We start from the raw sequence: 204,156 nt of genomic DNA on the forward strand, positions 1-204,156 counted from the left end.
TTTACCATTTCTGCAGTTAAACATTTGTAATGACTAGATGAGACTAATAGGATGAGCAGCCTAATAGCAAGTAATCCAAAAGGTTTACTTTAAAAGAAAATATATTTACTTAAACAAAACTCCTCCTGTACACAAGATGGGATGTATTACCACATATCACAGCCTCATGGTTCTTGATTATGCGCTGTTATCATTGCCAAATTACTGAAGCTGCTGTTCCGTGTGGGAGGTGTTAAAACCTTTTTTTAGAGACAGATAATTGGATCAACTAAAGGATGTTGATGGTTTTATTTTCAGTTGGTTTTCTTCAATATTTTTGATAACATTATTGGTGCGGAAGGAATATTGTCTAGCAGACTGAGCAAATTGCCAGAGGGGTGTTAAAGGTCCTCAGTGTAAGTGTGAATAAAGCCCCAAAAGATTCACAATTTGCTTACTACGAAACAGAGTATCGCTGAGCATCAGGAACAGAGCTGATTACAGAACCAAGGTCCTTATTCCAGGTCACTGTTTTAAGCATAAATACTAGTTTCTGTATATATGAACGTTGAGACGCACACCCTGCTCTCCCTCCCCCCGAAAGAAAAATCTCTCATTCTTTCACATATTTGTAACCTTTTCTTTCCCTATCAGTGTGGTCTTTTTATATTGAACAAAGTGATTTGCTTCTGCATCCGACAGAGACAAAATAAATATCACTGATTTTAACCTCCACTTTCAGTCATAAGTGACCTAATAGTGTTTTTATATAACCAGAGGCATCTTTCTCAGTTTCAATACTACAGCATCCAAAATGATTTTACATAGCTCTCAAGGAAAAATGGCTAAAGAAGGCTGGGTTCAAAACAATCAGTGAAGGACATTTGCTTATTTGAGTCAAATGTTTTCCCCTTAGTATCTATCTGTCACTCTAAAATGGGCTCAGAACAGAACTCCCTGATTTCTTCCCACAAATGCTTAAGCTTGCACATGGAGAAACAAACCTCTGAAAAATATGGCATCACTGGTAGAAAATTCAGTTTGTATTAATTTTAAAATGTGTTAAATAAAGATCCAGCAGCTCTTGTTAATCCACTCCTTGTAAAGCCATTAAGGAATTACATTCTTCTTGGGAAATATTTCATATTTGGATTTGCATCTGCCACTAATGCCCTGGAAAATTCCATACAAATTTCATTTCTGTTGACACAGGAATACCTACTGTATTTTGATGGGCCTGATCTGGAAGGGTGCTACCTACTTTGGCTTCAACGGCTGTACTTTGAAGATGTTTTAACATTAAGACATGAAGATGGATCATAATTGTAAATGTATCTTATTCAATGAATTTAATTTTACTTTATTTACTTTATTAAATCAAATTCATTTTCACTGTCCACTGAACCATCCTATGGAATCGATGGAGTTAATCAGAAGAATGAATGTTTGTGAAAAAGCATTTAAGTGCTCCCTCAAAAAGGCACAAGAAGTACCAAAATCAGTATAAATTTCTTCTCAACAGGATTCTGTACTGGCTTAGAAGAAATACAGTCGTGAGTGCCCAAATTTCTCTCCCCACATATTATTCTCCAATGATGTTGCCAGCCAAAATGCCAATTCATGCCAATTTTGAAACTGGTTTTTACATCACTGACAACTGTCCAATGCTGCACAGAAGACACATCTGTGGTGACATATCTGTATCTTAAAGCTTCCTATAGAACCTTTCACCAAAATTTTAAGAGAAACATTATGTGTGTCTATTATCTCCAAAAGTATAGGAGATTTAACTAAGTCATTTCCATTAACACAAAAGCAAATGCAAAATGACAACTTCTGTGTAAAGAAGCTGTTGTAGAACTTTCATAGCTACATTAGAAATTCCTTGCCATCCTCTCCTATTTATTTTTAGCAAACGCTAAACTGTGTTCTCTATTAAATTTTGGTCCAGATGCAGCAAAGCAGTACTGATTATAGTAAGAAACTATTTAACCAAATGAATGTCTAATGCAGTACCGGTCTAAATATACATTATATGTGTGTCAAGGGGAGGGGAAAAAAAAAAAAAAAGCAAACCAGAAAGAATATTCTCACAAATAGACCAAGTAAGATGCAACAGATCAAATGATGAGGTTTCAATTCAGCCCTTCTTCATGCAATATCTTCCTTAAGGCAATAGTGGAAGCTGCTCAGCAGCTCTCAGAAAACTCATCCTATCTGAGAGTACTCAAATAAGCAAGTGTTACTGCTTAAGGCTTCATGTGTTTTTACACTGTAGGTGTAACATGACAAGAACAGCACTCCTGCAAGGGAATAGTTGAGCATCATTTCAGCCTAAGTGCAAGGGCTTAGTAAAACTACCTACAAGTTATAGAAACAATGCCTCTTTGAAAATAAACAGTCTACAGGCTGCAGTGAATGGTCCTGTAATTAGCCAGGTTTAAATAAGTGTCTTGCTGGTGTGAATGCTGTTCACGCAAGCTTGCCAAAAAAGCACTACCTGTTTATGAACCTCTAGATCTGCAGGAATCTCTTCATCACAAATCCTTTCAATAAAGGAAGGCAAACATTTGAGCAGAATATATAATATGATTTGCATGTCTCTCTAAATAAGTAATTCTAATACTAAATTTTAAGAAATATTATACATCACCACTTGAATGTGTCACCTGTTGAAAGAGAAAAATTGAATCTGTGTTTTGAGTCCTATCAAACAGGGTATTCTTGATCAACCTGCCTATTAATGTAATCCTTTCCATTCCCATACCACTTTATACCTAACTTTATAAAAAAATAATTAAGAAAAACCCTCATACAAGTACAAGTTGTCATTAACACTGAGCAAGCTGAAGCTCAGGGAAGATTAAAGGACAATTTTTTACATATGTAGGCACTCCTCTCATTTTACATATCTTTAATAGCCTGATCTTAAGAAACTGCTCCAAAGTTAAACCAAAAATTATCTTAGACCACTTGCATTCCCTTTCAACAGTCTCTCACTGGCTTCCACACTTAGTTTTAGTAAAAGCATAAGCAAAGACTTCAGGCTAAGGACCACTCTATGTACAGGGGGGAGAGCTCGTCCCAATTGGGAAATAATTTGGAATACCAAAAAGGAATTTTTAACAGAAACACTCAGATCTAGAGGCCAGATCCAGAAAGGGATAAATAAAACAGAGTAAGAGAGCTGCGAACGTACAGACAACTGGTGTTCTTGATGCTTTCAGCTAAAGTGCACGCTGGGAAGAAAGACACAAGGATTCAAGATTTAGAGGAAGGCGCAGTTCATTGAAGCACTGTAAGGGAGGATCTACCTTGTACTGCAATGCTGATGCTTTGTAATCTTACTTACTCTTCTTGTATTAGTGACTGTTGCCTTCCAGAGCACTGAAATTTCAACATGACCAATTAGGCAGAGAAGAACTGAAGTGAATCAGGACAAATTAACCAGGATCTGGAAGAATCTTGCCAATTGAGCAAGGAGCACAAACCAATATATCCAGCACATGTGCACTGGAAAATATAATTTTTTATACCTTCATTTATTTTTAATAGTTACGGGTTCAAAAGGCCAAATTCAGAAGAAGAACCATTTATCGAAGGTAGTAACTGGACATAAATTTCTGTGCTATTTGGTGATCAGAACAGAAAGAGGTATAAAATACCTTAGTGAAAATTTGTTACAGAGAAAGCCATGAAAACCAGTGAGGAAAGCTGACACCACAGACAAGGAACAACACACTAGAAACAAATTGCAGACACATTTTTAAAAACCTTGGCACTTTTAAGGACCATGTCTTATTTTAAAAGTTTACTTATTAATTTTAACTGGTTACTTACAAAAACCCAACAGACCTGAAATGTGCAGCTTATTCCTTATCCTTGCAGTCTGAGAGCCTAAAGATCATCCAAGAATCAAAGACCTCCTATCTTCCACAATCCCTTCCTCATTTTTTTAATAAAACGAATCCATCAGAAACGGGCTTACAAAATTATTGAAAAGTTTGGAGTCTTACAGGTGAAGTTGCTTTGCTAGTAGGATTATAAAATACAGACAGATAAAAAGATAGTGAAAAGTTAAGCACGGGTGTGGTGGGTTGACCCTGGCTGAGGGCCAGGTGCCCACCAGAGCCGCTCTATCACTCCCCTCTTTCATTAGACAGGGGAGAAAAGGTACAATGGAAAAAAAACTTACGGGTCGAGATAAGGACAGGGAGAGATCATTCTCTAATTATCATCACGAGCAAACCAGACCGAACTTAGAGAGGGAATTCATCTTATTTATTACTAAGCAAAACAGAGCAGAGGAATGAGAAATAAAACCAAAATCTTAAAACACCTCCCCCCACCCCTCCCATCTTCCCAGGCTCAACTTCACTCCCGGCTTCAACCTCCGCCCCCCCCAGCGGCACAGGGGGACGGGGAGTGGGGGTTACGGTCAGTTCCTCACGCGGTGTTTCTGCCGCTTCTTCATCCTCAGGGGGAGGACTCCTCTCATTGTTCCCCTGCTCCAGCGTGGGGTCCCTCTCACGGGAGACAGTCCTTCACGGCCTTCTCCAACGTGAGTCTCCTCCACGGGGTGCAGACCTTCAGGAGCAGACTGCTCCAGCGTGGGTCCCCCACGGGGTCACAAGTCCTGTCAGCAAACCTGCTCTGGCGTGGGCTCCTCTCTCCACGGATCCACAGGTCCTGCCAGGAGCTTGCTCCAGCGCGGGCTTCCCACGGGGCCACAGCCTCCTTCAGGTGTCTCCACCTGCTCCGGCGTGGGGTCCTCCACGGGCTGCAGGTGGAATCTCTACACCCCCTCATCCTCCCTCCATGGGCTGCAGGGGGACAGCCTGCTTCACCATGGTCTTCACCACGGGCTGCAGGGGAATCTTGCTCCGGCGCCTGGAGCACCTCCTCCCCCTCCTTCTTCACTGACCTTGGTGTCTGCAGATGTTCTTACATCTTCTCCCTCCTCTCTCTGGCTGCAAAAGCTCTCTCTAACTGTTTTTTTTCTCTTTCTTAAATATGTTATCACAGAGGCGCTGATTGGCTTGGCCTTGGCCAGCGGCGGGTCCGTCTTGGAGCCGGCTGGCATTGGCTCTGTCAGACACAGGGGAAGCTTCTAGCAGCTTCTCACAGAAGCCACCCCTGTAGCCCCCCCGCTACCAAAACCTTGCCACGCAAAACCAACACATTCCACCCCTCGCCTCTGTGAATCACATATTTAAGAATTATCATTAAAATATACATTCAACACAAAACTTCACAAACACTAATCACATCAACAAAGAAAAAGAAAAAGAATTCCCCACACCAAAATCAAAACAACACTATCACAACACCAGAGTGGACAATCTACACACAAAATCTATCTCTAGTCCCTTCACCACTATATCACTCTCAAGTTACGTTCAGTCAATGTTTTGCCCGTTACCTCTTCCAATTACTATCCTTATCTCGATTTTCTCGTGCCCCACGTTGGGCGCCAAAAAGGACTGTGGTGGGTTGACCCTGGCTGAGGGCCAGGTGCCCACCAGAGCCGCTCTATCACTCCCCTCTTTCATTAGACAGGGGAGAAAAGGTACAATGGAAAAAAAACTTACGGGTCGAGATAAGGACAGGGAGAGATCATTCTCTAATTATCATCACGAGCAAACCAGACCGAACTTAGAGAGGGAATTCATCTTATTTATTACTAAGCAAAACAGAGCAGAGGAATGAGAAATAAAACCAAAATCTTAAAACACCTCCCCCCACCCCTCCCATCTTCCCAGGCTCAACTTCACTCCCGGCTTCAACCTCCGCCCCCCCCAGCGGCACAGGGGGACGGGGAGTGGGGGTTACGGTCAGTTCCTCACGCGGTGTTTCTGCCGCTTCTTCATCCTCAGGGGGAGGACTCCTCTCATTGTTCCCCTGCTCCAGCGTGGGGTCCCTCTCACGGGAGACAGTCCTTCACGGCCTTCTCCAACGTGAGTCTCCTCCACGGGGTGCAGACCTTCAGGAGCAGACTGCTCCAGCGTGGGTCCCCCACGGGGTCACAAGTCCTGTCAGCAAACCTGCTCTGGCGTGGGCTCCTCTCTCCACGGATCCACAGGTCCTGCCAGGAGCTTGCTCCAGCGCGGGCTTCCCACGGGGCCACAGCCTCCTTCAGGTGTCTCCACCTGCTCCGGCGTGGGGTCCTCCACGGGCTGCAGGTGGAATCTCTACACCCCCTCATCCTCCCTCCATGGGCTGCAGGGGGACAGCCTGCTTCACCATGGTCTTCACCACGGGCTGCAGGGGAATCTTGCTCCGGCGCCTGGAGCACCTCCTCCCCCTCCTTCTTCACTGACCTTGGTGTCTGCAGATGTTCTTACATCTTCTCCCTCCTCTCTCTGGCTGCAAAAGCTCTCTCTAACTGTTTTTTTCTCTTTCTTAAATATGTTATCACAGAGGCGCTGATTGGCTTGGCCTTGGCCAGCGGCGGGTCCGTCTTGGAGCCGGCTGGCATTGGCTCTGTCAGACACAGGGGAAGCTTCTAGCAGCTTCTCACAGAAGCCACCCCTGTAGCCCCCCCGCTACCAAAACCTTGCCACGCAAAACCAACACAACGGGTCACACTTACTGCAACTGTTTTTTCATCTCCAATACTAACAACTTAATGAGCTCAACTTGCCGTGTGGGATATTCTTTTTCCCCCCTTGTTACAGCATCGTAGGAGTATTGCATGTCCTTTAATTCTGCGTTATATCATTTTGGCCATATCCTGCAAGGGACTAGGGCTGCTTATGTGACTGATATTACTCATGTGTGCCAGTATGCAGAAATACGTCTCATATTTTTACTGATGAACTCTAGGAAAATCATGGGAATGATTCCATCTTGTATGAGCAGTGGCTACCCAAGTACAAAAGAGATTTTTCAAAACGCTCACCTCTGCTACTTTTCAAAGCTTTGACTAAATGGAAAAGGTCTAATGTCATTCAATAAATGTCAGTAGATGTAATTTTCCTCTCCAATCTAGGAAAGGAAAAATTTGTCCAAATAAGAAATGCATTTATCTTTACGGAGAACTGGTGTTTTCTTTTGCTATCAAAGTAATATAGAAACAAATAAATATACTTTAGTAGGATGTTTTGGATGTTTATACTATATGAGACAACACAGAATCCAAATGACTTCTGAACAGTAGAAAAGGGTTTGATGATAAATTGCTGACTATTTATGAATCTCGGGAATCAGCCTCTATATACACTGAGTAATTAGGAAGTGGTGACTGACAAGATGCATTTTTTTCTTCATGATTTCCAAATGTAAATTATTTGAACATGAAGGAAATTCAATCTAATGATCAAAGCTAATCAAAAGCCAAGGGCTATAGGATGTTCAGCAAGAGGATCTCTTATCCTCTTATTGTACACAATACCAACAGGATGTGCTGTTTCAGTGCTGTAAACTCCATGGGGTACAGTGACTATCACTGTAAATTGAGAAAAAACATCATAAGAGATTCAACTAGATGAGAAAACAGTTAAGAGCGCCTTTGCCAAAATTTTAGTTCCTCTGCACGTGCATGCTACCAGCGCTAAGTGACTTTGACCATCCAAACGTTTTTAGAACATGGTAGGTGACATATCTACTCCAAGACATTAGAAAATATCAAAATCACATCTACTTGAAACTTCCTTTTAATGTAGAAGCAGACTACATTAAAGATAAGGAAAAAACCGAACTTTATGTCATAGTGTACCATATAAACATACAGCGTGATTTCCTCTTCTGTTATAAGCACGTGCCATCAGCACATGGCTGGAAAGCTGCCTAACAAGCTGACAACTCCTGAATTAACCTTGTGTGAACACAGCTCAGGTTATCTATTTATAAAGTCATACCACAGGTGTTGCCTACAGTGGGATATTACAATAAGCAGCAGTTAACAGAGCTCTTCTCATTTTGATGCAACCCAGGTGTTCAGTTGTGCCTTATCAGTCTTTCTAGCTAGCGCTCTCAATTAGAAATTCAGAGAGCCTGGCATCTGGCACAGGAAGACAACAGAAATTACCATTACCGTTTCCCAGGGGTGATGGATTAAACATGGCTTGCACCTGCTCTGTTTACTGCTGAGCTGGTAAAAGCAAGATTATCCCTTTTACCTTTTCATTGGTTAAATTTTACAGCTTAAGCATCCAACGCAATATGGACCACTTTTTAATGTGACCCAAATATAATCTTCATCCCACACAAATCTCTAGACACATTTATTTTCATCAAAGACGTGTCTCAAAAATGCTGAATCACTGAACATAGGTAACAGAAGATGTTATTTTTATCAAGCAAATTAACACAACTCATACTGCATTCCTACACATGCTAAATACTCCTGTCTTATATAAAAATCTTCCACTGCTCTTTGTGCATAAGCAGAAACATCAGTGGATCATGTCTGATTTTTCCTCTGACTAGTATTTGATTGCAGTTGTTGGAGATCAGGATAGTTACAAGAGCTTTCCTCTTCACCGGCAGTGTTGAACAATTAGCTGGTCCCACCACTGGGAAAGGGCTTTTACACACGTCCTTGTTGCCACGTGCTTTGCCCAGCTGGCAAACATAAGCCTGGCAATGATCTAATAGCATTCTCCATGCTGATCTAGATTCCCTGCATGGGCAGATCCACTGGAGAGGAAATATCCACGCTGAGGATTCCTGGTCTCATCTACTGGGAGCCTCATCCTGTAAAGGAGGTGCTAGTAGGAGAGAAAGTGGGGAAGGAAGGTCTCTAGAACATCGAGATGATCACTGAAAGGCAGGAGATCCTGTCTGTGCCCCACCATCACCTGCCAATGACTGCCACAGAGATCTGAACAGCAGCAGTTAAAGCTTGAATCCAGGCTAACCTCCTCTGTAGGCTCTGGTGCTGTGGCACTTGTGCAGGTGGCTCAATTAATGTACACAGTTCTGCTTACAGTTAGAGCAAACTCTGAGTGAGAAACACACAGGAGCTCTGCCATGGATTGATTTAGTGTCCAAAGAGCTCGCCAGTGGATATTGCTTCCCATATGTGCTCTAACTGCTTTTTTGCTCTGTCATTCCTGTCCTTGTCTGAAATACAGTTTTGTCCACCACTGAGAAATGAAGTACATCTCCAGATGGCTCTGGATATTTGCTTCCTTTAAGCAGAGTTTGTACTGCTGTATAGAATTGCAAGTCATTACAGAATATCAGACAAAGTATGCTTACTGCTGTACAATGAAAACACAATGCTCAGCCCACTGTTAAAGAGGCTAAAACCTAAATAAGACATTGATGTGAAAATCACCATTTGGAACACAGCAGGTACATAATAACTTAGGGATGTGCTGAGCCCATGTTGAAGGAATCTTGCATTTAATGATTTATAGAAAGATATATAGATAGTTCACATAGAGAATATTCAATATGTTCAGAGGACCAATAAATTAGTTGTTGTACACTGAAAATGTATTGACAACAAAACCTGAAACAAAACAGGTTTGGGTTTTTTTATTTTACTGGTACTGCATAGCAGGCAATTAGTATATGCACTTGTGATAATTACAAATTAAAATATGCAATTGGTCATGCATTTTGTGTATGTAATTTTGAGTCCAATTCATCACCTGGCCCAGGAAATACTAGGAACACCTATCATTTATAGTCATGTTTATTTACACCACTCTGGAAAAGAAAGAGACTCTTACACTGGGTCTGATTGATTTCTGCACGATCAGTGCACAGCGATCTTAGCGTAAATGTGACATAGTCAAACGGATTCGAAGTAGCACAGGCATTCCTGTGTTCTCTGCCTACTGCATCATTATTTATATGCTTTTGCTTTTTGCTTCATATTACTACATTTAGCAAAAGAACTCGGGCTCCTGCCCAGTCTTAAAAAAAAAAGAATTACTGAGGAAGGACAAAAAAGGAATTCCCCAGATGATAGATTTGCACGTGATAGACATACATAAGAATGCATAAAAAATCCCAAAGAAACAATGTCCACATTAGTGCTACAAATTCCATAAGCCTTTAAGCTGCTAGCAGAATACCTCTTTGATTCTGTACTTTTTAAACTGCTACAGACTTCAGTAGCAGTTCCAGCCATTCACAAAATGTAGGGTCAGTCCCTAAGAGACTGATAAGAAATTATAGAGATTAATAGAAAGGAAGAAATACACCCACTTAGGGCGTACTCTGCTAAAAAAGGACATGCTAGGAAGAAAAGTGTCTTTCAAAATGGAACTACAAGAAGCAGAAATTAGGGATCTGCCTAGTATAGTGGCTATGTTTAGAAGCACAACATGACCCTACTTATGCAAAGGCTTCAACTCAAATTAGTTGAGGAAACCCACATTCCCAAAAATAGGAAAAGAAGATGTAACTTGCAGTCTCTTAAGACTCCTCTCAGACTTGCTCATCATTCATTATATAGTTTTGTAGATGCTGAAAATGAGTTCCTAACTGAGAAATTAAAGAGGAGGCACACTAAGAGTGCAATAACTGCAGTATAGGAATGAAATGAGAACCTAAGGAAAATTTCATATTGCATTTCCTGAAAGTGAGCTTCTGTCAGAAAGATGATCATGACTGCATTAACAAGCCCCCTAGTTATTCCCAGCAACTTGACTTTCAACATAATGACAACTTTGCAGTATTAAAGCTTAATTTGTTTTGAGTAGAATTCTTCCCTGATTTTTCTCTCCACTGACTCTGATGCAATTAATACCCCTGACAATGCTGCTTATAAAACCAGATAAGTCAAGTTAAAGCAGTTAATAATAAATATATATGGACCACACTTTTTTCCACCTGCCTGCAATATCCTGTGCATATCTTTATGTAGAAACAATGAGTCTTCTTGAAAATTTTATATTGTTCATGTGATAAGAGGCTGGAATTCCTGGTTTTACAAACATATACATTAATGAACTTAAGAAGAAAATTGCTGCAAGTCAAAACTTTATGTAGCTTTCAGAAATGAGAATTGGATCTAGGTCAAAACCAAATTTATTTATTTATTTAAATAAATACCACAGACTTCAGGGAAATTGAGGTCTAGACTCTGCAGCTTTGGTTCTTTAAACAGGAGAGATTATTCTGTATTTTCACTGGCATCTAATTCACATTACAATACAGGTTTGAACAAACAAATAATGTGATCGCTTATAAAACATTTTTCCTAACTGCTAATGAGTCTATGGTGAAACAAAGTAACAGGCTAGGATGTTGGGATCTTTCCTTCTGCTCAACCCTCAAGCAAACATCCCCTGGAAATTCACATTATGTATCTTCAGATTATAGAACAAGATGTGAGATATTGAATAAGGCTTCTCTATCCCTGGAGTTAATTGAGTCTTTGCCCTTTGATTCTGCAGGCAGCACTTCAACTATACAGGTCCCAGTGCTGACTCACAGGCATCTTACAGTGTCACAATCCTGATTTGGTAATATTGCCTGAAAGAGTTCAAATCAGACTGAAAGTTCCCATTGCGAAGTTTTTTGTCAAAAACGTAATGTGAATATGCTGCTTTGGAAAGACCTAGATTGATGCTGTACACTACAAACAGCTGAACTGGTAACTGCCTGACTGTGAAGGCACCAAAACTACTTCTTTTTCCAAACCAGTCATCTCTCATTTGACCTGGGACATACACTGGGAGTTAGGTACTATTAAAATACAAATTGTATTAATGATAATACCATTAATACTATCATATATTTGCACTGGTATCTCTAAGAAACATGATACATAGCATGTAGTTGTGCCCATACAATAATAAATGTTTCAGGCTTGTTGTGTCATCTCTATTAAGCTATCACACATACTGCTGCACATACAAAACTCCACTGGAGTTGGAGCTGAAAGATGGTATTCAGAAACAGAGCATGCGTTGCCCAATTTTCTTCATCAGCATTTCAGTGGCATACTCCCTAAGAGCTGAAGTCATGGGCAAAATCATATCTACCCAATGGAGCTTACAACCCAAGTAGCACTTTACAGACTGCATGAATTACTCGTATGAATCAGACAAGCGGGATCTGCTCACCAACCTTAGGTAAGAGTCATGTTCACTCTCCATCCTAAAACTGTAGGCACAAAACCGAGTGTTTATTGCAGCTGTCATTACCTACCTGTACTTCTTTCCCCATGTGAAACAACCCTCCTGTCTCACCCACCTATCAGTAGAGGCACAGAAAAAGAACTGGCAACAGACAGCACGCCAGCCACTGCTCCCAACTCTTGCATGTAAATGTTGACTTCAGTGGAGATGCAACAAGCAGAAGATGTTTTGGTTCCTAATGAAGTTAGGCAGAAGGCAAAACAAGGACTTCAGTTGTGCTGCAAATCTGTTAGCAGTCAAGACACTCCTGAGGATAAAGAAGGATGCTGGCTTTGTCCTGTTCTCAGTTGATTCCATCACTTCCTCAAGTTAACCATGTCATATCTACATCACCCCGAGTCTCATTCACTGGAAGTATAAATCCCCCTTTGGCTGTCCCTTCCAGCCAGAAGCAAGCTTAGGATAACGCTGTCCAACAGAACAAATATTAGCACTACCAAGTTAGCTCCATGTTCAGCTCACCTCAACTCACTCTATGCCCTTGTGCCTGTGTTTCTTGTCTTCATTCTAGATGTTTCTCTCTTAGAGCCTCATGCAGACTGTCTGGTGCCTTGCCAAGGAGACAAGAAACTTCAGGTAGTTTTCTGCCATTCAGCGAGTGGGAGGAAGGCATATAAAATTTGTTACCAGCAGGCCAAAATTTCTTTGAAAACCGTTCTATCCTTTTAGAAACTCTACTGCACTGGTGGTACATCTTTAAACCGTACTGTCCTTTTGCAGTAGTCAATCCCCAAACTCCTCAACAGACATGACTCTGACCAACCATCTGTTCAAAAAATATCCTGAACACCAAACAGAGCCCACAGAAATACCAGTGGGTCATTCCAATACTAAACTTGCTGTTCCTATCCTTTCTGTTGAGAAATTACCTCCTAATATGCTCTGAGAACAACCAATCAAGACCTACTAAAACCTTTTGCAGATACAATATGCCAGGTAAGTGCCAATCCTCTCTGTAAGTAAAATACTACAACGGAAAGGTATGAGAACAGCAGGAGTGAAACATAGTCAAAAAGTATTATCAGATAACAGGCATGAGAGTTATTGTACCTGAATTAATAACATTGCAGTTAAAGAAGGCTGTTCTTGCTACATGGAGAAGTGCAGAAGTCCTGACCAGAGCTGCTAAAGTGTAAACATTGTGAAACTGCTGGGATGCTGTTGCTGGCACTTTTCTTTGAAGAGGAGTTGAGCTATTTTTGATCTGATGGAATGGTTTGAATGAGTCAGATAGATACAAAATTATTACTCTTTCTCCAATTCACTGAACCTTTTGCTGCTCTCCCCCTTTCTAATTTAATTTTAAATCTCTGAAAAATTAAGCATGATGCATTGCAGCCAGTAGTAATGGATGAAAGGGAAAGCATTACTTGAACCACACAGCACAAGTCTCATCCTGATTCAGGAGACAAGAATACCTCTTTTCCCTCACTGCCATGCTTTCCCTTCAGGCTCCAGCTACAATGTGTACTGCCCTTAGCTGTTATCTAACAGAAATGCACAATATTTACTTTCTGAAAACAGTTGCTCCTGACCCTTGATGGCAATTCTTCATTGTGCAAACATTTGAAAAATGCTTTGCATCATCCCGCTCTGGCTGAAGGCACTCCCAACAACAGCAGCTGGGTGTGTGCAGCTACAGTGACTGCGGTGAAAACTTCAGCAATGCTGTTTCTCAACAAGTCCTTTATTTTTTGTTTGATGTTGAAGTCACTGCCGAGAAGCAAATCTCTGGTAGGTTCAAGGGATGAGGTACGTGGGAGCGCATTTCTCCCCTGGCCCCTGGCCCTGTTGAAATTTATAATCTCAGTGAATGCCTTCATGATGTGGCTAAAATAATTTCTCTGAAGAAGTAAAGAACAAGTAAGAGATGACTCGCTAGCTCAAGTAGATCTCTCTGTAGAAAATGCCCTCACCATTCTCATTGGCTCTGGCTGCCAGAAAAATACTGAACATCCACAGGGTGACAAATCAATAAGCATGAAAAGCAGCGTTTCTGTACTCCAACTTTGTGTTAATACTTCTCTCTGATAATCCTGAGTGGACAGTCAGGGCCTGAGGACCTATGGAGTCAGGGTGTTCAGACAGGCAGCTCAATTATCAAATGGCTATTTCAGACCATCTTTGACTGTGAAATTCTGTATTCAGTTACCAGCTGATCACTGGCAGTAACACAACTTCTGTTCTGCATGCCTCAGACAGGACGTGTCCTGTATCTTCTCAAAATTGTCTTGTATGTGTCGAAGCCTGCACAGACAGAATGGCAATGCCAAAGGCAGTATCAGAAATCAGAAGCCTCAAAGTCTCTAGACAACTCTGCTGGAGCATGGAGATGCCTTCTGCACTTCAGCTGGGGACAAAATATTCCCACTCCCTGTCGGGAGCTTCTTTGTAAAGACAGAAATGAGAGCAGAGGAGGAAAGGTATCACTGAATGTTAAAGAAATGGCTGAGTGTAAAGAAATCTCCTGTGAGCACACAGATAAAATAGATTCTGTTTGGGTGGAAATTATTGGGACAAGAGACGACACAAACTCCCCCAGAAGGATTGTGCTGAGGATTTTTGGCAGCCTCCTTCCTTTATTCAAACTTGAATACAAATTATAAGGGATGTAAAATTATGGGAAAATAATTCCTTGGTTATGGAAAAATTTAACTTCCCAGACATAACGCAGAAAATAATTGCCACCAGTGATGGCAGAGCTCCATCAAGGACATAGGCATGGTAAAAGATGGATTCCTTTAATAATCAATTAACTAAGAAGAGATGGTGTTACTTCAGAGTGAGCAAAGGGGACCTTTGCTTTGATTTACATAAGGCTGATGACAGATGGGAATGACATATAAAGGAAACAGCAGTAGGATAACAGAAATTACAATATCTTAGGAGAAACACATTGTATTTCTTCATGCAAAAAACATTGAGGGATACATACGATCTCTTCCCTAGCATATTGCAATAACTGGTACATGAAATTACAAGTAAAAGCACCCAGTGTTTAATGAATTTGAATGGAAGATTGCCTAGGACTTCAGTATAGCAAATATAATCTTTACATTCTAAAAAGTGTTTTTAGAAAGTATATATATTCTAAAAAGTGTATATGCTAAGTCTTACAACAAATTTTGAAAGAAGGAACAGTTAATTGTAGGGAGGCAAAGAGAATGTGAGAAAAAATACATGGTTTACCAAAGTACAGGATGTCAAACTGAGCTAGTATATTTTGAGTAAGATAATTGTCTTTTTAGAACTGAATAATGCAGTGAACTCAGTCTGTTGAAGTTGAAACATCATTTGATACAGCGCTCCATAGGAAATCATTACTGAAAGTGGAGATGGTAGAGATTAATACAAAAGCAATGTGAACAAGGAGCAACAAGTTATAATAAAAAAAGGAGTTATAAGAATGGAGCAAATTACTTAACGGTGTTCCTCAGGGACCGGTCTTCGGAGCAATACCATTTAATGTATACTCCCGTGAACTAGGAATAATGACCAGACCCAGCCTCAAAATGTTTGCATGTGATACAAAGCTGGAAGGGATTGCCAATACTGGGGAGGACCAGATCATCACACTGGAATTAGATGACCTTCTTGCCTGCAGTGATAGAAATTTAATAATGTGAACTGCAAAGTCATGTTCTTGGGATTCATCAGCTGGAAGCAACAGAGCAGGAAAAAGATCCGAGTGTTCTGATAGACTGTCAGTGTGCCAGAGCTGCCAGTACGACACAGCTGTGGCAACAGATAATGTAATGTTCAGATGGTTAGGTGAGATTTTTAGTAGAGAAGGAAATATTGGGACTTTTAGACAAAGCACTGGTAAAATTTTGTGTGAAATATTTATACAATTCCAGTCAACAGTGTTGAAACAGATTAGCTTAAACTGGAATCAGTGCAGACTGGCTATTAGAATGATTACAGAAATATCAGTCTTAGGCAGAGATAAAAAGAGCATGGTTTGTTCAGTGTGACAGTGGAGAAACAATATGCAAGTCCTTTCTAAATAGATTTTGAGATAAATAGCATGGAAAAAGAACTAAGTTAAAGGTTAATATGACTGTGAGATCAAATTTTTATCTGATTAGCAGTATGTTTAGATTGAAAACTAAATAAACCAATCCTAACTATTCAAGGAGATCAAACATTGGCATGATCTTTCAAAGAGAGCAGTAAGGGCAAGGAACCTAAAGAGTCTTAAAATGGAACTTAAGATGGAAGAGTTGTATAACTAAGAAAATGAGTCTGTGGTCAATAAATATTTTGGATATACCTGAAGAGGTTTGAGACAAGACTAGATCTCTCTTGCTCTGCGTTTCTTGTGTATGGATCCCATGCTTCACAGAGCTTTCTGATTGCCAAAAGGTCGCACCAACAGGAACCAGTGGGTTCTCCCCAACACATCCCTATCGCTGCACAAGGTAGCTTCTGAGGTGTTTTCACGTTCCTCTGAAACACTGGAGCTTTGCCAACTGTTCGGTTTCACCTCTGAAAGAAGACATCTGCCTGGGCGCTGCATGTTGCATTGGGTGAGACGTAGATAAATTATCTACTTCGCATCCTGGACAGCTGTGATTTGTATTTGGCCATACGGATGTGTGTAAGGACACGCACGATGGGACCTCACTGGGCCAGCTCCTCCTCTCCAGTCCCCTTCTGCTCCACTGGCTCCAGTGCAGGAGCACATCACCTTATAGTGCAGTCTGGCCCTCTCTTTTCAAACAGAATACACTCTGTTCCATCGCCTAAACTAATTACTGGTTGACATTTTATCCTCTACAATCTTATGGCTGAATTTTCATTCCTTAAGTGCTTGCTTTTTCTATTCTTACTTATCTCAGTAAAAATCAGGAGTAACCCTCCTGTAGGCCCCCCCCTTGGTAATTTAAATTGGACATGGGTTATTATAGAGGACTTGGGAAACTTGGATTGCTTATTATATTCTTTTCAAATACCCTTTGCCTCCTAAGAATTCTATTCAGCATCAGTTGTTCAGTCTACACTCTCTGCTTTATTGATTCTTCTCTCTTTTATCAAAGTATGGTATGTGATAAAGAACTTTTGCTGTGATGCTATTTAAGTTCAAGGACGCCACTTCTGTACCTGCCAAAGGTGATTCTCTGAACTACTGCAGGATGGCTGAATGTCTTTACACTGTTATTTTCTCTACAGCTGTCATCTTCCCCACCCTATTTTATGAGGAAAGAAAGCCAGAATAGTTACATAACATGTTCTCAACAGGAAGCAAAGTAATTGCCAATATTGTGTTTATTTTATTTGTTTCCATGTCAAAATGAAAAAAAGCTTGTATCCCACTGTGAACTACCTGGCCAAACAGAATCCTTTCTTGCATGTCTGACAAATACCTATGACATCTCAAACATTTGTGGGAACAGTATTAATAACAGTAACAACAACAACACATTTACCATGGTTTGAACTCACTCTGTTATGTTCCTTTTAAGCTCTTTCCCAACAGTATCATAATCTGTCTCTAAAGCTCTCACATAGCCCACTCAGGTTGTCCCTCCCATCAAATCTTTTCTTATTTTTCTGGATTTTTGAACATGTGAAATTGGTATGAACAACTCTGATTTAATCACAAAATCCTCTGTAACTTGTAGCCTGTCAGGATAAGCTGGTTTATTCTCTCAGAATAAGCGTAATTCCAATAGGCTCTAACTGTGCACCTAAACACTCCCGTGTCCCAGTGGATATAGCACAGCAGGATATTTCAAATCCCAAAAGACTGCTTTGTTTGAAATGGGGTCCTTTATTCATTCGAGGATCCATTTGCTCAGGTTTCTACATAATAGAAGGCATCTACATAAGGTTTAGCATGAGCGGATATGATTCAGGTAGCAATGGCAATGGGAGCTATTCATAGCTTGATGGGGAAAATCTTTCTGGAGAACTGAACCTCCGCTGTGAAGAAACACACTAGGAAAGATGGCAGTGGGATGAAGGCTCACGTACAAGATACCCTGGCAGGATGAAATGGGTTTGGGTCATCTAAGAGCGGCTCTGCGCTCACCTGCAGGAACTGGAGAAGTCACAGGGAGCACACAAAACAACAGAGGAGCTGGAAGAGGCAGCACTGGAAACTTCCTTGACTTTGCTGCTGACATTTTGTCTCTTGATTTTTGCACTGCAGGGCAGGATTTAGTGACCTATCAATAAATCCTGATAATCATCCTCCCAGCTAACTCAGCAGTGTCAGAGAGGTAGCCTTTTTCATAAAATATGATTACAAGTGTTTTCACAGGCTGTATTTTTACATACATAAGGCCTCAGCTTGTCAGCATAGCTTGCACGCATGTTGTAGAACCCAACAGCATGCTGACAGGACATTATGTTCCGTGAGAACACAGTTAACTCACAACCTGATCCTGCTGCCTCCTGGCACTGAAGAACCGCTCATCATCCCTTCCCCAGCAACCCCAGGGCCCTTGCCCACAGCCCAGTAGCCACAAGGTGGTGCTCATCAACCTCGCTGCACCCACCGAGGCTGGACATTTCCAACCACGAGGTGCTGAGCCAGGCTGGAGACAGCCGAACGGCTGGCAGCCAAGCTGGGCGAGTACTTCACACGCTTGGTCCTTGAAGAAGTGTTTTCTACATCGTTGTTTGCATTTGCAAATCCTCCACGTCTAAAGGCTTTACGTTTTACGAAGTCTTATGAAGTGTAACAAACGTATGAAGGGGGAGAAAATTGGGGGAGCCAAGAGACTTCCTAACGTACTGATGGCGATTCTGCCAGAGCTTGTAACTTAGCGTTTGCAGGCATACCTCTTCTTCCTGCCAGGCTCAGACAATGGAAGCAAGGAGAAGGGCAAGATAGCCTAAGATGTGTAGTGCAAGACAAGATCTTGTTCACCTTTTCACTCTTGTTATTTTCCTGTGTCTTGGTCATTCCCTTCTCCCTACCTATTTATTTCTCCTCAGTCTCCATTCTCTGCTTCTACTCTATAGACTCTCAGAAAACACAAAGGAAGAGGCTCAGCAAGCTGCCCCCTGACTGACATGTACAAAGCTTTGATCTCCCCATCCTTGCCACCATGGCTGCAAGCAGAGCCATACTGCAGAGTGCAAGTCAGAGATGGATCACCTGCCTTTCACTGGAGTCTGAAAATCAGCTTCTGTTTGAAGAACTTACATTTACGTAAGTATCACAGTGAAGAAAAGACAAGTAGACCTCACTGATCACAATGAAAAGCTCTCCCTAAACAATTCTTGATTATGATCACACCCCCTGTTACTTGTATTTCTCCTATAAAAGCAGGTCAGGCCAGGTATGCTTTATTCACATAATCACGTCAACGTGCATCACATGCCATGCGTGCTACCTGTGTTGATACTAGCTGGGCAAGATAAGGTATCTGTATTTATTTGTATTGTACTTCATCTTGGAACAGGTGGTCTCTCTGATTTCTTGGCATCACCGGCATGCGTGAGGCCCATTCTTGCATGCATTGACGTCTACGGCTGCTATAGTTGCATGACTTATCCCTGGATAATGCCAACTAAATCAAAATTATGTTTATGCATAAGACCTGCTTTATTTTCAAGCATCCAGCTTTAGTGCAGGCAGCTCAAAAATGCTTTCCCTTCTTTTCTCCTTAATACCTTGTCAGAATTTGATTAGTGCATTATCCCTTCTATTTTTCCAGGACCAGCCTTTAAGCAACAGAATTCACTCTTCTTTTCCATCCTATTCTTATGACATTTTCTCTTAGGCAAATCCTGCCTGCTCCACGATCACAGAGGACTCCAAAATAATCGAACCTGCAGGGATTTACTGCCAAGTGGGTGTAGAATTTAATGAGTCCACACATGGTGGCCACATCCTTTGCAAAGACTAGTTCCACGGTTGTTGACTGTCACATACCTAGGAAATGTAATGGAGTGCAAGGGTTAGTGCATGTTTAGGTCAAATGAAAATCCACTGCCATTGCTCCCTATCACCCTCCAGGAGCATCACAGCAACATCTGAGCCATTAAAAAGCCTCCGGTGGCACTGTGCCCATTGGCCCTGGTGAGACACCTTTGAGCCACTGCTGAATGCCTCAACTAAGCTAGAGGAGACAGTGTTAGTCCTTCCGCTTCGGTTTTAGCTAGACCAGTCAGGTTGTCCAGCTTGATCCATCTACTGCTCCAGCAATGATTATCCAACATACAGCATTCCTTTGACCACTGTAAGAGCAGAACACTCCACAGGTGACTGCTCCAACAGCATACTTTAAGCATCCAAAAGCAAAGTACTGCGCATCTGCTACAAAAACCTGGAAGACCTCAATTCCCACCCTGCTGCTTCAGTCACTTGGGAACAAGTCCTGAAACTTTAAATGCCATTCAGAGATCAGAGAGATGCATTACCATATCCATGATGATTTACCATTTGTTCAGTTTCCTCTTTGTCAATCAAAACAATCAAAGCGATTAATAAATCCCAGCAGTTTCGAAAAGGCCTGCTGTACATCCATCCAAAGGACAGCGTTATCTATCACAGTAGAGAAAGACATGCTCACTTTCCCATTGCTGGTTTCAGCTTTGGGGGGATCTATAAGTCAGCCATAAACAGCTACTTTGAATTACAGTTAGGCTCCAGATCTTCACCTACCAAAGTAAAATAAATCTGCGATGAGTTTATGTTTCTGCCTTATTTAAAGGAGACACACTGAGAAAAACAAAAGCGCAGAATTGCTGACTTGACTGATTGAGCAACAGTGCATGGTCTTTGTCCATGTTTTTACACTGGCTTAGTCTGCAACATTACTTAAAACATTCCCTATTCCTGAGACTAATCTGACTTATTTATGTATTTATTCTTGCACTGCTTCAAATCCCAGTAAAACAGCTACCTCCCAGAGAATGGGGATTTTGGAAAAAACAAAAACAAAAAAAAACCCACAAAACCAGATCCAAATAGGAGCTTCATTCTAGAATTGAACTTTCCCTCTTTCTTTCTCACAAATACTGTTATTCTATGCTTTATAAAAGTAGCTGTTAGGCAGCTGCCTAAAAATAGAAAGCTTTAAATTTTTTACTTTAAAAAAAAAGGCAAACCAGAGAAATTATTCTCTGATTGCTCTCTATCTGATGCTGGAGGGTTGTTTTAAAAGCTATTTATTAAAAAATGTAATTTCCTTTTAACACCAAAGGCTTTTTTTATACACGAGGGTTCCCTGGTACATAGTTGGTAGAAAGTCACACATTAGGTTTTCAGAGTGAAAGATGCTTAAAGAACAAAATCATGACCATAAGCATTTACTTTGATGACAATTATTGAGCCTGTAACTACTTATAAATTACCAGTAGAAAAGCAATGACTGGCCCTTTCCTTAAAAAGGAAGCACCTTGCCCCATCTTCTGGACAAAAAGTGGCTGAACAGGACGGTGAGTTTTGCAGCCAGGCCACTCCAAGCACTCATACACTTAAGTACCTGTGATGGGGAGCTTAGCATACTGGATTTGTGACAAGATGTTAGCAGATCTCAGCTCTAACCCTGGCTCAAATATAGATTTGCAAAGTACAGTATGGTGCTGTAATACTGCACAATAACCGTGTTCGCTGCAGCCTTGAGCACGGCTCCTCTTTGGTCACCACTTGTGAGGGTCAGGTTAGTACACCCAAGTTAGTGAAGACGGAGGGTTAATGTAGCCCAGTGTCAGCATGTCACTTCTTAGCTTCAGTAAGCTAGGGATCTTCTGTCTGCACTGAAGAATGACTCATTTTAAAAGAATGTAGGTATCAAAATGCAGGCAGTTCTCCAACTACATACAAGCTAGACTATCTGTTTCTTGCTGATACAAATTTTCACACACTAGGGGGGAAAAGTGCTGGTTTCATGCATCACTTTGCACTGGATTGTGTCCAGTTGCTTTACTTATCATTATGCAACTTAACCCAGGGCAATTCAACACCCAAAGACAAAATTAGAAATACATAAATATATTTCCACTGTTTCTTTGCTCTCCATAACAATATTTGTTTCACTCCCCAACCCAAGATGAACTGTACAGCACAAAATGAAGTACAGAAAAAATACCATTAATTTTATTTTTCTGAATTGAGTATTTTTCCATTTATTATTGTCTTGCATAGTAGATCAGATGGGACTATTTCAGTTTAAAATAAAACTACCATCTTGGTAACTGGGAAAATTCATACATGGACCAAATCTACCACAAAGCAACCTTAAATCAGGCAAAAATTCAACTGACTTCCAGTAGAAGCTTTGTCAATACAGGGATAAGCAAAGACTCAGGACTAATGTAAGCCAAATTCTGTTTTTATCAAAATGAAGGACTTACTTACAGAAAACCTAAACCAAAAAGAACTGGCCTGTATGTAAGTACAATTTTTAATCTCCGGAATTAATTAATGGTAACTAGCAAGTTCATACAGCACTTTATAAAGTCATTAAAGAGATTAGCCTTGTTTTACTTATAGGGAAACAGCATCTTAAATAACATATAGGAACAACTTTGTGATATACCGAGTAGGATCTGATTCCTAGATTCACCTATCTTGTAATGAAGCAGTCTGTAGCACAAGAATCTATTCAGCATACACTGAGGTGATGTCACAATTTGCCCTCTCGGCTTTGTCCTCTTTCTTTGACCCTCTTTTAGGAACAAAGCCTGTCACTGAAGTGCACGTGCAGCAGACTGCCCAGGGAGGTACTGACACGAAGCACACGACAAATAATGACTGTCCAGGGCCACAGGGAGGCTCAACATCAACATCAGAATTACAATTCAGATATCTCATCCTGGGTTTTGCGTACAACTCTCTGTTAAGCGTAAATGATCTAAATATAAAGACAGAAGTTACCCGGTGGCAGAACTACAGAATGTACAGTAGTGAGGTCCAGTCCTGTACTTGCTGTTGCTCCCTAGCAGAGTAGATCCGTGCTCCTAAACTCAGCTCATGTGAACTATTCAGCCAAATACCAACCTGCTGCCATTCCCGGGGATCCTGCAACCATTGCTGTCTCAAGAGAGTCTGCTTCCTCCTTATGCTGAAAATTACCATCTTTCTTTGACCATATGTGGAAATGTTCCTCTGTTGACTGGAAATTAAATTTAAGCATATGGCTAATATTCTGAAGAATATGACTGATAATAATGACATTGCCTTAACAGAAACTTCCATTTATTTTGACAAAGCCAGAGTCCACAAAGTAGGTTTCACTAATAATAATACTACGATGGCTTTAACCATGATGAGATACAGGATGAAAAATTTATAGAGCTGGGTAAAAACAAGGACACTTTAATTTTAAATTAAAGTAGTAGAGAACCAAATAAAAACTCAATTCATACTAATGATCCACAGCTTCTGTAGCTATCAGATCTACCTCATTAAGTAGCTTCCCAATGCTAATTATATCATAATTTTAATGGGAAACATTTGTCTTATTGCAGTCCAGATTCTGTTGGCACTTAAGTCAATGGGAATTTTGCCACTGACTTCAATGGAAACAGGAAGTCTCTGTATAGTAGGCATTTATAAGTATCATATGTGTGTCCCTATAACTTATAAATGATTGCTCTACTTGGAAGACTGAATCTTACCCCAGCCCCTGTAAAAAAGTCCCTGTAAAAAGCCATGGAATTTCCTTATCTTGGACCCAGGAACACTGTGTAGGCTGTGTATTGTATTTATTCCTGTAAGGGAAAGTTCATTTCATTCTGCAATCTCATCTGTTCTCTAGCCAATACAGAAATGACAGCAGCAGCCTCTGAAAGAGACTCTGATGTCCAGCTATCATCAGCCAAAGCAACTGTCACTCTGCTATATGAACCGGCAAGACGAAAGGGGCAGGACACGGGGATATTGCTTGTCTCAGACAAACTACGGGGACACCCAGGGTGAGACGCACTGAAATTTCAACTGGATTCATTTGCCCAGAAAAACTATTCCTGGTCAGAGGGATTCCCTAATGCAGGATAAAACCACCTGATTACTATCCGTTGCTATAAAATGCAATTCTCCGAGCATCCTCATCTTATAAAGCTATAAACACAAAAAATCATAAAGAAAAGTCTAACATAACTACCACATGCATACAGAGCTTGCCTTTCTACACACAGGGGAAAATCCTTTCCAGGTGCTACTGGCTTCAAAAGATCATTTCTTTGCAAGTAGTTCAGCTGGGAGGATTTAAATACAAATACTAAGTTAAGAGGCCACAATCCCAATGCTGAGAAACTCAAAAGTTTTATAAGAATGAAAAGTAAAGAAAATTAATATAAATAGGTGCACATATTAAATTTCAGTGTTGTCACACTTACTAATGCAATACCAAAAAACCTATTATATAGGCACTTTGCCCTAATCAAAACAAAGAGACTGATTCCACAATCTGTATTCATTAAATTCCTACTCACTCCTTACCAGAGCTCTATTTAGAAATTTGCCAAGACTCTTGTTTCCTATAACTTCACAGCTGTAGAATTTACAATCCAATTCACCACTGAGCAAACGTTGCCTGCAGAAATGTCAGATGATGCAAACTATCTCAGAAAGATCTGAAAAGTGCTCAGCGTTCGTCAGAATACAAATAGCCATTACCACCAGGGAAAGATTCCTGTCACACATGATTCAAAGAAATGGACTTTAGAACATTAATTGCATATATTTAGAAGTCGACACAACAGACACTGCATTACATTTGTCTGGGGAGTGGGCCTAATTGCTAAAGTTACAAAGAGTTGCTTTGCCCGGGTTTTCCACTGTACCAGCAGCTTCTACTATGATACTTACAGACTGATTTTTAAAACCTAACACTCAGTACACAGCTCTTTCAAAAACCTAACTCTAGTAGTCTAATGTTATCAACAATGAGATAAAGGCAAAAAGGTGTTTTGTCCACATTGTGCAGGAGATTCACTTTTAGCTCTGTGGCAAAGAAGTGCTCTAGGTATCATCAGAAAATATGTCCCTTCTCCCTAGCTTGTCAAGATTGCACTTTTTCACCTGCATGAAAAGAAAGGAAATACAATGCTGCATTTTTACCAACACTATGGAGAAAAGAGTCTAAGTCCTTAAGAGTTAAAACTTGGATGCATTTAAAAATATCTTCCACGTATTTACCTCAAAACTGTATCTCTTTCCCCAAACAAGCACAATCAGATAGAATTTGAAACCAGTATGTGGGATGTAATCAACAGGAGAAGCTAGAGGGAATCTGGATTCCAGTGACTCTTTTGAGTACGGAGGCAGAGTGTATTACCCAAACACAGAACTCAGTGTTTTTGTTAAATATAGCCCTAAACTCTCGCTATGCTTGAAAGCATGTGTCATCTTTATCTGCATTGACCAGTCTGTAATTTTACACCCTGTCAGGGATCCGTAAAAACAGTCTTAACATGAACTAGGTCTGTTTAGCTCGCTGAGAGCCTGTACTTTCGTAAAACCCTGGGGCTGGAGTAAAATTCATCATATTTTCCAATTTTGTACCATTGCTTTTGCACAAAGACCACACCATTAGCGTTGTGAGCAGCAGCACAAGCTAGATAGTTCTTACTACAGCATTATTCAGTTTTGCACAGTGGGAGTAAGATACACGATCCTTAGAGACTAGAGTTTCGTTAAAAAAAAACCCCAACATTTATGGGTCCTAGAAAGATTTTGACTTTTTACTTACAATTTTGATGGAGAGAATTTCCAACAAGAGCAATCCATTAAGCTTCTCTTATTTTCTACTTAATTCATTGTTATTAATGAATTGCACTAAATAGCAGCAAAAAGTAAGAATATTCAAGACACCATCCTTTAATTCTGAGATTTCTAATATTGATACCATTATCTTTCAAATTAAATCCTCTGCCATCATCAGGTAAACAAGTGTGGTGTTAGCCACTAAGTATGCATGGTTCTCTTAAGAATGGTGCTAAAGCCATCATGGGGCTTTTGGGTCAGCTGAGACACAGGATATCTGATCCAGCAGATCCTAACTGGAATTTCCTTAGTAGCTGAAACAGTAGAGGACAAGCTGAATTATCAACTTCATCAGACAACTTAAAATGGTCATAAATTAAGTGGTGGAGTTAAACATACTGATTTGCTTTTGATGGGCTGGAGTCCAGGGAAACAAGGATCATTTTGAAAAGCATTGTTTGAGTCAAATTAATGTGATTCTGAATGGAGTTAACAATAATATTTGTACGTTAAGCCGTTTTCACCCTAATGCCCTTCAAAATAATCAGGAAAGAGACATATATAGAAATCTTATGTTCGTTGCTTTAATTGTGAACATTTCACATCTATAATTCTATGCTTTTTTAATCTCTTCCATCTGCTCCGCATGTGTTCAGCATTCCCTGGGCACAGATAGACAGTTCAGTAACTATATTAGCTCAGTTCTGAATTTCTTACATCAAGCCCATGTCATTACAAGCAAGTAGGTTTGGATATTTAGTCTTACTCCTACTGCTTATAGCAGGGCTGTAAAATTGTTGTAGCAACTGGCTTACAGTCCACTGCTTGCACTTTGAAGTACGCACTGTTAAGATCACTTTAGGGAAACAAATCGCTGCTCTATTTCAGTGAGGTTTACCCAGATTATTTTATATAAACAAGAAAAAACTCAGTTATATGTAATGAGACAGTATCTCAAAACAGATTTTGCTCTTTTGAGAAAGCTGCATTTCAGGCTATTTTTCTTCCTTGAGGTTGTGTAATGATGGCTTCTGCTGCTCAGAGCCAGCTGCGATCCCCACAAGCTGCCATGGGCTCTGACCAGACTTAGTGGAGAAGCAGAGATAACAAGGGGCAAAGCACCATGCCCTCATCTCAGAGTCAGCACTCTCAAATCCCACCTCCCAGGCAAGATCCCTACACAGGGGATACTCCAGAGTGCAGTCTCCAGGAGGCTTATGGATGTTTCCCTCAACAGAATAGCATAAAAGCAAATTGTGGAAAGGGAGTTACAGCATTTTAACAGCTAAAGATTGCACTTTTATTTTCCATTTTACTGATTGGTTTTGTTTCTCTGATAGCTGTCTTGCTATTTTTGCCATTGTTGTTTATACAGTTTTCCTTGGAAAACTCGAAGGGGTTGCTGAAGAACTGGCAGAATTAGGACACCAAGAAACAGTGAAGGTGATGCCTGATTATCAGATCATGTTTTTCATACTTCTAGTTTTAAAACTGGGTGAAATCCAAGTCCACTCACCCAAAGGAAATCCTCCTTTTGGAAGACATCCTGCTGGCCAACTCAGCAGCAGCAGATGAGTTCCCATGTTTTTCTTTGTTTTGTTAGTAACACTTAGCTAAATGCTGTCCATATACCTGGGGTCTAAATAGAAGTCTATTCTGCAAATACAGGTGATTATAGAAGATCTTCAGGCAAATGCCCCAGCTGAGCAGGTCACTCCTGTGTCAGAAGTCCCTCTCCCTCAGATTCATCAGCATCACTGCTCATCAGGAAGCTCCCTAGACTAGCTCTGTCAAGATGGAACAGATCGACAAAGATTAAGCTAATAATTTCAGCTGCCTGCATCCATAAAGGCACTGACATAACTGCTTACAGATATTTTAATTTAAGAGTGGTGGCCTTATATGCCAAGTTAGAACAAGGCTTAGAACAACTTTCAAACATTATTCAATGGATGCTTCTCTATCTGTTTTGTAATACCTACATATTTAATAAAAAAATATGCTTGGCTACCCAAATATTCATGAACATTAAACCACGTCTAACTTTGTACTTTTCTCCAAAGCATGACTTGAATTCTTCTACTAGTTCTAATAATGCATACACTTTAATTCCTATGCCAAAAATTTCCATCATTCATAACCAGAAGCATTCATAATTTAAATGACTGTCTCTGCTGTTGATGACACCATCAATTATAAGGTTATGTGATGGGGAAGATCTTCTGCACTGATTAGCATGCATTTTTCAACACTGCTGTTAAGTAAAGTTTTATATAGCTGTAACTTTCAGGAAATAGCTGGGATTTGGTAGTCTGAAATTACCTTCCCATGATATTCTGAGATAACATTTTTGGAGCACTGCTTAGTAAAGGCTTCACATTTCATATGACAATCAAATTTCAGTAACATCACATTGTGCACAGACGTAATTAACATTCCAGCAAAAGCTGTAAGTGCCAAATTTTGTCCAGAACTACAGTTTGTACAGCCCAGCTCAGCATTGTATAGGACATACAAACATTTGCAAAATGGTCTTTTCTAATTCAGCAAAGCACTTAAGCATATATTCTGCTTAACACCTGCTTCCATCCACCTCTAGTCAGAAAAGGACAAGCCAATATGGAGAATTCAGGAATCAGCAAGATACCTTCTGCTATCACCTTCTGGATTTTCAAATCTGGAGGTTGCTATACAGTATATCCAAATGCAAAAGTTAAAAAATACTGAGCCAAATCCTTCAAACATTGTAAGATTGATCCAAGAATCTCAAGAATTTTGTTCACCTATTTGTTGTCTATGTATTATAATGCTACTCTGCAAGTTGTCTCAGAGAATAATATATGCAGTCAAGCATCTCCCCATTTACTGCTCACAGGCCTCGTCTGCGTGAGCAAGAGCACGTGGTTGATTTCTCAACAGTTCAAGGACATTTTCTGCTCTAACAGCTAACCATCACAGCCAGACTTGAATTGCTCTTAAGAAAGAGACGGGCCTCCTGCCCTAGAGATTCACTTAGCCTCTTTCTCCTGAAGTTTCCAGGTTAGTAAAACTCCATTTTAAATGTATCCTTTTAGTAAAGTACAATCAGTGCTATAATTCAGCTCAGATGGAGGCCATTACAATTCAACAAAAGATTGTTCTGTGAATTTATCACAAAAATAGAATAAATTTATTTTTCATTCAAAGCAACAGATTTGAAGTGATTTACTTTACACCTGACTGCTGCAATTTGCTAACAGGATCCACAGTGAATATAATACGGTATGTCCATAAATGAATACTAAGAACTCACATTTTCTGTCTGTGTTGTTCTACACTATACAATAAAGCTTGAAATCACTGGACTATCTGGACACTGGTATTACTCAGGAGCTACAGCACAAATGCAGCACTGTATAGGAAGAACAATGCCCGCTTCTGTCTTTTCATCCCACTGATCCTCTAAATATTTGAACAGTGGAATCACTTTATTGATGCACCATTTGATTAAACCAGGCTTAGCTCTCAAATGCTCAATGAATTCTTGTTTGTAAAGACCTAATGCTGTCATATCCGATGCCATTATGTCTCTAGTACCAATTTCCGTATTAATTCAGCTTACTTTCCTATAGTCCTCATTCTAATGATTGTCAGTGTGTTGGCAATGTCTAACGCGGATGGAAGGAATGCTTCTGAGTTCCTGAGTCCGGGTGCATGCCCTGGAGACATGAACTCCACATTTGGACAACACTTAAACACACAGTAGCCCCTTATCACGCTCTAGTTTCCATAGAAAAGAAGCCCAAGCACACAGGCTGGCCTGGAGCTGTGACAAGTTTTGACCATTTCCTGATCTCAGTAAATGGAGGAGCAGGGAGTTATGTCACAGCTCACCGGACACCTGTAAATCAGATGGCGTATGGGCTTTGTGCACAGGGAAAACATCTCTGAGAGTCAATTTTATGGCAGTTAGCATTTGAGGTTTTTGAAACCCATATATCCTTGAAATATATATATCCTTGACAAGCAACTCTGCCAGAAAAATCGAAGGCACTGCTTTATTCAGCAATATCAGTACTAGATGAGTATATGCATGAATAATGACCTAATTCTCATTTCACGCTCCTGCAATTACATAACTGCAAGGACTTGTTTCTGTTTATAGTGGGATACGCTGTTTACACAGTGTGATAAGGACTATACAGGAATATACAGACAGGCTCAAAAACATCTGAGTTAATTTCAAACATATCTATATTTGAAAGCCTGCTGCAACTGATGATTATTTATAGTGCTTATAAACCACAGTCATGGAGCAGGACTGCACCGGGCTACGCAGTGTAAACACACAGACTAAAGTTACAATTCTTGTAAAAAGGACCCTCTTTAGGGATGTTACCAGTCGGGAGTTGAAGAACATAGCTCAAGAATGGAATAAGTAGATCAAATATTGAATAGAACTTCTGTTTTCAGCATATATCTTCGCTTGCAACTTAGCTAGAGAAGATTGCCTTGACAGAACTGATTTTATTTTCTACTCAAAAAACATGATTATCCCACACATATCTTTTTACTGGCAATTTTATTAGGATACTTCCAAAAATAGTAAGCTTTTTGCTTCAGAATTAAAGCAGGAAAATTATTTATTCTATAGGCCTTCTGACACTTGCTGCATGTAATTTTTAAAGTATGGATAGAGTCATCTGGAGGTTCAAGTATTTTGTCCATTTATGAATGATTTTATCAGATTTAGCAGATTCAGGAATCTATCATTTCAGAAATCATTCTACATGAATTTCTTTCTTCAAAAAAAAGCCTTTTTCTTTCTGTATCAATGCATGAATATTTTCAGAAAGAAACAGAAATGGAAGCAAACTGGAAAGTCTGAATTCAGAAACAAAAATCTCAAGCTACAGCTTGAGGAATCACATAGATTTTACGTCTGGACCATATTCCTTTCAGATTTTAGAATCAGAATTGCAAGTGTCTCTTGCAAATTTCAGATATGCGGAACCAGAAATTGTCTGATTTATGTAAACAATCCAATTGGCTTAAAAATTATGCTTTACACATGTAAGAAAAATATGACTGAAGAAATTTTGTAAATTAGCGCTTTAAAGAGCACTTGAAGCTGAAAAAGTTACATTGTAAATTCTTAAGAATCTCTGAAAATCCGCCTCTGAGGTTGAAGCCACTTGTCACTAGAATGATAGCTGGTGAAAAATAAATTACTTAATTTTCGTGATTCGTCCAAGTTTGCAAACATAACATGGATGGTATTTGGTATATTTCCCATGTGCAGCTTCCTCACCCCCATAGCAACTGCTTTAGCGTTCTTCTTTTTCAGCATTTTACTGGGGGGTAATTACAAGGTGTCTACAGATATTAGATTAAGTAATATAAACCTGAAACCACTCACAAATATTTCCAGTTCACTCCAAGAGTTATGTTCCTCAAATGACAGGAGCATGATGCATTAAAACAATTACTCTAAATTACATTCATACAATTTCTTTCATCTCATATATTCCCAAAGCAAATTACAAGCTGAATGAATATTCCACTTTCACTTTTCACATGTAATTTAACAATAGGTTAAACACATTATATAAGGTGATTTCTCTTCCGTGACTGGTGACTATGGATATCCCTATCATAAGCATTCAGCGAAAACCATCTCAGGTCTATACAAGGGCAGCAAATCATACTCATTTAAATTAAAGTAGGCATTCACAACTGTTTAGTGTATTTTTGTTGCTCTATTGCACACACAATTCACATCAGCACTCAAAGAAGAAAAACAAGAATATAGTCTAGAACAATCACAGAACTTACAATGACCTAAAATACAACTTTTCAACCCAGGGAGGTAACTTCAGCTTTTAGAAGAGTTAAAATGGAAAATGGGAAGAATAAAACAACAGGAGAGGAGCATTCCATTAGAGTCCTCTAGAAGGCAATGAGACTCAAGCAAAGAGAAATGCTCAAGTCCCAGGGTTTAAAACTGCTTTTAGTGGTAACCTGACAATCTGAAAGGGATATCTTCTCCTTACTTTTTAATACTTCCCCAGTTCCTCTCCCTGCCAAGTTGGACGGCAGCTGGAAAGTTACTAATGGTATTTGATTTAAGAAAGTAAAAATGACCAAACAGATGTTTTTGCAATCTCTAATGTAGAGCTTGAAAATAAAATGGTTGTTGGAGGCTGGTTGTAAATAGAGTTACATGATCCTCGTGCATTTCATCCTGCCAGCCAGTGCACGTGTTCTGGATCTCTAGTGCCTCCAATCTCACTGCAAAATGACTCCAAAATTTGCTGGAGTCTGAATGCAGCTCAACAGACTAGAGCCATAAATCATTTGATGTTCATGCTTTATCCTTAAAATTTCAGAGAACAAAAGGAATCATCTTGTTGAAGCCTTTTAGAAAACAAAGCACACTTTTAAAGACTGCATCCTTATGCGCTTCACATACAAAAGTTCAAACTAATGGCAACAGTCCACAGGCATTAAGGCAAATAACAGCAATCAATGCTATTTTTAAAGGGAAGAGTGGGGGCGAGGGGTTAACATATGTGGAATTAGCTCTGGGCAAAATGAGAAGCCATTGCATCTAAAATCAAATGCATTCTCTGAAATAGACACCAGAGACCAAATTCCCATGTAGACTCCTGCAGTCCAAGAGTTTCAGCAGAATTTGGCCTTCCTCTTAACTTAGCTTCATTAGGTCATATCATGCCATCAGTTTTTATCTTGGACGCCCTACTTACTTCACATCAGTTGTTGACACTATGTAGGCAATTTTCCGAATTGGAGGTGGAGAAAAGGGTGGTGTGTGCACAAGGGAGAGGAATTTTTTTCCCATGTAGAATAAAAGTAATTTCTTAGAAGAATTTGAGGGGGGAAAGTGGTATTTGTATCCCTTCTACCAGATGTCACCAGTGGCAACAAGAGCCAGTATTAAATATCTATCCATCAAATTCTTTTTGAAATTTTTCAGCGTCAGCTGGTCAACAGCCCATTCAGAAAACTGGGAAAGCTGGAATCTTCCACAGCCATCCTTATCCAACGGCTCTTCCCCTCACAAGAATTATCTGTGTCTGAAACTTTTTCATGGAGGACAGACAAGCAGAATTTGTAAAGAGAAAAAAACGCCCAGCTTGTAGTAGTATTTTTTCTTATGTTTATATGCAGTAGGTGAAATAACACCCCCTCCACACACAGGATCTTTTGCAATGGTCTTTTATTGCTTTTTCATCAGCTGCTGTCAATGTTGGATGCACTACGGTCTCGCAGGTAACCCATTTGCCACTTTTCTGCCTCGCACTATGATTTGTTACTGGGTGGCTTGGGTGCTTGGCTGGGTTTGCCTTCCATCTCAGAGGGAAATGCTTTGGGAAAAAGATGCCTCGATACTCTCTCTGACATTAAGACAGTCTCTGCACTGCCACCTCTTACTGTGCCACCACCTCAAGCTGCGATGCCAATTGCACTGGCATCCCTCGCCATCCCTTACCCCTGGCCGTGATGCTATCGTGTGCTGTCAGCCATATGACTTGTCTTTCACTGTTCTGCTGCCTCAAGCCACAAGTGAGATCCAAGCTGACAGGCTCCTCACCCAGTTAGGCTATGATGTTCCTGCGAGAAAACTGAGATGATCAAATTGTTTCTATGCTAATTTAAACCCAAAAAGTAACTAGCACAAACAGATCCTTGGAACCAGCACTGGCCAAAAAATTAAAAAAAAAATAAAAATCACTCCTCTAAATGAGATCAGAAGGTAGGCTACACAATTGCAAAGACACTCTTCACATATTGTTCCCTGCAGTGATGCTACTATCGAAATTTTTCTCTCTGTTCTGAAAGCAAAGATCTATCATGTAGGGCTCAGGGGCTTTTGTCTCAGAGACAGCTGGGTAGATCACAACCCCTTTGCTTCATACACACACGACTAAACAGGATGTCGGAACCTTGCAGAATTCTAAGATTTTCTCTGGAAACATACCAGACGAAATACCCTCCCCCAACCAACTGTTCCATTGATTGACATAATATTATTTTACCTCCTGTAGCAACAAATTCACTGTGGTTTTTTTTGCAAAACAACAACAGACCAGACATTCTGAGAGACAACATGACTATTCTTTTCCCTAAATGGTTTGCTACACAAGCAATATTTGAACAGGATATCTTTCATTTTTGTTTTGTTTTGTTTAGTGCTCTAATGATGAAACTCTATCATATGCAGTGTCTACAGATAAGATAACAAGTTATCACATTTAAACATTCGTTAAAGGCATCTCTTCAAAGTTAGTAAGTAAGTGCTTCATTTCATCTGAGTCCTCAGATCAAGCATATCAGGTAGTGGGGGTTTTTTCCTGCCCTACATCATATGGGGAAGTTGGTACTTTCTGCTTAAATCAGAAGAAATTTAATATGACTCTGTCCTTTTCGACTATCTGGCCACTTATCTTGTTTCGTTTGCAAATATCATATGTATTCTCTTGAGATAAAAATAGTGCAAGATGATTAGTTAGGCAAGTTCATTTGACACCATTCCCCCTTCGTGACGCTGAAATCTAAAATCTGTATATGGTATACAACTTAAAGTATATATATGCAAGCTCAGCTCTGCTGGAGACACACAGCAAGTACGTTCCTCCCAACCAGATTGCTTCCTTATCCAGTCGAGAAGACCACAAAGGTAAGCTGATTAGATCCTCTGCTTTCAGAAAAAGAAACATAAAAGCAAAATGCTCCCTAAATGGAAAGCACCTGTGCAATTAAAATACCTGTTCTTATAACAGCTTCCTGTATGTCATATCTTAACAAGCTAACAGAACAGAATCAGCATTCAGATCACAGGATGGAAGAAGACAGGAATGATGCCCCTTGTAAAAAAAGCTGCAATTTTTAGGTTTTCCTTCAACTCTTCCCCATTTTTAATCCTCTCAGCAGGGAGAATTAGGTGAATGGCAGAGCTCCAAATGATCTCGCCTAGTGCTGAGAGGGGGAAGTACTTTGCACAAGAAGCCAGTGGGACAAAATAATTGCTAGCAAACCAGAAGTAACTCATCTGCCTTAGCTGGAGAAGTACTCATCGGCATCAGCGTGAATTTGTCCCATTGGCTCCTTGCACCTTCTAAGACATTCAGAAAGGGACTGAAATGATTGGCAATTTCCTCTGCTGCAAACCAACAGGTATTGAGGCAACCATTTCATATTTTAGGCAAAGTTTAAGCCTGCATGTAGATCTCAAACCAGTGCAGACTATAAATGGTTACCAGAACTGGTTTCCTTCTCATGAATGCTGCTTTCCATGCTTAGACAGAAAGAATGATGTTGTTGAAGATCAGTTAGGGATTCATGAAAAGATATTTCTGTTCTCTTGTGGCTTTCAAGAATAACTTTTCCATGCCTTAGTTCCCCTTCCTTCATTAACGTGAAGCTACTTTACAGTAACATCACAAGTTTTAAATTGTAGCCGGTCCACACTGATGTGTGCAGTTTATCAAACTGTCAGTGCATCGATGCTACGTTCACAGCAAAATATTGACTAGAAATTCAGGTCTTCTAGCATTTTCTTAAGTGATATACATTACGTTGGCAAACTATTGCAGCTGTTGGTGGCTGAACAGGACAAAGAATATCTTTTGTCAAATGCTGCTGTATCAGAAGAAAATGCCTATTAGGAATGAATATTAAGTCTCAACATTTATTAGAACCTCTGTTCTAAGCACATCAATATACTGAAATGCCAAAATCTGGGTAAAAATCTGGTTTATTATCACCTATGTGGAATCAAAAAAAACCCCTGACAACATAGTTAAGAAAACTTTTCTATAAAGCTATCATGAAATGTAGTCTTAATGATGCAGCAGCCCAGCAGGCCAAATTTATACTGTAATTACATTTATTGTTGCAACTAAACAGAGGAGGAACTTACTCTCCAAATTTAATTTCCCTGAAAATAGTAAAATTATTATTATTCTACGTTTTTATTTTAATTCTTTGAAAAGATCACTATATTTTTTGAGAATAATACCAGATTTTTTAAAATTCCAATTATATTTATTCCAGATGTAGTTCTACCGGAGATACCAAGCCTTATCTTTTATGTATGTTGTAAATGTATGCCGATTTTAATTGAGTCATAATCCACCTCCAGGCAAACCCACACAGAAGTTATGAAGTTTTGTGGTGCTAGACACCTTTGATTCGCCCTCCCAGCGCAGTACAGGCATCAGATCTTCCTGAAGCCCCACACTCCCGCATGCAGAATTCCTCCCTCATTACCCAGCTTTAAGTGGAAGCACCTGCTGCAGACATCTGTTACAGTACGCTTCGCTCACAATTAGATGAATAATGTCACCCCTATCATATACTGTCACAGCAGCAACTTCAAATAGAGCCGTGAAAGAGGTAGAGAAGTCATTTTAATGACTAAGTAGCTCACATTTAATTTATTTTACAGTTCAACAATGGCCATCACTGACATCCTTTCTGCTAAAGATATTGAATCTGCTCTCTCCAGCTGCCAGGGTAAGGAATGGTCTCTCTGCAGCCAGAAGATGCATGTCATTTTTATGTCTTAAGATGACATGCCTATCATTTTCCCCTTAGATTCCTTCCCCGTGAGATCCCTTTCTAGCTACATTACAGTATAGCCCCTTGAATTCAGAAAGTCTCCCGAGTGGTTATTTGGTGGGTAACATTCCCCAAAACACAGAGCAGCAATTAAAGGGCCACAGTTTCAATTAGGCCTGGCTTAACTCTAAACTCTGTCAATTTTTAAATCTGCTAAAGACTCATATTTAAATAGTTAGTCTTCTCCTTCAAAATGTCAAAAAAAGCCTCACCTTGCAGAATCAAAGTGTCATTCGTGAGGCAATGACCAGTCTCAGTTCTCTTACGAGTTCCTCGCCAAGTCCATGCCAATTTTCCAAATGCTCAAAGAGCTGGTTTGACTGTGAATGAATCACTTTTCCACCAAATTCTTCACCAAAGTAAGGACTAAGTGAAAATGACGTAGGAATTATAAGAGTTGGTCTGTAAACCACAGTAGCACCCTCTAAATATTTCTTATTAATTGCATGTGACACATTGAATAAATCCTGATTTAGCAGAATGTGCATTGTAGCAGAAAACTCCAAACTGGCTGAAAGGATGTATCACCACAGGCACAGAGTGATTAAAAAGGGAAATTATCCACTGTATCTTCGAGGAGCAGGCTGATGCTTAAGAAAAGACACACACATTCCCAAGGAATATATACAGTTGTAGCAACTTACAGGAAAAATATTTAAACAACTTCTGTTTCTTCCAGCTGATGATTCCTTCAACTACAAGTCTTTCTTCTCCACGGTTGGTTTATCCAGCAAAACTCCTGATCAGATAAAGAAAGTTTTTGGAATCCTTGATCAGGACAAGAGTGGTTTCATCGAAGAAGAAGAGCTGCAGTAAGTACTGTTCAGCTGCTGTTATTTCTTTAAACGTTAGCCTTTGAGCTTGCTTGGTGTCTTAGAAGAAACTTGCTGTTATTTTAAAAATAAAACACAACTCCTGGTCCTTCCTTGAATCTGTGTGGATCTGCTCAGATAATAAGAGCAGGCATTGCCTTATGGGTTTTTTGGCATGGGTTTAAGAAAACCAGAAATACCAATATGCCAAGGACATTTCAGAGAGTAAAAGTCAAGCTCAGTACTCTACCCTGTTCTATTTCAGGCTCTTTCTGAAGAACTTCTCTTCAAATGCCAGAGTTCTCACCTCTGCGGAGACCAAGGCTTTTCTGGCTGCGGGTGACAGTGATGGTGATGGCAAAATTGGAGTGGACGGTAAGACTTTTGGAAACTTCATCAAATTTGTGCTTTAAAATGCATGCATTTAGGGCTGCATTTAAACTGTGGCATGAAGAGTATGTCAAGTACTTTCTGCCACAATTTTTATACTAGTGAATACTCCTTTATTTTCCCAGCTTTATTCCCATTTGGTCTCTGTTGGAGCAACAGCACATTTAGGCCCAACGTAGAGCCTGTTTCTTCCAATCAATAACAACAGCTTTGGGGTTAACTCTGCCATGTGTCTGATCCATACACTCAACACGCCAGATTTTTAAGACATCCTGAACACATATTCATTCTTTGAATTTCTATTTTGGCAGTGGATGCTCTGTACTTCTGCCCATATGACACTTTCATTTTTAAACACACTTCCACTACATAAATTTATTTCTTCATCTACCACTATCAAACATTGGCCAATATTACTGAGTGGTTAATTCAGTAATGTAAAGTAAGGCTGGTATTGTTTTTCAAGGCTAGAACTGCTGCAATGCAGCACAGAATTTTGTGCTGGAGAATTATCTGATAAGTGCAAATTTCACTGGGCAGTCCTTCTACAGGAAACTAAATCAAATTCCTAAAGAAAACCTCACAGGGATGATGTGAACTGGCCAGGATATTTCTTTTAGAAATTGCAGCAAAGGAAAATAGGACATTATGCATCATATATTAGAGATGAAGTCACTGAAAACAGGGCTGTCTCAGCTGAACTAGGACAGGTGGCAATAACTCTAACAGACACACGTGCTAATCTTAGCCAGAGTTTGGGAGGAGAGATACACTGTTGGAGGAATTTGCTTTAGCAGCAGCTTTTGCAGCTTCTGTTTATAAGCCCCAAATAGGGCATTATATTATGCAGATCTTAGCCCTTAACCATTGAATCTCCCATTCTGAAATTACATCACTGATGTTTTTTCTTTGGAATAACAAAACCAAAAAATCTCTCATATTGAAAGCTGCAGGCCCGACCTAATTCACTCTCTGCTTCCTTGACTATTACCAGAGTTTGTAATGGGTTAAAGATAGTTTACCTTTAACTCAGGATTTCCCACAAATATGAATTTACAGACGCACTCCTCCTCTCTGCACTTACTCTTTTTAAGGAGTGAAAAATCTGTTACGCCCCCAGAATCTCAGTTTAGCAGTAGCTTGTGCAGTGTTATAATAACTTTGGGAGCCCTCCATGGCTCAGAGTTTAAGTAATTTTTATCTATCTTTTCTAAAGATGTTAAAAACCACTTTCATCTAGTGTTATTCCCTGCCTTTCTCATTTTCTTTCTTGACAGAATTCCAGTCTCTGGTGCAGGCATAAACAGCATTAGACCAAAGGCAACCTTGGACTGACTCTTCCAATTACCTCGTCCAACAAGCACTTCACACTCAGCATGTGTTTGTACATTTTTATATTGTTTCAGGTGTTAACAATTCCCCCTATATCAAGTTCACACACCGGATTGCTAAGAAATCTAGCAATGTACAGATGTTTTGGTCAAGTGGTATTGTTACATTTCCATTGTAAAGAAGGCACTTTTTGATTTTCAACCACTCGTAATGTTCAAAATGTGGCTGTAAGATGGGAAAAAAAATTAAAAAAACCTCAAACAAACAACTAACTTGGGGGAAAAAAGATGCTTTTTAAATTGCATTTAGGTTTGCCATCCTCATACTTGACCATGCTGACTTACCAGACACAGTTTTGATGATCTTAAACAATATGACATCTTTAAGGCTTAATTGTACTGACTTCATTGAGTTTTATTTCTGCTTAATTCTCTGATCTTTGAGGAAAAGCAATGCTAACAAGATAGCTAAAACTAATTCATATGAAGTCCCAACACTGAGAATAGGAGAAAAAAATTGAAGAGGAGTTGGACAAAATCTCAAAGCATGGAATAAGTTTGTGGGTAATTTTACACAATGAAGTACTAGGCTATGGCATGTACCATCAGAAAGTGTTCATGGCCTAAAATGTGACTCTCCCTTAAGAAGATTTATCTTTCATGAAATCTAAGGCAGCTGTGAGATAGAGGAGAAGGGTCTAATCCCAACTCGGACACTGTCGCAAGTCACAGTCCCCTGTCAACATGGGCCACAGGCCTGGAGGTCTTCCTGTGAATCACGAACATGTTGCTTATTATCTCTTAATATGTACAAAACAATAATACTTTGCCACATTTGTGAATTTCTGTGTTTCCTACAGATGAAACAACAGCCAGTCTTGATGTTTGATTACCTTAAAGCTCTGTTACATTGCTAAATATTGGCCATTACTAAATTCTTTCACTTATTATATTAATAATTATCTATATAATCCATAATATTAGCAGTTTTCTTCAGTCTAAAAATTACTAAGAACTAGTATTTCCTTTGATAGGTGTCTTATAGGATTTAGAGCTGGTTATAGCATTGTTTTCATTAATGGACAAAGTAAATAATGCTCATGGTTAAATGCAGAGCTCAACAGAATGAGTGGATGTTGTGTATTTCTGGCTGAGTGGGTTGGAAATTTCCCCACCAATATTTAGTTGTCTCCTTTCCCATCTACCATGACGTGGTTCCAGCTCACAAGTAGACTGTCGTTTTAATACTCCCTGCTGAAACTGGATGATAATTATAACATAATTTGGCAGCTGTTTCGAAGAAGAGGAGAAACAAAGCCTTCTGGAACTTTTATGTAACATTCAATGTCGGCATTTCCATGAATTGCGAGATGATTATGTGAGGCAAGTACAGCTCACTCGTACCCAGGCACGTAAGAGAGCTGTTTGGCAGATTTAAGACGGCTAATGCAAAAGAGGAATTCTAGCAATCACACTCACTGAAGCCTTGGCAGAATTACAATGAATATACATCCTAATTCTATCACTGCTGCCTTTGATGTTAAATCTGGGCTTAAATTATAGCTGCTGTTAATTGCAACACTGAAATATTGTGCATAATGATGAGACTCTGTTGGTTCCTTTTACCTTATTCATTTTCCTATCTGCTGAAGAAAAATACCCAGAGCAATCCAGACCTGCAGCAATATACAGATGTAATATATACATTAGCTCTTCACACTGCTAATCACTAAAATATCATGTCACTAGTTCACAAGCATACGGCACACACAATACCACAAGCAACAGACCTGAGACTCCATTCCTTGCACATCTGAACGTCTCATGTGGAATGCAAGAAATGCAAGACTACATAGTGGCCTATGCTGTATTTCAGAGATGCTAAACAACTGCATGTCGCCGCCTTCTGTTGCCACACGGGGGAATTAAGTACTTCTGAGAATCAGGCAGTTCTTGTCTATGTTGCAACTTTACAGAAAACTTAAGAGAATTTTGTTTGTGAGAAAATCTATTCTTAAACAGTAATGCATGGCAAGGAGATGAGTTTTAAATCTTATTAAAATTGTTTATGCTACATCAAATCAGAAAGGATCTAACAACACCCTGTATTATCACTGACAACCTGTTCTGAGACTGCCCTACTCAGTATAATACTGTTTCATAATTCCCAGGTTAAAGGAAGTGTTGTTTATGTTTTACCTTTACTTCAGACAATTAAAGAGCAACTCAAAATGTGAGTGGCAGATCTGAGTTCCACTGAGCCCAAAGACTGTGAGTTCTCAGACACACCTCAGGCCCCTCATTACCCTGTATGAGCAGTTTAATCTCTAATCCTCCCAGTACTTCTTGTGAAATAAAGTCGTACTGTGATCTCTTTTAAGTGGGAACCAAACACAAAGACATTGATTGTCCTACACAACTCTTAGACAAAGGCTATAGAGGACCAGGGTGTTGAACCCAATATCCCAAACCCACCCTAGTGCTCTCACCACTGTATCCATTATCTCTCTTATCATCTGCCTTATCATGTCCTGATAAAGGAGCAGAATCATACATAAGATAAAATCTCCTGGTATTTAGTGGAAGCAGGCTGCATCCTAACTTCATGTTCCTTTGGAAATCCCAACCTAGAGCCATTTGTAACCTTCAGATTCAATTTCAGCTCTCCAACTGTTCAAAATCTCACAGTCATCTTCTAACAAGTAAGAGAGCATAGAAAGGGCAAGGAGATGTCAGAATATTCATTGCACACATAGACTGGTAAAGTTTCTTCTTTGAGTTAGCAGCCAGCCCATGTGGAAAATGTTTGATGCAGCATCATCAGAGGCGCCTGGAGCTCTTCACACAGTGTGGGCAGAGGGGGCCAAGGCTGGATTCATTTCCTGGAATGGGTTACTGAAATAGATACATCTTGATTAAATCCCTGAACAGACATGTACTGAACATTTTCATGCTTAATTGTTCATATATTTTAAAACATTTTAATAAGCGGATGCTGTGGATATGAACTAATCTGAAGTGTTCACATTTTATGAAACTTTATTTCCATAATACTTTTGCTTCCAAGCACAGAGAGATACCATGACATCGGTATGGCCTTTCTGGTACATTTTCTGTGCTGAAGGCCTACAGAGCACACTATCTAGCAGCTGGGATACAGCTGCTCCGTAACTTTAGATTTGCTTATCAGCATGTCCTACTGTCATGAAAACAAGAAAATGAGAGGTTTTGTAGATCAAGGTCTGGGAAAGAAAATCAGATCACCACATTGGTTACAATATGAGAAGATGGTACCCCTAGACAATGCCTTCCCTTGCAGTTATAAAGATATTACTGACCCTAAATTCAAAGGGGAACTTATGTCAAAGTAGAATACACAAATACTTGACTCTGGAATTATTTCTGAGTTTTCAATTTAGTCTGTTTATATCCCAGTCTTTCGAATGATTTGGTAGACTAGGCTTCTTTTCTTTTAAAAAAACTGTTCCTTCCTCTTCTCTGCCTTGCTCATGACTGCCCCACTTGTCGACCGGTTCTCCTTCCCAGTTCCTTGGTTTTCTCTCACCCAAAGCAGTCCCGGAAAGATTTCACGGCTGGACTTGACTGTCTTTGGTGCCCTCTACAGGCAAGTTATCTTTTATCGATAAATGCTTTGTAATCTCAATGTGGTCTTCTCACAAGGATTATTTCTTGAATGTTCAGTAATTCCGACACAATTATCAGATCCTCTCTGATCCCAGACCATACTCTCAATTATTTCCTAGGAATGTGAAACAAAAGCAAAGCTAGATTCCCAAATGCAAAGGCTGGATAATCTAGTTTATATATCCACCAGTTCAGGATAAAATGCCTTTAAAAGTAACTTGTTCAGTTGATCTTACATAGTCCAGAAAACCTTGCTTTCACAATGTTCAATTTACTACAGAGCATGGGTTTAGAATAATATAGTTAGTGCTTCTCCTAAGCATTCTTCTCTTGAAGAAATGATCAAGGGAAACTTAAGATGTGCAAGGTGAGGTTTTGTCTGTATTTTTTGTCTGTACATAATTTTTGAAAGAAAAGACAGCAGCTTTATGTTATATTGACCAAGTGTTAGGCTTTACTTTAAATGTAATGGCATTACTCAAATATTATTTAAATCTACAATGATACTCCATGCATGTTTATGTATATGTGGGTGTGAAATGTTCTCCCATTGGCTTTTTACACCATTGGCCAATTTCAGCCATTCTCAAAGCCATTAAGTTCCACCAGATTTCGTGAGATAACCAAGTGAAGGATCCTACTAATAAGTGGTAAGAGAAAAGCTGCAGCTTGATCTTAGCTACTGTATGAATCCTTACAGAAGTTTATTTTTTCAGTACAGAAAGAAAGAACCAAATATCACAGATTTCACTGCTCAGTTTCACTCCTTACCATTAATTGATGCATAGTCCTGTGTGCCGCTGAAGAACTGACAACCCTCATTCTATAAATGGATGCATTTATTATGATGATTTAAAATGTGCAACATGCAATGAATTAATACTGAGCAGATGTCTTCAATATTGAACTTTTATAGTCTAAAGTACATATTTCAGTAATTGGGTAACCAAAGCTTATATATCAGCTTATTAAAAACACTTTGCGCTGATTTAAAATTAAAAGTTTTATCTGTGGGATTCTACTTGTATGTCAGATATATCTATTACAAATGAATCAAATACTATTAGGGCAATTGCAGGAGTAATGTTTCATGGGTAATTGCTATCAGAATCAGGCCCTTAAAAGTCAAAGTCTACCATGAAGATGTTAATTTGTTGCTATCATTAAGCAATAAAAAAATATATATTTTCCATCCACAGATCAAAAATCATTCACTACACTAAAAACAGGCACAAGCTGAGAGGATTTACTTCATATGGCACTAAACCTTATATATTGTCTAAAACACCATGCACATTCCTTTGGGATATAAATATCAATCTGATTAGCTAGCAGGACTTGTCAGCCACAGTAACTTATCCCCTGGGGTATCTGAGCCATCACGTGGCTCTAGGACTTCTGTAAAAGGTCAAGAGGACTTAACTAAGGTCTATATAAGTCATTATGTCTGTCATTTGAACAAGAATTAAGTCAAGAGGACTCTGCAGATCTTCTACCTTACAGTTTTTTCTGTTCTTGGCTTGGGGAAAACTAAGTGGCAAGGTGAGTTCAATCTTTCCTCTGGAGGGTTTGAAGACATCACAATAATCCATACAAAAAATGCATGGAAATAACCACAGATCCCCAAATGCCATGCAGTTCTATAAATACGTTTGGTTTTGTCCTCAGCTTGTGCAGCTGAAGACTTAACTGGAGAAAACAGCAAGCCAGATGCACTACATGTATCTGAACTAAAGGATGGAACAGCCGGCCGCTGCAAGGCAGCTCCCCTGGTTTGCCCTGGGACCTAGGCTGGAACTGCCCCACTAATCAAACCTGGCTGTCCTCATGGGGCAGTGCTGGGGTTTAACCCCACCAGCAGCTAAAACCACCACGCAGCCCTTTGCTCACTGCCCCTCTGGTGGGATGGGGGAGAGAACTGGGGAAAAAAGGTAAAACTCCTGGGTTGAGGTAACAGCAGTTTAATAGGACAGAAAAGGAATATGATGATAATAATAACAACAACAATTATAAAGGAATATACCAAACAAGTGATGCACAGCACAATTGCTCCCCACTTGCTAACCGATGCCCAGCTAGTTCCCAAGCTATGATCACGCCCCCCAGTCAGCTTCCCCCATGCTATATACTGATCATGGCAACCTATGGTATGGAATATCCCTTTGGGCAGTTGGGGTCAGCTGTCCCAGATGTGTCCCCTCCCGGCTTCTTGTGCACTCCCAGCTTCCTCGCTGGCAGGGCAATGTGAGAAGCCGAAAAGTCCCTGACTTGGTGTAAACATTGCCCAGCAACAACCAAAGTATCAGTGTGTTTTCAACATTATTCTCATCCTAAATCCAAAACACAGCACTATACCCGCTACTAGGAGAATATTAACTCTATCCCAGGCACAACCAGGACAGGCAGCATCAAAGGCTGACAGAGCAAGATCAGTATGAACTGTACCCAATATTACTTTTCATTGTACAGTAGCTTTGACATGGCTCTTTCCGGTATCCTGACAGAAGCTGAAATTGCTGCTGGCCTACAGAGCTGTCAAGGTAACATTTATGTTTTAAATTTGGCTTTCCAGTTTATCTATCAAATTCCTTTGTCTTCACTACACCAACGTCCCAATTCCAATGGAAATAGAAAAGGCTGAAACTATGAACTAGACACTATAACGTTGATTTCCTCTCCAGGGTACATGGTAAAATGTTCTTGTTATGTTTGTTTGCTAATTACAGCTTTAATTGTTTCATCAAAAAGAGAAAAAGGAGGCAAGGTAATGGAACAGATGCAAGTGTTAATCTTTGCCAGCCAAGGTACAGGCATCCATCATCACTTGTGCATTGTAGCAATTTTAAGTATGAAAAAATCCAGAGGCTGAAATCCTGGGGTTTTTCAGATAATACAACACAAGCACAATATTTATCATCAAGTTCTGTGAATTTATGTTTGAGTGAAGTGTCTATTTACAAATGTATGTTCTTGCACGAGGAAGACCATGGTCAATATTTATCTTCCATTGATGGAAAAATCCCATTAATCTGAAATAAACTCAAGAAAATCAAAGACTCTTGATTGGGATTTGTAATGCCCTTCACTGTACTGCAGAACAGCTCGCTGGTTTTTGACCAAAAAGCTAATTTTTTTTTTTATTATTCCAGATCTTTAACTACTTTTCTTCATCTCTTCCTGCTTATTTCAGCTGCTGATTCATTCGATTACAGAATTTTTTCTGTCAAAGTGGGTCTCAACTCCAAGTTCAAAGACAAGCTCACCGAAGTCTTCGGAATTCTTGACCAGGACAAGAGTGGCTTTATTGAGGAAGATCAACTTAAGTAAATTAAAACATGAGTTACCAATAGACTTGTGTTTTATTGTCTAAAAAATGCAGGATAAGATCAGAAATATTCCCTTTCCGCCTGTCTCTTTGGATAAGAGACAATTATGTGTGTGTGTGTGTGTGCACGTGGGCACATGTGCGTGTGCTTGTGCTGAAGGAGCTGCAAGACAGATAATGAAGGAAAGGCTGGATCACAACGAGAAAACACTCTGATACCACTCAAAATACTTGTTTCATGTAGGGATAACTGACAGCCTGTGAAGATAAAAATAGCAGTTCTGCTAGAGTTTGCTTTTTATTATTGCAAGATTTTTTACTAAACTGAATTCAAAGGGCTATTTTTCTCTCATCTTTCTTTCTGTCACATGAATTCTATCTTCCAGATCATATTCAACTGACTTTGAAGTTAAAAAGTGAGGTTAGAAAAATTCTTGCCGCTCTTTAAGAGTCTACATCTTAGGAGAAAAGAAGGAAGACAACACAGGAGGGAAGATGAATCCTGCCACTACAGAGTTAGTTTTAATTCTGCCTTTTTAATCCAATGAAACCAAAATGTCATCAAGGATTTTTACATGTTGTGATGCAACATCCTCTTACTTTCTCAGCCTTATTCTCACTGAAGTTAGAGGAAGTTTTGGCATTGAATTGAAAATTATTTACAAAGAGTATGTGAAATAATCTCAAGAATTGAATCAGGCTTGGAATTTTACAGCTATTACCAATAACAAACTCTAAATGCTTTCAGTACTGAGTATGTCTCACTCATTTGTCCTCTCACCTTTAGCAGACTTTTCCTCCAGAATTTCTCAGCCAGTGCCAGACCTTTGGCATTCCTGGCAGGAGGTGATAGTGATGGAGATGGTAAAATTGGAATGGATGGTAAGACTGCCTTTTATTACATGGAGTAATATCTGCCTTTGAGACTTCCTAATGGCTAGCTCTAGGCAGCTGCCCTGCTCCATACATTGGATGTTACGGATCTGATTCTGAGGTGCTCAGATCTGCTGTGTATTGTAGGCAGCATCTAACACAGGAGCCGGTCTACAGACGGTCTGCCCTTGGCTACAGATGGTCAGTCCTTTTTTCCATCTACAGAGATTTTTTTCAGGACTGGAACCTAAATTGATATTTTTATAAAATTTCAGTATATAATTTCACTGCTTTTTACTATTGAACTATGGCACAATGTGACACTTAAATGCAACACCTCCTTTGTCTTAAGTCTCTATTATTATGAGTGTACGATGTGCTACCTTTAAGGAATGATTATCAGAGGAAGTATCATTAGTCCCCATTTTAACTCTAAAAATTAAGAAAGTACTATTTTGACTGTGCGATTACAAAATGTGGTCCCCTTTTACTATTCTTTTATTTCTTTTTCCGAGTTTCAAGCTCTGGGCAAATCTTAACAAGCAGTCAAGATAAAGACCAAGATATCTGTGCCATTAACAACCTTTCTTATTGCAAGCCTAACTATTTATTTACATATTTTGTACCCTGGAAGGTCATGAACAATTGCTGACAAGTGATTTCATATTGCTGGAAAACATTTGAAGTAGTGCAAGCACAACTTAAACCATGTTCCTCAATGTTTTAAGCAGAAGGGCTTTATACCACTGGGAGACTGAATGGGAATCCACTCTGTTCATCTGAATTTTGTGCATTAAAGACACTAGTAAAAATATTAAGAGAAGGGGAAATTAAAGCATCTCTGTGGGCCATTTAATTTGCAATATTTGCATAAATAGACAGCTCCTGTTGTAAAAAACTAGAATTAATAAAATGTCCAGGTATAAAACCTGGTTATGGTAACTGGTAGCAGTCATATTTAATCAAGACGTGTATTTAATGGTCCGTACATTTTAATGTCATTTTTATGTAACTGGTTATGTTTCATACACTAATGGCAGTACTTAGCACTAATTAAGCTGTCAATTTTAATACCAGATCAACTGGATCCAAGATGAATCTAGATTACTGAAATAGCAAGACATTCAAAATCCTCCGAGTCACTCACCTTTGTGCCCACCTGATGGCACTATTGTTCCACTTACACGAAGCTAAAACAGTATTCCGTCTGCTCGATTTAATTCGAGTCAGAACACTTCTAGTATCCCACCTGCCCACTTCTGTTGATGACCCAGTTTTGCCACATTAAATCACCTCTGAACATAGAATGCTAACATTTTGTTTTCAAAAGGAGAGGACCCTATGCCTCAGATCTTGGGAGCAGGATGGAGGTCTCGGGAAAGCTCTGTGCTGCTAGTTTGCAGTTGGGGAATAAATACCTTTTGTTGGGTCCGCTTTGCACACTGAATGCCCTTTAGTGCCATCCATGTGGTTCTAAATATCCAGCGTACCAGTTGGACCTGGCAAGTTGCACGCCACGGCACAGGAGGACACAAAGGAGCGAGATACAGGTCTACCTGCACAGAGGTAGGAGTCGGGAGCCCGGAGTTCCCCTCTCTGTCCACATCTGACCAGAAGCTCTGCACACAGAGAGTCAATACCCTTTAATCATACCAACACCATTTATGCTAACATGGGTTCTTGCAAGACCATTGTAAAGAGTATTAATTGTTACCACAATTCTAAGTTGTTTATTTTGCGTGGAAGTCTAGTGAGAGAAGATTTGTTTTTACAACCCTCACAAATGCAACTGAAGGCAGAGGGAGCTGTGTTTTGGAGACAACTAGGTGAAAAGCACTTCGAAAAATCAAGTCCCTGGTGCTCCATAATGACAAATTGGGGCACAGTGCCCCAATAATCAACGTTGTGCTGCTTTTCTCCATCTCAAAACTGAGAATAACATAATGCCCACATCTCACAGGGTTGTAAAAGTAAATCCATAAATCTTTGTGAGGAAAGTAAAATAAAATGAAGAGCACCATAAAAAATTGCTAAGAAATTAATCTATTTTTCTTTACAGACAGATTGAAATAGCAAGTCAGAAATAAGGAATAAGGCGAATGCAAAATTCTGAAGAGTTGCTCATTAACTAAAGTTCATCCAGCTTGTGCACTAAGTTAGGTTTCTGGTTAAAAAGTGAGAAGATGATGTCATCACAATTTTGTCATAATACAAACACACACAGCAATCAAATTAGGTTACAAAAATGAACTAATTGTTAACAGTACCTAACGAGACACTACGGTGTATGGCTTTTTTTAGGCTTACATATGTGATCAAAATAAGCAGACATCTAAATAGTCTTTTAAAAAATCTAGATGGCTTTAACCATCCAGAACATTATACTTCCAACATGACAGTTACTCCTATGTACTCTTTTTGAAAAATCTGCAACTCTTGAAAAGTCTGTTCTTGGCTTTTAGTCTTGCAAAAATCTGTACAACAACTATCTCATACTGTATATTGTTGTTTAAGATGTGTCAGTATTTGCAGATCAAAAATCTTCATTTCAAAATTATCTGCTAATGCTATAGTGGTTCTGATATATAACACGTTTATGATAAGACACTATGGAGAAGGAAGGAAACATCAATACAATGTTGGGGAAATCATCTTATTGCACAAAATTAAAGCAATCTACAAGACTTTAATGAACACTCAATAATGTGTTCATGCATTATATGTTAGCCAAAAATGTATTTCTATTAACTCTAATGAATGAATCAGGCCCTAATATTGTAGAATTTTCCTTTACAGTGAAAAAAATAATTATCCATCTAATTCACATTTATGATTTCAATATCATCTCAGGAGAGCAATAAACAAGGGAAATTCTGAGGGATTAGTAACTGCAGTCTGACTGCAGGGCTAAAAGCTCTCATTATTGTCAGAAAATGCTATGTATCTCAGCCGATGTTGTTTTATATTTTCACCATATATTGTATGGTACATCATACCAATATTAATGGCTAAATGAGAGAGAAAGGGACAGACAGCTCAGTTAACTTTTGAGTTAACAGGCTGCTCCTTGATTTAACCGCACTTACTTCCACACTGATTAGCCTGCTAGGTCTACAAATCTAAGACAATTTCACCACTTACCATTCCATTAAGAACAGTAAAAAATTAATGACCAGGTAAGTCTGATATCAGCTTCAGTGATCACTCCAGAAAGTTAAGAAGAGCTTGTGACTAGAGACGAGTTTAGACCTTTCGTTCTTTCAGTATTATCACTAAGCAGATTGGTGGAAAAAATGCTGTTTTCTGTCTACAAGAATACCCTTTCTTTCTTTCTCTCTCTGTCTCTCACTCACGCAGGCTGTCAGGTACTGTGAAATTTCTGTGACTGCTTATCATGTGCTTTAAGCAAGCTCTTCAAATTGTGCCTGTAAGGCAACAGCTGGAAAGACTGCTGCATGATCATAAACATACATCCTCACACAGCTCCCTTAAAGTGAAGAACATTCTCCTGGAATCACAAATTTGGAGGTCTGAGACCATGGCCTGTATTCTGCAAATGCTTCTATCCAACCCTTTCCACCAGAGTCCCTTAAATGTGGTTGCTTTTTGTCAACAGAATTTTGTCACATGCTTTATGCATTTTCAGCACTTGTCTGAATCTAGACACCTGCTTCTCTTTTATTTAGAAGGCCATTTCTGTTAAACAAGTGACTTTTGATGATTACTTATTATAAGGTTAACTCTAATTACAGGGTATTTTTACTTTATACCTCACTAACGGTTATACATCCTCCTACTGCTGACATTAATGGCAGAAATCCCACTGACATCAATGAGGACAGGCAGTGAATACAGAAATAGCTGGAACCACTTCCGTGCTATTTGCTTTATTCTACCATGGCTTCTTACACTGTGGGTCGTAGTGAAATTAGCCATGTGCAAAAAGCCTTTGGTAACAGTACAGTAACACTGTACATATCTTTTACATGTCACAAAAGGCAGCATCCAGATTATTTCACAGCTTCCAACCTTAGGGCATGGTTATTTTTAAAATACACAGAAAACCTGAACAATTTAGACTTTTAAAGATCACTCCATCTGACACTGTCTATAATGCTGACAGCAGACAGAAACATCTTAGACAATTGCATTTAGGGCCAGAGACAGAAAATTGTGTTACTGAGTCACAGAAGCACTTGCAAATGCATTTAAAGTCAAACACATAGCATATCAAATGCTAGCAGAGATCTTCCGGGACAGCTTTTTAAGTGAAAAAATATCCTGATCAGAGCAATTTATGAATTAGTTATGCCATTAATCACTTGTGTAAGTCTATTCTGCTATCATTTTCAAACAGAAATCATTCTCATTTACACAGAATTATAAGGACATAATTTAAACTGAGGAAAGTACACAAGACATTTCTCCTAACGCGAGAGAAGTACGCGTCTTTGTTTAGCTCCAAACTCACAGTGCTGCAGGATGTATCTTGTACCTTGGATTCTACAGTGCAGATCTCTGCTCAGGGCTCTGGGCAATATCCTCTACTTGCTGCAGGGAAAGAAAGCTTTGTTACTGAGGCTTCCAAGGCCTGCATTTCATCCTTCATTGTAATAATGCACAGTACCAAAAAAGTCAAATACTAAACCACGTTCTTAAACTTCTCTGTTAAATATGGTAAACGACTATGGCTCAAGCAACCATTCAAATCAGATTCTGTCATTACTCCTATATGATTAAAGCATGTGCCTTAAGAGACAATCCAAAGTGGCAGGATGTAACTCATTTTGTTGTAAAGGCCCTTTTCAACGATTACAGCTATATTCACACTAAGATTCTCTGCCATCACCATTGAGACTCCCACATTAATGACCAACCACACAGGTTGCTGAGTATCTATTTTAGTTACTTCCAAACTCATTACAAAGGCAGAATCTGTTATCCAGGATCATGATACAATTGTTCTGGCCCTAACACAACCAGGGCTGAAAGATGGGAGTTGTATGGGGTTTAGAACAGTTGCTACAGCATCTCTTTACACTCCTTTAGTTGGTCTCAGGTTAACACCTCTCCTCTGATCTCACCTGAGACAACTGCTGATGTTTCTTTTGCATCTGCTGGAAGTCATGTCTTTGGTTGATTGCCACTGCTAATTAACGCTCTACTTTATATCGAACAGAACACAAAGAGTACAAGACTAGTCCACAACCTGTCCATCATTTACCAAAACACAACTTTTGTCTGCTTATTAGAGAAGTGAATCGTACTTGATTTGAAAAAAGTTATTTTATATGTTTAGATTTCTAGCAAGAACTTATCAATATGAATGTTCTGTATTTCTTCAGAACTATACTTTCAAGTCTAATTCTGGAAGTCTGGGGGGAAAAAAAAAAAAGGCTTTAATATTCCTATATATACTGTGCATAAAGACACCTTGGGGGAAAACAACAGAAGTAAAGTTATACAAGTACATAAATCTTCAGATGAACAACTCAATAGCACTTTCAGATGTCCAGAGGAGATCAAAAAGCCAAAAACAAATAAAAAAACAAAAAAATGTAATAATTTTTCTTGAATTTCATAGGAACAGGTGCTATACATTCCTGGAAACTGTGCAATACTCAGATTCTGTACCAGATTTTGCACTGTTGTTAACTGCACATTACCTAGCAGCTGTTTTTCTGGTTGAATTATTAGGTGTTTTCTTTATAGCATTGCATTGCTTGCATAATATCTTTTAGATAATTCCTTTTATAGATCTCGGTTTTTGAACCCCTAAAGTGATTACAATCACCTAAGCTGACACATACCCTAGAAGTAAGAAAAACAGGCAGACAATTTAGCTGTAAAATAGATTATCTAATTAAAGCATCACTTTATATAATATACTCATCCCTGATTATTTCATTCTAATTGTAGTGGAGGGAAACCTGTACTTCAGTTGAAGTGTCATTAATAAATAAATAAACCCCAGTAACCCTAGATTCCCACCTGTATCAACCTACAGTGACATCTACTTGATTCTGAAATTCAGCTCTTTCAGGCTTTTGTAAACCATCTTTCAGCCAGGATTAGCATCACTTTTGTTGTCAGTGTTGAATTTCAAACATTAAAAGATCCCTTTGTAAGCAATAACAGTGAACTTACTGTAGCAAGTACCTCACTTTTATTTGAGATCATATTTTAATATAATACTAATTCTGTCTACTTTACTATTGCTGAATACATGTAAAAACAGCTCAGCACCCTGTGCGCCATGGCAGAGCGTATGAGGTAACCAGATGCCATTCTTTGAGCATTTGGTACTTATATGTTAGTACAATGCCGGAATTACCTGCAGACATATTTTGAGCTTGAGTATTATATGCTTGCCTTGATCTTGTCATTTTCCTCTGCTTCGTTTCAATTTCCTCATTCTTGTTAGCTTTTAATAATTAGTGTCAAGTAAAAAAATTTACACAAAGCAAGCAGTTCAATGAGCAGTGTGTAGGAGCAAGCAGAAATAAAGGAAGCCTACTATAAAGTAACATCTATGGCACTATCAGGTCTAAAAAAACCCTTTTCTCTAGAAACATCTTGGCAGTAAAAATGTCAAGAGGAAGCAGTAAAGAAACCTTCTGTTAAAACTCAGATCAACTTGAGATGATCATAAAGATGATCATAAAAAATTCACAACAGAGTGCAAAATCCTGTGTTAGGATGATTCTGTAGAAAGCACAGTATGTGCTTCATTCCCACTGCCACTGTCTGATAGATCGTAGTATCATGCAAATCTCAGACAGAAAGCAATATGAATATATAGTACTGAACAAAAAAGATACAGTACTGAACAAAAAAACTGGAATAACACCAAAAGACCTGAGATCAGATCTTCAACTTGTACGAACAGTTCTTAGGTTTAATAGAAAAGTGTTCTTCCCAATTACTATAAACAGTTTTCCTACTGAAAGAGATAGCAGAGAGCATTTTTTTCATTACTAGACAGCTGATATTTGAGATTAAAGGTAAATCTGATTATTTGTGATTTATGCCACCTTCTTTGGCATACAAGAGAGATAGCAAAAAAGGTAAGAGTATCATTAAATGATGTCTGCTTTTTTGTGTTAAATGAATGCTCTTGAAATATATAATAAACCCCCACTTATTTATACCTACAATTTCATTTTCATATTAAGGAAATAGATTGTGAGAGTGTGTGTTGTAAAATGTATACAAATCTATCTCCATACTAATAAAGCCCAGTTCCTACAACTTCAAGTAAGTCTATTATTGATTTAATGTAATTTAAAATATTCAAAATAGATTATTGAATAGGCCATCTGATTATACATAATCTTCCAAGGAATACAGACAACAAGATCAGCTTATTCAGCTTTACCTCGTTTCAGAGTTTTGCTGTCACTGAAGGCATGATTAGGGACAGCACTGTAATTTAGAAAATGGTCAGGAAATATGAAATGAAGCTCACTGTAGAAAGACCACCCCAAATTATAACATGCTTTCCTCTATCCTAGTGACAAGCTATCTTTGTCAGAATGACACATTGTCACCTCTGATCTTTCATCTCCAACTTCCTTCATACATTCCAAAGGATCAACAGATTTCAGGAAACCAAACTAGTTTCTTTTCATAAGGATTTGACTGCTGGAATCATCTTCTGATGAGAGACTTTAAGGTCCAGAGGTTAACTGCAAATCTTTAGCATACTCGGACATTGAAAGGCTATGTTTGGATGGCAGAGTTGTACTTAATTAAGCACAAGTGGATTTATTAAAAAAACTGTTCTTCTTGTCCATATTATCTTAGGATATAAATAGAAAGAAAAGTTTAATTAGTTAAGGAAGAAATTTGAGCTAGGTCTCAAATCAAACATTTGATCCATGAAACAGTAACCGAAGTCGTGGTTATTGTCACCTTTTGAATCCTTTATAAGCCAGAGTGGCAAGCCAGAGCCAACATTACTATTTTGCCTGGTATCTCCTCAGCTATTTTCCCTTTACCTAGCTGAGAAAACTATAAAGGTGAGCAGCTGACCTGAGATTAATTAAATTAAATTACTGTGCAGAGCTGCATCAGTAGTAAGTACAATAACCCTTGTTCTAAGATTTTTATTTTAATTGCTGGAATTACACATGGATGGACCTTACATAGATAAGTATCAGTTTTCTTCTTATTCTTCAGAGCTGTTGGGGGAGAAAACAGAAGCAAACCTTCTTGACTTTCTTTTTTCCACTGCCTATACTGCTATTTGTATTGCCAGAAGCTATGCATTCCAGTAAGACTAATTATTAGATTAATAGTTACATAGAGTTTAGAAATGCGCTGTACTTAAATAGGATACAGGTAAATGACATAAAATTGATTATCAACTCACAACATCATTTATGTAATCCATCTCATTAAAAAGTATTATTTCAGCACTGTTATTTTTAAGGAAGTAATGTACTAAAACTTCTAACTTGTTTAGGAATAGCAACAATGTCAGTTCAATCAACTAGATTCATCTACCCTTAGAAGTCTTGTTAGCCATATAGTATTCTTCGAAACACAGAAAAAACAATTAGTTGTAAGATGCATTTGCATTTCATAAATCTGTTTGCAATATACTATTTTGCACAGGTTTAAAATGAGCCTTACAGACATTCTAAGCTCTTCTGATATTGCTGCTGCTCTGCGGGACTGCCAAGGTGAGAAAATTAAAACTCTAAAAATCTATTATTTTGTGTAAGACATGGCAAGTTTAATTCAGTCCCAAAGGAATACTGAACAAGCACATACTGTAAACAGATTTCTGTAATCTCTTTACTTAGCTGTCACAGTGTATTTGTTCATGACTGGTTTATATTGTCAGTTCATAACTTATCCCCATGTGATTTTTTCTGATGTTTAGGAGGGCAAAATTCATTCTTTGACAGGCTTTATCTATCAGCATGTTTAGAACAATTAAAATGTAACAAGGCAGCATCCTCAGACCATTTAGGAACAGTGAACACAGTGGTCTGGGGTTAATTTATTTATTAATTTATTTTCAGCTCCAGATTCCTTTAGTCCCAAAAAATTCTTTCAGATCAGTGGGATGTCTAAAAAGAGTAGCAGCCAGCTCAAGGAGATCTTCCGGATTCTCGACAATGATCAAAGTGGCTTTATTGAGGAAGATGAGCTCAAGTAAGGATTTTCTGTGTTAACTAGTTAGAGGCTATCCAAAAATCAGCACTTTTTTATTCCCAGAACTGTTCTGTAAATGATGTGAGCACAAGCTATGCTAAACGTTGATAAAACCTTCAGCAGAATGTGAAAGGTGTATTTAAGTAGATAATCCCTACAGAGAAAAACAAATTAGTAAATACTTGCCTTTAATGCTCAGTATAGGGGAAAAAAAAACCCTCCCTGGGGCTGGATTTTGGTAGTGGGCAGAATCAACTGTATCAGGGCTGGACTTACAAAGCAGAAATGTATTTAGCTTGTCAAACAAAGCAATGTTTGGAGGACGTGGCTATTGTGGTAAATGATTTATAGCTATTAAGCTATTTATAGATAGCTATCAGTTTCATTATACAGTCAGCATAAAAGAATACTATTCTGTGAAACTCATAATCAAAGTTTTTTCTTCCTAGGTATTTCCTTCAGAGGTTTGAGTGTGGAGCCAGAGTGTTAACCACCTCAGAAACCAAGACCTTCTTGGCAGCTGCAGATCATGATGGGGATGGTAAAATTGGGGCTGAAGGTATTAACTTATTTATATACAGAATAAGGTTCCTCAGGATACGTTGCAAATGATGTGTGATTCGCCTTTCTTTTATGTCGATAGTACATTACTGTACTTCCAGCAATTTTACTGAAACCCTTGCAGTAACAACCTGTTTAAGGGTGGAAATGGTCCCTGATCTTACAGGTTTATCTCTGCAATTCCTTATGCAAGTAAAAAAAAAACCCTCCCAGACTGCCCTAAGGAACTTTCTCATTGCCACTCACTCACAAATTTCCAGTTGTTTTGAAAGGAACAGCCCCTTATTCCTCCTCCCGCTTACTTTGATGTAAAGCAGCACTAGCATCACTTGTAACACACAAATGTAAAATCAAAGACAAAAGAAACAGCTCTACGCAGGAGAATCAATAGCACATACATTGGCTCATTTACAGCAGTTATCTCCCAACAGAAATTCCAGTAGTCGGTGAAATCATTCACAATATGCAAGAGCTAGCAGTACATTGTTCAATATTTGTTTTGCGTAATAAGGAGAACAGAATGATCAAGTGTCACTACCCCGACACGAGATCCCACAACAGGCGCTGTGCATGGGGATGGATGCTATTTATCTGCAGTGGCAGCTTAGGAACCAGATAGGAAGGAGCAGCTGTCTTAGGAAGCAGCGTATTGCACTCACCCCATGGAAATGCCAGTGTGATTTAATGGCTGCTCAGTGCAGAAGCCTCCTGATCTCATAATTCCCTGTTTCTGTGACCCATGTTGAACAGGAAACACATACTCACACAAAAGGCTTGCAGCCAATGGCAACTTGCCCCACGACAGAAGCAAGCTGCCTGGACGAGCGTGAAAGGGGCTTAGGGAATAGCATGCAGGGAATGTGCTGCTGTGCAGATGCCCCAGCCTACTGTGCCAGGAGGACAGAACTCTTCTGTTTCTTTGGAAGGAATTAAATCCAGTTCCTTAGGAAATGTGCCAGTATAAACACACATGATTTATGAAGCAATCTATATACTAATACAGTTGTTCAGGGACAGGACTGATCAGATACTCTAACTCACAGAAGCCAAACATTTAAAAGATCGTCCAAATATCTTATTGTAGAACACAATGCTTCAGTATCATACCACATGGAACTGCACAATGGTTTTGGCTTTAGACTGTGCTCTAAATCAACACTTCTCAACTGCTGAAGCATTACAAACAGCTAATAAGACACATGGACTCGCTTTTCATTCTTTTACTTCAACTCTTAACTTCTTACTCAAATTCTGTATTAGCCATTCCATTATTTTTGCCCGAGATCAGTATTATGCAGAGAGAAGGCTAAAACTATCCTGAACATTTTATTATTCCTTGTAAATGTCAGCCAAACACTGCCTTTCCATCTGTTGTTTAGAAGAGGAAGTTTAGACAATGTCTCTCTTCCATATGCATTTCTTCTCCTCTGGTCATCTATCAGGTAATTGTTTTCTGTTCATTCCTTTTCTAAATCTCTTGATAAGCCACTAATCTTTTACTCCTAATCACTTCATTTTAATATTTCTACTGTAAATATTCTCTTATCTTTCACAGAATTCCAGGAAATGGTGCAGTCTTAGAGGTTCAAAAGGATCAAACAAGATAGAATTGGGATGCATCTGCACGAGACACTCCAAAACCTTGAAAATCATGAGTCCCTTATTTATCTTGACAGTGTCTGTTATTTGTTCATTGCATTAGCAACATAACGAAACACTGATTAATGATTTTATTTTTCATTGTGTGGACCATTTACCATGTTCTAAACTATACTTAAGCAGACACTTCCCTTAAAAATATCCAATAAAAATTAATCATATACAGTAGCTTTTGTCTGTTTTTCTGACTGCTAAACTGAAATGTGTGAATTCTTAAACTAGAAGTGTTAATCCCTCCAAGATCTTGATCTTATCGGACCTTCAGATATGGAATACCTTTTGAAATCAGTGGGAGTTCTGTTTACAATAGGCCTTCTAGATTAAGCCTGAAGTTCTCAAAACACTCAGAACTTTGTCAAAGACTAGCAGCTCAGATATACTTGTGAGGCAGGTGAGGATAAAATCTCTGACTGACTTCCAAGTGAAAAGCAGTCATACACTTTTGCTTAAGAATGTTGCGGCTTCAAATCGTTCTTCTTACATTAGCCAGTTAAGAGAACAAGAAAGGAAAAACCACATGCCTACCTGCAGTAAGATTTAAAAGGAAAGTCCACGTGGACTTCAGGTTTCAGATAACTGTGAGGCTTTAAAAAGAAGAGGGGAAGCAAAAGATACCTTCTCGGTGGCATTTTCTAGCTTTCTTAATAGGGAGGACTAAAAGTGTGAAGGAAGAATTTGTAGAAATGCATGTTGAGAAAGCTCCAACGTACTCTACCCGGTATTTCCGGGCTATGCCTGCCATATTAAAAGCATCTTTCACAAAAGCATCCATCTCTGGGGATGATGAAGAAATGTCTTTTTACAAACAAACAATTAGGTCATTAGGAAAGAGAGATGTTCAGATGCTCTGATGGAGCGTTTATATATTCACTTGTTTCCTCAACATTAACCAGTGCTATATACTGCAGTTCATGGACATGCAGCTTGTAGGAGTCACTAGAACACAACAGAAGCCTTTTCAGCAAAGTGAATTGTTTAGAATCACTGCAGTTTCAATGCGTTTCTTCCTTTGCTGTAAATGACTACATATAAAATTAACTGCATCTTCTTCTTTTCAAAAATCTCTATAAATACCAGTAATTGTGCAGAAAAACACCAAAACCAGAGCTGAATTGTTTGAGATAACCAGCTATGGCTGGGGAAGAGACTAAAGAATTTGAATGTGCTTGTGAGAAAGGCTATATATCTTTCAGAGCAACGGAGTCACAGAGTCCATACGGCTAATGCTCTGATGGGCTAGGCCCTTTTCTCTCTCCTAACCTGAATTTTGCAAACCTAACAAAACAGTCATTGAAAAAACCCTGTTGGCCTCAAATATGTTCATCATCGAAGCAAAAGCAGCTACACAAATTAAATTTCTCCTTTATGTGAAAAAAAGTTCACAGAGTGCCATTCTCCAAGACACCCTAGACAGCTGCACTAATACAAATTCCAGAACGATTCATCCCTGAGTACTCACCACTACGTCTTCTCTGCAGCCATCTACTCTTTTGGGAGCCAAGTGCTGGAGAACCAGCCAAGAAACATCTACTGCCTTTTTTTTAAAAAAGTATATATTAATGTACAATTCTTAACTGTTGATGGCTGAAAACAGAATTTCAGTCCCATTTCAAAATGTTTTCAAGCAGCTTAATTTGGTGTACAAGTTGCTTGTAAGCTGGTATACTCAGTACATGCGAGATTTCAATATGGTCATCACATTTTTCCTTTTATAGTGTAAAAATAATACAAACTGATAAAAAATGAACATAGAATTTTAATATTTCTTAACCTTATGAAAGATGCTCTCCTGGCATAACTCACTGACTTAAACAGAGCTACTCAGATTTACTCAAGCTGAGGATCTGACCCATGGAGATTCTCACAGCATAAGATGGATGTCACAGGATATTCACAAGAAATAAAGTGTGTTCTTGGCAACGAAACCAGTCTGATGACAGAAGGGTCTTGGACTAGTTCACATGTAAGTAACAAACAAATTGCTCTCAATTTCATTTACAATTAAGTGTCCTGACCTTGACTAATCTTATTACATCAGGCAGGCAAATGCAAGTAAAATAAAGAATTTTCCAGTTGCTGTTGCACTCTGAACTCTAGCTCCTCTCAACATCTCAGCCTTTGCACCACGGACCTAGCCAAAGGTACCCAGACCAAAGCACAAATTCTGTTATTCTCCACTAAGATGTAACACATTGCTGGAGCAGGTCACTGGACAGAGGGCTGGCAGGAGATTTGTGCAGTACCCTGGCCCACAACAAATTTGTGAGTGAAATTAGAATTTTCTTCATTTCCCAGAAAGAAGAATATATCACAGCTGTCTGCATCTGAAGTTCCTGTAAAACATCTGAACTACGAAATGTACTTAGGCCCCGTCAAAAGGCAAGGAACAAAAAGACTAGGGAAGCACTTCCTGGCCTGACTGGCTTAACTAGTTCGTATGTAAAGGCTTTAGAAAAAAATCTTGTTCGTCATTACTAACTTAAAACATGTCTCAATTGTTTGTTTATAGCTCATTATTGTATACAAGTTGTGCACTACGGCACTGAACAGAAAAAAATACTACCCGCTTAACTGTATTTGAGATATTTTGAGATCTCTCTAACATCCAAAGTATTGCAGTTAAAGGAACCTTTCCATCAGGAAAAAAGTACCTTAAAAAAACTTAATAGCACAGCAGCTACTCCAGCAGATTACTGTTCTCTGTGGGACAACATTTCAAGTAAAGGAAAACTTGTTGACTTGTAGGATGTCTGAAGTGGAAGAAACTTTAAAAAGTTAAAACAACTTATCACTTCCCTGGAATCCTTGAAATGCTAAATTATACTTTTGAATGCCTTTGTAAAACACGTGATAGTGATAACTCAAACTGGATTTACTCACTGACAGAGATACCTGTCTGCTCCATGGCCTAAACCAAAATGCTATCGGCAAGCCTCCTTCTAGAGACATGGTATGCAGAATTTCAGTTGTTTCAAGTACGGACTTGTAATTGAGAAAGCTCCTGGGCATGGCTTTATTGACTGACAAGGAAGGAAAAACTAAAGATATTTACCATACTTAGCCATCATTTAACATGTGGATATGGGTGCTATGGTTGCTCACTGAAGGGAATGAGCAGCCACTTTCTATAATCATATATTTAATGAATGGGATGGAAATAAGGACTGCATTAATAAACTGCATTCACTACAAAGACTTGACACGAGAGGCAGCATTCAGAAATTACTACTACTGACAATCATGCTTAGAGATTACAAAAAACATTGCAACTAGTTATCAGAATTACCACTTGTCCATTTCACCAGACACAACTATAAAACCACATTTTCAGAAAATACCAGAACACTTGTGATGCCATTAAAATACCATTCTCCAGAGTTCCACTTCATGGTCAAATTATTTACCCCATAGTACCTCGTGCCACGTTACCCTGTCTGTGAACAGTTAAAATATAAAAGAATAAACAGTGGCTTTATTCAACCTCTAAGCATAAAAACCACCATGCCTTCAATATGTCAAACTATGACATAATTCTTCATGTAATTGTCCCTCATTTCTTGCTGTGATCAGGGAGATAATTAACATATTACTATAACTCATCTTCAGAGCTGAAATTCTTTTAACTATCTATCTAGCCCATTCCTTATGCTCTTTTTCCCAGCTCTTCTTTCACATGTACTACAGATCCAGGCTAGTAACAACACCTAGGCGTTCCTGTTAAACACATTAAACAAACCAAAACATTTAAATATCTCGAGTTTTGCATGAAAGTAGCTTTCTATTGTTATTCAGTGACTTTGTATCCAAAGCTAGTGTAAAGTTACTACCTTCCTTTATGAAATCTCTGATCCCGCAAAGGAAATGCATCCATTATTAAACCAACTTTACTCACCATGACACTCAGTTGCTCGCTTTCCTGGACATCACACTAAGAAAAAATCTGGGAGAGATGAATGATACTCTTAGCAGGACCCCTACCTCTAGCTGCGGTGTTGTATTTTCACACAGAGCTACAAAGGCCTGTTACAGTATTAACAAAGTGTGCAGAGCAGGGATACACAGGCATTGTGCTTTCTGCTGGATCACAGCACTGTTTTGTAATTTATTTGCTAAACTAATCCCAAACTGCTGAGTCTACACATTTGTTAACACATTTAGACCACATACTGTCAATGGAACAGCTATTTGAGCTGTCAGCTGTATTTATTTACAGCTGCCATCTCTAACACCCAGAGTGATTTATAGTATACCTTTTTGTTAAGTCTGCTACTATGCAGCTAACAGAAATGCTCAAAAATAGTACCTAGAATCAGGCTCAACAAACCCAAAAGTATGACTACACAATGCTGATGATACTATTTCTTACTCCTACATAATTTTATTAATAAATTGGACATCACTCATAAAGTTGTTAATTATTTGTCTCTTGATGCAGGAGTTGTCCTGTCAAATTCCCAATGTATTTATGCAGCAGTTTAATTTTACATAATCATGGGCTAGGAATCACATTTCAAACTCGGGGTGATCTGATGCCACTTTGCAAATGTCAAGGTGTGGTGTTACTGCACATACAATTAAGAAGATGGGATGAAATTGGAACCACAATCGAAGTTTCTTCCTGCCCTGTTAATTTGTACATTAGAAATGTAATCATTTAAGTTAATTGAATCTGTTATCACTTACTCTTTGTAGATTCTCACAAATACTTGCAGCAAAAGCAATGTCAAGTTACAGATGAGGTTGCACTGAGCAGAATTATATTTTAGCAATCACTACACATACATTAATTCCCTTCCTAGGCAAAGTCTGGCATGGAAACACCTTCCTTCGCAATCACCAGTCACAGCAAGTATCCACTGTCCAGCCATATATGCCTCCACAATATATCCCTTGCAACAACGTTTGTATAACAGCAGTAAATAGGCTCTCCACTGTGCTAAGTCCTGAACAAACACACTTCTAAAGGTTTAACCCAATGCAAGCCAAAATCCACAGTCACTGCAGTTTTATAATTTCTTCAGCAAGAAATTAATTGACTATCAATACCACCAATTTTAAGAATTTCCATGTTTTGCATTAAGTGAGTAGTATAAAGAAATTAACTTTCCCTATGGCCTGCAGATCACCACTCCTCCCGTAGTATAGCACAAGTGGGGGGGGGGGGAAGGAGGGGGTGACTTTGCTTTTTTTCCTTTGATATATTCAATCCTGACCGGATGTTCCCAGAAATTGTCTCATCTGTGTTGCAGCCTTCAAACAGACAGACCATAACTCTAACACGCTGATCTGCACACACTGCTGAATTTTTACTCACAGCTGTAGGGTAGGAAGCAAGAATTAGTGTATTTGGATGCCTCATCCTGACACATTTGTCCTGATCCTTACTCAGCCCCTGCTCAGCGAAACCCTGTGGAGCTGGGCACAGCAGGACCTTCCCCCATCCTACCCTCTGGTGCTGGGAAGAGGCAGGAGCCACCTTCTGCTGTAGCCCCTCTGAAAACAGCTGCATTAAATTATAAATCACATTCTCTCTGCAGCTCTAGAATCATTTCCTACAGCTGTTTGAGACCTGGCTGGCACTGACTGGAAATGATTTGTCTGCTGCTATGGTTCAGCCTGTTGGACAGGACACGAGGAGCTGCTCAGCTCTTGAGAGGTTTGGGTTAAATGCCGTTATCTGCAGGTAGGAAAGGTGACACCCCAGGTGGTGATGAGCTCTACACCCACGGAAAGGGAATCTGCACACATACTACATCTACATGGATTCACATATTCAAATCCCATGTTGAACCAGCCTGAGAGGGCCTCAGCATGGCTGCCCACCAGGCCTCACAGCCAGGCAGCTCCCTCCATTTTTGTGCCTCCCCTCCCTCACAGGAGGCAGCTCCCTCCATTTTTGTGCCTCCCCTCCCTCACAGGAGGCAGCTCCCTCCATTTTTGTGCCTCATGGGAGGCAGCTCCCTCCATTTTGTGCCTCCACTCCCTCATAAAAAGCATCTCTCTCCATTTGTGCCTCACCTCCCTCACAGGAGGCAGCTGCCTCAGGCCAGGCACCAGGAGGGTTTGCAGCTATGGCAGGGTTGTAGGGAGGTGGAACTGCTGCGTGCTGACTCTACCAGCCTAGGGCAAAACAGTGGCCATCTCTCTCTTGCTTATGCCACTCACTTTTTGAGTACAGACATTAAATATTAAATTACTGCAGTCTTACAGCATCTTTATTCCACACAGTGCTCTTACAGCACTGAATTGGCTTCTCAGGGAAGCCATCAACTGCTGAGGCTCATGGGGACTATCCAGAATGACACGAATGGCACTGAAAGTAAACTAAGAGTGATGATAGGAACTGAAATACTAACAAAAGTGAAAACAAAAACCTCAAAAAATACTGTTTTCTTTCAGATTTAATCTGGCACAACTTTAAGCTTACCAGTATATTTTTCTAAACGACCTGGTGGAATGCGATGTTCAATTGTGTCTTTTATACCTTACCTAGCTGCTTATTTAAGCAATTATGTAACTTTATTTAGATTCCTAAACTTCATACTCCTATAAAGAAGTGATACATCTCCTACCATGTAGCTGTTTTTTACAGTTTACATCACACTGAATTTTAATTAAAATTGGAAATTAAAACTAACATAAAAGCTGAGTATTTTCTTAGTTAAATGCCATTATAAGTGGCAGACAAAGAAGTGAAAAATAATCAGAATAAATATCATGTATCTATTTATGGAGAAAGCATTACCTGCACTAAGTGATGCTGGATGACGTTTCCTTCAACATATTCAAACTTGTAGATCTCTATCTTTCAAATCTCGGATTTTACCTCTAAAAAATAAAGCCTTTCTACTTTTTAAAGCTGCCAGGCAGCTGTGATGGAATGAGAAGGGAACTGCGCTACGTTTGCCCTTCAGAAAAGGGGCGTTTTGGCTAGGTGGTGATTTGGCACTGCAGCACCGGCCGGCCACGCCGCTCGCTGCGGGGGGGGGGGGGGGGGGGGCTGTCCGGAGGGGCTGTGCTGGGAAGCTCCGGCAAGGCTCACGGATCCCTGAGGGAACACCGGGGCCCCTCAACCTCCTGAGAGCCCTCCTACATCACCAGGCCGTGAGTAGAGCCGGCTGCCCCGGCAGGCCCTCTCTCCTCCCCGGCACCTGCCGTTCCTCTCCCCGCCGGCGGGGACGCTGCGGAGCGCCGGCCCCCCGCCAGGCCCCCGCCGGCCCCGGGGAGCGCTTCCTGCCCGCACCGTGCGCTTCCGGGACGGGGGGGAGAAGGCGGAAGTGCTGCGGAGCCGGTGCCGGCGGAGGGCCCTGGGCTGCTCCCTGATGGTGTGTGGCGGCTGCCGGCCCCAGGCGCGCTCGCTTCAGGCTCACTATGGCGACGGCGGCGGCGGGGGGAGCCGGCCAGGAGAAACAGCTCGCTCCGACCCTGCTCAGTTTCTTCATCTACAACCCCAAGCTGGGCCCCAAAGAGGGAGAGGTACCGGACGGGGGGCGTCGCGTCCCGGGGGGGCAGTGGGGGAGAGAAGGGAAGGGCCGCCCCCCCCCCCCCCCGCCTCAGCTCTGTCCCGGCCTCGGGTGCCGCGGGGGGCCCGGGAGCGGCTGCCTCGGCTCTGCCGTCCCTCCCGGGGCCTGGGCCGCGGCAGGTACCCGCGGGATTACCGCTTCCCCCCGCGGAGCATCCCCGAACAAAGGCGGCCTCGGGGCGCGGAGCGGCGCTGGGGAGGAGGGAGCCGCGGCTTTCCCTGCCCGCGGCCCGGGCCGCCTTGTCAGCACCCGGCACCACTGTCTCGCTCTCTGCAGTGGGGCAGGACACCTGCCGCCCACCTCCGGATCCGTCTGCTTCGGAGTAAAAAGGAACAGCAACCGAGAGCGTTTTCAAGGGTAGCACGTAAAATGTTGCAGATGGGGAGCTGGTCGGTTAGTAACTAGCTTTTACTGATGCAGTAACTTTTTCTAAAAACTATTTTCTCCAGGTAGATACAACGTGGTAGAAAGCTTAGGGTCTAACTTCGTTAAATTCAAGTTATTGTTAGTGTTTTCTAGCTATTGTGATCTTTAATAAATAAATAAATTCAAGAAGCTATAGTCTCTATTTTTAGATGACAGCATACTGTATGGTTCACGCGATAATCTTCAGTTTTAATAGTTTTTGAGCAGGGCAGCGTAGTTATTAACGACCAGGGTGGTGAGACTGAGTGCACCCTCAGCCAGTCCATGGGTGACTCTGAACTGGGGGAGCCGCTGACAGACTGGAGGACAGGGCTGCCATTCAGAGGGGAATGGGCTGGCAGAAGCCTCCTGGAGCTCAGTGAAGGCAGACACAGAGTCCCACCTGCGGGATGAAATAATCTCGTGCACAATGGCAGGCCGGGGGCTGGCTGGTTAGAAAACAGCTTTGCAAAACAGGACCGGGGAGTCCTAGCGAACAACAGGTTGTACGTGAATCAGCATTGTGCCCTTGTGGCGGTGAAAACTAACAGTGTACTGGGTGTACGCGTGAGCGGGTCAAATGAAGTGATCGCTTCCCCTCGGGTCAGCACTTGTGAGGCTGCTAGTGGGCACTGGCTTTGTCTGGGGTAGGAAAAATACTGACCAGCTGAAGCAAGCCCAGTGGAGGGCCCCTGAGTCGGCCTGTGGTGTACCAGCACAGCCTTAGATAACTGGATTTGTGCAATCTGTCTTCTCTCTGAAGAGAGACAGATAGGTCTGTCCTCTTCCTGAAGAAGAGACAATGTGGAAGGGGGTCTGATGACTGTGTTCATCTGCAAAAAGGGTGGCATCAGGTTCTCCTTGAAGTAAAAGGATGAGGGGTAATGGAAGAAGTTCCAGCAAGGGAAATCCTGATGAGATAGAAGTAAAAAATCCTTCACAGTGAAGTGGTCAAACAGCAGAACAGGGCCTGGAAAGGTTGTGGAATCTCTATCTTTGGAGATACTCAGAACTTGACTGGACAAGGCCTTGAGCAATCTGAGCTGGCTTTGAAGCTAGCCATGCTTTGAGCTGGCTTTGAACTGGCTGTGAAGTGATGTGGGCCTATGATTTCAACAGCCTTCAATTTAGAAATCATTTTGAGATATCTTGGGATGACTGACTGCTTAAGTGTGCTTAAATATGCCTTTTATCAGTCATTACAGAAGCCCATTTAGGTACAAGATAAAATTCTGCCTAGGAAATTAAGAGATTAAAGTTAAAAAAACAAGCAAACCATGAACTCGGTATTCTTTCACTCTGATTCTGTTAAAATGCATTTGCTTTGATTCCTTTTTCAAATCTTAGGAAGAAAAGAAGATTCTCTTCTATCACCCGAACGAAGTAGAAAAGAATGAAAAAATTAGAAATGTGGGACTATGTGAAGCTATAGTACAATTCACAAGGTATGGGGTCCAACTGTGAGGCTCGCTGTGTTAGCACAAGCACTGTATTTTAAATTTCCCAATCATTTGTTTTCTTTTTGTGAGTGTGTATAAATATCTCTGTCTACATACATGTTTTCTTTCCAGGACATTTAGTCCAACAAAACCTGCAAAATCCCTACATACACAGAAGAATAGACAATTCTTCCATGAACCTGAAGAAAACTTCTGGATGGTCATGGTACTTATGCATGTGATATGCATATTTTTAAAACATCATCTCGCAATGTTCTCAATGCATTCTGCATTGTCTAATACCAGCCTGTTCCACTTTCTAGGTTGTACGGAATCCCATAATAGAAAAACACAAAGATGGAAAGCCAGTCTATGAATATCAGGAAGAAGAATTACTGGTAATACTGAACTTTTTTTTTTTTTTTTGAAATGCATTATATTGTATTTTAAGAGTACCTCCAGAAATATCTTAGTTTGATGCTTCTTGAACTGCTACCAAACTGATTTTATATATATTTCTCCATAAGTGGAAAAAGGGCAAAGTACTTTATTGAAAAGTTTAAAGCAGAGAGCAAGATAGCGAATTACCCAGACAGCAGTTCAAGATCACCCAGTAAACATCAATGAAACATACAGCTGTGAGACTTTTAGCTTGGCATAGGCGAATATTTCTTAGGATCTGTTTGTTTAATAAAGTTCTTGCAAGATTTTAGATCTGTATTTTTTATTAGGTTTAAGTATACATGTTACTACTTTCTTAAGACTGCTAGTAATCTCTTACTAATAATCTGGAAAAACAAACAGCTTGTAACTGTTAGGGGATTTCTTGTCCAAACTGCAGTATCATTAGGTCAGTTTAATTGTATACAGGAAGGATATTTGGCTGGGTGGGATAATATTTTAAAAGCCAGTTGCGTATGCTGCCGCTGTTCATTGCAGTGTGCGCTAGTTCTTTTCCTCGTTGTGTTCTAAGAAAAAGATTGGTGTCATAGATACTCCATTTGCCAAACAATAGTCTTTTTTTCGTCTGGGTTAAGATCCTAGCCCAATAAAAGCCTGCTGTGGTGTCCCACCTTCTTTGGCCTTTGACCTGGATGAAGAGAAAACTAGTCGGAAATAAGTTCACCTTCACTGGCCTTAGGGAAGGGCGCTCTTTGCAACTGGGGTCTTGTGCATGAGTCAATAAGGTGCTTTTGGTATTCAATGTAAGGGGGCGGAAGGGACTCCCTTTATTGAAATAGTATTTTACAAAGAAATTTCTAGATTGAAAATGCTATTTAACTCTTCAGAGATTGATTTCTCTAATTTCTGTGTTTGCTGGCTCTTTGAAAACATGTTATGTATAGCTCAGCCAAAATAACTGAAATTCTGCCCCTGCTGATACTAATGTGCTGCTCTCTTTTCTGCAGGACAAGGTCTATAGTTCTGTCCTACAGCAGTGCTACAGCATGTACAAGGTAGAGTTAATACTAGAGGCTCCTCTTCTGGGCAGAGGAAGAGATCCTTGTGGTACCATTTGGATGTGCAAGCTCATTATTGCTCTGACATTCTTGTCCCATTACTATGGTCTGCTCTCTTCCTGAAGCTGTAATGATGTTGATGGAAGAGAAAAATAAAGCTTTTGCAGTTACCTGTGCTAGTTCATTAGCTTATTGTAAATATGAGGCCCTTCTAATTTCTGTGACATCCAGATTCTTTCCTTCATGGGCAGTTACAGTACTGTTTGATTTTGATGGTGTTAGATATTATCTGTTGGAGAAACAGTACTGGATAAAGGCCATTGATCTGGTTTTTACAAAATAAGAGCATAAGATACTTAAGCCACACAGATAAATAATTTCTTTACTGTTAAAGAATTTAGTTTCCTTTTCTAGCTAATTCAGCGTCTGCTGCCATATATACCTGGACTCTGCAAATCTGAGAGGTTTTTTCAATGAAGGAGGAGTACATTTGGATCTATGTGGAGTCCAAATACTAAGGAACAGGAGCTGTATTGTAATCTAGCTATATTCATGGCCAAGGTGTAAAAAAATCACTGTAAATGATTACCCACCTAATTTTTTTTTTTAACTATTAGCTTTTCAATGGCACATTCCTGAAAGCCATGGAAGATGGAGGTGTAAAAGTTCTAAAGGAGAGACTAGAGAAATTCTTCCATCGGGTAAGACCTTATTTTTCAGGCACATACAGTGTGATTCTGCATTGGAAATAAAATGCAAAAAATCTTCTCTGATGGCTGCAGTGTGACTATAAAACATAGGCAGTGGAAAAGGTGTAGTGGCAGTGCAAAAAGTCTGGTTACTCTTTTTTTTTCAAATGCTTCCTGCTTCCTACTAACATGGTAGGCTCTTTAAATGGAGTTGAGCCACAAGCAGGGTTATGGCTTGATGGAACAGCTTAGCTGTTGGATATTTTTATCTTTAAAACATTTTTTTTTTTTCTTTGCAGTTGCTACTGAAGATGAAACAGTAATCGCTGTAGATTTGTATAGCAGAAAGAAATTATCTTTTTCACTGGGGAATTAGAAATGCTTAGGAAGCTTGGTCATGCAAGTTGTTCTATTATAACCCTATTGAACGAATTGGCTATGTGTTGCTGGCAGGCGTGGCTTGCACTGAAACTCTGAAAGGAAATGAGACCTAGATTATAAACTGTGACAGAGATCTGTCATGCTATTTGTCTGTATTTTACTTCTTGGTTTTTTTGGTAATGTGAAATGACTGTAGAGGGAGCCATTGGATAACTCATCTTTCACAGAGCAGAGCATGGGAAATACCTTGCTAGAGGTTACAGTCTATCAAGAAAGAGAATAATAGAAATTATCTTTTCCTTTGCATGTTGAAAACTAATGGATTTATCTGCTAATATTTCTACGGAGTTAGTTCTGAAATTACATATTAGTAATATAGGCTGTGCTTTCTTATCATCTCAAAAGATCTTGATCTAGCCTTAAAAGCTGTTGTCACTATGATTAAATAATAGCAAGCTGACATCTGGAATCATATTCACAGAGAATCACAGACTGGTTTGGGTTGGAAGGGACCTTTAAAGGCCATCTAGTTCAACACCCTGCCATGGGCAGGGACATCTTCAACCAGGTCAGGTTGCTCAGAGCCCTGTCCAGCCTGACCTTCAATGTCTCCAGGGATGGCACATCTACCACCTCTCGGGGCAACCTGTGCCAATGTTCCACCACTGTCACCATAAAAAATTCTTCCTTATTTCTAGTCTGAATATACCTTCTTTTAGTAACCCCTTGTCCTATTGCTACAGGCCCTAATAAAAAGGTCCACCCCCACATGAAGGAGTATGTCATACAAGCAGAACTGGAAGGGGTTTGTTTGGATCGTTAGTGTAGATTACTGGGGATTAGACTCAAATTTGTCATTTAAATCTACACATGGGAAGTTTTCTGAATTCTAAAACCTGTCATTTTTCTGTCATTATTCTCTTAGTACTTGCAGACACTGCATTTACAGTCTTGCGATCTGCTGGATGTGTTTTGTGGGATCAGCTTCTTTCCACTGGATAAAATGACTTACTTGAAAATTCAGTCATTTATTAATAGGATGGAAGAAAGCCTGAACATAGTCAAGTATACTGCATTTCTCTACAATGATCAGCTTATCTGGTAGGTACTTCAATAGTTCTTTTGTGGGTCTTCAATTTCGGATCCTATAAATAAGTGCCACAATAGCAAAGGTTCTGAATCGGAGAGAGAGTTGCATGAAAATGAGAAAACTGAATGGTAGGATGAGTGGTGTGTCAGAAAGGCATTGGTCTTTGGCTTTAAAATCTCTAACCTGTACTAAATGATTACTTCCAAGTTGGCCTGAGGAGCAGCTAGAGAAGTGTCCTCATTTCCATCGCACAGAGCCTCTGTGTGTATACACGAGTTCCTCTGTAGGACCTTATAGTAGAGAAGGTTAATTACAGGATTGTTCTTTACATCATTCTGAACCAGAAAGCTGCAATGCTTGTGAAGAGTTCTACTGAAACATGGACTTAAGAATAGCAAACTTGATCTTTGTTTAAATACTGTTTCTATTTCTCTTCTGGTTTAATTTAGATGTGTTTTGTATTTAGCAAATAAACTAACATTTTATTAAAAATGAATGTTCTGGGATTGAATCTACTGAGACAAATGTTGCTACCCTAGTTTGGTATGTGCTTTGCCTGAGTTTTGTTTAGAGGAAAATGTACAATCTGAACTGCAGCACAAAGACCACTTGCATTTCCTTTTCTCCTTGATGTTCTAGGAGTGGACTGGAACAAGATGACATGAGAATTTTGTACAAATATCTCACGACATCTCTCTTTCCACGGCACATGGAGCCTGAGGTATGGTAGTTGGGTTTTTTGGGGGTGAGGGTTGTTGGGTTTTGGTTCTGTGTTTGGTGGTTGGGGTTTTTTTGTGTATGAGTTGGGGTTTTTTTGTTTGCTTGTTTGTTTGCGTTTTGGGTTTTTTTCTCTTTCTGTTTATCTGGTACTGCTAAGGGCTAAAATACCAAAGAGGAGTACCTCTCTTTCCCTCCTCTCTTAAATTTTAGTTCAGGAATTCTGAGATTTATTGCTTTCGGGACACTTTACTAAACTCAGTAGTATTTGCACCTAATGCTTACAATGTGAATTGTGCAGATAATTTGAATATGGGATGGTGATAAGGAGTTAATTAAATGTTGATACCTGATGACTGCTAGTACTGTAGATCAATCACTTCAACGTAATGGCTAAATGCAGCATGGAGTGCCCTAAGACCACATGGAGTTAGTTATCCCTCCCCCATCAAAAAGCTCCATAAGCTAAGTTTTAAAATTAATAAATGCAAAATCAGAATGCCCTGTTCTGTCAGCATCTCTTACGCTTCAGCTTTACCTCCTTCATGTTACACAAAGAGTATGTATCTTCATGAGTGGTAATTTCTGCAAACAGTTTGATTTCATTTAAAGACAGTCCACAAAAAAAACCCCAGAAAATACCTTTAAGTTGTTTTTTCTTGTGTGTGTTCTTTTTTATTTCAGTTAGCGGGAAGAGATTCTCCTATACGTGCTGAAATGCCAGGAAATCTACAACACTATGGAAGGTAGCTCTTGTTTACTGTCACCATCTACTGCCCCTTCCCTCAAGGGCAAAACATTCGGGAGGAGTACGTGTATTTGGAGTACATATTCCACACACAGTTCATTCCAGAGGGTCACACAGTAGTTGGTGCAGTGTAAATCTTGATCTCTTGGAAAAAAAAGGAAGAAAGCTTCATTAACATTACTACATATTTATTTTTCTTCCCCACCATTCTTAATGCAATTCATGAAAAAAATTTAGAAGTGCTTGGTCACTTCAGTCAGGCACTTCAGACAAAGGTGTAGATTTAATCTAAGGATTTATCTATTTATTTTTCCTCTGTACTCAGCATGTCAAGAGTGGGGAATTCTGTACTTAGAGCAGCTGGGCAGCAATATTTTGAATAATTGTGTGTTTGGACATCTTCCTTTAATCACGATAATTCCTGTTGCCTGATTTATTGTATTCTTTTGGGATCAAGGCAGTGGCACACGCTCCCTGTCGTCCCCCACCCTGTCCTCACCCAAGTTTAGGTGCTTCTAATACACCACTGTCCTATATAGAACTAATTCAAATGTACTGTTGGAACCCAAAGGAAGACTACTTCCCCAGTAGCAACAAAAGAAAAGTTTTTAAAGGTAGTCACACCTTGAATGTGAAAAGAGATTTGTTGTTGTTTCTTTTATGATGTGCACAGTTTACTTCCTTGGCGTCATTCTGGCTTTCTGATCCTGTTTCAGTAACTCTTTGGAGCATATATGCAGATAATACTTTGAAAATGAAGAGTGCTGAGATAATATATTAAAGGGCTCTACACCTGTCTGGATAGCTGAAAACTCATTGTATTCAAATATATTCATAACACAAGTAATTGCTAGTTTCAAAAACATCTGTTAAATAGGAAAAACTGAAATATAAGAATTCCTTGCATCTGACCTATTTTCTAGGTTTCTTACTGGACCTTTAAATCTTAATGATCCGGAAGCAAAATGCCGTTTCCCCAAAATATTTGTTAACACTGATGACACTTACGAAGAGCTTCACTTAATTGTTTATAAGGTATTACACTTTTCCCTGCAATTATTCCACAGAATTAGGAATCTATATACAATGAAGATGACAGTCGTGTGAAGTACTTAGGAATTGTGTAGACAGATGCATTGATATGACCAGGTTAAGGCAAAGCAACAGAAAACTCTTTGGTGTTTCTAGCAACAAGCTTTAAAGCCTGAATCCTCTTTTCCCCCTCCTGTACCCTCCCCAAAACAAACAGTTGTTTTATTAAAACTGAATACCAGCCTTCAGTTACGCTAAGTGGTTTCATACCTGGCTTTACGTAGCATTAATCAATAAAACAAAACCTGCAAGTTTCTTGCAGACATATATCCTCGCATAAAATGCATTTTTTAGCAAATTTTACCTTTCCCCTACAACTTAAAACCTGTTAACTGGGCTGAATTTATTCTGTGTTGTGCAGGATTGCAAAGAGATTACCCTATTGAAGTGTTACCTTTAAACTAGGTATTTTTTTTATTTAACTGGTTTACCTGTGTGTGACTTCACTGAAGTATTGTCATTTATTGGAGGTAGTTGAGGTAACCTGTTGTAAATGGTTTTTTTTTCTTTAACTTTTTTCTTCCAGGCCATGAGTGCAGCTGTCTGCTTTATGATTGATGGTAAGTACCTATTAGCGTTATTTGGCAAGACATAGTACAAAATGCTATTCCGTGCAGTTTTACTCTTGAAAAATACATTAATTTATTTGAGTCTGTTCTTCATGAGTCTTTTGATTTTTGTTCCAGTGGTATAAGTAACTAAACTGTCACAATAAAATGACTAAACGTTGCTTGAGTTAGCTATGACTTTCAAAATCATCCATAGGTTATAATTGAGAGAGAAATTTGTTCCAGACTCTCACTGATGTTTAAAGAAAACAGCTGCAGAAACTGTACCTTCAACGGTGGGGAGAGAATCTCAACTCACTCTTTTCTTTACCCACCACCTAGCTTCAATTCCACCTACGCTGGAGTTTTGCCGTAAACTGGACAGCATTGTTGGGCCTCAACTCACCGTCTTAGCGTCAGACATATGTGAACAATACAACATCAACAAGAGAATATCAGGGTTTGTACCACACTTCTGTTCCTGGTGCAGTCCCTCGTTAGCTGGTTAAAAAGTAGGTTTAATGAACTGCTTAAATAATGGTAACGTGAGCCCAAATGTTGAAAGCATTGAGTGAACCGTGTACTTTAAATGCTGTTGATCTACCTTTCTGCATCTTTAGCATTTATAAAGTTGCATATTTAGGTCTTCCTGAAGACAACATATATGTGATTGATTTAGGAACAAATGTTTATTTTGCGGCTGCTGAAACCTTTTTCCTCTATGTGCGTAACTGTTGCAGAAAAAAATCATGTAAATATTAAGATAAATTTCATTGTTATCAATTGAGATTCTGCCACCTCATCCCCCAGCTGTCAGGAGATTATTCAGATAGAAGCGGTGGAACTTCTAGTTTTTGCTTATTTCATACGTAAACTGAAACTAGCTGACCCATGGAGATGATGAGTTCTACAGATTACTGTGCTTGCAGAAATACATCCAAGATGGCCAAAATGCCAACTGAAGTGGTAGTCTTCTGTCACTGTTCCCCATGTTGACGTAGAGAAGTAGCAATTCCTGCAAAATCTTAACTTCAGCTTATACTCTCTAACTTTTCTTGAGGAAAACAGAATCTCATAATGTTCACAAATAGCCCTTGGGCTAGTAGAACATTTGACTTAAAACTAAAAAAAAAAAATTTAAAAATACCACTCTCTTCATGCCCATATCCTTCTTTGTGCTGATTTCCGTTTGACTTTCTGCTATTTTGTATAACATTAAAAAAACCCTGTATTTTTCACATCGAGTGGGCACTGACACCACTAGCTCTGTGTGAGTACTGCCTTAGACACAAGCACTTAACAGCTTGGATGGAGCGTATGTAACTCTTAGCTGTTACAAATCCAAAAGGAAAATGAAGGTCTAGATACTAGAACAACTTTTGTTTAACAGTCTGAAATGGGGATTTTAGTAAGTGTTATTATTTGGTTACGATGCACGCTTTACAGTTCAGTACTTTTTTCCAGAATTACTGCTTCTTGAAGTGTTGCCGTGTATAGTAGTAGGTGAGGAAAATACCTGTTATTTTTTCTGTTTTGCAGGACTAAGGTAACTATCGACTTGAGGGGCAAAAAAAAAAGTAGTCAAATGAAAAAGGACGTTAATGCTTTGGAATATATACTTCACTTAGAACTATAGCCGACTTTCCATAAAATTGTATTTATTTTTAGATAGACTTGTTAGTTGGGGAAGCAAGAACAGCATTGCATATGACAACAAAAGAGGAATTAAACCAAAGATAGGTGTGTGACTGAACTTATTTAGTGGTAGCAGGCCAAATCAGCAAAATCGCAGAGTATAGAATAGGATGTGCTTGAAATTGTGCCAATCTACTAAATCATTAAACTTGGGGAGTTTTAATGTCATCTGGGACTGGCTTTGGCAGCTTTAACTCTTTTAAAATTTAATGCCGTGGTGTCCTGAAAACATGATACGGTTTCTGGACACTAATGCATCTGGGTGACAGAGAGCAAGGGTATCTAGTGGTTTGCTGAGGTGAGCGGTGTCATCACAGTAGCTCCATGCTTCTAAATAATCCATAGCCTCAAATACCAACTGCTACAGCCAGTTCTTGCCAGTCTGAATTTGTTGTGACTTCTACCAAAACTACAGCTCTAAGTGACAGATTTTATATGAACTTAATAAAAGAGGAAATGGAGGAAGACTACCAAGGCAAGAGTTTGAAAACAGTCTCTTGCTTGGCCCACACAAACAATAGGGGGAAGAGTTCTTTCTTTTGATTGTAACAAATAACAAAGACGTGAGTGGAAGGTTACTTATTAATCAAATTAAAGACCTAGCATCCATTCAAACCAGATTGGACTGGTATAGGGGAGCAAAGAAACAAAATGGGGGACAGATTTATAAACAGCTCAGTAGAAAAATGCAAACTACTACTGAGAAGTGGGACAAGGCCTTGAAACTCCCCTCTATTTACTAGCAGCCTAAGCAGCAGAAGGGAAAAAACTGGTTCATTTTGCAGGCTTGTGGTTTGTTTTGTTGGGGGTTTTTTGTGGCTTTTTAAGTGTTAAAATGAGGTTTGATTATGCCACAAGTCTTGAAGTACTTGGGCTCTTCAGTGGGAAGATAACTTCAGGATGTCCGAGTAAGCTTTGCATTGGGTAGTTACTTGTTCTCTGTGAAGCCTGTGCTTGCAGAACAAGTCAGTATTCACAAGTCACTTTTTTTTTTTTTTTTTTAAATCTTCCTAGGGCTGAGAAGGAGCCTCAGTTTAAGTTTATCTATTTCAATCACATGAACCTGGCAGAGAAAAGTACCATTCACATGAGGAAAACACCCAGTGTATCACTTGCATCTGTTCACCCTGACCTCATGAAGATTCTCGGTGACATCAACAGTGACTTCTCCAGGTAATGCTTAACTATTAATAGTCTGTAACTCCTCCTGTCAAGTAGATTTTTTTTTTTTCTCCAAATGAGTGAAGCTTTCATGTCTCTGTTTGGATGGCTATTCATAGCGCTGTGAGATAAATGGTGTAACGTGGGTCGTACTTGGTATTCTGTGTTGGTTTAGAAGTAGTCTGTCTTAAACAAAACTTCTCCTGTCCTTTTAAAAAATAATGTAAAGAAGGGCCAAGAAAATCTCTCATCTATTTGAAGCTTCAGAGTAACTATAACAAACTTAGAACAGATGTGAAGCCTTGTGCTCTTGCACTTAAGTCTCTCTGATCTCTGGGTAAGTAGTATAAAGGACAGGGAAACCTGCTTCTGCCTATATTATCCCCTCTGAAACAGCTGGCTGTTCTTAGGGATTAGACAATAGATGCAACGCAAACCTTGCAGTTACTACAGTAATGCTGATAACTGAAGACAACTGGCTTCTCATCAGTGGGTATTGTGCTTCAAGGTGGCAGAGACCCTCTGTCACTATAAAAATTAATAAAGAACATGAAAACGCTGAGTGAGTGTGATGTCTAATTAGCAACTAGCAATTTTCCCACTCTGCTTGAGGACAAGGTTTTCATTTTTTCTATAAATAAAAAGTTTCTTCATATTGTAGAAGTACTGGGTTAGCAACAGCTTTAGGTAATATATGTAGTTGCTGAGCATGGTTTAGCTCTAGGCTTAACAATTAGATATGTGAAAGCTTAATGTCACCGTTATCATCTCCAACTGTCATTATTTGGTCACATCATAATTCTCTGAAATGTGTCCTTAAGCGTATGGGGGATAGGTGTTTTCTGCAGAGCACTGGAGTGTTTGGCTGATGGACAAATTAACAGTGTATTCATCTGGGTATGCAATTGTCCTGAGCAGCCATTTATGAACCCTTCCTCCTGGATTGGTGAATTATGTCAAAGTTAGTATTGGTAGTCTCTATCTGATGCTGTACAACCACAACAACTTATGACATTAAGCTGTCCTAATGGTTACAAATAAAATTGTTGAAGATGAACTTGCTGCCACCTTCTTTACTTTCTAAAATTTTCAGAGTTGATGAAGACGAGGAAATTATTGTGAAGGCAATGAGTGATTACTGGGTAGTTGGGAAAAAGTCTGACCAGCGAGAACTGTATGTTATTTTGAATCAAAAAAATGCAAATCTGATTGAAGTTAATGGTAAGGATTGTTTTTTATTACCTTTAAATACAGTTACTACTAAAATGTATGTCCCTGGAGAAGTAATAAAATCCATCTCACAAGAAATCTAGAGAGGGATTGATCTATGATAGAGCAGGTAAGTTTGCGTAAGGTTTTAGTCTCCTTTCTACCAGCTGTGAAAGAAAAGCATAAATATTCAGTAGATATTCTTAATTATTAATCAGTCATCCTTCCTCCTTCAAATAATAGAGGACAGCTCTGTGAACCTAGTTGAGTAATTAATGAAGTGTATTACAGGTGAGAGATTAACATATTTTCATCTGAGTTAGGTTTTATTTGTCAGTGATCCATGGGTAGGTTACTTAAGACAACGTCTATCCTCTCTTGCTTCCAATAGTCTTCTGAGAATGATTTACTATGACTAAGAGTGCAAATTAATGCTAAGATGCAGTAAGCTTTTAAATAGACTTTAAGAGAAATGGCAGTTTGAGTCTTGCAGCAATGTTAGGGCTCTCTGTTTTAATAGGAGGCAATGTGCTTGTTTGGATGATGGGAAAGAATTAATGCTTTTCCAAGACCATAGCCTAACAACCTAAATTTTAAAAAGAGGAATGAGTTGTATGACTTAGTGATTTCTAATTGTCTTTCAGGATCAAACCTGCCCTACAGAAACAGTAAATGAGTGTTTCTGTGCTTGATAAACTTAGCATGTACTGCTACCCCCAAAGCGTTGTCTGCCAAATAGCACAAAGCTGAAGTTTTTTGACTTGACACTAATCCCTCCTTCCCCTGAAAAGGGGTTACAATATACTTCCTTGTGTTGAAGCTAAGCTTTCTGCTGTTGCAGTGTAAAAGTTTGACAAGATGAATGAATGGCCCAGCAGCAAACTCAAACTGCCATTTATACTTCAGCCACTTAAAATCCAACTCATCTTTCAGACAGTGTGAAATGTTGGACTTGACTCAACTTTCTCTTACACTGAATTTGATTCTGTCTTCAGTATTTCTACATTACAAACTCCTAGGTTTTTTTGTTTGAATTTAATTACATTCTCCTTGATGATCCCCAGGGTATTTCTTGCAGAGGTTCCTGTAAAATACCATACTGAAATACCTTATTTTTATTTCTTACAGAAGAAGTGAAGAAACTTTGTGCAACACAGTTTAATAATATTTTCTTCTTGGATTGATCTGCAAAGGGCTGATTTATTGAAGATGTCAATGTCAGACACTTGTTCAACACGAAAAGTTATTAGTCATATTATTGACTGGAATAATGACAATAGTAAAGCAATACTTGCTTTGTAAGAATCAAAATTTATACTAAAATCTGTAAACTCTGATCATAAAATTTTTAGATTTTAAAAATGTTTATGTGCAAACTAATTAAAAACCAGTCCAAATTCATCTGTACCATTCCATTCCAATATCGTTATGTGAATATTTTACTGGAAAATAAAATTAATAATTGTTACACTTTTAAGGGCATCTTTTTGTTTTCCTGTGTTCATTTGCATCATTGTGTGACTTTCTGCTAACTTTCTACAATGTAAACCTAGACTGGCAACAAAAGACCCCTCATCAGTGAACTCTCTAAGTTGACTTGTTCCTTGCAGCTCCTGCTTCAGACCAATTTACATTTTTTGTCAAATTCCTACACACTTGTTCATATGCAGTATTTCAGTCAAACCATGTTTTAAGCAGAAACCACTTCACTGGAACATATGATTGTGACAAGATACCAGATCTTGTATCAACTTAACGCTGAGGGAATTTTTAGGTGCAAGTCAAATATTGACTTCTGGAATAATGTTGTTTAAAGGGTTACATGTGTAAATGACTGTATTCTCTCTCCCAAGATCTTTGGTGTAAGAGCAGATGGTTTCCCTCTGAAACAGTTTTACCATACTTGTATTTTAGACCTTACTGCATGTGTGGTTCTTTGCTGTTGGTTTGGTTTCTTATTCAAAGAGTAAATACGTACTTGAAGGTTCAGTATTTCTCATCAGAAGATTTATTTCTTCTTTCTCTTTTTGCCAGCAGGCACCTTGGTAACAACCGGGGGTGCTACAATGGGGGTGTCTTCCTTCAGAGGGGGTACTAACTGTGTGACCAGCTCCTCTAGCTCCTTAAAATCTGCACTCTTGGAGTCAGATGTTTTTTCTGCTGCAGCTGCTTCTTGCCTTTTTGTCTCCTCTTCTCTTTCAGCAATAAGTCTGAGTGAACAAAGTTTGCATTTAATATACTGCAAAAGAGGGGAGACAGATTTATACTGGCTAAGCAACTGCATCTATGCTCACAGTATGAGCAATATAAACTGTCATATTGCAGAGAAGCAGAAAATCTGTCTAGTTACCACTTCGAGTCTGACTTACAGTAGGTTAAAAAAAAAAAAGTCTTAACTGCCCTTTACACAGAGAGGGCTCAAGTGCCAGGAAATACAGAGTTCTGTAACCTGAAAGCAGCCTGTATTTGTTGCTCCTGACAGTAACAGAAGTCACGAGTTACATTCTGTATGTTGCTTATTACACCTGGATTTGTTTTCCTAGTTGCAGTATGCCATACTAGTATATTAAAGCACACTTCAATAATTTTGTTAGTAGAAGATAAGCAATAACAGTACGTAAGAGACACCACTCACTTTGCCAGCTCCTCATCCTTGATCTTTCTCAGCTCAGCTAATTCAGCATCTCGTAGTCTATTTTCTTGTATTTTTTCCCTCAGCACTTTTTCATGCTGGTAGGCAGGAAAGAACTTAGTTGTAAAAAAGATTTGCACCTGACACATCCACAAACTAAATTCCTCCTCTTGTTCAGTTTTGGCTTCTTTTGGTTCATCTGCAACATGTAAATTAAACATGTTTATTTAGCAGGGCACTTTTATTTCTAAGGTACTACAATAGTTTTGGCCTACAGCATTTCAGATCTGATACACTGCAATGAGAAAGCCTGGCTGGTGCATGGTACAGAAGATGACAGCTGTGAGAAACTTCTAACTGATGCATGTGAAAGAGGGTGGGTCTTCAGAGTGTCTTCTCCCTGGGAATGGCATCAAGAGAATATGAACTTTCCCTTTTAATCCTGTGATAAATGTCTTCCGCGGTAATCCGATGACATTTCAGTATCCGTGACTCCTGTGTCTGGGGGAACAAACACGTCTACCTGAAAGAACAGAATTGCATGTGAGCGTTCAAATGTGACTGTCAGAAAAAGAGGCTGGGCCCAGCTGCTGGTTTTTCAGATCTGTAACTTGTCAGTCATCAGATTTCAGTGAAAAAGCTCACGACTACACAAAGATTCCTGTCTACATATGGTCTTGGATTTGGGTTCTTTATCTGTAGAAAAGATTTAACAAGCACAAAAAAAAAAATATCCAGATGAGCTCTGCTAATCAGCCAGAAGGGAGATGATAGTGTAAAAAGGTTACTAGCATCACCATATAAAAATGCTCTTACTGATTTCTGCATGAATGCTGGCCTGTCATAACATAAGACATCTTATCCCAACCAATGGTGGCACACCATTAATAATAATTCTTATATTAGGTAAAAGAAGCAAGACATAGCAATAATATATTTCATTTGTCTAAGACATTAAAAAATGGGCAGGCTTGCGGATTGAGCTTCTCATAAAGTAAGTACAAATTACAGCTTATAGAGGCCCTACAAATAAAATGTGGCATTTTAAAATTGAGGAAACCATTTAAGTCAGTACTTAAATATTTCAATTATTAAGTTTCATTTTCTTTAAAAAATTTTCTTTTAAAATCTTGCTCCAGAACTAATGTTCATTTACTGCCCTCTTGTGTCAAGCTGAAATCTGCATATACAATTAAAATTTCACAATTCAAGAGCTGTAAGGGATTTTTTTTTTTTTTTTTGGTGTTAAGTCTTAAAACAGTAGGACTGCTTTACCTGTCAAATCCTTTGCTGGACAGAAATCTTGTTCTTTTTCTGCATCCCAGCTGAACAATGATGGAACATCTTTAATATCTCCATGAGTTGTGTGAAATGAGAGAGCAGTATCTGATATTGCAAAGAAAGAAAATTAAAATTACTCGTCTGTATCTCTATGCATTAAATATCAGGTTTGATCTTCCATGCAAACAAATACACATTGTCATCTGACCTTACAGCTAGACCTGTGGTTGAAATACTTCTGTATGGATTAAAAGTTTGTTTATAATGAGGGCACAATGCAGAGTTCAATCTCCTGTTTCCATGCCCAAATGAGTGGGACAGAACAGGAAGAATTTAGTTTTAAAAAGCCTTTAAATTATTTTTAAGGAAAATGTGATAGCTTCTAATTAAAAAGCACCAGAAGTTCAGCAATTCAAACTTATCCAGCTGTCTGTGTTCAGGAGGTGTGGAAAGCTAAACATAAACCTTGTCATAACTGCCAAACTGAACGCAGCTACCCTCTGTAACTGCAATACATTGAGCTGTTTCAATGATCAGCTAGTTTTAATCATCTTTAAAGTTGCAGAAAGAGTTAATCTCCTCTAGCACCACTGCTTATAGATGCCTACGGTAACTACAGTACTCACCCAGTAGAAATTCTTGAGGAAGATGCTCTCTGTCTTCACAAGGTCTCAGTGACTGGCAAGAAGTTTTAAATTCAGTTACTAAATGCCTGGACTTGTGTTCAAATTAAAAAGTTAAATCACATATCCATTTGAGTCATGCAAATTCCTACCGCTAAAGCATTCTGCCAACCAAATGCATTCTGCAATTATGCCTATTTCAAAACGTTTAAATCGCAATAGTGTTTCACACTTCCAAGTATTAGCAAATCGGTCGTAACACTTTACCTTCGATACCAGCCAGGGAAGTAGGATTATCCTATATCAGAGCTAGGGAAAGATAGAAGCACAGGGAGTGAAAGCTCCTGTTCTTAAGCATGTCCCTCTGTTCTTACGTATGTCCCTCTGTTCTTACGTGTTGCTCTACAGACTATTATTTATCTGCTCCTGAGGAAACAATCATGAATTTCTATTCCTGACTATAGAATATTCTCCAGGAATTGTATTGAGTTAAAAGGAGAGAACAACATTCAAGAGTATATCTGAGAAGGATGCTTTGAAATCTTTTCAACTGTCATCCCAAGCACATCCTGCAGCCTGATGATGCCATTCTTTTCAGACAAGTCACAGTAAAAGTCTCACAAAAACTCAGGTCAAACACAATTCTAAGTGTTGGTATATTTTCTAAAAGTCAGGAAGTTTCCAAATTCTCTGATTTCCACGATTCCAGTACAAAACAGTAATCCTTACTATCTTACTCTGAAATCACAGGAGTAAACCGATCCATTTTTGGTCTTGGAATATCAAGAATCTCATTCTAGTCATACACTGGGTACAAAATTGTAAAGGCAGTGAAGGGGAAAAGTTTGCTGGAAGACTTCTGAAAAGTGTTTTAGGAATTATATTACAGTTACCTTCCCCAGTGCTTCTAAATCTCTCTGCCCACTTCTCAGCCTCTCAATCCCCACCTTACAAATAAAGGTAAAACTGTAGCTTTACTCACCACTGTTTTAACTAATGTAGAAGATACCACTCAAAATTCTAATTAACATGTGTTACGTGTATGTGTGGGAACAAATACTTTGTCAGCAATGGAAACGCACCATTTCTAGGCTTGTACGTGGATCCAGGCATGGGAACACATTGTATTTATTTTAGATGAAATTCTAGTCCCTTTCAAAACTTAAAACTACCTTGGGTGCTCTGTCACCCATGAATTGCAGCCCTCTGCTCCATCTTTCAGTGTGGGCTTTTTACATACCTCATGTTTCATTTCATCTTGTGATACGACATTTTTGCTTGAAGATGACCACGAACAAGTGTAAAGCTCAGTTGCCTCAGAAATGTCATCGTTTGTGTGTGGACCAATTATACTTCTGCTGTAAGTGCACTAATAAGAAGTAAACACAAGAATTTTACATTCGATACATTTTAAATTAAGATTTTCTTTTAGTCTTGGAAAATCTGACTATTTTAACTGGACCATTTCACTGTGCAGCTGTATTAATGCTTGCAGTGATGCAAGGGAATGGGTTCTATAGGATGGGAACAATTGGCCAGAGAATGGGAAGTGGCTCTACTGGCTTACAGAGATTGAAATTAGGTGTTTGTGAATGCTCTTTGAATTAATAAAAATACTTTCATCTTGTGCATAATTCCAAATAATCACAATTCTAAGCCCTGCCTTCAACTACCCTGTGCAGCTAAATTGCACCAGTGTCACAGGCAGCATCTCACAACCCACAAAATCCTTATTCAAAACTTCAGCAAAAACAGATCATAGCTTAACTGCTGGGAAACAGCAACGTTTGCTACATACAACCGCAATGCCATTTTTACATGGCAATTTTAGACATTCAACTTATACAGGACATGCATATCTTCCATCAGTCAACCAATTTGTCAATTCCCCTTCAAACACCGGAAGACTTCACGTGTATTTATAGTTATCTAGGAAAATGCTCAAGTGTGTTAAAACTCTCTATACTGATGTTACAATCTAAGGTAGCAACAAACAGAAAAAGCAGAAGGGCCCAATCAAATGACTGTTTATGCCAAAAGAGGAAACTGGTTTCTATGTTCAGGAAACACAGAAAATTGGCAGGCCTGACTTAGCCCTCAAAATGGACATATAATAATACTTAACAGGTTTGCATCAACTTTACCTGGGACAGAGAATATTCTGGGTACAGAGACACATTTGTGATTCCCTCGGAGAGACCCTCGATTCTAAAGCTACTTCTTGTCCGATTATCACGATCTATGTGCTCCTTAATCATATCACTGGTAACGTACACTGATGCACAATCAAGAAGAGCTTCAACAAATTCAAGAAAAACCAACTAGAGTAAAACAAACACAGTGATTCATTCATTTTTACAAAATCCTTTCAGTAATGGGCATATGTACCCGAGCAAGCAACGAACTCAAAAGCGGTTGGTTGTGCAGCCTCGCTGGCCTCATTTATCTACTCAAACATCCCTTCTTCTGAAGAAAAATTGAAAACTGCCAAAACTTAAACAAATTCAAGTGGTGACATACTGTGTTATGACTTATACAAGTCATATTGAAATAAACTATTGCATAGATTTTTGCTGTATCTGGAGCTATGTGAAATTTCTCTAACAAATAACACACAACTACTGCTATTACCTAAAATGTTTAATATCATACAATGCTTCCGGAAGCCCCAAGCATGGGTGCATAATTAATCCCTTAGTAAGACTTACACTGTGTGTTCAGTTTATTAGATACTGTTTAAAACAATACATTCAATTATGTCATTTACAATAGACCATCACTGAGTAAGAGATAATTCTTTAAGGGTGAAGGCCTTCTATAGCGGGCCAAGATGTCGCGTAGCACAAGTCTTCCACAGTCGCTGCTCTGCCTCATTGAGGTGGCAGCACTTCACACATCATTAATGCCGTTTCTTGGATCACCAGATTTTCAGGATCAGTGGGTTCACATCTTAATTCTTGACCCATCTTAACATTTCCAGTGCTTGCCTCGGCAGCTGGAAGTGCTGGGATTCATCCCTGTGTAATCACTGTATGCACCTATTGTCAGGTAACTGCTCCCCCCACTATTATTAGCAGCAGTCTCCTAGAAATGGTATTTCACCTTCTGGGTTACAGCACTCTCAAGGAGTTATCTGCATGGTCAGGTATGCTGAGACTGTACTAAGAAGGGCAAGATAATAAGAAAAACATGGAAGTACACGAGCTAAAACAGAAGATATAGGCAGAACAAAGGAAGACAAAAAATAGAGGCTCAGGTTTGGATGCTATTTTTTTGGAATAAATTAATTAATTCTCCTCCTGTTCTAGCATATAGGACAGTATTTGCAGCATTTTTTAAAAGTAATTTTAATTGTTCCTGTAGCAATGAACTATGATGGGTTTTTTTCCATACACACCTCCTGCTCCAGGTTGGCATTGCTGCTGTCATGTAGAGAGGGACCATCTTTGACAAGTATTTCCACAAGTCTTGAAGCAGTTAATTGTTTGCTGAGAAGTTTGAAATCCTGGGTAAGATTAAATGTTACATGTTAACAGCACTTAAGGCATTCCCACGTGGACCTAATCTAACTCCCTTTAAAGCCTGCGTCAACATTTCCAGGGGTTTCAAATGCTACTTCCACATATGTAATTAAACGACAGAGTGAATTCTGACCCTACTGAAGTCAATCGGAATTTTTCCTAGACTGCAAAAACAATGTTAAGAAAGAATTTGTGAAAGCTCATAAATAAAAATATAAGAAATTACAATTTTGCCATCTGATATTTTTATTAAATTTTTTCATTAAAAAAAGGCTTGGATTTAAAACAGTGACAGTGACCCAAAACTCAGGCATATCAATGGGAATTGCTCCCTAGCTTCAGTGCAACCTTGATCTGTCCCCGAATTACTGAATTTTAGTAAAGAATCTCATGTTCATAATGCAGTATATTAAATCAATGCATTATTAAAATGGTTTACTGTATTATTTCAAAAGCTGCTAGTCTTTGAGTTCCACCAGTAAGACATTTTTGTATATACATTTTACAGGATGGAAGAAAAAAAGAAAAAAAGCCAGCAAAAATATTTATATTCCCTTAAAACACATCTAAGATTTGATTCTTTGAAATGATCGAGTATGAAATCAGAATTCAATCCTGCAAAAGTACATAAATTATGTGCATAGAACAACTGTCCCTTTCATGTTTGTTGGACAGTTTGTACAAATAACAGCACTCCTACCTTTTCAACTGTGCAGAAACCACACATAGTATTTTAAAATGCCCATATAAACGGAACAAATAAAGCACATCTAATCACACACAAAACATTTAGATTATTACATTCAACATCCAAAGGAAGTTCCTCATTTTCATTGTGGGTTCAAATGGAGGTCTGGTACTCGGTCTACAAAAAGCTCTATATGTTTCCCAGCATTTGTTGATGTAGCTCATGGCAAAAATTGTACGTCGTTCTTCAGAAAATAAGATACCTTTAAAAATTAATTGGGAAAAAGTAACAGTTACAATAAAACTGTGATGTACATGGTACTAATTGATGAATTCTGCACAGCACAGAAGAAATACCATTACTTACCTTGGATACGACAGGCAGCGGGAATAACATTCCTGGACATCATTTCTAAGAAACACTTATGCAGATAAGGACCTTTCTCCCTACAGTTGAAACAAAAATACTCTGGCCTGGGAAGACTCAAACTGATTACGCTGAAACAAATTTCACTAAAAGATGAAACTTACTTGTGCTGTTCATGATAAACATGAAATGCTAGACGAATAAGGTAAGATAAAAATGTTCTGAACAGTAAAGTCTCATGTGGACAATGTATCTCCTCAAGAGGTGTTTTATCACCTAAAAAATTTGACAAAATAAATCTCAATTGGTATCATGTACATTAAAATGCTTATAGGCATAGTGACTTGTCAGTCTTTCTTATCCCCCCCATCTCCACCTATCACAGTGTAGTAACACTCCTGGAAGAATCAGACCAGGCACAGCACCAGTTCCAAACAAGCAGGTCGGGGAGAAGCGTCCACCTATACCTGAATCTTAGCAAATTCTCTCTTTCCAGAAATGCACCCACTCAGCATATAGGAATGAAAGGAGAAGCAAAGTTGGATTTAAGCCCTTCACATACTAGGGATGCTGCAGTGCATCCCACTGCAGGTCTAAATGGAACCAATTAACTGGCTCTGTGGAAGTAAAAAAAAAAAAAAAAATTACATGCAAACCAAAGTTAAGAGCATGGGGCGTGGGGGGGGAAGTGTAAAAAAAAAAAAAGTTTCTTCTATTTCTCTTTCTCACACCTCTTAAAACTACATGTAATAGTAATGGCAAGATTACTATTATTACTTCCTGTGCAAGTAAGGGTAAATACAACTTTTTAACAGATAGCTCTTTAGAACATTTTTTTAAAGTGGTATTTTAATTTTGCATTTTCTCACCTAAGCACCTGAAGCGCCTGGAGAAGTGTTAATGCATCTGCTGCGAACTCACAGGCACAGAGGTACTTACTCAGGGCTACTTAACTACCAGTGTCGAGCTATCAGTAGAACTTGCCACTCCAACTCTCCACAGCTTACTATTAAAATTCCTAGATTCTAGATCCCGATCAACAGCAATACAAACCGCTCAATATCCGATCCATTTCAGCAAGAGTTATGTTGGAGTGATGAAAATGGCAGTCCTTCAGAAGTCTCCAGAATTGGAGCTTAGTCATGAGGAAGGTGGTGTCAAGAGAATGATCGCAACCTAAGCTGCTGTAGAAGGTGTAAACTCTTCTCAGTTCTGTAATATGCCTCAACACAGCAAATTCTACCTAAATAAAGTAGGATATGTTTTCAGCATCGTCTCACAGCAAGTAGGGATCAGCTTGTATTGATCCTGTAACTGGGCATACAATGTTTTTGATCTTACAACTTCAAAGAGCATACCCCTGCTTAAGTGTTCATGAGAGCATTACTCAAATGTAGTCATAATACATATTTTTTTGTGACTGATAAAAATACATTAGTCTCTGTCAGCAGACAAACCTCACAGTAGCTAAAGGTAGCTGCTGAATGCCCTTGCAGATATGCTAACATATTTTTTTATTGTTTTCTAGTGGATGCTCAGGAAGAGGCAATACTGTCTATTTATTCTTTTTTGCTTTTCTGTTCCCATGGCCTTCAGATTTTCAAATAATTCTTTAATGGAAAGGGTTACTTTAATACAAATAAACCAGAAATAAAATATGAAACACACTGCGAGGGAAAACTGAAAATATCAAACAGTAGACTCGTACTTGTTTCACTTCTTCATGTCTCTCTTCCCTTGGCAACAAGTCAAGCAGTGAAGATATATCCAACTCAATATCTGATCCCAGAACAGAAGTATTTTCTGAGCAATTAATAATTGTGATGTTTTCTACTATGCAAATAAAACAAATTAAAATGAAGTTAAATACACACACAGAGGGAAAATAAAATATGTATTATTCCTTCTTATCTTACTGACTTCAAACTGAGAATAATAGAGACTCCTTTATAGTGAGGAGTAGAGATTTAATAATCAACATAACTGAAGAGCAATTTTGTCAAATCCAACCCCTAGCCCAAACAAAATGCAGATATTACATATGTTATGAAACTTTCAGACAACAGTGTTTCAGAAGCATTACAAGATGTAGCGTGGATGAATCACTCAAACTGTCATGCACAGGAAACAAGAAGCATGGGAGCAAAAGTCATTAATTATTAAGATCATTCCCACCTTTATCAAAGTTCTTTGAAGAAATATGTCTGGCTCTTGAGTAAGTATGAACAAATTCACATTACAGAAAAAAGGAACAACAAAATGTGAACTGTGTAGAATTTGTTTTCTTAAGCTGCTTACCAGTGCCAAGATGACTTCCTGTGCAAATGGCATTCAGCTCTTCTGCATTCATTGCATCTACTTGAAAAGCAGGATATTCTACTATATGATCATCTATAAACTCTCCTTCATAAACATGACCATTCTTGAAAACAAACTTGCCCTACAGACAGATTAATTTGATTAATTTCAATATAAATATAAATCAAAGATCAGAAAAAATAAACCTAATGCTCTCAATCAAATTTCCTTTTAAGAATCTTGGCTAAAATGCAGTATGTGAGATAAAATAAAGCAAAATAATTTCTCCTACCCTTTGTCATCTGTTAAATAAAGCACACTGCTGGGATGAAGAATTGCCTATATATCTGATTTTGAAAAATATTTTGAGGAAAAAACATTCCCCTTTTCATACAGAAAGACTTGTTTGCAATCTTTACTTTGCATATGTGGCACTCCACTCACACTTGTTTGTTTTTTTAAAACAGTCTGTTAATGTGAGAGCATCTCTCTGCATGGATAGCTTGAAATCCATTAGCTCATACTGTAAGAGTGACAGTACTGACCACTCGCTGCAAAAATCAAGATGCACCTATTGCACTGAAAATCTCCACAGTAAAACATGTTTCTTTATACACACAACACACATCTAACCACAGAGTCAAATCTGTGGCCCAGCAAGGTCCTTGGAAGGACTCCTACTGCTTTCAGTGGACTCTGCCCTTCATGTTGGGATTCCACCCACAATGCAAATTGAATGTAGTTTTCCACACAGAAATCTAGAGATCCGCTATACAGACCAGAATAGTCTCCTCTGGTGTTGTCTGTAGTTTCGTCTTATGACTTGTCAATACTTACCTTGCCATGCTTCTTATTACAAGCCCATTCACCATCGTACACTGCTCCACTGGCATATATGAACTTCCCATGTCCCTGACGTTCCCCATTTACAAAATCACCTATGTATTCATTCCTTAAAGGATACTGAGACACAGGCATTCTCTTCAAAAACCATATGTGGGTGCCATATCCATGCTGAAAAAAAAAATTGTGTGTTTAAAAAAAAGTCTCCAGAAGAGCTACTATTGTCCAGACTTTTAAAAAGGAGAACCACCTAGGCATCTTTAAGAGCCACCGTTGGCAAATCTCTCAAATAAAAGTAGCCAGTTGATAGCTGCAGTACTTCACACCATCCATAGAACTACATTGTACAAAGGTGCATGGGAGAAGCGCTTAGAGGACACATCAAATCAACACATACTTGAGCGAGCTCTACTAACAGGACTCCTAAAGACATTCTTCCTTTTGACTGTTATGTGGAACAGCCAGGTGAGGAACATCATGCCAGACAGAGCGCCACGATGTTCCAAAAGCTGGACTCCTTGACAATTTTATACAGAGTGAAAAGACAGAGGAAGTAGCTCACATTCTTTTTTCCAACAGAATAACAAACGGAAGGAACAGAAAATGCCAGAAATCATCACCTTCCATCATAAAATTTTCACAATAGGGAACAGTGTTGTCTAATATTTTACAGGTGACACAGAAGCAAATTGCCACTTATACTGACTGCTGAAGCCATATCTCAAGCTAAGTAACATTTAACGTTTTACACTTTTTTAAATGAAAAATGTTTAGATTTTCCATTAGAGAATTAAATTATCATTTTGTAAGTCTAAGTCAAAAACCTTTTAAAAATTTGGATATTGCTAACATTAGAATCAACTTACAATAAACAGCATATTTCCGCTATCTCAGCTGGCAAAAATCACACAAAGCCCCTTCGATACTGCACAAAGCTCCCCATCTAGTTTTACTAGAGTAATGGACAGATGCTGAACTCAAGAGGTTGCTGGGGAAGAAATTAATACCTGTATGCCATACACCCACTGTCCCATATACTCTTGATTAGCTGTCAACCATCTCATTCTTCCTTTTCCATGACGTACATTTTTCTCCCACTGACCTTCATAGATATTTCCAGACTTGTAGCTGCAAGAAAACAAAAAAAAGTTAATGACTCATTCATAGTAAATTCTGAGTGGATCTTATGAAAGCGAGGTTTATGCAAAACTTCATTGCTAATAAATTTAACATTTATTAATGCTAAATATAAGCATTAACTTGAAAATTGGCTCACTGTGACATGGATACAGAGGTTTGATTATACCCACTGTTCACCTCCTTACAAATCACTGTAAAAACATTAACTAGTTCTTTTTTTTCCAAAGAGTCTTTGCCATAGCTAATAAAAATATTATTTTATATATAATTCCACAAATAATTCATTTATTCATGAAAGCTGTTCAAATCAATTGAGTTTATTTGGTTTTAAATGTTGACTTGTGGTTTACCAAAGCTGATTTTGGATTTTGTCTTTAGACTTTTTTTTGTGGGAATGATCAGCATAAATATACCAACATAAAAATGTAAGCTATAGAGAATGTCTATTTTATTATTATAAAGCACTTCATACAATTATTTATTCCACTGCAGAAAGTACACACTACCAGGAAATGGTAGCATTTGTATCCATTTTAAACAGTAGGAGAAATGGTATAATAATACATGTAAAATTAAAAAAATGAGAATAAGAACAAGTGTTATCATGTTTACCATCTCATTCCCCATCCTTCTTTGATGTTATTTACCCAGTCACCTGAATACCAAGAGGTACATTCCTGATCATAATAAACAGTACCCTGAAACAAACAGTACAGTCAATTTAAATACCTATTCATCTATATTAATAAAACATGGCATACAAATTAGGTAAGGCACACATAATCATGCTCTTACTTATAGTCACTTTGAGACATTGTATTGAAAGCAACTGAAGATATAAAATTAAATAAAAAAGCAGCCTCTTTTGATGAATACTAGTTAAGAATTTAAAAAAGACCAAGTGTTCAAAAAAACCATAATCATATTACATAATGTCAAAGTCTACCATGTTTTTCAAACCACTTGGAAATACTCTTCAGAGAGCTAACTTTTGGCAACTTAATCACAGTAGTCACTCTGAGGTAGATCAGTTTTCTGAGTCATTCAGAATTCAACTTCTAAGAGCAGGTCTACAGCATCAATTGTTCTGTCTTTCTCTGATAGCATCCTCTCAGAACAAACTGGACAGACCATTGCACTGCTGACCATTCACAGCAGCCTGTGTGATTTTAGTGTCTCATTAGTGACGCAGACCAAACCCCATGTGATTAGAATGGATTTTCCTCACATGCTGAGCAATGCCTTCAAAATGTCAGGCCCAGAAGAGTGTTTCAATCTGGATGCACAAAAAACCTGAGACAGATAAAAGCACTACTTGCCTTTAAAAAGTTGCAACTAGATGTTACTTACACTAAACAAGGCAGTCTTAATTGTAATTATCGTACTTGGTCTGCTTAACATTTGGGAGGCAGGATCACTTTGTCATTACTGGGAAGTTAACTGTTCTGTCATTGTTACGTGGCTACTGATGCGGTCATCAGTTTTGACTTTGTCATCACCTACTTGGAGCAGCATCAAGGACAAACCCCATAGTAGCCCAATTATTCTTTTAGGATATCATTCACCTCTTCCACTACAAACAAGATCCCATCCCAATTGCTTTAATTAGCATTCATGACTTCAGAGAAGATTCTTAGGAAAAACAAATCTCTACACAGCATAAGACCACACAATGGCACAAAACATGTTTGGAAAATCTTTCCACAAGCGTGCTTGCTGTTCTAGAAGGTAGTCACCCAAGATCATGCTCTCATTTAGTGTTCTTACTTACCTTACCGTGTCTTTTGCCTTTACACCAATAGCCAATGTAAGAAACAGGACAAGTACCACTCCTGAAAAATCCAAATCCATGCCTAACTCCATTCTTGATTGATCCTTCATAAATGCTGCCATCATTCCACGTATAACGGCCACTAAACATCTGCACATTCCTAACAAATGTTCCCTAAAAGATTAAATTACAACATTTAAAAAAGTAAGACTCACTGTTCCCCAGCTATCTGGGAGAAGTCAGGCTTGTGATTGAAATCACTGCCATAGTTCTGCAGTTGCCACCCATGCTGTACCAATTACTGCAACTTATCTACTTTCCTTGAATTTGCACAGCTAATTGGCTGTAAATGTGTTCAGTTATAAGTTAAATTGCATTTTACCTCATACTTCACTCCATCAGCCCACGTGTAAGTCCCCTGTCCGTGCATAAGCCCTCCAGAAAACATGCCCTTCAAAACGAAGAGAACAGCATTGTTTGCAAATTTATTCTTACAACTGAAGCCTGGAGTGACTTTGTAAGACTTCAAAATAATGACATGTTAATTCCCCTCCAACTACTAGTTTCAAATGAAGTTTTAATACCAGAAACCAACAGAGCTTTCAATGCTTACACAAGCTCTACCTCCACCTACATTAAAAGAAATAGCCTCCCTGTTCTAGACAAAGACCTTGATTGATTTTTTTTTTCTAAATTTAAACACTCACCTTATATGTATTTCCCCCCTCAAAATATGCAAATCCTTCACCCTCATACAATCCATGGACTTTTTCACCTTCATAGCTACAAGGAAAACAAACTAAAGATGAAGATTTCAAGTCACTGCCAGTAGACCTAAATCTCTACAGACATACAATAACTGACCATTGATTTACCATGGTCTACACACAGGCCAGTTGTTGCATCCTGCGTAGAAAAATGAGCTACAAGAAGACTTCAAATTTTTTGCACCTTCCTGGTAATATTTCACATAATTGTTGTTTTGCCTCTCACCCATATTTCCTTCAATTAAGAAAACAAGCACATTGCTAGCATTTACTAGCTTACAGGCAGGCAACTAGGTCTGAATAACCTAATTCACTGCCTCAAATCAAGAGTCAAACTGTGTTTGAATGACATTGGGTACACCAGAGATACTTAAATGAGAATTCTTGACTTCACTAATGTAACAAGCATACCTTTTCACAATAACTTGAGTAAGAACAGGCACCTCGTAGTACTGAGGAACATCTTGGGTTGGAGGTTCCTCTACCTCCTCTGGTTCTTTATCCGCTATCACCGGTGGATTTGCCTGTGTTTCTTCCACTCCATTCACTGAGGTCTCCAAATCTGTCGGCTTTGTTGAACTACTCTCAGCTGTAGCATCTTGTACAGGAATAGGAGGACGTACAGATTTTTCTGCCTTCTTGCCATCTTTCTTCTTATCCTTTGCCATAACTACTTAATTGTTGCAACGTGTATTTTCCTCCTGAACATTTACTGTCTTGTGTAAAGATTTTTCCCCCTATAATCTATTTGATAAAAAAACCAAACCAGCAACAACAAAACAGCTAACTACATGAAAAATTATTAACCTTTTTTTAATTATACATGCATGTATTTTAAGTTCTTTCTGCAGTAACAGTTCCTGAGGGCAGTGGTTTCAGTTTGTGGTAGGCAGACCACAGGGCTAACAGGAAGCGATGCCTGTGAATTACCTCTAAGAAGTCCATCAAAACCACGACACCACTTCTGTTGTAAATAGAATTACTTCTGCTACACAGCAGTCTCCGTCTTTACTAGGAGATTTTTAGGTGTATAGATATAATCATGTGGAAAAGTTGAAAAATATATGAGTCTGGTGAGTTTCTTCAAAGTTACAGCATTAGTATTACTGATTTAACTTGCCTTTAACGAGTTGCAGATTGAACCACAACAGAGAATAACCAGTACAGCTTAGAAAAATAGTTATTTTGCCAATTAAGAGCAATCCAAAGGTTACAGGACTGCTTGAACAGCTGCAATCACAATTCCCACTCGTTTCACAGACTGATCATCGCTGTTTTGTAACACAAGAATCAAATCTGCGTGCTGCAGTGGTGAGGGCTGACAGGGACAGCCTCAAGCAACCGCCATGTTCTCCCACTGCTTACTTCCAGCCGCCGCCTCGTTCCACTCGGGCAATTACAGTATCAGGTCAACTGCGCAAAGGGCCCGAGTGGGAGAGCGAGGGCAGGCCGGTGCTGGAGGCCCTTCCCGCCCGCAGGGGAGCCCCACCAGCCCACTGAGCTCCCCACCGCCCCAGACCACCGCCCCTCGCCTCACAACCGCCGCGGTCCCCGCGCCGCGCAGCCGCAGTGCGGCGATGGCTGCCGTTACCATACCAACCGCGCGGCCGGTGGCACCGGGCCCGTCCCCGCCACCCCGCAGGCCGGTGAGGAACAGCCCCACCGGGGGTAAATCCCTCCGGGCGTCCCCTCCGCGGTGCCCGGGACGCCCCACGCTCGAGGAGGTCACTGCGGCAGTAGCCAGGCTAGCCCGCCCCTGAGGAGAGCCGGTCCTCGGGCTTGCTTCAAGTCAGGAGAGTCTTTCTGCCTTACCCTGGCCCAGAGGGAACAAAGTTCTGTCTAAGCCCACAGCATCAGCCCCACAGCCCAGAGAAGTGCCAGGCAGAGGGCAGCAGCATCACAAAACAAAGATCTCTTAGGTCAGATCTTGGTCTTAGAGAAATGGAAGAGGTTAGCTATTTAAGGGATTTGTGATTCAAAAAGACAATTTTCTATTGTGGTTCTACTGAGACAGAATTTGGACTGACCTGATCAGCAATGCCTGGTGAGACAGCTTTTTTCCATTCATTCTCAGAGAAGGAATCCCAGTTCTTAAAAAAAAATAAAATGTTTGGAATATGGATGGGAACAATGCTAATTAAAAGTAAATATGCCAGATGAATTATTCTAGTCAAGCACTGAACACAGATGCCAGTAAATTAATCATTAAATGCAATATTAATGCTTGAAGTAACTTTCCAATGAAACCCAGCTTTACTATAAGGAAAAAAAAATAATTTAACTTGTGTATCATTTACATTCTCTTTAAAATTATCATATACAGGATGTATAAACATAGAAAGTTAGTATTTGTTTTATGGCATTACTTGAGTGTAAAATTCACATTCCACTTTAACAATTAGTATATTTGCTATAAGTGACATTCACCTACTCTGGATCTTTATATATAAACATATTTATTTTTTAAAAGTCTTGATTACAAAAATAATACACACAGTAAATCACAATAAAAGAAATGTTATTTACACATGAATTCCAGTATGTTGATATTGTTGACTTGATAGGGATAACAACAAAAGTGGGCTAAAATTTTTATACTCAAAATAAGAGAGTCATGATAAAAGCTCAAAATATCACCAAGAATTAAAATCAAAACTGTTAATAAACAGAAACTGACTTATTCTGGTGAAATCAAGTCTAAACTGACTATGTGTCTCATAGTAGGCCTTCCATGGGGGCAGTTCCAGGGATGCTCAATCTCACCCATGTGGGTGACCAGTTTTCTCATTTCCTGCACATTCAGTGCTGTTCCAATCATCACCTACAAGGGGAAAAAAACCCACAAAACAATTACTATTTCCTTTCTCCAGATTGACAACTGACACAGATAAAAGCAGCACTTTGGCTACTACAGCACATAAATATTGCACAAGGCATTAAAAGCAGAAAGACAAGATGACCAGAAGACAAAATACAGTTAAGTATGTTTGTATGTGCACTAGTTTGAAACAAAATAAAAAAACTAACAGAAATTTTTCCCAAGTTACAGTAGACAAAAACACAAGGAACAAAATGAAGGATAGTAGCTGTTGACACTCAATAGTAAATAAACTTCCCCTGCAATATATATAGATACAGCCACTCATAACACAACAGAAAATATGGTATTTATTTGAAAACAAGCATCAAGTGCTATACTTACAGACTTTCTGCAAGCTCGAGAAGCAAACATCTGTCTGACCCTGGAGGGCCTACACATGACTCCGGGGCAGTCACTTAACATGAAGATCAGCTCATCTATGTCTTGTGGACCAAAAGTCCAGTTTTTGCTTGTCGGCAACGATATTAATTTAACTCTTTGAGTTACGGGAGCTGAAACATTTGCAATAATTAATAAAAAAACCCAGAGCATTACACAAAATTACCTCTTTGAGAGAAAAATTGAGAAACTACTTTGATAAATTATTATGGTGTGGCCTGCATATAAACAAACGTTTAAATTTAGTCTTTTGATAGATGTTATAAACTAACCACAGTGGTAACTATGGCAGGTATCTTTAACAAAAAAAATTGCTTGTGAACTCAGATAGATCTAATTTCTGACAAACCCTTCAATTTCAAAGAACAAATGGTTTATGAAGCTATTTTGCAATTATGTGACTACAAAATAATTGAGGATTTTTGTTGGTAAAAGATTGACAATTAATAGCATTTTAGGCAAAAATTGGAGATTCTGGAATGAAGAATATGGAAAAAGGCTGTAGTGACTTCACAAATACCGAAGTGGTAACACACAGCACTTTCATTATTCTTGCTGTATAAGGAAAACAGTAAGGACTCTGCAAGGTAACACAATTTGCTCAAAAGTACACAGCAAGTCAATGCTTAAGCCATAAGGAAACCTAAAGAACATTATTTACCAATGGTATCTATTAATTTAAAGTTACTAGACTTATTTGCCTGCACCTAACCCTGCTGGGACCTGCAAGTGTATCAATATAACAAAAGGATTTTTGTGTAAAACGTCCAGAAAAGACACATCCAGCCACACAGTCAGTGACTCCAAAGAGTCTTCAGGAACTTCTGTAAAAAGATGGTGAGAGAAATACTCTACAATGTTCTGTTAAATAGTGCAAAGAGACCACAGAATTGTAACTCTTAAAAACCAAATACTATAATGCACATTATTTCAAAGTTTCTGCTAACTACCAAAAGAGATTTTTACATAATAAATGAGATGAAACCGTTGAACTTTTTACTTCCAGTATTTCTGGCCCAAACTCACCATTTTCATTTATGACAAAATCAAACCCATTTTTTCTGAATATTTCCAGGTTTTCAATCAATACAGTTTCATTTACAGCTGTTAAATTGAGATTTTGAGGCCTGAAAGACAGAAAAATACAGTATTGCATAGGTATACAGTGCAGGCCACTTAAGACAGGTTTCAGAAGCAATCTAGAGATACTAATACAGAGCTCTATTAAAACATTTCACTTTGTTTAAAAAAAAAAAAAATCTCATTACTGAACAGATCTCTTTCAAGCATTTCTCGAAGAGTTAAGACAGTTGGGCAGCACTCCCTGTTGCAGTAGCAGCCTCCAATATCCCCACTGAATAACTGTGGGTGGCTGTGTACACCCACTGTGAAATCTGTCTGACCACTGACTTGCTGCATGGCTACAACTGTTATCTGTGGAATTTATTTTTCATGTGAAGATTGACTCTTTGAAACACAGAATATAAGAACAACTTTTATCTTAAGTCTTTTGAATGTGTGAAATGCTACATAAATATATATAATCATAGATATCCTCGTGAAACATTGAATTAAACTTAAAAATTATTAGTGTTAAAACACTGAAAATACTTACGCTATCAGCTTCTGACCTTGAAGAACAGTGTGTTGTTGTAGCATCTCAAAGTTGTATTTCTCATCAGTAGCATGTTGGTCAATTATGAAAAGATCAGAATTCAACTTGACTATTATAAACCCCAAATTGAACTGGCCAATTATTTCCATTTTTGCAAACATTTCTTTACTGTATGTAGAAGATATAAACAGATTATAAATTACACCTCATCAGTTTTCAGGTTAGACTGTAAAACTTAAAAACATCTTTTTCTCCTCTGCAGAACATACTTTACATTTAAAAAAAAAAAATCATTTAAGCAGGATATGAATGTGAAAAAGCAGAGTTATCTGGAATCTGCCACTGACTGATGAGGCCATTTCTGGCAGAACGCAATCCATCACTAAGACAGAACTTGTTCTGGATTCTCCCATTTTAAATAGAGCCACTGGTGGTGACAAAATTAGAAATGGGCAGTATGGCAATAGTCCAAGTGATTAACACTGAAGGCAGCATCACAGTTTTGAAGGCAGCTGACATACTTGCCTTCTTTTTGCAATTAGAAGGCTTTCCTAACACTTTTTATAACCCAAAATTAATAAATTATACACTTTTACTGTCCAGTGACCACCTGAATATGATTTATTTTCACAGCCACGTTTCTCCGACGACACTGCAAATTACAAGTCTGAACTAAGCCAAATTCATGATGTCTGTGGCCGCCTTTCTAGTGTCTTTTACACATTCCCTTTGCACTTAGTTCAAACAGCTGCTCTGTCAGGTAAAATAACTTGTCAAATGGACATTTTACTGACATGAATTCAATAAAAGATATATCCAAAAGTAACAGGTAGATGCAAGCCTCTTGTCCACCCTCCAAGACAAGTCTCGTATTTTTCCTTAACTATTTTTATTCATTGAGGAATACAGTATGTTAAGAAGGTGAAAATACCTGATCTCTTTTCTTAATTCATCTTCTGCTACTTTATTTTCTCCAGGAGTAATTTTTGCTTTGAATCTTCTGTAATTTTGTGTTTCTGTACTTTTCTGTTGTTGCTGTATTACTTTTTTCACCTTTTCTGCTAAAACCTTCATAGAGAATTCAAGCGGCACAGTTTTCTTTTTAACTTCCACCAGCACATCAACACTTGGCATATAGTTCCTAGTATTCTTCACTTCAGGACATTTACCTGCCTTGAAGTCATCTGCTTCACTTTTAAAGCTTCTGCTTTTAAAACATTTTACTCTTGAGGAAGAACTACTGGCTTTTTGAGATGACTTATCTTGTTTAGTACAGTCATTCACTTGATTTAACTTATGTTCAGCACCCAAGACCTGAACATCGCATTCCAATGATTTCTCACTACATCTAACAGTTTTGGGATATTCATTTTGAAGTAGTTCTTCTGAGCTACAGAATTCTTCTTCAGGGGGATTAATTACACTTTCACTATTGATGCAGCTCCCAGCTTCTGGTGTACTACATCCAGCATCTGACTCAGAAGTGCTACAGAATCCAGAATCTACATTATCTTCTAATTTTCTCAAATATCTGCTTGGAATTGACATCTTTGAGTCCATCTTACGACAATGCTCAGACTCCTTAGTCAAGGCAGCCTTTTGAGTCTTTGCAGTACTCAAAGTGGTATCAAGTGACATTTGTCTAAGGGAGCTGTGCTGCTGTTTTACTGGTTTAGGGCTTCGAAAATTACTCTCTGTCGTGTGATGGAGAGAGAACGACTCCCTTAATCTGGCAAGAGTCATTATTCTTTTTCCTTCACCACTTGGATTTTCAGTCTCAGAGTCAGGCAGCATTTCTACCTGAGGCTTTTCTGTCTCTTCAGGAAAAGTCTTCTTCAAGTTGCCTAATAAAACCAGAATAAAGAATATTGCAAAATTCTAAGTTAGTTGGAAACATGAATTAAATGATGTGCTTTAGTTAGGGGAATGAAGAGAGAGGTAGAAAAACAGCAAACTCCTCAAAGGCGCCCTTAAGCCTCAGACAATGACTGAATATGGGGCTGAAATGCATTAATATCCAACAGAGTAGCAGTTACATCTTTAAGAAACTTAATGGTATTCGTGTGAATGAATTTCTAATCTGTTTTTAAACTGAACTCCAATCAGTATGTTTCTATTATCAAAAGAGTTTAATGACTGAGTGACAAAGAAAAGTGAATTGCTCTTACACTTTATTGGTCACTATAAAAGTCCTTTGGCAAGGTGTTAAGGAGCTGGCACAATAGATACTTGTAGTATATGTGATTTGTAGATGATTAGAGGACTTCAACCTCACAAATTGTCAGTCCAACATGTATTTTACTAAAGATTAATTTTAAATAACAGTAAGAATCAGGCTGCAACTGATTCTATACGTCAGTAAAAAAAGAAATGGAAAGAAATGAGGAGGATGAGGTGGTGTTAACATAGAAAAGCAGTTTTGAAAGATTACACAGTCACAAGAGAATCAGCAATTTCTGTAGTTATCATAAAAGAATCAAAGTTCAAAATCCAATAAACTCGTACTCAAATTTCAGATTTATGAGACCTTAATCATTCTTTCTCAAGGACATTTAAATAAAGGGAACACAGATCTCTTCCAATATCTTGAGAGAAATCTTTTTCAAGCATTATAAACTAATTTTCTGTTATTTTTTCCCCATAAAGTTGACTGTAAATCACGTTCTGCTGGCATGCGTAATTTCCACACCAATCACTTAATAACTTAAGTCCTTCCTTTATTATTTACTGTTGATAACAATCTTTCAATGTAAGCAATACATGAATAATCTGCCCTGAAAGGTGTATCAATTAACAGCCAGGCTTTTTTTCTTTTCTTCATTTCTTCTTTGTGTTTTTAAAAACACATTATTCCATTTTCCAATTCTCTACCATATATCATACACAAAACTTTCACATTTTGTGTCCTACCTGCAATGTCCAGAAGTTTCTGATTGACATTCAGTTTGTTAACATCACTACCAAACAGCTCCATCAGAGAAGTTTTTAAAATTGCTAATAAAAGCTTTTCCTCCTGAAGCAAAATTTGCCTTTTGTCTGGAGTAACATTGATGTCAACACACTCTAAGAAAAAAGAAAAGCAACCGCATTATAAGTAAAAAAAATTTTAACAGTCCACCCTTGGATCAAAGTTTTCTGCCCTTTCACCCTCCATTTTTATTTCACAGCATTAAAACCAAAGCCACAGTTAACATTCACAGTATGTCTGCAAATTAAACTTCTAACTTTCTCAACATTCCAGCAAACAAAACAGAAGCTAATTCTGTGCAGTAACATGATACAGGTTTTCCTGTATTTAAGTTAACCACAAAATTGCTTTTTTCTCATTACTTGAGGTAAGAAGTTACTTTTGAGTATAGAAAAAGTAGAGGGGGAAAAAAGTGGAACCAGAGCTTGACCCCCTCACTAACTGTAGATCAAAAAATTGCCACAGTGCAGGAACTCATACAGATAAAAGTTATCATATTCTCTAAACAAATACAATTTATTCTTCAATTAAGTCACAGCCTTCACTGAAGTTACTGAAAATTATTCATAACCTACCAGAATCTACACAAATGTTAAGGACAACAAATGGATATTGGTGTTTATTGTATAAGTGATAAACTTCATTCACAAGCTTGACAACCTGCAGAGAAGGTGAAAAAAACAATAAATGTCAGTACTATTATCTTCTATTTCCCAACAGTATGTGTTATTTAGCCCCCTTCAAAACAATTAATATACTAAATCATATTTTGTATGATTGAGCTTTTGTTTACACAAATAGACACAAAGAAGACAAAAACTTGAGTCACAGGAACCTGTAGCATCAAGCCACAAATATACATACCAGCTACTAAACCAGTGGTTTTCAGAGACTATGGAACAACTTAGCGCTGGTGATGTTAGAAAAATAAAAACCTCACCTTTGCTGGATCACACGGACGTTGGTTGATAAAGAAATACTGCCTGTCTGTTGTACTCCTCCCAACACCATGATCACAACGAGAAATGAAGCCTGTAATACTGTTGAATAGTAAAAATATAACAGTAATGTAAAATGGAGGAGCAAAGCAAAAGAAATTTTTCTGACTCTGAGCATATTTAATGGAAGAGTATTTTATAAGGGGCTAAAAGAAAAACTACTATCCAGCATCAGTAAATATACGTATGTATTTCTTCTCCCAATTCCTTATCTGACAATGGCTAGACGTTCAGCTCCAAAAACGCATCAGATAATTGAAAAGGTAGCTTGCTCTGATTTCAGAAGAAGTGGCATTTGTAACTTTTCTGCTCTGAAAGCAGAAGAATAGAGGTCTGTCATTGGTCAGATATTGATGTATCTATTTGCTGATCTCATGTATAGTGAGATAAAAAAAGTACATTTTAGGAAAGTAAAGGGCAATTTACTTACTAAACTGATTCACATTCATCTCACAACATTTCTCAGTAACGCTACTGAAGAAATACGGGTATAACCAACAGATACAATTCATCCATCCAATTACTCAGAGCACTGACAAAGGTGACATTCAGCAGAAGATGACAGTAATGTATAACTAGGACACAAGGGATAGTAGCTCTGCTCTTCCCACTCATCTGACTAGCAACAGCTTAGTCCTGAACTAAATTTTTAAATGAAGTGATAGTATACAGTTTGGGAAAAACCAACATCTACTATGCTGTTCTTAGTTATTTTTAATACTATTAACCACCATGGGATTTTTTTCTGGTGTTATGGTAAAATGCCACTGCCAACACTGGTTTGTACTTTTCTAATTACCTATAAAGATTTTGTGGCATGTCAGTAGCGTTGAGTCCATATTCTTCACAAACAGCTTCATTAGGAGGTAGCTGAACAAAAGGAATGAGGCTTTGCAACTTAAAAGAAGAAAGAAAAGGAAATGAAACATTAAACATGTATAGATTTTTTCCTTCTATTTTATTGTTGTTTATTAGCCTTACCATCTACCTTATAAAATGGTGGTTTTTTTCAAGTTGGCTGACCAAGTCAAATACTTAAAATACCCAAACCTACTAGAAGACAGTAGCACTGAGAAACAGAAGCAATACCTTAACAAATGGCTGTGCTCATCCTTTGGTATCACTACTTTTGCCTTAGTTTCACAAACCCTCACTTTAAAATGTACATAGACAGAACAACGAAATGATTGACACAGTTTGGACTCTCCAGCTACATAGATATGACCTAATCAAGTTTTATGCAAAAACAAAAGGCAAAAAGAGTAATAGAAGTTTCTTTTGAAAGAACAGTACAACTATTAGAAAAGATATGTTATTTAATCACAAGCTGCCTAAGTACAGATGTTTACCACAAACATTTTCCCGGTCATGCCACTACTGTTTTTCTGTCATTTGAGCATGTTCTACTGACGTTACATTTAAGTATTTGATATTATACAAGCAGGGTATAAGCTAACCATCTATTCAGGTAACACTGAATTTTCAGCTATGCTGGTTGCTATGTGACAAGACAAAGTTACATCTTTCACCTAGTCTTTCAGCCACAGCATGAACAGGCTTTAAAATCAAGGGCACTTTGAAGGGAAGAAGTGCTTATCAACAACCTGCAGCTATCAACCACGTAATACTCCTAGTGGTTGTAATATACAGTTGTAGGAAGGATGTTTTCATGCTTTCTTCTTTCATCTTTGCTTTCTTCTAAAGGATAACAATTACTTTTACAGCTATTATTTAGAAAGCATCACAGTTCACACCTCTACAGGGACTGACTGCAAACCTATTTAAATAGGTTAACCAGAACACTAATGAAACTTACTTTCACAGAAAGAGGTTGCAAAAGCTAGAAACACCTCAATTTTCCGTTCCCCCATTAAGACTTCACATCACATTTTTAGGACTTTTTAAATTGCTTGTTCTTGTGACATATAGACCTTGGTGTCCATACTGTTTTTCAAAAGCACAAACCTTCAGAGGCTTGCTGGCACAGCAGCTCATAAAACTGGCTTCAGAGAGGTATTAAGCAGTAACCCTATCTCCTAAATAATTTCTCTTACATCAAAACATCTCTAAGTAGATTTAGAAACTTCAAGGGAATCTGTGGAGGCTTCTCTGTTTCTCCTTTTTTCAACCTGTAGGGTGTGCTAGAAGTCAACACATGCTCCATACTCTTACAATTTTTAAAGGTTTCTTACATCCCCTCTATTTGTTAGATATTAAAAATCTCTGTAATAATACAGCTATATTATCTCTCTTTTCAATAATAAAAGTAATACCTGTTTTTGCCCAAATACTGCTCCGATGTTTTCCCTTAAACTAGGGCTTCCAGTAGTGGATACCACAGAGCTTTTTTTCCCTTGGCCAACTTGATTAGTGCAGTTAATTCGCACTCCTTTTGAAACAATACAGTATGCCTGCAATAGCTGGACCATTTTTGCATATTCCTATTAAAGAAAAAAGAAAGTTCACATTTATACGAAATGTCTCTTTTTAAAACAAAAACGTAGAAACAAAACATTCAGTATTTGCAGGTAACACAAAAAGGGGGTGAGGGAAGTGAGTTTAGTATTTTCTTAAATCTTTACAAACTAAACTTAAAAAAAAATGTGAAAAATAGTGCTTTAAAAACAACCAGCATGTTTACAGGATTGATATTTAGCCATAACACAGCAGTCCCAGATTTTCAAATATACAAAAGTGATTATGATATTGATTCTTTTCAAAATCTGAAAATTTGAGAATGTACCTCTAAAACCAATCATTGTAAGACAGAAGAGGAAACCATACAGGAAGACTGTTTCCTTATTTGATGAAGATATAAGACAGGCATGAAATAGTCTGACATAATCGACATATTCTACAGAGAACTGAGTATCATTCAGCAGTGAATAAATTCTGGGGTATGACACTCCTTTGAATTAATATTTTCTGATCTAACCTACCTTTTTAATGTTTCTTTGAAATTCCTTATGCCGCACTGGCAAAGTATAAAATAACTGCTGTATGTTTACGGTCGTTCCTTGTTGTCGTGGAAAAGGCGTTTTCTGAGTAATTTTACCATTGTGATCGAATACCAAACGAGTCCCAACCCTTGCAGACTTATGACAGGTAAAAATGGTAACATCGCTAATGGAGGGGAAGAGGCAACAGAATTACTCACTGAGCACTGTATTTTCTTATCCATTCCTCACAACCCAATCAGGCATAGAAACTATTCATGTAATTAAAACTAACTCTTTACCACACACACACAAAAATATACCTGAAGAGTAGCTGTGCTAGTTCAAATTTATACTTTGTCTGGGAGGAGTTTAAATACAGTTTTATTGAGTTACAGCCTAGCAAACACAGCACTTGGATATTACAGTGCTTTAAATCACAGAATCAAACACGCAAGTACACAGTTCCGTCCTGCAAAGATCTGCATACTTAAGTAACACTAAATTTTGTACATAAAAGGACTGATCAGGTGCTTAGAATTATAGAATAATTTTGGTTGAAAGGACTCAGGATGTCATGCAACTTACTGCTCAAAATTGACTCAACATTAAGGAAATGGAAGTTTCCAAAGGCCTCATTTTATCAAAAATGGTAAACTGAAAAGTTGGCTTCAGTTATCAGTAGAAAGTTACTATATGCACAAAAATAGGAAGTTTAATATTAATACCTTAGTGCACACAGTGAACTCAGAGCTTCACCTCGAAAGCCAAATGTTTCAACATGTATTAGATCAGAAAAATCTTGTATCTTTGATGTATAATGTTTCAGAGCTGGAAAAAGACATTTAAAATATATATTTCACTTCAAAGTGACACTGGTCTATGCAAGTAGATTTTGCACATATCAACAAGCAAAAAAACTTCTGTATTATTCATTAGAGACAAAATAATTGAATACTTAATGTTTCCTTTCCCCTTTTACTATAAACAAGATCTCTAAAATCCTCAGATACACCTGTTATTCCATACTGACACCCAAAATTCATACGGCATTACCAGATGCCTCTGAGCAGGACACAGTACCCGCCTCTGCTACTGATGTACCTGCCACAGATTTTGCCCTGCAAGAGGATGACTGCAGTGCTGTGCTGTGCATGGTAGACAGCAGACAGGCATAAGCCTATTCCACTATGACCACAGCTGAGGAGGGCTCAATCTACACAATCAGCGCAGCACTACTCACCAGGTAACAAACTGAGTTAGTAGCAGCACCCCTGAACTTTCACTGTCCTGGAACAGTAGGAGAAAGAGTTTCTGATGTACCACACAAAGAAAGTTACTGAGTAATAACTTATGGTGAAAGAGATGCCTAGTCATTATATGAAAAAAGAAACGTGAGAATTTCTGTTGCAATGGCTAATTACATTTATCATACAGTATTGTTTCTGCTCCCATTTTGTGCAATTTAAACTAGCACATGGAAAGTTTGAGAATCAGGCATGCAATGTCAGTTCAATTGGAGCAAATACTCAAGTTTATAATTCACCTCTGAAAAGCCGTTGCTTTCACAAAACTTGACTCCTTCAACAATGACTGATGACTCAACATGTATGAATGTTTAATGTATGAATGTATAAATGAACACTTATAGGACTTTCTCTTCTGTAATTATTTCTATTCTTCGTATCACTTAAATAAGCAATTAAAGCAATTTAATTAACTTGGGCTAGTTTTGCCCAAGTCTTGCAGGTCATGCATGCATTATGTAAAAACCGAGTATCCATTAAAAGTGATTAAACTTAGGAAACTTGTTTTTTAAAAAAATGTAGCTTTCTCACTGAAAATATGGTTTCAAAGTGTCCAAATATAAATTATGAAAAAGGTGCAACTTACTCAAGCCTTCAAAGTTTTCCTCTTCCACTCCACCTCCATTATCTGAAACCTCTATCAGTTCTGCTCCATGATCTTTAAGTTTTATATCTACAAAAGTGAGTAATAAAGTGTTTTAATTCTGCATGTTTATACGCAGTATTCAGTATTAATTTTGTACTTTAAGTAACTTTACCAGATAATCGTTTTCCACGTCAAGTTTGAACAGCAAAAAAAAATCCTCATAGCTGTCAAAAGTTAGGGCACTCTAATGCAAAGCAGCCTGCACTTGCAGATAGTTCAGCTTCATCGCACTTTTGCCTGAACAGAAGTTTTCCCAATTATGACAGCTATCATCCCAGCAGCTCTGGATACTGCAACCCTGCCTTAACAGGGGCTAGTGGAGCCTAATCACTGCTGTATAGACCATGTACCTTATTTAGTGGCAAAAAGGGCTACAAATAAAATCACACAGACAAAAATCACATGCTTCTAGGAGCCCAGTTGGAGCCTGGGAATCAAAATGCTTTATTTATCTGAGGTGCAAAATCACTACAAACGTGCTGGGCCCAAACAAAGTATTTGTACAGATTTGTTAATATGCACTCTGTTTTGAAGAAAAAGAAGTACTTTAGAAGTCTATGAAATTTTATGAAATTACGATGAAAAGAAGGTTACCAATGTTGGTAGCTCCAGCATCCAGGCTGTTTTCCACCAACTCTTTCACGGCAGTGCCGAGATTCAGCACAACCTGTCCCGAACAGATCCGATGAACGGACTTACGGTCGATGGGCTTGATGGCTTTAGCAGGCTGCAGGCTTGAACGGGAGGACAGGAGAAGACACGGGGTAAAGCAGGCGGTACAGGCTCGCCCCGCCACGCCTCACTCGTCCGCTCCTCTCAAGCGAGAGGAACCGGCACCCAAGGGCGAGGCGGGGGGTAAAACACCCATACCCCATGTGGCCGCATCCAAACGCGGAGCGCCCGAGAAGCCCCACAGACTTCCCCGAGGGGAAAGTCGGGAGGGGAGGCGGGAACCGAGGAGCAGAGGCGGCCGAGGAGGCCGCAACCGCGCCAGCGGCCAGGGCACGGCCCGCTGCGGGGGAGCGAGGCCCCGAGCCTCCCGTGAGGAGAGGCGGCCAGGGCAGAGGAGTGCGAGCCAGGGGCGGCCCCCACCGCCGCAGGTGGGGCCGGGGCGAGGGCCCGCTCCAGCCCAGGTCTAGCGCTCACCAGGGCGGCGCCGCCGCCTCCATCGGAACCTGGGCGGGACGCGCGGGGCTCTCCTCAGGCTCCCCTTCCCTCAGGATGTCCCTTCCCGCAGGCTCCGCCCCGGCTCGTCATTGGCCGCTGGAGAAAAGAGCCCGCCAGTCCTAAGCAAATTTTTCAACTTCCTTGATACCAATTGGTCAATAGGGTTATCCAGTCAGAGCTGGAAGCTGCACCTCTTGCCCTATGGAGACTCGCTGAACGAATCAATTTCTTACGCTAACCAATAGAAAGAAGGCAAAGAGGCGGTGCGGCAGCCGCCAGAGTACATTGGATCGCGGGTGAGTCAGTAAGGCGTCGTGCTCCCCTCTGGCCCAATGGGTGCAGCGGATGGGCGGGCCCACCGTCGGGCCGGGAGCGGGTGCGCTGTGCGGCCGGCGCGCTGTGCGGGCGGGTGCCGCCATGCCCATGTACAAGGTGAGGCCCTTCCACAGGGTCGGCGGGGAGGTGCTGGCGGAGCAGCTGCCCACCTGCATGTACCGCCTGCCCAATCTGCACCGCCACCCCTCGCCGCCGCAGCAGGTAGGAGCGAGAGAGCGACGGATGGGCCCGCCTGGCCGGCCGGGGAGGGAGGGGTGAGGCCTGCTCTCCACCACGCAGCGCTCGCCACAGCGGCCTCGGCCGTGGGCAACGGGCCGGCGCCTGGGGCCGCGCTGGGTCGGTGTTTGCTCCGGGCGGGACGTGCTTTCGGGCGCTGGGAGAAGCCTCCGGGAGCTCAGAGGGGTCCGGTCCCCGCAATCGAGCGCCTTAGCCCGCAGGAGGGCAGCGCTGGCCCCTCCTCGCTCAGCAGCGGCTCGTTCGAGGGCTGAACAAGCTCAGCGTTTCCGGGAATTTCCCTGTGATGTTTTGAAAGCCTTCGGTAATTCTCGACTTGGCCTTTCTGGGCTCTCGTGTGTGTCTCTCGGTTTGTATCTTGAAACGGCCGCATTTGCGGTGCCGTGCCCCCGGGCCGTGTCCCTTCTGCATCGTCACCCTGGCTCGGGTCCGTTTCCTTTTTGACTGGCGAGATAGGAACTAGCCCGCTACACACCCTCTGTTTCCAGTCTCAGTTACTTCTTTCTTCAGTAAGGCAAAACCGGAAAATAGCACGTTGCGCTACTCGAGTTCAGCCTCCCCCCAGTGTCAGCAGTGCCTTGCGTTCTTCCAGCCTGCTTGTGGCCGGCTGTAGCTTGGTGCCATCGCATCTTCTCAGCGAGCACTTGCTGTGCCCTTTCTCCCATCGCAACAGCAAAGTATGAACTGCCGGACTCCTCTGAGAATGGTTATTATTTCCCAGAATTGTGTACTAGCCAAATAACAGTCACGGTTTCCGTGTCTTGTCTTTGAGAACATTGTGTAAGTGGGTATGAAGTTTTCACTTGGATACCTTGCTTGTTCTCTCTTTATCCATTAGACTGAAAGAAGGCAGTTTGGCTGATAGGGTGGGTTTCGTTAATAGTTAGTCAGGATGCTTAGAAATGGGTTATCTATATAAAGATTTTTCTTTAACATTATTTTAAGTTTGTAGACTTAAAACCTCCCACAGGAATATATTTTTCATCTTTTAAAAGAAGTAGCGTTGTAAGATAAGAGACTTTTAAGATAATGGAGGTAACAAGAAGATGCATTGGGGATTAACATGTAACAAAGTCTGTGGTCTTTTTTTCTCTATATTCTCTGAAACAATGACTACAAAGAGTGATTTCATATGATATACCATCCGCCTAAAACTGCAGGTCTTTTTACTTTTAACAACTACCTGATTTGTCAAAAAGTTTCCTAGTTTGGCAGCCTCAACACAAACTGTCAGTCTGCTGCTCTGGGCTGAAGAGAATCCTGACAAGGTAACTTTGGTTTCAGGTTTTAATTCAGCACTTCACTGCCAGTTTTAAGTTTCTGCGGTTGTGGTCTGATTTTTACTACATTACAGAGTTTGCTGTAGCTAGTGGTTTAAAAAAATATGCTAAGCGGGAAGATTTCAGAGATTTGGTTAAATAACCCATCTCTCACCACTCTCGTACAGACAAGAGAGACAACTAGTAGACCTAAGACCGTGACATTCCATGACTTTCCGGTTATTTGAATGTGTTTCAAGTCTTTCAAAACTTACTGTGAAGTGACACTGAGTGAACATTTACGTGACGTTATTATTTCCTCTCTTTCTATAGGAAGAGGTTGACCCATCACTTCAAGCGCTTGAATCCCGCCAGGAAGAGATTCTAAAACGCTTGTATGAACTGAAGAGCGCTGTTGATGGTCTCTCAAAGATGATACAAACCCCGGATGCTGACTTTGATGTAACGAATATCATTCAAACTGATGAGTGTTCTCCTTTGACAACAACTGGAGCAGATTTAGATTTGATGCTTGGAAAGGCAAGTTTGGTTGAGCATATACATTGATAGAATCATAGAATGGTTTGGGTTGGAAGGGACCTTAAAGATCATCTAGTTCCAACCCCTGGCTGCGGGCAGGGACACCCTCCACCAGACCACGTTGCCCAAAGCCCCATCCAACCTGGTCTTAAACACTTCCAGGGATGGGGCATCCACAACCTCTTTGGGCAACCTGTTCCAGTGCCTCACCACTCTAACAGTAAAAAATTTCTTTCTAACATCTAATCTAAATTGACCTTCCTTCAGCTTAAATAGATAGATACTTTCTTTGCTCAGATTTTCAGGGTTGGAAGGGTGGCGTTAAAACCTGGGACACTCAGAACTCAATATACAAGTCTTGCATCCTTACAAATAACCCACAACTACCATTTCATTTTGGACATCCAGATTATAGGTACAAGCATTTATAAATACTAAACCCTATATATTGTCATTTGGATATAATTCCAAGCTAGAATGATTAATTTTGAAATTATGACAGTTGGTTTCTTGTGTGTTATAACCCACTGCAAATTTTAGCTTTGGCTTCAGATTGGACTAGAATTTACCTCAATCATGCTCTTACAAGATGTTTACGTGTTAAAAGAAGTTTTAAATGTCCAAACTTGAATTGATTTCTTTGAATATCATTAGAATTTCAGCTATACACATGCATGGCTACGTACATTTTGGTGCCAAATGAAAACTGCTACTTCAAAGTCTGATCTGGAATGTGTCTTACCTCCCCAATGTTTTACTTTCCATTCAGGATTATGGTGCCCTGAAAGATATTGTAATCAATGCAAACCCTTCTCTACCTCCGCTGTCATTGTTAGTACTACACAGTCTGCTTTGTGAGCGCTATAAAATACTGTCGGCTGTTCACACACATTCATCGGTGAAAAGCGTGCCAGAAAGCCTCTTGAAATGCTTTGGAGAGCAGGCGAAGAAGCAACCGCGTCACGAGTATCAGTTGGGCTTTACTCTTATTTGGAAGGATGGTAAGAATGAAGTTACCTTGTAGATCAGTATTACATAGTAGGTGAGAAAATGAAACATGTGCTATAAAACCTTGACAACAGCTGCTTTGGTGTCTTTGTGCTGAGGCACAACAGGTATGTACTGCAGGTAACACTTTTGCTGTCTTTATAGCTGTGAACAATGATGGGGACAGAGGAGGAGGATTCTTGTTTGTGGTTACTGCTATTGAAATACACATGGTGTTTACATGGTTGGTTGTACCCACAGGATTTTTTTTACAGAAGTGTTTTTCAGTTTCTACAAATAAGTTAACTAGACTAGATTAGGGTGAAGTTTGCAAAAAGTGATCTCTTTACCCCAGGTTCCTGCCTTTAGGCTAAATACTTAGTTGTTTTCTTAGTCTAAAAAAACTGTTCATTGGGTTAATGGTGCTACTGGCATCACAAATAAAATTATCATTACATTTAACTTCTCTACCATGTGGTGTTCACTTTTTTTCTTTTCTTAATTTCAGTTCCAAAACCCCAGATGAAGTTTAGCATTCAAACAATGTGCCCTATTGAAGGAGAGGGGAACATCGCTAGATTTCTCTTCTCTCTGTTTGGCCAGAAGTACAACGCAGTTACTTCAACTCTGATCGACAGCTGGGTTGATACAGCCATCTTTCAGCTGAAAGAAGGCAGCAGTAAGGAAAAAGGAGCAGTCTTGCGCTCTATGAATGCTGCCCTGGGCAAGACAGCGTGGTTGGTGGGAAACGAACTCACCGTAGCAGACATTGTTGCGTGGTGTGCGCTTCAGCAGACAGGTACCGCAAATGCTGCCCCAGCCAACGTGCAGAAATGGATGAAGTCGTGTGAGAACTTGGCACCTTTCAGCTCTGTTATGAAGCTACTAAAGTAAGCCTCTCCTCGTTGTAATGGCGTGATTTTAATCTTACTCCACCTCATGCTTGCTGTAGTGGTTTGAGTCCTTTCTGAGATGTATTCAAGTACTACTCCTAAAACCAATAAAAACATTACAGCTACCTTCTGGGTGTGACCTTCCTTTTTTGTAACTAACTGGTGCATAACATGCACGTTTGTTTAATGATTAAAAGGTATCTACAGTAGTCATACAAGCTGCACTTTTAATTTTTCCCTGTAACCCAAATGCTTATGTACATAAGTTAACCTCAGGACAATTTAAGTGCAACATGAATCCTTTCTGTTGATTGGAGACTGCTGAACTACAACAAAGACGAATACCTCTAATGAACAGCCAGAAAAATCAAAATGCATCAAAAGATTTTTATGTAAAAAAAGAAACATTTTATATAACTTAGCATACAATAGAGGTTAGTTCTTCCTGTACTTAAACAGGAGAACCTAGTCTCATGTGTTCATCTTCTTCTCCAGAAAGCAGTCTTATTCTCTCTCTCAGTTTTTCTATTTCTTCCTCTTGCTGTCTCACCTTCTGTTGTAGGTTAGAAATAACCTGGAAATGAGAGTCAGTTTACGTCAGTTATAGACAGGCAAGGATAAAGCCTTAGTAACCTCTGTGAGTTGTGTTCACAATCCACTACAGCCACACAACTGTTATGTGTATTTGGTACTACAGCTTAATCCACAAACAAAAAAGCATGGCAAGGAAAGGGAAAATTTGTAAAGATTCTGCACAGCTGATGAAAAACTTCAAAAGCTTTTCTGATCTATAAAAACACCTCAAGCTGTATGTAAATCAACTTTACAGTGTTCATAAAGTTACCTATAATTAATGACCATTTATCTCATTGCAAAGACACCAGAAACATTAATACAGTGGCCTAAATACTGTAATCAGAAAATAAATAGTCTCAATCACACAGTCCTCTAAAGGCAAAGCAACAAACCTCCCCCCCCTGTAATACAGGCAGGGAAAACAAAGGGCATTTTCTTTTTATATTTCTTTATCCTGTAAAGGTTGAGGTTACTGGCATAACTTACATGTTCTGTGCTATGAAATAGTTCGCTTTCACGAAGCTGAGCAGCAGTGGGTCTTTCTGTAGATCTCTGACTGGTGAGGAGTTTAACATACTTGGCTTGAATAGGCCATTTTTTGTAGAAAGTATGAGGAATATGTCCATTCCTTAAACGTGTAAGAACTTCTGTTCTTTCCATTTCTGTTCCAAATGGTTGGAAGAGTTCTAGCAGGATAACACCCATGCTGTACATGTCTGACTGGTAATGGAGTGAAGAAAGAGTTCTGGATAAATGCTGTTTTTAATTACTAGATTTCTTTTTCTCATTTAAAAATCACAACATGAAAGTTTCACAACAATGAAGTTTCATATAATATGAAAAGTATCATGACACTACTAAAGGAACACAAATTCAAATCTATATCAATTCCTCAAGATGATCTTAGAAACACAAATATTTGCATTAGTAGCAAATGAGAAGGCAAAGCTGAAATCCATGTTTCAACAAAAACAGGAGTAACAGTAGGAGGAATATTTATGTAATTACCAAATATGTATTTCCCTACTGAAAGGCTTGTTTTATTCCCATTATCTATCATCATTTTTTAATAGAAAAAACCCCACAACTCCCTACCTTGAAATCATAGTGAGATCCTTGCAATTGTTCTGGTGAGGCATAGAGGCAAGTCCCCACTCCTGAAGTATGTGTCAATCCTTTAAAAAGGCAATTTCAACTTAATCAGCTAGTGTTACATTGTTACCATTTCACTTAAGAATTTGATATTTAATTGTTTTAATATCACAGAAACTTAAATACTGAAACCCTTTCCCCCCCCCCCCTTACCATTTATCCATTTTGTCTTAAACCAGTGGTCTGCATCATCCCAAAGAAGGTCTTTGCAGGCTAATCCAAAATCTCCTATTTTTACTTGATGATCTGATCCATGTAGAAAGACATTTCTGGGCTACAAAACAAGACATAGTATAAAATTTAAAATATATCTGTATAAAGAATTACAAAATTTCAGCTGTTTCAAAGTCTCTGAAAGCCAGCGTTTCACAGGTATAAGATAATAATTTAACACTTCTATTAGTGAGAGAGAAAAAAAAATAGTCGTCGCTGATAGCAAATTACGTGTTAGCAACACCATTTGGACACAAAAGACCACATATTAAGGGTCTAGAAAAAAGGAAGAAAAGCAAAACAGGAAAAACAAAGATTTAGTGGAAAGATAAAGTACTTTTGGGTTTTTTTTCAGCATAAAACGGGAAATTTGCAGTAACAGGTAGCCCAGAGAAGCTGTGGATGCCCCGCCCCTGGAAGTGTCCAAGGCCAGGTTGGACGGGGCTTTGGGCAACCTGGTCTGGTGGAGGGTGTCCCTGCCCGTGGCAGAGGGTGGCACTGGATGGGCTGTGAGGTCCCTTCCAAGCCAAACCAGTCTGGGATTCTGTGGTTCTATGTATCTTGCTCCCCGCCTTAAACTAACGGACTTGAAAACCAAGAAAGTGTACGTGAAACATCTATATACGCTTCGCATTTAAGCCAGCCAGGAAGTCGAAACTATTCTTATGATTAGAGTTCCAAACAAACTTCACAGGAACATAGAAAAAGCATCCTATTCTAATCATTCAGAGTGTTATTTTTTTAAGTTTGCTCTTTGTCTCTTGTAATAGGAATGAAACAAACTTTTCATTCAGTCACTAACATCACATACAATTTCAGTCCCTTAGAGAAGACAGCAACCATTTTGAAAGACAGCAATTATTTGCAACTGGTAATTTTATTTTTTTTAAGATAGCCAGTAACTATAACTTGAACATATTTTCAAAAGCTAACATATGCTGTTAGCAAATTGAGGGGTAGTCAAGGGGCTTTGCTTATTTTTATAATTACCAAAAGAAATTTTTTTTTTTTTTTTTTAAAGCTAATTTGATAATTTAGGTTCTACCCTGGTTAAGGAAAGGCCAAGACAAAACAAAGCCAAGCTGACCATCCCTGTTGAGAACAAGAAAATGGCTTCACAAAGGAGAAAACATTTCCAGAACCTAATCATAATTCTCCCATAATGCAAGTTATCTTTGTTTATTACTGTTTCAAGTAATAATTCAAAGAACTTACTTTAATGTCTCGATGCATCACTCCCATGCTATGGATATAGCATACTCCTTCTAATAACTCTTGAAAAATTTTCATTGTCCAATTGACATCCACAAGATGATATGGACCTTAAAACAATTTAAAATCTAGATTATTTCAGCTAACTTTACTGAGTTATTTAATACCATCTCACTGTTTTTACTATTTCCCACATTATTATTTGATTAAACTACATTGTCTTCCTACTCTAATGATCCAGATCCAACACGTCTGTTGCCACTTCGAACATTCACCATTTACTCCTACTTGGGTTTCTGTTTCTGAATGTCTAACTTACAACAGCATTCACCTTTCTTCTCCCGTTGCCTGTGAAAATGTGTGAAAAAGGTGTTTTGCAAGGTCAAACACCCTAATAATTCTGTCATTCCTTGACCAGGAATGTCACCTTTTAGCTTATGAAAGCTAAAAAGACTACGATTACAGGAGAGATTAGCGGAAGTCAGCGGATAGTTAGCTGGTAAACCTTACTCTGTGACTGAAGAGAACAACAGGTTTATCTTAATAGTGATTAAAACTCAGATTAAACATTAATCATATAGTTTATGTTTTACAGTCTGTTAAGCATATGCTTTTTTTATACAACCACCCCAGAGAAAGGAACGTGTCTCTAATGCTTTAAGAGCATTAGACTTGTTCTTCCAAATGTCAACAATTACTGAAGACGGCTTGGTATCAAGACGTGAGAATTCCTCTGGCCACTCAAGCAAAGTAAATGTTAGATTCTTTAGACCAATGACAAATTAGCCTGCGTAGGAGTTTTGATTCTTAAGAACAAACTTAAAAGCTTTTAAGTATGTTGCAACCTGTCTGGAACAAGAGATGTATTTATATTTTCCACAGCAGATAAATTAACCTGTGAAGAGCTCTATTTTTATAGCAGCAATACTACCAAAACAAAATTTCAATTATTTAAACAGCTTACTGAGAAAAAGCAGATTGTTTTCCAAATAAGTAATATTACCCAGACACAGATCTCCCGGGTAACAACTATGAATGTATGCCTGAGGCACTCTTTTTTGAAGAGTTGTCTAAAACTCATGAACTTAAATCTTACCAACATCTATCACACAAGGATTCAATACTAGATGGTATTTGATTAAGTGAATACAGAATTCAATGAAAAAGATCTATACTATAAGCTACTGAAGTCAGTAATGAATCTTACTGGAAGCTTCCTCTGTTCTCTCACTGCATCTTTTATTACGGTCAACGATCCAATCCCACAAGGATATTTCACACAGTTGCATTTGTATATAAAGCATCAAACGATACTCCACCTAACAGAAAAATAATTGTCCATGATTTTGCCACTGTAATATGAACATTATTTCCTTAGTTATTTTCTTTAAAATAAAAATAATATTCTAATAAAACCAAAATTTATTAAACTAAAAAAAGATAGATACCAAAATTACATCAAATACAGTATTACTAATCTACTGTATTCAAGAAGCAGATGCAACAACGCTATCTAGTTTGGGGATTTTTTTTTGCTTGTTACTCAAATTTTAACAATTATTATATGATAAAAGCTAACAAAACAGCCAGCTACATACCTTAACATTCAAATCAGAGTTTAAAAGTTTCTAGACAGAAACTGAACAGAGGCTCATTCTGGCTTAAGACAATAGTGTAAATTAACATAAAACAGCAAAAAAATTCAACCTCTTGATACGGAATTTTACGATTTATTAACGTGAATATGTAACTTCACACTCAGTTTCTGATAATGTACTGGTTCATTTGATAACCTGGACAATTCAAGCAAACGCCTTTAAAATCTTGGATTTCTTGCAAGAGGGAATTCCAAATGATAGCAAGAGCTTGAAGCATTCCAGAGCTGGCTGGGTTATACAAAATATTTCAGTGGTACAAATGCCAACGAAGCTTTAGAAGCATAAGCAGACTGGTGATTCCCTGTCCAAATCTGCTTCTCTCTCACATGTAATCCTACACTGTATAGGCACCACGTTATATACCTAGACCCTTTCATCAATAACATCTGAATTAGCCATCATTACTGAATGCTGAAGATTTTCAGGTTTGGTGTGGGGTTTTTTTAATGCAGGAGTAGTACTTTTTATTCATATAGGTACTTTGAAAGGACCCGAGATGACTAATACATGGAAACTTTCTTGTATGATGAGTTTTGCCAGTTCCTCCGGTCAGCTTTCTTGTAGTGTGCTACGCTCTTCAGTAAAAATTGTCTGTATTTTTGGCTGTAATCACAGTATTTTCATTTTTTTTTAAATTTATCATTATAAATCACTCCTCAGTCTACCAAACTCTACTTTACAAGCATCATTAAATTAGACAGCAGTTAATTATATTTAAAGAGAACTCTATTTACCTCAAACTCTCCACAGAGAGCTACATCACTCTTGGAGCATTCTTCAGTGCAGGACTTGGTTCCAGTGCTAGCATCTTGATCCAGACTGGAATTAGATCCCAGTGCTGAATGATTTTTCTCATCAGTTGATCTACTGCTAACACTACTTATAGAGTCTTCTTGTAATTCTATGGATAATTCACATTTATTTTGTTTCATACACTCTTTACTATTGCTGTTTGTAAAATCATTCCTTAAGTCCATATTTTGCGCTGATTCACTACCCGGATTCCTAAGACTGGTACCGTCACAGGACTTCTTTTCTTGTGAAGTAAGGTCAGCAAAGATAATTGAACTACCACTTTCCACACTCTGGACATGACAGTGATCACTGAAAAATAATAAAGTACAGGAGAGAAATCAAAATATGTAGAGTTTTATACCATTTATTGGTGATACGCCATTCTGAAAACTTTTTTTTCCCCCTCCAGTTCCAAACTGCATTCCAGAGTAAGAGTTCAGTTGCTTCCCCACATAAAACTTTAGGATTCCATAATTGGCAGTGGAGGCTGCAGCCTTTTTAATACCTTCCCCCAGCAGGGATTTCTGAGAGCTGACCCAGACAGCTCACAGATACATATGGTCCTAGGTCAAAGTATGATGCCTCCATTCCTTTCAACTTAGGAAGTTACGCTGTATTACTCACAGGACTCTATCTCCTTATTGAAAGGGCTAATCAATACTTCTGAGAAACAGAAGGCCCCATCACTCTAATAAGACTCCATAGTACTAATCGGTGTTGGCACAGAACTTTGGAAGTAAACTTGAAGCCCAGTACTATATTCAGGCACTCAGACACAGAGATCCAAGGAAGGTAGAAGTATCCGTTAACATTCTTCAGCTTATGCAACACGAAGAGAAACAATGACAAGGACAATTAAGACTTTTTTTGGGTTATGATTTGGAAGCAAAAAGCACTTTTAATGTTACTTTAAAAAGCGCCTTATGTTAAAGCCAAATAAATGTTATCATTGAGATTTATAATACTTACTTGCTATTCTCTTGCTCAAAAGATAATGGCTGCAGCTCCATTATTGTTTTATCTATTGGATGAAAAAATAAATACGGTATTTTACAAAACAAAGCATGCATATATTTACTATAAATTAATATTTAAGCTACAGCATCTTACTGAATTTAACTTAATTACCTGTAGATATCTTTTTCTCTATTTCTGCTGCTGCAAAAGGTGCTTGTTAGTCTACTAAGAAGCAACCCTCATATGTTTTTCATTTTTCTTTAAATGAAAATACATGTTGTACAAGGTCACTGAAAGGGTTGTACTGGGCTCTCTTAAACATTCACCTAGATTCCACCTTTAAGAAGTTAGTCTGTTCAAAATTAGGACTTATAATGTATATGATAATACACAGTTAAAGAAGCAACTCCACAAGGCATCATCCTTTGCATCACTCTGCTGCTGTTTTGAAGACACTTGATATTTTGGAAATAATTTTCATTAAAATTGCATACTTATGTGAAAAAGCAGTTTGTTTTAGCACATAGAAGCAAATATGAAACACCAATCTCATCGGCCAAGGAAAAACATTAAGTACCACAGGACCTACCTATAGATCTACTTATGTACTTATATTATCACTATTAAATACTCGTGAAGTACTCCTAGCACTAATAAGTTGCATCCTTAAAGAGTCTCAGTATCATCAGTTTAAAAGTCTTGTCTTTTTTAATACACTGTTACTTCCTATGCATTGTCTTTTCTTATAGCTGACCAGGCATCAAGTCACTGACTTGGAAAGCAATAAAGTCTCATAGAGCATAAGCAAACCTCCCACTAAGAGAGGATCAAAAGATTTAACTGCTACAGGCATTCTGGAAAAGGACAAGAAAGGAAGAGACCAATGGATATGGCTTACAAAGTGACCAAAGGACAAAGTGTGGGAAGAATTGAGAAGAGAGAAACTGAAGAGGAAAAAAAGGGGGCAGGGAAGAAGGTGCAAAATGAGTATTATACAGGCTCTCCTGTGGAAAGCAAAGCAAGAGGGAATCTTTTTTTCAGTTCAGTTTTTCTAAACTCTTTTACAGATAGGAAGAAAAGCATAATGGGAAACTTATTCTAGTTTTGCTACAACTCTTAGATTTCAAAACACGGTAGCAAATTTCTAGGGGGTTTTCTCCTATTCATCACTTTTCCCCCAATATCTGAAATGGCTCATTCCCCAATATTCGTTCTTCTCCTTGTCAACTCACTACTTTTTGCATTAAAAGGTTTTCATTGCATTCTTCTGAACTTCACACAACTTTAAAATCCTCCTCATATATTACCAGACGTAAAGCTAATACTTCCACAGTTCCAAATTCATCATTAAGTAACAGACAAGTTATTGGGCAAGAGACTGAAGTGCACAGAGGGACATGAAGACCTGGTGGTCACCTGTTGTTTGCTTTTTATTGGTTGTTTTAAGGAGGGAAAAAATAGTTATTTTCTCAGAGAAATAATACTGTCCTGCAAATAACAGTACAGAGGTTATAAGCAGGATGCAAGCAAGAATTACACAATATGCTGTACTTTCCTTTTGGGCGTACTGTTTGAACTTGTTCCATCCAAGCAGTGTGATAGCCCACAATATTAGGATGCTGCAGCCCAGCCAGCACTTTAACTTCTCGTAGCACCTAAAAAGACCAAAAAGAAACAGTATGACTGTCCTTTATTCTGAGTGCTTAGTAAACCCAAAAGATAACAAAATATAAGAGTTTCTGACAGAGAAAGAACAGATAAAATTACTACAGTAATGGAGAAAATTTGGAAGCTTTAAAACAAATTATGATTTTCACAGTTGCAGAAACGATCAAATTCATTGCTCCTTTTAATGGACTTAAATACCTCTCAGTTATTTTTTTTTTTTACTAGGTATTGATAGAGTCAAATCTTTAGAAACTTAGAATGCATAAAAAACATTATTAATGTTTTTTGTGTTTTGAGAAATATTAACTGCATTACTAAATTAAATCAGAATCAGCTAGAGCAGCCAGGGAGTTTAAATAGAGATGAAACACAGGAAAAAAAGAGTACCTTCATGCAATCTCTTCTTGTAGCCTTCTTAATGTTAATTTTTTTAATCGCATAGAACTGACCATCTAACTTGTTTCTGACCTGAAAACAATTGCAATAGGACAAAATTAGATGTTAATGTATTTAGATTAATGCATTATTACATCCGTTAGAACCAAGTATTTTCTAAAAATTAACTTCTGCGCTCCATTCAGATAACCTCTCGCTCATATCAGAGATTGAAGCTGGGATTAGGCCCCAGCTGTCTAAGATAAGGACACTCCACTTTTGCCTTCTTTCAGGACTGCAAACATCTAATCCAATCTTTGTGAAACACATAGCTCTACAGCCATCTTTCCACCAACAAAAAAGTGCTGATAGGTCCTGGTAACTGCTTAAACAGGTTCTCAATAAATCTGTGAGACCACAACTGTCATTTACATATGGCACATACCACATGTACCAACCCTAGACTGGCCACATGCTACAAGTATTTAATAAAATTCAACGTTGGGTTGGACAGTGTACATTCATCTTAAGGCTGCTTTTTTTTGAGCAGCCACAACTGGAACATTGGGGTGTGCCGACTAATCAATTTCTGCGGCTGTCAATATATAACAATACTTCACATGAGAAATAGCAAGTTTTCATTCAGTTTAAAAGGGTCAAAATACACAAAGTAAAACATCTGATACATCCTGCTTCCAACAAACAGAAAACAGAAACCACAGCTAGGCATCTTTGGAAATGAAATGCCAACATGCTTCACATGTGCAGGTTTGCACCTGTTCTATTGGAAAATTAGTATTTTTGGTTTTCCATGAGAAAAATAAGCAAAACAGCCAAACCAGTAACTCTAAATTTCAAAGAAAAGCTAGATATAAACTGATCAATTATAAATGGAAGGTAAAGAATACCTTGTATACTTTACCATATCCTCCTTTTCCTAGCCTTGCAACCTCATCAAATTCATTCAAGTATCGTGAAGTCTGCGCTTCAAAGAGAACTTCTTTTTCCCTAATCAAAAAAGTTAGGCTGCATTAAAATAGATTACAACTTATAAGTATTATATAGGTTACATGTGTACACAATCTAGAAATACTATTTATGTTACGAAAAGAAGAAAATATTTGACATTACCATAGTGAATACTGAAAACCAGCAGAGTGCAACAGCATGCACATGTGCTACAAATCCACACTCTACGTTAACATAAGCATTAAGATGATTTCTTTAAGTTTATGCCTGATAAATCTTGTTTACCTGAACGGTGACATTAACTGTGAGAGCTGTACTGAAGAAGGAATTTTCACCAGATTGTTTTAAGAGTTTGGAGAAATTTTCACTTTTTTTTCTATGTTTCAGAGCCAAAATATGAAATGCAGTATTAATTAAATTCAGAGTGTAGCACAGAACTTTAGGGAGGGAGTAAAGTTTAATATTTCTAAATGTGTTGAATACATACCCAACTGCATGAGAATCTCCATTATCAAGTTCCTATGAAACAAAATCCAACATAAGGACACGCCACACAGAATAACAGGTCTACCATGCCATCGGCATGGACAGCTTAATCAAAATAGGAACTACAACTATATTCTTAGAAGAAAATGAGGTTACTGATAGTCATTGACGTTCTGCAGAGAGCTTCACCAAATTAAAGTATTATTATCCCACCAGTAATCTGCTAACATCTCTCTGCTGGAGCGATTACTGCCCTTTTAGAGTTCTGCTGGCAAACAGGATAAAATGAGGGCTCTAAAATGTGCTTAAGACAAAATTAACTAGCTTAGTTCAAGCAGCGAGATAAGCAAACAAGTCTGATTCAGCCTGAAGCACATTATGCTGTATACAAATTATGCCCTCTGCTAATATAAATACCAGGACGTTAACATAATCAACTGGAACAGTTAGAAGTTGAAAATGGATCTGTCCATTGTCAAAAAAAGCTGTAGCAATACTTAAAACACCTTGCCTGTGTTTATAAATATTTTTTAAAACTGTTTTTATTATTATTTAATAAAGAACAAATTATTGCTGGCTTCAAAAGCTTTGGTTTGTACCTATAGAACCAGAACATGCCATTCCAAACAGCTAAGGTAGGACAGGAGTACCATTTTGTATAATTATTGAAAGGATCCAATCCAATATTAAAAGAACCCCCAACCAAAAGCTTCTTTGGGTGCAATGATGTGTCAATTCCTTAACACAGAGGTTGCCAAAGAATTTTAACAAATCTTACCCCATTAAGTATTTGTCGATTAGCTGCTTTCATTAGTTCAGTAATAGCTCTATTATGCTGCAGTCTTACAGTACTAAATTCATCACAGAAGGCAAAAGGAGAGAGCAACCCTGTTCTTGTAAAAGCCTGACGAAGTACTGTACAAAGGAACAGAGAAAGGTCACATTAAATAAAGCCTGCCAATAAGACCATGTAAACAGCTGTTGTTTTTTAAATGAGAAACTTTATTTGAAATATAGTGCATCTGAAAAAATGAACAGTCACTCCTACTCTAATGCTTTTTCCCATACTCTTAGCAATAAAAACTAATTAAATCCAAACTAGAGCTGCTCTGTGGGAATCTCTTTGCATAATACAGTTAATTGCCATGCCCTTCATGGTCACAACTGCATCTCCTCTTCTTCCTTATCTCAGCAGATGAATTATACAAACATCCACCCATTCACTTACTTGTTACCCTTGGACTAATTTTGATCAGTAAAAAGAGAAATTCAAAGCATGTTCACAATTATGAGAACATGTTTATAATAAAAGTGGTAATGTCAAGATTTTCTAATTCACGTACAAACTCACACATTTGTGCATATACTCATAGAAAAGAACGAAGTCACTCTCTTCCATCCATCCTTCTCAGCTGGAGTAAAACAACGCCGTGGCAGACAAAAAACTAGCAAATACTGGAGACGGGTGCAACTGAAGATGCTACAAAATGTACTTAAAAGTTTTAGGAGTTCCAAGGTCTTAAAACTAACTTGCTCATAAGAGTTTTTAAGATATTTCTTTGGTACCAGTATTTAAAAAAAAATAGCTATTACTTTATCTTTTAAAGGAGGTAAAATTTATTGAAAGTGAACCTACAAGAAATCAGGAATTTTGCTACACAAGCCCACTCATCCTTGCCAACATGAATATACCAGCCAAAACCACAAAACAGATATGATTACTGCAGTACGTTTTTCTTTTATTCATCACGTTTATTCCACTTGGGAAACTGGTTTAAATTACACCAGTGGAGGAACGTCATTTTCCATCGAAGTACACTGGGAAGCCAAGCAGCTACATACTTGGAAGATCCCCGGGTTGGGTTTTTTTGTTCCTCTCCAAAAAGGAGGAAAGTTGGTTGGGATTTTTCCCGATAATATTATCTCTATCAAAATCAAAAATAAGACCCAGGGCCAAACATCTACATCAGACTTTAAGAACGAAAAAAATACAATTGTCTGCACTGTTGTTACCAGATGCTATAAATGGCTTCAACTTTAAGTATGAGCAATATATTAGATTTTATTTCCTACAATCATGTATAGTAAGGAGAAAAACCTTGGAGATTGTTTCTCAAATACATTAAGCATGCACATAAATGAACAAAATACCTAAGCTAAGTCATATACCAAAAAGACAGATTTCAAAAGAAACACTTCACACCTAAAAATGCAAGTTCTCTAAATTATATTGAAAGACTTTAAAATACAAAGTTTACTTTAAACTTACAAAGCTATTTACCCTGATTTTCAGAGACCATAATTTTGAAAGATTTAGTGAAGACTATGCTACAGCTATTTCTTAATAAATATTTTTATTAAATTCCTCTTCTATCTGTGTTTTTAGATCAGACCAAACAGCTAGATAATTTACCCTGCTACCCTTCTCATGATGCAACTCACATGATTTGGCTGGAACAGGACTGTCTGACCCTTGCATCTACAACAATATTCTGTTACTGTTTTTAAAAATAAGACAGGTCCTCATTCCCAATTAAGCTGATTCAGGGTAGTCATCCTCTCCTCAGAACTACTCTCAACAAGATGAGACTGACAGCTTTGTGTTGATATTACACAGTAATTCTGCACAGAAGAGTCTGGTACATATTGCAGTAAGGCAGTTTAAGAGACAGGAAAGAACTACTCTTACTAACTTCGGAACAAACACCTTGAATGCACGGGGTTGTGCGTGTACATGTGGCAGAGATGCTCCAGCAGCGACACAAGCAGCAGCTGGTTTTGGATGGTTGAAGTAAAATTCACAAACTTTTGCGATCCGTTGGCAACTCGCAGCTCCGCCGGCACATCCGATTCTGGAAAAGGACAGTCAGACGAATGAATTTAGGTCTCAGTATACGCCTATTTACCAAAACATCAGAACCACATACGAACCCACAGCTTCAACGCAACCCTGGCTCACAAAAAGCACACGAGCTGCCACCGAGCGAGAAGCTTAAGTCAGTAATTAGGAACCCAATTATAATTAATTTTTATAAGTGCATATTAAAAAAAGCTAACTGGAGAGGACGAGGCTGTCCCCGAGGGAGGGGGAGCTCCTACGGCGGCCGCAGGGCAGGGGCCGGCCGCCAAGGGCCTGCCCGCTCTTGCATCACCCCCGCGGCTGCGCTTCCTCGAGGCGATGGGGAAGGAAGGGAAGGCGGATGGCGGCGGTTCTACCTTCCTTCCCACCCTGCCAACCGGGGAGAGCTGGGGGCCTCGCCGCCACCCGTGGGAAGGGGGGACCTCCCCGCTCCCCCACACTACCGCAGGGCCGCCCCCGCGCCCCGCTTACCGTCAAAGCGCGGCTCCGGGCTCTCCTCAGGAAACTCGATGGCTGGCGGCGGCGCTCGGAGGGCCGCGGCCCTCGGCGGGAGCCCGCCCCGCCACATGCCGGGCACTGGGGTCCCGGCCTTCGCTCCAGCCGGCGGGGCCTGCCCGACTCCTTGTGGGCGGCCGCGGGGGCCAAGCCAGCGTTTATGGCCGCTCTTTGAGCGCAGAACAATAAAACGTTAACTGGAGGAATAAATGGGAGAGAGGTAAATACGGCCCGGAAGGCAGGGACGGGCGGGAAGGCTACGGCCGAGGAAGGGGCTCGTACCGAAGCTTCGCGGAGCAGAGCCGAGGCGTCCCCTCACGCAGCGGGGCTGGCGGAGACCCCTTACCTCCGCGCGGGGCTGCGGCTCGCCGCATCGCCCGCCAAGCGCCCGGCGGGGCTCCCGGGCCCGCGCCGCCCCCTCAGCCCCGCGGGAGCCCCCTCGCCGCGGCGTCCTCGGCCCCTCGCCCCTGACTGGGGGTCGCCGAGCCCCCTCTAGCGGCTCCCGGCAGCGGCACAGGGGCGGTGCTGGTCCCCGTGTGACCCGGAGGAGCTCGCTTCTCCCCGCCGCCGCCGCCGCCGCCTCCTTTCCTCCCCCCGCCCGCTTGCCCGGCCGGCGCCGGGCCCCGGATGCAAGAGGCCGGCGGAGGGACGTCATTGTTCCCCGACGGGCTGTAACAGTAGGCGGAGCGGGCCGGGCTGAGGCGGGGGCTGCGGCGAGGGGGACCCGGCAGCGCCGAGTCAAGCGGGGCCGAGCCAGGTAATGGGGCTGGGGGGGAGAGTCGGGCCTGGCGGCGGCCTGGCAAAGCCCGGCAGCGCCGCGTGCGTCTCCCCGCCTGGAAATCAATGGGCCGGGGGGGAGGGGCCGGCCCGGGAAAAGGAAGGGAAAGCGACCGGCGGGAGCAGCCGGCTCTGCCCTGCCCAGCCCAGCCCGCCGGGGCGCCGGCCGGGCACTCGGCCGCTGCCCTCCTGGCTGGCGGGCAGCCGGAGGGGGTGGGACCCCCGGGCGGGGCGGGGCGCCGTCCCCAGCACGCGGCGGAGGGACCCAGCCCCGCCGCCGCCGCCACCACCCCCTGGGCCGGCGGGACCGGCCCCCTCCCGGCGCGGCGCGGGGCGGCGGTGCCCGGCGCGGTGCCTCCGCTCCGCGCACCGCCTCCTCCGTTAGGCGCCCGGGTCCCGCCGGCGCCCGCCCGCCGCCTGCCTCTCCCTCCTCTTCCTCCTGCTGCCGGCGCGGGGACTCGGCATTGCTTCCCCGCGTCCCGGTGCTGGCGGGAGGGCGGCCGGGATCCCCTTATCGCGAGTCCCGCGGCGTGAGCGGCGTTGTTCCCCGCCTGGCGCGGCGTTGTTCCCCGCTCGGCGAGGCGGCGGCTCCCCGCGGGGCCTGCCGCCTCCCGCTCGGAGGGTCCGGGTTCGATTCGTCTCCCCTTCCCGCCCCCCCCCCACCCCCACCCCTCCCCGCGCTCCCGGCGCCGGCTCCCTCCGCCCCCCCACCCCCCCCGCCGCGTTGCCATGGGCACGGAGTCGCCGTTGGGCGATGCCTGCCGCGGTCCTGCCTCCGGACGGTGTGTGAGGCGCGGGCCCGGAAAGGTAAAGACGGGGCGGGGAGGGCGGGCGCTGAGGCGGCACGGCACGCCGCCGGGCCTGCCCCCAGCTGGGCAGGGAGCCGCGGGGCTGAGGTGCGCGATGGCCCGGCGGGGGCCGTGTGCGAGTCGGAGGGTGAAGGGGCGAGGCGAGGTGAAGCGGGGGCTCTCAGAGCCGCTTCCCGGCCCCCCTGGCCTGCCTGTCGGGGTCGGGTTTGTTTTGTGTGTCTTTGGGCTCTTGCCGCTCCCGAGTGCGGACATGTTGCGTGCGGGCGTGCTGTGCCCGTCCGTGAAAGCAGCCTTTTATCTGCCGGTGTCAAAACGTTTTCAGGAACCACAGCCCTTCAGAAAGGCAGAGCGGGGGGGGGGGGGGGGGGCACGACGGACACCGAGTCGGTGCTGCGAGCTTAGCGCTGGTGATAAAAAGACGTCGGAGGCGGAGGGTTTAATTTTAAACAGGGCTATTACGAGGCGTTAAAGGACGTGGTTCCCAGCCGGTCTGGAGGCGTTGTGGCCCGGGATGAGGAGCGGAGCGAACGCCGGGGCTGCCCGCGGTCTCCAGCCCGGTGCCGCCACACGAAACGCCCGCGCCGGGAGCTGACTGCCGGGTCCGAGAGCTGGGGCACGGCGCTGAAACTCAGGCTGTGCTTCGCCTGCCTAATTGCCTTCCAATTAAGGGTAAAGTGATAATTAATTTCGCGTTTCCTGGCTTGGTGGCTGGAGTATTTTTTTTAATGAAAGTAAAACTGGTGCGGCGTGTGTGTGTTTGGGGTGTTTCTTCATTTCCTTTGGGTTGGGTTTTTTTGGTTGGGTGTTTTTTTGGGTGTTTTTTTTTTTTTTTTGCTCCCAGTAGCGTCAGTGTGGAAGTGTAGTTTGTAATTTAGAGATCTAAACGTGCTTGGTCTTCATATCTGTGCTATAGTAGTTTTCTGTTGCTCCTTATTTCTACCCAGGCATTTTGGTGTATGTTCTTTTTTTTTTACAATCACTGCTGAAAATGTTTGGTTTGTGATGAGATAAATGCGTAATCACTACTCCCTGGTTAAGCACAGTTTTGTGAATGGGATCGTGTATAAATTCTTGAGCTGTGATTTATTGTATGCAAAGTGGAGACCAAATATAAATATTTAGATCCAAGTCATAACTGATGTGTTTTGTAATGAGACTGCTGAAAAAAATCTAAACGAGGCTGATGCAAAACCTCAGATGGGAGAAAAGTAACTGGTTTGTCTGTTTTACTTTTCGGTATTGTACTGGGAAAAGTCTGTTATGACATCTGCACAGGGAAATAGCACTCTGTATGCACGACAATGTCAACTTATGTTCAGCAGTGGTATAGGAACAGAATTTCCATGTGTGTTGAAGGATGGGAGAGGGGAAAAAACCAATCAGTGTTTATAGGTTTTGTACTTTTTTGTTAAAGAGATGTTATGTCCAAATTAGGAATTTTATTGACATATTTTGAAAAAGTGGAGGATCTGATTTGTTCTTAGTAGCGTTGATATTTGCTGTTCTATAGCACTGGATGTCTGGTAATGTGTCACTCAGTTGTCAAAAATAAATTAAAAAATATGTAAGGCTTACCTTGTTGGTCAATATAATGCTCAGGCTTTTTTGTGATAATATTTTTCTGTTCGCCTTTCACTGCAGTCTTGATTCTGGTTTTTGTCCCACAAATATGCTTCAAATGTGTTGTTGAAAACACTTTCCCTTTCAGTTGGGGAGAAGGGAGATGGCAGTGGTATCTGCAGTTTGAAGACTGGATCTTATCTGAAATCACTGAGCCCAAGAACCATCATCTTAGTCTTCCAAATGGACAAGGATGCCTTCATTTCTTAATAAAATGAGAGGGAATTTTCCAGTTGTGTGTATTCTCAGAAATGGAAAATGTCTATAGAGTGGATTTAAAATTGAAAGTTTAAAGGGAAAAAGGTCTAATTAAAGGCTTTGCACATAATTAATATATTGTAGGACTAGAAGTTCTCTAATTTACTGTGCTTCATTTAATCTACCGTAAGTTTTATCAGTAGCAATCAAGTTGTGCCATAAATCTGAAACTGCTTGATGCTTTGTTCTCTCAGTTATTTCAGTGTAACAAAGAAGCTTATGCTTTAAACCCTCAGTTAAGTTTACAGTTTCCCTAAACTTAAAAAGGCCCTATGTGCTATAGTAAGATAGTAGCAAAAATTTACATAGAGAAATTGATAACTGATCATGTAATTATTCAGCATCTTACTATGCACACACAATTACCCATATTTAAAGAGGTATCATCTTGAAACCTAATCAGCATTTTAAAAAGGACTTAATATCAGTTATTGCCTTTGTCCTTGAGGGCTGAGGGTTTGTTTTGCTTGCTTTTTATGTTCAGCGTTTCCTTTTTTATAGCTTACATTCCTCTGTTGTTTTGCCAGGGAAAAATGTACAACTTTACATCAGTAGAACTGAAAAAGAGGCTTTTTGGTTCAACTTTTTGGATAGTAAGAGTTGTGAATGCGATAGGTGCAAAATACCGCAAGTACTGCCGCCAAAATTGTATCTGAACAAATATTTCTTGGAGAGGCAGAAGCAGCCCAGGCGAAAATAAATTTGCAAGTGTTTTCTTGCTCTCTTTTCCCAAGGTTTCTTAGAGCTATATCCCATCCTCTGTGTCTCAGAGGTGTGTGGCTCCCAGGAGTGAAAAGATGGGCCAGACAGCTCCTCCTGGATCTCAGCAGGCCAGCACTTGAATGTGCCACTGCTCACAGCTCCTTTAAAAAAAAAAAAGGTCTTCATGACTGTAATGAATTAAAATCCCATGAAAGTGTAAGAAATATCATCAGTCACTAGCTCTGCAGAAGTTAAAAGCAATATTGATACTGTTTTGATGGCAAATTCTGTTTTGTGTGTTTAGTTTTGGGTTGGGTTTTTTTTGTTGTTGTTTGGTTGAGGTTTTTTTTAAATTGTCCTTATCAGCTATTTACAAAGTTACTTCTTTGAGACTAAGTGACAGGATTTCTCCTATTCTTTTCTTTCTGGAATGTTTCTTGACGTTCTTCTGTCAACCAGAACTTTTACCTCTGTTACAGATATGAACAATGACCATAGTTAACAAGCCAAAATCTTCAAAATCTAAGAAATCGTCATCAAGGCGGTCTGACAAATCTAAGAAACCCCGTACTAAAAAAATGACGTCACGCACCGCAAATTTGGGCCGGGTACCACCTGCAGAAGATCCAAACAAAGTCTCTGTGGACAAAGGACCCGGAGGTGCTATATATTGTAGATCATCTCAAAAATCTAAGCCTTTTGCCCAAAGAGATCTAGGTAAGTGTGTCTTTTGTGTCGTGTTGTGTGTTATCTTCAAAACAAAACAAAAGTAGAAAATGCACTGCTATAAAATGGGACTATGACGAATAAGGGCTTCAGCGGTAGACTCCAATTTTGTGAATCTCCTAAGGCAACTGAAATGACCGGTGTTGCAAAACTTAGTTTTATCTACTTACAATCTATTTGTAACTTAGTTTTGATATATTTACAGTCAGTTACGGGGAGCTTTTTACGATACACAGACTTATCCAGGTCTTTCTGTTATGCAGAGAAAAGTACGTTTTACCATTGCTATTCATGGCTTCCATCATTCACGAGTCTTTGAATGATAACACTGCTCAGGAAGAGATCTCATATCTACAGGGTTACCTTCTGTAGTATACCTACCTTCCTTTTTCTTCTGTCTTAGTTCTTATATTTATTACCATATAATTACGAGTTTGTGGTTTAAGTTAGAATAAGGGCAAAAAAAGAATAATCAGATTAAAGACTACCGGTGGAAAGAAACCTGGCAAAAGTTACTAAATTAGAGCGGTAGTTTGTCTTGCTAGAAGAATTAAAACAGATGAATAAACCAGCATCCAAAAGAGTGTGTCGACCAGCAAATTCGAGTGGCAGTGTTAAAGCTGTGCGTCCTATGTTTCTGTCTTTTGGTGTAAAGCTGGTTCTTCTGGGTGCTCCTGCAGTATGCTACTTTTTAAATATCCTTTTTCAAACAAAACCAATAAATCTCTCTTAAAATATAATTTTCTTGCAGTTGTTAATGATGGAATTGCCCCGCCACAAAGGATTCTTTTTCCACCTGAGAAAATTTGTATGGATTGGCAACAAACACAAAGTGTTGGAGTTGGACTGCAGAATCTCGGCAACACGTGTTTCCTTAATTCTACTCTACAATGTTTGACCTACACGCCTCCTCTTGCCAATTACATGCTTTCTCTTGAACACACCCAGTCGTGTGAGTACTTTCTACCATTCTTATAAATCTGTTGGACTGCTCGGAAGGTGAAAGAACAACAGTGGTTCTGTGAAGAAAACTCCTAGTTGTCCAACTGGATCTGTAGAAGCTGGCTTTGAACAGTATATTAACAGGATGCTCAGAATAGCGTATAAAGTGCATTTGATCGTTTAGCACACCATGGTAAAACTTCAAAAAAAGATCATTTCTTGCTTCATGTGAATAATGAAGTGCATTGTAAAGTAAGGCATTTGATGAGCATTTGGCGTTTGGGTTTCCTGCTGGTAGAAAGGTGATAAAATTTAGGATGTTTGCATTGTAGATTCTTAGTCTTTGCAGCCTAGATGCGGTAATGCACTAATACTGTGATAAATGGTATGTTGACTGTTGACCCATTAAAAAAAACCCCAAAACCTCCCCATCCTAGAAAGCACTGTGAGCTAATCTCTTATGAACTCAAATAGACATTTGTGGGGGACTGTATTAAAATTTAGACTGATTTTATTCTAAGTAAAATCTTGTATTTTTTAAACCCTTGACTTTGTGTTCTTTGAATTTAATTTTTAGATTTGAATTTATTTAAGCCTAGGAGCCTCTTTTCATATCGATATATGTGTATTTTTACAAAGGCACCTGTATGCTTTCTAGTCTGGTATCTTAGTATTTATTCCTAGAAAGGTAACTGTGTTTTCTTACTATATATAAAAATTATTTCAGTTAAGAACCCTGTTGAAAAAAGGAGGGCAGAAATACTAATACATACATGACTTTAATCTTTCCTTCTCCCAGAGGATTCTTAGCTCTGTGTCATGTAGCTCACCTAACAGCAGTGTGCTGAAAATAACACACATTCTCTCTTAGTGCTGTATCATCAATGTCGATATTGTTTCCTCATATATATTCTGCAGGGGAGTTCACGTTCCTGTCAGCCTGCAGAAAAAAAGACATTGCAATAGTTACTTAGATTTCTCGTCAGAAAATGCACTTTAATACAGACTTAATCGACATTTTTATTCTGTACAGTTCTGTGTAACAAAATGTTACAAAACTCTTGGGATATTGACACCTTAGGAGAAGAGATTGTAGCATGGAGAATGGACATTGTACCTATAACTTAAAGATTATTAATTTTTTTAGGGTTTTTTTGTAGCAAGGTGTATTTGAGTAGACTGGGATGCTTTCTTCTTCCACTCTTCAGGTCATGAAGAAGGCTTCTGTATGATGTGCACGATGGAAACTCACATTAACCAGGTCCTGTGTTGCTCTAATAATGCCATCAAACCTACTTCTGTTATCAATGGCCTTAAAAGTAAGTAATTTCAGATGTTTGAGGGGTTTTTTTTGTATTTTTTAACTTTTCAAAGAATTATTTGATGGATATAAATGATTTCTTTAAAGAAGAGAGATTTTTAGAAATACGAATTTTCTTTCATTTTATATGAGATAAATACAATAACCTTCTCATTTATTAGGAATAGGAAAACATTTCCATTTTGGCAGTCAAGAGGATGCACATGAATTCTTATGCTTCACTGTTGATGCTTTGCAGAAAGCTTGCTTGAATGGAAGCACCAAGTAAGCATAAACGAATTAACTTTCACATCTTCTCTAGCCCCTCTTACTCCTTTATTTACTATAATACATTAAAAATCTATGTCCTTGGTTTTCATAAAAACTGTTTGAAGAGTTAACTCTGTGCCTTAAATCTTCTGATGTCTGATTACAATTTATTTCCAGATTGGACAGATCTTCTCAAGCCACCACACTTATTTATCAAATATTTGGAGGATATCTAAGATCCCGAGGTACTTTTTAAACATCTTACTGTCCTTTGAACTGGTCTGTGTCTTTTTGTCTGTCTGTAGTAAAGGAGTTTGTAGTTTGACTAAAGTAATATGTATTAATAATTGAAATTTGCACAGTTAGTCTCCTTCACGTGTTGTTAAGCATTTGTATTTTGATTCCAGTAAAGTGCTTGAACTGCAAAGCAGTTTCGGATACGTACGAGCCCTTCCTGGATATTACTTTGGATATAAAGGTAAGATGTTTTGTGAATATGGGTCGAGATGTGTTAAGACTTGTAGAGCTTTCTAAATTAAAAGTCATTTTACTTAAAAACATACTGTTAAAAAAAAGGAGCTTGGTGGTGGATGGGAGTGGATTCGACTTTGTTCTTCTGTGGAAGCCATGTAAATGGTCTCCATGTTTGTATTGGATTTAAGCTGGAAAAATAATAATTATGTCTACACGAAGAATGATACTATCATACTTATGTTGTTAGCCTGATGGGTTTGGTGGTTCTCATTATTGATGCCAAGGCATGCCACAGATGTTGTCTGTGGCATTGCAAAATTTATTTATTTTGAAGTAGAATAACTTTCAAATGAGCTAAATGCTCAGCATACTCTGTTTCTGCCTCCTCCTTGACAGCGTTTGCTGGTTCACAGTAGGTCACTTAAGTATGAACTAGCAAGGTTCTCTCATAAACTACTAGTAAGTGTTTGAAATTTTGCATTTCCAGTGACTTAGTGCCTACTTTCTTCTTCATCCAGGCAGTTACATCTGTCACCAGAGCTCTAGAACAATTTGTGAAACCGGAACAACTGGACGGTGAAAATAGCTATAAGTGTAGCAAGTAAGATTATTACTAATTACATCTTAATACAAGATACGTGTTTAATGTATTGCATGACTTGGAACAGAAGTTATCTTTTGACTTCGTTTAGAAATAAGATAATGAGATACAGCTTTGTTGTTCTTTCATTTAGTTTTGTTTATACAACTAATACGCTGAAATCATTCACAGCTTGGAAAATAGTCCATTTGTTTCTAAGAGAGTAATTTTTGTGTTTCTGTTTGAATATTTGGAAATAAAATATAAGAATTGTGGCCATTAGCTCACATTAGACTTTTATTCCTATTATTGTCTACACTGGGGCTTGCCAGCCTTCGTAAGTGTGAAGTTGCACACTGAAATATCCATACGGCCACAAGTTAAAAGGCATGCCCGATAGGTAGTGGTGAGCTGACACGGAGCTAGGGACAACAATTTGGGGCAGGAGGCAACATCGGCTTCCTGAAGGTCTTAGTGTTTACTGTGAAACAAGGTGAGATTGCGTCTCGATGTCAGTGAACAGATTCAGTGATAATTAACATTCACAACCTCTGCTGGCTCATTAAGCAATGTCTTGCGCAGTTCTTGAGTTGTAAAGCCTGTGGACTACTGTTTGAAATGAGCCACCCTAAACCTAACCTGTGCTTAGTGAAAGCATGTGGAGTTAAGATGTCCTGTATGCTGATTGCTATGTGCAATGTTTCTACATACGTAAGAGCATTGAACGTTTGTATAAGATATTTTGGCAAAACAAGTTGTTACTCGAACACAAACTCAAAAAGCAAAGACTGCCATGCTCGGTTCTATAACATTCCTGTCTGATCCTTGTAAATGAAAAATGCAATACCTGATTTTTGTTCTTGAAGAACTGTAAGTTAATTAGTACATTTGAATGCAGATGTTGAATAAAGAGCATCCAGTACGCTATTACAACAGCTTAATCTCAGGTTCGTTTTAGTCTCTGGATTGTAGTAAAGAACATGTAATGTATGAAGAATTCTCATAGTTTACCGAGTATGGCTGAGGAAGTTAACTGCGATAAGCACCTCACATCTGAATTGCCTGACCCTTCATTAGTGTGGGGTGTGATCAGTTTAGTCACGCATAAACCCGGAAGTTTCAGTGTTTTTGTGAGCTTAAAAAAGAAAGGATTACCTTACGTACAGTATCTTTTCCATTGCTGGTAAACTATTCTATTACTTTTAAGTTTTTCCTAATTGACATTTTCCTTTTCTACATGAATTTTTCTAATAAAGATTACTGCCACAAAATTTTGTATCTAATTACAATTTCATAGAATTAATAAAACACTTTTTTTCTTTTTCTCTTTTTTTTTTTTGGCTTGTTCTGGGTGTGTCTCTTCTTTTGTTAGTAGGTATTCTTCATCGCTTTGGAATTCTCTGCCTTGTATTTTGACATCAGAATTTGAAAAGAGACTGTTTAATTCTTTTTATATTTAATTCTTTCTATTTGTTAACTATCAGCAGTCCTTTTCTTGATGATGTAAACTGACGTTGCAGTCTTTCTCTGTGCTAGTGGTGGAGTTTCAGGACTTAGCCCATAGGTCCTGTCTTTGAGTGCGCAATGCAACCAACTCACAATTAACAATTTTGTTTCAAAGGACTGCAGGTGGTTTCACAGTCTTTCCAGGCAAGCTCAGTACATGAAGACTTGCTGCTGTCCAGTGTCTCCCTCCTGCACAATGACTGTTTCCTTCCATTGTATTTTTTTACATTGATACACGATCCATTTTGGAAATTATTTGCAGTTTCTAGTCCTGAGGACCGAGACTCTCTTGTTCCACTTTTAATATTTGCTTTCCAGCAGAAAGCTTGAAAGAATGTATCAAGGACATGTGTTCAAAACAGCCACTTTGGCACAAAAAGAAACGGTAACTCGCCTTGCATTCTGGTGCTGAGCTCTAGTGAGTCCCGCTCCTGCTTCACGCCGAGTTGTTGGGAAGCCTTACTTTTTTGGCATAACAAAGATACATACTCAGATATTTGCTTGGCTATCAAAAGATCATGTTCTAAATCCTTTATTCTTTGTTCTGTAGAGCTGCCCTCTTATATCCTGCTATCTTCTCTCTATTAACAAACCTGAAATGCAGTGTATGGATTTATGAAAAGAAAAAACATATTATGCAAGTAAATATCATTCAAATAGCATAAGCATGTGTGAGAGATGCAAACTTGTTTGACTTTGGCTGGGGAAAGAATATGCTGCTAAACATTTGTCTGTGCTTGTTTTTAAGGTGTAAAAAGATGGTTCCTGCATCAAAGAGGTACACGATACATCGTTCTTCCAACGTTCTCACAATATCACTGAAAAGATTTGCAAATTTTACAGGTGGAAAGATCAACAAGGTATATTTACAGCTGTAATGCAACTTTGTCTTATCGGAATGGGAGATTTCCCAAAGATGAATACTTGTTTAAAAGTTAACGTTTGCAGGCAATCACAATAGACTAATACCTATAGTCTAAGAAAAGTCGATATAACAACTGTGGCTGCTTCTTTTTTAATAACGATAAAGTTCTCGTCTGGCCGTAAGAGTATACCTTAAAGAGCTAATTCTGTAGAAAACAGTTCTCTGCAACTTAAATTATTAAATGTTGTTTATGAGAATAGGTATTTTTAAATTAATCAAAAAATATATTTGTATAATCCTAGTCTGTGTTTGTAGAAGTGTTTTTCTCAGGCTATTCCATGAAGTATTTCAGGATAATTTTTGCATCTTCTTGGTCTGTGTTTAGGATGTAAAATACCCTGAATATTTGGATCTTCGAGCATATATGTCCCAGTCAATTGGAGAACCACTCATCTATGCTTTATATGCAGTTCTTGTACATAGTGGTTTCAACTGTAACGCAGGACACTATCTCTGCTTCATAAAGGTAGGTATCAGCTTGATTTCTGACAAAATATTACCGGTAACCACTGTTTTTAGGGGAAAAGGTTGCATTATATGTTTTGTTTGATTTGTTTTGGTATGTTGTGTTCTGTAGTGTTCTATGTGCGATGTCATTTGGAAAACACACAATTCATCTAAAAATACCGTTGTCTTTATTTGCAGGCCGGTAATGGACTTTGGTATCGAATGAATGATGCCTCAGTAGACCTTTCTGATATCAAAACAGTTCTCAATCAGCAAGCTTATGTACTTTTTTATATCAGGTAACAACAAATACTAAATGTGTTCAGAATATATTTACTTTCCTGTTATTGATATTTTACTTCTTTTCAAGTGTTTTTCTTTCTGTCCTAGGGAAAGATTACTATTTGTATAATTCAGTTCTAACCTGAAATTCCCCATGTCATTTATCTTTCATTGCTTGGCCATAAACGGCTGCACTTGTGTACATTGCTATAGATCTGCTCTCTGTAGCTGGCTGATTTAGAAAAGAGGAGAAATTAAAGCCATAGGTGGTGTAAGGAAGAGTTATTGCTCTGAAAAGGCTAGTCATTGTAGGAAGACTATTATCTAATCTTCAGTTTGTTGTCTTGGTTGAGTCTTCCGTATATGTCTTCTGTGTCATATAAACTGTTCCTATAAAATTACAGGATGGGTTTTAATCCAAGAATAGGCTGAAAGAAAACCTCTAAACTAAGATTACTGCTCTTTTCCCAAGGCGCTATGATTTGACACTTGGAGAACGTGCTTTTTACTTACCAGCACCGTCTTATCCCCGTTCATTCCTTGGTCAGCGGGGGGCTAATAGTAAACAGGCTGGATTTATGGGACCACGACTTCCTCCTCATATGATTAAGGTAATTTGAGGGGGGCAGATAATAGCACCAAATTGATAGTGGGTTTTGGTATGGGGCTTTGCTCTTGTTTTTTAGCATCTGAGTTTTATTTTCTCTCCCACGCTGCAGCATTCTTTATAGCCGTTGTGCTACAGCCAGAATTATTCAAACAGTGGTTAATCCTAAATTGTGCAGCCGTGCTACTTCGTTACTTTACACTTCCAACTCAACTTTCTAAAGCACTGAGAACTAGGCTCTTGAGACAGTTTAAGTAGTCTATTAATGCTTAAATGATTAAAAAGAAAAAGCTGAAGTGATACTGATGGGGTTGGGGGGGGAATCTTTACTGAGGCAATGAAAACAAATTGTCTTGTTCCTGACTATCAGAACAATTATTCTCATGTTTTCAGCGAATGTTTAAAGGGGAAGATAAATATATTTGGGAATAGCTTTAGTCAATGTCAGGTTGTTTGCGTGGGTTTCAGAAATGATGCTCTTTTGATACCAATATGCAGTAAACCAAAAGCAGGAATTAAACACGCTTGTTGGACTTACATTTATATTTGAAGGGGGCTGTTTTTTCTTCTTAGGTGTTGAGGCAATTTGTAGAAGTATTTAGTAGGAAAACTTTGTGGTTTAAAACTTGAAAATGCTGTGTGTTTGCACGTATCCATCTTGCAATCTCTTCTTTTGAAATACAGAATTCAAGTCGTTTAAATGGAAATGGACCCCTAAAAGAGGATCCAAATACCGTTGGTGTCACCCTAAAAAGGCCGTCTTCAGCTCCGCCAACAGCTTGTGTTCAAAACTGGGCAATTACCAGGCCTTCAATTACCGATCCATCCAAAAACCAGAAGATCACTATCAGTATTCATAACAAATTGCCTGCGCGTCAGACTGTGTCGCAACCTGACTGTCTTAGCAGTGCTGCGGAGGATGAGGATCTAAGCAAGCCTGTTCCTTCATCCACAATTACAAATTCTTCTGCAGCAGAGTCTACCTCAAATGCATCTACAATGTCAGTTGCTACTAACATTTCCAAACAGGAAGTTCCTGATGAAATTTTTGTTGAGCCAGCAGTGAATGGAAATCCTAAACTTAGCTCTGATAACGCAGTCCCTTACAGTGCAGAATCTTCAGGAAAATCTGAGGAGTCAAAGGGCTTGTTTAAAAGGAATTGCAACATAATATCTTCTAATGGAATTTTGATTGGAAAGGTGGTCCGTACATTGCAGAATTCCCATTCTTCCTGTCAGAATGCTGAAGAAGAAAGATCCCAGCATGAGCTGCCAAAAAATGATTCACTAAATGGTGCTATTAGTTTAGATAACGAAGCTAAAGAAAATGGACTGAAACTTGACGATTCCACTTGCCAAGTCCAACCTGTTAAACCCTCTGAGATTTTCTTTTCTAAAACAAATGGATTGCTTGAAACAGTGAGTTATGTTTATTCCATCTAGATTTTCTCACCTATGATGTATTCAGGAGCATTCTAATGTTCCTAATTCATGTGAAATACCGAGAAAACACACAGCACAAATTTCATCATAACGCTTTGGGCTGTTATCCCATGAGAATTTGCAGAGCTGAGCTGACGCATGAGAACATGTCGGCTTAAGAGAAGTTCAGCTGAGATAATACTTGATAAGTTTCATAAATTTATGTTTGGGGGGGTGAGTGGGGTGATATGTAAAATGGGGATAGCGCATATAACTCAAAGTGATCTTGTTTAATGTAGAAATTTTGCAAATGGTAGTTTTCTACTAAAGATAGTATTTTTTTGTGTGTGTTAACCTCTGCATTTTAATTGCAGATGCCTATATCTTTGTCGCCGGTTCCTCAAGAAATAATCTTAGAGTCTCTCACATACAGCCAGTTGAACAGCTTGTCAGAGGAAATAAGGTAAAATGAGTACACTCTGATTAAAACAAGATTTCATACAAGTTTATTGTTGTTTTACCTGTTTACTAATACTATTTAATAGCAAGATTTAAATCAGTACAGAGAATTCCATGCTGTACATCTAGCATTGCAAACATCTGCACTGAGCATATATTCTTCCGATATTAAATATAGGCGGATGCCTCTTGGAAAAAATTTGTTTCTTCATAGAATATTTTTCCATTTTTTTCCATTGTCTGGAATACTTTTTCTATTCCTCTTTCCATTTTTTTCCATCCTAGGATGTGTAAATGTAAATTCCCACCATCTGCTCTCCCACTTGGGGGAGAGAGGGAAATCCATGTGTTCACTTTTTTCTAGTTGGGGGAGAGCAGATATCATGGGTTTTACTATTGATGTGATTCAGAGCAGCAAGTGGAGGGAGACAGACGTGTTGGGTGTGTTGGGTTTTTTTAAATGCGATTCTTGCAGAATCAAGAGAAAAAAACACCTCTGGGAGCTGAGGAAGGTGTAAGAAGAGGTTTCAAAAGGGAATGTCTTTCAGAGTTTTCCAATAGCCACCAATTTTTGTACTTCATGGGATTTTACTCCTAACATTCATCTTTTAAATGGACTTTTTCAAGTGAAAAACTTGTTTTTATTTTGTGCAGTGTCCCTGGACCTCAGAAATCATCTGAGAATGATGCTCTTATGGAAACTGTAGTGATGGAAGCACTGTTTGCATATGAAGAATCCAGAAAAGTTCCTTCCAACTTTAGCTGTGAGGTTGAGAATCTTTTTACACAATCAGATTCTGAAAACATTTCTACCAAAGAAGATGATGGTGAAAGTATTATAACAAAAGCTGATAATGCACATCCCAATATCAATGGTCAGCACAAGGTCAGGAAAAAATCCTTGGACGCTGAAGATGAATTCCTGGGGCAGTGTGAGTCTGAAGAAGGGAGAGACAAAGACAAATCAAGAAGATCAAAAGAACCTGAACTCATTTCAAAAGAAAATCCTTTGTACATCAAAGGGTCTCCTGAGAGCGAAGAGAAATTAGGGCAAACTTCCTCTCTAAAGTCTGACATTGAATGTAGTTCTAAAAAACTTGCATCACTAGATATTACGGAGAAATGCCAAGATACAAAGGACATTTCTAATAACTACGTAGAGGTACCACCTGTTAATGACTCTTCTATTACAAAGCTGGATAAAGTTTTGGAGAGTCAATTTTCTAGGGAAAGTGAGGGACTGAGTAATAAAAAATGTGAAGAAGATAAACATAGGAAAAAATATAAGAAAAAAATATATGACTCTAAAAAAACTGACAAAGAGCACTACCGAAAGAAGAGAGAAAACTCAGACACTGAAGAGAGGGAGAAGGAGAAGCAAACCAGAAGCAAACCAGATGATCATGCCCACAAGAGGAGGTGCTCTCGCAGCGTGGAAACGAATAAGCAAAATCGTCATAAGCAGGAATATTGCAATGAAAGCAAGTACAGATCTTCCCATAATGAAAGAAACAGCCCAAATAACGGCAAAAGCTCAGGAAAATATTCTCGTTATAGATCCCGAAGCAGAGAAAGAACAGAACAAGACAGGAATAGGTATTATCATTCCAAAGGAGAGAGAACTTGGAGCAGGGAAAGGTACTACCAAGATGAACCACGGAGATGGGAAAAATGCAGATACTACAACGATTATTATTCCTCTCATGGAACAAGAGACGGTAGAGAGAGAAAGTCTTCTTACTGTGATAAAGACTTTGACAAATCAAGTCAAGCTTACAACAACAGGTCACATAAGGATTATCATTGCAAAAGCAGATGGCCTCACACCACACTCTCTAGAGAGGAAGATGTACATCACTTCAGCAGCCACAGAGCAAACTTCCACCACTGTTCAGTACCTCAGCAGCAATCTGAAAAATACCCTCGCGAAAGGCATGCGCTTCCACCCGTGTCAGCTCATTCAAATCTTGAGGACTCTTCCCGGGAAAATGAGAAAGAAAAACTAAGAAATAGCAAAAGGAAATACGCCCACACAGAAGGAAGCGGAAGCGAAATAGAAAAGAAATGCCGAAAGATAGGTGACCAAAGAATGAAAAAATACAAGAAGGTCAAGAAGAAAAAGAAGTCCAAAGATAAACATCGAGAGAAGGATTACAAGTAAGCAAGGATTCCAGCATAATCAGCAATTTTTCCTAATTATTTTCTGGGTGTTTCTCATGTCTGCCTTTTTTTCATTGTTTCTAAGTTATCTATATAGCATAATCTGGCTGGGGATCATGGCATTAGGTTGGTCAAGTGAAGATAGGAGAGAGATTGCTGAATTGTGTTAGAAGACTAGATCTGGACCACGTAGTTAGAATCACATCTGCACACCGTTCTTGATTAGATTTACAACATTCTTTTTTTTAATTCCACGTATTCTACAACTAGCCACTGTTAATGATTTGTGTACAAACCAGGACCTATTGTCCTTCAATCTGAGGGCTTAAGTTTGCTGCATCTAAAGTAAGTTAGATGTGCAGAAATTACCACAAAATAGCTGACACACTGCAAGTCATCACCTGTGGTAAAATAAATAACGTTTCATATATGCATCGAGTGCCACATCTGTTTTTCTATTTTAACTTGCATGTTTCCTTCAGACTTTATGATTTGGATTTCTCTGTGCTCCGCTTTGACAATGACAATCGCAAACGTAAGAAAAAGAAGAAAAAGAAGAAACACATCAGGAAACTGAAAGGCTTCTTGGAATATTTAGATCCGCGTTTCCAGAAGAAAACACGGGAGAAGAAGGAAGAATCCTGTCCTCCAGGCAGCTATTTATGTGAGCAATACAGAAACCAGGGCAGTAAGCAACCCTACAAGGAAGGGAAGCCTTCCGGTGCAGGTGAAAGCAAGAAATACAGCTCCATCGCATCCAATGAGTACATTAAAGGTAAGGGGCCACAGAATGTTTGCAGGATTCCTTTTTCTTCACATTGACGTTATTATTTAAAAAAATCTTTAAGTGCTTGTGTGGTGAAATCTCTGCTTTACATCCTGGCTTATGAACAGTCTGCATTAATATAAAAAAAAGTTGATAGGTGCTTTTTTTTCCCCCATTTTTAAATGACTGCTAGGAAAGAAAGTCTGAAATAAAACTGCAAAGGGCTTGAAGGGCAAGTAATTTTCATTTGATGTGATGGCTTAAGTGGTGAACAAGTGGGAGAGATGCAAGATGCCTTATGAAAAACTAGGAAAAAAAAACAACCCTTGGGCAGTTGTATCTTGACAATCTAGTAGGTGAAATCTAGGAGGTTCAGTAATCAAGGTGGAAGATGATGACATGAGACTTCCAGGCTAGTAATGTTGTAGTGAAACACCATCTTCCTAAAAAAAGACTGCCACAGTAATTTATTTAAATGAAATACTATGTTCGGCTATTTTATAACATAGAAACAGTGCTGACTGCTTATTCAGAGTAACATAAGTTGGTGACAATACTGAAATATTGCTGTTGCAGATGTAGATCTGCCTCCTCCTAAGCACCCTGAATTCACAGTTGTTAACCCGCCAGAGGATGCTTCACAGTTTAGCACCTGGAGAGTATCTTAAATTCCTGCTATTGTTTTATTTACTCGTGGGTTTTTTTTCTGTTAGTATAGGCTTAAAAATACAGAGAAGTGGGCTGATGAAACAGCTCTTTCCCAATTTTTAGTATTAAAAAAGTCAGTTCGGTGCTTATTATAAAAAAAACTAAATACAAACTTGAGTGCCTGACTGAATTTACACTGAACTCTCTGCTGTTGCTTCTCATAGTCCTGACTTGGCCTCTCAGTAGACAAAGCAGTTTAAATTAATTAGCTCTGGAATTATGCAATGAAGAAGATTGTACACTACAACAAAGTCAACATCTAAAATAAAATTTGACAATATTTCCCATTATTTTTTCTGAACAAAAGTGTTTATTATAAAAATAAAATTATAAAATTTATAATTTAAAAAATTATAAAAATTATAAAAATTAAAAAATAATTTGTTTATTATAAAAACAAATGCCCATGAAGTAACATAAAGCCAGTCCCAGATAGATATTTTAATAAACAACCCCCCACCCAAATCTATTTTATAACTGAAGTAATCCCTGAAGCAGACAGCTCACTATCCAAAAGCAAGTTTTATTTTTAAATTTTCTACATTTTATACCTACCCGCAATTTAATGAACAAGATTGTCACTATTAACCCAATCCTTAATAGCTCAGCATGGAAAATGTCATTCTGGCATAAACCCCAAAAGAATTCCTCTTCTTGCATTACAGCTGAATGCATTTCATAATTTGGAGAGGTTTAATCTTAGAAGAGATCTTAATTTTCAAAAACTTCATGTGGTTTCCACATTGCCACAGTGAGTAGATTCTTGCACTGAGAAGTTTGCTTAAGGCAAGGAGGAAATGCATTTGGGGGAGGCGGGGGGCGGGGGCAGATTTTAGGATATAGACAACGGAAAGTTTTACTCTGAAAATACAGTATGGAGGGAAAACTGATTGTTCAGACATTCTTGTAAAATGTGATATATTTCTGTCTTTAACAAGGCAAGTTTAAGAAGCAGGACTGAACTGAGGCCTTTCAAATCCTATTGCTGTAAAAATAGACTTTTTTTATGATACTAATGTCAAAATAATCCTCCTTGCACTAAAAGTGTCTCTGTTCCAGCCAATAAATCACAAACTGAACAGGAGATGCATCTGCTCGAATACCCGTTTGGCTTTAGTGAATTCTCCAGCCAGCAGGTGGCAAACTCGGTTTTTACTAAACCAGCCAAAAGTACAGTAAAAAATGCAATGTCTTACATCTCATTACCTAAGTGAGGGGCATTAAGATTACTGGGCTACGCAGGTGAAAGAGATCTTCATTGATAAATACGACGACAGTGCCCCACCTTGATACTCTGCTTGCAACACAAGTGGGACGGGACAGCTGTGACAAGTGATGTTTTTCAGTCTTTGAGAATTTTAGTATTTCAAGTCCATTGCGGAAGGACAATCTTTCTGGAAAAAAACGGGTCTCAAGTAGTACTTTCCAAATGATGGAATGTAATCTCAGAAAAGGCCATTTTGGCCTTCAGTGTGTTTTACACCAACCAGCCAGAGACAGAGTAGGAACAGCAGAGAAGGAATTTTCACCAGGTGCCTTTTCACCAGGACTCATGTTACTTTGAATAAATCAATAAGGATGAAAATAGCTAGTGGTAACTTGTGAGTTAAGAAAAATCCAGGTAGCATGGAAGAAGGAGCAGCTGTAAAGCAGTTGCTTTCCTACATTCCTACGTGTTCTCGCCAGCGAGTTGCTGAAGGTATCTGGTTTTGTGGGTAAGATTTGGCCAGCCTGACCACAAGACGGGTAGTGAAACAAGGATGCTGCCAAGGCAGAACGTCAAGTAAATGTCATTTACCCGAGGTCTACTGTTTGCTATTAAAGTGGGTATCTTTACGGACTGTTAGGACACAGTTGACCACCGTTAGCGTAGAATGGAAGTGCAGTCAGTTTAAACGTGAGGATGGCACCTGCTGGAGCCCAGGAGTCCCAGAGCAGAGGGAGCACATGTAGAGCTGAGACTTCTCCTTCAGAAATCAAACCCCCGAGACACAGTTTCACACGGAATGTCGTGGCAGGGAGTGATGTTGTTTCCTTTTGTCTTTCAGATGCGGAGTTGACTGACGGAAGCCTTCAATGCTCAAACTAAACCTACCATTAAACCCAACAACTTTTTACCATCAAAACCAACAACTTTTTACCATCAGACCCGACCTTACCAATATTGATCATCAAACTCAACCTTACCGATATTGACCATCACAACTTAAAATTTATTATCAAAACAATTACCATCAAGACAAAAATCCAGTCATAAGTGGTGCTTAACATTTCTGTACAGAATTTTACCATGAAAGAACTTTTTTTTAGTTTTTAACTTGAGACTTTCTTTTTTAAAATATACTTCTAATCCAAAAGGGTGGAAACTTTTTACAACTGCTGAACATTGTAAATTACCACATAAATATCTCGCTGATGTGAGATAATGCCCTGGAATAGACCATCTCAAATGCTGCTTAATTACAGACTCAGGTTGACTTTATGTTATTCATGTAATGTTACTCCAAGTTAGACATCTGGTGCAAGAGCGACCAGGAATTATAAAAATTGCAACTGACAGTCTGTATATTTAATTTAAAGACTTATTTAAAATTTCACAAGCTCTCAAATAACTAGAGTTTGCAAGAGCTGCATCTTTTTTCTGTGATGTCTGACACTAGAAACTAATTTACTTCACGTTTGAGTTATATTCAAGATCTGAAGAAAATCTTCTGGTTTTCAGCATTGTGAAACAACGAATATGCAGTTCTGAATGTATCTCTCAAGACTATTTGTATACTCTTCCATATGTTTTTATTACATTTTCTTAATATACTGTCACTTGTCTTAAGTCTCAGTTGTCTGTTTTGTCTCTCTAAAGTGTCTAGTTACAGACAAATTCATACTGTGATTTTTATTTTTATTATTAAATGCTATCAAACTGTGATGCACTTATTATTCACTGGTCCTGCATCAGGAGATGAGTGGGGAACCTGTATTAAATACAGTTCATCTGAATAATCTGTCTGGTTTATACAAGCTGTGTTGTTCAGAGATGTCTAAAGTTTGATCTTTGTTTTTTTAAAGATAAAAAGCACTTGCCCCACTGTAAATATATAGCATGTAAAATTTATATAGTATATAAATACAGCAAAGTTAAAATGGATTTTTACTTGAGTTTTACTTGAGTTATTTAACATGCAATATGTCATGTGAATTGACAGCTTTCAGAGTGTGTTTGATACTCAAGAAATCAGATCTTCCTTTCAGTGGTAGGGGAGAAGATGCTGTTGGTGTGACCCAGAGAAGATAAGTAACTTGGGACTTCAGCTGCCTAGACAAGAATGCAGAAGGCTTTCTCCTTTGAAGTTAAAAGCTTCCAAAACCAGGCAACAGGTTGGAAGCTCAGCAGTAGCTTTTTACTGTGTGAGACACTAAAAACAAAAACAAAAAAACACCAAAAACCCAAAACCAAGGAGCAAGCTTAATGTTTTACTAAATACTTAAAGTAATATTTTGGTACATGGAGAACACCATAAAGCCAAACCATAAGTGTACCCTGCATAATGTTCCTATGGCAACAGTTATGTGAAGTTACATAAAGTAACATGACAAAGAAACCACGTACCTCTCCTGTATCTGGCTTTTTATTCCTCTTGTCCTTTGGCTCCAAGATTTGGTGTCTTGTCTTTGTCTGATGAATAACTCCAGCATAAACGTATAGAAGGAGTTTATATGTTGACTCGATTCAGAGCTCCAGAAGCAAGAACTGCCTGAACTGGCCAATGCGCAGTAAACGGAGGGAGGGCAGTTCCTGACCACTTCGGATTAGAGCCACGGAGCAGCAGACTGGGCAACGGCAGCAGCATTAGCAAGTTCCCATTGGGGGAGGTCTAATTAATTGACCTGAGGAGCAGAGATCCGATTCCCACACATAAACACTTACGTGTGACTGAAACTGGTGGAAGAGAACTGACAAAATACCTCCTTAATTTTGGTGGCTCTCAAGGGAAACCAGCTCTTAATGGTGTAACACTTGTGGTCGTAGCGTACTTTACTGTAACAGTCTATTTTGCAGTTGAAGGTTTTTCTCCCTGAAAATTTAAAGTAGCATGCCTAAAGGTAGGGAAAAGAGGCCTTTTACAAGAGCAGTTACAACACATGCTGTAAAATGGAACTGTAATCTCTAAAATAAATCAGTGATTGCTTCCCATGTATTCTTGGTAAATGAGGGGCTCTAGAATAGTATAGTTTCACACTTTATTTTTGAGAAAATCTCCAGATTTAAGCAACAGGTCTTAATGATAAATGAAAACATTAATATTGCAGTGGATTTACATAGAACATCACATTTTTAACAATGATTGATACAGGGTACTTGCCATGCAGATCTCTTGTGTACATCAAGTAATACTTATATCAATACATATCTGTACAGTATTTACATTTTATATTTAAACTCTAGCTAGAAACATTTTCCAAGAAAATATAGAAATGAAACTGGTAAGCCACAAGTCTTAATTTGTAGCGTTTGGTCTACAACAGACCTAGCTTTTCCAGCAAGCATATCTACATAGATATGTAATAAATCTTAAAAATATGCATTGTTTTTATATATGAAGCATTATAAATGCTGCTCAGTTTACAAAGGTTCCATTTTGTACCAGTTTAAAACTGTTGAAAAAAATGTTACGTGACGTAGAGCTTATCTTGTCAGAATATTGTAAAATTTAAGTCAGTCCAGCTGAGCTTAAGTATTATATACAGTTCTCTCCCTCGATTGCACTGGCAGCGTGGCTGATGGTGGTGGCCAAATGGTTTAGGCACGGAGCGAAGCAGAAGCAGGAGCGGCTCTCGCTGGCCCCTGGAGTTGTAAAGGGCAACATTAAGAAGGACGAGCTGAAGAATTACCCGAGTTTCAGTGCAAGAGGAAGGGAGAAGTCTGTTGTCCCCAGAGGACTTTTCCTCAGCATGGCCAAACCGTCACAGGTATTGCTTTAGGCCACCGAGCAGCTACTCTTAGTAGCTACCCCTGGACTTGAAGCCCAATAAAAAAAAAAAAAAAAAAGGGAAAGGTTGAGAGATTTTTTTCATCACCCTCATGGATAGTACCGGATTTGGCCAAAATTTTCACAAGCCACTTTGTTTTACTGGCCTCATGGCCAGTGGAAATTTTGGGCCAGTTTCACTCCCTGTTAATACTGTTACAAAGAACATCTGAAATCAAATATTATCACACACAAGAATGCTATTCCATTAGCTCTGGTAAATTAAATAGATATATTGAGCACCACAAATAGCTGTTTAAGATGTCGCGGTTTAATGCTAAGAAATAATATATTTCCTGCTATAATATCCTCAGTTACATGTTACTCTAAATAATTATTTCTGCTGGATATAAGAACTTCAAACTAAATACAGCAAATGAACTCTCAAGGCATTTCCTTCATGCTTATAGGCAGAAATCCTCACCTGGTTCAATAAATAGATTCTCTTGAAGGTGATATTTCAGAAGATAAGAATTGATACAAAAGTGCTTCATGGCTTATTAATGCTTCTGTAATCTCACATTTCTCCAGAAATACTTTATTTGCTGCTTTTCACCTTTACACTCATTAGTACCACTGACTCTGGCTTACCACTATTCGCACTACCAACCTCGTTGTCCAAAGCTAAACCCAATGTATGCATTGCCTGAAAACAAAACTTGTAGCTGCGGCACAGAAGGCTCAAAACAAGAGACATTAGCAGCTCTATAACCATGCTGCTTTGCAAACACAGGACATACAACTTAATTCGTTTCTCTAAAGAGTTTAAATGTGTTCCATTAAGCGAAGATGTCCCCACACTAGTACTTATTTGAGGATTCCACCTCCTTTGGTTGAGTTTTACTCCCTTGAAAGTAGTTGGAATTGAACATCCATCCAAGCAGACTGCAATGCCACACACACTGGGGGAAATCTAAGGTGTAGGAAAGTTTCCTTTGTTCTTTTCCTCTCAGCCTTTTTGGCAAACATGCAATAAAGCAAAACATTCACAAGCTGACACCCCATGCAAAACAAGGCAAATTAGTACAACGGGAACAATGAACCAGACTCTCCCTACAGTTAAACAGAGATTTGAAACAGTGAGTCTGTGGTCGTGCCCGTGCAGCGCATTTCCCTGTCACGTGGCCAGAGATGCTTCTGTAACTCCAACAAGCAAAATTGCTTTGACAAAGTATCAGGTCTCCAAAGCTTCTGCTGGCACAGTACGCACGGCTCAGGTTCAACAAGTTTGGGAAAAACTGAGTACTAACAGATGCAGCAAGGTCCAAAAAACCGTTTTTCCCCTGTGCTGGAATTAGGGGCTTTACCTTAAGAATGGTATGTGTGCTAGCAATAGAAAAGCGGTGTAGTAAAATCAGCCATTGCAGTTTACATATTACTGACAGAGTATCAGTAGGACCACAGAAAGATCTTCCACAAATTAAAAAAAAAAATAAATAAATAAAAAAACCCCAACCACAAAATGTGCTGGGGGGGGGGGGCTTAGTTGCACTAGGTAATCCATGTGAAATATTTTATTTTTTAAGTAAAAATAAGGATGTGTCTTCATTTGTTCAATTTCAACTGCTGAAGCACAGATCTGAAAAATCGCCTTTAAGAATGCAATGAAAATACTGAACTTCTGTGTATGTCCTAAGTTTGTTACCAAGCAGAAGAATGAATCCTGCTTGCTTAACTATCTAGGGCTGTATCTTACAGAAAGATTTCACCTCCCTGGTTTTTCCCTTTAAAAACACTAAATCCGTGTGAAATTATTTGGGGGTGTTTTCACATGCAACGCCTAAACTCATGCAAGCCCTGTCATCTTACTCCTTTAGTAGTAACTTAGTGTTAATTAAACTACAACATATCTAAAACATAAGGATGTTACTATATAAAAAGCAGATTAAACCAGTCATTAAATCATACTGCTTATTATGAGCAGACAGGAATGAGTTTTGGCCTATTGGCAAATATCAAACCACATCTGTACTTAGTGTCACGGCCACAGGCTCAAACCTTTGCTGTTGGGACCTGCATATATGTCAGTGCACGTCAACCAAACGCTTTGGCACAACTAGTTAACTACGTAGCTGCCAGTCTACTCCTGAGCTGCATTTCTGAAGAAGAAGAAAAGCTAGTTCCAGAAAGGTCGGAGAGCGCACCCTAAACGAAAGCTTCACTCAGCTGTTCATTTACGGCAACACACACAGGACTTGAAAACTGATACTGAGCTTGTGGGGTTCCTGCTTACAGAAAAATTAAGTGCTAGATCACGCTGTACTCCACTTTTGGTGCTGCAGGTTAGTGAGAGATGAAAGTCTTAGGATCACTCCTCCGCTGATGGGAAACACGCTCAAGTAACAGGTATAGGGCATTTTACTCTTCACCTCGAATTCCTTCCCTCCCAACAGAAGTAAACTGGAGTTGTAACTAATGTAAGTGAAAACAAGGCTTCCATGTTTTCAGTTGAATTAAGTTCCAATATGATCGTCCTTGGGGATTTGTACTGCAAATTATATGCCAATAACTATTTACCCTGAAAGGTCTTGCCAAGTTTTTGTGTCATAGTAAAGTGTATATATATAAAATTTACAGTTACTGTCTTCATTTAGTTTCTCCAATTTTTACATTATCACTCAACTGTATGCTCATTTATAGGTTGATGCAGGTATACAAGTTGCTGATCATGTTCTATTTCTTATTTGCAATTCTTCGTTTCCTTGTTGCCAGCATATCATAAAAGGGATCCCTGCTGATACTTGCTCTAGAGGAGAAAAAAGGAATCATCAGTTTGGTTAACAAATATCTGGTTTTGAAAACTAAAAGTTATTTTGTTCTCTCTTCCCTGTGGATGACTCCACACTCTTAATAAGACAATGGATGGTTGACTTCTGAGTATCACAAATATTTCTTTAGAAAAAGATGTTATTCAGCTGTGATTTGTTAAAGAGTTCATACCTTCATCTTGACCATTATTTATTTCTTTAAGTGTAAGGTTTATAAAGCAGACCCACAAGATAAAAATCACACTGTGAAAGTTTAAAGCTGCACTGTGAACGTGCTTAAGATAGATGTCATTAAGGTTAATTATTAGGTGAAGTAAGAATCTAATAAAATTAGGGTTAAAGACGATTCACACAAGGCTTTACATTTGCTTAAAACAAAACAAAAAACCCAAAACAAAACAAAAATCCCCATTTGAGTTAGTAGCATTGTTTCCTTAGGACCAGACAGTAACGAGACTCGTGTCTTGATCCGTCAACTCTGTGTAGCTTGTCATTAATCCTAGAGGACATTGCTGCATCAGAATTTCTCAAACGAGTTAGAATACAAATTCTCTTAGCATCTTACTCTGAGAAGAGCTTACAATTTATTTCTGAAAGACATTTAAGACTTTAAACTCACTTGATAGATTTAATCCACTCTTCCTTCTCCTCTGGGGTGGGAGCAGATATCCTGTACACTACATGGTTGCCTTCCACCACTCTACCATCAGCTTCAGTTTTACACGCTTTAATTACTTGACCTTTATGACTGGGGTTATAGAGCTCAAAGCAGTTCTGGAGGGTAGAAATGAAGAAATAAATTTAAAGAACAAAACAAAACTGACAAACAAACAGCTTCATTTAATGTTACATCTAATTTCTAGATCGTTTACTTATTTTCATTTTAAAAAAAAGTTATGAAAATATCTTACTGGTTTTCTGGGGTCTTCAACTTCTCTTATGCTAAGATTTTCTAACGGAATAATTCCTCTAGGTTCTTTGTCCTTAAAAATTAGGAAAATACCACATTATTAGCCACTTAAATATCTTGATTACAAAGGAAGTTCACTGTAATATATACTCACTGTTGTGTATTCAAAGTAATACAGGCAATTATCAGTCAGAATGAACCATCTCCTTTTCCACGTTTTTACTCTTCCCCCTACAATCAAAAGGTACGGCTGAATTAAACCTGTGTTGCTGTCAAAGCTTCAACAAAGGATGACAAAGTAATTTAATTTTGTTGTTTTTCAAAATATGGCTTAATTAATCGTAAATGGATCAGGCACAGATGAGCTGAGGTTAAAGGACCACGTTACTGTAACTCTTGTACTAAGATCAAACTCCTGAGACAGCATTAACTATGGTGTTGCGGAGCAACCACAAAAACTGTACGCTCTGAAGTTGCAAATGTCTCCTCTCTTACAGAGGATGGACGGGATAGTTTAGCAGTCAGACCTGCTCTTCTGCCCATGCCATCACGGTTGTTCGCTGCATCAAAACCACTAGTAGTGCAGAGCCCTCAGAAATGCAGTCAGCGCTGCTACGGCAGAGGGAGGCCAGTCACCAGCAAAACCATAACTGGGTTCCAGCAACAGGACCGACCCTCTCCACGGCCTGTCTTGTACGAGGAAAGGGTCCCATCGATAAAATTAAGGGCGTTTTATCGCCTTCCTTTCACTCCACTCGTGAGCATATGTGTGATTAAGAACCCATCGCTACTTGCGGATTTAACGTCAAGTGCCTAAGATGCTTACCAACATTATTAGCAGAGCAAATATGATGTGTAAGAAATTAGGAGCAAATCCTATACCAAAATGTACCATTTTTAGTCACTTTTCATAATTTAGTATTTTAAAAACACATTCTCTTTATGGCTTAATATATCATTGAGTATACCGGAGAGAAGAAATAGCTACTACTCCAAAACTGCCAATTTTTCCTGCATTAACAGTTTAGACAACAGCAACCACAGAGCTCCTCTTTCTTATGCCTGCTAATGTCACACTGTAGGGAACGGTTCCTTTTAGAAACATGCATTATTGCCTCGGCCCTTTCAGCTGGTTTTCCGTTGTTGGTTACTTCAGGACATGGCTAGCATTCCACAATTACGTTATTTTTAAAACCCATTTCCAGGAAAGACAATTGTAGATAAAGCAATCACGTGTTATGAATATACAGGCTTAATTCCACCATAGTTATCTGACTTCAGGATTATGTCACCACCTGTGCATCATCCATTCAGCAGTGATTTAATCTCATTAACCCAACATCTCAAAATAGTTGATCTTGCCATTGAACACTCGTGCATAAAGGAGTACCATTAATACACACAATACCTCCAACTTAATCCAAGTCATATAACTAAAATCTAAGATGTGCTTAATTTTTTAATCTTTTTGTTCTACTTGAGATAGCTGGGTTTTTATTTAATACAGAAATCCAAATCATATTAAAGAACAATTCTAGGAATATAATGAAATTTCTTGATACCAGCCTACTACGTGTTTGCATTGCAGATGAGTATGTTGCAGGTTGTATCCTCCTTTTGCTTGGTTTCATCACCTACGTGGAAACCCAGTGCTAACACGCTGCAATGTTCAATGCACTCAAACTTTGTGTTTCCACTACACACACACACACACACACACACACACACACATATCTTAAGAAAAATTTAATCTGCAAGCAGGTGCGGTGAAATAAGAGAAGGCAAAATAGTGCAAGATGCAGAAGCCGTGACAGAATGAATGGTTGAGTGAACTGGAGACAGTGAGGGAAGAACTGGTGGCATTTTAGTACAACCACTGTGACAGATCCTTAAATAAAGCGTTGTAGAAACATTCAAACTGGCACGTAAGTCACTAGAAAAATTCCCATCACCTTGACTAAGAGCTAGTTCAAGTATCAGGAAGTATTTGGGCTAGGTATGGAAAGCTGACAAACTTTAGCTTGACTCACTTCCAGATCAATGAATAAACAGCAGCCGAGTCAAGATGACTGCCAGGGCAGTCCTTTGCCATCACCGTAACAGGGCATTTTTCATACAACCCAATGTTGGTTGCCATGGTTTTAAGTCACATCCTGCTCTCTAAAGTTAACGGGTTAGCCCTGTTTAACATTCTTGTGGCACAAAAACGTCACCACGTTTTTCAGGCTAACAGGTAACATCAGCTAGCGTGAAATGTCATGGCTTGCCCAGTTCCAGCAGAACAACTCGGCAGGAGAGAGGATGAAAGAAACAGGCAAAGAGGTTACCATCACAGAGGCAGCCTAAATTGAACAAAGGTGTTTCTCAAACTGTGATATCATGTCAAAACATAATACAAAAAATCAAGTAATAACCATATATTTAAAAGAAGGCCTGCTTATAATTTAAGGTAGAAACAACAGACTTAAAACAGACACCTCCAGGAACAATATGAAGTGTCGAATAGTAAATGACAGCTGAGTTTGCTGAAGTTTTTCCTGACAACATCCTTTCTCTTTGGAAAAGCCAGATTTCTCAAGCCTGGAACTTTTGTAATCGTGCTGCAGCTTTGATGAAGCTTTGTCATGAAACATTTCCCAGCTCCAGGACAGTACTGATGTTGAAGCCAGAAAGACGATTACGTATCTCCAACAACATCCCTCTTGCTGCTCCCCTTCTCCCTAAACCAGCCAGTAGCTCACCGGGTTACAGCACTCCTGCGAGACGCAGGAATAGACCCCAAGTCCCTGCTCCACCAAGCTATGAGTTACTCTTCTCTTCCAAGAAAAAGCAGCAAGGATAAGGAGCTATTCTCACATATAAGTCTCTGTCTCCCCACCCCATTACTCAGTTGCAGCTGTCAACAGCACAGAAACTCTAATAAAGCTCGAAAGGCAATCTAATCTACTCCTCGAGTTTGCAGGGGTCACCATATAACATGCATTTAATATGCCTTTGCAATGGGCTAAAACCCAAGAAGCCGGTTGATAAGGCTTTGCGGCCCGTAAACACGGCATGCGAGATTAATGGGTAAGGACTTGTGATAACAAAACATTCTTTTCCTTGGCAGAGATTGCTATAGGCCCACAAAACAGCAACAAAGGGGTTTAGTATCATACTTCATACCTTATGCCAGCTCCCAGCCTTTTAAAGATTAAAACTGGAAGGGATTAAGTTAGCAGAAGAGGATCAAGAAAATCATAGTATGAATCCATAAACATTTACAGAAACTGAGAGATGTAAGTGATGTGCTTCTCAAAGATCTACCTGATTAACTAAAATGTAAAGACATCTCCAACAACAAAATAAAGAAGCACAATACCTTGTAGGCAGAAATCTAAGGAAACTACAAGAAGCCGCCACAACAGGGCAAAATGTACACAAAGAGGAATAGAAACCCTCTTCACCTCTGTAACCCAGATAGGATTTTATTTTATTTTTTAACTCTGGGCAAAGTACAAACTAGAGAACAAGGTAAAAGAAGCCACTTGTACTAAAGGAAAAAACAATTGGCAATGACTTCGCAAACACCAAATTCAAAATTTAAAAAGGCCGTAAGACTAAAGGCAGTAACGTATCTAAAAAGTTAGAAAACTCTACCCAAATGTTCAGCACGTTTATATAAAGTTTTAGAGGGGAAAGAGAGACACGCACACATCAAAAATGTTTTTTCCTTCTCAGTCCATTTAGATATCACTAGGCGTAACGGACTCAGAAATTTACAGCTACACAGATGATTGGATCAAAGTTTGGGTTTCTTTGAAAAAGAAGTTTACCTTAACCCCACCGTTAACTTCCTCAACCTAGAAAAGCACCAGTTACCACAAGCAACTGGCCAGATAGGTATCGGAAGGCACCGGTTTCCTGACCAACCACCGCTATTCTCTCGCCCCGGATTAGGGAAGAGAAAGGACATCCTCTCAAGGACAGATCCATTGGGATAAGCACCGCTGGCGGGCCCGGATGCGAAGCTTTTGGACAGTCTCTAAGCTCTCAGTAACTGCCTGACTGGCAGAAAAAATTAACATGATCATGTGTCTGGCTTGAATCATTTCCTCTCCAGTTTGGTGGAATAATGTCACAGTTTCCCTCTAATTAGAAGAAAATATTACGCAAACCAAGCTGGTGTAGGCAAGGAAACGCCTCCCTGTGCAAAACGATTGTAACTTGGGCAGTAGGACAGAGAGCACAGACAACAATTTCAAAATACCTTAAAATAGATGGCAGAAAATTTCATGGTACCAACATCACTAATAATTACAATGTAGAAAAATCTAAAAGCTCATAATGTCTCAAGCTGCTCTAAGCAAGGATTCATTAGTGCTCAGCAGCTTTCAGTTTTTTACTTGTAGCATTCATTTTCATTACACCATGCTTCAAACGATGTAGAACTGAATGATAATTCAGGTTTACCAAGATAAAGATGTCTATATAAAGGCACCAGCTGAGTCTAGACAGATAAAACCAGAACTGCTGTCTGGCTGCCAGGTTTGGCACTCGGACTTGCACAAAGTCACCTCTGAACAATTCAGAGCAGCAAACTCTCCAAAAGCATTTTGCACCCTCCCAGCTTTCTAAAATCCAGCTTTCTAAAACCCAATGCCAGGCTGGAGAACTAGGGTACTCTTTAGGACAGGTGAATTTTACAATATACAAAAGGTTCACCATATCCATCTCCTGCCCAGAGGATAATCAATACGGTGAGCTGGAATACTAAAAAGAGGGGCACAAGTAGATAAATGGGAAGAGTTGACTGTAAGAAATACCAAATACAAAACACTGTCTTGATATACTCAGGGTCTGAGAGTTGCCTTAGTCATATTTATAGTTTTATACAAAACTTTCTGTTTCAGCCTTTAAGTAGTATCACAACTGAGCACTTAAACTCTCACGCAGGAAGAGAGCCTCCTTAGCATTTCAGCAACACCAAAACTTTTAATATCAGCATCTTCCAGAACTGAAGGAAACCTTACCCATTTCACAAGCAGTGTTTCCCAACAGAAAGGACTGTAAAAATGCAAACAATGTGGAGCAAGACAGCACTCTCAATGGACAGTTTAAGCCTCCTAGCAAATACGAAACTCAAGGGAGAGCAAAGAAAGAAAACAAAAAAAAAAGATTGCCAGGTTTATTTCTGGTCAACGCATCTGAACTAGCAAAATGTGTTTGTCTGTTCCAGTCCGTGTCTGCTGAAAAAAATGCAGTCTTTCATGGAAGCGCAGCTTCACGCATTTACAGGCTGATTCACCGGAGGCTACTGGACATGTTTCATTTCTTTATTCAAACAACCCTCACGCTGTGGGAGTGTTACTTGCAACACCCTTCCGTTTCACACACATTTTTACTACTGGGTTTTCTGCTCACTGTCTCTCATCTGCATTGTACGCAATGAAACGCTGGGTTTATTGACCCTGTGCCAGAGCCAGAGTCAGACTGTGTAGAAGTATCTGGCAGCTCTCACTGACCTTCCGCCACCCTTTTTCTTCAATTTCTTTGTTCGTCTATTTTTTATTAGATCTCTTATGTGTCTTTTACTGACAGTTCCTTCCACAAGGGATGTTGTCAGTCCTCTACACACACTCACGCTCTTGCTTGCACTCTCAGTATATGAGAGCACACTGGCAACAGAAAGGTGCACAGCATGGGCTTATACCCAACCTCTTCTCCAGAAAGGACATTTTATCTACATCATCTTGAAAGCCTCTTCTGTTCAGATAGCCATTGTCTCATGCTACATAATGGAGAAAAGCTGCAAAGTCATCTTTGAAATTGTGCCAGCGGAGCCAATGCACATCAAAAAGCAAGAGCTTTGCTTTTTGTAGTTAGACAAAGAGCTCTATAGCATCTGTAGCGCAGAGGTCAAAATAAGACATTGGAGAGCACATGAATGAATTCCAAATGCTTCCCTTTCACATCTATTTCTTTCCAGCACTAGCGTGACCACTAATTTCCAGGTGCAATCAGTAGAGCGGGCCCATGGCTCTAACCAGGCTCTACTTTCACCATACTCACCTCCACGGGCACCCCCCAGCACACATCCCTTTTCACACTTGAGTCACCATTCTCCAAGTGCAAAGTTCCCTCTACTTTAACAAGCAGTTACACATTAAAGTGGCCAACAACTGGCTCTATTGGAGCATGTACTGGTGTTTTATGTATTAAAAAAAAAAGGTTGATTTCATTGAAAAACAAATGTTGAAATAAAATTTCAGTCTCCTTTATATAGTAAATAAATTCCCTAAGCCCAAGTGAAAAAGTGAATCCCATCAGTTTTAAAAGCCTGTACACAAGGGTATCTTGCAGTGCCAGGAGACTGCAAATTAACACAGGTTTCCACAATCCTACATTCGGTGCTCATTTAAGATGCAGTTAAGTAAGCTAAATATAATACTTACAAAAGAAAATACGCAGGGAAAAGAACAGCTTTTATAAATGCATGGTTCAAATGTAATCAATCTTTCAATAATCTAATCTAATTGATGCAAGTAACAAAATCACTCTGGAACTTCATTACAAGAGTAAGACAACGTTCTCTCTCAGTAGAAATTATTTTTCCCTTGTTATGTGCTTCAATGAAGAAGAAAATTATACTGAATAGTCATCTTTACTTTTCCGCTTTACATTTAAACACTTTCTTCTTTTGCAGAAGACACTTGCATGTGAGCTAGACACTGACATGCCAGTCTTTCAGAGTACCACTGATGATACTGTTAGTGACACTGAGTGAAAAAGCAAAATGCTACAATAAATTTGATTGGAAAAAAAAAAAGAAAAAAAAAGAAAAAAAACCAGGAGGAAGGAGGAAGAAAACAAAAGAATGAGCAACTGAAGAAGAGGGGACTGGAAAGCAATCAGATACGTACCTCCTAATGCAGAATAAGCAGAGACAGCCAGTCACAGAACAGAAAGGTGATAGGTCATAGGCCATAAGGAAAACAAGAAGGCACATTTAAACCACTCATTAAAAAATCATAGCCAAAACCAAACCAAGAGAAACTCACAAATAATATGGAAAAATAAAGACATACAAAAATAACTATTTGAAGAGAAATCCTTCTTCTGTACACAGAAAACTGAGCTGAAATATCACACAGTTTTCTGAAACCATCTTATGGAGACTTAGTTGTTGTTTATCAGTCACAGCATGTGGTAAATACCATATGGAGTTTCCTTTTTGTCGCTGATTTCTCACATGTCAGAAATAAAACTCCAAAGTTTGAAACAACACTGTTAATTTGGATACGCAAAATAAGAAGTAACAACCTTCAGATGTAAAGGAGTTACTTATTTTTGGTTCATACATTTTTAAATACAAATTACAAAGTTAATCCTATTACCTTCACAAGAAAGCAGATAAGACACAGAAGCAGCAAACATGCTAACAACAAACAAACATATAGCAGCAAAACTGCCCTTATAACTAACCTAATTTCAGCAGCCAACCTTCTCTATCTGGATTAAAAAATGTATGCGTTAGATCATTTCCATCATCCTCTGGAATTTTAAACGGCTCATTCTTAATACTTTCATATAAATTCTAGAAGAATAAAAAAAGAGGAAAAAGACCTCATTAATAAATGTCTAACAGAAAGTGCAACCAGGACATCTTACTCCTTCTCAGATTATTTGTGTAAAAAGCATAGGAAATACTGTCCCTAAAATTCTGGACCATCCCTTCTCCATCTTTGTTTACTACTTAATGATTAAGTTTAATTTTAAACTAATTCATCCATAAACAAGTGTCTCTTTTTACAGACTTTACAAGTATTCCTAGCAAAGACATTTTTTCTTTAACTTCAGCATTCACTATTTCCACGGTTTCAGCTTCAGGTCTAATTTAGTAGAAGTTTTGCCAAATGAATCTGGGGTTTCAGAAAATGGTTTAGACCATCACGCTGTTTTAGAGAAATAAGTATTTTTACTGATATCTCAAGGGACGGGAGGAAGCTCCACAAGACACATGGAAAGAAATAGAGGCAATAACAAAACAATGATTTTTGCTCTTTTTTTTCTGGCTTTCTCTGACTTATCCAGAAATACTACATTTTTCCTAAGAAGTCAATTCCACAAGAATTTTGCCATCGGTAAACTACTGAGAGACATACGGAGTGTTTTTGCTGGAATCTCCTCTCCTCAACAAAAGATTCAATACAGGGAGAACTAGCTTAAAGCAGCTGTGAGTATCAGAAAATGCTTCTTTCGGCTACTCAAATGGTTATGCATGCTAGAAAATGATGTTCTTACTTTCCCTTGACAAATTTGCCTGAGAACTGTTGTACACACTTCTAAGTTTCCTACTAAAAGCACAAAGCAATGCCTTGTCTTACCCAGTCTAACTTACCCGTAGTAATTCTTCTGGAAGGTCTCCACCTTCATTAATTCCACGATTCATAGAAATAAACCTCTCCACTGTTGGTTTATCTCTTACATTGTGGTTGTGCAGACTGGTATTTAACATAATGATCGCAAATGAAAGCACATAGCATGTATCTAAAATAAGATTTGAAAAAAACATTTAATTTGAAAAATTATCTGTCTTGTGGCACAAACCTGTAAAATTGAGTATATACAGCTCATCCTGACTGATAAAGAAAAAGAAACAGGTAGTCAAAAAATCCTGAATACTATACACGAAAGCAAAGTCTTAAATCTCTCTTTAAACTGTTGAAGTAAGCCTAAGAAAAAAAATACATAACAATTCAAATTAAAAGCCAGTATGAGAAAAACAGTACAAGAGAATAAAAAAAAATATTTTAACTCTTTGAAATCATTGCTATCACTTTAAATTAGCATTTCACTTGAAACACTGAAGTGTTCTTGGGCAAAACATTCTCTGAACACAGGTCTTGCCTAGATCACATTGGCAGCGCCTATAATAGACTTGGTCAATCAGACTTCTACTCAAAGTACTTCCAACATTTTCTCCAAAGAGAAGAAACAGTCTCTCCAAAACAATACTTGAACTGCATTTAAACAGGCTAAAAAATGACATTGATTCAATGTCTTGGCATACACGGGGTGGCTAGCACAACTGAATAATATTAAAAGATCACAAAGGAGATCTTATGTCTCTTGACATGGTTAGGATTATGGTAAATTCTCCCAGAATTCAAATACAACATAATGTGTAAGAAAAAGCAGGATGGAAATCTCTCTGCTACGCAGAGGAAAAATGTGTTTGCATCTTCAGCATTTTGTTTTCAATAAGTATTTTCCTCTCTACCTGTTGCAGACTTGCTTTACATTAACCTTTTCCTAGCCTATTTGTTCCTCAATCTAAGCAACCAACAGCAAGTCACGTGTGTATATAACCAAACAGACCTACAATGCCAGAACGCTAGGGTGTTCTGTGCAATACCACAAAGGTTTGTTAGCTTTTATGACTTGAGTAATTCTAAACCAAGCAATTCAATGGAGAGCTGAGATAAACTATTGCTGAACAGACTGCTGAAGAGAAAGGATACAGTCCCCATAACAAAGATGGATGCCTTTCTAGATAATACACTATAGCCACGTATAGCCAAGTGGACTTGATACAGAGATAATCAGGATAAAGTCCTTATAACTGACAGATGAGACTACCCAACCTATTGGTCTCTTCCGCCTTTAAGTCCCCGAGAACCTTACTTTTCCAATTCACCATTTTTTTGGTGACATTTCTAAAGTGTGTTTCGTACTTTAATTGGCTTAGACATATATTAATACTTAAGTTTTAATAATGGGAATGCATTCTGATTATAATCTTGCACCTCCCGGAAACAGAGCGTAGGACAGGACAACTGCATTTTCTCAGTTCTCAGAATTTTCTCATTTCACATACAATTTTATTTGGAATTTCAAAACAGCCCACCATCTCCTTCATCAGATGTAGGAGAACATATATGATCCAAAAAAGTATATAAAGTATATACACACACTTGAGAGCTCCTATTGTTTCCTGTGACTAACCTGTAGACTGGAAGACTCCTGGGTTACAAAGGCAATAGCGTGAAGCGAAAGCTTCCATCATACGATCAATTTTTTGAGCCTCTCCTGGGAGTCTGAAGCTCCACAGAAACTGCCTACAGAAGGGAAGAATAGCTGTTAGACTCATACCGGTATTTATATACTACGCATATATTACTAATAATCAGAAACAAACAAACACAAATCACCAATGTCTATATAAAACGTCCTAGAAATATGTTCTCAATCTCTCAACACACAAGTCAGGAGCTATTATAAAGCAACATGCACAGATGGCTAGCCCAGTAATTCAGCCAGCAACACTGCATGCTATCAGGCAAGATAATATGGCAGTTCATATTCTGAGACTCTCTCCTTTTTCCAGACTAGTAAATAATTTTCTGTATGCATCCCATTTTTGCCATGAGAATGCTCTGGGGAAACAATCAGTTCAATCATCCCTGGGTTTCCTGGCTACTAAAAGCAATAAACACTGAACTAGACTTTACTTACAATGTAAAAAGACGTATTACATAAAGTATTAGGGAAACAAGGAATACAAAAACACTTAACATCTTTACTTGAACTCACTGAAAACATTTAAAAAATAGTAACAGCAAGAAAACCCCCAGCGCTTGGAGAAGTGCTGCCTGTCTAGTGTAAATTCACCCTACAAGAATCAGGCCCAGATGTTAAAAAGAAAGACTCATGATATCACCTCAGTAGTTTTGTAATATATGCAGGAGGGCTGTGCTCCTGTTTAGCAGCATGAACTGAAATACAGTTTTTACGTTTTTACATTCATAAGTTACTATTTCTACATATAGGTACACTGGAATGCATACAGGACGGAAGTCTTCACAAATTCACTTTTGGCATACTGTGGCGCAAAAAAGCTCCAATGAATTTAATCACTTATCCTTTTCTTTCTTAGCAAAAGAAATATCTAAATTAAACCAGGATCTAAATCAGCAAAGTTACAAGCTCTGCCATGCAAAACGAGTTCTCGATATTCCCTGTACACCAGGTGCCAATATAACAACGATTTATTCCTGTCTTCATCAGTATTCATTTTAGAACATCGTATTAAAGTGTCACAGGCCATCTTTAGTTTGTCAGCTCTATATACTGTCTTTTACTCACCTCGTGCAAGGTTCCAACCCAGATCAGGAATTTTGTAAGCTACCAAAATACAAACATTTAATAGTAGCAGCTGCTTAGAAAGAATAAAGTCAAACCTAACGTTAATTTGGGTAAAAGAGATAGGAATATGAAGCCTCCCAGACAAGCTTCAGCAGCCACAGAAAAGGCTTCCTTAGCTGAAGCCTCAGGCAGCTCAAGTTATCATCACCACACCACTCAACCATAGCAAAGCTGTTCTGACTCCACATCACAAGGCACTGCACCAGAGACAAAGAGCACACGGACATTTCAATTTATCTGGTGTCAGGAGGGAGTCACTTGTGGCAACGAAACTGGCAGAACTGTCTAACTCAACGTAACTTGCTAGATCTATTATGGATCTCTACCAGGACAAGAAGGGACTCCACTCCACAAGGTCACTGTATGCTGGCATCCCAGAGCAATCAAGTAAACTGTACGCTCAAAGGAAAAAAAGTATAGTAAGATATTACACTTTCTTTCACATGACAAGTGGGAAACTGAGGAAAGTAGAAGGAAATTACTCGATTCAAAGTTTACCTCCCTGTAATTGAACACAATCACTGATTACAGTCAGCAGGATTCCCCTCCTCCCTGCCCAGAGGAACAAGTTAAGGTGGAAGGAAAAGAGAAAGAAGACGGCAGCAAAGAAAATTATTTATTTGCTGGGGTTAGGGGGTTGTTTGTTTTCTCCCTATCATTGTGCTAAGATAGAAAACCGATCTTCAAATGTCCACATATGGCAGGCACACCAAAGGGTTACGGCTGTTTTAGTTGTTTGTATTTGACTGAAATAAAAGTTTTCACCTTCAAAGGCAGCACACACACAAGCAATGCGAAGGGTTAAACCAGAGCTGTCTCTGCTAACCTGCACAGTGACACGCACATCGTGCTGAGCTGTAGATCAGCTTTCTGACAAATAACACGGTGACTCATATGAACGTGCAATTCGATAAAGGAAGCTCAGGTCAGAAAAAAGACAGACTTTACTCACCTCAAGGCTTGTACAAGATTGAGATCAGCGAACTCATGGAGTTCAACAAAAGCCTGAAGAACTTTAATATTAAATTCATCTCTATGGAAGACAAAAATGGAAATAGACAATTACAGTTCTGAACTTTAAAGGCTTGTTAGTTATCTCTATTTGCTTCTGAGAATAAGGAAATAAATTATTATACTGATCAAGCCATCAGAAATTGTTTACACATTTGAGAGGTGTTTTAATATTTAACGCTAATATTTTGCCCATTTTTGCTTGCATTAAAAAAGTACGTTAGCAAGAACAAGTACACTTGAACTGATTTTAGCAATGCTTATTTAAATGACCCAAAAATGGTCTGGCCTTTTTTGCTTCACAGTTATTATTACTGCACCTGCCTTGATATGGGATGATACCCGATAAATTTATCCAGTAAAAAGTCTTTCGCAGAAATTGTGATCAACTCTTAAAAAATGGTTAATGTAAGATTAATCTCTTTAGCCATACAACACATGAAAAACAAACTATCCTACTTTTTTCCTCTAAGAACAGAAAATATTAAAGTAGTGTATTAATTTATGTACAAAGATGAGGAACAGAAATGCTTCAACTGATTGTACCTAAGAAAAAGAGCAGCTTTTTAAAAAAGCCACTTAGTATGTACTATATTCTTATTCCATTCTCAAAAATTGTTACAATGAACGTTTACTGAAATCAGAATAGGTTTTGAACTGGCTTCCTCTCACCTACCTTTTCTATTGCTACATAAATCATGAGCCAAATTATGCTTTGTTTGATACAAAGGTGTTTAAATGCAAAAGTAACACTTAAACATTAATGAACACGAAACTATTTGGATGCAGACAGAACTTAGTCTACACCATCACTGAGTTCATATGCCAGTAGCGTAAAGGTTTATAATCCTCAGGGTGTGCTTTAAATACATCATCGAGACAGAATGTTGCGTATCAGCCTCCACCCAAAAATAGAAAGGTGTGCACCCACCAAGAATTATCTGTTGCATTACTGACCAACTGCATAGTCAGACTAACCTGTAACACTCATGAGTAAATACCTTAAAATGAACTATACATTCATTAGGACATCCCCATATTGTTTACAGAAAAACACATCAGCTCTGTCAAGCAAAACGAAGCAATTCTCATCAAATTTAGTGATGCACGATTCAACTGCATGACTACTTTCCAGTGCAGTGAAATAAAGTGGCATGATAGTATAATAAAAGAGAGCACTCAATGGGGGTACTCTGTATTGAATTGCATATTTATCTGTATACATGCTCAATATTGAGAAAGGCTGCCCTGTATTTTCAGATTGGACCACAGTGCTGCCCAGCAGCATCCATGCTAAGGATGCAAAAGAATGAGCAATAGTTTGGGTTTATTTTAAATATGAACCCATATATAACCACACAAATATTACTGATGATTCCACTGGGCCTGGATATATTGGCAAGACCTTTCTGTATGAGTACAGGGGTTTTAGGTATAGGGCTAGAAAAACTGGAAATATTTCAGAAGACAATACCAAGGTAGAACGCAGCTCTCAAAAAATGAACACAGACTGCTTTATACAAGCTTTGTTACAGTTTTTCAATTATGGACATTAACATGTAAGTGATTTTATAATACTGATTACCCAAATATTCAAGAGAAGCAACATAATGCTGTCGTATAAAAATTGTTGAAATGTCTACAAATACTGCACAGAAACTTCATAGCGAAGATCTCTTCTCAAAATACACGTATTTTAATAGGTTTCATGAAAGTGTTTATTGAAGTCAGGAGGAAATTGCTGAGCACAAACTAAGCCATTGATGCTGTAAACAGATTACGGGTGCCTCAAAAGGGATCTGCCAGAACATATCGCTACAGGAGCATATCCTAAATGAGTCAACTTCCCAACCTCTGTAACTGGCACCTGAGCTGGAACATGTGCAAGCACGTAGAGACTCATACTCCGACCCACTCTTCACTCCTGTCTCTTTCAAAATCAATTCCTGGGTTGCACAGCAATGGAAGTAATTTGCGTTTTGATTGTGTTTTGCAATAGTACGCATAAATACGCGTGTTGCGTGTTTATTGTACTAGGACTGATAAAGATACGGTGTGGCTGCCCTTTGAGACGCCTGCTTACTTATGGGAAGTCTGTGTGCAGGGAAGAAGACAACACCGAAACCTGCGTGTAACTATTGTCCCAGGAACTACTCATTTTAACAAGTAATTTCTTTACCATCCAATTATTAGTGATTGTAAATCACTCCTTGTCTGGGCACAGTATCAAGAGTTACCGGAACTGTTGCAATACAAGTCTCAGACATTCCAAAAGCTTACGGTATTAAATTCTGCACTATAGCCAAATTAAGGGTATTTTCTCAAAATAGTAAGGTACAATGAAATTAATGTTACTCCACAACGTACCCATTTAAAAAGAACAACCTAACAGAAAAAAAACCCTTTCACAACACCATAGTAGTTTTACTTCCTGCTGTAGCTTTTATAGATCCCAGAGTAGTAGAGCAGCGCTCTCATGCAGCCTGTGAAGGGGAAGGTAACTACCAAAATCCCTAAGTATACTTTGTAAACTCGAGAACAAAGTTTCAATAATTTCATTTTACCTTTCACCGAGGTAATCTCCAATTACCGTTTTATTTAATCCTTCTCCTTTATAAAGGAACTGTGCAATGTCTTCTGCAGTGTTCTGCAGGAGGTCATTTTCTATGAGAAACTGTATTCCCTAGGAAGAGCAATTCCAGAGGAAAAGGAATGTTATGGGTTTTTTCCACAAGCATTTATGTAAATACCACTCATAACATTTGGTATTAATATACTGACACAGACATATACATAGCACATTAAGAATTACATTAGCCTACAGATAATTTTTTTTAATGAAATGGTAAACAAATGTTTTTCAGTTAGATAGGCAATGTTTAGTACTGGTTTAAAGATTAGAATGAGAACATGTTTTTAAGGCTGGAAGTACTAGGTGGCAGTTTGAATCCATCAACAATAGAAATATCAAATTTTAATTGAATAATGATTCCATGTTGCTCTTTGGAGTTAATGTGTGAGTTAGCCTGTTCACGATATTGCATAAATGTCTCCAGAGACATAATCTGTAAAATCATATAATGAAGAGCTACGTAGGAATAACTTAATTACCACCGTGACACAAAATAAAACATCTGTTATAACCTACAAACTGCAGCCCAATACATCAAGCCACTACTTGCAGTGGAAGTCCCGGCTGAAGATACTGAAACCGGTTTAAAAGAGTTTATGCTGACACTGGGATTATCGGTGACTGCTGGTTGTGCTGGAACTAAACTATTCACAAAGGACTTGAACTAGACTATTCACAAAGGACTGTTCAGGAACCAGTCAAGCTTCTACCACGGAGCTTCTATCAAAGCCAGGAGGAGAGTCTTACCCTGTCCCTCAGTGGGCACTTGATCAAGCCCCTGGACTCCTATGCCTCCATACATTACTGGCCCTATAACTGGCACACTCTAGGGATGGCCAGAGAACTTTCTGCAAAGCAGTAAAGAAAGGAGACTAAGAGTTATATGAAGATTACATAAAGGACGGAAGGGATGTTATTCCAACGCTCAGCAGGTCATGAAGATATAGCTCTTTTCTCCCCCTACCACACACCCCAAAAAAGACGAAAGGAAGTAGGAGTGGCAGCTGTAAGTAACCTTCATGTCTTGGATTTCAAATATGTACAGAAGAGCTTAATAAATTATTCCAAATCTTTCCTACTAGAATAATTCATAATTTCAGAAATATCAGAAGTTTTTCAATTTCTGCAAGTGGAATATATTTCTTTTTTATTTCATTACAACTGGGAAAGCTTCCATTATTTTTTGATATAGCATAGGAGGCCCTGCAGTAACATTCAAAAAAATAATTATCCTTCTGTTTGGTTGATTCTGTTCTTTTTATAATGAAATGATTACCTGCCTGGCAAAAAAAAAAAAAAAAAAAAAAGTCCATTTTCTGACCTAATTTAACAAAGAAAATGAACTGTGATGTTATAAGGCTCAAAGATTTTTTTTAAAAGTCTGGAATGCAATTCTCTCAAAACAATTTTATCATCATCTGAAAACAATTTCAATGACAGGCTGGTATTCTGACTCTGACAACTTAATATAAGTCACTTCAGAACAGACATGATTTTGTTGCAAAGAATATATCTGTTTTAGCTTGAAGCAGAAATAGCTGGGCTTTTCTCAAAAATGATCCCTTCAAATCTTATTTGATAACTATTTGTACAAAAAATTCATTTGACTATGAAACATAATGTTTTCTCCCATACCAAGTTATTCAAAAAGCTTTCTCAGCTCTGTCAAACAGCAGAGAACCTTCCTTCTAACAAACATCAGAAACAGCAGTTGCAGATTCCCTTCTTCAACACCTGGACCAGATTATTCATGCTTAGTGTAAACAGACTGACCAAAACAGACTGACCAGAATTGTTTTTTAAAGTTGTACGAGTTACTGAAAAAGATAATGGACACGACTAGAATTTCTGTGCACAGAAGCAGATACTTTAACATACTACAAAAATCAATTTAATTTTCCTTTTTCTGGATATTTTTGTCCTTTTTAAATTATTTTTAAGATGTTGAAGAACCAGAAGTCAAATAGACAGGAAAAGGAATTTGTCTGAGACAACAACTCCAGCGTCTGGAATAAGTGGTAAAATAGGTCAGCCAAATCCCCATCAACTCCTACACTATCTTTTGTCTCGATGCAAATTTTCTTTCTGTAGACTGACAGGAGATGGAAGACAGCTGTACTAGTTTGACCTCCCCACACAAAATTCACAGCTACAGAAGTATTCAATATTCACTACAAATATTGCATAGACTTCTTTTAAAGTCAGCGCAATGAAATCTGCTTTGAATTTCATAGCTTTTACAATAACTTAACTACAAATTTTGCAGTTATTTAAACCCTGCCTTTGTCATAGAGAATTCATTTTCTGGACCCAGCACAGGCAGTACTGACTTCCAGTGCTGAGAATCTCAAGCACAGCTTTAAGTCCTCCGCACAGGGATTCCTGAAGTGTTTTACAAACTTTACCATTACAGCCCTTCCCACGGTAGCTAACTGAATCCAAACAGCAACGTATGCGATATAACATCACGTAATGGCATTAAACACAGCTATTTGGAATGAGGATTTCCTGTGTGGGGCAGGGAGAATTGCTCTACATACATGCTAGAACATGTAAAGGTCTTCAAATAAAGAAAATCACCTCACTGTGTTCCTGCTAATATGAAAACATTACGTCTCTGTTATTTGGTTTTAAAGAAGAAAACTTGGGGGTTTCAGTGCACGTATTATTACGTTCTTTCACATACCTAACTCCAGAGACCATCTTCCTTCCCACTTATGAAAGAAAAACATCCTTTTCACAGTGACCCCAAGTTAATTCTCTCAACATTAGAAGGACGTATATTTTAGCTGCCCGTAATTTAAAGTAGCAGCTGCAAACAAGATGATCTAGCTTTAAAGCAGCCAGCTACTGCAGGCCACCACTGATTCATAGACATTATTAAGAAATTACTACTGTAAGTCTGTTTACCACATTTAAATTATGTTACAGTAGCAATGCGGCTACAGCATCTATTTATAGAAACAATTTTACCCAACAAGAACAGTAACAAAAAATAGTTAACATTGGAATGAAAGCATCTGACATCATCCTGTGACTTTGCCACAAACTTCTGGGATGTGAAAGAGCTGGAGGACAACAGCAAACTATGAGAGTATTTGGGGGTATTCTGCCTTCAACAGAAATGAAGTTAGACAGTCACCAAAATGGAAAATAAAAGACATCGTCAGTAGATTAAAAAGTGTTCTACAGCTCAGAGTGCTTGAGTGCTTCTGGTAAATTGAAAACAGCCTGAAAAACAGCAGCCATCACTGTACTTGGAACATTGCAGAAAACATCGCAGACAAGCCACCAAAATGGAACCGAATTCAGTACAATTGGAAAGAAAACATGTCAAGGACAAACACAGAAAAAACAAATGCTAAACAATTTCCAAAAGACCTTAAAGAAGACTCTTCACGAATTCAAAATGGAATCTCAATTAGAAACAACAGAAGGCAGTAAAGCAAAGCAAGGAAGATGTAAAATGAAAAGTGAGGCTAAAGGTCAAATACGTCAAAGTGGCTCTTTTAAATATAATCAGGGGAGGTCTGTAAGAGAATCTGCAGGTCCCTGAATTTTCCAGAAAATTAACAATTATTTAAGAAAAATAGAGGCACTCTAGAGAACTTAACTATACTGCTTGACTAAATGCATGGTGGACTTCTTATGGCCTCACTAATAACCAAAACTTCAAAATATTTTTAGAATCATATTGGACATATCAACATAGAATACCTCTATCAGGTACAAATAATCTTTCTGCACGTCAGCTCGGTCAATATCTGGCATATTTGACTGTTGATAAATAACCTCCATTATCAAAAAAGGTTTAAGTGAAAAAAGCACACGTGACTTGCAAATGATTAGATGACTGCTTCTAATTTAACCCTCTGCTCAGTGTGTTACAGGATACACAAATAAAGCCTGTGAACTTATCTTATCAGAAACGTTTTATTAAGAAAATACGACTGTATTTGTCATAGATCATATTACAAGCAGGAACTTGATTCCTGACAAGTGGGGAAAAAATTCTCTACCTTCTTAGGGTCCATGTTGAATTTCTTCCTTCCCATGGCTATTTGCTTACTTCTTTGTGTAGTTTTGCTACACATGGAGAAAAAGAAAGAACAAGCAGTTATCAGTTGCTCTTTTACAACAACAACAACTTCTGGATGAGCTTCTTTTAATTTGTGTTTTGGCTACTTTGTATTTTCTATTACAAAAACAAGATATTCACTTTTTATGGGGGGGGGGGGAAATTATGTTACTATTTTCAATTCCTGCAAGTGACTGCAGCTTCAGAGAACTGTATCATTATCAATAGGACAGTCTAAAATACTACATTCTATCCAACATATTCTCTATGCAAAAGAATGACACACCCAAACAGGATGAAGTCAGGCTTTAAAGACTTTATAACAGACTGAATAAAGGTGATCCTATGTTTGTTTACCATGATAAAGCTATTTTTATTTTCTATTCCTGGAAGACCTGTTCCAAGGTCTTATTGAATCACGTCCATACGTTAGCATTACTTACCTTTCTTCTACACTAGTCAGATTATCAATTTCTGTCATAACCTCAGCAATTTCAAATTTTAATCTCTGCCAAAAGAAGGAAGAACAATATGTAAATCTACATTAAAACACTTTTTGAAATCATCTACCATATATTATTATGACCAATTGGGTTTTATTTTCTAATATGCTAATATTTGCTAGTCACCTAAAGAAAAGTGATGAACCTTATGGCTTTCTTAGATATTTAGCTTAAAGATTTTACCACAACTGAATGACTGTTAAACACATGGACCTGAACTCCCAGTGCACGCCCATGTCAGAGCATCAAGACCAAATTGCCATTACCAATTTCAGTATAAGATTTCTTTATTCAGATTTCTCACTCACTCCTATCCTGTATGCAAATCTGCTGTTTAGTAAGTTCTTAATTACACAAATCAAATGTGTACACGTGCACATATTGCATTACATAAATACCGAAGTTACCATTTTTGAAAGCACACAAACGATGCATAAATCCTGTTCACTATTAGCAATATTTAACTTAAGCCATTTATATGCTTTTAAAACCTAGATGCACAGTTTACTGTAACTTAATCCACTGAAGCAGTCTTCTAAGAATCTTTACAGATAAATCAATTACCTCAATATCATCAATCAGTTCTTTTTTCCTGCGACGAATATTTAAAAGCTCTTCTCTTTCTTCTAGGGAGAGGTCATCAGGCACTGGAACAGACCAAAATATACAGTCTTTTAGCATTCACAAACATACCTCATCACAGAAAACTAAAATAAACCTGATTAAGAAAAGTAAGTTTACATGAAACATCAGGGCTTTTAGTTTTGGGGGTTTTTTTTTGTAGCTAGGATCATTTTCAGAAAATAAAACACAACCAAAACCCAAACCTAATTTATTGAATTCTACTTTATAAAATCATAAGTAAGGTAATTAAATGAATGACTATGGATAGAATCTGTCTTTCAAAAGAAACCTAGACAATCAAAGGAAACTTGTTACTATATAACATTGGGTAAGATTCAGCTCTATGGCTTAACTGCCAAATTCAAGTCTGATACCATTCCAATTATTTCAGTAACAGAACAAAATTCTGCATGTAAATGAATTATGATTCAAAAAACATGACTATCTTTCAGGGAAAAAAGTCAAAGAATGGCCAAAGCTATATACAGGACGTATCCTGGTGCTGGTTTCAGATAACATCATAATTTTAGCAGTACCCCTTCATTTGGTTGCTTTGCAGATCAGAGATGTAGGTAAGTACAATACTACCAATATCCTTAACAGCAAATACTTTCCATCAGTAGGATATACAAATAAATATACAGGCAGAATCAGTTACTTAACACAGTGTATCACAAACTTATGTTTTACATAACATAATTTAAGTGAGTCTGAAGTCTTTAAGTCAATTTTAGGTTTCTCCTTGGCAATGCTAAACCAAATATGTTACCCTCTTGATACAAATTACTTGCTACGCAAGATGCAAAGGCGTTTCTGTGAACAGCTACGGCTGTCACCCACTCTGGCAGCAGCCTTTACCCTGTAGCCTCTGCCGGACACCCAGCAAACGTGAGAAGTTATTTGCACAAAACCTCTGTTTTTCTTGAGCAATTAGATTTTCCCTAGCAAGAAACTTCTTTGGACAGAGATTTCTCTCACTCGCTTGTACAGCACTAGACATCAACCACAAATATTCACCTCCTTTGCAACGATCCTATAATAACAGTTTTAATGTTACACGCTTTCTTGGAAAGAGCTCCTTAATTATAGAACAGCTTTTCCTTCTAGCTCAGTAAAATAATTATTAAGATATTTAAATGGCTCCATCCCAACAGCAACACACAACAAACGCAGTCATTTGGGATGGTCAAAGGTGTTTCTTTATGTCACACACGCGTGTAACAGACTGTAGCAACGAGATCATAAGCAAAGGTTCAGCTTGACCAGAGATTTTTAAAGACACATTTGAAACACAGCCTCTGTTCAAATCTTAATAATGAAATACATTGATTATTTTCAACATCCAGTGGTTAAGCTCCTTTCTTTTTAGGATTCAAATCATAACATAAAATCCAAATGGCAACAGATCTTGTTAGACATGAAGTAATTATGGCAAATGAACTCATTTAACTACTCCAGATACAGACATGACTAAATTACTTCCAGTTTAGGAAATGACAGTCTTCTGTTGAACGAATACCAGACTTCAGTATGTTTACCTGCTTTTTCCCTTCATCTCACCAGAAAACCACCCCCTCCTAAAAATTCCTTACATGTAAATACCATAAGATTCTTTTCACAGCAAACCTTATAAATACACATATACTCTAAGATCTCAAACCATCAAAACTCAAGAGATTTTATGACTATACGCACACTATGTACATACACATACCACAAATACTCCAATCATTTAACTGAGGACTGACAATTAAAAAAAAAAAAAAGACCGCTACCCAATGCTGATTATTAAAGAGGCAAACTGTGTATAAACAATCACTCTCTTAGCTTGGAAGTACGCTCAAGTATGCTTAAAGCATTTTTGCAGTATTACATCGGTAGATGAAATTAGATTCAATTTTTGCAGTACTAGTATTAGTAAGAGTTCTAAATTTTTTAACTTTTTGCCACAGCAGATGTTTTGGTAGCTCTCACCTTCGCTGGCAACTGGAAATACTAATCAGAACCCAAAAAGAATATAATCTTTAAGCATTAAATATTTAGAATTCATAGATGGTGCTTGATTTTTCTTCAAGCTGAGTTAAAGAAAAAATAAAATCTATGGATTAGCTGCTATCACAAACTATTCCCAAAGCAGAATGCCAGTGAGTGGTACTGCAGTTTCTTCTCCCTTACATCACTGCACAGTGAAAGCTCCTTGGGACAGGTTTGGAATATCTAGAACAACTGAAATTGCTATTTGGAGTCAACACACATTGTGACAGTTTTCTATGCTCAAGCAACCCACCAAAGAAAAGAAATCAAACACCTCAATCCTCCTACAGCACCCAAAGGCTGTCTGCTGTGTTTTCTCCTTTCCTCTGATCACAGCCACAGCAGAGAGACAACCCTCACAGGATAATTAATGATGCTGTTAGACAAAAAGGAAAGAAACTAAATGGAGCCAGACTGCCTTTTGCATTAGAAAATAACATCAAGTATCTATCTGCCAGATGCAAGACAAGAAAAGCCTGCTGGAAAAGAAGATTCTGCACTTGGAGAGCACTTAGAAGACAGCACTTAGAGAAAACTGCACATTAATGCAACATCTTTAAATAACGGTATTAATATCAGAGCCAAAAGATTCCAGTATCTTTTGATAAGAATAAAAGAACCAGGATATGACTGAGTGGGGGTTACAGTACTGCTCAGCTTCCAGAAGCTATTGACATAGTCAATATTTTACTCCCACTCACAGTACCAGCACAGAGAAGGGATGATTGACTTGTCAGGATGACTCCTAAGTGCACTGTCCTATCGTCACCATAAATTGGCAAGATATTGAAGATGTTTGCCTTATTCTCACCCTTTTATCAGTTATATATCATCACTGCCTCCCTTCTCCAGTGCTGCTGTTCATGCTGATGAGAAAACTTACCAATGGAAAAATGAACTCACAAAAAAAGAAAAAAGGTTCTTAAGAGCCTCTATGTGGCATTACAGCCTGCAACATCAGAGGCTGAAGGTGTCTGCTCCAGGAGGCTATGTGACTTTTGTCTATTGTCCCTGTTGTTCCGATTCTCTGTCTTAAAATAAAATTTAACAATATTTCTGTATTTCAATGAAGACTTTTGAAATATTAACATTGGAGGATGTGCCTACCTTAACTGAAAGGAAAGAAAGAGTGGAACATACAGAATCACAGAATGGTTTGGGTTGGAAGGGACCTCAAAGATCATCTAGTTCCAACCCCCTGCCATGCATATCCAACTGCAGCTAAAACCAACCGAACAAAAAAACCACTAACACAAAAGGGCACCTACCACTAGTTAAACCTTTTCCTTACAAGTAAAGAAAAGGAAGGATCTACTCTGCGTTTTTCACATCAACTATTCATCACTTTTCAATGATCCATAATGATTCAAAACCACCTAGAAAACATTAAAACCCCCTACATCCTACTTCTAAATGGATAAAACGTTTCCTCAGTGGCAGACTCAAATGGCAATCAGTCCATCTAACTTGAGCACGAGGTGCCTTATGCAACCTCCGATCCAGGGACCACAGAGAGAGCCTGAAAATAATTTTCTTTGGAAAGCAAAGCTGTAGAGCTGTGGTGCCCAGGTGTACTTAGACATTGGAAAAAGCACTTTCAATATTTCCAGTTTGAAAAGAAAAATATTAATGTTATTTATACAAAAAATTTGAAAACCACAGTTGAGATGTTTGGCGTCAAGGCTGATGTTAGACTCATGGCAAGCAAACGGGAGATCAAAGCTGGCCGACGAATAACAACAGTGCATTAAAACATCTTTACAGTCCTAAGCAAATATTGCATATACATGACAAGTGATGATCTGCCCTGGCAGGACTCCTTCCACAAGCCACCTTTTTGACTTCAGCAGCTAGAACACTTCTGGTTTTTCTAACCTTGTGTTCACTAAAGCCTCCACACAGAAGAGTTCATAGAATGCGTGTTATGTATTTGTTCTGTATGACAAATTTTCTAACTGTCCTGAGACATTTCCAAATTTTTTGTCTCTCACCAATCTAAACACAAAGTAGACAGGATGGGAGGAGTTAGAGTGAACATTTAAATACTAAGAACAAAAGCTTCTCAGTATAGTGAACAAACTGCACCTGCAGCATGCTTTCATGCTATCTTCTAATCTTTAAATAAAGAAAACGTTCTAATGTAAGGCATTTGCGTGAAAACCTTTTCGCTTACAGGGAGAGCGTTTCCTTTTGCTAAAACTTCAGAGTTTCAGCTACTTCTAAATAGAAAGTCATATACCTACTGATACTTTATTTAAGAGGAACAAAGTTGTTGAAAGTATAAATTATCTTCTTGGCCAAGTAGTAAGAGAGATTAAAACATATCACCATATATGTTGCTACTCCTACTACCAATAGAAAAAAAAAAAGAAGAAAAAAGAAAAATATATATTCTGATTTGGCCTATCTCTGTTCAATTACTGTAACAATGTACATGTAGTTAAATGAATTTCCTGTAAACAAACACTTACTGGAACACACACTTTTAATACAGGTTTGTTTACTCTAAATGTGTTAGAAAAAAAAGCAAAGAAACAAAACCCAAACTGTAGCTTGCCACAGTAATCAGCGTATTGTCCTGCAGTTGCAGTGTCACTTCGCTGAATAATTTTCCACTACTGACAACCCAAGTACAATATCCAAACAGGGGCATTAGCCCAGAACTCTGACATTTATGAAGACATAAGAAGCATTTTTGAGCAAGCAGGTACCAAAAAAAGAAAGGTCTTCTCCAAATTGAGAAAGAACTGCAACAGATCAACTCGCAAAGAAAGTCCCACAGGTTAATGAAAATAGGAAGCAAATCCCATAATAGGAGACAGAAGTCTAGTACTTTCCAAGTCCATATCCCTGATACCTTCACCTTTTTCAGATGCAAAAACTAAATCCTTTCCAGCCCTTCAGTGGTATTACATGAACCAAAACTCATGTGTTTAATTTTTTTTTTTTTTTTTTTTTTTTTTTTTACTTATTAGCCTTTCTATCAGCAGTCACTGGCCAAGGTGTAAAGCAATCTCACTCCATCTCTTCAGAGCTCAGTCTCTCAGGAGGACACAGTATAATAATCCACAGCCAGCAGAAAGCAAACATCTAGTAATATCTAACGATAGATAAAACACTAATTTTGTAACTCCACTTATGAAGCAACACAGCTCCCTGACTCTCATTGCTCAACTAACTTTTTGGTTTCACAAAGATAAATATTTTCCTTCTTCCGTGTCAGCCCCAAATTGGTGGTCTTAAGTATTTCCATTCCAAGCAAAGAACAATTAAATGAAATTGAATTTTGCTGCAACTGAAACATCTTGCAAGTGTAAAGATATTTATACAATGCATGGCTTAAAACTAAACAAACCTATCCTCACCCATACACAGAATGGGTAGACATGTTTCTTCTGGCCTTTAAAATAATACACATTCATCTCTGAGAACAAATCTGATTGTCTCAGGACATTTGCCTCAACGGATATTCTCAGGCTATTCTCTCTTCCTTTCCCCCTACATGCTCCCTTTTTTTAAACTTAATTATAGGAACATTTTCCAGCTTTCAGACAAGATGTATAAACAAAGCTGTGACCACTTGTGGCTATTAAAAATTCCATAGAAGTTTTTGTAGGAGGACATCCTCCTGAATAGATTTATTTCACAGTGCAAAAGCAAACTGTATCTGCATTAAATTTAATCAGTACAACAAGCTGGATTAGGTTGCTTCCTTCTTCTAACTACCTTACAGCATTAATCTTTGCTATTTAGTCACTGCTGAATATGTTCTAGCGTAGGAGCGATCACACTTCCCATTAAGAGGGAAAATAACCCTGTACACAATACCCTTTCACATACAAAAATTACCAGTCAGTGGTATGAGGAATTTAGGACTGAGTCCATGGCTTGCAGAGTCATTCTGAGAGTTTTCAGTCACGAGGGACAGTGTGGCCAGAAAGCACAGTAATGGTGAAACCCAGAAGAGAATCTCAAACTCACATCCATCGTTCTCGTTGTTTAGCTGCTGGAAATCCCACCATTACAAGATGTTCCTGAAAACAGTTTTCACTCTAGGATAAGGAGATACTTTACAGGGAAGTTATAGTTAAGATACTGTCCCTTTTGGGCTTCTAATAAGGGGGGGGGAAGCCTAACAATATAAATCCTATTACCACATGAAAATATGTTTTCAGGAATTTAGAGGAACAGTTTCCCTCTGACATGAACCACTACATCTTTAAGTTTTGGGGTTTTTTTTATTTCCACTGCAAGGGATGTTTAATTACATGGTGATTCACATTCATCACCTTTTTTTTTTTTTTTTTTGAAAGAACAAACAAAAGTATAAAAAATTGGAAATATGAAACACATTTTTATTCTATACAGAAAACAGCATGGTAACTGCACAACCAAGTCTGAAATCATTTCTTGTAAAAAATAAACAGTATTTATGATAATCCATAAGAATTACTTCAAATAAGGCAAGATTATGTTTTTGACCTGGTCAGAAATAGCCATGTATAATTTAATTAGTGTTAACATCCCTAGTCAAGCAGAAAGTAGGCAGTTCCAAAATTGTGCAAAATCAGGGTCCAGATAACAGATTTGGGGCGGGGGGGAGGAATCCAGTCCATGCATTTCACCTGCCTCCAAAAAAACGTGGTTTCAGCTGTCACACACAGAAGAGAGCTGCCTCGCCACAGTACCTGCAAATATGCTTCTGTCTGTGAAGTATAAACGCCAGTAAATGTATTTCTTGAACCTGACGGAACAGGAGTTTACAGTAAACTATAGTGCATGTATCCGTACAAACTGTGTATGTAGATAACATGAGCAACAACAGCCTTGAAGTGGAAAGTGTACAAAGGCTTTCCATAGCTCTCACCTGACCTGCCTAACCCTCGCTGCTAGCTATTACTTGCCCTTCTTAATGGCACTGAAGCACAAATAGATGCTTTACAACAGCTTTCAGATCTTTGCCTTGCTATATAGATATGCCCATAGGAAGGACTGCAGACACCTACCTTGGTTCCTAGTTACGCCACTGACACAGATATTTGCCATTTGAAAGCAGTGTTTGTTTAAGTTAATGAGTTTTTCTTTTGTACTGTCCATGCTCCACTATTTTTATGAACAGGCAGTACTGAAGGCCACAATTACATTTTATTTACCTCCTTTACATCATATATATTCAATAATGTATTTTATTTCATCACTTTGATGTGTTTCCATTAGGAAGCCAAGTGTTTTGCAACAACCAAGTAAAAGAACCACCTTCAAGCAAATAAAGGAGCATCGCTTGGAGAAACAAGAAAAATCACATGGGGACCAGCTCTGAGCGAAGTTTCACAGGTGGCGAGTTGGTACCGGCTCCCATATGTTCCTTCACTGCTTTGCCACTTGCTGCTCCTGGGTACACAGTCCTGCCCAGATCCCATTTTTTCTGGGTTGTTTTTTGCCACTTTAGTAGGCCAAATGGTTTCACTGAGGGACCACAGAACTGCCCAAGCCAGCGCAACAGGCGGAGCAGAAACCCCCGGCAGCAGGGAGGTACAGGGGGTACCAGCCCCCTTACCGTCAGCCAGCCCTAAAACCAGCTTAGCTCAGCCCCCAAACCCCACCCTTACAGGCTTTATTCTCTAAATCCTGAAAGTAGTTCAACCTGATATTAAAAATAGATAAGTGTGGATTTCCTTTTAGGAGCATTTTTCTTTTGAAGTCTCTACTCTTGCTTCAAGATCAGAAGATGCTTCTAGGCCAACTTTTCTTTTTAAAATATGTAAATACAAATTACTGAATATGAAAAGAAAGCTGCGTTTAACTTAACATTCTAAGTCTCTTACCCAAATACATTAATACTCACATTAATAATATAAAGCGTTAAAATATGCATGGCCATGCATATTTAAGAAGTGCAGGAAAATTTTATGCTAGCTAATGTGGAAATGATAAAGGGAGATGCTGGCCACACCATAGTGGTATGTGTTTTGGAGGGGGTTATGAACAGATGAGCACAGATACAGCTAATACTATCTAAGGTAACATGTGCCTTCATTAGCATCAGTTACCAATTATTGTTCAAGAAATCTGGTGAATCACCATTCTGATTACAGCTTTATAGTGATACGCTGTCACTTATACTATCATCTTAACGTTATAGCTCTCTTTCAACAAGGAAAACAGTAACATCGCAGTAATGTGGGACAAATGTAATACTTCACAGTGCCAAGCACGACAAGCAAAAATGCACAGTCTTGCATTGTCTTGCTGGTTTAGGGACAGTGGTGCATTTATACTGCCTTAAAATTTTCTTACTTGGCTTTCAGCTTTTTCACAAAATCATTGCATCTGATTTATTTTCCCTACAGCAAATAATGGGGAGGGGTGATCAGACTCAGCTTTGTGCAGTAACACCACCAGTATATATACAGATATTACCCTTCCAAAAATAGGAGGCCTCAAGCCTTTTCTTCACACTATATCATCAGATCAACAAAACACTGTCAAACAGAATCAAATTTTCTGCCCCCCCCCCATGTATGCTGCAAGGCAGAGTCTCACAGATAAATAATTTTGGGAGAGCTCAGTAGTAATTTTCTCCCTACGGAGCACTCATGCATGCAAAACTGGTGAAACAAGTAGGTAGGTTACTTGATGCTACAGCTAAAAATCAAATAAATTTTCTCTGATGTTTGCATCTGAAAGCCTTTCCTTATAGTATATTACAGTAAGCATAAACACAAAATTTATTCTTTATAGAGTAAAAGCCTGCAAATTCTGAATTTTTTTTTTTCTCATTTTCATGGCAAGATCTAGGTGACAAGAAATTTTAGGATCCCAGAGTGAGAGAATGATCCAGCAATAATGCCAGGAGAGACCACGGGTAACAGCTGATGGCAAATAATATATCCACTTGCAATGCAGAACCAACAGCCACTTTTTAAGTGGGAGTCTTGGGAAGGAAATCAAGGTTTCCCCTCAGCATTATCTAGAGGGTGAAAGGAACAGATCACCATGCCAAGTATGCACAGCATAGCTAAGTGACACATTAAAGATATCATGTATTTAATTGAAACCCTTCATTCATTCCAGTGCAAAGAAAGGGCAACAAAAGAGCAGTGATTTTGCTCGCCTGCAGCAGGAAGAGAAAATTCTGAAATTAAAAAGCGCAGATGGAACAGCCTTCCAAGAGTAAGATCTTTTAAGCCATAGAATAGAAGCAGCACATACCTTTTAACTTGAGGCATTTATGATTTTGCCCACTAGAAGTGTAATGTATTACTACACAGAATTACCCAAAGAATGGGATGGAAAGGGACTGGATGGTCCCATGACTAATTTCTACAACGGTGCTGTTCATTTCTGATTGAGCCAAGCATACAGGCAATGCTGACAGTTTAAACAACTGCAAGATGACAAAACTTCAGGTAAGCAAGCTTTAATGGATTTCCACCAAGTCTTCAGCAGACTGACATTGTTATATAATAGGAAGACATTGTCTAGTTCAAATCCAGATCAGAAAATTGGCAAAGAATACCCACCTTTGCAAGTTATACTATATTCCCTTTTCATGTAAAATGGAAAATGGTTAGCACTGGACTACCTCCAGTCCATCAACCATCACCAAAGGCGCTCTACTCTAAGGGAACAAAAGTGACCCTGTATGTACTCTTCAACTGACCAACATGGGAGAGTGATCAGCTGACAGAAAGCAGGTTGAACAAGTGGAAGCCCATACAGATGGGGAAGCTGGATTGCTTGAACTACTGCTGCCACTGACCAGGATTTGGCTCTGTGTTCACTGCAGAGGGTCGGGATGATTCCTAGCAACTCTGCAGAGTGAGAGACAAAATTTAAACTACTGACAGGAGGGCAAATTCCCCTCTGTCGACTCCTTTTCCTTATCAACCAGGACACAACTCTCCCTCTCCCAACAATCCCAAGGAGTATGTGTGGATGAAAAGGAAAGCAGGGATACTCCATCTCATGCTGGCACATAACTCCCAGTAGTGTCTGTGAACAACTGGACTAACCACAGATGTCCTACTGCCAATCTAGACGGCTTTCAGCTCCAGGATCCAAGCATCTTGGACCAAGGATGGGACAACTCTTCCTGAAAGCAGAGATCATTTCATCATCTCTTGGGTGAGGAAGAGGCAAACAAGAACACACTGATCCCTTCAGCTTTTGAAATGTTATGAGAAGGAAAAAACAAAATTATAGCAATGTGTTTCAGCTTTGCCCTTAGAAAACAGCTGTGTTTCCCACAGCACCCCCAGTTACTGGGGAAATGGTTGGCTGGCGTGCACCTACATTTTTTCCTAGGATAGACCCTGGAAAAAAGACTCAAAAAGCAAACACACCAGAGTAGTAGCAGACATTCCTGTCAGATCCATTTCAAGTAGCAGCATGGAAAATTGAGAGGAATGTCGCCGAGCAGCTGCAGGGGGGTCCCAGAGCCCAGCCCCTGCGGCTGGCCGCCAGCAATACCTTCAAATCCAGCCCAAGATTCAGGCACAGCTCATCAGACCTATCGTGTTCCCAGCAAAACACGTGGAGCTCAGACAGTCTGTCACAAATTTCCAGTAACATTTACTCTCGGCAATAAGGGAGCTGCTCACTGTACTTCACTCATTAATGAGAGCATTAGCCCATTACTTAGGATTGGTGGCTGTTTCTAAAGCACACAAATCCAATTTTCAGAAAAAGCAAGGCAAAGTTCATCTTTCCCCTTCCCCCACCACTGCCTGACACAGTTCTGGAGTTAGATTTCAGAAACAAAATTTATTGCAGAAGCTTCCTATTTATTCATTTTCCAAGATCAGTTGCACACTGAAAGATGTGGAGCAACTGCCGGATTTGAAAGCAATCTTCGTTCCATGAAGAACGTGTCCAAAAGGCAGCCACAGTGTGCCATATAGGACTGCTCACCTACCAAATAACTGCTCAGGCAGCATTTACCTTCCCCCAGAACAAGACGAATTCCAGGATACACAACGTTGTACACAATGTGATGCCCGATGCTGTGAAAGCCTTCAAAGTCCCTGCAGTCTCCATCAAAGAAGTAACCCTGATCCCTGCCATGGAAACCGTTGAGCTGCAGAACTTGGAGAGAAATGCACTGTAGGTAATAGAGTATTTTACTTCTCGGCCATCTCAGGCTTGAATTGCTCCAGCTTCTTGCTATTACATCAACAGGCCCATTGGCCACGTGCCCTGGAGCCTGAGAGGGCACTAAGGGAGGTCACATTTATTCAAAGATTTGTTAGTGAAGGAGTAGTAAGGCTTAGTTTAAGATTGTAAAGTATTTTCAGATTCCTTAGGAAAGGGTATATTTAGCTTTTGTGAAGTGTTGGTTGCCATCGCACCATGAAACAATTAGCTTGACAGGTCACTAATCCAGATATAAAAGAGCTTTTTATCTGGTCCACTGATAAGAAGTTTGCTGGATGGATCCACTTACTGGAAGGTCAAACCCCTGGTCTCCCATTCTTTGCTTGGCAAAAGACCATCGGCAGTTCACAGCAAATCTGGCTCACCGTACTTCCAAAATAGAGCACATTCTGCATACACTTGAATCCTTGTAAGTGCAGACATAAGTTCTATGTTACAAAAAGAAAGATTTTTCATACTCCAAGCAGACCTTCTGGCATTCTGATCAAAAACTCATTTGAATAAATACATTCTTCCTCTTTCAACTTTCCCTAACAGTTTCAGCCAGATCTGCTAAAATATTACATTGCCCTTTCTAAGCTGTTTTTTCTGCCCGATGCTGGCAAAATCACTGCATTCCTTCCAGAGATCAGTGAAAAATAATCTGCACATATAATCTTTTGTACTTTATTTTCAAATAATAATTTTCTCAGCTAAAAACAAGAAAAAACCCATATCCCTACAACTTCAAAGATCTAAGCAATTTAGTTTTATTACTCTCGCTGTCTCTGACTTAAACCATATAAAATTGAGCATTATCCCTGAAATGAATAGAGATTTAAAAACTTTAAGCAACTAACTGGCATTCAACCCTCAACCTCTTTTTAAATCCACCAGCTCGTGCTGCTCCTATTAATAAACATTCTTTCTCAGATTTCCACTCCATCCTGCCATGCTCAAATAGGAAACATTTTTGTGGACTGGGAAACAATTGAGTGGGACCAAATGCTTTAGTTCTACCACCCCTCAACATGACACAAAAGGTAACAATAAAAGATATCACTTCCTAAATGAGTAAAACCTATAGCAAATCATTATTTTTTCACCTGCAGATACCAGGTTCATAGACAATGTAGTTATATGCAGGCTCTACTAAGCACGTTCCCAAGGAGTTAGTCTCTTCTTCAGGGCAGTGCTCTACCTGGTATGAGCTTTCACTATACAAAGAAACTTTGTATAAGGCTGAAAAAATTCTGACTCATATTAACATACTTGCAACCATCCTAAATTTGCCTTAGGGCAATCAGAAATACCAGGTTGTAACTTCTGTTAGGCAGTCTGTAGCAACAGTGTCTACAACTCTGCCGAAACAGCCTGCACAAAAAGTTAAAGAGAAGACTTGTTAATGCAGTTTAGAGATTCTTCCGTATTTCACGAACGCGGACAATACAGCAGTGACTACAAAACACCTGGAGAACATCATTCACAGATAAACACTTTATTGTTTTAAGTAGTTCTCAATCACTGAGAAAAATGGTTGGTGATAAAAGTGGTGGCACTATTAAGCAATGATTTTTCTCACCAACAATCGTCTAATCCTGACAGCATACATCTAGACAGGCAGCAGTCTACAGTCCACTTCAAAATTATACAAAAACAAGTTCTAAGAGATTCTTCAATACAGCACGTGTCCCACCATCTCTTTAATGTCTTAATGAATTGGACCTTAAAACTTTGTTGGAATACTTGAAGCTCGACCAGAACACCTGAGTGCCATGCCCTAGTGAAGCTGCCAGCATCTCTAAATGGCCAGAAGCTAGTCCTGAAAGATTACATTTTGATCTTTTAAAGAAAAAAAGTCAACAAAAATCACCGTTACACAAGTTTTTAATCAGGCTGTTAGATTCCATTAGATCTGACTGCAAGTATTTTATCGTGAAGGTTTCCAACTGCTAAAACAAATGGAAGCATCTAGTTTTTTCTTTTTCCTGAATTCTTCCACAGTTGTACCTTAAAAAAGGTCTTATCATATGCCAAAGAACCTCAACACATAATTAATTACAAACTAACTATCAATGGAAGTCTAACTATCCTGCATTATCCTAGCTAAGAGCTTCTGAAAATAAAATCTTACCATAAATTTTCCATTTTAAATGCCAGATCGGTCACTAATGAAACTGAAAATTATTTTCTACTGATTTAATGATGATGTACATGTTTTCACTAAATACTGCAGCATGCAACTTTGTACGGCACGTATAATGTGCTCATGCTAAACAGATGACATAGTTTCCATAAGAATTAGTAGCAATGGAAAATGACAACTTATACAGACCCGCAGAATATAATCACGACATTGTTCATTAATGCCTGCCACCACTGTTAACTCTATTCCAGAAAGTCTCAAGAGGAAGCTAGATATAGTAGCAGAAGCTGATGAACTTCCAGCTGCAAGGGGGTGGAGAGAAAGGAAGCAGACTGATTAATTGAATAGATTTATTGTATGCACATATGCTATGTTAAAACCCTGTATCTACTATAACATAATTTTTTTTTTGAGTCATTTGACTGTTCACAATTCAAATACAGGAAAATGCTATCAGGCTAACATGTGTTTGTTCAGCAGGAAACCCTTTCTTCAAAATGTAAAATGAGGTAGAGAAAAGCCAAAACTTTGCTAGAATCATCATACTATTATTTCTCATATGTGAGAAGGAACTTTTGATGTTCTCCCCTCACGTTAGAAAAATCATCTCTTACATCCATATGAGCTCCAGAGAAAAATACAATGTAGTAACAGTTGAAAAGCAATGTTCTCTCTCTCACAGGCACAAGACATTATTATACTACTTTCTTCAATTTAGCTGGCAGTGTTATTCTCAAGCCATGAATATTTTCTGAATTTTCCTTACATCATGAATACAGCTAAAGCACCTCGAAGCAAAACTGTAAGCAAAGTTTCTGATTCTAGCTGCTCTATTTTAACAGTCTTTGACATTGGCAGAGTCTACATACAACCAATTTTGCAAAATGCACTGTAAGTTGACCTGTACTTCAAGAAGACAATTAAACTGAAAGAGATTCCTTTAGGCTCTTCACAATTCAAATGAAGATTATAACCCTTAAAAATTGGGAGAAAAGAACTTTGATTACCATTCTTGCAAAACAAGGATAAAATGAAGTAGTACTGCTTATTTAATCACTGCAATGTCAAAAAAAAAAAAAAGAGGGAAAGCAAATTATTTGCCTTGCATTAATTTATAATACTATATTAATAAAGAAGATAAAATAAAAAGAAGGTAAAATAAAAGACTCTTTGGGAGAGGAAACAATCTGATCAAAGCCTGAACACAGGTACAAAATACACATCACCCAACGGAGTAAAAGAGGAAAGTAAGTGCCATCATTTGCTTAATTAACAAGAAGAAGAAACATATGTCAATTAAAAAAAAAAAAAATGGTTGCAGGTTTACAAAACATATTAACAGTGAATTAATTCAGTCACCATTCAAATAGTATCAACTATTATGTCATAGACTGCGGCAGTCCTGCCACTGAAACAAAACTTCTTCATTCTTACAACTGGCATTGGTGACCACGCTCAAGAACTCCAGAAATTATTACATTTTACATTGCTATATGGACATCATCAATATTTTTGCATTGTAATTGATTTGTACTGGAAGTGTTTTGCCTTCAAAGCACACTGTTTTGTCCACATTTCACATCCACTTTGAAGTCACAGATCAGCTCCTACTAGCTCAGGAAGGAAAACAAATTGTTGTGGCTGTTATGTTCTAGGGGCAAAATGCCAGGCTGTCCGGCAGCCAACAGACCAACCACAAATCTTCCTTTTTTTTTTTCCTTTTTCTTTTCTTTCCCCAATAAAAGAATTAATATCAACAACCAATTAAGGCAAATGGAAAGGAATGCATTAATACTGTCCAGGATTATGCTCGAGACAGTAGTTATGTTTTAAAATTCCTTTCACTGTAACTAGTAATGGGCATAACTTACAGTATTTCAAGCTAGCTCTTCCAGTCAATTAGGACTTATAATTTGTATTCTATTGTTATTAAACTTATTAAATTAGACTGGCATAATTACAAACTGATTGAGTAACAACATTCAAAAAACTTGGAATAATAGTAAAAGAATTCTGAAATTCAGGTAGCTATTGGATGGACTCCATCTGCAAGTTAAGTTTGGAAGGAAGGTTTGGAAAGGAAGCAGATATCTAAAGGACAGTGCATTTCCACACTGGCATCACTGGTCTCGGGTAACTAAGAAACAGGATGACTGGTACACTATAAAGAAACTTGAGAAACATGACCTTTTTTACACGGAAAAAAACCAAAACTGCTTTGAAAGAAAAAAGGATGCATTATTTTGATCACCATTAAGTATTCTCACCATTCCGTACACCTGCTGTATTGCTCATTTATTTTGTTTAACCTCAGTCCAAAGCATCGTCTACAGAATTGGAAGCACCAAATATACCAAAGGTAAATCAAACTCTACAGAAAAACATAAGGCTTCTCCCGTCCTTACATACTTTGGCTCTGTAAAACAAAGGCTAGCGAAACACAGCATAAATGAAATTAGTAAAAACAAAACTGTTAGATACACTCCACATTGCAGCATTATATATTGTACCAATACTTTAAAGAGAGTAAATAATTTTAACTAAAACCTTGTACCATGAATGAGAAACTGGTATCTTCTTCCGTAAGTAATCTAAAAGAACAGCCACCTTCCCACTCCAATCGGTTAACTTCATTTCTGTTTAAAAAAATAAACTAAGAACTCTTAGATGACTTGAAGTCTACAGCAAAATCCGAAGGCGTTTAAGTATTTCAGTATGGGATTTATGGCAGAGTTCTGAAATGGATACTCCTAGTTCCTGTTGCTTTTACTGGAATATTTTTATAGAGAGTCACTTTTTTCCCACCCTACCCTTTTCCTTTACTGAATTTCCACACAATAACTTAGATTTGACCATCACCGGACATCTGAACAACAATAAAAAAAGTTACAGCTGGATCCTGTATTAGTCCCAGCTGCACAGGATCTTTGGCTGCCTTCAGAAAACAAGGGAGCCAATAGGAAAACAGTAGGAGAACTTCTTTTAGCAGCTTACCTTCGAATAAATTGTTTTTCCATGTGCTACTACCACAAACTATTTTACTACTCAATGCAAACTGAAGTTATTCTTCCTACTTTTCATCTCTTTTCTAAAAAAAATTACAAAAAAAAAATAAATTCCTTCTTCAAAAACCTTTACTACAAAATGCCAGAAAATAATCATCTCCATATGGCCTTTCAAGTCTAACATACCACAATGGATATATCTGCCAAGTCCACCCACCCACAGGCTCCATAAACTTTAGAGTATTATTTGTACTTAATTTGGATTACCAATTTCACCCAACCTTTCCCCTTTGTAACACACGTTACTTTTCCAGGCTTACAACACAGGTAGAAAATACAGAACAAAAATAAGTTTTCAGCAAAATAAGAACAATAACATAACATATACTCTCCTTACTTTGGATATCAGTGAATTCACAGTGGAAGGACTTAAACTAGTCATCTTTCTATGTTTGCTCTTATAAAATATCATCTAATCTTTTAAAACATTCATGTGATACTATGTCATTTATTGGTATAAGACAAAAACTAACCATTGCGGTCTTTCCAACTTACATTGCACAAAATGAGAGTGAAGAGAGTCACATGTATTTTGATTTAAAAAAAAAAAAATCATTGGGGTGGGGAAGCTTCCTTGCAGATATTTAAAAAAAGAAAGTTACTATATTTAATGCACAAAAATCCACTTCCTATAGCCAAAAAAATAATCAACTCCATATGCTCCATTTATCTGTCCTCACTAAAATATCTACAGCAAACCGAAATGTCACAAGCTGCCTAGAAAGGTTGACCTCATGTATACATAGAGGGCAGGCAGGCTTAAGACCCAGTCTGAGATTCCCAGATTACAGACTTAATCAGCAACACCTACATGAAGAACAAACTAGTCACATACCTGAAACCTTTTAATCTCTCCCTTCTGTGACTGCAAACGACACAATAGGCATTTCTCTAAACTTTGCCTCTGACTAACCTTGGCTACCAGTTTCAACTTCCACTTAGGAAACAGTTTCTATACAAACTGCAATTCAGGAATAGCAGGAGAAATGATAAGAGATGGTGGGAAAACAAGCACAGATATTCTCCCTGTCCCTGATGAATGTTGGACACTGCTTAAAAATGTTGTAAGTACATGACACGATAATTTTAATAACTGAAATGGTGGTACAGTAGGTCAAAACTGACTTGCAGAAGAGCAAGTTAAATTATAATAAAGTTCTATAAAACAAAAAAGTTACTTTTGAGACCATAAATATATACTTCCATAATACGAACTAACCATTTAGGTGTTTATGTGACAGATACCACATGCAAAATGAGTTTTCCCCAATTAGTATATACTGGGGTTACAAAATGCAAGAAAACCAAGGATTACTTCAGCCTGATAGAGGCTCTTGAAGGTATATGCCTGAATATTAAGGATTTGGTTTGGATGGATCCCAAACAGAACCTTTTCTGTTAAAAGAAAGAAAAGGAAAAAATTAAAAATTAGAAACAAAAATAAGAAAAAAGGGAGAACCACAAAACCATATATAGACATACATTCACCTACCCCACGCAATAACATCCATAGCGCTATTCTAATGGATCATCAGCCTGCATGGTTTGTACCCAGCAGCTCCTGTGTGGGCAATCGGAAACAGCTGAGCACTTTATATGTACAACAAACACGTGGGTCAGGTCCATTTGGTCTTCTCAAGGAGGACTGGAACCAAGACCCTGTCCTGTACACATTAGGACCTTCACAGTCAGAGAAAGCATTTAACTTGCAGGGTTCTTCCCAAGGAACAGAGTTTCTCCCTAACAGAGCCACCACCTCTTCTTACAGCCACTTGGTTTAACCTCAACTAAATATGCAGCAGCTTTACAAATTCAAAAATTGCATTTGCAAGTGGTCGAAGTTGTACTCTGACAGACTACACAGCCTGGTGGGAAAATTCCTCCTTGGTGTATTAGAATGACTAGGCAGGAAGTTCATTAGTCCAAACTTACATGAGCAAGAAAGAAAAAAAACGTATTTGGAATCTGACTACTGAATACAAGAAATACTGCTTCAGGCAACAATAATTCCTTATTTTATAATATGCAATGCAATTACAAATGTCCCTTTTGACAATTCCCCCTCTCTTGTAGTAAGGCAACAGGATCTGTTTATGTCAGAATTTGACCCTACAGACAACACTGCCTATGAGATAAACAAGGATCTTATTAAGGAACACGATATCTACAGTACATGAAAGCAAAAATGTAGCAGCAAATAAAGACTCTTGAATACTTGGAATTAAACAAGAAAACAACCTGAATAGTATTTTGCAATATGAATCAGATAGTAATAAATAAATAAATAAAAATATACATCTCTGTGCTAGAAGTTACACCGACTATTAATGACGCAGTTGTATAAAAACTTAGAGGTGACTCATTGAATGATTACATCTCACGGTTCCTCTTAGAGAAAACAGTAAGAGGCAGTTCCCCTATTTGCACATGCCAATTTTTTCAGCCTTTTTTTGTGCATGCACGTCTGTGAGAACGAGAGAGAGCACAAGAGAGATCGGACATATTTCTTTTCCTACCCATCAACTCCTTCTGCCAAAGTATGCCTAGCGTAGCACTCAATTTCAATCTAATTTGACTGAGGAGTATATTCGTACGAGCTGTGTGAGAACCAGTAGCTGGGTAGAAGAGCCACTAAAATCAATTCCCACAGTTACTGTTCAGCCTCTTCCATACCCTGAGAGTCAGCAGACTTGCATTTCATCATTTTCATACAGCATTTTTTGTTTGGTTAAGAAACTCAAGGTATTTAATCTAAAAATCAACAATGGTTTCTCCTTTTGTATTAAAGTCCCACATCTGCAAAGAACAGCAGCAGCTCCTCAAAATCCAACCAAGCCCTTGGATATCATAGCGAAAGCCAGACTTCAAATCAGATTCAGCTTTCACAAATTAACTGATCTTCAATTCTTGAAGAATTTTTTTATGGAATTCAGAAGAATTATTAGTTAATAGTCTTGCAGTAAAATCTATCCTTACTGGTACAATTTCCATTGGGTTGCTAAATAACAGTATGAGGTCCACAGTTCTTCCACATACCTGCCATAAGGTAACTATTTCTTCTTAAATAAACGGAACATCTGAAAATGAGGCTTGTTAGTAAAACTATGCCAAGAAGCCCAACCTGTTGAAAAATTAGATCAAAGATCTTTAGTACTCCATATCCTGGATGAGATTCTGATTTGGATTTTGCAAGCTTCCAGCATACGACATTTCCTGTTAACTCCATGAGATCCTACTGAATTTGTCAAATGCTTTTTTTCCTAGGAAATACTAGGTAATGTTTGTGTTTGCCTTTTATCATGTCAACTTTTATTGGAAAACCTACCCACTTATATCATACCTATGTGTAAGCAGATATCAGAACTTCAATGAAATTGTGGAAGCAGCTATGTATCACTTTATTTTCCTTAAATAAAACTTTATATTACCAAATAATGGGTTTAAAGAACCTCAGAAAGTAATGAAATAAATGTGACACAGATGTTCACCAAAAAAAAAAAAAACCCCAAGAATGTTTTTACTTCATAGCAACCAAATAGGTCAAGCCATTTCCTTCTTCAGGCAAATCTCAGAGGACCACAAAACACATGGTTTTCTAGTGGATTTTGTGTGTCTATCCCACTAAGAGGAAATACTGCTGTCCAAAAAATTTGCAATACTAAGTTTTCCCATGAAATTGTTGGAATTAAAAGAAGGAAGTCATATGCAATTAAAAACAATTTGCTAGATGTTATACAACTGGTATAATTAAATACACTTTTACTACCTAAGTCACATACCTTTCCCATACTACATCTTGCTATAAAGAATACACAGTGAAGAAGTCAGAAATGCCAACATTATGGCTGTTCACATATTTTTCCTTTGCTTCTGTAAATCTTGAAGTAAAATACCATGTGTTCTTCACTTCCATGGGATTCCTGCCTTACAGCTCTATAGGTTGACAGGTTTTTCTAATAAACCAGCTGCTAAGTAGTTATTTTTATCCTCTGCGAATGAAGTACATGGTCAATGTGTCCAAACTCTTCATTAAAATAAGTGCAATCCTTCAGTACATACTTAAGTACTCAGGAACTACACGGAGACAATGTGAAGCAGACATCATTAACTATCACTTTACTTTAAAAAGAAGGAAAAAATTCATATAGATTCATTCAGCTATCACAAAACACTATCCTACATGCTGACTAGTCCCACGCAGAAGTCCACAGAAAGTGTCATGTGTGATTCCATAACTGATTAAATCTATTTGTGCATTCGAACAGGAAAATTAATATTGCACAGGAGAATATAACTTATTTCATAACACTGAGATTGCAAAAGTGTTCCCATACATTTGGATTGCCCTTTTACAGCCATTTTTATTACAACTGCCTACAGACTATTTTTTAAGGAAGACTAAATTATACCATCTAACTATTTACTTGTCAATAACCACTCGGGATGTCAGTGTGTGTCCACAAACTTCAAAAAAAAAAGGCAGTGGGTGGAAACAACATTAAGAGCTCTGTTTTAGACTCATTAAGCTTAAGATTACAATTACGCAATTTTCAGATGTCAAACAAGCCAACATTTTAGCTGGGACAGATGGTACTGGATCCAGAGCACACAGTATATGCTGTGAGTCATCAGTTTAAATACGATAGTTCAATTTTTATTTGCAAATTTGATTACCTAGAAAAGAGATGTAGAAAAGAGCATTAAACCAAGCACAGGGTCCTGCAAACCTTCACAAAAAGTTGGAAGCAGAAAGATCATCCTCCAAAAGAAAAAGCGATTAACAAGATTGGAGGGGAACGAGGAGAGAACAGTCAAAGAAGCCAAGAAAGAGCAAGATTTCAAAAAGAAAAGCACAGTAAACAGTACTAGAGGCAGCTGGCAGGACAAAGAGGAGGAAGGGAATGTACCAAGTACAAGGGGTCAGGACAAGTGTGGAAGGGACCTGGGATGAACCTGGAGGAGATACTCTTCAGACAGTGACTGCAAACAGCTCACTCGACGACTTTCAACATGAAAAGGAGATGGGTTGGCAGTTCAAAAAGTAAATGGGGCCAAAGATGGGGTGTAAAAAGAAACAGACTAAAGCAGGTTTGCATTGGGAGGGAAAGGAAGCAAGCAAAAGATAGCAGCAGATAAGATGGAGCTACAGTATCAGCGAAACAGTTTAAACCTTTTAAAACCTTTCTGTTGTGCTAGGAAAGGAGAGACTTATAGAACAAACAATGGCAAGCAGAAGAAACCGGAGGAAAGCCGTGACATTATTTCATTCATTTTCCCTTGAAAAAGTGTTCAAAATCCTATAAAGAAAGAAGGGGAGGCAATAAATATGACAGAATTAAGAAATTCAATGTGAACTGCAGAATGTATCGTGGAAAACAGTGTGCTGCCTCATGATCTGCAGCCCCTCAACTGGTAAAAGCTCTTATAATTCCATTGATATTAAAAGATTGCAATATCCATTCAGCAACAGCAGCACATGGGGAGCCCACTTTCACGTGGCTATTACTATGATTCCCAGACATTGTTCTGCAAAGTACACTCTGTTCCTGTAAGTAAATCCTACAGCTTTCTTTCCTAGATGTAACAGCGCGCACAGATGCTATGTTATAGGCATACTGTTCCACTAAATCCATGGCATGCTTATGCTGCTGAGCACAAGTCACCAAGTACCATTACGTAACAATACATCAAGTTTGGCAACCGACAACATCTGCAAATTTTATCAGCAAAAATTTCGTATCTTCTTTCAAGTCACAGCTAAAAATACTGAACATAAGGCTAAGAAAAAAACTTAAAATGTTACCACAATTAACAAGCCTATTTTCCGATACCATCCAAAAACTAATATTTACAGCACAATTATTAATATTTTTGCTATGGCATTTTTTATTACAGTGATAACAGATTAAATGTGTTTTGGGCTAACAATTAACATACTACTGAGCTGACAGGTAATATCTACAAATGTGAGATTAGTTTAGCATGAAGAAATATTTATTCAGCAAAAAGAGACTTAGCATCAAGTTCTGCTGGCTGATAGCAGTTGTATTTATGTCATTTAGGTTTTTGTGTTCTATCTCTGTATCTGCTCTTTTTCTCTCCCTAAAATCAATCCGGGTGGTTAGTCTAACACTCAGGTGCATTTTTATATTCTTGGCATTTCCCTGGAGTGTTATTTAAAACTACAAACTGTCCTCTAAAGAACTTTTGGGACAACTTTTTAAAACTACCAGTACAAGTTATCCACTTTGATGGGTACAGAGCAAAACATATTTAACATTCTTCTGTGTCAAAATACATTTCTTATTTTATGACCTTCTTTTATTATAAATAAAACATGCAGATTTAGTCTTAAATGCAGAGCAAATGTCTATAACCACAAGGAGGCCACATGGACTCTCCTATCTCTAACATCTACATTTGAAAGATACTACACTGGGAAAAGAACAGAAGAGATCAGGCTGCTCATGTCTGAAAGTGACAGATATATATATAAAATCAATTTTAAAACATTTTTTCTAAGAAAAATCTGTGGGGTTTAACATTTAACAGCTTTTACCTATAAATGGATAACTGCTTTGCCCTGCAGAACAGAAGTCATTTTGCTAAATCTGGTTTGGCAGTAAATCCATTCTTCTGAGTCCTCTGCGAGACGATCTGGTCTCTCAGTCTAGTTTGTCATGAACGGCTGTCTACATAACAGAATCAACGTGCTACCTGGCACCATCCAGAATCAACGTGCTACCTGGCACCATCGCTGGCAAGTACGGCCAACAACTAACAGAGCTTGGCAACTGAAATGCTCTCTCACCCTCCAAAAAAGCTTCAAAATTCAGAAATAAAGCAGAGAGTTTGGGGAACAGTAGGGAAACCTCACTGCCATAATTAGTGCTATAATTTTGCCTATTTATCAAGTAGAAGTAGGATTTAAACCTTTTGGCGTGAACTTGGTAAGTACTCAATCTTGCAGTCATTTCCAAGAGGAATACAAAGCCACTGCACAACTAGACTCAAATTCAGAAAAACAAACAGAAGTACTATCCTGCGCCTCCGGCACAAAGTGACCCACGCTGACTGTTGATGTATCTCGATGTTATACAGAAGACTGCTTACTGTTTAGCAGTACGCAACTATACCACCTGCTGCCAACAGCACTACTCAATGTGAAGATCTCAGTTCAGTGGTACCACCACCATGCAACAGTAAGCATGTAAGAAAAGCCTCAGTCAAATCACAAAAGATGCGGTTTTAAACCAAGTGAGGAGAGGGAGGAGGAGAAATTTCCTGGATTAAGTGAACCACAGAGATATTTTCACCAGAACACAAAAGAAGGTTGAGAAAACACCAACTGACTCGGATCATATCGCATCAATAATCCATGCACAGAGCCTCTGCTGAAATCAATGGGAAGCTTGTGCATAAGTGGATTGTATGATATAAACGCATGCGCCTATTCAGGGCTCCACATACAAAAGAGAAAGTGGTAGTAAGAACAATTCCCTTAATTAACATTTCTCTTCCATCAAGTGCTTCTAAAATAATAAATCCTAACCTTACATAGCTCTGTTTTCATTCACAGCTTTTACCAGAGGTGGTAAAAAACTGACCTCATTTGACAAATAAGGGAACTGAAGCATAGGATGCAAATTAAATCGAAGAGCAGGGCAGCAGGCAGAACTGAACTGGGAATAGCAGTTTGCCTTCTGAATCACAGTTTAATGTCCTAGATATTTAGATGCTTATCTAGTTCAAGTCTCTAATTAGGGTGATTCTGTGCAGTCCTCAAATAATTCTGCATACTTCCTAAAGTACCTGTGCACAGCAATATGCTTATCTCTATGAGTTTCCCACTCAAGAATGTCAAATTTTTGAGGATCGCAAATGTCCTACAGAGGTTTCAAACACTGGACTGCCCTGGTCAGACTCCCTTAGTACCCCACAGTCCCACTACTCAGTGGCACTGAAGGATTTTTAAACTGGCTGTCAAATCCACACTTTCCTCACGCTTTCTATTGTTAAAACAAACAAACAAAAAATCCCTTTCAATTCAAAATACCAATTCATTAGCTGGAAATGACCTAACTAATCCTGGTGTTCCAAACTGACAGCGGTTCATAAGAAAGAGCCAGACTATATCTCTGTTCAATAAAAAAGTGTAATACTCACAAGAAGCCAGTGTAAAACATCAAATACACTGACTGCAAAAAAATTTCCAGTGTCACTAGTCTACAATTGTTTTACAATGAAGCCAAGGAAGGAGGAACACAAACTATACTGTAGTTTGACCCAAAAAACCTAACACGTTTATTAATGCGATATGAAGTTATAAATAAAAGAATAGTTTCACTTGCAAGCTAGGTGAAAATTTTACTTCCCCTATAGAACCCTATAGAACTATTATTTTAGCTAAATACAGACTGTCTCCTCCCCAGGTCCTGAGTATTTTTCCTCTCATGAAAATCCAACTTTGAAATGCTTAACACCTTATGAGAGATTGATTCAGCAATACATCCACTTTCTACTTTACATCTTGCATGTGATCAGGTACTACATTACACGGGGTTAGTGCCAATAACAAGTACGTTCATTTCCCTTAACTACAGATGCAAGTCCATAATACTGTGAAAATAACATCTTTTGAGTTGAATAAGCTTTCTGCTCTTTACAATTACAGTGCTCAACTGTTTTGAATAATAACTTTTCAGGACTGGCTTGTTTTGTCTTTTATTTTCCTTTTTCAGATTTTTTTTTTAAAGAGTTAGGTCTATCACTGACAAAACGAGCAGGAGAAGTGCCTGCTGAGAAACGGCCACATTTCCAGACGACTGCTTGAAGAATTATTTTTCTGATTCATCACAACATTTTTTTTTCAAGTTGTCAAAACAAATACCACACCCACTTGATTTCCGAGTTCTGGGTAATTATATTTAGAATTAGCAAGCACTGTGCAACTATTAATCATACAAGGTTTAGCCCTTCCTTTACCTATTTAGAAATAAGCCAGTGCATTCAAATGCAGTCTGTTTAGCATTTTATTTAAGAGATACCCTCATCACCTCATTCTGTACCACCACCACCGACAGACACAGTGAATATAGGGCAGTCCATTCAGTCAATCCTCTGCCCCAAGGCAGGATCAGCTGCTCCTGAGCCACCGCAGCCACCATTATCGCTGATGATACACAAGAACTGGTTATTTCAGGCAGCAGCTTTACGCGCTCACTCACAAAACACATTATAAATTAAAGGAGGGAAGCGTGTTGCAAGTCTGTAATGCCTTAAACTGGGACGACGCACAAGCCGGTCTCCGAAAGATAAAAATTAAAAATAAAAGCTCCCCCAAGATGCGAGTCCGGATTTTCTAAAAGTAGTACCTGGCAACATTAACTCCGCTGCCTTTAAAAACAGTTCACCTTGTTTAAACTGGATGAACCACCCCGTCACTATCACCGAGCCTCCATTAAGATGACACACACAAACAGAGCCCTCGCAGAGCTTAATTATTCTTTTCACTGCTCGTACACTGCAAGACAGACTTTCCCCCCCCCCCCTTCCTTCCCCTCTGCCCAGCGGACGAGCAGCTGCACGCAGGGAGCGCAGCGATGTCGCGGGGCTGTCACCGCGGCGGGGGGACGGGGACCCACCGCCTGCCCTTCCCTGCCGCCCCCTTTCGTGCCCGAACCCGGCCGAGCCGGCGCAAATCCGCCTCACCCCCCTCCGCCCCCGCCTGACCCTTCCCGGGCGCCCGCCGCGGGGCACAGAGTCCCCATTGTGGCCGCCGACGAAACGGCCAACCCCCGCCGCGACGTTACAGTCGCTCCGCTCGGGTCGGCCCCTCAGCGCCCGGGGGGATGCCGGGCAGGACGGGGGCACGGCACCGGCGGGCAGCTCCGCGCGGAGGGAAGGGCGCGGCGCGGCCGCAGCAAATGTCACGGCCTCAGAGGCGGAGGAGCCGCCGGGCGCCCCGGCCGCGAGTGCGCGTTCCTCACGCCCGTGGAGGCCAGGTGAGGGGCCGGGTCCCCCACCCCGCACAATCCCCGCCACTCACCGCCGCCACCTCCGCCGCCCTCTTCGTCCATGTTGGGGCCGCAGGCAGGGCGCTCCGCAACGGCCGCGGCTGACGGAGGCCCGGGGCTCTCTCCACTCGCTCGGCGCCCCCTCCGCGGCGCTCGGCGCCTCGCGGCCGCTTCTGCTTCTCCTCCACCACCGCCGCTCTCTGCTGCCGCGCTCCTCTGCCCCGTCCCTCCCCGACCAGCCCTGCCTCAGTCCCGGCGGCAGCCGCCGCCTCGGCGCAGCCGCCCGCCCCTCTCATGTGACCTGAGAAGGGGCGGATTGGGGGAAGGCAGGCACGGCCGGCCCTGCGCCACCACCCCCGCCGCCACAGGGTCGCCGGCCGCCGCCGCGCTGCCTCCTCCTGTCAGGGGGCGGCAGCTCCCTGGCCGTACCCTGCGGCGTAGCGGGGAGCTCCCCCTCCCGTCTTCCCGCCTCCCCTTCCCTCCCCGGCAGGTTTCGCACGGCGCGGCCTGGCAGCGTTGAGGCCCCTAAAACAACTTTCCCGGGGGTTGTCAGGGGCCGTTAGGGCGGGCAGGGGGTGGCCGCGGCGGGAAGGGGGCGAGAGCGGCGGTCCGGGAGCAGGAGGAGCCTGGCTTGCGGGACACCCGCTGGGGAGCAGCCTGAGGGCGATGGCGGGAGGGGCTGAGGGGAGCCGTCGAGTCGGTTGGGTTTCATGTCGATTGGGGCTGTCTCTTGGGGTCTGCGGTAGCCAGAAAATGTCTACAGAGCCGCTGACTCTTTTGGAAGGGGTCAAGGGAGGGAAAAGGGCGGGAGGTGACAGGAAGGCGAGGGCCCGCTGGCCTGAAGCTGCATCGTGAAGGAGGATGAGGTGGGTTGAAGTCTCTGAAAAGGAGTCTGAGGCATATGATATTTCTGCATGTTTTCTGCGGATTCTTCCTTGCTCCTCGTTCTTGAGTCCAGTGCGATGCTGAAGGGGTGCTGAGTGCTTCCCCTGCCACGGGCGTCCTGAAGAGCCTTCTGTATAAGTGCATATTAGTTCCCCATATGCGGTGCAGGGTTTTGTGTTGGTGTGTATTGTTTGTGTTGGTAACAGAAAGGATTTGCCTACTTACTGCCCTAGGAGTTAAAGTATCTGTGGGATTTCTTAAGTCTTCAGTAAAGATCTTCAGTGAGATACCACAGGAGTCAGGATATCAGCAGCCTCCAAAGTCTGTAAAGGTAAGCAGAAGTGTGCTGGCACAGACCACTCTTCCTTCCTTGCTTTCTTCCTTCCTTCTCAGGCACCACCCCTCTTTATTTTTTTAAAACCTTTGGTGTCAAAATTTTATTCAGATAGGAAGCTGTGGGAGGAAAGGGTCAGCCAACAGGAAAATATCAGGTTTTTCATTTTCCTCTTGTAGGCTGGCATGGGACAGAGCACCATAGAGGAAGCTGTGTTGGGAGCGCTCACCTCCTGACGCCACTGCTAATAGGTGGTTATTACAGCCCATTTTGCTGAGACCTGAGGTTTGGCTCTGACAGCTGCTCTGGCGATAAAGTGTTTTACCTCATCTAGAAATCATAAACATTACAAACCTTTAAAATACTCCTCTGTATTTCATATTTTAAATTAAACATTGTTATGAGTTTAGTAAGCTAGTGTATCAAAAGGTTATTGTTACATAAAACAGAAGCATTACCTTGGTAAGAGATTTATTTTGAAATGTGTGTCTGTAAAGTACAATTGCAGGACAGTTTTAAAATAAGTCTGAATGCAGATGAACTGACAGTGGGCTTTGAATATTTTTGCTCACTGAGCAAACCATTAATTTACGTTAGAGGGGACTCTGGTTCATGAGAAAAATTCTAATTTTATAATTGATCACAGATTGTTTGCTTTCATTCCATCTGTTGTTTTACACCTTTATATATATTCCTTTGTTTTGTTGCATTTGTTCGTCAGTATCCTTCCTTCCTTCCTTCCTTCCTTCCTATACATTTGCTATAAGAAAAATTCTAGTGCAAAATAAAAAATAGTCCAATCACTAACTCTAATAGCAGAGAAGAGTGAGCTGTGGAGAACAGTCCTTCTCCCACCAATTCAGGGCAAAATTCCTGTTGACTATGGAAGCAATACTATGTTTTAAAATTCTCCAAATTAATAGCAGAGATACAAATGCTTTTGTGATGCAACCAAGATATGAAAAACAGGTTGTCCTAGTTATAATTGATCAGATGGGATATTTTACATAAACTTTGTAGTGAAATCAGACAATTCCAAACTTGTGAAATAAGCAAAATGTTCTTCATTGTGACTTCATTATTAACTTGAGGAAAATTTTCAGTATTTTGCTTATTGAATGTGTAGCTTACTCTGTTGTAACTTTGAAATACATGTCATTCAATATCCTGTCGAGGAAAATCTGTTCTTTCTAGTCCCATTTTATTAAGATTACTTAACTTATTAATGATACATAGTACAAAAGAGTATTGAAATTATAGTGTCTTCTTCAAGGCTGTATGTCTCTGAAATTATGGCAGATATTCCTTAAAACTCAAATTTTCATACATATACACATTATATATGTGTGTGTGTGTATGTATATATACACATAATATTCATATTGTATATATTATAAATAGACTTACTTTTGCATGGACCTGATCCTATAAGTGTTCTAGACATAAAACCATTAGTTCTGCCTAGAAGGCACGTACTGGACAAAGCTGTTTAATCTTCAGGTGAGATGTGTGATAAAAGCTTTTAAGATCAAACCTGTTACCTCATTGTCTCATGTCTGGCTATAAACCTAGCCAGAGGTCAGGAATAGATTTTTTGAAAATGTACAAAATCAACTAAAGAATTACAGTCATAGTTCTACATCGTTGCTATAGTAGTTCTTCCCCAGCAGAACTACTTTATAGTTTTTGGTAACTCAACAATAAACTATTTCCTACTCATGTGAATAATTCTCTCACATCTACATTGTTTTCTGGAATTTTGATCATTCTTCTTTTTTGAAATACATAAGAATTTTATTTTTCTCTCCATATTAATAAGGGTTTCAATCAACAGTTTTCTGAAGATTGTTTGATCTTTTTTTCTTTCTTGCAGTCCCTTCTGTAGTCATAGCACTATTTTTACCACAAGTATGTTTTGCCAGTTTTATATCCACAAGTCTAATCTTCTGTGTTGGAAGAACTTCATAGTCTGTCATTCGTGTAAATAATAGTCTAATAGCTGGTCTGTTTAAATTATTTTTAGGGGAAAATTGGGCTTTCTCCAAAAACTGCTTTTGACAGGGTTGATTCCTTAATGATAAATGTGGTTATTTGCTGAATTTTCAGGTAATACACTTTGTCCTTTTTTTTCCTCTTTGGATAGTTTAGTATCTGTTTTGATTCAGTTTCCACTAAGTAGTAATTTGTCATGTCATTTTTCATTTTAAGGGGTCAGAAGCACATCTGTTACAACATTTGTCCCTACACAGAGAGTCAGTGAAGACAGCTGAATCCCTTACGTCATATTTTTGTGCTCTAAAAGGCTCATTAAATATTAATCCATTTCTATGGATTTCAATTTGAACCAGATTCCAAGTAGTAGCGATTGAAAATTAAAATTACTCTTTACCCCCCCTTTTTATTTTTTTTACCCTTATAATCAAGTAATTCAGGAGTAGGAAAGCCCTGTTGGTTTTCACATCCTTTCCTCAGCAAGAGTGGATTCCCTTTTTTCTGGATTGCTTTTTATTGGTTAGTGGAAATTCTGAAAAACATCTTCATTATTCATCTTAAATTTACTTATAGAAAGAAATAAGCTTAATCTTACCTTGGTAAGTTTCCTCTTTCAATGATGTAAATGTTTCAGTGATGTAAAATTCCATTTTATGATGATAGATTTAATAAACTTTTTATTTCTGATTAGAAGCATGAGCTATGATCACGTTCATTACTTGGATAGTAATTAGAAAGTAGATAGTAATATTGTATTCAAAGATAAGAAATACAATTCTGAATTTTCTCAATGCAGAAAGAAAGAAAGTAACTACCATTGTGCCATGAGACTAGATGCCAGTATCAGACACGGGAAGATGGAATAGTGTGCTGTACTGTTGGAAGGAAGAAAATCTTTGAAACCTTATTTAGGGAGGTAGTCACCCTACGTGCAGGTATCCCCATTTCACACGTTCAGTCAAGGCATCACTAATTTCCAAGTCTGGCTTATTGTGACTTCTGTTAGATTTGATAAGAAGGATTTTATAGTTATCCTTAAGGAGAACAGTTAAAGACACAAACATCTGTACAGTCTTAAGAATACATTCTTAAAGAACATAGATAAAGAATATAGATATATGTAGTGGGTTGACTCTGGCTGGATGCCAGGTGCCCCCCAAAGCCACGCTGTCACTGCCCTCCTCAGCTGGACAGGGGAGAGAAAATAGAATGAATGGCTCGTGGGTCGAGACAAGGACAGGGAGATCACTCAGCAATTACCTTCACAGGCAAAACAGACTCGACT

General features: G+C 39.0%; 10 protein-coding genes and 2 long non-coding RNA genes across 28 annotated transcripts; 7 read left to right on the forward strand and 5 right to left on the reverse strand.

Annotated features, from left to right (window-relative positions):
- Positions 1–10,933: 10,933 nt before the first annotated feature.
- On the reverse strand, positions 10,934–13,210 carry LOC142603931 (uncharacterized). The gene is made up of 3 exons (XR_012837820.1): positions 13,134–13,210; positions 12,094–12,258; positions 10,934–11,415 (listed from the first exon to the last, which is right to left on the reverse strand). It is a non-coding gene; the product is annotated as an uncharacterized LOC142603931 (long non-coding RNA).
- Positions 13,211–34,320: 21,110 nt separating this feature from the next.
- LOC104635855 (parvalbumin, thymic) lies at positions 34,321–39,702 on the forward strand. Its single transcript, XM_010302839.2, is given in 7 exon segments — positions 34,321–34,349; positions 34,351–34,396; positions 34,398–34,432; positions 36,203–36,270; positions 37,055–37,187; positions 37,453–37,562; positions 38,855–39,702. Coding segments are annotated over 7 exon segments (447 nt in total). The 3' UTR covers positions 38,881–39,702.
- Positions 39,703–45,023: 5,321 nt separating this feature from the next.
- Positions 45,024–46,789, forward strand: LOC104635856 (parvalbumin beta). The gene is made up of 3 exons (XM_075767923.1): positions 45,024–45,093; positions 45,744–45,876; positions 46,669–46,789. The coding sequence occupies exons 1-3, from the start codon at positions 45,033–45,035 to the stop codon at positions 46,787–46,789; spliced, it is 315 nt and encodes a 104-aa protein (XP_075624038.1). The 5' UTR covers positions 45,024–45,032.
- Positions 46,790–55,377: 8,588 nt separating this feature from the next.
- On the forward strand, positions 55,378–58,058 carry LOC104635854 (parvalbumin, thymic CPV3). Its single transcript, XM_010302838.2, has 4 exons — positions 55,378–55,438; positions 55,784–55,916; positions 56,366–56,475; positions 58,033–58,058. The coding sequence occupies exons 1-4, from the start codon at positions 55,378–55,380 to the stop codon at positions 58,056–58,058; spliced, it is 330 nt and encodes a 109-aa protein (XP_010301140.1).
- A 7,315-nt stretch (positions 58,059–65,373) lies between these two features.
- CCZ1 (CCZ1 vacuolar protein trafficking and biogenesis associated) lies at positions 65,374–79,775 on the forward strand. 2 transcript variants are annotated; one of them, XM_075767204.1, is made up of 15 exons: positions 65,374–65,612; positions 67,412–67,509; positions 67,636–67,729; positions 67,827–67,901; positions 68,913–68,960; positions 69,581–69,664; positions 70,959–71,134; positions 71,763–71,844; positions 72,525–72,586; positions 73,512–73,623; positions 74,207–74,240; positions 74,571–74,688; positions 76,938–77,096; positions 78,178–78,423; positions 79,422–79,775. In XM_075767204.1, the coding sequence occupies exons 1-14, from the start codon at positions 65,508–65,510 to the stop codon at positions 78,395–78,397; spliced, it is 1,467 nt and encodes a 488-aa protein (XP_075623319.1). In that variant the 5' UTR covers positions 65,374–65,507; the 3' UTR covers positions 78,398–78,423; positions 79,422–79,775. The 2 variants fall into 2 exon arrangements, with proteins under 2 accessions (XP_075623319.1, XP_075623320.1); XM_075767205.1 differs by having other exon boundaries at positions 65,376–65,612; positions 78,178–78,305.
- Positions 79,776–80,285: 510 nt separating this feature from the next.
- Positions 80,286–96,320, reverse strand: LOC104640465 (radial spoke head 10 homolog B2). Of its 6 annotated transcripts, none has more exons than XM_075767196.1 (21): positions 96,251–96,320; positions 94,635–94,967; positions 94,164–94,239; positions 93,839–93,907; positions 93,457–93,630; positions 92,298–92,383; positions 91,553–91,673; positions 90,540–90,716; positions 89,703–89,844; positions 89,113–89,234; positions 88,458–88,647; positions 87,569–87,680; positions 87,405–87,484; positions 87,152–87,300; positions 86,227–86,334; positions 84,974–85,150; positions 84,070–84,198; positions 82,833–82,884; positions 82,201–82,311; positions 80,929–81,124; positions 80,286–80,503 (listed from the first exon to the last, which is right to left on the reverse strand). In XM_075767196.1, exons 2-21 carry the CDS (start codon positions 94,889–94,891, stop codon positions 80,302–80,304), a joined length of 2,730 nt encoding a protein of 909 aa, XP_075623311.1. In that variant the 5' UTR covers positions 94,892–94,967; positions 96,251–96,320; the 3' UTR covers positions 80,286–80,301. The 6 variants fall into 6 exon arrangements, with proteins under 6 accessions (XP_075623311.1, XP_075623308.1, XP_075623309.1 ...); XM_075767193.1 differs by having other exon boundaries at positions 89,113–89,237; XM_075767194.1 differs by lacking the exon at positions 96,251–96,320 and adding an exon at positions 95,756–95,794 and having other exon boundaries at positions 89,113–89,237.
- Positions 96,133–109,179, reverse strand: PMS2 (PMS1 homolog 2, mismatch repair system component). 3 transcript variants are annotated; one of them, XM_075767201.1, is made up of 16 exons: positions 109,099–109,179; positions 108,547–108,686; positions 107,893–107,979; positions 106,728–106,830; positions 106,003–106,186; positions 105,337–105,504; positions 103,863–103,960; positions 103,006–103,105; positions 102,641–102,725; positions 102,008–102,160; positions 100,029–100,941; positions 99,098–99,265; positions 98,509–98,609; positions 97,426–97,595; positions 96,901–97,044; positions 96,133–96,313 (listed from the first exon to the last, which is right to left on the reverse strand). In XM_075767201.1, the coding sequence occupies exons 1-15, from the start codon at positions 109,119–109,121 to the stop codon at positions 96,901–96,903; spliced, it is 2,637 nt and encodes an 878-aa protein (XP_075623316.1). In that variant the 5' UTR covers positions 109,122–109,179; the 3' UTR covers positions 96,133–96,313. The 3 variants fall into 3 exon arrangements, with proteins under 3 accessions (XP_075623316.1, XP_075623315.1, XP_075623317.1); XM_075767200.1 differs by lacking the exon at positions 96,133–96,313 and having other exon boundaries at positions 96,663–97,044; XM_075767202.1 differs by lacking the exon at positions 96,133–96,313 and having other exon boundaries at positions 96,663–97,044; positions 108,823–109,170.
- A 289-nt stretch (positions 109,180–109,468) lies between these two features.
- Positions 109,469–113,494, forward strand: AIMP2 (aminoacyl tRNA synthetase complex interacting multifunctional protein 2). 2 transcript variants are annotated; one of them, XM_075767211.1, is made up of 5 exons: positions 109,470–109,656; positions 110,204–110,366; positions 111,282–111,488; positions 112,258–112,489; positions 112,984–113,494. In XM_075767211.1, exons 3-5 carry the CDS (start codon positions 111,381–111,383, stop codon positions 113,367–113,369), a joined length of 726 nt encoding a protein of 241 aa, XP_075623326.1. In that variant the 5' UTR covers positions 109,470–109,656; positions 110,204–110,366; positions 111,282–111,380; the 3' UTR covers positions 113,370–113,494. The 2 variants fall into 2 exon arrangements, with proteins under 2 accessions (XP_075623325.1, XP_075623326.1); XM_075767210.1 differs by lacking the exon at positions 110,204–110,366 and having other exon boundaries at positions 109,469–109,656.
- Positions 113,495–113,735: 241 nt separating this feature from the next.
- EIF2AK1 (eukaryotic translation initiation factor 2 alpha kinase 1) lies at positions 113,736–127,439 on the reverse strand. The gene is given in 15 exon segments (XM_075767203.1): positions 113,736–113,942; positions 114,431–114,664; positions 115,040–115,119; positions 115,250–115,370; positions 116,525–116,631; positions 117,729–117,840; positions 118,914–119,283; positions 119,944–119,995; positions 121,487–121,586; positions 121,987–122,067; positions 122,883–122,982; positions 123,431–123,462; positions 124,208–124,344; positions 126,123–126,281; positions 126,761–127,439. Coding segments are annotated over 15 exon segments (2,487 nt in total). The 3' UTR covers positions 113,736–113,819.
- Positions 127,405–147,354, forward strand: USP42 (ubiquitin specific peptidase 42). Of its 2 annotated transcripts, none has more exons than XM_075767191.1 (17): positions 127,405–127,541; positions 131,430–131,667; positions 132,428–132,628; positions 133,827–133,937; positions 134,101–134,203; positions 134,366–134,433; positions 134,596–134,666; positions 135,181–135,263; positions 137,497–137,608; positions 137,999–138,139; positions 138,319–138,419; positions 138,875–139,013; positions 139,694–140,428; positions 140,806–140,894; positions 141,545–143,047; positions 143,533–143,825; positions 146,573–147,354. In XM_075767191.1, exons 2-17 carry the CDS (start codon positions 131,439–131,441, stop codon positions 146,611–146,613), a joined length of 4,020 nt encoding a protein of 1,339 aa, XP_075623306.1. In that variant the 5' UTR covers positions 127,405–127,541; positions 131,430–131,438; the 3' UTR covers positions 146,614–147,354. The 2 variants fall into 2 exon arrangements, with proteins under 2 accessions (XP_075623306.1, XP_075623307.1); XM_075767192.1 differs by lacking the exon at positions 127,405–127,541 and adding an exon at positions 128,372–129,039.
- A 1,395-nt stretch (positions 147,355–148,749) lies between these two features.
- On the reverse strand, positions 148,750–199,953 carry CYTH3 (cytohesin 3). 4 transcript variants are annotated; one of them, XM_075767206.1, is made up of 13 exons: positions 199,693–199,953; positions 173,205–173,287; positions 172,581–172,645; positions 172,079–172,145; positions 167,992–168,110; positions 165,369–165,449; positions 163,217–163,329; positions 161,610–161,758; positions 160,694–160,805; positions 153,384–153,460; positions 153,231–153,302; positions 152,939–153,093; positions 148,750–152,297 (listed from the first exon to the last, which is right to left on the reverse strand). In XM_075767206.1, the coding sequence occupies exons 1-13, from the start codon at positions 199,721–199,723 to the stop codon at positions 152,225–152,227; spliced, it is 1,197 nt and encodes a 398-aa protein (XP_075623321.1). In that variant the 5' UTR covers positions 199,724–199,953; the 3' UTR covers positions 148,750–152,224. The 4 variants fall into 4 exon arrangements, with proteins under 4 accessions (XP_075623321.1, XP_075623323.1, XP_075623324.1 ...); XM_075767208.1 differs by lacking the exon at positions 199,693–199,953 and adding an exon at positions 191,137–191,170; XM_075767209.1 differs by lacking the exon at positions 199,693–199,953 and adding an exon at positions 189,134–189,271.
- Positions 199,954–199,987: 34 nt separating this feature from the next.
- Positions 199,988–203,561, forward strand: LOC142603940 (uncharacterized). Of its 4 annotated transcripts, none has more exons than XR_012837832.1 (3): positions 199,988–200,526; positions 200,779–200,876; positions 201,059–203,561. It is a non-coding gene; the product is annotated as an uncharacterized LOC142603940 (long non-coding RNA). The 4 variants fall into 4 exon arrangements; XR_012837831.1 differs by having other exon boundaries at positions 203,088–203,561; XR_012837830.1 differs by having other exon boundaries at positions 199,988–200,876.
- Positions 203,562–204,156: the final 595 nt, after the last annotated feature.

The sequence above is a fragment of the Balearica regulorum genome, chromosome 15 (assembly GCF_011004875.1).
Source record: "Balearica regulorum gibbericeps isolate bBalReg1 chromosome 15, bBalReg1.pri, whole genome shotgun sequence".
Classification (NCBI taxonomy): domain Eukaryota; kingdom Metazoa; phylum Chordata; class Aves; order Gruiformes; family Gruidae; genus Balearica; species Balearica regulorum.

Bases quoted from the DNA above. Each gene is read 5' to 3' on its own strand.
- LOC104635856 (XM_075767923.1), top strand. From the start codon at position 45,033: ATGGCTCTTTCCGGTATCCTGACAGAAGCTGAAATTGCTGCTGGCCTA. The intron at 45,094-45,743 runs GTAACATTTATG...TGCTTATTTCAG, and splicing joins TGGCCTACAGAGCTGTCAAG to CTGCTGATTCATTCGATTAC. The intron at 45,877-46,668 runs GTAAATTAAAAC...CACCTTTAGCAG, and splicing joins ATTGAGGAAGATCAACTTAA to ACTTTTCCTCCAGAATTTCT.
- LOC104635854 (XM_010302838.2), top strand. From the start codon at position 55,378: ATGAGCCTTACAGACATTCTAAGCTCTTCTGATATTGCTGCTGCTCTG. The intron at 55,439-55,783 runs GTGAGAAAATTA...ATTTATTTTCAG, and splicing joins TGCTCTGCGGGACTGCCAAG to CTCCAGATTCCTTTAGTCCC. The intron at 56,476-58,032 runs GTATTAACTTAT...TATCTTTCACAG, and splicing joins TGGTAAAATTGGGGCTGAAG to AATTCCAGGAAATGGTGCAG.
- CCZ1 (XM_075767204.1), top strand. From the start codon at position 65,508: ATGGCGACGGCGGCGGCGGGGGGAGCCGGCCAGGAGAAACAGCTCGCT. The intron at 67,510-67,635 runs GTATGGGGTCCA...TTTTCTTTCCAG, and splicing joins GCTATAGTACAATTCACAAG to GACATTTAGTCCAACAAAAC. The intron at 67,730-67,826 runs GTACTTATGCAT...TCCACTTTCTAG, and splicing joins AAAACTTCTGGATGGTCATG to GTTGTACGGAATCCCATAAT.
- LOC104640465 (XM_075767193.1), bottom strand. From the start codon at position 94,891: ATGGCAAAGGATAAGAAGAAAGATGGCAAGAAGGCAGAAAAATCTGTA. The intron at 89,238-89,702 runs GTAAGCAGCTTA...TTATTTGCATAG, and splicing joins AGGAAGTCATCTTGGCACTG to TAGAAAACATCACAATTATT. The intron at 80,504-80,928 runs GTGAGTGGTGTC...TTGTTCACTCAG, and splicing joins AAGGATGAGGAGCTGGCAAA to ACTTATTGCTGAAAGAGAAG.
- PMS2 (XM_075767201.1), bottom strand. From the start codon at position 109,121: ATGGAGGCGGCGGCGCCGCCCTG. The intron at 102,161-102,640 runs GTAGGTTATGAA...CTTTTTTCTTAG, and splicing joins TAACATTTGTGTAGATTCTG to AGTGTGTTGACATCAATGTT. The intron at 99,266-100,028 runs GTATTTTCACCT...TTCTACATACAG, and splicing joins GAATTAAGAAAAGAGATCAG to TAAAGAAATGTTTGCAAAAA.
- AIMP2 (XM_075767210.1), top strand. From the start codon at position 109,537: ATGCCCATGTACAAGGTGAGGCCCTTCCACAGGGTCGGCGGGGAGGTG. The intron at 109,657-111,281 runs GTAGGAGCGAGA...CTCTTTCTATAG, and splicing joins ACCCCTCGCCGCCGCAGCAG to GAAGAGGTTGACCCATCACT. The intron at 111,489-112,257 runs GCAAGTTTGGTT...CTTTCCATTCAG, and splicing joins TAGATTTGATGCTTGGAAAG to GATTATGGTGCCCTGAAAGA.
- USP42 (XM_075767191.1), top strand. From the start codon at position 131,439: ATGACCATAGTTAACAAGCCAAAATCTTCAAAATCTAAGAAATCGTCA. The intron at 131,668-132,427 runs GTAAGTGTGTCT...ATTTTCTTGCAG, and splicing joins TTTTGCCCAAAGAGATCTAG to TTGTTAATGATGGAATTGCC. The intron at 140,429-140,805 runs GTGAGTTATGTT...TTTTAATTGCAG, and splicing joins CAAATGGATTGCTTGAAACA to ATGCCTATATCTTTGTCGCC.
- CYTH3 (XM_010307422.2), bottom strand. From the start codon at position 173,321: ATGCTAAAAGACTGTATATTTTGGTCTGTTCCAGTGCCTGATGACCTC. The intron at 160,806-161,609 runs GTAAGTTAGACT...TTATTCTTCTAG, and splicing joins TTCCAGAAGAATTACTACGG to AATTTATATGAAAGTATTAA. The intron at 152,298-152,938 runs GTGAGTTTAAAG...TTTCTCCTCTAG, and splicing joins GAGTGGATTAAATCTATCAA to AGCAAGTATCAGCAGGGATC.